The sequence below is a fragment of the Homalodisca vitripennis genome, chromosome 5 (assembly GCF_021130785.1).
Source record: "Homalodisca vitripennis isolate AUS2020 chromosome 5, UT_GWSS_2.1, whole genome shotgun sequence".
Lineage (NCBI taxonomy): Eukaryota > Metazoa > Arthropoda > Insecta > Hemiptera > Cicadellidae > Homalodisca > Homalodisca vitripennis.
In genome coordinates, this window is record NC_060211.1 from 81,060,483 (window position 1) to 81,348,840 (window position 288,358).

The window sequence follows — 288,358 nt, forward strand, 5'->3', positions numbered from 1 at the left end:
TGTTAGGTAAAAAAACTCAGCGTGGGTCGAGAGACTTTTAGCCATCATGCTCAATCAAACGAATAATCGTTTGTGGACAATCCTGATCGGTGTTGTGCATTCTGGTGTGTTTTGACCTCAGCTAACCTTAGAGTGTAGAAATTATCCATCAGTAACATAATCCATAATACATAAATGGTCCAGAACAAACTTATCGTATTGGTGGCTGCATTGACGCATCTTTACCTTAATTGCTAAAGAACATTGTTATGAATTATAAATTTGTAAACCCGTATTTCTGGCCAAAAACTGCGGAGAATATATCTAACTTGAAAGATCTGATGAAATACACATCCAAATGGTTTTATATTGTCGATGATTTTGTTAATTATCCATACAAAAATCTGAAACTTTAAAAGAAAAGCTGAAAAGCATATGGATAAGTATTTATAATATATTTAAAATGTATCATCTCCCATAACTCTATGATAAAAATAATGGATTACTTTATTTAAGGTTTACCAATTTGGTACTTATGGAGTAAGAATCGTGAAATGTTAGCATCTTAGATTTTCTACGCAATAAATAAATTATGAATTATCATAAATGATTGAGTCTAATAGAATATTCACGTATAAAATTATATAACAAATTTAGAACAACTTTTTTGTTTCGAACTGGACCAAAATAACAAACGTAGGTTAGCCTAAACGATATTTACGATTTCAAAAACGTATTTTACTTGATCGAAATATTTCAGGATTGTTAAAGTTGGTACCAATGGAAAGAAAAAAGGACTACAATGACATATTTGCTTTACTAACTGTTTGTATATGCCAACTTAAAGACTTTTGGAACAATCTTATTAAAAACCCTCCAATAACCACTAATTTCGCAAGTGATAAAGTGATTCTCAAGCGATTTTCAATAAGGTATGGTGCATTTAAAAAAAGAAATAAACTAATAGGAAAATTGCGATTGCATATATGGCAAAGGTAATTCTTTTATCTATTCCTCAAACGCTTCTGTCAGATGTAGCAGGAAGGTTGGAATAATTCCACAAAGACTTTCGGGGAACGTATTTAAAAACTCAAACTTAACATAGGCCTACTATTACTTCTTCAAGCAAAAATTCAATTGACAAAATGAGAATACAGACAGTTACTGTAGTTTCTGGTTAACGATAATCGCCAATGGGAATTAGCGAAATCTCTAATAAAATATGTTACTTAATTGAAGAGAAATGTGTTTAAAAGTCACGGGCGTAGATTTCTAGCTGGGCACGTCAACCTGTGTGTGGGTGCTTCACTCAGACACCTAATAGGCTGTCATGTCAGTTCTCAATAACAGGGGTAACAAGATCTGGTTCCAAATTTCCTGGGGTAATAACGGAGATAGTGTGGGCTCACGCGATCGAGGATGGTTCCACCCACTCCTGCTTCCTTGAGGGTTACAAGTTCGCTGGTGAAAAATATCAAATAACTAATAAAGGTTATACATGGCGATTCTCGAAATACATTTCAAATTGATTACTTCGAAATAGAGTTATCGGTAGAAGTTAAAGTAAAGTACATACGAACCCTCCCCCCCACAAAATATCCATATGGATTCTATAACAATATTTTTAATCGTCTCTAAATACAGGGTGTGCACTGTCTAATTATTTATGGTATACCTTCAAAAGATACTCCTCAGTACGAGTAATTTGTTCCAGCTAAATTACAGTCGTAGTCGTTCGGTTCCATTCACCAGTCCCCTAAAGGCGTAATTCATTACTAAAAATGTTTCAATAATATTTCTGAAATTTATTTAAAAACTTAAAAAAAATAAAATTAGTCTTTATGAAGGAACCAGGAATAACATGCCTGGTTTTCAATATTGAATTCTCATACTGATATAAATAAACTTTCTAATTTTTATACTTAAGTTGTTAAAAACAAATTTTTGATAAAATGTTATTGAGTAGTGTATTTCTTTCAAATCAGAAAAACAGATGTCTTTTAAGTTTTTGTGGAATATAGATAAATTAATCATATTTTCAAAACATGTTGAAAGTTTAAATTGCAGTAGGCCTACTGAATAAAGTACTTTTTAAGACAATGATATGTCATTATAGTTAAAAATATTGGACTGAATTTCCTTGTGATATACACTACTGCTCCAGTCTCACATGGTAAACATGACATTAACAATAATTTTGAGTAATTTGGAACTTGTCACTAATTACAGCCATATAATTCATTATAGGGCAGAAAGCAATGAAGTACTGAGGGACAAATGGTGTAGACAAAAGCATTTAATGTGCTCTTGTAGAAACCATTGTTTTCAGATCTCTGTAACTGCACGCCTTCAATTGAAAGGTGAGTTTATGATCAATCCAATATTTTTTACCTCGGTGCTTTATGCCAGAGGGCTTCTTGTAACTCAATTTTCGAACACTATTTTAGGTAAGTATTTGACTTCTGCTGAAGATCAGCATACGATCGGGCTCGAGTTTGCACCAGGAAATGACAATAATAAGTCAATTTATGATATAATTTACACTTTACGTGACGTATGCAAACTCATGGGAAACTTGTGTAATCCTAAAAAGTGTTATTTATACTTAAAGTATTGTATTGTTTCTAAAGAATAGTTGGTTTTCAGATGGCTTTTTGAATTCCATAACCATATCTAGTTGTTTCCCTTTCTAAAGACAAAAATAGTATAAATTTGTTAGCATTCTACTAGGAAGTCAAGCATTTAACGTAGTAACGTGGGACATCGTGGAATAATACCCACAGAAAAACTCTATTTATAAATGCAATTTTACACTATTATAGATGTAACCGGATGTAGCAGCATGAGCTATACGTAATAATCACAATTTCCTAAAATAAGATTTAATTCAAACACGCAATTACTTCAGATACTTAAGTAATGAATCGTATATGTACTGGGTAAAATACTCACATTCTTTCAGGCGTTTTCATTGTAACGGGTTATAAAATTACCCAAAACATTTTTTGCAACTGTAATTTTAGAAGAATTTTTGTTTTTGATCCAGCCCATGCTAAACTGATATCTATCCACTGCGTAATTTTACAAATAGCCTGTGTATTTATCACACTATTCTTTGGAAAATGTGCTGTTTCCTCACTTTGATACATTTTTGTTTTGTTATTTCTAGTACTTTATTTTTAAGCAACGACTACTGTCACGTAAGAAGTACGTGTAAATATCAAGATGAAATTTGGTTCGCGATAGGCCTGTTCATTCACTGTTATGAAATCAGGGCAGAGACAACTTGCGACTCAGCATCAGAACATTTTGCTGCAACTATCTGGCAACAATCTGACCAACATACTCCCTGAAAATATAAAACTTCCAACAATAAAATTGAATCCAAATCCCGTCTCAAAGATCCTTTTGATATCTAAAGCGTTACATTCTGCTTGTGATAAGGCGCTGAAGACTGCTGAGGGAGTGAATGTATGCAAAGTAAGTGTGACTGTGTGTGAGTAAGTGTAAAATTGAGTACTTCTTAATTTAATACGATTTGTAATTTACGATACATTGTTAAATAATGTAGGGGTAAGCTACACCGAGTGTCGAGTAACATGGTCCGCTGAGGTTGCATGCAAAATGTAATTTTTATAGTTATGCTACATATTTTAGTAAATCACATTTTACAATGTCATATTGTACTCAATTTCTTTACAAATTTCTTTATTCTGTGATTTTATCGTTGTCATTATGATTACCCATAACACGAATATTGACTACACAAAAATGTTAGCTAAAGATAGCAAAAATTCCATGGAATGACATGCTTCAATGGCACAGATAAATCACATAAATGAACATCCACCATAATAGAACTCATTCTTGGCTATGTAAAAATGAAATTTAAAGCATAATTTAAAATTTAGAGATTATATATTTATCGAGATATCTGGCGGATATTTATGGCACATATACTGTTACATTTTTAAATTTTACATTATTGTACTCAGTTTGTTTAGAAATTTGTTTCCGTAATCATGGTTATCCAGACCAGTGTAAAAATGTCTGCTAAGACTCATCAAAATCCCATGGAGTGACAGGCATCTTCATCAACTTTTATATTACACATATAGAAATGAAGCTTCTTGCAAAATGTCAAGCCTATAACTTAGTTCGTTTTTAGATATCGTTTGTACAGTCAGACAGATAAACAGACAGATATAAATGACATTTGTCAGCTACTCGAGTGATAGGCTTCGCTAATGGTCACCCAACTAAATATAAAGAGTCTTTAGGTCACTTCGTTCTGTTATTGCCATAACCATAACTGCTCTTTAGAGGTGTCAAAAGTTGTAATAAAGAAGTGCATCCTCCTATTGGAGGAACACGCATTTGCAAATGCTCATTATTTTGTCAACTTATTGAATAGGTACTTCTGTAAAAAAAACTACAAAGGCGGAATCAGAGCGCCGTAGAAAGGTGTGTGCGGCGAGCGAGAGAGGGATACTCACGCAGTCACGCGAACGGCGATGTCTATCTGTCTGTCCGTCCGTCGGTCGGTCCGGTCATATCACTTTTTATGAATAATAATTCTGAGACAGGATGTTGAGTCAGCAGCGGCCCCCTAGATTAATAATAATTGTGGTCACTTCTTAATACTTCCTGAGTGGGGACCCTCCTACCGTGTGCAGATAAGACAAGGGGTGTTTTTAACGTAAGGCAACTGTGGTTGCCGTTCATTAGTGATTTTATTTTAGCCATAAGACTCTTCGTTGAAAGTTTACTGTTAACCATGCACGATTTAAAAGGATGTCGTGAAAAATATGCTAACACCAACATTACTAACCCATCAAATGTTTTCTGAACTAGAAAATATAAAGCTACCACCTAATGAAGTGACGTGAACGTGGCTTTTCTGTAAGAGAGCTACATTTGAATAAGTAGCTCTCTTACAGTACAGTAAGACTGAGTGATTTATTGAACCAATGGCAATGCATTTTATGTACAAAGTAAAAGTACAATGATATACTAAATTTAACTAAACTAAGTAACTAGTTACATAAAAACTTCGAAACAAAAGCATTTAAAACAAGTAACGGAAAAAAGTACTTAAGTAACGTAAAAGTACAAGAAACCTAAGAAAGAAACACTATTAAATATAAAATAAATAAACTATTCAAAACTTTACAAGAATGAAACATACCATGTATGGAAAATTAACAAAAAATCATTGAAATTATTGAAAACTAACAATAAGTATAAAAGTAATAAGTAAACCTGTTCTAAACTTAGCAAGTAATAACAATAAATAAACAAACTATTGTAGATGTAACATATTAGATTGGTTTTTTTGTTTGGCAAGATCCAACAGAAAGCACCAATGTATACAAAACTCCCCACCGTTAAGAAACTAATAACAAACTATAGGATATACATGAAGTAAATCTGGTGCATCAGGGAAAGTAAGCAGAAATGTTGAGAAAAAGATGACAGAGTACATAGTATATATGAATGACATGTAACCCACTTAAGGACGTCTTTACATCCACTGTTTGGATAAAAAACAGTTTATGTAATGTAAAAATTCATCCGCCAACGCCTTGCCTTAAGCTATAGGTTCTTTGTGACGTACTGCATCATAGCGTTTAGTAAGGCTATTGAGTTTAGTTCTAGATCACCTTCCTCTGATTGCAGTGTCTAATATCTGGTGCAGACTTTTTTGGATCTCTTTAGACGAACATGACTCCAGATTCCTAAAGAAAGGTGACTAGAGCTAAACTCAACATTCACATTCAATCAACTCTTCCCACCTAAGCTACGGTTTTTTTTAGTAAGGCGGTTACTATGATTATAGAACTTACACTAAACTTATCGTTGTTCTCAGTAGCAAGAAGGTAGAAACGTCGGTGAAACCCAAAAGGTATTTTACAATAGTCCTGCAACGATTTTGTCAATATTAGAGCTGAAAAGCACTGAATGAGGCAGCCTGCTTGATCTCCTAAAGCCATCAGCTTACAGTAAATAGGTTTCGTAACATACTAGAGGATAACAGCATCACAAAGCCTATTGACATAGAGTGGTGTAGTGGTGGGTTCCATGTAGAATGAGGTACTGAAGATTAAAAGGTTATTCTTAATCTTTAAAAACCGTTATTAGTAACTTACAGAATTTTATAAAATTGTAACACTCTCATTCCCCACGTGAATACTCATGCTTATAACTTACTGTGGAGCTACAAATACGCCATGGGCTGAAAGTGATATATTCTAGTGGCAGTTTGTTTGATAATTGAAAGATGAGGATGAGGTCATCCGAGAGAACAGAAGCTTCATATGACTGTCGTACATTTCTGTTCGTAAAATGGTTGGTGGAAGAGGGGTCAGAGAGGAAAGGAAGAAGATTGAGAACACAAAGAGATAGTTTTCGACTATCTTCAGTCAGCTGACTACTAATGTGTTTAGTGAAGCAGTAAAGGAGGACTCAAACATTGAATTTCGTTTCCGGTACAATCTGCGACCACAGACCACGCGAAGAGGTCAAGAGGTGGATTGTTTTTAAAGCCACCATTTCCAAGAGATTTACATTCGGCACAGACAGCGACGGGAGGACGTTGACATGTTATCTGACGGGAATAAATATGACTCATTAATTCAGCAGTGTTGGCGTCACGAGACATTTTTGTCCTGGGAAGTGCTCGTGCCGTAAGTAAACAGCTGCGGAGCCGCCTATGTCTGCGTGTGCTACAACTGCGCAGGAAGAGCGACATGTATCCTCAGCACGCTCTCCCTCAATTTGTCTTCCATTAATCCTCTACCGTTTGTCCTCGGTCCTTCCGTCCTGCCGGTCACGTGATTATGACAAATCGCCAACTTCTCGTTCGTTAACAGCCATAAGTTCGTAAGTTATCCTAAGTATCGCTTTTACCTAATACGTAATAATGCTAAAACCACGTTCATTTATTGAAATACGAATTCGAAGGTGGAACGCTGATGCTATAAAATCATCTTAAACAGTTCTTTTATAGAGAATGAATGTTTTCGTATATTGTAGGTAAAACAAAATAAATCTGCAATTATACGATCCAAGCACATCCTATGTACTTTTGCAGTGTTATAAAATAAGTTTTCGTTTTAAAATATGAAATTGAAACCTTTCATTTAGAAATATGTAATACCTTTTTAACTTTTTTTTGCAAAGATCGTTTATAACAGTAACCTCTTAACAAATTGACTGCAGTGGACCCACCTCACTGCTAATCCGAGTTTTAATGTCCGTACATGACTTGTGTCACAATGAAGGTTTTAAGTCACCTTCTGAGCTATAAACTGATCAAAGGCACATGCAAGGTTAAGTTAACACCAACACAATTTATTAGAACATTTGCCTTCGTTCAGCGATTAAAATTCAGTAACATTCCGTTTTGAGATCTGTAATGTACTGCCTCCCTCAGGTGACTAACTAACCTTACACACAAGTGCAGTGTAGGTGAAAATAAACACATCGTCCAAAGCGTTTGTAACATGCGTAGTTCAAGAATCACAACAAATATGTTGTGTGTTACCTCCATACACAAACAGTATCTTCCAAACTAATGAAACTAACAATTATTATTATAACCTGAACTAAAATACAGTTGACTATAGATCAGGGGTTGGTTATTGTGAGCAGACCTATTGTGATCGAAATTTTGTATTTCTTTTATCAAAAAAAGAATAATTTATGTACGCTGATATATCACTAAAGTAATACTTACAACAGGTATTAACAGCTAGTATCAACAAGGGTATTATTAGGCTATCAACGGTTTAAGCCTGATTCTCTATTAAAAATTTCCTTCCCTGTGTTGATTCTGAAGAAATATGCTAGCATATATCTTACAGCTTATATGTCAAACACTTTTGCTTGGAATTTATTCATTTAGGCACATATATAAATAATTATATGAAGCAATTAATGCTTGAAAATTAAATTTTACCAGTCTGGGTTACACTAACTTGGACTTGGTATAGTCTATGTCCATAATATTAAAGCTGAAGGAACTATGAGGTATCTGCTAAACTCCACACATACGTATCTATTACATGGCAGGAGTGGACACATACGCGACATCGCGTATATATTACATGGCAGGAGTGGACACATACGCGACATCGCGTATCTATTACATGGCAGGAGTGGACACATACGCGACATCGCGTATCTATTACATAGCAGGAGTGGACACATACGCGACATCGCGTATATATTATATGGCAGGAGTGGACACATACGCGACATCGCGTATCTATTACATGGCAGGAGTGGACACATACGCGACATCGCGTATCTATTACATGGCAGGAGTGGACACATACGCGACATCGCGTATCTATTACATGGCAGGAGTGTACACATACGCGACATCGCGTATATATTATATGGCAGGAGTACGCCACAAAACGTGTCGCGTAACAGGCTTCACTACGGATGCATGAAACATTTTAACCATGTCATTCTCAAAATACCCTGCGATTCCTCCTGGTAGACAAAAGAGAATTTTTATCAGCCTACTGAGAAATTACGCGGTTTCAATTACGCTGAGCCAAACTCCATGGTTGGACATGCAACATCATAGAAATCATTCTTTTCAATGCAGAATATGAAATTTCATACAAAAATTAATGTCAACTTATGAAATCATTCTAAAGATATCCTGTCACATGATATATTCATATTTTTGTTCACTGAGTTATCTTTCATAGGTATGTTTCAATAATAAAAGTTCCTGTCAGTCACTGTTCTCAAAAATCGTACTACTAAAATAAAAACATTATGACACCGTACTAATATTATAAGCGCGTACTACCGCATCGTGTGTAAATACGAGTAATATAGTAGGCCTACTGAGTGTGCCATTGTAATATATTATAATTCTCTGATGAATGAAGACGTCAGTGTATCCAAATTGCCTACCCGGGCTAACAAGGCGCTGCAGGCGTGACACCGCGCGACCCACAAATCTCCCGACAACTACTGCGCGGCCCGAACTGCGTTCTTTATAGTCTTTCATAAGAAAAGCAATTCCTAGCGCCTAACGGAGGGCATTTATTCTTCACTTATGGTGGCAACCCTGTCGTAACAATAAATATAAAAATTAACTGCTTCCCGCTCCGCACCAGAGCGGGGAGAAACTTTTTGCACCGAGACCGGATAAGACAGAGGGACGGTGATCTTGGGAAATTGAAAACGTGCTCGGACTAGCGGCCAGAGCCCACACGTTGTGGGGGGGGGAGTAGTGGGGGGGTCCAACCCTCTCCGTGCCCCTCAGGTAAACATACCCGCAGTTAATGTTTTATGGGACCAGGTTTCTGTTTGCGCCTGGGATATTATTGTCAATAACTCTTCCTCTGCCGAGGAAATGTAATCAAAAACCACCAGTTGGAGACTCCCCTCCCCTCCCCCCGCCGTTGCAAACATCACGTGCGTAACGACGTAATAAGGTGGGTAAGGATGTCATATAATGTTAATCGTGTTTTGTTCCTAAAGGACTTTGTAGTTCATATTAATGAAGTACTACAATAACATTATAACTGAACCTGAATTCTGGCGTAATGATTTAGCCTGGAATTACAGGCTTCTAATTTTATGAAAGCTGTCAAAAATTCTATAGCTTTGTCATTCCTTTTCTTGATTTTACCCACAGCTGATAAAAACGTATTGCTATAAAATTTTAAGTCGCCTGAAAAATATGATTAGAGGCCGACCTTTGGCAAGATTGAAAACTTTTTACAACGGTTTAGTACTATAGATAAATTCAAATCCAAACCAACACAAAATACAATATTATTAACGTCTTTATCTGACAACAATTATAGTAGTATCCTTGCGCGTATAGACTAAAATATGTAAAAGAAAATTTCTCAGTACAATTTATTTATATTTACATTGACTTTTAATTAATTTAGTTAAATTTGTCGGCTGAAAGAGACTGTATTCATCAATAAACTTTATATGATATTTGATGAATAAAAGTTGAGATTTTTGGAACTAGATTTTTTATACTATAGCCTATATACCTTTATAAATAAAGTATTAGTTCAAGAATAAGTTGTTATCCTTAATTTTCCAGTAGGTATGGTGTGAGATTGTAAATCAAGTTTAGTAAATAAATAAATGTTGTTATCAATGTTTTATTTCCCGTTTTGCATACTTTAGGAAATAATTCGTGAACTGTTGTCTAAATAATATTATTGTTATTATAATTAATTCTTTTTTTTGGATTGCTGACTTTTCCCTGCTAGAATAATGTGATATTTTAGTGTAAATCCCAGTGAAGCAAAAGACAAAACAGTATACAGTGAAACAAGAGCATTTTAACAATGTTCACAATTTCAATTTCAGTCCTTTCATCTGGTTTATCTATAGTGACACGAAAACCTTTCATTCGAACCAGTGTGTTGGACTCATCTGGAAATTTTTTTTATACTATAGCCTATATACCTTTATAAATAAAGTATTAGTTCAAGAATAAGTTGTTATCCTTAATTTTCCAGTAGGTATGGTGTGAGATTGTAAATCAAGTTTAGTAAATAAATAAATGTTGTTATCAATGTTTTATTTCCCGTTTTGCATACTTTAGGAAATTATTCGTGAACTGTTGTCTAAATAATATTATTGTTATTGTAATTAATTCTTTTTTTTGGATTGCTGACTTTTCCCTGCTAGAATAATGTGATATTTTAGTGTAAATCCCAGTGAAGCAAAAGACAAAACAGTATACAGTGAAACAAGAGCATTTTAACAATGTTCACAATTTCAATTTCAGTCCTTTCATCTGGTTTATCTAGAGTGACACGAAAACCTTTCATTCGAACCAGTGTGTTGGACTCATCTGGAAATTTATTGAAGGGTGAATTAGACAGTATCGGAACGATAAACCGTAATTTATCGCTGCCAAAGTTTCAGAAATGGGACAGGTCTGATTGTTTGGATATATATGAATGGATATGTCAGCAAAAATTAAATGTAAAGTACATTACTCTATTTGTGGTTGATTGACTGAATTAAAATTATACACATAAACTACATTGCTTGTAGGAACGTTTGAAGATAACTACATCAATGTAGTCTTTGTGAATACCACCACATTTCTCATTTCGAAATTTTTTGTTTGCTGAATCACTATATGAATGATAAACTATATAAAACATGGAAAAATATTTAAAAATTCAACAGAAAATTTGTATTTGGTACTATTCAGTTTTATCTTCACAAGAAGCTAATCACAGTAATAACTACGTTGCCATATTTTTGAAGAACAATTGATAACATTCAATGCAAACGTGTAAATATTGTATTTTCTGATCTTTAGCGAGTTGATACTCCAGGTAAAGTTGTATTTACAGTAGTATTTTTTGTGTGAAAAACGCTTTACTTGTTTTAGTTGTATTTATTTGTTTATACACAATACATACTCGTATAGTCAAGCATAACACATAATTATTCATACCAAAAAAATTTGAATTTAGTATTTTTATATCCAATATTAGGACGGAGTTATATTTCAGAATCGATTAATTTTTATCAAAAAATACATATAAATATGAAAGCGGATATAAAAACAAAGTTATTGTATTCTTGCTTCATAAATGGTTTAAAACGTGAACGTCGTTATTGTTAAAATATGAACGTCTACAATAATAAAATTACAGGTAGTGAGAAAAAAACGAATAATTGGTCTTATAATTTATTTTAGGATATACTCTTTGATACGTGTTCTAGGAAGTTATAAAACACGTGACATTTGTACAGTAGACGTGTTCTAAACATGTTTCGTAAATAATGAATGAGTTTATCACTGTCATACTGACCATACTTCCTGTAACTTCTAGACCCATAATATACACTTCTTGCGGAATATATTATTCCAAATAGTCTGAAGTAAATGAAATTCAACCGAAGAAAATTTTCATCTTTACATAGTTTTGCTTATTTTGTTACGTCAATTATTCAATATAGACTTAATAACCCAAGATTTACGGTGAACTATGTTAGTATTTTATAGTCAATATTTTAAAACCCCCTTAACCAAAATATTCTATTAGAGTACAAAATAATTCAAAAACTTTATCTGTGGACTTTAAATTTCTCGTAAAACTTAATTTATACATATACGAAGCAAATTCTATGATGGTGGATGACTAAGAATGGAATTTGACTGAGCGTTAATGAAGCCTATCACTCAGTAGGCTGACAAAATTTCTCTTTTGTTGGAGTGGGTATGTAAAAAAAATTTCTGTCTATCTGTTCGCACGGCCATCTCGAGAATATAACAAGCTGTAGGGTTTTAATTTTTACACGCAGACTTAGCGAAGCCTGTTACGTTACACGTTGTGTGACGTACTCTTACCTTGTAACAGATAAGTATGTCGTGGAGGTCACGAGTTCGATTCCCTGTGAGGTCAATAAAAGTATTTACAAGTGAGTTTGAACAGTTTTTCCTTAAGTTGGTGAGCACGATTTTATATTTAGGAAATATTTGTTATTTGAAATATATAGCCTATTGAGATAACCTCCCTGAATACAAAAATAGTACAGTTTTTTCGATCACTCTACCTGAAATGAATTTTCAGTTTAAAGCAAAAAATTTATGCCATTTTGTAATCAGGGCCAGATAAAAATGTCTTTGGATAAAAAATGTGACATTTTTACAGTATGCACATGAGTTATAGTTTCTGGAATTCACCTGTTTCTTGTTCATTTGCAACTTGTAAAATTGTGTATTTATAATTAAATATAATGAAAATTACGAATTAGAAATTTTTCTTAGCGAAATTACATTGTTAATAAATAAAAATGTCACGATTTCTGATCCTATAACTTGTATACATACTCTAAAAATCTTCCATTTTTTCAGTCGTTTTTATTTGGACCTGAATACAAAACAGCCTATTTTAAATGTCTGTAATTTCACAAGGAGTTAGAATTATTAAGTAAATATATCTTAAACAAATATGAATTTAACACAAAAAAATATTGTTTCAAACGCATAATAGATTGAAATAACTTTTAGAGCAACCAACTAAAATGTCATTGGCACGGAAAAATAACTCTTTTAAAAAGTAAAACCCCAAGATTGGGAAGACCTTCACAGTAATAAATGTTATATATTTCATCTAGGTTAACCTTAGAAGCATCACATCAAAGGCTTAGACCCAAAATTTAAAATTCCATTCAATCTAACAGTTTTTAGATGCTTAAACAATTTTATGCTTGATCTTCACCGCAATTTCTGCCTGGGGTTACCTTCAAGGTTTTACAATTTTAGAAGGTCAAACAAGATATCTTATATTGTGTACTCTGATGAATGAACACTATCTGCTACCTGACATAATCTTGTTTAAGATTTGCTGATGTCCCTGATTGTTACGTCACATCATGATAAAATGCTGTAACATGAGGTGTGTAGTGTGCGTCACAGAATTTAACGCTGACAGTTCTATTGTTTAGATGTGATGACATGTAATGAAGATAACACTGCGATAAGGATCGCACAATACAAACACAAGGTGAGTAATGTTGCAGTAACTTGTTAGGCAATGCGTGGTTATTCCCTTATCAATTTTACAGTGTTTTTTTTTTCAATTCAATTTACAGGTATATAAATAAATTCCGTCATCTAATGTATTAACAAAATTTTATAATTGATTGATTTTAATTGAAAAATTAATATTTATATAATATACAACTGTAATGAAAACAAATGTGTATAAATAATAGTAGTTTTCATCACTAATAATCAAAAGTAGTTGTTTCGAAGTGCAATTGTAAATGAGTAAACTAATGCATGACTAAAATCCAAGTTAAAATAAAAAAAAACATACCAGAGCGTTGTGACACGCATAAGTCAAGGACAACAGCCACGTTGTGTGTCTATTCCATGCACACTAACTCCAAAACATGAACTTAATAAAAACTAAACACTACTTAATAAAAACTGAAGTACAGACTACAAGTCACAATAGGTCTGCACTTCATCGGCCAACCAGAACTGACCAGAGGCCAATAGTAAATGGCATTTTATATTATTGGTTCGTGAACTTCTTAAAACCATACTGTGACTCCGCATTTATTTTATTTATTTATTTATTTTATAACATTCCAACGGGCAATCCATTTTCAAAAAATAAAATTAATTGATGACATCGAATAATTGGTACAAACATACATGGAGACACAAAGAAAACAAAAATTTGCATGCTTAAGATAACTACAACAATAACAATTATATAAACGTGTTAAATAACAAAATAATAGAATAAATAATAATGATAATAATAAATACGGTGTATGTAATAACATAATAATACAATTTGTTATATCAATGTGTAATAAATTGCAATATATAAGTAAAAAATATAATAAACCAATAATATATACACAACAATAATAAATATGACGTAAACAACACATCACATTAATTAGATCACAAAAGTATAAACCTACGACAACTGAGGTGCAATGTGTAAGCACAGTATTTATGAGTAAAAGAGAAAACATGAACTGGTTATGTAGGTCAAGAGAGAAAAATGGCAGGAAGGTTCAAAGTAAAGGAAAAGGAAAGTTTGGTCAGTGGATGGGGAAGAGTTATGATGAGCTGCAGAAGGTGGTGGCTAGTGTAGCAAAGAGTTTAGACAGCTTGGTTATCCGTCATTCCTCTTCATCCACAGATAAGGACACCCCATTTTTTTCAGTGTTTTCAGATTTCGTGCAGAGCATGTCTAGCTCGGCAGAACGCAGTTTCAACGCGAATGCAGTCTGGCATGGGTCCCTGTTCTTCAGGTGTTTGTCCGATAAAATTTGCGAACAAAGAGTTCAGTTGACCTGGTAGTGCGTGGAATTCGAAAGTTAATCATGGCAAGAAGATCAGGACAATCAAGGGATCCCATTGATAAGCCTTGAGAGAAAAGCTAGATCAGCAAGCTCACGGCGAACTTCCATCGGGCAGAGGTTGAACTTTTCATGACGTCATCGACACGGGACCATCATGGAAATGAAAGCCCGCAATGTAAGTTCCAACGTAATTCCAACAAATCTCCCTGAATCCTTTCAAGCCTGATAATGTGATGTGGTAGTTAGGGGTTCCAAACAACTGAAGCAAATTTTTAAGATCGGACGTAGAGAAGAGACTTATAATAAGATTGAGATGGAGTGTGTTAGATAGGCCCAACTTCTATCTTTACGTGACAGAAGACCCAACAAACGATTAGCTTTGGGCACATATGATGTCAATGTGATGATCAGGAAGAGTGCGTGATTGAGATGCACGCCAAGATCCTTTACAACCTGCACCCGCCTGCAAATCCCACGCCCCTGAATGTAATAATTGGCCATGTACAAATTCTTCTTCACCCCTGTGAAAAGACATCACCATGCTTTTCATAGCATTTAGTTGGCATGAAGTTTTCATTACACCATCCAGAGACCCCATCAAGGATCTTTTGTTTCCCCCCCCCCCCCCCCCCCCCCCCCCCTGGAGACTAGCACCTATCCTCCAATTGAATTCAATAGACACTAAACATGAGCTGAAATCGTCAGTCAAACCATAAGAAAAACATTGCCTGTCGATGACTTCCCCAAATATCATTTATAAATATGTTTAAAAGATAAGGACCCAGAAGATGAACCCTGAGCACTCCAGACGCTTGACTAGAAGGGATTAGAATAACACGGCACCACACTTGACTATAGACAATCTTCCGGTCAAGTAACTCTAAACCAGATAAAAGAGGTCAGATATGCTATAATGAAATCAAGTTTGGAGACCAAGAAAAAATAAGCCCCCTTGTCAAATGCCTTACTGCAGGTCCAGGTAGATTGCATCGACTTTGAGCGAAAACTTGAGAAGGTCGCAGATAAAATGAATTTTCATATTGGACAAGGTTTGTGACGGTGACCCGGCCGCCTAGTAAATCCGTGCTGCCTTGGTATCAAGAAAAGTGGATATGAGGGGCTTTAGACTTTCAAGGACAAAGCCTCCACATCTTCGTGATAGGGGACTGTAATAGTGAATGGGCCTATAGCATGTAGCTGAGTCTCTTCTTCCCAATCTCTTATAGATTGCGGAAACAACAAAGCTTGTTTTTAAAGACGATGGGAAAAGAATCCCTCCTGCAAACTTGAGTTGACAAAACGCGAGAGTGGGGTGCAAATCAAGATCGCTGCAATACGAAGTAACCAACTGGAGGAATGCAGTCGGGTCCCACACCCCTTTGAGATGTCCAAGGAATCAAGCTTTTGTTTCACTCCTCTCAGGAGCTTGCATCTATCTGAGAAAGAAATATATGTTGCAATCTCTCGGAAATCAATGCTGCTGGGAGATATGAGTTGACTCAGAAAAGACACTTGAGAAGTGCGTAGGAGCAAAACCAGTTGCACTTTCATCAGGAACAGAAGATTCAATCATCCCCCAAGGTAATATTTGAGAGGAAAGAATCTGTGCGTCGAAGATTCTTTGACGTTGGCTCCAGAAGACTTTTTGGGTTAGTAGAGATCGTCCCTATCCAACATGTTCGATAAAAAGAGTTTACAGCAATCAGTTTGCAAGAACTCTGCAAGTAGTTTCTGGCTCTGGAGAAGGCCCAAGTAGTCGCTCCTCCACGACCTGTAGTTTTGTAGTATTCTATTGTAGGATTTTCTTGTTGATAATCTGGACTTTAAGTCGGAGGTAAAACCAGCCGAGTGAATGGTGATCTTCCTTCGGATCCTTTTAAGTGGTGTATTCTTCTTAAAATCAGACCACTAAGAAGGGTAGTGATGGTATTTTTTATTTTGTTTAAAAAAAATTGAAATTTTTCCACACTATCAGGGATGAGTGTTCAATAGTAGGAATTGAGATGTTGACATCAGCATCCTCTCAATTGATTGATATCACTTTTGAAATAATTTTGTGATAGTATACATACTGAGTGTGTGATTGCTAATGATGAAGACTTAGATCAATGTCTCAAAGCAGATGAGAATATCTTCGTTGACAAGGTAATGCGATGACCTGGACACATCGCAAGACAAATCAGAGAAGAGAAGGTCCAGCTGGAGCCGTCGAACACATCAAGCGACGATCAAGATGTCACTTCGACTGTGCAGTAAACCGAGTGTGTTGTCAAGTTATAGAGCAAAGTCCAGAAGAAACCCAAGGACTAATTGGGCGCTATTCAAGTTGAAGTCACCTACCAAAACCATGTTACTTCAGGCCTACTTGAAGGTGTAGTTGCTCTAAGGCATCGCATAAGGAGCTGTAGACACAGGTTGGTCTTGATGTTAGGTGGAATATAAGCAACGCAAAGCAAAAGTAAGGCGATGAACCATACTTCCAAAAGAACGCCAACAGCTTCAATATTATCGCAGGGAAATGCACAGATGAAAAAAAGAAGTTCGCTGTGTAAGCCAAGAGGACTAGAGGACGTGCCGGCCGAACGCGTCGCCCAGGCGCGCGAGGTCGCGGGAGGACGGCGCCGGGCCCGGGCGCCGCGCGCAGCCGCGGGGGGGCGCAACGGCGCTGCCGGGGGGGCGGAACGCGCGAGACGGGGCAAAAAAAAAAAAACGGACGAGCGCGGCGCGCGGGGCGCGTTCTGCTACCGCGGGTCGACGCCCGGGAAGGGGAGCGAGGGCTGCGGACGCCGGGGCGACAGGCGCGCGGACGGGCGCGCTGGGGCCAGTGACGGTCTCCACGACGCCCCCGGCGGCCGGCGGCCCAGGGCACGGCTACGGAGGGGGCCGGCGTGGGGGAACTGCGGCGAGCGCGGCGTACGCGGCGGACGCGCCGCACGCGTGCGGACGTGCGCGCCGGGCTCCGCGGGCGCAGCGCGCTCGGCCGTAGGCGCCGGGGGCGCGGCGCGCCGGCTGCCGGCGGCGCGCGCCGCGCGCGCGGGCATGCGAGCCCAGCGAGACGCTGGACGGACAACGGGCCGGGCGGCGGCCGCGACCCGGGGGGCATTAAACGGGTGGGTGGGGGGGACGCGGCGACGAACGCGCGTGCGACGCCGGCTGCGGGGCGGGGCCGCCACGACGTCGCGCGGACGAGTGCCTCGCGTACCTGCGTCCGGCGCCGGGCGGCCCGGCGGGAACGGCGCCGACGGGGGCGGGAACTGGAGGAACGAGACGCGCGGCGGCGCCCGGGCTGGCCGCAGGACGGGCGCTGCGCCCCGGGTCCGGCGCGACGGACGGCGGCGCGCTCGTGGACGGCCCGGCGCGCGCGACGCGGAAGGCGACGCTAGGTGGGGGGGGGGGGGCGGCCGAAGACGTGGGCTGGGGGGGCTCTCCGAGCGGCTGCCCGCAGGGGGCCCCGCCCGCTCCCCTCGCGGCGCCGCCAGGGCGGGCGCGGGGGCGTCTGACGTGCCGCATCGGGCGCGCCGCGCGGGCGCGGTGAGGCGCGGGGGCGAACGAGCGCGTGCGCACCGCACGCGGGCACCGGCCGCGACGGCGCGGAGCCGGCGCCACGGCGGCACTGCGGGAGACGGCACAGCGCCCGGGCGGCGGGGGACGGCCGAACCGGCGCCCACGGCGGCACGCACGCCGGGCCGCCGCGGACGGCGCCCCGTGCGCGACGGTGCGACGCGGCCGCCGGGCGGGCCGATACCCCCGATGCCCCGGCGCGCGGGTCCGCACCGAGGGACGGCGGGGCGGATGGCACGGGCGGGAGCGCGCAGCGACGTTGAGACGGCGTCGGGGGGTTGGGCGCCCGGGACGCTGCGGCGCGGCGACGTACCCGGGGGCGGCACGTCGGCGTGACGCCTGCACGCCGGGACGCGCGGAGCCGCCCGGGTCGTCGCGCCCGGCGGCGGCGGCTGACGCGGGGACGGACGTGGGACGGTGGGGACGTGTGCGCGGAGTCCCTGCCGGTCGGACTACGCAGAAACGCAGGACCCTGGACGCGGACCGGGCGCAGCGCCGGCCGGCCGCGCCGTGCAGGGCGTGCCCCGCAGCGCGCGTGCTGACGCGGCGCGCCGTCGGCGGGCAGGGACGCTCGGGACGCCGCCGCAATGCACGCGCCCGGCAGGCGCGGCGGAACGGCCGACCGCCGGTACGGCGGGTGTCGCCGGCGCGGACGCCGCGGGCTGAGCCTGGGCGCGCCCCCCCTGCGAGCGCAATCCGGCCGGCCTGCCGGACCGCCGGGGGCGGGGCGCGGGGCACGCGCGCAACTCACTCCGCCCGCAGCGCCACGACGCCCGGCGCGACGCGCGCCGAGTGCCCGCAACGCCGGCCAGGCCCGGGGAAGACGCCGGGCGACCTCGACTCGCGTGGCCCCCCCTCCACTACGCTTTGGTTACTAGTCATGAGTGATCCTTATCGCCATCGGTAGACCTGAAACTGGTGGGGAGACCTAGCTCGCAATCATGACACCAGGATCGCGAATTGGTTTCAGGAGTGCAATAATTCGTAAGAGCTAAGGTTTGCATTTTAAAAAGATAGTTCGTTTAAAAAATATTTATTTTTATTTATTTTATTTTGTTCTAATTCCATTTATGTTCTGAGAGTAACCCTTTAATTTACATTGCATTGGCCGTTGGATGAGTTTAAAAAGTTGTTTATTTTTTTATTTTTGAAAGTTTTTTTTTTTTTTTATTTTTTTTTTTTTTTTTAGGTGCATTGTTGACAATTATTTGGGAAGCCCCATTCCGTACTTGATTGTCAGTGGTCTTTTCCCTTCTCCAGCTGTCAAGCGCGATTCAAGTTCCCCGACTAAGATTCCTCAGTGAAGAAAGGCTCCAAGTGGGGTTCGATCCCTAGATAGTTTCATCAACGTCTTTAAGGGATGGGTTTTAAAAGGAGGATATTTGTTCAGTTGAGAAGCTACTCAAAACCTGATTCATATCACCCTCAGAGGGTAAGAATTAGTTTGATTGGTCTAGTTTTCCAGCCACCACGAGCCCAACCTGAAGAACTTTATGCGAGGATACATTCAAAGTCCTGGAATCGAACTATGAATTAGTGGAAGTTAGAAGACTAGTTATCATGATGCTTTGATATCACAGTGGTAGATTATTAGTTGACCAAGGGGCATTGAAAACAATCAATTTTTCTTCCTAAGATTGATCGCCTCATGGCAACTCTTCAATTACGCTATTGATACTGTGATCTACCTTGCCAGAACCCATCGCTTTGCTCAAGGTAGTCAAAAAAAAAAACCAAAAAAAAACTACCTCCTGTCTAGCTCTTCAAGCTTGGCTCAATAGTAATTAAGCTTTTCTTGTATGGGACTGAATTTCTAGTTTTAAAAATTCTTAGTGTCATCAGGGACAATCACTTAATTTATTTACCATAGTGGCCAGGCCTATCGACTTTTCCAATTTAAGGTGCTCAAAAAACGGCAGTCCAAGCAGTTTTTTTTTTTTTGATATATCAGGGGGCGATACTTGAGTGTTTTGGGGAACGCAATCAGCCCTTGCTGTACCACTGATGGTGTTGTTTACTTGCATTTTAGCGAATTCAGTTTTTGGGACTTTTGCCGCATTGCCTATGGAACCATCTATTACATGGGGTCGTCACATTGTAAGACCCTCCTCATCATCCTTAACCTTCTTGACACAGACGGACATATTTTTCGCAAGCCATATGGTATTCATAATTGGAAAAGAAAAGGATATAAAGTAGGGATAGGGCTAGTTTAGATGAATGAGGCGGTGTTGAAATGTGACTAATACAATCAAATGAAATAACAGTTATCATACTACATAATAAACAAAAATATAATATCGCAAACAAAAGCAAATTAAACATGAACAACAATTGCGGTATTATATAGTCCGAGGTGCAATCTAGAAGGCCGAGTAGAATTTTCAGGTCGTGTTGCATTTTCACTCCTCCTGTGATGACAGCAGACGACCGACACAGGAACATTGAATGTTGAACCATGACATTTGTCTATGGAATGATGAAATGAGCCGAACTATGGATGACCAAGGTCGGCAGTAGCAGTTCAAGAATCGTGGGTTACAACATGTAGAAAGTTAGTGACATATCATTTTCACACATATTCGTCCCGTAACTCCACAGTACTCCAGAGAACAGTCCCAGAATCAGCAAAGGAAGAGGATCGAACAATTTCAGCACAGTATAGACTTAAATGTACCAACAAAGAGCACTTGGTGTAATACAAATATCTAATCTGTTTGATACTTTAGATTTCATTGGTAGTTAATTTTTTAGAATTGGCAACCGAATGGGCCTAATTTCAACTGACTGCCACACAAATTTCCTCTTGAGAAAATGAGGATCCGATGTAATATGTTAGCTTCATCCCAATTCATACGATGGTCTTCGGCCCAACAATGATATGCAATTTTTTATTTTTCTGTTAGCCCTTTTCTCGTGTTTTCTTTGTGTTCTTTTATCCTTACACTTAATGGTCTTTTCATCTCGCCTATGCACTGCCTATTGCAACTACACTTTATGCAGTAAATACAGTTTTTTGAATCCTGAGGGCCATTTTGTGGTACTGTTTTTACGAGACTCTGTCTAAGAGTATTTTGTTTTAAACACGATTCTAATGTTGAACTTCCAAACTACTCTTCTAATTTTCTCCGATATTTCCGGCACATAAGGGATTGACATTAACGTAAATTTATCACTGTTCTAGTTGACTGACTCAGGAATGTTTTTCGGGTTCATTTGCAATTGTTTATTACTGCTTCAGGGTATCCAATGCGCGTAAGAGCCGATACAATTTTCTTAAATTCCTCTTTTAATCCATCTTTATCTGAGCATAAGCTTTTTATCAAATAACGAGTAGGCTACTTCTTCTTTGACAGATTTTTGATGATTTGACTGATAATTTAGATATTTACCTGTCTTTGTTTTCTTTCTAGAAACCGTAGTTTATAAAGACATCCCTATCTCTTAATACACACACATTCAAAAAAGGAAGCTTTTAGGACTTTCACTGTGATACGGATGGAAGGAGAAATACTATTAATATGATTCAAAAACGTATTCCATTTAGTTTCTCCATGAGGAAAAGTAAAAAAGGTATCATCCTCATACCTCCTCGAAATTTTCGGTTTGAACTAAGCTAAAACCAAGACGTTTTGCTCAAATTCCTCTATAAATATATTGGCGAAAATAAGAGACAGTAGAGAGCCCGTTGCCATGCCTTTATTTTGACAACAACTCTATAACTCATAATAATTGCATTGAGTACATAATTCTAACAGTTCTATAATTACTAGATCGGGAAGTTTGGCCCTGCACTTAATATTTGGTCTTATCTGAAACGTGATGCAATGATTTCGAGAGTTTCTGGAATTGGTACATTTGTGAATAAACTTTCAACGCCAAAACTTATAAGTTTGGCAGTTTCAGTTAAGTTAAGGGATTTTGATTTATATGCAAAATACCTAGAATCTTTGCTAAAAGATTCCGTTTTTCCTATCAATAGCGTCAAAATATCCAAAAGGACTTTAGACAATTCCCAGCAAGGGAATCACGAGGACTGATTATAGGCCGGAGAAGGATGCTAAGTTTGTGAATTTTGGGAAGGCCATACATATAGGGGGTTTTGGAATGATGGTGAGTTAATTCGATTTTTTATTTTAATTTATCAGAAAATTTGCTTTGTGTTTTCTTAAGGTATTTGCTACTTTACTTTCAAATGAATCGGTTTGGTCTTTCTTTAAACTGTATATTTGCCAGTATTTAAAGTTTCCGTCATCTTTTCTTTATACGTTACTAAACCAAGTACAACAGTATCGTTGTCTTTATTGGATGGTAAGATTTTGACAGTGTCGTCCTTCCCAAAGATCGACATAGATCATTTCTCCTCTATTGTCCATTTGGGAAGGAATTTTTCTAAGCAAAAGTCTGGCCTCACAACGAAGTACAAGTTACGAAATCCAGTGCATTTGCCGATTGTTGTGCCACAGAGACGTTTAAAACCTTAGTTAAAACTGATATTTCCGTTTCAATGAGAAATTTTTAAGACAGTTTGATTACATTTTTAGTATTTGCATCCGTATTCGCTTTGCAATCATTAGGCAAACACAATCCTTAGGCCTAGTTTTTTTTAAGTTTCGAAATTTTATTTTACTTGTAACTTTCAGAAATCGTTTACATCTACATGGATATAGTATGTACAGCCTACTGCTCGTGAGATCCTCTTCCCTCCCCAATACATCTTTTGAAAGCTATCCGGTCTGTGATTGCCCTGCAGAAAATGTAGCATACACAAGATGACAGCGATCTATTCGTTTTAGGGACCATGGGCTGAGCTATTGAACGATTTGTTCAGTTTAAGTGACTGTGTGGGAGATTTCAGGAATAAGAAAAAAATTGTAGAGCTACGTTGCTCTATCTGTTTTAATTATTTTCTATATTAAGGTTACGCGTAAAAAAGAACCCTTGATTCAATAGGTTTTAAATTTGCTTATTAAAACAAAGAGATTTGATTTAATATTCAATGGTTACCCTAACTTCCGGTGTCACAATTTTTGTCCATGACGCAAAATGAGTATTAAAGGAAAATAGCCCACTATTAAGATTACTTCCTTCTAATGAGTTATCTTGTACCTCCTGCCATCTTTGACCTAAAACTAAATTGTAATTATTTTTTATTTATGCTGGAAAATATTGTATTAATGTGTATATTAAATTCATTAAAATTGTATAATTGAAATCTTAAAGCCCCATTTACACTGCCCAAACATCCCCGAGCATCGAGTATGAGCATTCGTGATCGTAGCTCGCCGGTTTTCAACGAGCACGAACGCAAACGAGCCCTCTGTTTACACTGCTCGAGCATTTGTGTCGATCAGTTTCTCCGTGAGCGTTTGCAGTGAATATTGATGATGGCACCCGGACTGTCAAAACTTGCGGTTTCCGCTGCGGCCGTCCTCATCCTGTTACAGGAGGAAACGCGAGGAAGGAAAAGGCGACGCGTGTGGGAGTCTTCCATTTTTTGAAAAAGAGGAACCACACTATTTTGCTGAGAGATTTGAAAGAAGACCACGGAGGGCTCTTCGAAAACTTCAGCCGAATGTCGTTAGACGATTTCGCCATCATATTGGGAAGGATAGAAGGGAAAATTTGCCAAAAACCGACACCAACTTCCGAGAGTGCGTTCCTGCATCAGTCCGGTTGGCGATAACTCTTCGATTTTTAGCAAGTGGTGACTCGTACGGTAGCCTCATGTATCTCTTCAGGGTTTCAAAGCCTACAATTTCTTTACTTGTTCCTGAAGTCTGTCGGGCCATCGTAGAAGCACTACAGGAGTATGTCAAGGTAAGAACAAAAATGTATAATATAATTTTATTTTTGGAAATATATATATTTGGAATAAGTACATGAAAAACGTTGAACGAACTATTGAATAAAGTGCAAACGTGTGAATATTTTAACAGAACGAGGAAAAGAATGTTCCTGCTTCTGAGGGTACCCCAGTTCCAGGATCCGAGGCAAATACGGAGGCGAGCGGATCTGCATCATCACTGCTTGATTGATGTGAATGGTCTGTGGTGGGGGGGTTGAGGTTCTAGATGGTGGTATGTAGGAAGAGAGGACAGAGGTGAAGTAGAGTCCCCACTGTACTCTGGTGTAGTTCTGTTGTGGATGTAGTAAAATAGCCGGAGAAGGTGGGCCAGAAATTCGCTGACGAAAACGTAGTAGCAGGGGACGGAGAGGCTGAATAATTCGGCGAAACTGATGAGATAAACCGGCGATTTTGATGAGGAAGTTCGTCATAGCGGCCCATGTCGGCTTCGAAAAAGAATGTTGTTGACGTGGTGCTGGACAAACGCTTGTGTCCTCTTGGAGTAAGATTTTAATTTCATCGCAATAGAGATTAAAATTTTTGATTGTAAAATAGTAATTTTAAACTGTATTGTGGCTCTTGTTTTACAGTAATAGTAGAGTTTATTAATTTGTGGTTAGGTGTAAGAGAGGACTTAATAGTCCTAACCTCGCCAATTGAATATGTTTTAATAAAGTCATTTTTCATTTCATTTCATTTCATTTCAACATGCTCACCATACACATCACAAGCATCACACCTCACAGCATTATGCAGTATGCCGACCACCTCGTCAACTTGAGACCGTGGAGAGGCTGGCGTTCTTTTGCGCTTCATTGGAGTAGGCTTTGCAAAACCCAGTGCCGTTTGACTGGAAGCCGATCGTATCTCTTGAGATTGCTGATGAGGGAGGGTTTGAGTAATTTGGGAAGCAGATTCACTTGTATTGTCGTCCTCTTCCTGAATGAGCTCAACCTTAAAAATGAAGAAATGAATTAGCAAATTAACTAAAATACTTGAGGGTTTTATTACAAAAACTATTGGTTCCGCTATAAAAATTTAATTGTAGTTATTTAATAGTGTGTAGGTATATAATTTAATTTTGACGCTATGGGTATACGTAATAAGAAATATTGTTCATTTCAGATGCCCGAAAATGAAGAACAGTGGCTATGCGAATCCAAGAAATTTGAAGAAGAAGTGGGACTTCCCCATGCTGTTGGAGCCATTGACGGAAAGCATGTAGCAATACAATGTCCGCCCAAAAGCGGGAGCGAATACTTCAACTACATGTCCTTTTTCAGTTTTGTATTATTTACGCTTGTCGACGCTGATTATAACTTCATGTTTGTGGACGTTGGATGTCAAGGCAGGATTTCAGATGGTGGAGTTTTCAAAAATTCTCAGTTGTACGACAATATTGAAAAGGGCAACTTGAAACTTCCCCCACCATCTCCACTGCCAAATTCGAGTATCCCCAGCCCGTACGTTCATTTTGGGGGACGATGCTTTTTGCATTGAGTGACAGTTTTGATGAAACCGTACTCTGGTTATCATCCACAAGGGTCCCCAGAAAGAATTTACAATTACCGATTGAGCCGGGCCAGAAGGGTGGTAGAGAATGCTTTTGGCATTTTAGCTTCTGTGTTTTCGTGTGCTAAGGAAACCTTTGCTTTTGGAAACTCAGAACGCCAAGTGGGTTGTAATGGCCTGCGTTTACCTCCACAATTTTCTACGTAGAAGTGCAAGTTCGTCACGTCTATATTGCCCAGTGGGTGCTTTGGATACCGAGGAAAATGGAGAGGTTACACCTGGTACCTGGAGAAATGAGGTGGCTCCGGCATCCCTTCTTGGTTTGAAAAAAGTACCCAGAAGATCAAATTCTACTGCTAAAGATATCCGCGAGGCCTTTGCAACATACTTCAATGATAAATGGAGCCGTATCGTGGCAAAACGATTACGCATGATAGCATTCTGATTGCTATAAATTTGCTAGAAGAAAGGCTGACTTACCTTTTCCAGTCCCTTTTGAAGTTTCTTCCTTGTTCTTCTCCCTCCTGAAGGAAGCCAACAAGGAGGTTATTTTGCTTTTGAACGGTGTCCGGATGTCGTCTCCAACTGCGTCGCTATAGCTTCCCAAGCGTCATTTTTTTAAATTTTGTTGAAGTACAGCTTGTGGTTCGGCTGCCACAGCTCTGGGTGCCCCTCATAAAGAGAAACTAAAAGGAGGCACTTTTCATTCTCCCCACTCCATGCTGCTTTCACGAAAAATTACTATACAGAATAAACTAAAGAAGGAATTCCACACTCGAAATGGGAGACATGTGAACTCGACAGCCAGTAGGCAAGAACAGAATTCGGTGAAACGCTGTTCGAAGAAACCCGAGGTGTTTACACTGAGCGAGCGGCGAACGAGCATCCCTTTGATGATTCGCCGGAAAACCGACATCGGGCGGATCAGGCTCGAGCACGAACGAGCATTCGAATTCGACCTTGCTCGGCTCGCCGAAACTGTTTTACACTGCCTTGAGCCTCGAACGAATGATCGTTCGTCACTCCTGTTTGCGACGAATGCTCGGGCAGTGTAAACGGGGCTTTAAACCATTGTTGCCTGGATTCGAGCTACAAGACTTACTTGACGCATTATAACTTTCAATAGTTTAGAACTGTTTATGATATGGAAAGTGAATACCAAATACTCTGAATAGTTTAGTGAGTGCATTATTCTACAATGTTTGTAAAATCCGTTAATGCATTATTTATATTGTGCTTTATCTTTTGTGTTGTACATTTCCTTTAAATGTTTATAAAGTAAAACAATTAGAACAAAACCTTTTTTCGTGCTATCAGTAAAATTGGGCAGCATAAGGGATAGGAACACAGCAGAAGAAAGGAATAACTAAAAATAGAAACATTTTAGATGATGGAACTGCACACACTGTATGATTTGTAGCTCAAGCTGATATCGAATATACGTCGAGTAATACTTGCAGCCAGAAAAAAACTGGGGGGGGGGAGTTCCAGGAAACTTATATTTTCCCGTAGTGGACAGAGAGTAAGACTCCATTTTGTTCCTTAAAAGGTTCTTGACCCGTTTCTTTGTTGAGAATGATCTTTCATCAGTAAATGTCAGCAATACTGAATTATTTACTCGTTTACCATAAAAGTAATTGAAAAAATTGAAATGGGGGGGTTCCGGACCCCTTGTTTCTCCTCGCTGGCTACGTCCTTGTGCAGTTCTGAACATCATATCATTTCATCTACTACATTCCCTTTATCTTCCTGTTATAATATATAAAGGAAGTATTTTGCTGTTTGTCAGTTAGTCGTAATATGTTTTTCAAATAGCATATAAAAGTTATTTTGTGTTCTGTGACAGCTCAAAACGAGCAAACGCAAGGAAATCAATGAGGAACGACGGCAAAGAACAATGAAACCAAAAGCTCGAACAAAGACAGTAAAGTTATCGGTCGTGAATACCAACCAGCGGATAATTAGGATCGTTTGGAGGATCATACCGAGGCGTGCAGCTGATATCATTGAGTCGGCATACTAAAAACCGCCAGGCAAGACGAGAACAGACAATCAATACAGGGAGATAAATGAGGCATAGCGGGTGCTTAAGTCATAGCCCATCATTGGATGCAAGATAAGAGATTTATTAGGCGTCAACACTATCGAGCCGTTGAATCGTAGAGGAATCCGAGGACGGTGACAGACAGTTCGGGGGCGTGGTCAGTGTCAGAGCTAACCTCAGAGGAAGAGTGGTAGCTGTGGAGACTCTGGACGTGGTGGCGGGGGCGCGGGCGGGGGTGTCGCCTCACCTGCCTTAGCGCGCGGAGAAATCATTAATCCCCGAGTCATTTAGTCGCGAGCCGGCTAGCTATTGTGTCGCCTTTGTTAGTGTCCACTCCTCTACACTCTCTCGCCGCGTACATGCGCGCTCACTGGGATGAGGTCCAAACCCGTCGCCCGTCGTTTTGCCCAAGGTAAGCCGCCTCTCCTGGCCTTTTGCCAACTTTTCGGCACGTTGTTAACGTTGGGGAAACTTTGTAAAGTTGCCAACTTCCATACCTCCGTTTGAATCACTTCTACTGCCAATTATTCTGTCAATTCGCAGTAGTATCGCACAATTATTTTGAGTTGTGCCAATTTACCATCGGTTTAATACTTATAATTGGTTTAATACATAGAATTTTATCAGTGTTAAATTTTAAACATATTTTAATTAAAAATTTGTTAATTCTTCATAACACAACCTGTTGTAGTACTTAAAACAATTATGCTATCAACCTTCCGTTAAAGAGGATATTGGTATTTTGAAAAAATACACAAATACAGAGAATCAAACAGTTTGATCTGTTAGGATTGTACCCTTTTTATATTTTTATAGCACCAATCTTTTCAGGTGGAGAATGTGTATATTTAATTTAAACAAATTTAAGACTATAAAAAGTGAATTATAATATTATTTGCACCAGGTCTGCTCTAGTTTTAAACATTTAACATAATACCGATTAAATTATCCAAATATAATTGAGGCCTAGGTTTAAAACTTATGATATTTAATTCATAATATACACGAAATTGGAAATAAATTATAAAATTTATCTAAAAAACTTACTCAATTATAGGTTGAAATAAAACATTAAGTATACACGTCAAGTAGCCTACTGTGGAAGAGTTTAGAAATGTTGTACAATATTATTACTTAGTAGGCTGCCTTACTCAATGTAATACTCAACAAGTAGGCCTATGTATCAGTTTTCTCTACCAAATCGCAATGGGCGAAGTCGCGCGTTAAGAGTTAGTAACATGTGCATAAGCATTTACAACTATTAAAGCAATAAAACTATTTTATTCATAGTAACAGACAAATAAGTATGTACTCAGAGTTTAAAAAACTCCACTGAAAAATTACTTTTTAATACCAGTTTGAGAAAATATTTATAATTTAACTTAGTATTGAGAAGTACTCTTCTGAAAATCTATATTACAAAATATAATTTGATTATTTTTACTCTAAAATGCGTAAGCTCTGATTTAAAAGAAATAATTAAATTTATTAAAGATCCGACAAGGCCATGAGATAACTCTTCAAAGAAAGGTATTGATTTTAGGGTCAAAAGGTAAAAATTAAAGGTAAATATCAAATTCTAACATTTTAGTTGGTCTTAGGTAATCTGACAACGAGAAAATTGCAGAATTAACAAATTTGTACGCAAATTGAATACAATCTTATGACATTTGATCATGTGGTATAGTAACAACACATGTGATAAAGTTACTTTGTTGGACTGGTTGGCGAAACATCCTTTACTGTATCTGTATTTGATTATTTAGTTATATGTTTTTTATATCTCAGAAAGAAGACAAAAACGTCATATCAAAGAAAATCCAAATTCATGGCAATTAAAAAGTGTTGTACTATTACCAAAACCCCTACTTTTATGAGTCTTGTATTCAAAAATTAAATACTATTTTAATTAATCATACTTACATATGCTAACTCATAAAAGTCACATTTATACTAAGAATTAACTCAATAGGTAATGGTATTATATTGTAGTATTCTTAATTAAAACTTTTACATAAAAATGAGGAATTAAATAGGTTTATTACTAATGTGTTTGAACATGTATTGTGATTTTATTACTCAAACTTGATACTTGTATATTACCCAAGTTCTCATGTACAACATGTGTACCTTTTTAAACCCTATTGAAGATGTTAGTAATTGAATGAGCGTTAGCGAAGTCTATCATTCTAGGGGCTAAAATAGTTGCTCTTTCTGTTTGCCTGTCTGTCCGCATGGTATCTCGAAAAACTGACATGCAAAATTGAAAATTGTTATATTTATTTCTAATCTGCCTAATTTATAAATAGACACCATCGGGTTCGATGAGTGAGCATGACATGGAATTAAGTTGAGGAGTTATCGAAAGATTTTAAATTGGTCATGGGTAACGGTGATGACAGTGTATGTTAGCGAGAATCGTACAATAAATCAGTGTGTAAACAAACGGAGAACACTCAAAAACATATGAAATGTTAACCTTAGAACTGATACCATATGAAATGTAAACCTGAGACATAGGAACTCATGTAGTCTAACTGTGTGTGAATGAAATTAGCTATAGACTTGCAATATTAGCGAAGCCTGTTACGCGAAATATGGTGTGGTGCAATATATTGAGTAATTGTACAGTAAATGTGAAAAACACCCCCAAAAGTACGCTTATACACACACTGGCACTATATCTTCTTTACATGCTCATAACACAGTACAGTGTGTCTCGAACGGATGACCGATATATTATATCGATTTCACGACAAACTAGTTTGTATAATTATACGAGCGTTCCTCTTTTCCTCTCGACCCTGCATAGTTAAGAAAGTATTCTAGTATTCCACATAAAATTGATTATGAAAATTCTTTTTTAGCAAATATAATATATACACGTTTCTATTTTGTAAGACTTCTTATAAATAAATAATGAACTTCAAAATGTGTTTCTGAACGCTAATATCGAGAACGGCTGAACCAATTCTGCTTATTATTTTTTTATAGTTATTGAAATACAACGAAGGTTCATAAGAAGAGAAAAGTTTTCTGGAATATTTTGGAATTCTGAAACAATAATTGTTTCAATTATTGTGGTATTTATGTTTCATAATCCAAATTTAATTTACACTAAACAGCTGTTGACATTTTCAGTTATACAAATATTCTGAAACATCATTTTTACATTTAAATTTTATAAAACATTAATTATTGTACAGTGCTTGATCAGCTGTGTAGTGCAGATAGCAGATACAAAAGTCGTATCTAACTTTTACTCCAAATTGCGGCAGTTAGGCATTTAAAACATGTAATGTATTGTAATATTATTTAAACCCAGTTATAAAACCAACCTTAATGAACAAAGCTGTAAATATTTTCACGTACAGTACTCCAAACTGGTAAGCTTCCTTGAAACATGACATGAACTTGTAAGGACATCCCTCTTATACCAGATTTAGACAGAAAGTAGGTAGGATATTCTCCTAGATCTGAATATGTTTTACATTCCTATGTATGTATGCATATTTTTTCATCCGGACAACTATGAAAACTCAACGATGGTACTGGAAATACCTTAGATCGTAAGTAAATTACAAGAGCCGGCAATAGATAAGTGATTTATGCGGTCGGAAGTAGCCTAAATACCTTTTCACCGATGTAGTCTTCTCTGACCTACCTATGTACATATTTTTTCTTCATTGGTACAACAAGGAACACTATACCATGGCACTGGAAATATCTTAGACCGAATGTACATGATAAGGAGTGAAGTAAACGCTTTTTGACCGAAACAGGTTTCCGAGGCCTATGTATTAATTTTTATCGGGGCAACAAGGCAGACTTATTTGTGGCTTTGGAAATATAACTAATGCAACCCAAAAATACTCTTAAAGTGCAAAACATGATATACGAGTGAGATAAAGCTCCTATACTCTTAAGCACGAACACTGAAATAATATGTACCTGATATATGCCTACTTGCATTTCAAAAATTCAAAGGACTTCATCATATTACAGCGTAAATTATTTTACTCAGCATTATAAGGACTTCAATTTTGATATTGTTTGTGAAGCCATGGGTAACATCTAATATACAATATAAATCTTAGAAGCTTGTCCCCACTTGCACATAAAGAGAACAGTTAAAAACATTAAATATGAAAAAAAGAATGTATTGTTTAAAATTAAAATTTGTTAAGTGATATCGCACTGAAGAAAGATGACAAATAAATCAAAATCGGGTCAGAATTATATACAGTTTGGGAAATAAGTCTCTCCCAAATGACCTCCCAGAACCAGTAACTGTTCTCTCTCTAGTAATTGTCTTCGGAACAATCCCCAATAGTTGACTCTGAAGTCTCAGTCCGCAGAAGGACATCCTCGCCGTTACTGTTCCCACTAGAGACAAGCGTTGTTGTCGAGTATCGCCCAACAGTCAAGGGTGCTAGTAACCGAGAACCGAAGAAACAAAGAAATCCACGTGCAAGACCTCGGTAAGAGTGCGGTTACTTGGCTCTGGAGTACAATGCTCCAGTGAAGGGGATGAAAGGGCAAAGACGGGGACGGGGATGGTTACCGTTAGCTCTCCACGAGTCACAAACAAACAGACCGATAAACGGATAACTTCCTGCTCGCCGATCATTGTTTCTGAGTGCTTTGTTAATCACCAGTGATGTGGTAGGAGGGGCGGATGGAACTTGTTGATAGGGGGGGGGTGGCCGGGGGTGTACATGTGTTCGCGCTTTTAAATATCCAGAGAAAACATTCATACCCTTACGTGATAAAAGTACTATATACATTACAGGTAAAGCAAGTACGCTTCTCAGTTAATAACTACACGTTGATGTATTTGTTTAAGTAGACATGCACATTTAAAGAATCAGCAGTTCTTTCTAATACCCTTAATTTGTTGGAAAAGAGATTCAGGGATTCTTAAAATATTAATTTATATAATGAAATGATTTGTAAGAAATGAACCAAGAACCCCGTAAACTTAATTCTTTATAAATATTCTTTAACTTTCTTTTAAAATCAATGACAGAACAAAATGTGGCGGTTTCCATATAAATGAATCATTAGGACATCTCATTCTGGTTCAGTTTCATAAACACTGTACTAGTCGTATTGGAAAATGCTTGTTATAAATCATATAAACGATACGGTTATTAATAACGAAAATGTGATTTTACTTTCATTTAATAAAAAAAAAACTTTTAATGTCTTTTGAAATAATGTAAAAAGTAAAACCAGTAACGCCAATGTTCCATTTTTGGTATTTTATGGAAATTAACCTTTCTATGATTACTAGCTATAATGGTGTTCTAGTTATCTTCACTGAACAATGACGAAATTAAATAAATTGTGTAAAAACAGCAGGCATGATTTGGGAATTTTAAAAATTAAGGTTATTTAACCACCCGCATATAAGTAGATTTTATAATAAAGTGAGCTTTAATTTCAAAATTAATTAGTGTAAACAGTGAAACCGTTGTCAGAAATTGTGAGGAAAACAAAAAGTAAGACTACATGTAGTGCTAACTTTTAACTACAGTTTCTAACTGCCACAAAATATATTTCTGATTAAGGGCATACTGGCTAAAACTAATAAGGACAGAGTTTATATTTATAATTTTAATATATCATCCTTGCAATAAGGGCAAGTGTGATGCTTTAAATAGCCAACTAGTTGTTCTTGCAAAATACACGTTAAGAGCCTCATTGGGGGTTTTATTCTCTAACAAAAAATTTTAGGATAATAAATTTCTAGAAAAAAATCTAAACTTTATCATTGAATATAATGTAAACCATTTATAATTAAGTTATTTAGGAGGCTTTTCTTAGAAAAACAACAGGTTTACAAAATAACTGTTCATTTTCATATGAAGTAACATATGCACTAGTTATCTATCATTTGTTTTTCCTCGTAGATGAGTGGATATATCATCAACTTATGATTCAGAGGGGGTTCGAACCCCGGTATGGGCATGGTACTTTTAAACGCTAAATAATCATCTTAGCCTAGCCTAAAGTTATGTGCGAAATAGTTTCAGATAATTAAGTGAAAATAAAATAAAAATAAAATGTAGGATGTTTAGCATACACCTAATACTACAATGCTGTGAATGTTACATCACTTACTGTTATGAATGTCTGTTGGTGTTTCAGACAGTATGGCGCCGCAGCGCGGTCTGTCGTAGTTGCATATTTGTTGCATTTCTTCGTCTAAATATTTCCTTGTAAAAACATTCGAGTACGAAGAATATAAACAGTCTATGAATTACTTTGTGAGAACATTTTTTAAATATAGCTGTTACTCGGAATTCCTTAAGAGATTTCGGATGTCAGTCACCAGTAAAATTATCTATCTGAGTTTTGTTACCAGATCTCTTAACGTAATACTAAGATATTGTAAGTCGAAAAAGTGCAATGTGAATAGTAACATCCGGCCATAGAGTTGTTACCTCACAATAAAAAAAATAAATATTGTAGAATTAGAATTTAATAGTCTACTTTCTACGCTTAAAAACATGTACTTTTATTATTAAATTAAGTAACAAGGTTACGGATTCCTATTAAAGAACTATTTCAACCAACCCGTGGTTGCTACAGACACTCTTTGTAGTTTAACTAGACGGTTAACGCAACCATGGAAGTATCCAGGAAATGTTTTGTATGACCACGTGTGGCTTGATGGAATAAGGAATATCAACCATCAAATAGCGAGGGATTAGAGGGTATTCCTTCAGAACCTTTTTGAATTTGATGCTAATAAAATGATGTGTTTTTCTGCTTAATACATATTACTAAGCAATTTTCCACATAATAAAGGAAAACTTATTCTATTGTTAGAATTTCGTAGACAAATTGATGCAGAGCTGGGAGTGCTGATGGTTGAGCGGTCTAAGACGTCAGACTTTGGATCTGAGTTTGAGATAACGCAGGTTCAAATCCTGTCTGTGACTTTAGCACTGTTCATCAGTACCATTTACACTGTACCGGAGTCTCTCCCTTATTCTGTTTGATAAGATCCTCAGGCCAGTGGCCCATGAGGATGGGCAGAATAATGTTTAAGAGGAGGTCGGTCTCTCCTTAAATAATTACAAAAAGGTTATCAATATAAGACGATGACGTTAACTTTGTATACAACAATTAATTAAGCTCTAGCACAGACTAGGTATGCACAGACTATTGTATTGAAGAAAATAGGTAGACCATACATACAGTAAAATCACCCTAAACATTTAAATGAATAAAAACCTCTCAAATTACACTAAATGTTGTTTGTTAATCGGTTTATGTGGGTGGTCTTAGTGAAATACTAAATATTGTTTGGTTGCAGTGAATTACGGACCTTGTAGAACATGCACTGCACATATCGTAACAGTACCGTAGGGTTCGCGTGTTATTAACTTAATGAGGACTTACCCAATAAATGGTTATCAATGTGTCTCAGTATACTTAATTATAACTTTTACAAAAAGTGTTGTTCTATTTTTTTTTATTAACGTAACGTTTGGGAAATTGGGTAATCCTAAACCCGCCAGCGAATAATACAGAAATCTTAATTTATTATAGTATAAATTTAATATTTAATGACACACTAATACACAAAACGCAATTAAAAATTTGTTAAGTTTTTTAATGATGCGATTAAAATATTTACATCGTATCAAAAGGATTTTTTTGAATTTTTCAAGGAGAGCTAATATATGATATATATCAGCACCAAGGTCCTTAACACATCCTTAACCGGGTGTCGGTGGAGCAGACAGTGGGGCAGTAAGGGTCTGACACCAGAAGAGAGGATCTGAAGACGGCGTGATCAGATACCTCCAGATGAATGGTCTTTCTTTCACAGGACATCCCTGTACGAAGAATGCCTGCCTGTCCAAGAACCTGTCTCTCTTCCGGACACTCATCCGGCCTTTTAAAACTCTTCCCACTTTTGCATACCACATCCTCCACCAGCCCTCGTAGCATCTGGCCCTAAATACTCGTAGCAAGCTGAAATTTGGTTTACCTCCACATGTGTTCTTGGATTATACAATGTACTTACTCAATATGTCAATGTTTTCATATTTCAAGTTATGGAAATAACATTACACTATTTACAAAAACATGTTCTGTAAATAGAAAATTTGAGTAATCTAAAGTGAAAATTTGCTTAATCAAATTTCGGTTGTAAAATTCGTGTTACATTTTTTTAAACAGGCGTTTTCTATGAAAACGGCGGAGTTCAAATTTTATATTCACTTTCGACTGAGAAATATTTTGATTAAAGAAATACTTTCAAAAAATAGTCAGCAAATTTTCATTCTATTCCTTGCAATTATCTCAGTTTTCGTTGGCTAAGGAGGGCATGTATTTCGCAAACCAATTACACGTTTGTATAAGATAATTTTATTCGGACGATAAAGGATCTAAAGGTTATTCAGTCTTTTGATGAAATAAAATTAGTAAATGCTCTATTTGAAAACAACTTTACTACATTTGACCAAAAACACATTTTATAACTACAAAAGAAACTGTTTAAATGAAACAGAGAAAAATAAAATTAAATTCCAAAAGAAAATGTTTGGAAGTATTAGTGCGGAATTTTATTTTACGTTCGGGCTTCATCAAAGTAAAGTTTTCTATGTAGTCCATATCGTGCGTTCAATATCATTTTGACGATGATTGTTTAATATAATTTGTGGAAATAGGCTTGTCAAAATTGTTACATCTTAAATATTAATAAAAATAACCATTGTTTAGACAAAAAAAGAAAGAAAATCAATTGTCATTACATAAATTTCATATACTTGATAAATGATAAAAGTTGTGGAGTCATAGAAGGTTTCATAACAACACAATCCATTCGCATCTCTAAAATATTATTGCTCTTTAGTTATCTTTACTATTTATCTTGACCGTTAGGAGATCACGATTTTACGCTATTCTATAGTTTGTTGTAAACAGGTATATAGGAAAATATTTTAAAATCTAATAAAACATACTATCTTTTTCAATACTATCACAATTTCTATATAGTCTTAAACGAATTAATATATAATTACATGTATAATGAAACTCGATGGCAAACTTTAACACATGTTTCGTTTCGTATTCTAAGGTTCAGATGTATCAGAGAAGTATTTTGGTTGGTTGGCCTGGAAATCCAATGTTACCTAAAACACAATTTATATTTTGTGCCTTAGTGAAGACTACCACTGGAGGTGCTGGAAATGTTTAATTTCTGTCTGTGTCTGCACGATATCTCAAACACGAAGTGACGTATAGGCTTGAAATGTTGCACGAAGCTTAAGTTATATTTAGGCAACTTCAAATTAGATCATGGTGCATGTCACTCCATGGGATTTGGCTTAGTGTTAGTAAACTTGTTTACATTTGTCTATGGGTACCATGATGGCAACGATACAACCGTTGGATAACTAAAGTTGTAAACAAACTGAAGATCTTATTAACTTTTTAACATGTGGCGTAGTAACACATGTAGCCTAAATATCACAACGAAGTGACGTATAGGCTTGAAATGTTGCACGAAGCTTAATTTATATTTAGGCAACTTCAAATTAGATCATGGTGCATGTCACTCCATGGGATTTGGCTTAGTGTTAGTAAACTTGTTTACATTTGTCTATGGGTACCATGATGGCAACGATACAACCGTTGGATAACTAAAGTTGTAAACAAACTGAAGATCTTATTAACTTTTTAACATGTGGCGTAGTAACACATGTAGCCTAAATATCACAACGAAGTGACGTATAGGCTTGAAATGTTGCACGAAGCTTAATTTATATTTAGGCAACTTCAAGTTAGATCATGGTGCATGTCACTCCATGGGATTTGGCTTAGTGTTAGGAATCTTGTTTACATTTGTCTATGGGTACCATGATGGCAACGATAAAATCGTTGGATAACTAAAGTTGTAAACAAACTGAAGATCTTATTAACTTTTTAACATGTGGCGTAGTAACACATGTAGCCTAAATATCACAACGAAGTAACTATAAAGATAAAATTTTGTATGCAACTTCAGCCAAGCTTGTTACGCGAGTTTTGTCGGCATTTTTTTGAAAACTTAAACGTTGAGTCCGCTTCTTTGTCTTGTAAGAATGGTACGACAGTGAGATTCATAGTGTTCAGGAAGTGACTCACGCTCATAAATTGACGAGAACGTGCTCACTCGCGAGGCTAGCACATCCATTGATACCAAATTTTAAGAGTTCTTACTAAGTGTCGTTTTAATCACCTACAACATTAATTAGGACATATAGTCTTCTTGTATTTGCTCCAATTACCATTTTATGCAGCCATCCGTAAAAAGACGATTGTCGCATTTAAAATAATTTGTATAAAACTTTATTTTGAAATTGTCTAATGCAAGATTGTATTATTTCCAATTGGTAATTAAAGAATGCCTTTGAAGAATCAGACATTAAGATACTAACAGGAACAAAAATTAATATTTAAAATTTTGGTGGAAATCTTATATTTAGGCAATTGTCTCTGGTCTTGCAGTAGTCTAGGATCTGAGAGCCAATTTGTACTTTTGAGCCGACCTGGTTTTTCTTGGAGTCGAGAGAAGATTTTTCTAAAGAAAGATTAGATCGTCGAAACCACGCTAGTTTTGGGAGAGATCAAAATCAGAGGGTATCAGAAGGGTTATTAAATGTAAAAAGATTATCTTTTTTCTCAGATTATATTTTTCCTAGTTTGATATACAGACAATTTGAAACATACATTATTGTAATATCATCGTCAGACAATTAGATAATAAAACTGAAAGTCGCCTATTATAGGGTCTGCGTGTGAACTGACGCTGATGTGACATTTTTATGTGTCTAGCAGATGCTGAGCATTTGGAAGGCATATGCACAAAGTGAATATTATATATGATAATCTTAACTAGATAATTACTAAGTATGTATGATGCTCACGCAAGGTCCGAAAGATGAGTTGATCATATTCGTATCTAGAGGTTTTTCAGTAAGTAGCACCTATTGTAAGAACTGACACCGATATTGTGCCTTATTAGATTGTTTCTTAGTTATTATCAGTCGTTGGGATCAAAGGTCGGATTATTTTTAGAATACCATAATAGTTGCAATAAAATCTTGTAAGGTCTTCAGTGCGCGGTTTAATTACAGTAAAGAGTGGATTTTTGCAGTTTGTGTATAACTCTTAGATTACACAGCTGAAACCAAAGTAATTGTCCAGACAATTGATGTAACCAAAAGAGAGTAAGTATCAATTTACCTAAATATGTTACTTCATTTGAGAAAGGTATGGTCACTATTTGGAGGTATTGTCGAATAGTCTTACACAGTTTGAAAAGATTTCAAGTGTATGACATTAATAGTTTAAAACTTTTTATAGAAGTTGGATGAAAACCATATACCCAAAAAATTGTTCTTTTCCATTACAGAAACAGACTAGTTTGTTCCTCTAGCAATGTGTTCGTAAAATAGGAAGAGTCAGGTACCAATTCTGTTCAAATGTTCCATATTCATATTCTGTTCCATCGAGAATATATCTCCATTACGAATACATAGGGTGGCGGAATTCCATTTTGTTCGAACGAGAACGAAATCCAGATACTAATGTCTATTTAAATGACTATTTTACTGAGGAGTGTTTATTAATCCAATACGTCTGAAAAGTGATATAATTAATTCTAAGAGTGGAACTTAAAATAAGCTTTATTCGCACCAGTCCTTGCTTTCTCACTTTTACATGGGCCCTTCTATATCCTGAAAATGATAATGATGATAATTGTATAACGATTAGCAAAATTGGTTTGGTATTGTAAACGTGACTCTGTAATTCTTCCACATGTTAGCTGGCTGGATCATGATTCGATATAAAATACTCTACTCCCTCAATCGATATAGTAGAATCATCGTGTTTGTGATATAATAAAACACAAGTCCAACTTCATAGATTTGCAGGTTTCTCTTGTGGTTGAACATCTGAAGAGCCTGAGATGTGTTTAGAGTGGATCAGACGAGGCTCTGAAGTGGAGCAGAAACAAAAGGTGCGCATGGTCCAAACATTTCCCAGCCGACTCATCTCAAGTGGTCTCGCCACTCATTATGGGCAGCTCATCACCGACAGATAGCAGTTCGGTTCTCACGCCCCCCTCCCCCACTCATAAGTGCCTGTAGCATCTCTGGGCCTCCGCCGTAATGTGACACCGACACCGACGCGTCGAGAGACTGGCAGGTCCTACCGCGGGGGCTCTCACTGAGAACCACCCTTTCACGGCCGAGGGATGAACAGTAGGTACTGAATTAGGAGTGGAACCCAGACGTAACGTTTAGTTGGTTAAATAATTACAAGTGAGCAATGTATAGGAAAATGACGATGATCTGGTATTTAATTCGTGGTAGAAAAAATGTAGACTCGGAATTGGGGAGAGAGATGACAAAGTGACAAGACGTCTTTTCAGTCAGTTGGAGCTATGTCAATGACATGTAAGGGCGTATTGGTAAGTGAGGACACATGTAGGACAAGGTCACAGATGGTTGCTATGTGAAGGGAGAAACTAACAGCAAGAAAGAAGAGAGATAAAATGATCATTAAATGAATCAAGGAGCTGTCTAAGGTGGAGTTCAGGGGTTTTATCAATACCGGAGTTAATGGCGTTCTTATAAGGAATCGTACCCGTCGTAAAATGTAAGAGATAAGGAAATTCTTTATCGACAATAATCGAGGGTCTTAGTGACCATTATTCAAGCCGTAAATAAATCCCATATCCCATTTGTTATCAAATGTGTAACAGTTTCTCACAATCGGATGACATTGAATAGTAGGATAGAAAGAAAAGTGGCACAGAGTGTGAGTCTGGAAAGCGCTCATTGGAATAGTAATATGCGCAAGTTGACGCTTAAATAAAAGTACTTTTTAAACAGGGATAGAATTCGGTGCAACTAGAACTATGAAATCAGAGATGTTGCAATTTTCAGAAAAAATTCCTAAACCTCGCAATATTTGAATCATATATCTATTACGGTTTCTGCGTCTGCTCCGAAGAAATTTCTAGTGAGCATTCATAGTGGAAATGCGAAATGTAGCCAAGTGGTAATACACGATAACACAACAAATCGAGAAACCAAAGCTTTTATAAAATCAATTATCCATGAAATGAAGATTGTTAGACAGTTATTAGGATTTTTTCAGAAATGTCTTAACTATGTCATCTCCAAATAGCACTACGGTTCATCTCCAAAAAGCTTAGACAGATCGGTTCCATTCATTAACCTAGCAATTCAAGTTTTTTACACTTATTTTAATTCCACACCAATGGAATCAGAGTTGCTTTTTGAATTCTCAAAAAAGAGGAATGGACAAAGACAGGTATTTATTTGCATTCAATCTACACCAAATTTATACTCGAGATCCATCGTAGCATATGAGTATGCTCAGGATCTATCAATTGTCAGGATGTATCTAACCGTAGGTCTATCCTTTTTCAATCATGATTTTTTATTCCTTTTTCTCAATGTGTGTTTATCCAAAACCACTGGAAGAATCCGCAGCGACAGATCGTTTTCTGTGAGTGAAGGCTAATTAGTTATTGAGATTGCAATACTTTAGGCATAAAATTAAAAGAACTACTAATACTGAATGGATGTCTATTCATGAATGAAAGACTTTGTAGTTTCCCTAGATACAGGAGTCGTGCCGCAATCCCGGCACGAACGTGACGGTCCGCCATATACATGATTCACTGCCACAGCCGGAGCTCACAATGCCATCGTGTGCATGTTTACTGTCACACCCGACCTGATAGCGAGGATTGCAATTAATCCTTTGTCCCCACCACCACCTGCACATCCTTTCTCACTCAGGAATAACTAAAGATACTTTTTGTTGATGGCAGAAAATCACGGAAACCATTCTGTCCAGCAATTAATTTTTCAGATATCTCTTTGGATGATTGCATTAGTGCAGGTTACACTTGATTAATTTATAAACATGACACTATCTAGCCTGATTTGAATTTTAGATGATTTACTAGTTCGTTTTAAGAGGAAACTATTTCCCTTTAGTCTCATTCTGCTATTTCCCCAAAGAGTTTACATGCAGAATAAAGGGAATAATAGGCACAGTAAAATACTGATAGTATTTCCAGACCAGACCACCAGACCACACCCCATCGGACTCCAGACCGGATTTGAACATGTGCTGTCTTAAATTCAAACTCTACACCTTAGATCGCACAGCTACCGGCTATCCAGCAATTATACGCCAGAAGCATCACATAATTTGGAAATAGTTGTGGCCTGTAAAACTTGAATTTATGCAAAACTGACGAATTTTGATGGTAAACCCATTTTAATGGTTTGTGGTAATTTAAATTCATTCTATGCGCAAATCTTGCAGTATACATAGTATGTAAGCTCATATTCGAACATTGGTAAACTTGTGATAGATCATAAAAATGCATACATTAACTTTTATAGATCATTTAATGGTCTAATCCCTATGCTTCTTCTATAATAAATAAGTTACTACTCCTGGGTTTTTAATGAGATTTCCAATTTGAAGCTGAAGAATCCGCTAGTGAATTTCACATAAAAACATGTACTTAAAACATTATAGTATTTCTAGATATTTAGGTTTGATAGATAAATTGTTGAATCCGTGAACTGGTATGTGGGAATAATAAGTGTTTGAGCGAAAGTGATTGAATCTGCCAAATTAAATTACCTCAATAATCATATCTATCCATCTACGCGATTTTTAAAGAACCGTTTTTGTGCTTCGTTCATTAATAATCTTGTAGTAATCTCGTAACGAAGGGTAACCATCCACTTGGTGTTTGTAATAAATGTTAAATACAAACATAATCCAATACGTTTGTAAACTTAAAGGGATTGATTTGAGAACACTGATGTGACAACATGGAAATATAAAGGAAAGTAATGGTAACTAAGGTTATTGAAATTGTAGTCATATGGATATTAAACACTTCTCTATAGAACAGTCGCTATAGTAATGACCACCTCAGCCATAATTATGACAGTTCAGCTTATATCATTCTGCCACCTCTAGTTATTCTGAGCAAGATTATTAGCTGGCTGAGTCATTGGTATAAATGTCCATGCACATTTCCGTAGCTAGGATTTTCCAAAGGGGGAGTAGCGGGAAATGAACATACCCATATTAGAAAAATCAAAGCATTATTATGCGTTACATCAAGTATAAATACACGTATTGCAACTGTTTGATTTATCGGAACTAGTGTTTCCCATACTTATTTTATATTTCATAATACTTTGAGACCTTATGGGATTGTCGTCCCGAATAATTCAAAAAGTATTCAGTCATTTAATCATTTACCTTAAATTTTACCGTTTAGTTAAAAGTCATTTGTAACGGGTGAGCTCTAAGAAAATCTGAAGCTCTGGTTTAGGTTTAGGATGTAGCTGTAAAAAATTGATAAATGATAAAATCGTATGAGTAATTGGGGTGATTTTTGCAAATAACAACAGGTAATCAATTTTTATTAAGACGGGAAATGTAGTTCAACCGCTTATAGAAAACTATAAGCATAAATCAATGTTTTTTTAGTTATAATTACATTTATTTATACAAAGCCTGTAATGTATTTGTATATTAAGGCCACAATAATAGTCATTAAGACGTAATATTAGAACAAATTGATTAATTTTTTGTTCGCCTCCTATTGTGGGAGAAAAAAATACCTATTTATGGCAGAAAAGATACGCCTTTCTTTGATTATCTGTCCTAAACAATGCTGGAAGATATACACAACTTTGCTTAACTGTTACTCAAGTACTGTCAACAATTTGCCCCTTGATACCCAATTAGCACGTATGAACTGTGATGAGGGCTTCTGTACTTCATGTTGTACAGAAAAGTGTTCATTAACATCGCTTTTGGTGGTCAAGTTCAAGGCTTAGTTCAGCATGGTAGGTAGAGGACTGGATATAATGATTCCATCCGCCGACCATTATTGCCCTTAAAAATGGCTAGATACAGCTTGACTGTTATAATCAACGAACTTGTACGTTTTAGATAGCGATGTGGTAAGGGGTGCAAAGATTGAGATCCCTCCCAATAGCGATAACTGGCCTGGAAATAGCTCAGCATCGAGCTCACAAACCAAAGGGTATGCTTATATTTTGAGGGCAGAATGAGTTTACCCATAGTACGTGCACACTGCAGTAGAAAAGAAGTAATAGTAAATAACAGGATATAAGGTATTTGGGGTTTAATAATAACTCAGAGTGTTGGAAGAAAGTCATCACTAGATCGAAAGGCAGTTCGCACAGAGGTAAAGAACATAGAGATAAGCGTAGGTGCAGCAGAGGCTACTGATTCACCGGGAGGAGGCAAGCAAGGTCAGAGGTGTGTCGGGGCTGTACAAGGGAATATCTGAGGTGCATTGTAACACAAGCTAACATAACGTAACCAGTAGAGATAAGCTTCTTTAGACACAGCAAGATAAGACCATACTTTTCTTCTTCCAAGTGGATCGGAACTAATTGCGGATCATCCGAAAGCACTGACTTTGAGTAATTCTGGGAAGAGATACACCGTGAAAAACGCAACGCTTCTTACAAAACACGGTTTCAACTTCATTTAAGGTATAAGTATTCAAAATAGCAACTGGTGAAAAATATAATCCAGGTAGCATAAACTGTTGTTAAATTTTATATATACATTTCCAACAGCATCAAAGGAGGGAGTGGGAAGGATGGGTATGAATAAGAGAGGAAAGAAATATGTACACGTAGTTGATACTAAAAATAATAGCAAATTTTCATTAGAAAAAATGCCATTTCTTGTGAGATGAGTTGACGCAATACCTGACTTCGCCCCTGCAGCTCTGGTGGTTATTTTACTCCAAGTTGTGAAGTTCAACGACTACCTCGGAGACCCCTTTTTATAATAAAAACGTCATTACAAATTCTTGAGAAAACAGAAGATGATCAGCACATCAATATAGAAGTCTCACTGAAACAAGTTTCACAGCGACATCTTTTGACCAGTTTAGAAACTACCAGTTTCTGCATATAATACCGAATTCCGTTTATTAATCCTAGTACCAACCTCAGCGAGGCACTTAGGATTGAAAGTCTTTAAAGATCAGTTTCCAAGCCAGGCGACCGTGCACAAGAAACAAATCGTATTCGCTGATGTTTAGCTGTTTGTTTTTTCTTCTATTAGTTCTTCTTTACCGATCAAGTAAAGTCTCGATGCTTAAGGGACTATCTCTATAATTGTTTGTATCCATAGCATAGAACAGGTAGCCATCTTTTTTGCTTTTTATCTGCTTTATGGTCGTAAGTCGAATACTTCATCTAGTATCACAGTCCATTCATCATAGATTATTTTGCCATCGCATACGCCATAGTAACATAAATAAATGGTACTATGGCAATGCTTATAAGAACAACGTTAAACCTTAAACACTTTTAAGCCTAATTTTTAACGTAAAATTATGAAAGATGCCTCTTAGCTACGACTCACAGGCATCAACGTCTACAGTTTTTGAATATTCAAACGCTGAAGTACAATAATGTTACATTTTTTACTGGGGAGCTAATAAAATATAAAAATCTAAACAGTGTTTGGATGTGTATTACCCATGTTAGGTGTAAAGGTGTTTGAGGATTAACACCTGGACTAAAAAAATGTAGGCCTATATATTAGGAAATTTATCGCCATCATGATGACGATGATGTTGATAGTCGACATCATGTTTATCGATCGAAATCATTGAAACATTAGATGTCAAAAGTAACTGCAATGTTGCAAAATGTTAGTATTTTATTCTAAATATTCCCTCACTGATATGTGTACAAACAATGGAAACAATCATAGACAATCAATTACGTTATTCCTGTACGGTATGATATTTAATCCATTATTATGAGTTTTTATGGTATAAGTGAATTCCTACGCCGAACTGTCTAAAAACCTGTGACTGCCTAAGAGGGTGTGAGGGGTGCAGTGGGACAACAGCGTGGTATGGAGAGATGAAGAGGTCCACTCGACAAGACGGAGCGGGCTATAATGATTATAACATGTCTGGGGAGTATCATTTAAGGCTATTGACAGGGCGTCAATATAAGGGTGATCCATCTCACCCCTACTGATAAGAAGCTTTTAGGGAGTGCTTGGGGTGCCACTGTTCACCGAGTGATTTACTCTTGGCCGGCAGCACTCTACCGCGGCTTGGTTACTGTCTCGGTCTCCTAGTAAACCATCCAGTCTTCTCCAGGGCGGCTGGCAGTCGTGAGAGGAAACACTGTGTCTTTCTGTAGGACCCCGGACTGAGGTCAGAGACCCGGGAGATCGTGCTGTTTACAAAGACTGCAGAAAGAATGTTCCTCCAAAAAGATGATTGCGAGTTGCGAGGTCAACAGTCTGAGCAAGACTAAACAAGGCTATTACAGTGTCCGCCAGACTACTGCGTCGAGTTGCCGCTGTACTGTATCGCCATTCGGACACGACCCGTCGCGTCGGCCGACCGACCTCGGGCGCTGTTCTGGCATCCATTTCATCTAACCGGAATGGGAGATGCTAAACAACAATGGGGGACAACGTACTACACTCTTGGTGAAAATGAAACGTATTAGCAACCTGGTATAGTCCAAGGTTACATAACACGTATATCACAATAGACAGTACAAATAATTGCAAGAACTGCCAATAGTTGATTAGTAATACTTTTCAAATACGGATAAACTACAACTCATCTATACCATACCGGATGAATGAAAAACGGTGAATGGTCTGTGCACAACAAAGGATAAAGTGTAAGTAAATCGGCAACACAAAAGAAAAAAAATAACAATGTCACGACTAACCAGGTACTTAAAAATTCCCAATTTACATAAACATACGAATTAATTTGTCATTAGTTTATTAACTTAAAATAGAATATAATAATGTTATTGTATGCAAACTTTACCTCAGTCGGTGATAAAATGTGTATATACACTCGTTCAACACCCTTTTAGATCGTTTTCGGACTAACAAAGAACTTAAAAATCCTTTTGTTCTATATAGCCTTTAAGAAGTTTGGTCCAAAATACATTTTATTTTTTAAATAGCAAAATATTTATTAGAATAAATAGTGCAACCATTGGTATTTTTAGGTGTTGTAGGCATACAATATTGCCTTTGATTTACCATTTTCTTGCAAATTAAGTTCAAAAAAGGGTATCGCCACAAAGGAATTTTGGACTAGTCGTTGTAAACACGAGTTAATACTTATATCAGCGTCAGCCAACAAGATTAAGAAACTGAAACTGGTAACAGTAAAAAAAGAAATATAAAAATAAATGGCCTGTAGATATTCAGTTTACATACATGCAGACTTTTACCTAAATGGCACCATCCGTGTGGCCGTACCATTTACCATAAACGGATACACGGACGCAAACGGGCATATATTTTTTATGAAATATATTTTTTTCAGCTAAACGTATAACAAAACTGATATTAGAAAAACATATATTAGAAAATTAATTTTCAATATTGCGATCGCAATATTCTTTTTTATCCTGCATAGTAAAACATATGCTACTATTTTTGTAGTACACTTCGTAATCCTTCTCGAATTAAAATACCTAAGTATCAATAGGTATCATAATATACACAAAACATAAATATAAATAAAGCTGAGCCACATAAAAAATTAAAAATTTGAAAACTGTTTTGAGAATTTTGTTAAATACTAAAATATTTATAGCTGTAACCCTTTTGAGGTTAATTTAGTCCCGTTATTCATGTGTAAGGCACATTTGGCAGAACACAGGCCCGGATATCTTTCTTTTGGTTTCTTAAAGGATCTAATTTCATGAATACTGAATAAGGACGCTAAGGCACAATAGAAGGGCTACGCCATCCACCTGCAGATTACTTAGTACCTGCCAATCGTGCATCCCCTATCCTTCACCCTCTCGTTGTGACGATTACCTGGTGTGTGGGAACTAATAGTCAGTTTTATAATTATGAGCTAATTACTAATTGGTTAAACGAATTTCTAATTTGACGAAAAATGGAATATTTCAGAGTTATAAAAGATAACTTTTAGTAAAGAAGTTATGAATACAGTGCAGGTTACTCCTTCGATTTATACACATTACTGCTGTAGACATAATACTACTCTACAATAATGTATATCTCAGACTGATGTCAAATTACAAAAATACAATAATATTTGCTTTCATCGAGATCATAGTGTTGTACATACGCTATATAAAGTTGAGAGTTGGTTCAAGGTTGAAAATGATCTTCTAACATTATGCAGAAAAAGTCATAGCAAATATATATTTACCCCCCTCCCCACTTATGGAAATCAATTCATGTGTACAATCTTTGATTGTGAAACCAGAGGCCTTGTTCACAAATCTTTCTGAGAAAAGGTTTCATAATCAAGGGTAAAACTCAACGAATATGACTGGCCAATGACAATAGTGATCAAGAACTCGACAAGCAGGCATCAAAACCAATCCGAAGGAACAAGCTTTTATCACTTAAAAACGAACTGTGCAAACTTACGTATTGTCGGACCCTTATACACTACATGTTTACAAGCAGTTATCTAGGCTCTGCCTGAAGTAATGTGATAACAATTCTGGGCGAGAGCTTGAGATAACAAAAAAATCAATAGATCCTTAAACCCGGGGGTTTCTTAAGAAAAGTGTACTGAGGAACTCTTTAGACCTATATTTTCTGTTGATACATCGTGACCTGTGTAGAATAACACATCAACCGCGGCACAATAAAATGGGAAGAAAGATGGCTCAGCTCCGTACCTTTATTTCAGTCATCTCCGTGGACTATGAGACCGTACATGAAATCAATTTATCGCATTTGTGTTAAATGGATGATAAAACTGGAGATTTAAGTTCAGGTAGATGGTTCATATTACAAGAAAAAGAAAGATCCCATATCAGAACCTTGCGGCACTCCCACTTTGTAAATAACAACTTCTAGAATGACACCAAGAAAACGAACGTCTATTCTGAATGTTCTACATACAAATTATTTTATCAGTAGTTGTATGTGTTGCAAACACTGTCAATCTGTTCAATGGTTTCCAAGGCAAATCTCCACTGATTATTTTTGTCAAAAAAGGACCGGCCATTGTTGCCCGTCCAAACCCTCGATATAATTTCCAAGGGTCTGGGCTCATGTGACCAGTACATGCGGCTTGTCTGATATCAGTAAAGGTAGTAGGAGTTCAGTAGCCGTAGTGGCCGCTGGTATAACCTCAGGATCGTCCCGCCCCTCCCCACCATTACCAAGGTATACCCAATGGCGCGCCGCTACTCCGCGCCTAATCATCCTCTTTTTGCTTCATTATCTTGTCTCCCAACTCAGGAATTGTTTCCTTTGGCTCCTCCCGTCCGGCACGATCGTGCTTCCTGTCAATCTGCCTCCCCGGCCCCTACCTGGGCCATTACCGCACGCGAGCTGTCCTCTTCAATAACCCAACAAGAGGGCTTAGTAGTAGCGGTTAATTTATTTTAAGAAGTTGAACTCATTAATAAAAAGTATTAGTGACCTAGGAAATAAGCCTACATGGGCCTGTAGAAAGCCTGTGCGTAGGCTCGAGTTGCTGCCATGATATCGTGGACGGATTGTAATTTGTTGTCTTTATTAAATATAAATCATGCGAACTACGTGGTGCGCTCGTCGCGCGATCGCCCACACAAACACACACACACACACACACACACACACACACACACACACACACACACACACACACTTCATGAAATATTGTACTAATGTCAATCTAAGCGAATAATTAAAAGTATTAACATCTAGAATGGTGTATTTCCAGAATCAAGAAGAAACGACAGAGTATTAACTTATATCTAGTACAGTGGTTTGTTGAGAGGATTAAAGTGAAGGAGTAAAGTTAAATAGATAAATTATACTATGAGCTACCATTCATAAACACTCAGAAACACTCATAAAACCATTCATAATTATCGGTAGTGGAGTAACAGGTTAGATAAGGAGTGGGGGGGCAATGTTAGAAGTAGTTCCGTTTGTCCCTGTTAGTAGTAATTTAGGTTGTAGTGTTAATTTATAATCAAGTTACTTTAATAATACGATTTCTCTTTTCACCCTTGAGAAAACGCCAATTTGAATTTTCTTCCTAGGGGTAATTTCCTTAATTTGGACAATAAATCTATATTTGGAAAAATCCATAACGTATAAACATTGTTATTTTAAATTTAACCAATGTGAACTAGGTTTAAATCTATCTCCCTGGAGAGAAAATCTACAGAAATCAAAAGATGAGAACAGTGCTCTTACATGATGTACTATAAGGAATGTATTATAAATGTATGTACAGAAATATTTACAGTACTTTATGTTCTTATTTTTTTTTACAGAAATATAGATACTATAAAGTTTATTGAAAAGTAATTTTTTCTGATATAACGTGTTCATTTTTGTACATGATCTTAATCTTTGTCGTCTGAAGTTTTCTTTGCACTATTCAACCTAAGTTTAATTCCTGCTATGAGTAGAATTATACCTCCAGTAATAAGAAATAAAGGAACAGCAGGAATTTTTGTTTCATACAATAATTTATACATATAATTAAAAAAATAGTGTAAAAGACGCGTTCACACTAGGCGGACATTGTTCGCCAAACATTCTCAGTGACTATTTTATTGCTCGCCGTCGAATGTTTGGTGTTCGTGTGGATGCCTCGACAAGCGTTCTAGGTGGTAACGCGCCACCACTTTTGTTCCGCCAGAATGTTCGTCCTGTGAACGAACTTTTGCTATGTTCGTTGAAGAAGACCTTTGTGCTGCAGCAATTGTAGTCCATTTCTTGCCAAGATTTCGATTGTAGAGAAATTTTATATTGTATATACACCGTACTGTAATATTAACCATGAGTAAAGAAGAATGTTTTGACTTTTCTTACTATCACACTCTTCTTTCAATTATTGAGTTATATGAAAGAATTATGGTCTACTATGGAATCTATGAGAAGAGATATGACAAAAGTTTAAAAACAATTACTACAGAAATTGGTATATACGTTAACTCAGTGAAGAAGAGCCATTAGCACAGTACAGATGAGAGAACCAAAATGCTGAAACAAAGTCTGGTATGAGTATAGTAAAAAAATTTCGGTGGGGTTAAAGTATTTCACATATTTTATTACAGTACAATCTCAAGATGAAGGAACAGAATATAGCAATGTAATGTATGATGATGTACACAAAGATTTAAAACAAAGGTGAAGCATTTAAGATTGCGAAAGCGGTAACATTATTGTCATAGGGAATTAAAATAAGAACTGATGGGGGGGGACAAATTATTTTGAGATTTTTAAATTCAGTTAACAGCAATTCAAGTTCACATTGGGGTAAAACTGGAGAAGAGGCAATCAAATGTCAAATCCACTCTGAAGTCTTCACTGTATTTGTATCATCTTAATAACTGCCTCTGCAACCACCGATGACGCGTTGATGGTTGATACTTGACATTTACAACAGAACAAAATGTACAAGCAAGTAAATGCCATCACGCATCCACATACTAGGACAACGCAATCACTCTGAATTCACAGCGAACACTATATATATATATATTTTGTTTTACAAATTTTGACAAACATCGAATGAATGTTCGGCAAATTTTTTTTGCAAAATATATTTGATTTGACGAACAATATTATGTCTGGCAAAAATGTTCGTTGCGAATGTTTGTCCACTGTTTTCTTTACTTCACTGATAAATTACAGTTTTGTACATACTGCTTACACCTAGAACAGCTAAACGGTGTCTTATTTTATATAAACTGAGGTGACCTTCAAACTTCCACTAAGATAACAATGGACATGATTTATACTGTCAACAATTGTAACACATGCCTGTGTACGGTTCGCAGTGGCGGGCAGGGTCGAGTGGAACATAACCTCTCCTGACGGGGATGTCTACCACTCCTCGGGGGGTAGACACATATTGTCGGTCTTGTCGCAGTACGAAGGGCAGCCCGCGGGCCTCGATCCCGCCAGCTCGCTCTTGTTTCGCGGAATAAATTAGAGCGGAGCAACTGACGGCCTTGAGGAACAATGATACCAGAGAGGGCGCGGACCTTCAGTCAGTACACATTACGGCACTGGGTCATTGTGGGGCTCGGTGGGAGGTGCTCATCAAAATACGAATGCTCTAGCGCTTATTGGAGAGAAAACGGGACCGGCAGATTACCGACCTAGTGAAGCGTCCAGAGCCAACTATTTGTTCAGCATCTCTGAGGGGGTCGAAGTGTTGAGAAACCTGTTGCAAAGAGTACTTTCAGCTCCTTAATATTTGCACAATTGCTTTTATAATCAAAACTGTTGCAATTTTCTATTAAATTCACAAGTTGTAATCAATCAACTACTAATGACACAAACTTTGAGAATTTTAAAAATCACTATGTGATAAAAAAGAACATTAAATACTTAAATATTAACAAATAGATAATTACACTGTAATACCTTAGCTTTAGTTTTTTCAAACATTGGACGATATTTCTAAATGTTTGAATTTTTTATTTGCCTCTATGGTAGAGCCAATGATTTTGGTTGGTTAATCCTTTTATAGCCACAACCCTTTACAGTACTTTCCTTGAAGACAGAAAAATATGAAAAATGTGTTATTATTCCTCTAGGAATTATAGCTATTTAAAGTTATAATATGGATCTATCTTGAAATTAGCAGCACAGAAAACAGCAGAAGATAAGGATGTGGTTTGTTTTAGAGCAATCACATAAAATATACAACACACGAAAATGAACAGGATTTATACAAAAATATGTAATCTTTTAGTCATATTTAATTTTAAACTAAAATTTCTTGAAATATCGCTTTATTAAAACCTATTATATTCACTTAAGACGCAATTCTTATACATTATATAACAAATTTTGACCTATCTATCTTTGTCAGTTTTTCCATAAGTTGGTTTACATCTTTATCAAAATGACTACTTTAAATGCATACTACTGCTTTTGAAGTGATCGTTCATTTATGTCACGCTTTTGGGATGGTATTCCAAAGGGCTATTCAAACAACTCCGAACGGACCACCTTATTTCCTGAATGCAGAATAGTTCAAAATTACTCTATGTGACAAATTGTATGCAGAACCGATATCACTTACTAATGAGTGTCACGTTTGTTGACATTTACATGTAAACTTTGTAACATAACATGGTATGTTAATAAAGTGGCCTAAATTCCAGCCAAATATAGGGAAGAAGTACAAAGAGCACGTCTGGCAGGATTGAAAGGCGTTGTTTTTGCTCAGCGGTGATGATGACCCGGTCTGGAGAGGGTGGCTCAATAGAGTTAGGGAGAAGTGCTGACAAAGAGAAGGATGCAGATGCGGCTATCTGTACTTACTTCCTGAGACTAGACGCGTGCCGCTGCCACCTTGTCTGCTTGCGTACCCGCCCTCGCGTAACGGTCGGGCCAGCCCTCGTCCTGCAGACTCTTGCATAAGGCGATACAATCAATGTGGCTTTTATCCTTAATATCCTTATTACTACAATTTCTTCATTGAATTCGTTAGAATGTTGGAAAAATCACACCGTATATCATTGCACTTATTTCCTCCTTCAGAGTCATGGAAATAAACAATAATAATCTTTAGACTTCTCTTCTGCATACCCATGAAAGAGATTTAACAATGACAATATCTACAGGTCTAACAACTCTTCCTTCCCCAGATACCTACACGAAAGACGTATAACAATCATTCGCCTATCGAACTGTCAATATTTCCTTCTGCAGATACATAGAAGACTCTATAGAATTACCAAATTTATTTATAAAATACTTGAAGAGACGTAACAATAACCTTGTACATAGTACCAGGAACATTTCTTCTATAGATCCGTGAAGGAGGCGTAACAATTACCTTCTATATAGAGCTACAAACTTTTTCTTCTGAAATACGTGAACAAGACGTTCAATAGCCTTGAATATAAGCCACCAAGGAGTAAGTGATAATCACTCTTGATAATAACCTATACATCCAAATATTTATCTTTTACCTTCGTGAACAAGACATATGAGTCACTTTTATATAGCAGTACTAAATGTTGATTCTGTATACACGTTAATGTAGCATAACTTGATGATAAATATGTAACGATTTTAAACCTTTCAGTTTAACGAAAAATTGTACCAGCATCCTCTCAGAAGCCCTTGAAAAAGTCTGGCTCAATCACTGATTCATGTACAATGTACTCGCATGAACGCTGTTGAACTTATATTGACATTTAATTAGTAATCATTCATAATGCGTCAAACTCACGAGTATCGCGAGTAAGACGATACAACCAAAGTTAGAATTTGAGAGTCAGGACTGTCAAGGATACTTTGTACGTGTCAGATTTAGGCTTTTATAGTACCGGTGGTCGACCTCTGTTCCTTTAACTAAGTACAGCATCAGCTTTACCAACGTCAGATTGGAGACTCTCTCTCCAATAAATAACTGTATTTGTCGTTTTCTCTTCGGTTTTATCGAATGAAGGTAAGAGGGATCATCATTGAAAAAGCGTATCCTGTACATTGCTGTTGGAAATGGCCATAAGAGTTTTCACTCAAACGCCCTCTTAAGTTATTCTGTACTTAAAGAAGGAATTTGGTGATTTACGAGAGTTTTTCCAAAGCGGCCGGGGTAGAGTTGCTTGCCAGTGTACATTGTTCCGCCCTAGCCAGTTATCTGAGTGTGACCATAAGATGCACAGATGCTCTGCAGAAGACTCTGTAAATCTTCATCAAACTTTCTCCAAATTTTTGTCAATTTTATCCAAAAATTAAAATCGTCTATATACTAGTAAATTATTTTCTATTGATATTTAATATTATTAAAAAAACCTGTAACTTTGAACTCTTTTTATGCCCTATATTAGGCAGTCATTCATACGGACCATTCAGTTAACCACGTAACCGTCCAATGTTCTTTATGACACGTAGTATCTGTTTTTACATTATGCATTTCGATCGGACACGTGCCGTATACAATCCATGCACGGTGATCATTACTTTGGCTATGAGATCTAAATAATAGACCAGGAGCCAGGCTTTCAGAGGTTATCTTTTAAACTAACTCTGAAGAAATTATTAGAAAGTAGTGTAAAGATTCCACCAAATTTTAACCTTTCACAGGTTTCAGAAAACAAATTTGTGGATGCATCAATACCGAAGCTCCAATTAAAATGCTTCTTATAAGTCTAATTCATATTTATATCGAAAATATTAAAACCGAAGTCGTAATTGAGATAATTCATTCCTCTACTTTATAATTTTTAGCGATACTATTCCTTATGCGTCATTTACTTTGAATAGTTCAATATTTTTACATTGTATGCGTCAAACTGGGTACATCTTTTACTTACTACTTACTCTTAGTATGGATCATTTACGGCGTTTCACTTCATCTTAATATAATGTATGGATTATTTAGACGATTACTCAAATTTTGTTATACTTTATGAATATACAGAGTGTTTGCTTCATCTTAATGTACTGTATGGATAATTTAAATGGTTACTTCAATTTTACTATACTGTATGGACATAGTACCATATAAAATCCTACGTATACCTTAAATAGAATGGATACAATCATCTAGTACATACTGTTCAGCTGATTCCATAAAATTGACAATAGTGACACCACAACAGTAAACAAATAAACATATATCTCAAAAATCCATAAATAAGGTGGATGTCGCGAATAGTCAAAACAAAGCGCTATGTTTTACTAAACAAACAGTTGAAGTGATAAGGGCACGATAACAATGAAGTGCAAGAACAATGGACCTTTAAACGAACGCTCTATCAGCTATTTCGCGGAGACACGTCACAACTGTTGGCGATAATGGAGTTAGACAGCAGCAGTAAAGTGTAGTACGGTAGTTTACGTCGGCACGTCGCATCGCTTCACGCTGTCTGTTACTTAGTAGGTAATGTGTTGTCAGGTAATTCACTGCTCTCATCCAGGTGCCGCACATCAACTGCGGTAAACCCGAGACAACGTGTATTACAGTAAAAAAAGACGTAGTCTGTGGACAGATATTGTCGGGTGCCATCCAAATCCACAGGTTTTAGCTGGGAGCGTTACATTTGAGATTTCTGTGATAGTCAATATTGAGTTCTTCGTTTGACGTTTGTTTTTGACGTTGGAAGAATTATTTTCGGACATTTGCCATCGTTCAGTGAAACAAAAAATCATCAGGGAACGATGGCAAATATCCGGAAAATTACTGTTTATTTCACAATATTGACTTAATAGTACCATTTAAGTCTACTAATTTAGCTGGCGACGTAGCTTTAAGATTTGATCGTTGGGCAATATTGCATTGGTGGTTACAAAATCCATGCATTTTTGTTGGGTACGTAGTCTTTAAGATATCTGCGATAGGCAATATTGAGTTGTTGGTGGCATCCAAGTCCACGCATTTGGCTAGGGACGTAGCCTTCGAGATTCAGTCGAAACTCAATACAGCGTGTAGTGTATTGTTACAGCAATGTTAAAGAAATGCTTAAGCTTTTTCAGCCTTTTTAACAGTTATATAATATTTTTCCTTTTGAATTTTAGGACTATAATAAATGTACTATTAGATGAAGGTACCATGAAATATCCTATTAAAATGAAGTATGATTGCATTTTAGAGGGAAATGTTCTTTGAATTCGACAGTGATTTGTAATAGTGCAACATTAACTTATTTGTGTGTTATCGTAACTTACTTGAAAGCAACAGGAACTTGAATCAAAACTAGTTATTTTAGACATTCATAATCAATTATTTTTCATTAGATTTAAAACAATTACACTTCTTAACTACAACCAGCCAGTCAATACTGGGTTGCCTGTGGGTTATTAATAAACATGTTCGGGTTGTTAACCACCCAATTCTCTGTGATTGCTCGTTGACCTATTGACCTATTGTGACCTGTGTTCTTAAGATTAGTGTTAATAATTACTGTTTTGTTCCTATTAAGTGCATATGTTAGAGTTAGTGTGTATAGAGTTGACAAACAACACGGTTGTTGTAATTCCTGACGTGTCAAAAAGCTAAGGTATGATTAGTTTATTTTAAACTACACTGCAGTTAAGGGCTAGGTTAGTTATTCAACCGGATGAAGAGATTAGATTGCAGATCTCGAAACGTCGTGTTAAAATTTTTCTTAAGGAAACGACATTTTCAACAAATGATGCTCGTAGATTCACTATAATCACCTGTGCTTCTAATCTGTGCCATTGCACACATTGCACATCTACTGAAAAGAAATGAGTATAAACGGACTTTATATCCAGAAATCGAACCGTTTATACAATTGTAGTGCTCCAATGCTTGGAATTTGTTAGGCATTTTCTAATAGGAGTATATAATGTTAGTATATAACAGCGAAAATTTGCACATAATTCATATTATGATGCCCTTACTTCCTCCCATACTCATAGTAAATCTCAGTGAATTACAATTGAGGTTTCGCCAGAGGGTTGGTAGGCCTGGTCCTGCACTGCATACACATCGTTAACGACGCTCCATACTTTAAATTTAATTAAAGCAGTTTAGTAGTGTAATCTATAGTGACCAGAGTTGAGTAACTTAGTATTTAAATAAATTTTTTTGAATTAATAAGTGTATCGGACTATATCATATCACGCGAGTAAGTAACAGATCGTAGTTAGCCTAACAACTCAACTAACAAGGTTAGACTGGCCGACAGTAATACATCCACGTTGTTTTTATCGATCTACGGAGCGTCCTATCATTGGGAATTGCATCGTTTATCTTATCAACGTTGGTGGCTATACCGGTAACGTCCTGAGACGGTAAACCTGAGTTCGCCGGCTCAAGTCCAAGTACCTGATTAAACTTTTTGCTAATTCAGTAAACACATTTAATTTTATTACACTTTTTATATTTTATAATCTGTTACTTATTTATAAAATTGTTATCTACTTGTTTATTTATATAATTGTAATCTACTTATTTATTTATATAACTGCTATCTACTTATTTATTTATATAATTGTTATCTACTTATTTATTTATTTATCTTTAAAGTTTTTATTGCGTTTGACTATTTGTAACAAACTAGAACTTCTGACATGAGTTTAAAAATTGAATTCACAAAAAATGGGAAACCAAACATTCTGTTTAACAATAATAAATACCGTGAAAGCTACTCATTAAAGTCTGGAGAAAAATTATTTGGCGCTGCCTGGGAAAGGAACTGTGGAGCCACAATTAAATCTAATTCAGAGAGGACGACCGTTACTACAGTCAACTGTAAAACACTCGGGACCACACCCCTGTTACGATGAGAGCCCTTACATCTCCACGGATGAGCTCATCGTTGCCGGCTACTCCACCCGCGGCCGAGACCACTACGCCCCCGCTCTTCTACGACGCCTTCTCCAACGCACCCTGGGTCTCCCATTGAGGCGCTGACACAAACTGCAACGTCTGGCTACCCGTCACCCGCTACGCTCGTCACACCATCTCCTGCCGTATCATCGCCCGATGCCGTCTCGGACTCCGCCCTTCCTCGGAGTTCAAGTGGGTTTGGAAGCCGAAAACTTGGAATTGAGGAGGCGTATCGACCAACTTACGGCTGAACGAGAACAAATTCTCGACCACTCTATTCAGTCGGACGCACGTCTTCTCCAATTCACCGATCAGCTGTTTGTAGCGAACTTGTCGACGATCAAGACTCCTGGTGGCCGTACAGCTGATTGTGCCGTACAATGTGACCTGTCGTCGTCGTCTACTACCTGCCGAGACCCGCGCTGCAGTGAGATCCGCAACTTAGTTGCCAGCCTCAAGACCACCGTGGAGGTGCTGGAGGCTGAGTTGGAGTGTATTAAGGCTGAAACGGTGAAGAAAAGTAAGACTCGGAGCGATTCAGAAAATGAGGGCTGGGTGGTGGTACAAAATAAATCAAAAAGAAATTCAAAAAGTAACCCAAAAATCTGAAAATATTTTATCCGAGCATAAGCGCCATATAAAATCTGTTCAAAAAAAACAAAAATTCAAAATTCAAATTAACAAAAAATGCCCACAGGAACAACATCTCAAATATATCGCACAATCCATCATCCAGGTAATAACCACCCCCAAAATGTTAAGGGTTCGGAGAAAAAAAAGTTGCCATTTCCAGCGGTGTATATCGAGGGTGACAGCCATGTCCGTCATCTGATCGGCCTTGTTCGACAGCGCGTGAGTCCATCGACCAGGGTGGGCGGCACCTGCAGGCCGGGGGCCAAGCTTCTGACGGTGACTGATAATGGTCTACCTCCGCCTGGGAGCTTGCTATGTCCTGTTCGCTGGAACAAACGATGTCGCCGCCGATGAGTCCTATACCATCTTCGAGCACCTAGAGCGACAGTTAACTGCTCGCCTCAGCTCGTCGGCCGTCATCGTGTCCACTGTTCCGCATCGACATGATCTCTCTATGGACCACGCCGTGAACCAGCGTATTGCCCTCGTTAACTTCTACATCGAGGAGCTGTCTGTTCGATATAAAAGGAATAGAGGTGCTAAATTTCAACGAGATCGGAAGACGCTGGTTTACCCAACACGGTATGCACTTGCGACTTGCCTGGCAAGCGGCTGCTGGCTGAGCTTCTGTTGGGGGTGTCTTGATCGTTTCGGTCAGTCACCAACCATCCGACCCCCAACCTCGCCTGCTCATGCTGCCTCTTCTTGTGCGGCCTCTTCCACTCCGTTGTCTTCACTGCCTGTGCAAGATCGCCAGCAACTGAGCTCGGAGGCACTATCTCCAACGGCAGTGCAGCCTGTGGAGCCGGTCATCGTTGGGTCCACTACATCGAGACCAGTTCCTCTACTTATGGACGCCAGGACCTGCTTCCTCGAGATTCGCGCTGGTGCCATCTCCAGAGGGCGCGATGACACGTCCTGGCAATAAGACATTCGCCGAGGCCGTCAACAGCTGTCCCGCCTGCCACCTCATCGCCGGTGCCTTTGGTCAAATTTGATTCTGTTTTTTAGGGGCCCCACGCCTGGCCGACGAACAAAATTGACTGACGTTACCCAACAAATACAAACGAGTTCAAAATTTCTCAATCAGATTCAAATCCGACTGCTTCACCAAAAATGCCCAATCTTGCCACTAACAAGCTTGACGAAATTCAACTGATGTGTGCAGAAATGAAAACAGATGTACTTGTATTAACCGAGAACGGTTTTAATGACAAGAACATCGACCTATGCAAAATTCCAAATTTCACATTGGCTAATTCATATTGCCGACAACTTTCCAAAGGAGGAGGAGTCGCCATTTTTGTTAGAAAAAATTATACTTTTTCTCCATTTTCACCCATAAAAAAACTAGCGAAAAAAGATTTTGAAGCAGTTGGGATAAAATTCAATTCAAACAGATCAAAATTAACCGTCTCATCGGAATCTATAGGTCTCCCAATGGCAATGAGGAAAGTTTTTTTTACACATTTTGAAGCCCTACTGATGGATTTGACTAGCCATCCAACAGGATTATGTCCTAATGGGTGACTTCAACATTAATGCAATGGACACTAATCATCCTTCCACCAAACGATTTGTCGACCTGTTAAGGTCATTTGACCTAGAATTGTTAGTCAAAACGCCAACGCGTGTGACACATTCAACACAGTCGACAATTGACAACATCATCTCCAATCTATCAAGTGTCGCAGTGTCCGTGGTCAATACAGCTATCTCGGACCACTATGGCCAAGAAGGCCATAATTAGTGGAGTAAAAATCGAGAGGGAGCTAAAAATCACGAAAACAATAAGAGACTTAAGGCCAGGAAACATCGCTCTTCTCAACACACTTCCCTTTCTAAAGAAAATTGGAAAACACCAAGATTCAAATTCATTCAGTAGATGAGCATTTTAAAAGGTTTAGTGATACACTCAACTTTCATCTTGACATTTACTGTCCACTCAAAACCATAAAAGTTTTGTCCCAAAAGGGTAAACAACAAATGGATAACTAAAGGAATTTTGGTTTCTAGAGAAAAACTAAAGATTTTCTCAGAAATCCAAAAACGTCCCAAAATGAAGAATTCAAGCGGTTTTTTCGAAATTACAAACGAATTTATAGAAAAGTTATCCAATCTGCAAAGGCATATGATGTTTCCAAATCAATTATATCTTCCAAAAATATTTCTAAAACTGCATGGGACATCATCAACAATAAAAACAAATCAAGTAACAAACAAAATCAAATTAAAAAGTGGTGATAGACTTGTTGGAGGACGCGGTGGAGGTTGCAAATAGGTTTTAACAGATTCTTCGGATCTGTGGCTTGTGAGCAAGGCCCTTGCCCATCACCCCCACAAGGAAATCACAAGACGTAGGCAGTGTCCAGTAGCCTCCCTGGCACTGGCACCTGTCGTTGAGGAAGAGCTTGAAAAAATAATTCAGCAGCTTCCCAGCCAAAAAAACAAATGAATTAAATTCAATGTTCAACGTGGCTCATAAAAAAATGTTCAAAAGCATATTGTGAGACCATTAACCCAATTAGTAAATTTCTCTTTTGAACAAGGAGTTTTTCCCTCACTCCTCAAAACCGCTAAAGTAACCCCTATTTTCAAGAAAGACGATCCCCAATCCCCACAAAATTACCGGCCTGTCTCAATTTTGCCAGTTATGAGCAAAATATTCGAAAAGCTTTTCTTGACACGAATGCTTCAATTTTTGAATAAACACAACCAGCTATCGGAAGACCAGTTTGGCTTCAGGAAGGGCAAGTCGACAATAGACGCAGTTGTAAAATCTTGTCGACATGGTTGTAGAGGGACTAGAACGTCGGATCACACATTGAGTGTGTTCCTGGACTTATCGAAAGCATTCGACTGTGTTTGACCATGTTACAATGCTTGACAAACTTGAATCTCATGGCATCCGAGGCGTGCCTCTCCAGTGGCTCAGATCATTTCTAAGCCATAGAACTCAAATTGTCCAGATCTCAAATAAATTATCTGAACCAATTCACCTGAGTTATGGTGTCCCACAGGGCTCAATTCTCAGTCCAATTCTCTTCCTGATCTATGTCAATGATGTAGGTTCATCACTTCTGCACGGAAGACTAGTGCAGTATGCTGATGACACGACTCTCTGTTTCACTAGCAAATCAAAATTGACTTTGGAACAGCATAGTTTTTTGTTGAAAATTAACAACTGTGTCCAAAATTTTAACAGCCTCAATCTTAAAACAAATTCTGCAAAATCCAAATTTTATAAATTTTGCTTTACGACCAGTAGATAGTCATGATGAGCCAGCTGTTATGTTGGCTGACACTATGCTGGAAGAAGTATATTGTTCAAAATTCCTGGGAATATACCTAGATCGAGGGTTGACTTGGAACGATCACATCGACCACGTTTGCTCCAAATTGGCCTCAGGCATTTATGTTTTGATGGGTCTCTAGCCAAATACTGCCCGACTCAAGTTCTGATGATGGCGTATTATGGCTTGATTTACCCCCACCTCACTTTACGGGCTGGTGTTGTGGGGAGCTTGTGCAAACAATCAATTCCTGAGAGTGTTTAAGCTGCAAAAACAAGCAATCCGCATTATCGCTCCAGTTGAAATTTAGAGAGACGTGCAAGGAAGCCTTCAAAAATTTGCAACTGTTGACGCTGCCCAGTCTCTACATCTTGGAAACAACTCTGTTTTGTATGTCTAAATGTGCCATGACGAATGGCCGAGACATACATATGTATGAGACTAGAGGCAGAGATAACTACCGAACTGGTAGGCACAGAACGGTGGTTTATGAACGCTTTGCCTTCACAGGCAGGTGTTCAATTCGTCAATAAGTTACCAAATTCAATTAAAAACACTTCAACACTCAAAGTGTTAAAAAACTCGTTTGAAACGCTTTTTAGTGTCAAAAACATTTTATAATGTTGACGAGTTTTTTTGCTTATGATTGGGAGACCACCAATTAAAAAGACTGACAAAATTCGTCGCTGGAAGTGGGAATAATTGGTGAATGAATGGATGTAGGTACGTTTGCAAAATTGTATGTTTTTGAATGAGATTTCTTGTGGTGTGTTTTGACAAAAATTTTAGCCAGTAAAAAGTTAAAATATGACATTTGCCATGCGTTGTATAATGTTCCGGCAATAAAAAAACTGATTTGATTTGATTTGATTTGATTTGTGTTTAAAAGCTTTTGCATTTTTAACATTATAAAAAATCGTAGAACCATAAAAGCCAATATTTAAAATTTGTGTTCAAGGCATAACTACTTTAAAGCAAAACGCGGATATTTTAAACTAAACTGAGAAGTTGCTCCAAGAGATCAAAAGTATTTATCATGTTTAGGTCTGGCACAAGCCGAGGACGAAAATATGCAAACAAACGGTTTTCGGATGGGAAGAAGAGCAAAAAATAGCGCAGGGTGTTACCTTTCGCACATTATTAATAGTAGGCGGAATGGGACACAGATGGGTCAGCGTGGTCATCTGCGTAGACACATGGGCCGGACAGATATAGCTGGGGTGATCTACGCGCGCTTGGGGTTGATGAGGACACAGACGATGGGAGCAGACGAAGTGGAGTCCGATGCCACCAGAGTTAGAAGTCAGTTTGACACAATAAACGTACTAAACTAAGTTAATGTGTCAGAAAATTGAGAACATAAACTGCGGAACCTTCAAAACTCTAGGGAATGATTGAGATCATATTTGCCACAAAATAAAAAATAGTAATAAACGTAAAATAAATACGAGCACTCTTGAAAATTGTGTGCTTCATTCCATACTGGTTATGTGGGTTATAACAATACTCCCACTTACATGCATTCGTAATAAGATATAAGAATTATTTATAGACATATAATAAGAGAAATAATAAAAAGATTTAATTATAGTTAATTACTTCTATTGCCTGTTTAATTATTAGATCTCGGAATAGATTGGTTTGTTTGTGTTGTTTGTTTGGTTATTGTGGTTTGGTAGTTTATTTTTTTTAGTATTATAGTTATTTGCTAGTATTAATGTTAAATTTAGAGTTCTAGAATTTATATATATTTTGTTGTTGTTATACTCTTTTGCTACTGTTATTACAGTTTGTTACTTTACTTAGTTGTTTTTTTTTACATTGTTATTATTCATTTTTATACGCAACGTAGTCTTTCAAAATTTCACTATACGGTAAACTATTTATTTACATTGTATTATTTGTCATCTAATTTTCACATTATTGTAAAATGGTCTGTACCGTTGGAATACATGAATAAATAAATAAATAAAACTGTTCTTGAGACATAGTTGTTGGGAGTGCCGATTTCCGAGCGATCAAAGACGTAGAACTTTGGCTCTGAGCTAGAGATAGTGGTAGTCTGTGATCGTAGCACTGTTATCAGTACCATCGGACCTTGTACTGTACAGACTCTTCCCCTTATTCTGTTTGATAAGATGCTCGCACAGACCAATGGCCCATAAAGACGGGCAGAATAAGCTGTAAAAGAGAATCGACATCTCCTTAAAAAAAAAACACACACACATTAAAAATCCTATATGAACCATATGTAGAGGTTTTCTTGGAAATTATAATACTGCCACTTATTTAAGTTTATTATCGTTAATAGTAGAGAAAACAATCACAACATTTTCAGGATATGTTACAATAGTAAATAGGCTACGGCAATAGTAATAGATGTTGCATTAAGCAAGATGTGACGTAAGTTAGAAGAAACCATTTTTCGAAATTTGGTGACCATTATCTAAAAATCCCGAACTTTCATTATATTAAATTTGTATCTTCCTTGAACTCACTATTTTTTTTATATGTAATTTCATTAAACGTAGGGTGACAAAAAATGAAAATTAATCTTTTCCTTGTAATGTTCTAGGATAAACTCTTGCTAAGAGAATACCTGTAATTTAAAGCATAGTTAAAAAGGAATCAATAATCTCAATTAGCCACAATTAAAATATCTCAAGAATTTTGTATACTTGTATGGTTTTCCTCCTAATCCCATAAGATGTTCAGCGTTTTCGATTGAGAGGTAAGGAGGTGGATGTTGACCCTTTGATGATTCCTCCCCCGGTGGGGTCAGAAGGACACACGTGTGGGGGAGTGACCAGAGCCAGGACTGCGGCTAGGGGTGGCAGCTGCAGGAGCAGGACACGTCCAGGACATCCTTGGTGGCCACTTCCTGCCAACAATGAACAGGGACTCAGTGAACAGTCGGTAAACATGCTTAGTACTTACGTACGGAACAACAGTGACCGTTCCCGAAACAACAGCTTTAAGGGAAACTAGAGTAAATAATTTTAGGTAGAAATAGACGGAGATTAATTAAAAACTAAAATCACCACAAATCATAATAATCAAAATATAATAAAGAGCATAATATACCAGACACTTTCTTGTGATATTGGGCGCTCTAAGAATACAGATATGGATCGGTACGACTTAAAAACATAGAATAGTATGTTTTAATTACTAGTAGATAGTAAATAAAGTACAACTATTTTGGCTTTGATGTTACAAAAAGTCTACATAGTCACTGTGAAATATTATAATACTTTTTTCGTAACTAGTTATATTATGAATTGAATCAATTCGTTAAATAGGTCGGTCATTGACAAAAAAAGAATTAACCGGTAAGCTCAGTGATAAAAATATATTTGGACAAAATAATAAATAGTTTTAGACAGAGCTGGCTGTACTGAATCGACTTTCCTTGAGAGTGCTGCTGAACGATAAACAATGAGATTCTGCTTTTAGTGCTCCCAGCATCTCAGAAGTCGTCTCATTGGAAAGGTCGTGCTATAAGTACCAAAAAGGTTAATATTAATTTTAATTTATAAAATCTTGATTTTGGTATTCAGTACAAGCAGTACCTTCAAGGAATCTAAACCGACCAAACCAACGGTGCAGTAGGACCGTTTCAGTTGGTTAGTTGATCGGCGAGTGCACACCTTTTGTGACCTGTACTCTGTAGTTCAGTTTTAATAACTAGTGTTGTGTTTTGTTTTTATCAAGTGCATGTTTTAGAGCTAGTTTTATTGTGCATGGAATTGACAAACAACATGGTTGCGTTGATTCATGACTTATGCGAATCACAACGCTCTGGTATGATTTATTTATTGTAACTTAGATTGTTTGGTTAGTTATTCACCTGAGGTAGAGATCAGATTGTAGATCTCGAAACGTAGAGTTACCTTTTTTGTATCACTGAATGACATCAAATGTCCTGAAAAACATGTTAATGTAATATTTGTAAACCCGGATTCAACATAAACAACTGATCAAATAATTGATTTGTATTGTAGTATTACAGTCTTCTTACAACGGTATACACAGAAATACCTGTGTCATGTTCATCACCGGTATGGAAGATATCGGTGACAAACACAACATCGCGCGGACCATTACCTCTGTACACAAGTCTAACACAAACCGCACAGGGACACAACAGAGTCCCCCTCCGTGAAAACAATAAACGCCCGAGCCCCGCGGGGCGAGTGACACCCCAGTCAATGGAAATATGAATATAATCCCCTATGTCTTTATTAGGTTGGGGTGCCAATCTGTTTAGATACAGCATTCATGGCCGGGAGCGCGTGAGATAAAGAAGCGGCAAATATGGTTTTAAACGACAGACAAAGCTTCCGGGCTCGATCACAATTATTTCAATCTGTCATTTGAATATCGCCAACGAACTCGGATTGATTTGATCAACTGTCACGGCCAGTATTAATGTCACATCTGCATTTCTCGCCGGTCTAATTTTATTTCTTTGTCTGCTCCTGGCAGATGAACTGACTGTATCGTGGTTGTGATCCTGATCCTGTGGGAATAAATGGGCTTGAATTAATTTGATCGAAGGATAACAGGCTTTATTCGACATCTGCGTGTAACGCACACCAGAAATCCTTATTAAGCGATTGGATAATTGTTTAAAATGCGAAGAGAAACGGCTTATGTTGCTTTTGAAGTTAATTTTAACAGCAATGTTTACTGCTGTTGCTGTTGAAATAGTTGCTTTTTTAATTTGGGGAATAGGACATTTATGTTTTTAAAATGTCAGAATAGTAATTATGATGATACATAACTATTAAAGAAACCACTGTCGTACCTTTTGCAATCTAGTTTCAATGCTCATGAATTGATTTTGCTCTGAAATGAAATAAAGTAATGTGTTAATTAAATGTTTCTCATTAAGTTACAGTAAAAAAAAAAAAAAAAAAAAAAACACGATAGGTCTGTTTACATAGAAGCAGTACTAACATTCCGTCAGTATTATGTAGATGAGAACACGATCCTGACATTAGCCTCCATACAGTAGTCGGCATATACGTGGTGGTGTTCATAAAGTTTGTGAACATAATGTAATATTTTAATTAGTAATAATGCATGTGTTCATTTTTGTTCTCGAGGTATGTATGCAGAGATGCAGAAACTAATTAAGTACCCCATATTGAATAGTCTAAAGTGTACGCATTTATATGGGGTTAGTTCTTTAAAATGAAATTGAGCTAATAGACTTCTTTTTCACATCGCATTTCGTCCAAATCCAAAATGAAGAAAAAAAATCAATGGCCTAAAATTAATTTGTTATTTTCTTACTTTACAAGTCTCAAGTAAATTATTTCGATGTTAAGGATACTTTATTCCAATTTTTTTCTTTCCTATCTGAGGGTTTTCTATCACTGCTAGTTGAGGATAGGCAAGAAATACTCGTAATTAGTTAAACTCTACTTTTATGTAGAGTTTCAAGGATATTGTTACAACAAAACCAAACACAGTGACGTCGAAATGCGTTTCCGACGAAGCCCCTCTCTAAATTATGGGGGCGATAAAAAAACGGCCGAAACAGGAGTCGGCTGTGACAATGGCCGGATAATAACGGATCAAACGGATAGCTGTTTACACAGTAACACGGTCACGATGTTTTACCCGGCCGATTATCTTCCGTAGGGGTGGAGCGCGGAGGGTGGCTGGCGCTGTCATTTTGAAAAATGACCCGGTTATAAAGAAGCGACATTACATACAGATGCTCCCCCGTTGTAGGCAGGGGTCGACCCGACTTGTGTCAGCCTCTCCTGCGTAATTATCATCTCTAGGCGAAATTACTTAATTAGATCCCAAGTCGAGCTTATCAACGAATCCCGGGGACGCGTTGATATCACGTTCCAGGCTGTAGCAATTATAGTAAATAATCCCAATCTTAGGGTTACTTTTAATTAGGATTGCTGCAAAGTGCGGAGGAGGCATTTGAGACTGAGGGATGTCTTAAATCTTAACTAAACCAGGTTATAAAATTACAAGCTTGCTACATAAATCAGTATTTTAAAATTTGTATTAGTGACCTACTAGAAAAGAAAAGATATTTAAGTGACAAACATAAATATTTGCAGAAAAGTAATTTAGTCATCTGAAAGCTAGAAAGTTATACTTTTAGAACATTAAAGAATATTCTTTACAAATCCCCCAAAGAAATAATTCATATAAACACAAACTCCCAAAATCTCCACGTTTGTATGTTCATCTGTTTTCCCTTGGGCCTGGTTACAAAACTGCCAAAGATCCTTATTTTTAATATGACTAACTACATAACTCCTCGTTGAGAAATGAAATACTTTTTCTATGTTTCTGACTTCAAGGGACTGAATTTTTCCTGACTATGTGCCTTTCGTTTTCTTGAAGGGTTATGATTCTAAAACTAACATTATTCCCAAACTTTAAAAGCTATAATAAATTTACTCAGCGGTATATTTTTTAAGCAATCATCTTACAGAATGGAGTACTATTTTAAAGCACCAATCTCACTGAACATGAATTAGTAGCAGAGTACAAATTGTTCACGTCGAAGAGTCACAAATTTTCAGTACACGGATGTCCCTTAAATTGCTGGCTGAACCCGGAATTGGACTGACAACTTGGTGTTTGACTTATCCGGTGCCATGTTTACACAACTCGCAGACGTGCAGTGTTGACCCTGTGACATGTTCCTCACCCTACCGTCCTATCACCTGGCCTCGTGGCGGTCACATCAACCCCACACGTGTCTCCCGTACTCATTTCCTCCCTAATTATTCTCTCCGCACGCCCGGCCCACGGCTCGTTGCAGTCGTCGCTCGTTATCTCTCAGCTTTCACGCTATTAATCATAATTCTGAATAAGTCATATGTCAGTGATTGTTATCTGCGAGACCTTTACTGAAACAGTGAGTAGGAAGATTGAATCTGGTTTTTGTAAATAGACATTATAGAATTCATGTATATAAATGTTACATAAATATAACATATCACGTTACATAAATATTATAAAATGAAAATACTCGTTTTAAAAAGAAAATAATTACCATTATTTGTAAAATGTTTTAGGTTGGTTTTTACTAACAAAATCATAATATCGCAATAGAACATACATAATGATTTGATTAAATTAGGTAGATTAACAGAAACCTATTTACCTCGTAGCAGTCAGTGACAAAGATAAAATTCCGGACACTCCATCTGCATACTTTCAACTTAGTTTTTGGACGAATTCTTCAATTAGTTTAACAATTGCTTTATATTTTTCTTCTCTCTGGAATTTTTAAAGCTCTAGCTCTAATTATTCAAGGTTCCTCTAAAACTGGTGTACATTTCTGAATTAAGGGTTCTTTTGTGTTCAGAAGGTCACATGGGACAACTGGCAGGGAACATAATTTTATTTCGGTCAGACATGAAACAAATCACAACAATAAGATAAAGAAAGATTCATAATTAATTGAAATAAATGAATATCTAATAATAGAAAATATAATTTCTACCTCGCCTGAATCCATATTGTTTTATTCACTTACGAGTCAGTCCGGTGGAAAGTATCTAAGTTTGGCCAATTCCAATGGCAGGAGCAATTTGACTACATGTTCAGGAAGTGCAATATATTGAGTGATCATGACTATTTTCAGCAGGGAAAGATGGATGCTGAGACTTATTTCCCAACAAATGTACGCCACCTTAACTTCTATAATATTTATATATGAATTGCACAACAGATAAAAGTAATGGCTTAGTTACTGAGTACGAGGTTTTTAGCTAATGGGGTCAAGCAACAAACGTACTCCACCTTACCTTCTATGATATTCCTATATGAAATGCACAATAGATAAAAGTAATGGCTTAGTTACTGAGTTTGAGTTTTATAGCTAATGGAGTCAAGCAACAACCGTACTCCACCTTACCTTCTATGATATTCCTATATGAAATGCACAATAGACAAAAGTAATGGCTTAGTTACTGAGTTCGAGGTTTATAGCTAATGGAGTCAAGCAACAACCGTACTCCACCTTACCTTCTATGATATTCCTATATGAAATGCACAATAGACACAAGTAATGGCTCTGTTACTGAGTTCGAGGTTTATAGCTAATGGAGTGAAGCAACAACCGTACTCCATCTTACCTTCTATGACATTCCTATATGAAATGCACAACAGATAAAAGTAATAGCTTTGTTACTGAGTTCGAGGTTTATAGCTAATGGGATCAAGCAACGACAGCACGCCTACCTTACCATCCTATGATATTTCCATATGAACTGCACAGCAATGAAAAGCAATTGTCTAGCTACTGAGTACGGGGTTTATAGCTAATGGGGTCAAAGCAACAACTTACTCCATCTTAACTTCTATGATATTTCCATATATAACTGGACATCAGATGAAAGCAATGGCCTTGCTATTGAGTACGACGTTTGAACAATAACTACCTTGAAGGGTAGGTGACCATTTGTCTATGCAAACACCATTTAATACCTAATTAGACAATGATGATAGGTCAGAGGTCACCGTTCATTTCCAGGTTGCTTTAAGAGGAGCTTAGCTCTAACACGCTAGGTAAAATAACCTCATCAAATCCTTATTTTAATCGTTACAACGACGTTCGCATCATGAATGTATAGTCTATGTTTTAATGATTACGTAAAGTGGCAAAATTAACGGAAAAATTAATGACCTATTTCTTATAGAATAGCTGACACTTTAAATTATTTTCTAAATTGAATCTTTATATCAATATACAAGAAACAGTTTTGTATATCTCATCAACCAGCTTGGTTGTTGGCTTTTGAACTTCAATAACGCTGGATGTAAGTTCTAAAAGCAATTTTTCATTGTCTCCAAAATTGACTAAGCCTATTCGGTTCGAAGTAGAAGAGAAGAGGGTAGTTGTCAATTAAGAGATAGCGCGGAAATGGGCCGGTCACGCTATCTATAGACTGAGTTAGCAATCAATTGATTTGTTCTGCCAATCCGTACACGACACCGACTGCCCCCTCATGCTCCCCCTCCCCTCCTTGTCTCGCCACGTATGTAAGTGGCTTACCTATAATCTTCCTGAGGCGAGACGAAGGATATTTATTTGTTCGTCACGCATCTGTCCCCAGAAAGTGGTGACGGCTAGGGCAAAGGGTGGTTTTCTGCAGATTCCTTTTTGGACGATGAATAATTACAGAATAATAACAATAGAACTGTGGATTTTTGCCACCGTGGCGTATTGAAATAACTGAAACACAACGTTTTGTTAACAGGTATCTTTCTTTTTTTCTGATTTTTCAAAACATAATACATAAGAGTAAGCATTTATTTGTTTATCTCAACGGCAAACGCCAATTTTATACAGTAATAACAAAAAATAATTATGGACAAGATGTACTAATGTTTACTTAGGAGCTAACAAGACAGAGAGCAAATAGTAACATACAACAAGGAGGCATGACCGGCAAACAACACAGGCAACAATCGTACAAGACTGGAAATTGTAAGGCTAGTACTAGAACTAATACAGTTTTTATAGCAATAGGACATAGAACATAGAGCCTAAGGAGAGCTATTAAAATAAGAAACAACATCAATTAATTACATACTATAAAGAAACAATAAATAAACTATATAAAAAGGACTAACATCAGTAAAGAATCTAAGATAACAGTAGGATAAACTAGAGTGGGATTGAGTCACAGTGTATAGGGCTGCAGTTTTTATAATAACTAAGAAATAAACTATATATATATATATATATATATATATATATATATATATATATATATATATATATATATATACTAACAACAATAGAAATATCAGGTAACAATAACAAGAATAGAGATTAAGTGAACAGTGAATAGAACTACTATTTCAATTGATGTAACTAACAGAAAAACTATAAATACCATAACAAATAAAGATACAATAAACTACATACATTAAAAAGTAATACAAAATTTGAAAACCCATTGATGATAAACACCTCAAAATCAAGATTGTGAATAAAAACTATTTACGTCAAGAACATAAAAATGTACATAAAACCATCTTCAAGTAAATAAAATCTTACTAGACTTTATTATTCTTATTATTAAAACAAATTTTTAACCTTGTGTTTAATACTTTACACAAGAAAAAAGTGAGATAAACAGCTCTCGAAACGTGTTTCTGTTCCTGTAACACCTAATGGTAGTAAACATTATTACATTAGAGTACGCCTTATTAGATAATTGGGGTTTGTTACCTATGAAATATAGGTGGTGTGAGATTAGGTGCTATGAGACTCCACAGTGCTGGATACTGTACTACGGGAATTTATGGCCAATATTCAGATCCTTATTGCAGCGATAATACAGTAATGTTTAATAAGTGATACTGAAATTTAGACTTCCATGCCACAATTCTCTCACACAGACATACATTTTGATCTTTTACATTCATATATCGTTAAGTACTCCCACGTCAATCCGGGATCTTTCTAATGATTATATGGTCTCCTAGTTTATTGCCAAAATATCGTGTACTAGATTTTATTGCTAAAATGCGCGTGACGCTAAATAGCGTTTCAAACAAGTTTTAAATTCCTTGAGCGTCGGGGCTTTTCTATATCAATAGGGAATCCGATAATCAAATGAACCCCAGCCTGCGAGGGCAAGCGTTCATGAATCACCGTCCTGTGTCTCACAGTACGGTAGTTCTCCCTGGTTCTAGTCTAGTACGAGTGTACAGTATGTCTCGGCCATTGGTAACACAAAACAGTTTTACATAAAACACAAGATCAGATATGCTGCTGGAACACTGTTCTCAACACTACTCTTCACCCTTTTGTTATCCACCGGTTTATACATTAAAAGCTTCCGTGTTATTCAAAAGATTAGTAGAAATGACAGGTAACGCAAGTTGACCTGTTGCATTACACTCTGTCTCGACCAATTCGGTAATTATATAATTACTGCAAATCAATGAGATACATTGCATGTCATTAGTCTAATTAAAAAAATATAGCAGTTTTAACGCGTAACATATTTCATAATCAATGTCGTTTGGTGTTAAAATTGAAACATTTGAGTTAAATAAAAACTATTTTTTAAGAGTATTAAATATCGAAAAACGTACTCACCAATAAAAAATAAATCAAACAATCATGAATATTTTAAAAATACAAGAGCACATTTGTTAATTAATTATCTTTAAAAACTTCATTGGCAAAAATTTTGAAATGGTGTAGGAAATTATAATAAATAATTAAGGAACTGCGAAAGATTTAACTTATGTGTGTTTTAATAAGTGTTGAATGCCTCAAATTTATATTACTCGATAAAACTGTAATAGTATACACATAACGTAGCTGTCGTTCAAACATCGATTTAGTTGATCGTGATTACTATATAATGTCTAAAATATACTTTTCTTTACAAAACTGAGACATAAAACGTAAGGCAATCTAAATTCTTTAAAACACAATATGTCACTCAAACGTGTTCATAGTTTATGTTGCTGGTAAAGTAAAGGACATTTAAAAGCACGGTTCCAATAAGAAGGAAGTAAAGTAGGGGGTATGACGTCACGAGGGGATGATCGACAGTCACGTGACACGTGACCTTGATTAACAGCAGCAAACAAACCGGCAACAACAGGGCTTCCCGCCAGAGACTCATCTACACCTGCAATTAATTTGCCGGGCTTCCGTTCTCGACAGTAAACAGTCACATTTATTGTAAGCGAGAACGAGCAAACAGTCCCCGAGTCTTCCTGACTGTGTCCGGCTTCTGTCGCCCTCCGTCGTGTCTAACTTTGCCTTTGCCGCCAACTAGGCTACCATAGGTGTGTCAGAAACTATAGTATATAGGAATAGGGTAGCTTGTTGCTCTGTACTATACGGTCTCTAATTTGCAGTTACACGTGTCTATTGACTTCTACTCTGAAACATAGTTACTACCCTACACAAAGTATGTTTTTAAGTACGAATTTTGTGGTTGATGAAAATTTATTGAACATGTTTAAGAAAACGAAGTAATGTTCTACCATGTCCTCATTGAGGAAATGAACGGTCGCGGACGTCTTAGCACAGATTGAAGTGAGGACGGTCCTAACTCCTACTAGAACTCGCTTTACATGGTTTCTAAGGAAAACGTTTCATAAATAAACGTTCTAAATGTGGTATTCAAAAAAATTTATATAAATTTATCACACAACGTTCTTCCTAAATGATCTTTGTTGAAGTCCTTAACCAGCGAATCCATGTATGTAAAGTGGATGGGATTGTTGAGCTATGTACAAATACATACATTTTGTAAAGTGTTTGTTTGAATGGGCAAAATTATTTATGCCCCCCAAAAGAAAAAAAATACTCATTTTAAAATGTTTTCAGGAAATCAAAATTTTTGATTGAACTGCCAGAAAGAAAGTGCCAAAGCGATTAAATAAAACGCTTAATTGTTTGGATTTTGAACAGCTGGTACTGTTCCATATTCCAATTTAATCTCTTAATCAATCTATAATATTGGCAATTAAAAGTAATCTCCTTTTAGTTTCTAATAAACCTCTAAACACACCTAAAGAAGTGTTCGTCTAAGCTATCAACTAACATATTTTTTTATGTATTGTTATTCGAGGTTTTGAGTCTTATTAATTTCTGCACTACGTTTTCTTTAGGATACCGTAATTTTTTTGGATATAGAATTCTTGGTGTATCTTAGTTTCCTAATTTAAGAACTATTTTTAATGTAAAAAATGTTATGAAAGTCTTGTCAGACATTTTTTAGAAATTGTACCTTAGGTTAAACAAAAATAATTATATAAAATGTTTGGTTTAGTGTTTTATTCGCCTGAAAGAGTTTTACTTAAAAAAAAAAAAAACCAGCGTTGTACTTTGGCATACCAAAATTGTGTGTAGGCCTATAGGTCAGTTTGTTCTCGAAATGTCGTGAGGTCTAACAGACTGACAGAAATGAAATATTTCCTTCCCCTCCAATGGTAGGCTTCGATAAAGCTAAGACAATAAAAGTAAACCAAACTGTTTTTAAACTTACATGAAAGTCTTATTTTGAAACTATTTCCAAATCTCAGATAAAATATTATGACTAAATTTATTATATTGTACTGTAAAACATTCTACGTCGAGTTTCTTTAACATTTTGAACAAAAAGATTGAAAAAGGAAGAACATTTTTACTATATTTTATCCGATTAAGAATGGAAAACATTTTAAAAACTTGTCTCATACTAACTAATATATAATAATTACATACATTTTCACATAATTACTTGATACTTGAGGTTTTCATGATATTACAATTATAAAATGGCCACAGTCTTTAAAATAATTGTAACTTATTCCGATATCTAAAGCTAGGGCTTAGTGTGTGAAAATTACAATGTGTGAGTTTTAAATTGTTAATTAGAACCCAAATTCAAACTGAATGCGAAAAACCCTTTAAATGCATATAATATAAATGTTGATTTGGATACAAAGAATCAAAAGAACTATAAAATGTCAAGAATCATGAAACACATAAATGTAACAATGTCAAGGTATTGAGTACTAATAATTATGGACTAATATTAGTTGTGTTTATAATTTGTACTGTATAATAGTAGGCAGGAAGATGACTTACTTTGTAGATAAGTTATTTTATGTTATATTTTGAATTAGGTTTAGTTATGTAAAGAACCGAACGTAAAAACAATGTCTCTACGCTCACATGTAGAAAAGGCCCAGTAAAAGTATCTCGTATAATGGAATTATTTCACATTAATAACACATGAAAGATATTAACTGAACTTTCATCTTGATTTGTGTCGAACAGTAAAATATTTTACTTGTATAAGCAGATACCTTTGCACGCATATTTGTAACACTATAACATGATATTTTCATTGAGATCGTATTTTAATTAAGTACTATAATGAGAAAGAAAATGAAGGCATGTAATCGTGCCTTGCCTGCATTCCTGTTAGTCATTCTTCGGGATAATTGCTTGATAAATACCGACATGAAGAACTAAAAAAACGGTAACAGTAATGTATGAAAGGGGACAAAGAGAAGTTTCATTGTCAGCTCTTTTTAAAAGTAAATGTTTTTTTGCTGACGGCTGTGTAAAAGTGAGCAAGAGTGTTGGGAAGTGTGAGGTTTACGCCGAGGAACACCGGAAGTCAGCTCTTGGAGCGGATTTGTATGCTAATGTTCCGTGCTGAGGTGCAATCCAGACTAAGTGACCTCTGGAACACGGCCATTTGCCCATCCTTGCCTGCGGAAATGGTCATCTAATCCTACCGGTTCATGGTAAGAGGGTAATTTAATGAGCGACTAACTTCGGTTAACATTTCCACCTTTGAGTCTTCATAATAATTCTTACTGCGTGAACTGATTGTGTTTTATACTTACCAAAGGAATTGTAATATTTGAGACATGCATTTAAAGTTATACGTTTGAATAGAAAGAAATCATTATCTTAGTACTGCCTCAATACATCAGGGTTGGAATAGAAAACAAGAAATCTTTTTAATATTATTGCACAACTTCATTGGTGTATTAAATTTCTTGTGTAATCGTAGAAACAGCAGATCATGTTATCGTGAAAATAAAATAGTGATAATTTTAGATGTACGGTATACAATTTTATATTTTTGCCTCGCTAAGCATACATCCATATTTCTATCCAGTTTGCAACAAAGTGAAAAAAACTAGGAATTGATTGGTAAGAGGGTAATTTAATGAGCGACTAACTTCGGTTAACATTTCCACCTTTGAGTCTTCATAATAATAAATAAATAGTAGTAAATATGCCCCGAAGTTAAAAATAAGTCATTTAATATTTTTACAATTTTAACTTAGTTTGCGGCATAAAATGTTTAGGCTTCAAATATTAAATGGTTATGCCTTTATGGCACTTAATAAATGCCTTGGTGATAATAGCCTTAATTCCAATGTTCTAACCACTTAAATCAAAACACTGTAAGGAAAAATAGAATTCATGAAATATTCCAGGTATGGCTGGGGTAGGTAGTATTTACTCCTAGGTGTAGTGTTTATTCCATGGCTAGACTAGGTTTTCTTTTAAGATTCATGGGTATATGTATATGTGTATACATCCAGCTTCATCGACACTAGAACGTCCCAGACCTCAACCGTATGAATTACGATCAAGTCGACTTCTGGTCTGAGTAACTGAATTGCTAAGAGGAGACAGGAAACATTCTCATATACAGATTTTTATACATCGTGTCCATAACTGAATAACACTCTTGCCTATGATTACTATCACTTTTTATCCGGAAGTAACTCTAATCGTATGTTTTTAATCTCTAACAAGATATAAAGTCCGCTTTCATCTTTTATCTGTACTCATATGCTTCTCTCTGCTTTTATAGATATTATAATCGAGGCTTTAGACGATTATTGTGTATGTGAGAGATAATATAACCACGAAAAAGAAAAAAGAAGTTTAAGGTACTCTAAGTGATTTTCAGAAAAATTGATTAATATGAGTGACAGCGTTCTACAAAACGACTTGAAGCTTTTTTTGCGACCAGTTTCGCAAAGATTTTATCTCGTTCAGTATTTATGGCAGTGTTGTAAGTTACAGGAATGTTCTGTCAAATGAGAATATTTCTCTTAGATGAAGAGCAGACAATATCTGAATTAAAGATTAGTATACAGCCTACGTTTCATGCTGTTTAGTACGCCATCGATGACCTAAAATCCATCTCAGCTTGTGGAGTTGTAAATAATCCTGCATTCATAAACCTGCTCCTGCGCTTGCATTAGAATGATCGCGGTAGCCATCCCGATTCGAAAAACAGGACCTCCGTTCACTCTAATTTTAATTTAATGTTATAATAAGAATAATAAATAGAATAAAGTAATGTAAAAAAATGCGTTACCCTAAAATATTGAAGTTTACTACCATCTTGTGTATCCAATAGTTTAGTATATCATCATGTTTTAATTAAAAAGTTTTTCTATTGTCACATTGTCGTCTTTTAAAAATGTTTGGCAACAACTTTTGTTGGTATTATCTGCTTTAAGCTGCAAAAGCTGTGTTTTATAAGTTTACTCAACTCTTTTTGAGGAATTTTCCAATCATGGATTTTGTTCTAATATTCTTCTCTAGATTAAATTATACCTTTTTTTGAAAGAACATTTATAGTATACTATGTCATGGAGTGAGAATTTGAGACTACCGTTATCAAGTAAGGAGTACTTCTAGACTGCAGTTTACACTCTCTGTTTTGTTTGTTTGTGTATCAATGACATACCATCTATAGTTTAATAATACGTTTAACACCATGATGATAACATTATCTTAGAAATAGGACTTTACTTAATGGTATTGGTATTTTGTTTTACAAACGTAAATTCTGACAAAATTAATGTGGTATCAATACATTTTTCAGGTGTACTGACACAAACAGTCTACTAAAAAGAGAGTAGTCTAATAAATAAATTTTAATTTAAACTTTTATTTATAAACATGGATTTCGTAGTAATTATAACTACTATTAATAATAACATGAGTATGGTTCTAACGAGAGTTGAAGAAGTGGACAGCTTTAACTAACTTGCATGGGGTGCGGTTGTGTATTAACTATTGAGGTATAACATATGTAATATTATTGTACAGTACTCAATATATACTAATTATGTACAGAAATATACTGAAAGACAGGCATTTGATTGTTATTATTTCTAGTTTAGATCTCGAAACACCAGTTCAAGTAATGCAGTGTGAGTATAATCCCTTGGCTACCCCGCATCAAAAGAAACCCGTGGGTCGGACAGTGGGTCCCAAGTAGAGGCCGTAGAGAAGTAGGTTAGATTGTCCTGACGGTCTTACGACGTGGACCTAAAGTCCGTTTACCATTTCCTTCAGCAATCAGCCATTGCTGCTGAAAACAACCATGTGTTCTTGAATCTCCAACGGTGAGGGTAAATTACCTTTAATCGTAAACCCGCCTTATTTTTTTTTGAACTTGGGAGAAGCATGATTGAAAGAAAGCACATCGTAATTTAGTGCTCTAATAGATTCCAACTTAGTTTTCTCTGCTCACATAAACATCTTACTATTAATATATATTTAATATTAATATAAAAAACTGTATTTTATATATGTTTTAATATTGCCAAGATTTTGAGTATTTTAATTATTTTTTGGTGAAAACTGTTTGTTTCTGCCACCTCAGAGAATAAACAAAAAAACTAAATAACACTAAGAGTTATTAAACTTCTTGGGGAAGCAATGTTAAGTTCATACTAAATGTCAATTCACTCGATTTAGCCGTTTCTTACTATACGTGTTTTAAACCCCAACAGTTTTTTTAACATTTAAAAGCTTAGGATTATTCCTAGGATTAGTTTGAACAATTTTAACTACGCGTTTATTTAAACACGCGCTCCCTCGACAACACTAGTTCTATGCGTTAGAACAATGGCGATAACGTTGAGGCACAAGGTCTCTTGTATACTGAACGCTTAGGAACAATACGTTCTATTTCATAATGAGCTTGTGTGCTCGTACGACTGAAGAGGCAGGCAATCAGTAGTGTAATTGCAGCAGTAATGGGTATCTTTTGAGTGTAGTTCTGACATTTAAAACAGCGATCCCAAACAGTTGGGTCAATAAGTGAGGTGACGTTAACGTAGTCTAGCGTTTAGCCTGTCAGTTCCGTGCAGCAAGGCTTCCTGGAAGTTGTAAGAAAGCGGTTCAAGTACCGAGACTTCTGTCTATGCAATTTATGGCGAGTTTCCGTCCTTACATCACGCATGTATCGCGGCACTTCCGAGCTAGAATGGACTTGTTATGGATTCTGTTACTCAGACAAATTACTCAAGCACCAATAACAGTTGTGTACTCGTACAATCTGATAACAGAGGAATATCCACTGAGACAACTATGTTGCTTATGCAGCTGATTACGTTGATTTATACTATTATGACATTCAGTTCTGATGCCTTACAATAGCAGTTGTTTTTTGAGTTCACTCATGTCCTATTTTGGAGTTTTGGTTTAAGATTTCTATTAATTTCACATTTAGTCATAAATAATTGATTATTTGCCTTTTGGATAAGTCATACACTCATAAGTATATTCTGAATACTGAAAAGTTAGACTTAAGAGTCACCTGACTGGCAACATCTTTTTTAGCCAAATAAGAAAAAGTCGTCATGGGAGATAACTCATTTTAAAGCCAGTATTTCAAACAACGTTTAATCTTATTTATTTTTCGATAACTATTAAGGTTTCAAGATGGCGGTCGTTATAGAAACATACAATGGAACCATTATAAGTGAATATGTTTACAGACATAGTTTCGGATTAATCAAATCGACGTTTTTACAAAGAGATTTACATGCATTTAACAGTTTTTTCTTGTAAAGTTGCAAGAATATTGAGTTTCTAATTGTTTAAAAGTGTTTACCATTATATTAAAATGCGAACTCTGGGAGCTATTGTTTCATCAGTTTTGTGTAAATTAAACATTTAAACTAATAATGCATCTTCAATTTGACATCTATAGTGGCTACATGTGAACCTTTTTTTCCAACCGGAAGGAATATTTGTTATATGAAAACAAGTGTAATTTCATATAAAGGAATTTAATTAAAAAAAAACATGTAATTTACTTACGCCGTATTTAATTTACAAAGTGTAATACGTTTCCGAATTCCGAATAATTCATATATATATTGGATATTTAGTTCTTCTTTGAACCCGGTTACAAAATTATTCGAAATCACTATTATAATGCCAATTCATTGTGGTGTCATCAAAAAATGTTCTGCTTGTTCTCTTTCACACAAGTCATCTTAAAACGCTGAGAACCAGAAATATACCAAAATTAAAATTAACCCAACAACAAATCCAATAACATATCCTTAAGACATTACTGCCTATAAGCAATTGTGAGCATTATGTTTTACTGAACTCTATAATGTGCTAGAGCTAGAGTAGTGTTCTATTTTTACCATAGACTTGAAATACTACGTAAATAAATTGATTTTGACCTATATTTCTACAAAACCAGTATATCTGGTAGATTTACTTCGCTTTTCCGATCTTCTACACACTATTTATAAAAGTTAGAAAAATTGTAACTAATCAAATGAGATGAAGCTCAAACATGTTTTTGAAGTTGGTTATTTTCACTGCCTCCTTAATGGGGATAATATAGCTGGCCTCAGAAACCAACTAAGGATAATCTAAGTTCGTTGTTATCTAGCAGGTAAATCATTTGTACTAACTATAATGTTGACAAATGTTGATTTGGCAAAAACAAAAAGTTTTTTTAATTACTGTATTAACTACAAAAAAGGAAAATATGGATTGTAGTTAGATTTACTTCGCTTTTCCGATCTTCTACACACTATTTATAAAAGTTAGAAAAATTGTAACTAATCAAATGAGATGAAGCTCAAACATGTTTTTGAAGTTGGTTATTTTCACTGCCTCCTTAATGGGGATAATATAGCTGGCCTCAGAAACCAACTAAGGATAATCTAAGTTCGTTGTTATCTAGCAGGTAAATCATTTGTACTAACTATAATGTTGACAAATGTTGATTTGGCCAAAAACAAAAAGTTTTTTTAAAATTACTGTATTAACTACAAAAAAGGAAAATATGGATTGTAGTTAGATTTACTTCGCTTTTCCGATCTTCTACACACTATTTATAAAAGTTAGAAAAACTGTAACTAATCAAATGAGATGAAGCTCAAACATGTTTTTGAAGTTGGTTATTTTCACTGCCTCCTTAATGGGGATAATATAGCTGGCCTCAGAAACCAACTAAGGATAATCTAAGTTCGTTGTTATCTAGCAGGTAAATCATTTGTACTAACTATAATGTTGACAAATGTTGATTTGGCAAAAACAAAAATTTTTTAAATTACTGTATTAACTACAAAAAAGGAAAATATGGATTGTAGTTAGATTTAGGTTGTTTCCATGTATTACCCATCCAAAATAGATTCAGCTGGAATTTATGGCGCCATTAAAAGGCCAAATTATAGGAGTAGTGAATGATAGCGATAATGTGTTATCAGTGAGACAACGTCCTGGTATCACTGTTATCAGGGTGGGAGACAGCACATCTCCAGTACCCCAGGACACGGTTCCTGTCCTGTAGGCAGCGGTAGCGCGTGCGTGTGTGTGCGAGCGTATGGTAGGGAAGGGATATCGCATGTACCATATCATCAGCGACTGCTGCTCGACAGATAACTTCTCAGTTCTTACCGTAGTTTAACTGTGTCAGTTTCTGATTGTGGAGTCGCGATGAGGATAAAGAAAGAAATAGTGTCAGGTAAGTTATTTGCTGTTTTAATAAATAGTCGTAAGTTCCCCTTTAGAATTTCACTTAAAACCACTAACAAATGTCACAGAAATATAAATTTGTTGAAACGAATCATTGTAGTTTAACTGTCTTTTATAAGTCACTTCTTGTGCGGTATTATTATTCTTTATTTTTTCTTTCTCTTGATTCTTTTTTTTACTTTGTATTGCACATGAACCCTGGTATAAACGAATTTTAGTTTTACGTTTAACTTCGGTATATTAAGTGAACTTGGTATTATGGGAGACGTTATTTTATCTTACGGTTATACCACTACTTGGAGGTTTCTATAATCTTCAGCTCAAAAGTTAAATACTCATGTTTAACTCTCTTTTCAAAGAGTATTTTCGGATATGTCCATTTTCAATCTCAAAATCTTACTATAGTTAATTATTTAAAATTGAATTTTTTAGGTATACAATGTACAAAACCTAGTCTGTATGCAAATCTGGAATTTATTTAAAAAAGTACATTTTAGGTTATGTTTTTATAAAATAAAAAGTTTTGTGTTATAATCTAACAAAAAATATCAAATTGCACTACAACACTTTTTTGTAAACAGTTAAAATTCTAAAGGTAATCATTCAATAATTTGAGATTGTTTTTAATGGATTAAATTTTTATAATATTTGTATGTGAAATGTCTTTAAAAGTGTTTCCGTAAAAATGTCTATTTTTTAGACCCCGTTGGAGCTTTTTCAACCCACTCTTCCACTCACTTCGTAATACATAACATTTTATAATATTAATGTAGGAATGCTTTTTTTAATGTTAAGCTTGAAGCAGATTTTCGCAATATAACTAATAAAGTGAGAGATCTTAAGCTGCTAGTCTTTGTATGTGTCAATCCCTCGGAATTTTTATTTATCAATGTGATTGACATTGATATACAACTCTAAAATAGAAGAAAATTGTATTAAGTTTACTGTCCATAATAAATACGATTAACAACGCTAAGACTACTACATCTAGAGACTTTACTGTGCCAGTTTTAAGCCGAGTGATTGCAGGGTTTGAAGCATTCGAAAACATCCCCAAAGCATATTTGTAACGATCCTAAAACAATTTAGGAATTTTTATTTCCACTGCTTTTCTGGTTTTTTTTTTAAGAGAGAAATGCTCCCTTAATGCAATGAATAGCTAGAAACAACGATACAAAAAAAGAAAGAATTGGAGTTTGAATATGCTGTTGTGACGCTCAAGAACTGTTATGTAATATGCTTTAACCAATGACAGATTAAAAATTGTACATATGATGGCATTCCATGGGCTTACAATTAAGCCCACCAATAAATAAATCTTACCAATGTAAGATTTATATTAAAGTGATGCCGCATTAGTAAAACCACTAAGTAATTAGCTGTTCATGAGTTTTTTCTTTACTTTTAACATTTATTCAAGTTCTAACTGAATCTTGTTCATAATTCTTCCAATATTAATTACATGTCAGATCGTCTTTGATAAACATTTGATAAATTTCTACGACTTAGCATGATGGCCATATCAAAGGGTCGTATCCGTAGAATATTTTCTTTCATTAGGTTTTCGTTGTGTTGTATCACAAGATTAGAGCATTTATCAAGAATAAGCATTGTTCTCCCTTGGATTTATGACTTCCGATCAATCCTGTCCTAGTCCGCTAGGTCAATGTTGGTGAGAAACAGTTGCTCATTCTCTCAATCTTGAAGAACTTATGGGTTTATTGGTTCCATATAAAGATTTACGGATGATAGTTCAGGCTATACAGCTTGAAATCTGACTGAAGTCCATTTTACTGAACCTTAGATCAACTTAAGCTACCAAAGAGTCATGCCAATATTTTTCTTTGCATAATTCAGAAAAGGAAATTGAGGTGAGACGAGCTGAATTTGTAATGGGGTCTTCCCATCTTTAATGGTGATAGCATTGCACATTCTGTACTTTCAAATCCAGGCTCTCGTGATATTTAACTTTCTGGTCATTCTAGGAGAATTCTTTTTGTCGATATACGGTTTTACTCACGATTAAGTTTTGTCAATGGATATGGTTCACTGAAATTTAAGAATGTTACTCCTAAGCTAATTGAAGAATGGATAGTCTGTTTAAAAACATTTTCTCATTAACATCCTTTTTTACTTCCGTTTGGTTTTTTTGGAATTTTTTACTTAAGATAAGTTGTGATTGCACGTAATTCAACTTCTTTTTAACTAAAAAATTAAATATTTAGATGACAAATTAGTGTTTACTTATTATGTTGATGGATTAAAATGAAAAATCCGATTTATGGAAGTCAAATTTGACGGTTTTGTTCGCCATCATAGTTAATCCTTAGCTCATAACTGCATTCCCTGTGTTTCTCAGATCAAGTAATTACGACAAACTTTTCGGAAATTCGAACATCGTAAAGCAATTATGTTAAAACTAGTTAAAAATACTAATTACGAAAATCCACGCTGGTGTTCGCAAATGTACATCAGTAGTCTGGAGGCGGAAGGATCAAAGCCGAAGGAGAACACCTGTACTTGTATCCGAGCGAAGCGAGCGGGATCGCGCCAGTGTTCCTCGAAAGGGGCACAAAGAATGACACCCTGACGGACGGCTCGAACGTGACTGCCGACGCATTCCCTCTGCCAGCTTCATTTCTTTCCATTTTTATGATTATTGAAACAACGGAGCTCGGTCAATTGTCTTTTTACACTGTCAATAAAAATAGCCCGGGTGGCTCGGCCCTGGCCAGACGGATCCCTCCCGTAAATCATATTTTGAGTTATGATCTGGACGGATACCAGGGGCTTCAGGCACGTCTAGCGATGGCTGCCAAATCTATTCTCATCTGTCCACTACTGGATGGCTCCATGCCCTCCTCTTCGCCACGCCTGCTCCTACCATCTACTTATAGTAGCACACTCACAAGCGTTAAAGTCTAAATGAGGTGACTTTATTGCAACAAACATTAAAGGTCGACACATTATACTTACTTTACAAATAGAATACAAGTTACTATATTACAGATACATATAGCAAAAGGCTAAATATGAATATGGGATATTAATGGATCATATTTTAGAAGGTTAATAAGGACAAGATTGGATATGCCAAACCGCCTGCTGTATAACAGGCTGTGCTGAGGTTTCAAGAACAGTGCGTTGTCTAGATGTCCCGAGGAAACTGAACACTAACAATCAGCCAAATTCCATGGACGGACAAGAACCGTCATTGATCAAATTCTACCTTGTATATGTATGAAACATAGTTTATGCAACTTTTCTAGCCAGCAGTTCACTTCAATCTTGAAATATTCAGCAGAAGACAAACACACGTACATTTAGAAAAAAAACAGGCAGACGATGAATCTTCCGAGCCCTTGGGTTAAACCAAATTATACACAATATTAAATGTGCAGCTGAAATCGTTCCCAAGATATCGTGCAGACACGAAAACAGATAGATAAACAGAGAAATTCTTCCAGCTCTCTTAGTGTTATTCTTCGTAACGTTCAGTTACTCGCATACAGTATTGTAGCGTTCTTTCATCACAATACGAGTTTAAAAATAATTTAATAACTATACATTTTCTTTAAATATCATGTTCTAGAGTTATATATAAAAAAACTATCAATTGAGCAACTTTACATTCTTGTTGTTTCTATGTTATGTGAAGTAATAAGATTAAAACATTTAAATTAAAACTCCTGCAATTGTTAAATCGGGCTTTGAACGTAGATAACCTAACAGAAGAAGCAAATAAATAAAAAAAAAAAAAAAAAAAAAAAAAAAAAAAAAAAAAAGAAAAAAAAAAAAAAAAAAAAAAAAAAAAAAAAAATAAAAAAAAAAAAAAAAAAAAAAAAAAAAAAAAAAAAAAAAAAAAAACAAAAAAAAAAAAAAAAAAAAAAAAAAAAAAAAAAAAAAAAAAAAAAAAAAAAAATAAAAAAAAATACCAGCTTTACACTTATGTATGTCTTATTTAAACTTAGAGAAAAAGAAAAATGAATGAAGTACCATGTAATTTATTACTGCAATTAATTAAACTGTTATATTTACACATATTTCTAATTCCTGTTGCGTAAAGACTTTACTAAACTAAACATTCACTCTAAAAAATCAATATACATAAAAATTAAAGGAAACGAATAAACTGTGTATAAAATTAACTTTCGATCTTGTATATTTACTTGTCTACATGCAAAATTATAAATAGCAAACATGGTAATAGTGGTAGTAAAAATATAATAACTAAAAAAAACTCATTGGAATGTTTGCAAATTAAGAGATTTTATTTCTGTGCACACACTTCTTTTACATGGTAATATAATGTTACATAAAAATATTAATAATTAAAATAGAAATAAATACTCAAAACATAAAAATAAAATTCATTGATAAGCTCCTACCTATACTTCCAGGATAATTCCATGTATTTACCCAAACTTTGCCAATCCATTCCGTTTAAACAGTTATCATATTTATTTTTTAATAGTGAACTTTTTGTAATAAAAAAGAAGAATAAAAAAGAGTACAGTGCAAAGTATATACCATAAATGTAATATAAATAATCATAATCTAGAGGCGGGTGAATTGAAAAAAAGTATTAAAATACTAACTCATAATAGCGCAGTATAAATAACTGAAAATACGAGTTTGAGATGGCGTAGGTTAGACTCCTGCCTTAATCGAATAACATTATGTTGGTTCAGTCCACACTATTCTGACAGAGATACCATATGCTTGATCCGAAATATTGTTTACCAGAAATAATACGCTTGAAATATAATTTTATTGAAATACTGCTTGCCGGAATATCGTGTGGCCGTAAAATTTTATTATTTCTATCCGAAGTATCTCCAGCCGTAATAACGTAATCACCTGTTCAAAATAACTACTGCCTAATTTATAAATTTTCAGAAGTATAGTTTAGCTGAAATGTTAATTATTCAAAATGTATTTTGGCCTACGTATCGTTTGTCCTTATGTTAATCTTAATCCTTCATCCGATTAGACACGGGGTTTGGGCATCCTGTCATTTTATTTAATTCTGTTAAATTACACAAGTTTAAATAACATCACTAAACTTTGTGTAAAGGATAAAGAAAATCATATTAAAATAACAAACCACTAAGAATAGCATTAGAATGCATTAAATTATTGTTAATTCTCAATTAATCTAAAGGCTTTACTGCAAAACTGCTAAGTATTTTTCGATTTAGTTTATTTCATTAAATTACTAATATTGTTAATAGTGATAATGTGCAATAAACAAGAAATTTAAATAGACCAATTATCTCTTTTATTATTTTCGATAAGTTAGAGGGAGTAGATAACATTCCGATAAATAATATTTCGGACAAAATATATTCAAGTTTCGGACAGTTTTCCTTTATTTCGTTAGATAAATATTGCGAAAAGTCTGTGGTTCATGGATATAGACAAATTAAGTGTAACTTGTTTCTAAACAAGGTGATGAAAATAAACACACCAGTGAAGTTATTTATCTGAGTCATTTAAGCCCAAAACAATCTCTGTGAAAGTGATAGAGTGCAAAGGCTTATCTGGACTGTTTACTAAACATTGGTATCGCGTCCTATTGCTTATCATTAACATGTCTGCTACTATGGTTCGTAGTCTAGTAATAGATAGAGACAACCACTATCTAACTTTACGTGTGAGATTTTAATATATTTGTTTTCAAACAGGAGGCTTTAAACGGCATGTTCTTAATTTAGCTCAACATTTAAATTAAAGTTGTAAGATGCATCTTAAGATTGTTATAGTAATTAATTGTAAGATTCGTTCCAAATAAAAAAGTATTTCTGAAATGTTTACTTTGGTGTTTTAAAAATGTAAAAAATGACTAAATTTCACATTTTAGTTTAATTCCCCACAATATACTAAGATACTCTTTTAAGATTTTTACTTTCTTCGGAATTATTTTTTACTCGCTAATTAACATAGGTTCTATTAATTTACAAACACCGAATTTAAATATTGTGATCACTTGACTAACAAAGACATTAAACTTTGCCTCTTGATTCTAAAACCAAACATCTATGTATTTGACATAAAAATTTAACTTAATAAAAACAAACATGATGTATTTAAATTACATTGGAGAATACTAGTATATACTAATCTTTTAATAAAAAGACTGATATGCTAGTATTTGTCCAATATAATCGAAACATATTGTTTGTTATATTTAATTTCTATTAACCGACTTCAAAAATGAAGGTTATACAATTCAATATAGTTCTATGTTCCTTTTTTATATATGACCAATACTTTTCCTGAAACTAATGAACATATTTGGATGAAAATATTTTAAACGAAAGAGGCCTGCTCACGATAGGCCCCACTTAAATCTTTTTATGGATTGGATAAGTGTCTGACCAGAAATTATTTTGGAAGTTTTACATCTAAAATCATATAGAGAAGTTAGACAAAGGAAATAGCGAAGAAACGGGTTTCTTACAATTACTATGACTTGCCTCAAAATTGCGAGGGACATCTCTTCGGATGATGTTTCTGGGAGCAATATATAAAAAAACGCCCTGAAATAACAAGATAGGATTTATTGCGGAGTTAAAAAAATTCTAAACCCCACAGGAGTACATTGAAACATGTCAAGGAGCAACGAGACTCAATAAGATGCAGAGATGTAGTTTTCTTCCAATGCCCACACCTTACATCACATATGTTTAGGGACCATACAATTCTTCATGATAATGATTCGAGTAACATCGATTTTTGAGGAAATATAAAAACTCTGGGAGTGATGAGCCAGGATTTAGTGCGGAGATCGGAATTTATCCAATCATTATAAGTTACGCCGGAGTTGCTGTGAGAAGCTTTCTAGTCTACATCAGTGTGATAATGATGGAGTCCTTTGAAATATGATATAAAGCAACAAGACAGAATGAGTTGCCGAGATGTAGTTTTCTTACGATGACCATAATCTACCTCACAAATGTTACCGAACTTATCTTTGTTGACAGTAGCGGTGCGAGTCTCGCCCCTTTGTCTCTGTTGGAGCCAAAGTAGAATGAATCCGCCTGGAGCAATGAGATAGGGTTGGATGCTGAGATTTTAAATGTTCAAATCTCAATTTTTCAACTCAGAGTAGCTTTAGAAAGCTTAAAAAGATACATTAGGATTCCAAATAATGTTCCTCTCGCAACCCTTTGAATCAAAGAGCGGACAAAGTTTCTGTGATTTCTAAAACGGCCATAACTCACACATGCTAGAGAATACACAGTAGTTTATACACACTAATAGTTTAGTGACGTTTATATTAGAAGCAGTGTGAAATCTGTCTTAGAACAATAAGATAGAAAGAGTCCAGAAAATAACATTTTCAAATACACATAGCTATTCGTAAGAACCTTGGGAAATATTTCTACTTGTATGAGGATTTCTCCGATAGGCCTTTGCAACGTGACTAAGAGCAACGAGATGGAATATCTTGTGGAGGTGTAATATTCTTGCTATTATCATCATTTACCTAAGGGATGCCAAGAAAAATTTGAGTACAAAAGTACCGAATAAACCAATTGAGTAAATTAATACCTGACTAAGAATCGGCACGTACTCGTATAAAATAACACATATAATAAATTAAGTAATCAAATGTTACGTTGTAAACTCTTTACGTCTTAATATGTATTCCTAAATACATGAGGAGAGTATACAACATTAATCATGAGAAAAACAATTTTTCAAGTAAAAATAAACCGATTCCAATACGTGTACTAAAGTCAAAAGTAAAAAGTAAAAATTTAATTTAAATGTGAAAAAAATTAAAGTTACTTAAAGCCAATACCATACAATTTTTGAAGGTGGCACCACATTTTCAATATACTTAAAAGTGATTGTGCTATACAAAAAATGCAATTTGAAGACAGAGCATGGTTATGTAAGTTTAAGAGGTTATAGTTTTCTTAGTATAGTACGGTCTTGTGAATATATAATGTCATTGAATGACATTGAATTTAATAAATACAACCTCTTGAATAAAGGCTAATGCAGTGTATTTACCAATCTGTATTCAACTGTCGAATGTAGTTACTGATATGATGTAATTCTTTAATTCTGAAAGTTCCCTTTCGTAGCTTATCTATATATATAAAAATGAATGTTTGTATGTTTGTCCTTTATGGAATCGTGAACTATTGGACCGATCATGATGAAAATTTGTACGTATATGTATTTTTTCCACGGAGAAGGTTTATAAGCTATGCCCATCCCTTTCCCGATTCAGGATTCCGCCCCACTGGTTACAGAAATACCCATAAGAAAATGCATTGCAGCAAACATATGTTAACGTCTTTTTCAAATTTTTAATCAGCTGTTCTTTGTAAAACATATATTACACTTATAGTTTTAAAGCATAGAGTAAGCTTAAGAGAAACGACAAATTTTGTTTAAACTGTTTTTGCAATCACTGTTAAACATAGACTTTACTATCCATATAATACAATTCAAATTTGACGTAAAAATTCACCTTTAACTGCAGATATTTATTTAATATAAACGATGCTCATGCTTGATCAGAAGAGTAATGCAGATATCATAATTACTATCTTACGTTGGCTACAAATATAAAGAACTAGCGGGCCCGGCGCGCTTTGCTGCGCATTTCAATAATTTTTTGCAAAAGTTGCCCGCGGCTTCGCACGCAATTTCCCGTTTGAAAACAGTACACTATATTCACTTTATTCTTTTTCTATCACATTCTAAACATTGCTGAGATAATTGATAGTCGTTCCATCGTGAGCCTCTTGGGCGTATTATGAAGGTATGTACCATATTCCCTGCCTCTACTAGCTGTTTACCCATGGCTTCGCACGCAAATCTTAAGAACCGAAGTCCTTATATTACTTAGTAAATTTTTTTTTTTTACTATAATAAATTTTAGATTAAATTAGTTATATCTCCGATGCCACGATTGAGCTTTGCTTTGTTGTCTCGATCGAGAGAATATGTACACACGGAGTTTTGAGAACCATACTTCTGTCAAAAAAAACAACTAAGGTTGATTTTATAACATTCTTTATATTTGTAGCCAACGTAAGATAGTAATTATGATATCTGCATTGCTCTTCTGATCAAACATGGAGCATCGGTTTTATATTAAATAAATATTGCAGTTAAAGGGTGAATTTTTACGTCAAATTTGAATTGTATTATCTGGATAAGTAAAGTCTATGTTTAACAGTGATTGCAAAAACAGTTTAAACAAAATTTGTCGTTTCTCTAAGCTTACTCTATGCTTTAAAACTATAAGTGTAATATATGTTTACAAAGAACAGCTGATTAAAAAATTTGAAAAGACGTTAACATATGTTTGCTGCAATGCATTTCTTATGGGTATTTCTGTAACCAGTGGGGCGGAATCCTGAATCGGGAAAGGGATGGGCATAAGCTTATAAACCTTCTCCGTGGAAAAATACATATACGTACTCAAATTTTTCATCATGATCGGTCCAATAGTTCACGATTCCATAAAGGACAAACATACAAACATTTCATTTTATATATATAGATGTTATAAAATCAACCTTAGTTGTTTTTTTTTGACAGAAGTATGGTTTCTCAAAACTCCGTGTGTACATATTCTCTCGATCGAGACAACAAAGCAAGCTCAATCGTGGCATCGGAGATATAACTAATTTAATCTAAAATTTATTATAGTAAAAAAAAAAATTTACTAAGTAATATAAGGACTTCGGTTCTTAAGATTTGCGTGCGAAGCCATGGTAACAGCTAGATAGAGGCAGGAATATGGTACATACCTTCATAATACGCCCAAGAGGCTCACGATGGAACGACTATCAATTATCTCAGCAATGTTTAGAATGTGATAGAAAAAGAATAAGTGAATATAGTGTACTGTTTTCAACGGGAAATTGCGTGCGAAGCCGCGGGCAACTTTTGCAAAAAAATTATTGAAATGCGCAGCAAAGCGCGCCGGGCCCGCTAGTGAAACATATTTATGGGCCGTCAATAAGAAGGCGATATTTATAATGCATAGGTATTGAATTAATTGTCTAATACATGTGTACCTTAAAATTTAGCACCGCTTTCAAGATTCGTATGGTGTTATTAGCTTTGAGTAACTTTTATTTTGTCAAATTAAAATTGTGTTTTACACTTTAATTCCTTAATTTTAGTACAGGTATTGAAGTCGGTTTATTTTTATTTAAAAATTGTATTATTCTAGAGAAAATTACACATTTAAGCGACATGGTAGAACCTGTTGAATGTTTATGTACACTTTTTTCCAGTTTGAGCTACGAATGCTACTTTATATTTAAAACAACATGCTCACAAAACGGAGTAAATTTTGCCTTTTCAACTTTCGACAGACACTAGAACTTCTCATGAACTAACAGATACTGTAACTTCCCATCAACTGACAGATACTGCAACTTCTCATCAACTGGCAGATACTGCAGCTTCTCATCAACTGACAGATACTGCAGCTTCTCATCAAGTTGAGAAATACAGCAACTTCTCATCAAGTTGACAGATATTGCATCTTCTCATCAAGTTGACAGATACTGAAACCTCTCATCAAGTTAACAGATCCTGCAACTTCTCATCAAGTTGATAGATCCTTCAACTTCTCATCAAGTCGACACATACCGCAACTTCTCATCAAGTTTACAGATCCTGTAAATGCGCATCAAGTTTACAGATACTGTAAATGCTCATCAAGTTGACAGATCCTGCAACTTCTCATCAAGTTGACAGATCCTGTAAATGCTCATCAAGATGACAGATCCTACAACTTCCTGACAGATACTGCAATTTCTCATCAACTTGACAGATACAGCAACTTCTCATCAAGTTGAGAAATACAGCAACTTCTCATCAAGTTGACAGATATTGCATCTTCTCATCAAGTTGACAGATACTGAAACCTCTCATCAAGTTAACAGATCCTGCAACTTCTCATCAAGTTGATAGATCCTTCAACTTCTCATCAAGTCGACACATACCGCAACTTCTCATCAAGTTTACAGATCCTGTAAATGCGCATCAAGTTTACAGATACTGTAAATGCTCATCAAGTTGACAGATCCTGCAACTTCTCATCAAGTTGACAGATCCTGTAAATGCTCATCAAGATGACAGATCCTACAACTTGCTGACAGATACTGCAATTTCTCATCAACTTGACAGATACAGCAACTTCTCATCAAGTTGAGAAATACAGCAACTTCTCATCAAGTTGACAGATATTGCATCTTCTCATCAAGTTGACAGATACTGAAACCTCTCATCAAGTTAACAGATCCTGCAACTTCTCATCAAGTTGATAGATCCTTCAACTTCTCATCAAGTCGACACATACCGCAACTTCTCATCAAGTTTACAGATCCTGTAAATGCGCATCAAGTTTACAGATACTGTAAATGCTCATCAAGTTGACAGATCCTGCAACTTCTCATCAAGTTGACAGATCCTGTAAATGCTCATCAAGATGACAGATCCTACAACTTCTCATCAAATAGACAGATACTGCAATTTCTCATCAACTTGACAGATACAGCAACTTCTCATCAATTTCACATATAGTGCAGCTTCTCATTAAAGAATTATGAGAAACATAATAATGGCGAGCGATCTGAGAAATGAAGTCAGAAGCGAGGGAGTTGTGCCGGGTGTTTATCGATATGGGGTCGCCGGTCTCGGTTCACACGAGTGTGTCACGTGCTACAGCCTGCAGGGGTGAAGGGTGTAAACACATGTAGGGGTCATCATATCGGCAGCACACATGCAGCATCCATCATCCATCATAGCAATTGCAGCACAGGGTGAATCACTTGACTAGCGTGTCAGGTGCTGAGCTGGACTCCTGCCTCACCGTGATGGCTGTACTGGTTGTTTGTTATTACCGGCCAGGTCTAAATTTGGAAATAGGCAGGCTTAAAATGTTTGTCTCGGAATTAATGTTATGGGATCCAAACTATATAAATTATCGTTTATTTCTTTACTTTAATTTCTCTGCCGAACCTACAAGTTTTGATTAATTAATGTTACATTCATAATAGATTATTTCAAATATCTCAATAAAGCTGCTGATGCAAAAATCAGAAATGTAAGAAAATACGGTTAAATATGGGAAAAAGAAAAAAAAACACCAAAACAAAGATAAAAGTCATAATACGTAGTTTTGAATGAGTCTCCCTGCTGATAACATTATAAGAACCCCTGCTCTACATTTCATAACTCTTAAAAAATTGGAGTGAAATTGAAGTTTTCTACAAAAATATTAATCAACCAAAAGCGTTAGACCATTTTCATAAAGACACTGTTATAAGAACATATTTGTAACACTAAACATGTATTAGTTTTGTTTTCAAGATTCTATCTACTATCATTATCGATATACATTTGGTTTTTTAAATTGCCATTATAGCCCCTCCCATCACGATTTTGTAGGCCGCATTAGCAGGCAACAACATTGGATTTCAACTTTACCTAAGCAGTTATAAGAATTAAAAAAGAAACTGCTTGCTCATTCTCCTAGCTTCCGGCGTAACATACTTAAGTTCACATGAGACACACCACTTTATATCAATCGGTCTCTGAGACCTAAAATCTTCAGGGTAAACCAAAGGGTTATTATCTCATCTGGATTTACAAGCTGTTTTTGTTTTGTAAACACATGTAGGAGGCTAGTAATATCATTATTTTCATTATTTAATGTATCAAATGATCCGAGGGAGTAAAGGAGAAAGAAGGTACAGTTTAGAATAAATCATGTACAGTTTTTATCTTAAGTCGACTATACTGATCATTATCATTATTATTATGCTCTAAGAGTTACAGAAGTGATTTCAATTTTTCTATCTCAAAACTAAGTCCAACTTCTAAGACCGTACAACTACCACCTCTCCTAGACAATTATTTCCACCTTTCCATTATTAATTACTACTGTATTTTATTACTGTGTGCGGATTAAATTTATCACTTACATTTTACATCAAGTGAACTGTACTATAAGTAGTTTCCGTTGTAAATTCCCTTTTGCCTAGTAAAAAATCAATTATCTACTAATTAGGTCCATATGTCTTTCAATCTAGTATTACATTTATCTGTAACATGTCATTGACAACAATATTTTAAATTTATTAAGCCTTTATTGTAGATATAATAAATATATTTTGGTAAGGAGAAACATTTGAGGTTAAGATTCGTATTTCTAAATAAAAACTACTACTTTAATTTCAATGACAGTTAAATGTTTTTTGAGAAAATAAATATATTTTAATAAAAGTTGTTTACCTTCTCAATGTTAGTTGTATTCATGACGTCATATTTGCTAGCTGAGTGGTTGGTTACGTCTTACCTTATCACTCCAGAGCCCCCATTTAAATCCCGGTTGGAGCACGTAATTTTCTCACGCTAACAAATAATCATCTTAGCTTAGCGTGAAGCAATGCAGTAAAAGTTCCAGGTTAAAGCTCAAGATCAAATTCTATCGGCTCGAATCTTGTTCGAAATCAGGAGAGAAAATACAACTCGTCACGACAATACGATCGCAATTACGAAGCTAACGAGACGGTGACTTACGCATATTTTATAGTCGACTGTGGAGACTGCGAAGTGCGCACGTGGCGAGGCGATATTGCATCTCGCCGACAACCGCTCTGTACAGACACACGAGACATAAACTCCGCGCAAATAACCCTAACAGTCCCTGCCACAATAATGGGAGGCAGGGCTATATTGAGATTCATGCCGTACCGTGTCACTGCGAATAACCTATGTCTCACTATAATCCTTTGATTTATACAGGCGTACAGCCTTGCCACATTGTGATGCGGTGCGGTATATCAGACTGTCTTGGCTGTCATCGCGAACATTACGTTGAGTCTCGGACGAATTTTGGCATTTCTTAAGAATAACCGTTTCAAATATTTAACTATTTCAAAATGTTACTGATACTATTATATTTCTTCTAGTATACTGTTGTTTTATTGCTATTTTAACAGAGTATAAACAATAACAGTAGGATTACAGTTTTCACTATACGTTACCAAAATATAAGACTACGTTTCGAGGACTGAAATCTACCCTCTTCATCAGATGTCAAAAACATTAAGACATGAGGATACACTTACTAAATATTTGTGGAAATGGACTTGACATAAAATATACATAATTTTACAACAGATGTGTTGTAAATAAAAAAAATCATTAATTTTTGACGAACAACAATAGTATAATGTACAGACTGGTGAGAATGAACATATCATAAGCCATGTCATTGCACGGAACTAAGAGCACTACAGAACACATTTCGTACGTACCAGGTAAGGTGGAAGACTTATATTGAGTACGTTGTTTGTTATAATAACAAAAATGGAAACAACGGGAGATAAATAACAATAAAAATAGTAGGATTAAAATGCATTATTCAGTGCATACTGTACAAATGGCACACACAACAGATTTTGTTATTGGATAACGCTGGAACGTGATTGTAGACTAGGAGGAAGAAATCAATTGGTCTAACACTTAGAGCCAAGTGTCTTATGGAAACAATACATTTGTTCCTGCAGATCCTGAGATTTTGGGTACTCAATATTTCCCATGGAAAATAATAAATTTATTGGTCTAACATTTACAAGGAGCTCACAATTTCAAACAGAAAATACTATTTGTAAATCAGAAATAAATTTATAGAAAAAGTTACTAGTTGTTTATTTCCCAGAAATCCATTGGTCTGACTATTAGGTCTTACCCAGAATCTCATGTGAATAAAATATGCCATCATGCAGATCCGGAGAAATTTTAATTTTTGTCTAGAAAGGGTGGCAGTTTCACGGTCTAGGTTTGCGATAGAGGTTTAAATCCCTTTAGTAACTGCTGGAGTATTTATTATCAGTACAGTTGACTTGAAAACTGAACATGATTTATTTCTTACTGTACTGTATTTTTTGTTCGACCTTCTATCACCTTTACTGCCTCGGTTCAATTGATAAGTTAAATAATGATAGAATTAAAATAAATATTATTTTTAAGCTCTTTATAAGACAAAATGAATAAATGAAGATTTTAATTTGATTTACATTTCTTACATTTAAGATTTTTCTTCGACACCTGTAAAGCCGTCCTCCTGAGGTGCCTGGTAATCTTTGCCAGAAGAATAAATATTATTTTCTCTTTCTTATTATGAAAGTTTACCTTTTATAGAATCATAACAAAATTATTTAGTTATATCCGATTTGTCTCATATGACATTTTATTCACGACCTTCAGAAATCTTATATGGCTGCTATTTATAAACGAATACTTACATTGTGTTCTACGCAAAGAGGCGTTTGACTTAACATACGTATCAACCTGTTCTCTCATTTAAGAGTTTCTTCTGACTCATTACTGGCCGGTAATAGGAGATGAAAATTTGATAATGCCTGAACAGTAGGTTTTATGTGCAATATATATGTGGTAAACCTTATTTTTATATACATTGGTTTTATATAAAAAACATATAGCGGCTCTAATAATTTTGAACTCTTTATGTTTGATGTATATTTATTTTATAATTATTCCAACTATTAAGATTTTTTCAGATTCCTTCTTATTTATCTGTTGTACTATTAGAATTTTTATAAAACTGTTATTTTGATTTGTTTGTGTTCCTTATTTTGAAATGAACTTATTTAAAGTGTGCTCAGTTATATATTTAGCTTAATCATACTCTAAGATATTGATATTGATTGATTGATGGAAGCGGTTATTTAAATAACCTTCAGTACTTCAAAACTAAGATCAGAGAAAAACGTACAGTTTACAGTATTACATGTTCAAGATTAGAAAGATTTTCCAACAACGAACACAAAAGCTAGAAAGTTGCCGCTTTTTCAAAGTTTTGGTTAGTGTCGTACAAAAGTTCGCTCCAATATAGTGTTGTTAATATTACCATCTTACGGTAACCCATCTGTCAAAGTGCACGAGCCAATGTTGGGGTTGTCATGATGATAAAGTTTGGTCTATAAACCGATAAAAATGCTCATCATTCTGAACCCAGCACTGTTTATACCAGATGTCAGTTCTGATGGAAGCGCATGCGCGGAGAATACATTTGTAGTAAAGGGCAAGCGTGACCAGTAACTCAGCCAGTTAAATGCTCCATAAAAATTAAAGTTGTTGCGGTTGTCTAGTTAGCCTTATAGGACGTAATTATGGCCGCCATAAAGCCTTATAGTCGCTACTCCCCAGCCTAATCTGTATTTATGAATCACAACTTTAACAAAGCCACGGCTAAACTTAATGGAAGATTATAAGTCGTCAAACCGAGTCCCATGAAACTCTTTATTACTTCTATATAAATTTGCATCAGTACAACAGTCTACTTTGTTTTTTAAATGAAATGAGTAGGTTTAAGAACTTCATGTGGTAAGATGGCAAATATGAGTATGTTTCCTAATTAATTTGTAAACGAACATTTTTTGAAAGCTAATCATAATGACATATTGGGGCTTACGTCAAGAGCAGTCCGACCTCCATATAACTTAATGTTAACTAAATGTCACTTTACCAATGAAGTAATAGGCCTAGGTCAATAATTTTTTTTTTTTTTTGTAGATAGGCATAATGTCTAGTGATAGACACAAGATTTTGCCTCTTTTTTAAATTTTGAATTTTTAAAGAATTATAAAAACTTGATTTTTGGAAATTATTTTTAGAAATAAATATTTTATATCTCTGCCTCATTATGAAAAACACCAAATACCCGTGTCTGTCACTAGTATATATTGATGTCTACCTGTAAAACAATGGTGAAGATATCTTTATTAGATCTAGAGATATGTGACATCTCGTATGAAAAAAGTAAGTTACCGGAAAACGCGAAAACACCGTTGAAGTAACACAAATCACAAATCTCTGTTGTTTTCATTTACTGTGACTGCCTCATCTACAGCAGACTTCATAGAGGCATTACTTACAATTTGTACTGTAACCCGAAGAAAGTCCTCAAGTTTTTTATACTTAATAGGCGGTGGTGAGAGGTTCATCATACCACAAAAAGTGCGAGCCGATGTATACGAGTAGCCTTTACCTATGCCCCGCATACCATAGACAAGTCTGAGGTTCAAGTCATAGTAATTTTGCTCAGTTGAACCATTTTCATCAGGTTTAGGCCTACCTAGTAAAGTTATCTTACTGCAGTTCATTACTTTCAAGTTATGATCACAACCTAGGCAGGTAATACTAAATTCAGTCGCTAAGCCAACAGCAGATTTTTTTGATAGATTTGGGGTACCATGGCATAACCTGCAAACAGCTACGTCACTAAGGATATTTTTCATGATACTCACATCAACTATTTAATATTCCAGACTTTCATTTTTGTTGTCATATAATGAGAAGTTATGGACTAATTTATCTTTTGATCTTGTAGAAGTGCTAGGCCTTGGCTCTTCTGGGGTTTGGCTTAGATTTCCCAACAAACTTCCTAGCTATGAAAGCATGTCTCCTGTTTCCAATTTTCCTTTTATTAGCCATTTTTAAAAACAATCACTATGATAACAAACACTGGAACAAACACCACTTATTATAATTACTTCACTTCACACTAGCTTCCACTAATCAAAAACAATACAATCACGTTGGAAATAAAATAATAAACACGGCGAAAAACCGACATCTGGCAACAGAAGTAAACACTGTATTTAGCAAGCAGATTAGCCAACTGTAGAAACCTAAATAATAGCACCAAATAAAACAAAATCATTACTACGTACAGGGCCGCATTTACAAATTCGGCGCCCCTAGGCCTACAGACCAAAGAGCGCCCCCCCCCAGAGGACTCTGATTACACTGACGTAGAAATCCAGTAAATTTCTTAATTACGTAATTTTGATGAAAGATAATTACAATAGTATATATATATATATATATATATATATATATAATTTCAATAAACATTGAATCGCAAAAAGTACTTGCTCCGCCGGGAGTCGAACCCGGATCTCTCACTTGCCGGGTGAATGTGCTACCATTACACCACAGAGCGCTTACTTTTTCCGATTCAATTATTTTGTATTTGGCCGTATCTGTCACATATGCGTTTAAATAAGCAAACTAACATATGATCGGAAGACCAAATACCTGTCAAATGACTTTTGTTTACATTAAATTGTATAAATGGCAATTGCCTTATTTAATTTCAATAAACATTGAATCGCAAAAAGTACTTGCTCCGCCGGGAGTCGAACCCGGATCTCTCACTTGCCGGGTGAATGTGCTACCATTACCTATATATATATATATATATATATATATATATATAGATAGGAGTGTTTTGAATATTTGTTCAAAACACTCCAATGAACCAATGAATGAGTCAACGTCGCACCCCGGACCTACATAGTTGACCTTGGCCACCCGCCCCGCCGAGCGCCAACACCACCCGCCGCCGCAACTTTTTTCTTTTGTGTACTTTAAAATGTATGCGCCCCCTAAAATTTTTGCGCCCTAGGCCTGGGCCTAGTGGGCCTATAGGGAAATGCGGTACTGACTACGTATACGAAGTGTGTGCGCGCCGCGAACTACTGCAGGCTCCAAAACTTCACCTCAAACGCTGTGCAGACGCTGTTATTTTATGTTTTTACAGTATGATGGAGGTTTTTCAGCCTTAAGTGTTATATATAATTAAATTCAAGAAATTTCAAAGAAAAATTAATAAAAAACCAAAAATCGAAAAAATCAATTTTTCCAGGTCAGACTGTCCATAAGATGTTTGTGTATTGAGGATTCCGGAAAATGCTTTACAATAATTTTAAAATGTGTTGGAATGCTTCATACTTTTCAAGATGTTAAATAAATTAAAAAAAAAAAAAAAAAAAAAAAAAAAAATACTAATTTAGGTATGATGAATATAGCAGACCTGAGTTTTTCTATCTATTTGGGCAAATATAAAAACAAAAGAGCATGTGTCTGTCTATAGATACATTATCTGCCTTGCTGACTCAAATAAATGTAACGATCTGTTCAGCCTCAAAAAATAAATACAAGCACACATAACTCCTCCAGAGATACTGATAACTAGAATTAAAAACAAACATCTAACTAGCACTGTTATATTCTACTAAAGTCCTAGTGAATATCTCACTCCTCCATGACTCCTCCATGTAGTAGATTTATAATCTGCTCAAAAATGCTGCGGACGGCGATTTTATAGCGGCCGTAAAGACTGCTGGCAGGAGCGGGAACGGGCGATGGGACCGCGATAGCCGCATACAAACGAAAAGCTCGGCTAATGACGGCTGATTGGCGGCGAGCAGTCGGCCGAGCGTGCACTTGATGGACCCGCGATCCCGTAATGTGGCTCGACCAGATAACATCGGGCCTCGCCGTATAAATCATACTATCTCACCGGCATTCTGTCTTTAATTGGTCGCTTTTTTAAAAGTCAGTTACGCCCTTGACTCACGCGATTGGTCGGATCTCAGAGGCGTGTCGCGTAGTGCCGCGTACTCGCCCGTACTGTCACGAATGTCCACCGCCAAATAACCCTTATTAACCATAGACAATTATCCTTGTCGAAATGGGACATCGAGCGTAACGAGCGATTATTCTCCTTTGTTTTGGTCGTCTTCTTATCGGCCGGCCCGGTAATCGTGTAATTGACAACCCCCGTCGCGTGACCCTCTGGAGAATCAGTTATGCCTGTGTTTTCCTTCCATATCTGCCGATCGTGCGGCACTATGCTAATGTATGCACAACCTGACAGTCCCTTTGACTTTTTATCTCGTGAATTTATTGCACGAGTGATATTATAATTTCATATTCTCGGCTATAACGTGAAAGATTTCATTTTAATCTCGTTCAAAGTAAATCTTTTGGAAAATTACAAAATTGGTTTAATTTCCCCGATAAAATACGTAATGTGGTTTGAGTTAATTAAAAGCAATTATGTGAATTTTGAGTTTAACTCCAGTTCAGTGGCCTAACCTTCAGCGATTAGCTTAACCCTTTTCACCTTAGGGTAGATGTAATGCTGCGACTCTCTAGCCAAGAGAGGACGGGTTTCCGGGGGTTCATAAACATTTAGAAATACGTTTGAACCGTGTTTCCTTAATAACTGTTTGCATAGTAATTAAAAATATTACTAGCGTAGATAGAATCACTAAATGGCAAATCAAAATCAAGCTAGGAAGATATTACATTTTAGCTATAAACACATCTACTGTATATAAGCGAATAACAAGTATGGCTGTACTAAAAATTAAGGAAATATGCATACAGACTTTGTTATTTTTGGAATTGTTCGTATTATTCTTCAGCACATCTTCTCCGAGGCACATATACATACTCCGACTATTTTTTATTCAATATAATAATAAAAATATCAAGGGAACGTTTTTAGATTATTCCCACTGAAAATATTACACAAGGTTCGAAACAATATCGACCTTATATCGGACTCAGTATGCTATAAATCTACTAAACATTGTGTTTGACTTTATCCTTAGTAAGGACAGTATCGTTATTTTAATTTTGCCTTTTTATTCTCTACTGTGTCTTGGCCGATCTAAATCTTAGTCATCCCAATCAGTAAAATCTAGAATTTGGAAAACATCGGCCTTTTGTTGGCTGAGTGTAGGAAAGTTTTCCTATTGTTATTTAGGTCATGTCGTGTGAAAATAAACGAATGCAGTCGATGCTCAGCCAATAATAACTATTATACACATTTAATCAGTTTTACAAATTTGGACATTCGACTCCAACTAATTTACCAAGAAATAAATTTATCAAAGCATATATGTTTTATTTGTTGTTGCATAATCAGTGATTTTAGCCAAATTGTCAAACATGTAGTTTCGTAGAAAATAAACAGAAATTAGTCAATAAATTACGAAATTTCTTTTTTTAAATTGCCAAATAGTGAGAGAATGAAGTAAGTTTTAAAAACTGTCCAAATTAAAAAAAAACGAAAGAAGAATGAAGTAAATACACATCAAAGTAACACACAGAGCATCAAGTATTTTACTGTATATTCGTATTTAATTGCTCCTTTACATAAACAATACTATTGCTATAATAACAACAAACGAGAACACCAGAGGAAAATTATATTTGATAGAAAAGGATGAATACAACAGAGCCAGAAACATTGCCAAACAAGCGAAGCGGGCGAGAGGGATGATGATATTTGCAGAGCTGATGAGAGAGAGATGCTCCGGGGGCGCACGCACGCGCCTACACACACACTCGCACCCCACACGCGAAATTACAACATTCCAATTTGTGAATAATTGATGGCGTTTAATTTTAATTGAGCGATGGCTGTTTTCAATTGGTGCACGTTTTACGGTAGACGATTTCTCCCCTGCGCTTCCGCGATTCACCCCCGTCTAGTGACTGACTGACGGGAGAGGAACATCAAACGGGAGATCCACTGCTCCGTCAGCGCTCTCACCAAAATGGCTCACCTCTCCCCACTAATGGAACTGTAAGTGTCTATTGTCCCAGAAAACAGACTTGCTCGGGGTGTAATCCGTGTTTTAGTGTCTGAGAAAAACGGTGGTTGTGCGGTGTGGGGGGGGGGGAGTTGCTGAATACAATGCTTATTTTAGAGGGGCTCTGTTTTAATTACTGTATTTCATACAAAGCGCACATTTAAGCACTTTAATGCATGAACAAAATTCTAAAGGTCTGATATGGAAATATTTGATAAAATCTTTTCTAAATATATATTTAAGTCTTTTCATTCCTCAAATCGTAAATACATTGGTTTCTCGTAACGGGTTTCTCAGAGGTTGCATGCAACATTATAAGTCCAGCGCTCATTTAATTAGCCCACATAAGTTACAATGATTACGATTATATTCTAGTGACTTGGTTCTATTTAGTCTGTTATTTTCAAATTTATTTATTTAACAATTTTTTTTCTTCCCATCATGGCTACCCATGTTCACCAACACAGCCGATTCCCACAGAAAACTATTCACCATCATCGAACTCGATGCTGTCTATATAGAAAATGTCTACAGGTTAGTTCGTGGGGATATCACTCAAAATATCTTAACAGGTAGACAGACGGAGAGAAATAACATTTGTCAAGACCCTCGAGTGAAAGGCTTCACCAAAGCTCAATCAAGAACAGTAAATAAACTAATACAAAGAAGCGAGTACTTCTGTGGAATGTTTTTAAAACTTGAGAATGCTTTAAATTTCCCCGAGGGAATTAATCTTATTTTTCAGTGTAATAGATAACGTCATTAATTGACAATATGTAACCCAGACGTTTCAGTGTGGTTAGTAACTAGGAGCAGTCAACAGAGTTCACTAGTGTCGCAGCACTAGGTTGCACTAATGGTAGTGTTATGTCCGGTCGTTAGATAGCACTGTGAACATTTGTTCCAGTGGGACTTATGTGTTTTATTTTATCTCTGGTTACCATATTGATAATAGTAGACAGTCCTAACTAACATACGAAATTTTGTCTCTATAACTTATGTGATAAATAATATATATTTGACGGTGTGTAATCTACATCTCTTCTTTAGCCAAATCTCCCTTTGAACTAAGATCGCATTAGATGACAACAAGAACTCAACTAGTTAATCGTTAAGCTATAATAAACAAGTATGCCTCTGAAATTTAAGTGTCTGACAATAATTATATGTAATGGAATGAAATGAAATGAAAAATGTCTTTATTTATAGAGGCGACGTTAGAACTAAAACGTCCTCTCCTTCCATTTAGCATCTAAACACAAATAAAGAAAATAAAATATTATGCAATATACTTCATCATGTAACGATTCAGATTAACGCATTCACTCGTCAACTCACTAACTGGCTACATTCAGATCAGTGGCAGACTTGAAATTTGGAGAATGTTGACTATTTGGAGTTCAGATAACAAATTAGGTAATTCATATTGATTTAATTTGGGATACCTTTTAAAGCATAAATACTTACAACTTACCATAGGAGTTGAAAGTATTTGAAAATGTTTCCAACGCCAATTATCTAAGGTAAAGTATTTTATGCTCTAAAAAATACCCCAAATTAAAACAATATGAATGACATAATTTCATATGTTACCTCCAAACTGTATTAATTAAGAAAAAGTTGGCGGCATTATTTGGGTAAAAACTGTAAACGATATTCCTAAAAATATGTAGAGCTTTACTTTTTTAAATTAATTTTTCTTAGGCAGCAGTTGTTCCAGTTAAGCTAACGGTACATAAGAAAATCAACTAAAATAAGGATAGCATTTTTTTTAAACACACACTGAACATGAATTTAGGATTATTACGCTACAGAAGAACATGCAAAGTAAAAAAATTCATCTCTCCAAAAGTGGCTCAAAATGGAAAATGTATGTAGCCTAAGTAAAATATCCGCGTTGTCTGCACATATTCAAAAATGTAGCCTACTTGAGATAAATCGCCAAAATACCAAATACAAAAAAAATATCACTATACGAATATATAAGGACACGTGCTGTCTCATAGTTAAAAAAAACGTGTGGATTTTTTAGTTAAAACGTTTTAATCACCTGGAGTATAAATAAAAATATATTTGAAATATGGAAATTTCAAATAGTGACCTTTTATAAGACGAATATTCTATAAAAATAGAAAGATTTACTTCGGATTAAGATAATATTTAAGAAAACGCTTATTTATTAGGTAGGTATCGTTATCCATTAACAAAATTTACCGAATATAAGGCAAAAATTAACCGGATATACCGGATATAGAAAAATTAAAATTTTTACAGATTTATTCAGTGGGGTTAATAATATAACTTTATAATATTGGGATTGTTTATAGGTCTACTATAACTATAGCTTTAGTTTCCTTTTAAGTTGAAATATCGTTCTCATTGTAAGAAAACACGAAAAGAAGATTTATATTTAGATACAAATTTATAAACTGTATTTATGGTTTTGAAAATCTTTAATTGTTGATGGATATTTACCATAAGAACCTAAAAGAGAGTTTCTTAAAAAGGCAAAAATATTATTTTGTATTCGTTTCGAACAGTATCAACGTTTGGTAAGATCGGATTTTTGTCTGCCTTTTGTTTTAAAATTTGATGAGTTAAGTCTTGGAATCAAGTCATTTCAATGTTTTCAGTTGCTTTTCTTTCTTAACACATTAATATTGCGTTTTTAATTAATAAATGTAATTAAATTAGTGCAGTGACAATCTTCTATAATCTTTAACTTAATTTAAATTATGATAAATCTTAGTGAAAGAGTCGTGACTTTATTTTAGCCATTTATACTAATAAATTATGTACAAGGTAGAAGTCCGCTACCACCAGTCGTAACAGGCTGTGCTGAGATTGCATGCAAAATGTGAACTCTTTCATTCTCGAGATACCCTGCGGATATGTAGACAGACAAATAATCATAAAAAAAGAAGTTGACACAAAAATAAACAATGAGAGAGCTCATTCTTGTAGAAATGTAGATTCATGCAAAATCTAAAGTCTAAAAATGAAATCTTTTCATCATATCTAGCCGAATGATGCATTCCAATTTATGTTTATTGAATTTCATATCATTGTTTAAATAATAAAAGTCAATATACACCAAGTTACTATAAGTAATGAAGTATGTGTTAGGATAATTAGGTTACATGTGTTATATGTAAAATTAATGTCATATAGGTTTATTGAGTTTGTTTACACGTTTATTTATTGCGATATTTTTCGTAGCAAAATTTTGACCATAAGACAAATGTGAAAATATTCGCTAAATCCCATGGTGTGAAATACGCCATTATCAAATTCAGTGTTTCTCATGTAGAAATGGATCTTGAAGCACAATTTTACGTTTATAGCTCAGTCTGTATTTTTGTCAATTTGTTATCGAGATATCATGCGGACTGATAGGCAGACAGACTGACAGAAATTTTGTTTATCTAACCGCACGAGTGATTGGCTTCGCTAATGCTCAGCAATCAGAAACCAGTAACAGCTTAAAAGTAACTCTGATGCAGTGCAGCTAAATACACCAGTTAATATCAACCATCTTTCAACTCAAGCTTAGATAAAACAAATTAACATTTTATTTGAATATATAATATTAGAATACGACCAAATCTATTTAAAAGAAAGCTACAATAATTTTATTTCAAGATTCAACAGTGGTAAGCAATTCACAAGTTACAGTAGTAATTCTTAAATATGTCTAAATTATTATACAAATTAAAACCCATTAAAAATTAGAAGTCATGATAAGAGAATTGGTTACCTTTCAATATTTTCTTAGCAAACCATTCATTAAATTTATGAACGAAGCACGTTTATGCCTATTGTTATTTGTTATTTTTGTTCATTGGTCATTAAATAAATCAAAATTATTGAAGAAATATTCCACAATAAACATACAGTTATAAAAATATGGCGGAAAACGGATGATTGCCGCACAGACTTTGGATCTAAGTCTTAGAGCGAAGCATTTTCTTATGATTGTGCCCTTCTAGTAATGCCCAACCTTGTAAAATGCCGGCTCTCCTCCTTATACTGTTTGATAAGAACCTCGCACAGGCCAACCGTCCAGAATAAGGCTAACATGGGAGCGACCACTCGCTATATAAGCCTCAAATTTGTGTAGTTGGTGGTCGTGGAAACAAGCGCTTTGTCCTAACGCCTCTCCTTAAAAAGTTGTAAGGTATGTGCGAAGAATGTATTCTTCGGAGTTGGTCTGTATCTAGACACTAAATTGCACTTTTAATAATAAAAAATGTACTCTTTTGTACTCTTGTACTTGGCAAAAATACTTTAAAAATCTTAAACTCTTCCTGATATCATTACTCAGTATTTTCCATAAACGATAACACTAATAAAACGAAATCGTTCTTTTACACAAACTCAAAAGCGAGAGGAAGGTAATCTTGCAAGGGACAGAATGGTGAAGCGCTAACGATGAAGAACCAAACTATCTTGGTGGGGACGTGTTGGCAAGAAGCAATTTTCCAAGAGAGTGACGTTTATGCTTGGTCTTAATCCGTAATTTAGCAAAACAAGGGGAGGAGGGGCAGTAGGGATGACAAATTGAGGGCTAATGAAACAGCAACAGACCACAAATCTTGTTAACCTGTTGTCAGGGATGCTACCCTCCGCGGATAAATCATCCGACATCTGCGGCTGAAGCCAGCCCTTAGGGGATGGGGGAAACGTCTTGTCCCAACTATGGAAACTTGCTTAGCATTGTTCGGTTCTTAATCGTCCAAAGATATGGTTTCTTGTATCGATAAATAGGTTCGATACTCACTCAGAAAATAACGATATATCTATACACTTCATAATTAATTTTTATATAATAAAAAATGTTTAATTCTAGCAGAAATATCATCCAGTACATTTTGTAACACTTCTTAAGTACCAAAAATGTGTTGATCGTTGTTGCAGTCATTGTCTTAGGTATGTGCTTTTACTAAAATGCACACAAGATAAGAATTGGATGACGCTGTGTGACAACGATTTACCAATCGATGAGTCATGCAGTTGGCTTCATCCGGATGACTCATCCCGTGTTTTAAGGATTAATTTGCTTCATTGACACACACAATGGATTTATCTTCATTTGTTTCTTACTTATGGGGATTACGTGATAGTGTCAGCTCTGGAGTACACGTGTAAATATTTCAATTTATGGACATCTATGATTTTAGGGTTTAATGAAAAATATAATGTTACGTGAGAATAAAAAGTAAATTAATTATTGATGGAAAATAAATATTTGTGACAAAAAATCAGAGAGATGATCTTGAATTTTGAGAGGCATTTCTTTTTCAATATTTCTGTCATTTATAGACATAATTATATACAACTTAAAACGTTTTTAAGATATGCCACAGAATTCTCATAAAACGTGCCCCTTAAACACATTTTTGAATGCACAAATGTTTTTGTTCTATATTTATGGACAAAGTATCAGTTGACATCGGGAAGTTAGGATAACTCTGTATTTATCATACATATATTGTTTTGTAAATATGTATAGGTTCTCCACAATTATTTGGTCCGGAACCCTGCTAAGGTCGGAATTATAAATTGCCGAGCAGTATATAAATTGTTTGGTGAATGTTTCTGGCAAAATTAACTTAAAATTTATGCTTCAATAGCTTATAAGTAGATAAAATCATTCATGCATTCCATATATGGCTAAGCGTTAGCGAAGCGTATCACTCGAGGGAGAGAACAAATTTCATGTCTGTCCGTATGTCTGTCGTCTCGAGATCTCAAAACGAAACGACTTATACACTTGAAGTGTAGTATGTAGCTTTATTAATATACAAGAAAAACTGACGTCAATGCTGATGCATGTTGATTTATAGGATTTGGCTGAGCGTTAGCTAATAGTTTTACATTGGTGTTATGGATAACCATAATGGCAACGAGAAAAAACAGAGTAAATAAATTGTTTCATTAAGCTGAGTGTAATCATACGAGATATTATCGTGTGACTTTTAATTCCAGTATATATATATATATATATATATATATATGTAACAGTATATATATATATATATATATATATATAAAGTTAATATAAAAGTAGGTGTCAATAGTTGATTTCAGAGCGTTTTGTACCCTCCCTACATTATCAGGTCTTTTATCACGTAAACACTCCTATGCAAAACAAAAACTTAACTCTTAACAACAACTCAATAAACAAAAATGTGAATGCATAATGTGGCAAGTTATCTAGAGAATTATTTCATCTGTAGACTTTATATTTGCATGAAACTTCATTTCTAAATAGACAAGAATGTATCCTTTGATGATGCACATCTATTCGTCATTTGGAATTTGGCTAAGCGTCATTGAAGCCTTTCACTCAGTAGGCTGATAAAATTTCTCTTTTGTCCGTCGGGGGGATGTAAATTTATTTTTCTCTATGGTCTATCTGTCCGCAGTAGTTCTTGAAAATGAGATGATCTTTAGATTCGAGACAAACCGAGTACATTAATATGACATTGTAAAATGTGATTTAGTAAAATATATAGCATAACTATGAAAATTACATTTTGCACGATACCTCATCGAAGCCTGTTATGCGACACGAAGCGTGGCCTCCTAACTCGCTGTAGATTTAGACACAGAAAAAAAGAAATACTCGGTTTATAATAATCAAACGAATTGACGATTATTCTTGTCGTTGAATGGTTTATTAAATTTTACCAAGAAAATTCACAGAAAATATGCCGGCAATTTTCGCTTTATTTAAGAGAATATTTGTGTAGTTTCTATTTAGTTTTGAATGAACGTCGAAATGAGGGCTAGGCACTAAAGTGACGGGGATGGGACTGTGGAAAGTGTTGAAAGAGAGGCTCAATTATGCAGCTCTCGAGTGAAGGAGGAGTAGACTCGTCTCTGAAAGGCTGCTTGATTATAAGGCTTTGTAAAGAAGGCAGCGAAAACCTCAAGGAGACGAATGTGAGAGGAAAGCCTCAGACTCGGCCTACTCGCTCTATTATTCACAACGTCAGACAAGATTGAATCGCCAACTTGTCAATGCCTGCAGCGCCATAGAATCCCTCCCGTACAGCCTTAAAATTGCCTATCTCCATTCTTTGCTTTTGACTGATACCTATCTCTATAAATACCTTATCTTTAACAACTGTTAATAGCCAAATTAATATGTTATACCATAAGTGTAATACAATAAGACTTTAATTTTATTTCATACAAATAGATTTTGATGTCAATAGCCAAATAACAACATATCCTTATTAAAAACATGTTTATATAGGTGAATGCCATATAATAAGGATCCCACTTTCGAACTGTCATTAGTATTTGAAAATTACTAACTATACACCCAATACAAAACTCTCGTTTACAGTTTCCACGCGGATCTTTCTAAAGATTATTGAGGGTAAATTGGTGACTGGCAGTTGTTAAGCCAGGTAAATCTAGGTGGAAAATAAATTAAAACGTTCATAATTAATAATGATTAGGTATTGATTTGAAAGAATTGAAAGGGTTACGGCGAATATTAGCCTGAGGCACGATAAAGACACGAAGTTTCGAAGACTGGTATCTATCCTCTTTTTCATGTATAACTTGAATTCAAGCTCTGCATCAAATTCAATATTGTTTATTATTAATATAAACCTAAGCTTAATCTTGACACCAGTCCGCGAAACATTGCGTTTTGTATATTGCAACACTTAACGAGTGAATGTGTTCGTAATATTGTCATCACTTAATTTGAATCATTCTGTATTCTGTCTGAGAGTTGTTATCAAACAAGTGTAAATTAAAATTATACAGAATACTCTTCTACAAGTTGTTGAAACGTATAGAAATCACTGATGTTTACTTATTACTGAGTAACCAAGATATAGTATAATAACATGGGATATCAGAAAAAGAAATTTTTAGGTAATTAATGAACACGAAACTTACATTCAGTCAAATTCTGTTTCCGCCCTAACCCGACATATTTAGTTTTTTTTTCTGCTTCTATATTTAATAGTTGAAATTATAGGAATGTTATTCATATAGTTATAAGCTTAGCAATGTTGGGTTATTTTTGTTTAGTTGCTATCTGGGAATAAAATTAATGACTTGAGATATGATTTACTTGTGAATACATGAAACTTTAAAGTCTCGCTTATGATCCTTTATATAAATAACTTTGGAAATACGACAAGCGAGCGTTAAGTGTAGGGTTGTGTTACGAAGCGGGCAGGGGTGTCTCAAATTCACCCACCATGCACCCTGTATGGAATTGTTTATAAAAACTCCATTACTAAATATATTCCTTGCTTATAATCATGCAGTCAATTTACTTTGCATAAACCTATAACGAGTTATATGTTCTACGTCGCGTCGTTCAAAATCGCGTTGAAATGCAAATTCCTTAGTTTCTATGATAAATGAGTTGTTGATTAATGCTTCTGTATTGTAATGAAACGCATATTCTTGTTGCATAAACCTATAGTTAGCGAATAGCACCTTCACTAGCGTTGTACAGGATGGTTATCGCAAAATGTAGACATTTTAGAGAATGCAGCTTTTATCCTGTTAGCCTAGTTTGAGTGTAACACGGCATTCACTACCTTCCACGTGTCGTAATTCAAGACTTTTGCTGTAATAAATGCGGTTAACACAGCCAAAACATTCTCGTATTTTTATTTCATTCCTATCTATATCAATACTACACAACCTATACGTTTGCTAAATGAGTCATTTTACCCACTGACTGTAACATGATGACTATGGAATAGAGCCTAAGCAAAGTGATAGTGATTTCTCCATGATTTGCGGATGAGTGATCCTCTGGTCGAAAGTTTACCGCTGCCGAATTACTTTCATGATTTTGAAAGATTTTGGCTCGTAGAATTTTCGATGAATAGGACCAGACTGTCAAAAACTCTCAATTTTTTTCAGAAATAGGTTCCTGAATACGAGATGGTTTTTTACGAGATTCGGTTGTAACTATGTTAATTCTCCTCCTTGAAGAGTGAATCAGACTGTTATTGCCATTCCTAGTGATTGTTCTGCGAGTGTGTGTGGTTGTTCAATTAATCGATTTCTACCGTTGAATTGGACAGCCAATTTTACAACTGTGACCACGTCTCTCTCTCGGTGCGTTGACGCAATCGCATTGATGGTTAGATGGCCAGTATCTACAGATGGCACGAAGTCATCAGCAGCCGAGCGTGCTGACGCTGTAAACATCGACATCTGGGAGCTGGCAGCAGCGGATCAGCACATCCTGAGTCCACGATGTGAGACAGCTGGGCGCCTGATGTCATGCTCGACTACTCGGTATGGAACTTCCAGTCATAACATTGGGGTATACAACAGGACATTGACGTAATTGGCATACTTACAGCGGCGCTCAGAAGTTACAAGCCATAACATCCGTAGACATTTTGGAGGTTACGATTCAACCACTGAAATAAAACTAGTAATATACTTGGCAGGTCGATGTTAAAAACATACAGATCTTCACAGCATAGACAAATCTTAATCAAACAATGGTGAGAAAAGAAAATCTTTCTCCAGGAAGGAATAAAGTGTTTGCATTTTTGCTCTTTCTCAGTCAGTTTTTCATTGATGTAATGTCGAAAATTATGTTTACTTAAAATGGAAAGATGGTGCTTATTGCTTAAATAATTCAAGGAGATAGAATTTGATTAATATGGTATTACGGTTTCTGATTAAAGTTTGATGAACCATAATTGTGTTTTCTCTTCGATTATATTTTAGGATTCCCTAATGAAGGTTGTGGTCCATAACCTTTTGTGGTCTACATAGATAGATGCAGTGCAATACTCGATGCCCAGTTGCAAAGCAATGCAAACTATTGAATTTAAAGAGTTTAAAACGAAACACAAAACACTATTCTAACAATATGAAGTTTGTGTAAAGTTCAAAGTACTTTAGTTTTCCATTTCCCGCGTTCAACTGTTTAATGTCGTATTTGAAAGTATCACAAGTGTAACTTGTAATTGCCTATAACAAACTGTTGATGCTTCCCATAAATTTACCAATATCTCTTCCATTACATTAAAATATTATTCTAAATAGTTGTGTAAGACCTGCATTTTATTTTATTATTTTTTAATATGCTAAAAAGTGTTTTTATAGCTCCAAATTACCATAAATGTTTAGGAGATCGTATTTCTTAAAAGCAAAACATTCTCATACTGACCAAAAAAGTTTTCGAAGAGGTTATTTATAACGTATTTATTATAATCCAAATATTTTAAACAATACATAAAACGTTTTAAGTATTTTTAGTGGATTCTCAACATTCTAGAAGACCTCTTTGCGACTCCTTCATGAAGGTATTCCAGATATGCCTCTCAGTTGTATTCTTTCCATAATAAAATCCTGGCTATGTATATGATACTGTTTTATGTCCGCACCTTAAAATAATTGTAAATAGTAAAGTATTTTACCGGGACTACTTATTGATTACTTATACATTATACTGGCAATTACACGCCGCTTCGCAGGCAATTTCCATTCAAATTATAATATAAATACTAAGATAAAAAAGTGATAGTCACTTCATGATATTCCAATCTCATGATTCACTTTAGATATGAGTTTAAAAGTTTGGGGACTGAAGCTAAAGTCGGAGTGTGAAAAAGTTTATATAAGCGTAACTATTTCTCCAAATATCTCTCCAATATTTCTATTGGAATATTTAATTGATTACCTCCCACTATATCAATAACTATTTTAGGCTAATATGGTATTTTTATAAGTCCTCGGCTTTTTAGTTAACACACTTATGATGGTATATATTACGTCATTGTTTAAGGTTAAGTTCTTTAGATGTTAAGCGAAATTGCAGGATTTTATTTTAAGGTTTTTGGCGTGTAAAAGAATGATTAAGGTTTGAATGAATTATATTTCCTTAAGTTTGCCTTGTTGCCTCAAAAATATCCATAGGTAGGTCTGAAAAGGTTACATCGGTTAAAAAGCGTATACGTGTGGCAATTGTAATTTACTTCAGTCTAAGATATTTCTGGTACCCATAGTTCAGTTTGCCTTATTTCTACGATCGATAAAATGTATACATATGAAGTTCTGAGAACTCAGCTTCTGCAAATAAAGTTAAACACTAAGGAGAGTTTCATAACCTATACATTTACACTACTGATCAAGCACGGCAAACTCAATGCCTGCTAAAGTTTACATTTAAAAGTGTAATTTTACTAAAGCTTCCATTGTTATTATCTGGATAACCTCTGTGCTCAACAATAGGCCTAATTACATAAAGGTTTCAAAAGTAAGTGTTGTTACTTTCAAGCTTACTCTATGCTTTCAAGAATATAAATGACAAAAATTAAAATGGTACTTAATTTAACTGAACATATGATTGTATTTATCATATTACAATGTTTACACAGAATAGTTGACTTTAAGAGACTCACCCACTCTTTCATTTGTATTTACTGTAATGCATAGGCTTTAATGCTTATAGGAATTTTCGCAACCTTAGCGGCCAATGGAGTGGAGATCTGACATCGGAAAGAAAAATCCTTCCTTGCTGCGTCTCTCGTTGAAGAATATAACGGGCCTTTAATGCACTCTTGTTCGCATCTTTAGCAATCATCAGTCAGTTGCGAATAAGTATAAAGTGTAACTGTCTGCTGTACAGATGAGTCAACACAGTCGCGGAAAAACTGAAGTTGTTACTGCAATTTCATCTAACTCCACAGTGGAGCCCGCGGGAGGGTTGTACAGTCTGTGTAGAAATTGCTGTAAAGTTGTTTAGAAGTTGTAAAGTGTATGTCGCGTCAGAGGGAGCGGTCGCGCCGTGGATCCTTGCCTCATGCATAACGAATGTCGCGCTTGTTGGCGCTCACTCCCAAGGGCCCGAGCGGCGCTGCCCGCCCGACTCTGTTATTGTTACTGCGTTGAACTAAGCAAAACTAATTTGTATTGTGGCCAGAAGGGCCCGGAGGCACATCTCAGCGCGGCCTATCTTTTATACATTCAATGATTGCTCTCTTCCCCGCTCACCTCCCCCCCCCCACCACCAACGCCTGCACTCGGCAACTCGCAGGTCGCGACTTTTTTCATATCTCTGATGAAAACGCGACTAATTGCTCCGGCAAATTGTTTTCAACGCGTAATTAATACAGCCATCAAAGTCAAAGAAATCGGCGCCGCCCTCTCTCCCGAGCAATTAAAAAGTTATTATGTTTTGAGTTTGTCTCCGGCAAAGCAACGCTTGTCTGTTGGCAATTATTTTTGTCAAAATTTGGAAAAGTTACCACTCTCGTGATCTCCAATCTCTCCAGCTGTGTTCCGAGAACTGTCAAAAACGTCAGCTGTAGGTTTAGAAATGTTACTGAGCTGGGTTTACGCAAAGAGTACACATTGTAAATAATAGCAGTGCTCGGTATTAATAGACTATTTATTACGAAAATCACTATTAATTATATCATTAAAACAAAAAATTGTAAAATAATATAATATTACTATACTCTACTTATTTAGTAATGTAGCTTCTATGATTGGATATTTCAATATACAAAATACCAAACTAATTGAAGAAGGGCATAATACGTACTGAACATATAGCTGATGACTATGTATGAGCAGGGAAGGGTTAACGTTTGACGTTGTACAATCTTATCAGTTCGTTAATCATAACATTTTTCATTAAAAAGCTTATTTTACACCTTTCAAAGTAACCGTGAGGAATTCGTTCGTTCCCCAACTTGGAATGACTGTTTGAATACCCTACCCCTCCCCCCACCCGCAGACACCCATCTAGAGTTGTCAAATGAAAAGTTTTAATAATTTCCACTCTTGGATTTTTGTTCGTCTGGCGTAACCTCCTTGAGGATTTAAAAGTGAATAATGTAAGACTTTGAAAGTTAAAAGTTCATCTCCCCTCGTCTTCAAGAGAGAAACCCCACGAGGTTCCTACCCCTCCAACCCCCCTCCCGCCCGTTCCACTTCCACTACATCGCGGAGCTAAGAAAAGAAACCGGAGGAGTTTTAATTAATATTCATTTTTATCAAAGTGATGTTTTCCAGGTTTTTACGAACCGTTTATTTCTTCGTCAAATTAAAATAACCAATTCAGGATTTGAAGGATTAAACTCAAAAACAGATACCATTTCCTGAATACTAAAATACGAGAGTATTGCACAGTAAGTTTGCACTAAGCAGACATTTCTTCAATGGAAATAGTTATGAGTAAAATAGTATAAATATAGTTAACTTTATTTTTCCAAAGTAAAATCCTTATTAACAATTTCCATACAAAGCATGAATAAGAAGAGTTAACAAATACCCAATGAACAATGATAGTTCTTGTCAGAATACTCTATATTAAAATGTTATCGCATAATTGTTTTATGTTAGATGTTTAAAATGACGTACTTTTACCTAAACCCATGTAACAATGAGGGATGTAATGATTATTAAGAACCGACAGGGTCTTTAAAAAAGTCTCATTGTCGAACAGTCTATCATCTATGCGTTAATTCTTTTTACTGATAGTTTCTACTATTGGATTAAAAAGTATAAATGTCCGCGTTTGAAAGTTACCTATAAATTAACCAGTAGAGGTACAATGACGGGAGTACTTTAGTATATTGGAGTATATTGGATGTTTATTTCCGCTTTTATACATATGAGGCAAATAATTTACAAGCAATAACATCCAGTGTTTTATGTTAATAATGCCAAAAAGAGGTACTTGTTTTTGGAGCAAAACATGGGACTTTAAAAATCCGTAGATCATTAATTTGACCCGATTAAGATGACACTTGTTCAAGTGTACTGTTTTTGAGCGTCTAAGTTTAGGCTTATATGAAACCATGATTGTTGAATTTTCATGTCAACATGTTTTGGAGCACTCAAAGTTTTATATTAGGAGTGTGATTTTGTAAACCAATTTAAACACATTAAAAAAAATGTTTAACACATATTTATTTGAACAGGTTTTGGTAATTAGTTTACCACGAGTGTGTCTTGTCGTTTGAGCGCAAATTGCCAGACTGCCAAGGCAAAACCGTCCATGAGGCAGAAAAAATAAAGTTATGAAAATATAAAAAAAATGTCAAAGAAAACAAAACACAATAAAAGCGTGAGAGTAACTAACTAACTCCAAAATTACTTCTTCCGTTAGGTTCCTAAGGTAAATTTTTAAATCTGACAAAGCTCCTCTACAAGGTGACAAAACAAAAGCAGTTGACATGAGATGGGATGTCGGAGCAATCCATTGTTTTAAACAGTGACAATGATGTTGGTGGGACGCCTCTGTTACCTGATACTTTGACTTCTGTAGCCCACACATGTGAACTATGACATGGTGCTCCCTCACCGAAGCCGTTGGTTAGGGACCCACCCCTTTATCTGAATGATAAAGATGCCGGATCGGATTTACATTTACTTTTTAACAGTAAGATATTTAAAACATTGTGTATTTTCTGTGTTAAAACTGTAAGGAGCCGAATTCGAAGTCAAGAGAGCCGACTGTACTAGTGGCTATCTTTATTTCAGCACTTTTACTCTCATATATTTAGTCGTAGAATAATTATGGGAGTTTCTTCTTTAAAGATTTCTTTTGATACTCATCCAAATGATTAAATATAGTTGTATTTTTATTGGTTATAAACAAATCTACAACTCGTTGTACTTCACCATTTAAATATTAAACATTTATGCTTCACACACACACACACACACACACACACACACACACACACACACACACACACACACACACACACACACACACACACACACACACACACACACACACACACACACACACACACACACACATACATGTATTTTTTTACATTTTTATACATGTATTTATTATTATATGTATATACACTATATATATATATATATATATATATATATATATATATATATATATATATATATATATATTATTTAATATAATAATAGTATAATATTTAAATAAGACACCTCCCATATTTCACGACCAAAAATAAGGGTATAAAGTGTTTGGAGTTAAGCATTGTTGTTATGGAAGAAAACTTTAGGTAATTTTACAATTCCTAAGAATTGAATATAAATACGAGTTCTTGTTTAGTTTTTCTACTCACAAGGTCGAAAAACCAGTAGTTACAACTACTATCGGTGACTCCAATAATCTAGGAAACTAAAAAACTTATATGTACTTTCAAGAGTATTTGATATAGTTTTATATCAAATTATGTATAGAGAGTTTAAAAAAATAATCACATTATTAATAAATCTACAAAACTATGCTGTGCCTTATTTCCTAAACAGGCTATACAATGAAATTATTGGACAATTGTATGGTTTACTCAGAGTATTATTCGTTATGATTTTTTGGTGAAGTAGATTGATAAGATATAAATGTACAAGAATTGAACACGTTATTAAATTTAGTTTAATTTAATATTTGAGTCTAATTAAATTTATCACCGGGAAGGTATATTTGATTATTCGAGTATTTACTAGATTTAACTATGGCTAGTTAGTCTTCCATATGAATTCAACTACAGCAAAATCCCTCAGTTGATGTGAAAGTGACAAAGCTATAATGGCAATGCTTGACTTGGCATACAGTTATTAGTAGTTATTGGCGTTGAACCAATAATAAATATTTCATTATTCCGCAGCGTCAGTGTAGTGTTGCTCCAATAAAAACATAAGTCTTTTTAACAAATGATTTCGTAGGAAGATAACTACTTTTTTATTGAATAATACTAGAGACTATTATGAATTGTCTCAAAGAATGTACATTATCTTTATGAAAACCACGGAGTTGTTTGGGCTTGCCAGAGCCGCTTTAATCAAAACAGCTGTGATATGATAGAATTTACGAACACCGTAACCCATTCACTAAATCAGTAAGGCATTACAAACTTGAAATGGTTAATACACGGTACAACTTTGTTAGGTACATGATGCTGTTGTATGTATGAGCTGACATATGCTATGTATGAGCTGAGTGTTTGTTCGGCAACAAGTGGAGAGCTCTGAGGAGTAAGGCCGCCCGCTGGCCCGTGTGGCGGCGTACAATTGCCTCGAGTCCGAGCTGTGAAATCAGATTGTCCCAACTTTTCATGTTCTGGCGGTGACAGCTGAATCGCCGACACCGCAGTGGCCAGATCGGCACAGAAATATTCCATTCAGATCCCGGACACTTTGTCCCATTGTTGTCAGATCCGCTGGTCCTGTCCCTAGAGTTTTTAATTTCTATATTCCATTTCACAGCACGGTTTTTTGGAGTTATCTTGAAACGACTATGGGCTTTGTTATCCTAACATTTATAAACACCTATATATACACAATCGCACACATGCGAACTTATATTTTATAAGTACTTTCATTTTAAGAAAATCATATTAATATTAGATCTAGAAATTTCTACACATCCCAGCAGATCATCCTTATTAAAGGGACTAGGCTCTAGTCTAAGCATTGTTTAAATTATGGCCTAGCGATGATTTTTATATTCTTGTGTTTCTAAAAAATAAAGGAAAAATGGTTACTTAAGGACTTTTAGTGTTCTGTTAAATAAAAATTTTAGAATTTTTTAAAATTTGATGTTAAAAAACTATTTATCCAATTTTGATGTTTTTTTATACATTTTATATGAGTGTACTAACAAAATTTTAATATTTATGTATTTTTTTGAATAACAGCATGATCTTTTATTACCGTATTTATAAAACATTTATTTTTTTGTTAAAATGTTTTTTATGATGTTATAGACCAAATAGGTTCTAAATACAAGAATATATAGTTATTAGTATCCGAATTACCCACAATCAATCACATTTTTAAAAATTTATAATTCTTTTCTGAAAACATAAGAAATTCGTATAGCGGGTAGTCGTAGTTAAAATCCAGCAATAGCTCAGTATGGATTATGTTAGGTAACTAACTATTATAACCAACATAAATATATTAGATATGCCAATAGTTTTTTCTTACATTATTCTTAATCAGAAAAAATGGACAATAATATTAAAAAATACTTTTAATGAAGAAAAGTTTTTCCGTTTCGAGTGTCGAATCCCCCAGACTAGAAAGCCTCGACCATGAGATGTTAACATAGTTTAAGTTTTGAATAATCAGTTTTTAGTATTTAAAAAAAGCTTATTCATTTACACCAAAGTTTTTGAAAAGATGACGGAATTATGTTAGTCTGTAATTTTTTGAGTGCGAAAGTCCACTATGCTTATAGTTTCACAATTATGAATGAACCGGATTATCACATGATGGTGACGTAGAATGTGACTACGGAATTGATGTAGAGATGGAGTCAAATCAGCAATATCAATCTCGTAAAAATATCTGTAGGATTCTCCCTAACCAAGTATAATAGGGTCTTCAGAGAGCCTGTTTGAAGGCTTTTTGAACTTCCCCGAAGTGTAATTCGATTTATTTAGTTTAGATGGATCTTTAGGCCATAGAATAGTAAGCCATAGAACTTTTGATGAACAAGAAATATTAGAGTGAAACCTTTATACAGGGTATCCCAGAACTGCGTACCAACCTTTCCAGGTATTATTCCTGGATCAAAGACAAACCAAAATATATAAAAAACATTTATAAAACGCAATAATTAACGAAATAGTCACCACTTTATGATTTCAGTTATTTATTTTTAATTTTAGAATGGTTTGTTGTAATACGTTGACATTCGCTACATTCGTTACATTTACTGTTACATTAAAAATACCCTAATAAAAATACCCTAATCTACCCTAGTTACAGTAAAAATGATGATAAATTTAAAGTCGCAGCTTTTACAAATCTTTAGGTAAATATCTTAAAAACAATATATGATCACAAAATAACAGTTATTATATTTTAGTTAAACAATTTAATTAAAAATCGAACTATACAAAGTTTTAGAAAATCAGTTGAGAATTCATGGAGATCATTTGATTTAACAAAGCTACAACAATCTGCTGTTTTAATTTTAGATAACCCGCTGATTATAACATATTGTCGAACCAAAGCTATGTACGAGACTTCAACTTATTACAACAAGCCTTTCTCAAATAAAAAATAGACAAATACAATTTGGCAAATGTTTTTTATTATTGAGTTTCCGAAATTTTGAATTGTTTGAAATTTGAAATTTTTACACTCCGTATATGTTAATATCTTATGACAAATGTCAGGATATGTGATTATCCCATAATTTCATAAATGTAATAACTAACTAACATAAAAGTTTTCCGGTTGACATCTCTTTGAACATTGCGTTCACAATAATTAATTTATTGAAATGTTTCGGGCACGCTGTGAGTCAACAGATGTTAAACAAAAAACTGAGAGTTTAACTGAAAATGTATTAATGAAAAAATAAGATTTCCGCTCTTGAATGAAATGGCGTTTATTACCTACGTATTAGGTATTCGATAATTACTATAGTGTTTGGACTGAGTTTTATATGATATGTCCATATTCCACATTTTACGAGAACATACAATATTTTCATTCCATCTCGTCAATTCTAGATTTCAACTGTGAAATGTGTATATATTATAGTAAAATATACAGTGCGATATGGTTTTCGTAGTATAAATTAACAGCTAGAACAATTTATAAATTAGAGATTTATTAATTAATTCAATTATTTATTTAACCTAATTAGTTCAACTAAACCATGATTTAATATAATGGTCACCTAATTAATATACAATGTAAGTACTATATTCTCTAGGTACAGTCCTGAGGAAACGCTGTCCTACAAAATGCCTCCTTACAAGAATGTTACAAGGTATCGATCAGAGCCCGGCAGAAGACGCGGCCCGCGACGAAGGGGTGAGAAGGCGCGAAACAGCGCGAAGACGCCGCGGGGGGCGGGGGGATGATAGAAGCGATTTTGTAATTTCCGAGTTGGCGCCTGAGTCGAGGCAAGTGTATATGACAGCCCCATCGCTTTGTACATGCATTAACCCATGCTGAAAAACTGCGTCACAATTTACGAAATCTGTTGCAATACAAATGATAACTCCGTCATTATTTTCAGTTCGGCATCAGTCTCTATCATATCGACATAAGCCGTTCTTCTCCGTTCCGCATCGGGACTCGCGTACCAGTTTTATTTTAGACGTTATTGAACGTTTTGTTTTACTTTAGAGTGTTAAAATCATTTATAAAAATCTAACGTGTAATAATTAAGTTTTTTTTTTGTCGATAAAAGTAGAATAAAAGCATACCTGTAGTACCGATTTTGAAATAAACACTTGTTTCATTATCATGCAAACGTTTTTTTTAGACTTTTATAGAAGAACCGGTAATGTCCTGATATCTTTAACGGAAAAAGCACAAAGATCAAAGACAAATATTTCGATAGACTACTAAATAATGCACTACGACTAAATTGGCTGAGCTTAGCGATACCTATTACTCTAGGGGCTGGCAAAATTTCATGTCTGTCTATCCCTCTATCCGATATCTCGAAAAGTAACCAACCTGTAAACTTTTGCATGAAGCTTCATATGCATGAGATTAAGTATGTTAATCGAACATCTTTGGGTCTTATATGAGTTACCATAATGGCAACGAGGGAATTGCACAATTAATAAATATGTAAAAAAAACCTGAGGATCATAAATTATATTGCCTTTTAATATGCGACATATTTACATATGTAGCCTAATTATAAGTAAGATATTTGAATCATGCATTTCTACATAATCAAGATTGAGTTCAATAATAACGCATGCCATAGGATTTGGCTGAGCGTCATTGAAGCCTATCCTCCAGAGTGCTGATACAATTACTCTTTTGTCTGCCGAGGAAATCGACTACTACTAAAAATTATGTTCTATATAATCGTCTAACAGCCTGTCTGTCCACAGGATATCTCAAGAATGAAACGAGCTATAGACTTGAAATTTTTATGTAGCCTCAGTGAAGCCTGTTACGCTAAACGCAGTGTAGCGTACTACTAAATTGTGTATTAATAAAATTAATTAATTAAAAAATACGTGAGTTCTTGCTATAATGAACACCGAGCGAATACAATTTTTTATTGCAAAATAGATGGACGTTCTTTGTTTAAATGTTATTACTTACGATGCACGATGTGACAGGATAACAGGTTTTCGAACATCTGCCATCGTTGATGTCAAAACATTAAAGTAAAAGGTTAAGGATACACACAATTTAAATACTAGTCAACATCTTGCGATTAACAACACAAGTTGCAGATATAAAACTCAAAGCATTTATCACGATATATTAAGGAGTGAAAGTTAATTGGTGTATTTTATTTAGCTTTTTGCTTAACCCGAAAAGCAAATAGTTTATTTATATTAATCGAATCTGTGAAACTATCCTTTTAAAAAGTGTAAATGTGAATATTACTTTCTATATGCATCAAATAAGTATTTTCATCTCTCCCTTCATTCCGATGTAAAGTGAAAGTCGGCTGGTGAAAGTGGCTACGCTATTAAACGAAGTGCCAAAACAAGGACAACCACAAGCAGCGGGGCGTGACCGCACGCCTTGAGATAACACGCCTGTCTTAGGCGTGATTAAAAACCCAAAATCACCTCTCCCCGGGCAGATCTGGTACGGACACGTTCCGCAGGTTATTAGCCTCCATTACTTCCCTCAAATAAGATGGAAGCTTTAGATTCTTTGTCTTGGGTAACAAGGGTCACCCCACGTCTTTGTGCGCGGTGAAAGCACGCGAAATGGACCTTTAATGGTCGGAGTCCCAAAGTGCAGGCTACTTCAAACATCAATTGAATATTTTAAAGGGACATTTTAAAATATCGACCTCCAATGTGTGCTACAGTTACACAGGAATATTTTATTCTAAAAGCTTACCTTTTATACATATTTTAGAATATTCATTTCCTAAAAATTAAATAACCATTACGTGTAAATAGAAAATATCTATATATCGTGTATATTACACTGTTTTAAAATAGTGAATTCGTGAAAGGAGTCTGTATACTCTACATAAAACAAAACAATTTAGGATTAAATAAATACAATTTAGAATTTAGTTTCTAATCTTTCATACCTTTTCATAGACAATGTCTAACTATTGAAAGATAGGGGTAGGCTGCGACACATTATGTGTCACACATAACTGACGTCACTGGATTCCATTCAAAATGTTAAATGTCAAATAAAATAAAAATACACATGTTAAATAAAAAAATGTGTCACCCTACTGAGTTATAGGCTTCAATGAGGCTCAGCAAAATTCCATGGCCGGACAAGCCACATCATACAATTCATTTGTTGTTGGTGTAGTAGTGATGTTTCATGCATAATCTAAAGTCTAAAAGTCTACAGATGAAATCTTTCTCGAAATATCTTACTACATCAACTATTCACATTTATGTTAATTACATTAGGTTTAATATCAGTATTTAAATAATAAAACTGATACAAAGTCACCATAGAATGATATTAGATGTGCTGTAGATGGAGCTTATATTGGTCACTGTTAAATTACATGAAAAACATAAAACCAATATTTAAGACTTGCCTCACAAAACAATAAAAGTCTTAAATATTGGTTTTATGTCTTTCATGTAATTTGATATTAGATGTGTTGGGATAGTTAGACTACATGTGATAATATGTCATGTGATAATGTTTCATATGATTTTACTCAGCACGTTTACAAATTTTTTTATTCTGCTGTTTTCTCCTTGCTATCATGGTTACCCATAAGAGCGATGTAAAAATATTCTGTAACGCTCAGACAAATTCCATGGAGTGACATGTAACATAATCGAATTCGGTGTTTCTCATATAGAAATGAAATTTAGAGATATCGTGCTTACAGACAAATAGACATACGATCTCTTCAGACCCTTCGCTGACGCTCAGCGAATAATAACATGGGGTAATTTATATATATATATTTTTTTTTCGTTTCGTATTTTTTACTTTTTGGACGTACAACTCTTATTATACATACATTACATTTTATACTTTCCTTCACTTATATACTCGCTTTTGTATCAAAGCATATCTGTCCTAAACGTCCCTCTTTTACACTACAAACTTTTAAATTTACCTCAGAAAACTGCACTAGTTGGAAACACTGCTATCTTTTAATCCAAAAAACTTATTTTACCTCATACCTGGAGGCCCGCATTCCTTTTACTAAAATTATGTGATTCCGATGTCTACCTTTCAAAAAAAGAAATTCTACCTTTCAGGACCAAAGGTCTAAAGAACCATTCTAGTGCACAAAAGAGTATCACACATACTATCTGCATTGTTAATAGATTTGCAGATGTTAAGATGGAAATGATCTGGTGTAGGATAAAGTGTGGATCCATTCATCCAGTGTTGCTAAATAATGCAATCTCCATAGGTAAGGATAGAAAAATTCTATTGTAGAAGCGGATATTGGCACATCCCTTCAAAGTAGAAAACTATCCGAGCGCAAGCAGTAATTATAGAAAAGCTCTGGTAGTACTATAAAATACAAATACTTATAAAAGAGCCTTATTAACAAATTATAATATTCTTAATTCTTGAAAACTATATTCCGATTCTCTAAAATATAAAGGCGAAAATACAAAAAATACAATACAATTGGCGAACAGTGTGTAACTTGTTCCGATGCGACATGCGGAGATGTATACACTTGGCTTGGTATGGTTGGGAAAGTTTTGCTTGTTCATGTTATTGGAATAGCAAACTTAATTGAAGAGCTAGCTGCTACGAAATTTTGTCTTCTGAATTGAATTGAAAAAGACCGATGAAAATGTAAAATTGAAAACAGCTTACGAGGATCGTGAGTGATACAGCATCGTGTAATAGTTATGGAGCTCGTATCTGCACAATTAGTTTTCTCGTTTGGAAGGAAGAAAATGTCGGCTTGTAGTTATATATTCTCCCGATACACGACCTTTAACTTCTATAGACCACTTTATCAGTGACAGAATATTTGAATTTATATTTAAACAACAATATATACTTTTGAAAAGATGAAAGACATAAATAATCTAAAAATCGGTTTATTGAATTTTTGGTGGGATAAGATATTATTTAAATAATCATCTACCATAACAATACAACTGCTCACTCAACCTTGCGACTTCCTCAAAAGAATTCCCTCTGTGCATTTATTTTTAGTTCTTTCCACAAATCAAAGATGACTTGAAAGGGCAGTTTTTTGAGTACACGGACGAGGTAAAGAATATCATAAACCTCTAATAACAATAACAATATCATGAAGAGGGGGAACTTCCTACTTGTATACAAGATTTACCATTTACCACGATTGTACCATGTCAGGATACAAACTCCTCTGGTGACGTAATTTACTGCACCGAACTCAAAAGGAGTTGCATTACACTTTCCTACTCGTATAATGTTTCATTATAAATTGTTTGACCATACTTCTACTGATAGGGTAAGTTACCTCCAGCGAACAAATATAAAATACACATATCTTTCAAAACAGAATTAACCAAGCCATAATTAGCAGTATATTACTGAAGTAGAACCATACGAATCAATAGTATTATCGGATCATATGATGATGTGATATGATTAGACAGTCCCGCGGAGCCGACAACCAAATTGCATTGTACGAGTATAAGTATACACCCGGTTTATCCTGAAATCTATAGAGAAACTTCCCATGAGAAACTTACTTCGTTAGTTCGTTAGTCTGCATTAGTTTCGGTGGAGATCGAAACGGGAAGGTATTTAAAGGTTTAAATATTGAAAATATAATTTTTTTCTCAGAGAGTATTTTCCTTAGTGCGATGTTTTTAAAAACATCCGCCACACACGTAAATAAATGCTAAATGAGTATCAGCTCTAATCATGTACAGATCCTGTAAAAGGACTCTGTCCAGTTTATTGACAGTAACACAACTATTATTTATGTGTTTCACAGTCAGTTTTATGTATATCGAAGTAGTAAAAATATAATCTGAGAAAAGAATATCGTTTAGTATTTTTAACCCTTTTGATAACCTCCCATTACGACCTCCAGCAAAATTAGCGTAGTTGACGATCGACCTCTTTGTTAGGAATACTTCTTTTATCGATTTACAGAATACCTTGTTTGTGTACTTCTAGAATGCAAATTGAGTCTTGTCTCCCAGAATTAGTGTTTTAATAACAAATTTTATTTGAAGGCATCTTAAATCTTTCAAATTTACGTTTTGCGCTTCAATAGTTGATAATACTGTCTAAAACTATCTTTGTTAAAAAAAGTGTTTAACAGTCTGTATTAGAGTACACGCGCTGTCACTACTGTGGCAATTACACACAATCTTTTAAGACAGACGTCTTGGCCCTTTAATTGGCACATCTCTGGTGGTATCATCTCCCACTTCCGGCGTGCGCCGCGACAGTATCAGTTCCGGTCTGTCACTCGGACGCGACTCCCCGGTCTGCCAAGACGTCTAAGATATTGAGGTGAGTTAATTGGTTCTAGATCCGGGAATTTCATTATTTCGATGCCAGTTGTGCTGTGAAAGTACTGATAACATTTAAGGTATTTAGAAGAGCCAGGGAAAGAGAAACAGATACGTAAGGGCTGAATTAAGGACAAACTAATCTTAAAAGAAATAAAATAAAATTTAAACAAACACTAAAATGCATTGGTCTTAAAGCGTGCCCTAAGTATTAATAATAAGAGGACCGTGTCATTGGTCAAGTTCTTGCCAACTTTTGAACGATATGTAAATATTCCAGTATGGTAATAAAGTTATTTAGAAAAGTGATAACTTAGGCAATGACCGATTTTAACAAGTTTGATATTATTGGTGTTATGATTACATTGCACGTTGCATATTAATTTATTGCGTATTAGTACATTTTGAACATAAGTAGAATTAAAACCTTTTTAACATACAATTATTTTCTATAAGTTTGGAAATATGTTCCATTTGATTTTTCTTATTTTGGAGACTTGAAACAATTTCTGAAATATTGTTTTCAAGACTCTTCCTGGAACCTTGATATTGCTATTTTAATTCAGTTACATAAAAATTAAAGGCAACTGTTTTAATCTTGAATTTAGAACACATTTTATTGCATTAATAACATTTTAATAATTTCGAGAACACTTAATTATAAGAAAGTAGAATTTTACCCTCTAATGTCTACTATACAAGCCTACATTAAATTTGTTGTATTTTTTAATGTAAGAGTTAATAATAATTAAGTTTGGAATAAAACAATTTAAACAATGATTGAAAAACCGTATTGCTTGTACGAGAAAAATAAAGATATTTTTCAAAATACTACCCTAATTTCGTCACTTTAGAAATCTTTAATTTCAACAGGAACTCAACACTACACTAATCTAATCTCTACCAAATTGTGGATCTGTATTTTGTAGAGGCAGTAATTTCTTTTGTTTCAGAAAAGAATTAGATAAGCCGTATACCGCCTTGTTACGTATTCATATATAGGTGTAATATGGCCACTTGTTATGGGAAGGTAAGCAGCAATTTTTCGATAAGGGGATCACCTTGCATCTGAAACTAATGTCCTGTTATTCAGTCCCGGCGTTTACACATTTCTTAAAATTATGCGTCCACTTTCCCTCAAAACGCCCCTTTAACTCCTATCACGCCTCAATCTAAAACAACGACACGCATATATCGTAAAAGTCTCTGGTTTCCTCACGTAAAGTACGTTTTTATCATCGTATACGATCGCTCGTGAGAGCTGTTAGTGAGAAGCAATACATACGATTCTACGTACCTAGCCATGCATGAAATATGATATTGCTCTCATATTAATCATAAATTAGACTTGTTTTGATATAAATAATTTGGTATAAAGAAAAGTTAACGTTGATTTAGGATTTTAATTTGTGTTAACGATATACAGAATTTCTTTCACAATTTATGTCAAAGTTTTAAAAAATCTGAATACATATAAATATGTTTGAATGAGTTCGTTTTGAAACTTTTGATTTTATGAAGAATGTGTGTTTGTAGTCTTTTCCGCTTTGAATTTTCCATAGTAAGTCTAGAATAGAATGAAAAATTATATGGCATTAGACATATAGCATAATTTCAATTATGTACACAATATTTATGTCAATTTACACAAAGAAAGAAGATAAAAATGAATACACTCGATTAAAAATTGTCATCCGAAATTGAAAATAAGATTGTCAATTATTTAAAAAATCGAAAATGAAATAAGAATCTTTTTTATTATTTTATAGTAGCAAATACAATACATTTTTGTGATTGTAAAATAACACTACAGATTCAAATTATTTGCATTTGTTATTGTCTACAGATGAACCAACGGTTTTATGCGGAACCTTCCTAATAATCATTTAAAACATTTCGTCACTTTGAAGAATGTTTCTTTAAAATTTCAGATCTATACTTTCAAATTGACTTGCATTCAGAAACCAGTGAAGATATTTTTTTATTTTTAGCTCAGATGCAGAACTGGTAGAATGCATAATTGGGTAGTATCAACGTTTTTACTAATGAGATAGACAATAATGAGACATTCTACTAAAAACTACACGCCGACGTATTCGACGAAATAATGAAACTGACGTTTGTATTTAGAAAAAGTTTGCTTAACCCTAGGAAAAACCATGGCAAAAACCTTCAACAGTTTCCAACTCTCGATTTATAAGCTTTGCGAGTGGACGTTGTATTGTATTCCACCCGGAATTATAAATTTCTCAGCATTTAGGCCTCTAAAGGTATAAAGCCGTTAGATAATAATGACTTGCCAACTAGATTAGACAATCAGATAGGAGAGAGGTGAAGTCAATTAAAGGTTAAGTGTGAGAACCGATCGGTGCCGAACCCAAGGCCCCCGGGGAGTACCGACAATGCCGGCCCTTGTTCTTCTATTGACTCCGCCAGATCAGTCAAGCCACCAAGATGTGTATTATTAGGTGCCTTCGACTTCCGGCATCAATTGTGTTCCGCTTCCGGCCCCGTTGAGAGGATGAAACAAAGGTGAGGTCGGTACGGCAGCCTTCCATACTCACATCTGCGCCGTCGCACAGCACCGTGGCTGTCATTAGATTGCGACATGATTGTCAATACTTCTTCCGGAGTCGGAGGCTAGAGTCTTCCCTCTGACAGAAATTACATAGCTGCACCCCTCTACCTCTGTAGTGACCTGGCTTTGGAATACATTAAGTGATCGGTCTGTGGGAAACGAATGTTTGCGAAGCAGTGAGTTTTTTTCCCAATCTGGACTATATGTTTATTAGTCAATAAGTCATTGGTTTGTGGAAAATAACAACGGTGCGGCGTACTGTCCAATGTTTATCCTGCTATTTAAAAATGTTTGTAGTATACAATACACCCTTCTACTTCAATTTGTTGGTCTCTTCTGGTTTGCTGTGCGAGTTAAGTACTGATTAAAAGAAGAAAAACAAGCGTACTTGGCATATTTGCAGTGTTGCTATGTTGTACACTCTCCTCAGTTAAAGTTATTACTACTGTTATAATTGAGACAAAAGCTACTCAAAAGTATAGTTGTATCAAGCCCGCCACCAACCGCCGCTCAATGGAGGATATAACGAGAAAAATAACAAAACTCTTGAGCGAAAAGGTAGCGCGGAGTATGCACAGGATGGTTTGAAACACTAATCACTACACATTCCTTATGTTAACAAAAATAAATAACTTCTATACAGTATTTAACTACGAGCTATGGAAAAATTACTGAGCTGAAAGTTAGTATAAAAGATATTTTGTTACTAGGGCATTTATTTAAATTTAATTTGAATAGTAGCAGATGCGCATGAAATGAGATTTAGAGATTTGTTTTCAAAATAGTCATCACTAATATTTCTATCCATGTTGTTTTACCTACGTTCACTTTACTAGCCTCATTATTCCGATTTAGTGCAGTACGATTCGGGAAGATAGAAGAGGGAAGAATATAGGGTATACCACAATGGCTATCACTATCATCGGTGATGTTTCTGTTTCGGGGATATTTGATAGTTCATACAGTTTCGATAAACATGTTGAGTGCAACGAGTTTCTCGGCCTCATGAAGAACGAAAAATGAATAGTTAGTGGAGATGGACATATACCACGAAGGATAATACTGTCCTCAGAGATGCTTGGGGGATGTATGGTACTCCATGTTTGATTGGAAGTGGTAGAGAGGATTATAGTCCTAACTTCGCCTTGAAAATAATTTTAAATTTCATTTCCTATAATGAGCTTCCTGGGTGTTTTAAGTTTCTTATCCTGGTGCAGTGTGAAAAGGGAATAGGGAATGGAGGAAATCATACTGTCCATGTAATGTGCTAAATGTAGTATTTAACTCAGTATAAGATACGACTAAAACGTTGTTGAATATTTTAAGATGTTTCATATTTTACAGAGAGGTCAATGCAGCGGAGAAAAAACAGTTTAACAAAAATGGTAAGGCCTAAATCAAATATCAAAATTGTTGTATCCTCCCCGGGAATCGAACCCACGATCTCTCGACCTAGAGGTCGTTTACATGTATATTGGTTTTCATGCAACATATCGTGGTACACATCGTCAAAAATCGTTACCACTGTCTGAGAGTGCAACGTCGTATAAAGTATTCCGAGTGTCATTGCCCCGTCACTTAGTACATCGTCTAAGCGTCACCCTTGTCGCCAGCTAGCAAAAACCATGATACTGCGGTCTGATAGCTGACGAAGAGAGGGGGTGACGCACCCTTATTGTCTATATAATGGCTTGACCCCATCATCTGGCAATTAAATCCGTGTTCGCACGGCTCAAGCCCCGACCCCCACACTCCACTCTTCTCTAAACGACTAATGCACTTGTTGGCATCCTTCGAGGGTAAAACATCCACCCTAATTGAAATCAATATTCCCTCATAGCCCCCATTCTTTGCTGTTCTTTGTCGATGCGATTATGCTGGCAGCATAGAGCTTCCACTTGTCGTGTACTCGTATTTGTTGTTCTGTCCTAGTCTACACTCGTCTACAACAGGGTAAATAATAAACCTGACGGAGGAAAATGATTAGATAAATATGCGTGGTAGCGATGTCTCTCATTAAATTCTATTAATATTATAATAACAGTCAGGTCTTACAGCTCCTTAAGATGGACTACCTTCTCGGACGGCAAAACAAATAAATACAATTTTTTAACACTTGATGAGATATAGACTCTTAAAGTAGGACATTTGAGCAATTATTTATCCATGCACACAAAACACGTCCGTAGATAAAAATATAAAATTTAATAATGTTTTAATGATTTATAATTGCACGAAATATCATGGTTTTCAATAATATTTAATTTAAAAAAATGGCTTTTAAAGAAATGTAACAATGACACTATATGATTTTAAAATAAAACATTAAGTACATTCATGTATACATAAAACGTTTTATTCTCTGATCATTTTTTGTATACATATTATACTGAAAATATAAACATTCATATCATCATCACCTTTTTATTGAGCCTAGTACCGACCAACACTAGAATTCGTTATTACATGTATAATAACGAACTAAACCGACTTTCGAAGAATATTCCGGAAATCTGTAATAACCTTAACTTTTCTTACAAGTTAGCGGAGTTAAAAATAGTAATTTAAATCTAATTAAGAGATACGTTAATGCAGTAAGTAAAATGCAAAGAAAGTTTCCATTTCCAAGCAATTAATCATCTTTAAGAAAGGAGAAATCATTTACAAACTCTTCATTATGTGCAAGTTAAAAAAAACTAAGATTAAAAATCTCAAAGCAAATTTTAATTGTAAGTTTAATTATACTTTTACTCACATTGTTCAAACAAAATTTGATTTTACAAAGGAAGAAACAAAAAAGTAATAAACATGTCTGCAGATAAATATGATCAAATATTAAACACGGTGTTTCGAGATTTGGTATCTGCTGTCCTCTTATGGTGCCAGATTCGCAAAAAAATGATTTAACATCATTATCCAATCAGGTATAAATTTTGGTATGATAAACTACTCATTAGAGTAAAAATATTAAAAATTGACCGTCCTAATCCAACAGATTGTCTAAAATAATTGATGAAATAACCAAATAAAACCTTGAATTGTGATGAAGTTCATTACGTTATGATATCTTAAATGTGAATTTTTGGGGGATACAAGGTTTCTTGTTTTATGCCAAAAACAAAATTGAGACTATTACATGAAATTTTTTTGTTGAAACCATTTCAAAGTGTTTTATTTATGAATATACTGCAATTGTATTTGTTTCATTAAGTGAGATGATTTACGGCTATTATTACCAATTTATTCTGTGAAACGGTAAACATTCAGTTAGGTAACAAACAACCTTGTAGAATATAGCACGCATTGTCCAAGTCCTGCTGCAGACGCTCAGTGAGGGTAGGTTCTGTACAGGAATCAGAAGGACAGTGTGGTAGCCGTTAAAAGACAGAAATCGTGATTGTTCTTCCCCCCGACTTCCTGTCGCTGCCAGTGCCCCGCAGAGTCTGCCAATTGGAAGACAATCCTTGGCCTAGTCCCCTCTCGGTCCTGGCCTATAATCAATTGGCAGTTGCTTCCTTAGATTTGATCTCATTGCGATAATCAGTGTTGCGACAAGTTCGTGCTAGCTAAAATACGCTTAGTTGGCTGTGCGTTAGCGAATGGCTGGAAAAACTAAATCTCTGTCTGGATGATATCGCGAGAATTAACTGTCATGTAGATTCCAAATTTGGTATGAAGCTTCATTTCTTTATAGATTACATCAAGTTCAATCGATGGGTTTTGGCTGATAGTTATCGGACATTTTTCATTGGTCTTATGGATAACCAAGACACAAACGGGAATAATGGGTAAAAATAATTGTGTAAAAGAATAATCGTATGACATTATTTAACATTTGTCAAAGTAAAACATGGAGCTTAACTGTCCGTAAGACATTTTTAGAATCTGTAGTACTTTCCATGAAACTTCATTCCTTCATAGACAAGAACTTTTTCTATAGCGGCGGGTGTCCATCCTTGGGATTGAGCCGAGCGTTATTGAAGCCTATCATCACTCAATAGCTGTATAAGGACTGTCTATTTGTCGGTCTGTAGGACTTCTCAAAAAAAATTTGCTGCAAACTTGAAAATCACCAAGCGACCTCAGGGAAGCCTAGTAATAATTTGCGAGCCTCATTGAAACTGCTGTCTAAAAGAATCTCTATTCCGCAATACTTGTAAACAAATCATCTGTCCAAAGCCAAACTTCTGTATCCATGCAGGCAGTGGGCTTACTACCCTCTCAACAAATATTTAATTGAATTAATTATTGTGATACAAAATTTGATGCCTCAATTTACGTCAACGAGGGATTAAACAAATGTTTCATTTAAAATTATAACTGAATAAGAAAATCAATGGATGATACGCACATTTATAGGCATAAACCGAGCCAATGTGCATGGTAGAATCACATAACCTAGAGGTTCTAGAAATCAATAGAGGAACTTCCCTTGAGAAAGTTGTCGATCGTTAACCGCGCTTGTTTTGGTGGTGTCAAAATAGGAGATTGGCTTTGCACACTTAAAATCAACCGCCACAAACACAAATAAAAGTTAATTCAGCTACAAATAACCAAAACCGACTATTTGGTTAAAATTGCAAATTTCAGTCTATTTATCTCGCTGGTTGACGGGGATATATCTATTTTTAAGTGTCAGGTTGTTGGTTTGCAGCGTGTCAAGGTATAAAAAAGTATGACTTGTGAAACCAATGTAGTCGTTTAACATTTTTATCCCTTTTGATACGCCTCTTTGCGGTAAAATCTAGCTTTTTCAGGGAATTTCCGAGGAATTCCTCTAGTGATTCCACAAACAATAAGATTGTATTCTTATACAATGCAAACTAGCTCTCAACTCCTGTAATATATAATTAATGCGACTTAATACTTCTTATGAACGTGTTGAATTGTAAATACACAAATACTGATTAAAGATACAAACTGTATATTTATTTGGTAATGTATGGACGCTGTGTTTTAAAATAACCAAATGTATCTAACTTTTCTGTGTTTGCCTGCAAATACAAATCTTCTAGAAAATGCAGAAAAAGTGAGATAGACCAATTATTTTCAAAATATATTAAAATACTACCAATGTCCTTGATATATTTTTGTTTTATTAATGTCTTAATTAATCTTTGTCATATTCATGGCTTTCTAATTAAAAGAAGAAATTGTCTAGCGACACTATTCTGAAAAATAAAATTTGAATGGCACGGGACACTAAAAAGCGCTTTGCCTGCCCAGCTCCTATTTTACAGAGGCCGTGGTCCAATTATGTGAGGGCAGGGCTAAACGGTCCCTTGTCTCACCCCTTCGGCCCTTGAGCCCATCGCTCACAGACCAGCGCATCTCTGAGTACTATTATTACAGGGCCTCACTGTTTATTTACGGCGCATTGCTGGCTGATTCTGACTCCGGGGGCTGCAGTCCGTTAAAACTGGTGGTTAGCGCACAATGCCCGCCTCAATAATTAAATCCTATCTGCCGTGAGGTCCACTCCAGTGCCATGTGAGCGGAAAATCGGGACTGGAGCCGTTCGATTGTGCGAGCCTCGTTTGGTGTTCGGCGTTTGGTCGACTCCCACTCCCGCTTATCCGTGTCATTCACGTCTGTTTGTTCACTCGATTACAGTCTAGTCAATTCGGATAGTTTTTTTTTCACTTTCTCATTGGGAAAGGAACTTTGAGAGTGTCATTAAAATCATTTGCTAACAAACAATATTAGACTAGATAGATTTATCATGGGACTATCAGGACTACCTATGCCCTTTAATAATCGTGTGTTTATACATCGATACCTGTGCCTTCAATGCTATCAGTATGGTACAGTTTTTGATTTGAAATAAAGAATCTTAAGATCGTGATTCATGTAATTTTTAAATTTTAAATCAGACCTTAATAATGTACCAACCTTTGTACCGAAACACGTGTATGAAATAAAATTAAAATTAATTTTCAAAAAAGGGTTTTAGTTCACTATTAATTATTCTAACATAAAGATAACCCTATAATGTGGAGTAAGTAATAACATATCATAATTTTATTTAATTATAATTATTTGAGAGATGGTCTTTTAGTATATATAATGATAACTATCCTGAGAGTACTGAAACTTTGAAGACACACAACAATTTCCAGTCCAAAATTAAACTTTTTGAAAAAATTTTATCTTTTAAACATTGTAACTTAACAGGCCGTCAAAACGACGATTATGGTGCTCTAACCCATGAAATATGAATAGTAATTTTTGTATGTTTTATTATGATTGGTAGCTGCGCATTAGAGAAGCATATCACTCTTAGCTTGTTTTCGGTACAAAGCTTTCTTTCTAAACTTGAACATCGAGACTGACATTGTTTATTGACAGATCGAAACGTAATGGTTTATGCCTTGTTCCCTTATTTGAACATTTCCAACTAATCGCCATCTTATCTAAGTATGCCACCTACATTGTAATGTCCCAGGACTACGTCAAGGTTCAAATCCCAGGGAGCATTCCATATGCGCTTTCACAGACTGCATTGTTCTATAATTATGTAGAAATTAAGTTAAACTTAAAATTGAAGTACAGTATAGAGATGAACTATTTCTCGAGATGTCATCCCATATATATTTATATTTTTGTTCATTAAGTCGGTGTTTATTGTGTCTTTTAATAATAATAATAAAAGTCTACAAACCAAGTCACCAAGTGATTTTATAAGTAAACCATGAGTTTCTATGTTACATGTTGAAATCTCATATTTTTGTACTCAGTTAGTTTATAAATTTATTTATTTTCTCTATGCTTTCATGACTACCCATAAGATCAATGTAAAAATGTTCGTTAACACTCAGCCAAATCACACCGAGTGAAATTCACCATCATTGAACTCGGTGTTGCCTATATAGATATGAAGATCTTCGGATGGATCTTAGTCGTTGGATAGTGAAAGAATTCAGGAAATAAAGATCTTTGGACAGACTGATAGCCAATGTGGCAGGATGTATTCTGTCTAAAAAACCCTCGGGTAGACTGATATCCTCAATGACTGACAGAATTCTGGCTAACAAGATCCCCGAGCAGACCGATAGAATAAGTCCAAAAGGTAGAAAGGGATATGTATAAAATGGTCAAAAGTAAAGATTGGTTTTACTACGCTCTTCAGATACTACGAAAATCCAACAGTATTTGTTAAATAACTTTTTTTGTAAATCCTTGGTGAGTTAAATGGTCCCTATTCCTAGAGCAGTACATCCCTAAGTGCTAGGCGCATCCATCAATTAGGACTTGTCGGCCGGTGGTGGTGTATGAGGCACGCGAGGCTCAAGTATGACCATAAATCAGGACCGGTTGCGAGGAGACGCCGGAACCAGTTGTGACAGTACAGGTGAGTGTAACTGCTGCCCTCCCCAGTCCCGAGGGCAGAGAAGCCATCCATTGTGGGGTAATCAGCGGGGGCTCGACCCCTTCGTGCCTCTTTTTACTTCATTTCACCCTTTTGGGACGATTTTTTCCTAAGGAATCACCGCCAAATTCGCACAAGTTAATCAAACCCTTCTTTACCCCGTTGCGGAAATCAACTCAGTTTTTGTCAACCCTTACGGGTTTTCAACTGATTTCCAGATATTCGACCTTTGTACGGAGTAATCTTGCCATCGCCCCTGAACCCTTTGGAGGCTGGAATGATCGAAATAATTAAAACCCTTTGAACCTGGTAAACGACTCTATCTGTGACTGTCGTCGCCCCTTTTGCGGATTCTGCGGTTCTCACGCCGGCTTTAACTCGATTGTCCTCAAAAGGACTTGTGAATTCCGGAGATGACCTGACGACCCTTTATCTTCACACATCTATTCCTCTTGTGGGAAGTTGGCATACTGTGGTTAGTTAGGTCTTCATTGAAAATTTGTACGCTTCTATCCTTTTTTTGCACACGTTACTAAATTCACTAGTTATTTAGAATGTCATTTTATTCTTAACTGAAATAATATTACTTTTCGTTTAACACTATATGATGTGTAATGTGTTCTGATTGTTTCCATAATGTTTAATATACAGTGGAATACGTTTACCACATTTTATCCATAAAATTCATTGTGTATACAGGTAAATTTATCTTTAAGTTGAGAAATTTTCAAGAGTAAAAATATACTTAAAGTAAGTCATGAACAATAATTAGTCAAACGAATTCCCTCGTCGAAGTGTAACCCTGGATCAGCTTTACCTAAACAATTTATCGATATGGTTTATAATGGAACACCATGGACAGGTTACAATTCTGTAAATTACAAGACAGACTCATCATTACCTTAAGTGGTATAAGGTTGACTCATACAGATTCTGTGAAAGTATAAAAATAATCGATAGAAAAAGTTACGATTTATTTACTTTTGTGTAATAATATTTACTCCTATATTGCCTGAGCTACTATTGAGCTTTTCCTCTTTAAATGTATTCTAATAAACTATTTTAGTTATAATGATTTGCAAGGAGTAAATATATGGAGTGTGGAAGAATTTGGCCAGTGTGAAATTGTCCTATGTGTAATTCTTACTCATCATTTCCGTAAATGTCAGGATATAAGTAACTCAAGAGTTATGAATTTTTTACTGTTGTGTTAAAATATATACTCCTGAATTGCTTATAGTTTGTAATGAACTTTATAGGTTACGGTATAACAGAACACTATTTGGACTATAGGTTCTAAAATGGATCCAAAGCCAATTTTATATTTCATAATGTGAGTCGAACTCACCAATTCACCAATTCAGTGGAAGTATAGGTTAATTGAACTAAAAAAAAGTGAGTTGAGTTATACCGGTTTGATGAATGATTTAAGATTATATAATATAGATTTTAACAATACAATTGGACTTACTCGTATACATATCAAATCCTATATTTTGACTGTATTCAACACTAATACGTCAAGAATAATGTTAGAAACCATGTTTGTTCATCATTTAAACAAGATTGTGTGGATTATTTATTTATATTGCCAAATGGTGGGCGAATTTTTGACATTATCTTCTACACGATTTGGCTGTCGCGCAGAATACGTGTGGTCACGCACCGAGAAACTCTCGGTCAGGTGGAGCAATTCAGAATCAATTATTTACACGAGAGTACACAGCATTGCGAGCAGCCCCATAGTGGCACAGTAGAGAGAGAGAGGGAGAGAGTGAGTGAGAGAGAGGGAAGGCGAGCAACAGAGCGGCAGATCGACAGTACTGCGGATTGGCAGCATATGGATGAAGGAATGATTCAAAGTGCTTCTTGTAAAGCACAATAATCCATCGTCTAACCCTACCCCGCACGGCGTGTTCGGATAATGGGGGTGGTCCGTCTATCTCCGCCAAGCCGGGGTGGAGGGGGCAGTCGGGGGGCAGCGGGGGCGGTAAGGGGCGGCTCTTCTCTTCCGCAGACCACTTTAAAAAAAGTTTACAATTCTATCCCAGTCCCGCTTTATGTTATCTGCAATGCCCCCCACCATCCCCTCCAGGTCATTCTTCTCGATGGGTTACCCGATAGCTCCGCATTCCTCCAAATGACCTCTGCGTTTAAAAGCTTTTCTTGTACGAAGCTTTTATCTCCCTTGAGACATTGTATTTCCCGATGTAAAGTGAAAAGTTACTCCGCTACCAGTTTTGTTTTAGCTGAACCGCTTGAAGGTTAGTAAAGCTTACAAACAAATTCCAGGTTTTACATTTTACCTCTGATAGTCACATGCAGTTTGAAAATGAAAACTCTTACAATTTTAACAGAATTTATATTAATTGTAACAGACTGACACTACATATATTTATAGTTATTACAAGGAGGATACTTGTAAACATTTATACACACACAACACAACATTTATATCTGTGATGAATACAAAGGGGTTAATTTCCATTAAAGCTTTAACTCTTTTTGACTGTATATGTAATTATAATCCTAAACTTTATATAATTGATTTCACTACTTTTGGTGATCCTGGCTCATTCTGAAAGGATAGACGGTCTAAATGTGGTTCTCCTATAATGGAAGTCAGTTATATGATAATGCTATGATATACTACTTAGTTCTGATTTGTCGTTTTCTGAAGACACCATAATATGGGTTTAATATTATGCATTAAGGAAACGCTTATAGTTTTTCTTAAAATATAGAGATATGATAATTTGTAGCATTTTAAGAAAGAAGATAATGAATCATTGTCAATAAAAAACACTTAACATACTTGTAATTTTTCAAACTGTAAAAATGTTATGAATGCTTTATGATTCATTCTCATTCGAAGATACTAGATTGTACATAGTATCGACCGTCTTGTCGTTTTGAGCACAATAATTCGAAATCTGGTACAGGATCTGGAATAAATATATTTTTCTTTTACTACAATTTTACTAATTTCTCAAGAAATTGTTTTAACCATAAATAACCAATTATGCTGATATCGTAACGCACCTTGTGTGCTATATCTATGAGATTAATTGTGTATAATTTAATTCATAGTTTCTATATCAACGCAATACGTTCCCCACCAATGTACTCATAACATTTTACGCAAGAAGGTATTAACCGTCTTACACGTAAGAGTTTATAACAATCCAAGAGTTTCTGAATAAACATTTTTAATTATCTAACTCATATTAGCTGGAGCTGTATATTATATTACTACTAACTCACATCGTAACTAAATGTAAAGTGAAGAAATTACATTGCTGAACCGGGATTCGAACCCGGATCCTTGCGGTGGTAAGACGAGACGCTAACCACTTAGCTACCAGGGCCATTGATTGTGTAGTAAAAGCTAGAACTCTAATAGTCTACTCCCTTGATTTGGAGAAGAAGCGTAGTACATAGGGAAACTTTTCTATGAAAGGTTTAATCGTATTTGTTTAAACTATCACATTATTGTCTCGGATTTCTCATTTCTGATCTCTCTTTCTTAAAGCACTTTTAGCCCATTGTGGACTTATTCCCCAGAGCTGCGAGACCAGTAGGCGAGACAGCGCTGACAATGGGAGAACGGAAGGGCAGGAGTCAGATCCGATCGAATGGCTGCCTTTGTGTGGCACTGATAAGGCTTCCGTTTTAAAATGAAACGGACTGCCCGATCCGACTCTGACGCTATCAACGCTTAAAGTATCTGTTATGGGCATTCGAGAATCGAATTGAAAGGACCCGTGGAATTCTCTCTGGAGAAGAGATAAGTTCAAGCTTGTTGTCAAAGATGTTACGACCAACGGTGTTTCGTTCCTGGTGTCCGTTAGCCTTCCCCCTTCTCTAATCTTTTCAATGAGTGATCCTATAAACACCAGTGAACGGTAGGAAAGGTTATGAGCGTAGTGAGTGGGTGAGGTTATCACCCTTTAAAATGAAATAATTAACTCAAATTTAATTTTACCTAAATACTTTTCTTGACAATATATAGTAAGTGTGTAATAATACCGAGGATGGTAACTGTCACGATAATGTATATAAATGGATACATAGTAAATAAAGGGTTAAAAAATTAATGCCATATAGTTTAAGTGTTAACATACTTAATAAAAGTTTGATACGATGCCTGGTATTGTTTGAGCAAGGAATTCAGGCGAATTTCAGTGTGGTAAAGACCTAATTTAACAAGATTCGTGTTGCATGCAAAAAATATTCACATGTTGCTGATAGTAATTATTATGTTGATAATATGAAGTAGGGGTTGGAAATTCAATTTCAATTTATGTCTAAAGTCCTTACACATATGCAACTCATAAACTGGATTTAATGTCAGAAATCGTTATAATACACACGTATAAAATAGAGAAACTAAAAAAAACAGGGTTTCCAAGAAGTCCCATCGTATTTTTAAGTATTATAACTCTAAGATGAGCACCAGTCGAAGATTTTATCAAAGCAATTTCTTACTTGATCTAACGTCAATCATTCTGTCGTCACTATGTAATGCTCGTACCTCAGTTTAGAATATTATTCTAAAACACACCACCGGAGTGAAACGTCTAAAATTACTCATGGATCACGTGAATCATGCTGATGCATGACACTGGCATGGTTATCTCATGAACTATGTGTTGTCGGCTCTGACAGCTTATCCTCAGCAGTTTGAGGATTTATCTCCTCATGTCGTGTTGTGTGCGAATCGTGAGATACCCTGACTCAGCCGATTACAACAGTTAACTCTAGGAGTTGTGATGCGGTTATCTGTTACCGGCCGCGATACCTTATCTCAGCAGTTTCTAAACACGAGGAATCGTACAGACAGGAACGCAGAAAATATGTACAGCCACTCGGTTCTGATGCGAGATTATTTTGTATTTATTTGGAGCACAGGAGATGTGTATTGTAATAATGTACTGATGTGAGAATATGTGTTTATTAGGAACTCAGAAGATGAGTTCTGTTGTGGGAACTGATGTTAATTAGGAGTGCTTTAATGTGTTTTAATGGGAGATTTGGAGCACAGAAAATATGTATTGTAACTATGTTCTGTTGCGGGAATGTGTGTTTATTAGGATCGCAGAAGATTGTAATGTACCTCTGTTTTTATGGAAGAATTTAAATCAATTAGGAATGTAGAGGATATATAGGCTACCGGGCTTATTTTTTGAAAATTTATCTAGAATACTAAGTTTTGATGTTAAAAGAAATATGTTTTAAGACCAGGGCCTTATTAAAAGGTGTGTCGCTGTTCGTCCGTCTGCCCGATAAAATATGATAAAAAGGTTCTAGAAACGTGAAACTTGGTACGTAGATTCCTCTCGGTTAAAACAAGTTTGTGAGTCAAAAAGGTAAAAGGGCAATCTATCCGTATGACTGTCCGTCTTTGAGCCAACTCGTGATAAAGAGATCCTAGAGACATGAATCCGAGAGACCCGTCTCTAGGTCACTTGATCTGGGGAAAAATTGTTTGGGAATAGAAACGTTCTAGGCACTTAAAACTTGGTGTATAAGTTCATCTCGGTTAAAGGAAGAACCCTATTGATTTTGGGATGAAAAGTGTCAAAGAGCAGTGTCCGACTGTCTGTTCGACTGTATGATAACTATTTTGTTAGGTTCTGTTTGTTTATAGAAAAATAAAATAATTACTGTGTTCTTATGTAGCATGGATGTTTATTGGGAACATTCTAAGAAGTTTACTGTTACTTTGATTCTTGATGTACCCCATACGAAATGTACTGTAACTATATTCTGATGTGAAACTGTTTAAAAGGAACCCATACGAAATGTACTCTAACTGTACTCTGATGTGAGACTGTTTAAAAGGAACCCATACGAAATGTACTCTAACTGTACTTTGATGTGAGACTGTTTAGTAGGAGCCCATAAGTAATGTACTGTAACTGTGTGATGACAGACTGTACAATAGGAGCACATACTAAGTGTACTGTAACTGTGTTCTGATTTGATACTGTTAAAAAGGAGCCATAAGAAATGTACTATAACTATATACTGATGTGAAACTGTTTAAAAGGAACCCATACGAAATATACTCTAACTGTACTCTGATGTGAGACTGTTTAGTAGGAGCCCACAAGAAATATACTGTAACTGTGTTCTGCTTTGAGACTCTATAGTATGAGCCCATAAGAAATGTACTATAACTATATACTGATGTGAAACTGTTTAAAAGGAACCCATACGAAATGTACTGTAACTGTACTCTGATGTGAGACTGTTAAAGGAACCCATACGAAATGTACTCTAACTGTACTTTGATGTGAGACTGTTTAGTAGGAGCCCATAAGTAATGTACTGTAACTGTGTGATGACAGACTGTACAATAGGAGCACATACTAAGTGTACTGTAACTGTGTTCTGATTTGATACTGTTAAATAGGAGCCATAAGAAATGTACTATAACTGTATACTGATGTGAAACTGTTTAAAAGGAACCCATACGAAATGTACTCTACCTGTACTCTGATGTGAGACTGTTTAGTAGGAGCCCATAAGAAATGTACTGTAACCGTGTTCTACTGTGAGACTGTATAGTAGGAGCCCATAAGATGTGTATTGTAACTGTGTTCTAATGTGGGACTGTTTAGTAGGAGCCCACAAGAAATATACTGTAACTGTGTTCTGATTGAGACTGTTTAGTAGGAGCCCATAAGTAATGTACTGTAACTGTGTGATGACAGACTGTACAATAGGAGCACATACTAAGTGTACTGTAACTGTGATCTGATTTGATACTGTTAAAAATGAGCCATAAGAAATGTACTATAACTATATACTGATGTGAAACTGTTTAAAAGGAACCCATACGAAATGTACTCTAACTGTACTCTGATGTGAGACTGTTTAGTAGGAGCCCATAAGAAATGTACTGTAACCGTGTTCTACTGTGAGACTGTATAGTAGGAGCCCATAAGATGTGTATTGTAACTGTGTTCTAATGTGGGACTGTTTAGTAGGAGCCCACAAGAAATATACTGTAACTGTGTTCTGCTTTGAGACTCTATAGTATGAGCCCATAAGACGTGTACTGTAACTGTGTTCTAATGTGAGACTGTTTAGTATGAGCCCATAAGAAATGTACTGTAACTGTGTTCTGCTTTGAGACTGTTTAGTAGGAGCCCATAAGAAATATGCTGTAACTGGGTTCTGTAGTGAGACTGTATACTCGTAGTAGGAATGTATAATAAATGTACTTTAACGGTTTTAATTGTGTACGTTTTTTTATACGGTATCTAGTTTAATTCTATAAGTTGCTCTTGTAAAGAATTTGCTTTCTTTATGTCTTTGACCTTCCTTTCTAAATTGTATTTGATACGTTCTTAAGCGGTGAATATCGATTGAGATGAAAGGTTTTAGGGAGAAATCTTGTACATGAATTGTTTGATATTCGGCAGAGTAAATTTTTTATTGTCTTATAGAAATATAACAAATTATATATTTTTCCTTTAAGAACTTTTATATGCTAGTTTATAAATTGTCACAGATAATTCAGTTTTAATTTTTAATTAGTGTAAAAGAGTGATTGGGTCCATGAAGTCAGGCTTCCTAAAACATCAAACTAAAACATTTGTCTTTGAAGAAAAGAGTTAATTTTATTAAATAACGATCTATAGCGACCTGACCTATAATCGAAAAAATTGGGTAGGTATCCTGAACGGCGTATTAGTCCATAAGTGTTGTCCAAATGGTTTGACAAATGTAGTAGATCAATAGAAGCCTTTTACGTATTTATCTACAAAGCCGTCTTTGTCTAAACGGTAGATAGGCAAATCATTTATTCAAGGGAATGAAAATATCATATCGTTATATATGATTTACAAAACTGACTGCACTATGACATCCTCCTAGGAGTGAAAAGGTTACTACGACCTATGGGCGATTCAAAATTTGATATAGCGAGATAACGAGAATCCAGTTGAATAAAGGTGGAGATAAAACCCTCGCTTATCGGAGGTGTTAATAAATCGCAAACGGGTAACGGTCTGATGAAATAAACCACAGAAATAATATCCAGATCAGCGCCAGCGTCGGGAGAGGGTCCAGCGTTACCCCCCTCCCACCACTGCACTGTAGGTGGAGGGGATGCTGCTAGCTCCGCCCCTGGACCCGCCTGCCTCTGCTCTCCTGTCGTCAGTATCTCACATCTTGTCCTTGGTGTCACCCAGATTCTGTGCTGGAGTCCGCTGCCTTACCTACATCTATGACAGGTAGGATTGCTCCTCTTCCCACTATCTAACCTGCCGTGTCTTCTCTCAGTGGATGTGTCCTTGTGTATTTCGATTATATGTGCGGGAATGCGCTATTCAGGAGTGTTCATTATAGTGATAAATTACGATGTAAGATCGCGTTTTATATCTTCATTACGAGGAAGATTCATTTATACTGTGTTTATTGTGTGGTTCATGCATAGAAGCTTTCTATACATGATGGACTGTTTCGTTTTTATTACTGAGCTGATTCGGTATATTCTTATCTATACATTATATTTTCGATTATAATAAGATTATATATTGTACATACATATATTTGACAAAATATAATTATTAGTATAAATTTGATATTAAACTAAGGTTCCGATAATCCAACAAAACAAATCGGTCACTTCTTTTGTTAAAATGCACATACATAATTATAATATAGTTATGTTGTTCTATAAAATGTACATATTAGATGAATAATTCTCAACCAAAGTTAATTTGCAGTTGTATTAACATTTGATAAAAAATATAATGCACAGTAAGTACATCCATTACAATTATACTTTCTAAAGTACATTAACTGTTTGTTACTGAGTTTTATAAAACTACAATATTAACGTAATTCTTTAACATAGTTACAAGTTAAAAATAGTAATTCATACATTTTTCAAATAAGATTATGTTTTGAAATAACCGATTAAAAAGCATTATTATCTTACGAAATAAATCAAACAATTGGCGACTCTACATATCACATGTTGTAGTATTTAAAATTGTTTTTGTACGATTTATATAAACCATAACTATAATTTATAAGAAATCATTTATTTACTTGCTCATATAACAATTGTAACAGTAAATTATCAATACTTTTCTATGAAAACTATTTTAGGCTCCTATCATTGTTGATTAGAGTATCTTTAGTAAATTAAATGGTTTATTTTTATTGCGGATGGCGTTTATACAAGTATAGTATAAATTTATGTGAAAAATATGCTGGTGGTTTATTTGGTACTGTGGCCAACCGTTTCAGTTCTAAAAAATAAATAATAATACGGTAACGGAATACGTGAGGTGTATATTGATTGATGTGTATTCTGACAACAAATGGATGTATTTGAGAATTAAAAAATGTACAAGGATTTATAAATGACGTTAGTTAGGGAGTTGGGTTGGGAATAAATACAATAGGTTATGTAAATGAATACATCTTATTGAAAAACAAATTAAACTAAGAAAAAATGTAACTACAACCTAAACTAAATTATGTATTGATGTTTACTTTATCTTACACAAACAAAATCACAGACATAGAATATGTACCGGTGCATAAATATGTCTAAAATTGTTCACAGATATGAATATTAGAAATATATCCATTAAATATAATAGACAATAACAACACAAGCAACCAATTTTGTATTGCAGGGCGCGCTTCGCCTTCATTATCAAGAAGCAACCCGCTAGACACTCGACTAACTCTTCTCCGAGAGGGCTATTAGCATCTATAATTAATATTATTCATTCAATAAATATTGGAGTAATAATTTATACACATAAGTAACTATCTATATATAACTATAACTTAATTTTTCACTTTAACATAGTGTCGCATATCCTGTCAACTTGTATCCTATTAACAGGTTCAACTTACGAAAAATAAATACTTTAAATACAATCTTAGTGTTCTTAAGCGGTTTCAGTTTACTGCAGAGGCATTTGATTTTTACAGTTGTGATTAATTTTTTTGTAGAAGAAACCATAACTGTGTATGTATCAGCAACAACTAAAGGGGATGGAGTCTATCACTTGAGAGTAGACAAAAAACTTACCTGATGTCCTAAAAGTATAACATAAGTTTAACCCTCTTAGTCCTGGGGACTTTCGCGATTTACGTGTATATTTGGTATTTAAATACTGAGTATTTCCCTTTTTCTAAGGGATGTTTATTTATTTAAAATGGATAGAATGTTGTATAAATTTGTTGCAAGGTTTAAATTTGGGAATTGGTAACAAATATGTTGTTCTTTTAATATTTTAACTACCTTTGAATTTTCGGTTTTACTTACATAAGATATGTATTGTATTCATTCAGCTGTATATAATAAATATAAGCCCATTAAATGTGTAAAGATATAATTCATGGATATTTAATATGATTTTAGTTGAACTCAAAATATTAAATAATAAGTCAGTTCAAGTTTAAATATGTTTTTTATGTTACCCTAACCTTGTGCTTCATTTGTAGAATATAGTTTTATACACGCTTTCCTCTTTTTTATCTTTTGCTTTAATTTAAGATTATATAACATTTCCTTCTGTTTATAAATAGTTACGTGACTTAAAACTTATTTGCTTAAAATATTTCGTAATGTTACTCATTTTAAACAAAGGCAATATCATAGTAAAATTCGTACTTTTAGAGATAAAAAAATCCCCATTTTTGCATAAAAATGTAATTTCTTGTTTTTCTTTATCTGTCAGAATGCGTAAGATCCACATAATGATCGCCCTAAAGTATCTTATTAAAAGTACATATATTATTTTACATGTTTAGAACCCCAAAAACAAACCGTTATCAGAGGGTTATCTTCCTAAGATACAAAATGCGTACAGCTTCACTTTGAAAAAATTATTTTAAACAGATTGCAATAATCAAGAAAATACTCCAGTTTGGTAATGTAATATTTTTGAAATAGAGCAATGTTAACGTTTTTGAGGTGTAAACAATATTTTAATATTATTTCTGGCTGACTTTAAATTATCCTATGCACCCTGTGTCTCAATTTCTCTTAGTAGCGGTAATTTTGGTATTTTATATGCGTGTCGTACAAATGTTCATCCATTTGCAACATTTTCAAAGTAGATTGTAATTTACCTTTTCAGTTACATTAATTGAAATGTTATATGAACATGTTTGTTTTTACTAATGAAGTATTTTAAAATTAATGAGAAAGTTTGGTTAAATTTAATTGAATTTTCAGTTTTGAAGACAAATTTCATTTGGAGTAAAGAACTCAAAGTCAAATATAATCTTCTGTTTTAATATATACAAAACGTTTTTGACAATTGAGTAGCTAAACCACAGAAAGTGGTGAAATGGGTTCGTGTAATAAAAAATAGTTCTTCCGACAATGAATTGTTCTGTCTCACTTTCTCTGGCATAAATGTGGCCCTTTTAGTTTAGATTTTTGTAATTAAAATTTTATTTACATTATTACGTTGTGCAAAAAAAATATAAACGCTAATCCTAAAAGAAAAATCATTTGGTAGCTAGATTGTTGGAGTAGATTAAAGATTTTAATGGTGATGTGGCACTCTTTTCCTTAACTAGGAGCAGTAAAACAGGATTTCAATTGATGTTTTTTAGCACCGTACTCTAACCGCTTTAGAATTATCGATGTTTAACAAAAATAAACATATCCCGCTCTTTTATTTTAATTTAATAAACCACCAACTAAGTTTTCCTATTCAATGTTGAAACACTTGTTTATCTTTTGTGTATCGGCAGTTACTATTGCTTACGCATACACTGTATGTAAGTCACACAATCACTAAGGACAAGAATCACTAGAGTCATTCTGTTTATCAACAAATCAATGAGTTGAAACAATAAGTCTTTATATTAATCGTATTTTGATTTATACAAAATGTTTGTTTTCCGGAGACAATTTCAAGATGTTTACAATACCTAAACTCCCTTTTCCCTCAAATCTAATGGTCTGAGTCTCGAACAAAATAGGGGTGTAATAATAGGAAGGTGAACTGGAGCTAAATTCAACATTTGAAAAGGGCTGTAATACTAAATCCGATACACGGTTGGTACTTTTTAAAGAAAAAACTATTTGTGCTTGAGAAATTATAGTTAAAGCAGTAAAAAATAACATTTTGAAATAATTGTGGGATCTTACCTTAATTGATTTAGAAGTAACTTAACAAATTTATCTGCTAAAAATTACCTAATTTAACAAACTAGTTTTATTGACTATTACACGTGTTGAGAATACATTGGCTAGTTAACAAGCCAAACTATTAAACACTGTAAACACGTATATTTACCATCAAACAAGGCCGGTGTTAAATGTTCCAGTTTGTAAATTACAAAACAATCGAACTGCGTTTTAGTTAATCCGGCAACGTAAAACCTAAAACCGAGCTTTCGACAGCGTCATGGAATAAATGAAAAAATACCAGAACAATGGTAGTGGAACAAGCCGTAAACAAAAGGTTCTTGGACACTACACCGACCGTAGCCCCATTGTCTGGTTCCTCAATCCAACTAAATATTCATTCATCCAATGTAGCCAATATTGGGAAATAACAAATCCCTCTCTTTGTTTGTATAATCAGCGAGAATTAAAACTGAGCAATGTTTTGTGCGGGTGTTTCCGAACGAACGCTCACTTTTAACGGGCTACAATAGTTGAATATTTTATCTCTAGTTTTAATTAGTCATTTTAATTTTCTATTGTACATTTTTCTCCGTGTGATTATTTTATGTAATCGGCGGGTTTGTTTGTTTATTTTTGTTTTTGTTAGGGGATACAATTAGCGCCCAGGTTTTTGAGCGGTCAATTACTAATTATGTTTTTCTCGGTTATTTGACGTTTTAGTTCGTTATTTTTGGTAAATGTTTTGTTACCGTTGGAACAATTGAGTGAATTTTTCTGTATCAACTGTATCACTACAAAACATTTATCAATCATACGACTCTTGGACTGTTTAACGTAATGAATAAACGGTTATAACAGTTTGTATTTTATTTTTGTACCTTAATTTGCTTTAGTATATTATGCTCGGTAAAGTTATTGTAGAAAAACAATTAGACTAAAACTCATATAATATTCATATCAGGAAACTTCACTAGTGATAACACAAAGTGTGTATTTTAATATTAATACTACTTATTGACTTTTAGAGAAGTTATTTATGGGTATAAAACTCGCTCTTTTATAAATCCTATTAAAACTGTTATGTTAATATAGCCTAGTTTAAACATTGAATTATTTATTTGATAATTAAAATCTTTGAGTAGGTTAATGTTTCTTAACCTTTGATATTTGATTTTGTATTTCCCAATTTTTAAATCAGACATTTACAATTACTTGTATTGTGATAAACGCTGACATTAAATAGATTAAATTGTCATATAAAACTGTAGAAAAGATATCCAAGTTCATAACGTTTAATGTGTCTTAGATGTCTTAAACCACAATAATGTGTTAAACGGTGGTTTGCGTAAATTTGATATAACCCTACAATGTCAATAAAGAAATACACTTTTAATTTAAAAAACGCATAAGTAACGGTTTAGTAATTTGGGAACACGTCTAGAAATGTAATATTATAAATTTGTTTCAATCAAATCGAATTAAATTTGATAAAAATTGGTTATTTGATTCATTATTGTCCCCGATTTATCAATTCAGTGTATAAATACGGTACTGTAGTGTTTGGACGGAGAACAATAAGACATTAAACAGTAAACCAATTGAGTGCTGAGCGCAGGCTATATTCTGTTTGTTGACACCATCGTTGACTGCAGAGTACCGTACAGTAGTCGGTAGAGCGGTGCGGCGCGGCGCGGCGGCAGGCGTGTGAGGGAGGCCGACACTGGGATAATCCCAATCCCGCCTGGTCGTGTTCAAGTGGCAGTTGACAACCAAAGTAACCACATTGCTTACACACACGTGGTCAGTGCGAGAACAACAAAGACATGGGGCTCTACTTAGATTCAGAGTGACATTTAGAGGATCGTGGGTACACTGAATTTTGAGTTAATCAGGTGATTGCCCTTCACGCTACAACTTTCACTCTGTGTAAAAGTCATCTAGAAATTTTTATGGACATTTTCACATAACAGTTAGAGAGCTAGGTAGAATAATAATCCGTCGCGGCAATTTACTTCATATATTGTGTTCATTATGGGACGCCAACCATATATACGTGTTAAGTGAATTAAAATTGTAATCAAGGCCTCATTGTAAGGAATATTTATGAAATTAAACTTTTTCAGATATTTCCTGTCGTTAAGATCCAAATTTAAAACTTTGTTTTCTTATTTAAAGACTTTTTCTTTATATAATTCATGGTTTGAATATTCAAAAAGTATAAACTTTACAGGAAAAAGTAAAAAGCATCTGGAATGCATTTTAATAAGATCTCTAAAAGAGACATCTTCCATAATTCTACTGTTAAAAGGAACAAAATGCAATTTTTTATTATTCTTATGATGTAATTTCTAGATCATTTTCCTACAGTCAATTACACAAAATATGGGCTCAGTTGAGAAGAGCATACGTCACTGCACGAGGTAAGTTGACAGTAGGCAATGTAACTGAGGAGATGCTACAGAGTATAAACATACTAATCTAATAATCACAACATGAGGAAGTAATACAAGAACCTTCTGGAGTGAAGCGATACCCTCGGCGCACTCGGCAAAAAATACAGAAGGTTTTATCGGGTGAACATATGCTGAAGACAAGGGAGTCCCTTAAATTAGAAGCTCACTGGATAAACGGAGCCCTTAGGTGCGTTAACACTTCCTACTGAAGGAAAAAACATGAGAAGGAACACTTAGTTTCGAGATTTTGCAATCTGATATTCTCCTCAGTCGGAAAATACGAGGTAGGTTAGTGATCCACTTGAGGAAGATATCGGATTGCAGATCTCGAAACTTAATAGTACGTCTTTATGTTGAACCCACAGAGGGAAAATGTCCAAAAGTTTCTGTTCCTTATCGTAGGAAATATTTTAAACTCAGAGATACAGGTATCTATCTTGTACACCTCGTCTAAGACAAATATCGTTTGGTCCGTCGATAAAATATGTGAGATCGATTGAATTTTAGAAAGCTTTATTACTTAATACTCAGAATTCAAGGACTATACGATTATGACTAAGCATTAGGTTAATGCTGACCTGTAATCTTAGCGCTGGTGAACCCGAACAATGTTCCTCGGCAACTTTCCAAGTCTTATGTCTCTAATAGCTCCTGTATTGACTGACAAAGACACGCAAACGTTGGCTCAAACGTATGCCTCCAAGTATCTTATTGTAATATTTACACCAGTGGTGGTCTTACTAAATTCTCGGAGCATTCTGTTTGTACTCATTGGATGGCAAAAGGATAATTTTAGGATCCAAACACTTGTTTCTTGGAATTTTAAATGTATAGCCATAGCCAAGATCATGATGTGGTTCATTTTCCTCGTGGCCCTGACAAGACCTTTCATGCTTACAAAATTAACGAGCATTCTTTGCACTCTTCACATCCAATCGTATAAATTCACAATTTACCTTAAAATACAAAATTGGCATTTGTGTGTACTAATACATAAATAATAATTAGTCTATTACCAGTCTCAGAGATTTTTCTACAATTTTAATTAAACCGGTAGCGTCATTTCAAATAGACCATAGTGACAGTGGAGTAGTTTTTTGCAGCAGAAGGTATACGACTTTAATTCAGTTAGGGGTAATTATGTAATTTCCTATACCAGCGGTCCTAACCAAACAAGCGTATTCTGGAGGGTGTTTAAGCTGGAAAAGTAATCGAATCTAAGGCTATAATTTTGCTGCTAACTTTGGTATTAAATCACATTGTATAATTTCAAGAATTTAAAATTGAAAAATACAACACTATTGATATTGAAGATACGAGATACATCGTATATCTGCAGATCGTTATCCAGCCCAGCAACAGTAACGAGAACTATCCATGATAGATGCGTTGGGTTTAGCCAGCGTAGCTCGTTGGGCGATCTGAGCGGTCAATCGCGATAATTGGAATTCATCAGAGAAAGCAAGATTAAAGTAGTTGTAATTAGGAATGTTACTTATACCTGTCACTCTAGAATTATTTTTACTAATACAAATATGAATATCAGGCGAATACACTTTAATCATCCTACCATCATCCGTTTTTATCTTCTTGGTGCGAACATTTTACACGCGTTTAGGTTTGGTAATTTTATTTCAGCTGGACCATGATTCTCAGAGAGTTTATGACTCGTATCTAATTAAGTATACTAAAGTTCTAGATACGCCACTATCAAGTCCGAGATAGCACTATCACACAAACAATCGTCAACACCGCCATCATCACAATAATCGCCGATTTTTGTGCTTTCATGCCAGCAAGAAGGGCAGAAGTGTTCCTTACTTTGCATAAGATTTCCATTGACTCAAATGGCTGGAATTATGAATGAAATACCTCACCAGTTCACGAGACGAGTCAGCTGAGATATCCTAGACGCCCCGCAGACAACAATGTGCTGACTGCTATGATCAGCTGTGTTGTCAGCCCAGCTGGCTTCAGGCGATGGCGTGATTTCTCCGAAATTTTAGTACTAACATACAATGCTATCTGGTCTGCAATGATTTGTTAAGTTCTGGAAAATATTTAAATGATTAAACCTGTGCAGTTCAGTTTGTAAGTAAGAAAACTTCGTATGTAACAGAAGAATTAAATGAATATTCGAATGCCGTTCTTCAAATAGTGATTTTTTCAATCTTGTGACCTTTAAAAAAGTATCCTATTTGTGATTTTTAAAACAAGATTACAGCATATGGTGACGACTTCTAAGTAAAAAATGTACAGTATGCACGAAGAGTAAGAGGAATCTAAAGTAAGTTTTGCATATTTAGACAGGACTTAAAAAACAATAGTGTTCCAAAAGACTACGTTCTTTATAACGAGTACCCTCCTTGTGTTCTGGATGTGAAAATCTGGACGATCGGGATCGAGCAGTCCAGATCCTCTGGTTTACGACCCGGTCTCTAATCTGCCGCTATCGGGCCCGACGTTTGTCCAGGTTTTAGCAACCCCTGGGTCAAACAAGGGCGGCAAATCCGAGACACCCGACCCAGCCCGCTATAAAATCATAATCAGACAGGGCGGTAGAACGAGGCAGGAAGCGTCATCCCCTGTCAACATCTTGCGGCGATAGAGTTCTAGGAACATCCGACAGTACCTTGTAGCCACCCTGTCTAGCAGTGAGGAACTACCCCTCCAAATAACGCAACATCTCACAAATTGAGTTCCTAATTCTGCTAAAATAACTTGTCAAGTCTGATTGGAATTTACTTCATTAGTAATTTATAAAAACAAGGATTTCAAAATTGGATGTCTAATAGTCTTATTTATAAACGTCAGAAGAATTTTAGAATATCTTAAAAATTTATAAAATATTATAATTACAAATGTTATAGCTATCCTGTCCCAATTTAAAGGTATTTTGAATGAGATGGTCTAAATACCTCTACCTTATTATCATGTCTTAATTATTATGCATGTTTATTGAGACACTTGGTCAGGCGGACTCAAGGCTCAAGCTTTCTTCAGTGAAGCAATATTTCTTTTAGAATAAAACAGTTTGTTGATGATATCAGGGTTTACAAACCGTTCTTTGAAATTTTTATCGATTCTGCTCTTCATTCATTTGTTATGAGTGGATACTTTGCTTCTAAAAACAGTGACGAATTGTTACACTTATTCTGTTCGTCTTACGTGGTTTTGTGATCTATGATGTGGAACAACCGAGAAAGTCTCAATACAAGCTCAAGAATATAACTATAATTTGAGTATTGTACATAATCCGGACTTCTGAGGTCCAGTTCTAATTTGGACAAGCGCACTCCCGTTCCAGTCTTATCTTTCCATGAATCACATATGTGCTAGAATATCAATTCCTTCCTCCAAGACAGTGGGTAATTTTATATCTTTGACAGGAGAGTACCAACGCCTCCAGCTTATTCGTCGCCCTCAATTCTGCCCAACGTAACACCTGTTCAACAGCGAATATGGCAGGAATTATTATAAAAAAGGGGAAAATAAATAATTAATTATCCCAAATAAGTATGAAAGTAATCAAGGTTCCTTTAGAGCACTTCTGACATGCACTGAGTGACGTTCTGTTAATAATAATCATTATATATATATATATATATATATATATATATATATATATATATAAAATTATTATTTGACTTTTAATGATATAAATAAAATGTGCATAAATTCAAAATTGTATTGACATAATTTTAAAGAATATTGCCAAATTAGTATATTTTTGTGTTGTTTGTAATAATGGAACTTATTTTTTGCATATTTCAAATTTCTACCAGGATCTCTCCACACCATTCATGAAGAAATATCGCACGTGATAAGTCGTACGCCAAATTAATATTTAATGAAATATGTGCTATAAAGAAAACAGATTGAAAGGAAAAACAGTGTTCAATATAAAACTGTTTTAGCAGATAATTTTATCTGAGCGCTGCCCCTGGTCATTACAGAGTGGACCATTGTGTAGCGAGTATATCTGACGGGAGCATGCATAGTTGATGGCCCAACAATAGACTAATCTGGTACCTTTGTCTTACTCACACAGGCAGGACTGATTACTCCAATTACCCCGTTACTGTACATGGTCAACACGCGTGTTTTACTCGCTCTGCCCGTGTTTGCTTACTGTCGTCCGCCATAGGACCCTTGTCCGCCCCTTCAGCCCTCAGCCTAGCAGAGCTCTGTACATTTCCTCTCATGCGGTCAACTAGTTACCAAATTTAATTTAGTTTATAAAATTACACATTTTTTACAATTATAATTTTTTTCGGAATCAATAAAAATGTCTTCACTTATAAAAATGTTCTATACCATAATAACAGAAACTAATTATTTAAAACATGTAAAGGTATATTTTTTGTATAACTTACAGCTTCTTCAAAATAAATGTTTTACAATATTTGGTTAATTCACTCGAACTCTATATAAAAATAAAAATAAAAAAATTGAAACTATTTTATGAATATGTTGCACACAGAAGAAGCTATAGATAGTTCATACGATGGTAATGGGTTTTGGCTGAATTTAAAACAAAAAACAGGTTCAATTCGGTGGGCGTAGATCAAGAGAAAAAAGTTTTAATTTATTAATTAACTACAAGTTAAGCAGTTTATTGTACAACGTTGTACCACTTACGATACAATAAAACAGGTTTAATTTAGGGCTCTGTACTTGGATCATGCTTTTTATTGTATTTCAAACTGACATGAATAAATTATAACTTAAAACGAACAGCAAAAACACCATAATAAATATCGTTGGCTGAATTTTATATTAAGAAAAATGCACATTCAATTAAAAGTATTATGGTGTAAACCAAGTGTTAAACTGTGTAAATTTCAAATAAGTAATGTAATAATTTATAGATTCAGAGACCTATTATCATAACTCACAAGGTCCTATTATCATAACATAAATGTAGGTACAGTATATAGTTACCAAGACTATACGTCAAGCCACGCAGACTAACAAAGGTACTGGAACGTTTTGAAATATTCTAGAACAGTATTATTGTTGAAGAGTAATGTAAACTTTTCGACCACAAACGTGTGCAATTTTTTTTATATAATTAAGTAGACTTCCGGCAAACGGTTGATAAATGACCACAGTCGGGTAGAGCAGAGATGTGAGATACGGGAGCGGTCCGGAAGAGAGCCGCGTTCCCAGGCTTAGTGCGGTCCTTATCACTAAGTCTTCGTCCTTTACTGATAACAGTCAGTGTGGGCAGAGTTAACTTATGGAAATGCAAATTGTACTTGCAGGCTTCCACTATCTATTTGAGCCTATGTATCGAATCCGTGAGTCAGTCGTGCTCGATTTAGCTTTTAATTCACTCAATTTGAGAACAAGAAAGCTGTTTTTAACATTAGAATGGGTGATCAAAAACTAATGTCCGAGATGACGTGTGAATGAGTGGAGGAGATCGCAAAAGCAACACTACATTCGCCTCAAAATAAATACATTACATTTCACTCCATATCATAGATGAAATAATCGATCGAACTTCCCTATCGTATGTGTAGAATTCTACCGCCTGGAAGTTGGAGTGTCCAAGTTTTGAACCATCCTGAGAAATGTGAACCACTATCTGCTAAATCATACCCTATTTTAATGATCTAACCCTACTGATCAACCCTTTGTTGGAGGAACCATTTGTATGCAAACCGCTCTTTTTGAATGAATCAAATTTTATTAGCCAGAACTGATTATACAAAGTCAAGTAAAGTAAGTATTAAAACAGGTAGATGTGGAAATGGTGGCAATAACGGATTAATGAAAAAAGAATAAAGAATTGGTTCGTTAAAAATGTTCAACTCTTCTAGTCCAAGACTATTTTTGCAGTTCTGATGGTAATGTTACATCATGCCCTACCATTTATATGCCTGAATTTACCAAAACGGCCAATATTTGGGTAACTACTATACGCTCTGGTACGGTCAGAAACCGGGTTAATTCATCGTGCACGATGAGAGAACTATGTTATCCGTCTTGTTACTGTTGTTCTACGAGAGGATTATAGTGACACCTCAACATCAACTTAAGTTAACCTAACTAAGTTCATGAAACTAATTAATCAAGGCATACCACTCGCCATCTAAATGAAATGGCCTGTTTACAGATCATATCATACTCGTGGTTCTTTCGTAAAAGGTTTTTCAACCACAATGCGTGAATCAAATACAAGACTATTTCATAAACCTAGTTTCGGCGTGACTGGAAATCAAAATTTCGTTTATACAATAGTACAAATGGAAAATTTCAATAGCAAGATTTGGTTTGAATGTGAATGAATTGAGCATAATCCCAATTTGTAATTGAAAGAAAAATTGTCCACTGCTGAGACATACTCATTTTGACTGCCCTTAAATTCAAAACCATTCGTTCAACTAAGTTCTAAGAAGTCCTAGATGTTAGTTACTGAACTTCGCATTGCTGTCAAGCTCCAGAGCCTCAAATACAAGGTCATCACGACAACAGCCATAAACAAGAGCGTAAGTATTCCAAATCAATCAGTGTAGATCGATGGCACCCAGAGCGAGCTGGATCCAAGTCACGATCCCGTGGCTGGAACACAGCGTGCATTGTTTAGTGCCTACGATTGCCGGCGTGACCTCACGTCTTCGTTGCCATCACCACTTCCTGGAAGTAAACAAAAACAGGTGTTCGCCAATTCAGACGGCTCACATGGTCAGTACGTAGTGTCTGCTGTGGCTACGATGCCGCTGTTGACACGTCAGCTGTCAGTTACATACTTGTTGTTTACACGACCCGCGAGAAGCGTGGTGACACGCGTGTTCACAACGCTGATTAACCCAAACTGTCGACATTGCTTGATACAAAAACTAGGGTTTAGACATCGTATATTGTAATAACCACTGAATAATACCCCTGTCTCAATTTAATAAGGTTATCCACCATATAAGTATACACATAAAGTTCGTATTGCCAGTTCACGAAGTAAAACCTATTTCAGCTGAAAATACCAGTGGCCATTTTGATGGTAACCCCATAAGAACAATGTTAAACATAAATATAACAGCAGTTTTAGTCCAATAAAATGAGATGTCTCATTTAAAAGATATGATTAATACGAATCCAAACACGTTTTATGTTTTAGATATTTAAAAATTTTTCCAGAAATATGTCTTAATTTGTTTGTACTTTATAATTTTTAAATGATTAGAAATTGGATGCGAATTAAAAAAATCTTTTAATATTATAAGAATATTTAGAAACTAGATCTCTCCAATAATTTAATGGAAAAATAAGGGCGTAAAAGTATTTGAAGTTTAACATTGTTCTTATTAGTTAAAACTCCAGGTAGCTTTTTTACAGCCGGCTCTTATACCGGCTTATATTGTGTTTTCATTTTTCTGAAATAATACTCAATATTTCTTTAATACAACATTATCCGAATATACGTTTACTAAGACATTGTTAGAGATTTGAAAGCGGGTAAAGTCAATTCGAAAATTTGAAATAACACGTTTATTTGGTAGCGGTAAAGTATTATATATTTTCTCAAGTTTTACGTTATCTGAACCGTATGTACAAATTACGCTAAAACAGTCATCAGATTTGAATGATGAATATTACGTGTTGCAGGAAGCAGTGACGAGGGAGAAGGAGACACGGGCCACAGCGAGCACGACGAGCTGGGCGACATGAGGGTCAAGGACCAAGAAGACGAGGGGATAGACCTCAAGGATGAGCCGAGCACGCCGGAGCTGGAAGCGAAGGATCCTACCAGAGACTTCCTCTTACCGCCCGAGCTAGAGCTGAGGACCTACGGGGTCTGGGCGAGACAAACCATCCCCAGAGGGACGAGGTTCGGGCCCTACCTGGGCAAGTGGACCACGGAGCGGCCCTCAGACCCTCAAGCCTTCTGGGAGGTGAGTACGGCAATCTGTCTACACCTTAGTGTTCCTTGTAATGCTGCAGCGTTTTGAAGGCGCAACACCTGTGGTAGACTTGGTCCCTACATCCTAACACATGCCAGAAATACACAAGTGCTTAATCTTAAACTACCTTCGTCTTTAATGATTTTTTAAATATTAGACATTGTTGATTATAATATATGGAATGTAAATTCGGCTATAATAAACCATGGATGTTTTAGCTTTTAGAACATTAATCATCAAAGATAATCCAAATTAAATTTAGTACAATCCAAAAAGACGCATAACTGAAGTTAGTACTTAGGTAAATAAACGGAATTTGATAGTGTTGTGCTATAATTATTAAATGGTACTTTCTATGTCGTGCCGTGGGATCGCTGAACTATATTTCTTTTTTCACTAGTCATTTTTAAGCAGTTAAAGAAACATACCTATACAATGTTCTCACTGTATTCAATAAGGATTCAGTATACAATATATATATATATATATATATATATATATATATATATATATTAAAAAACCCCGCGGCCTTTACGATCCCCGGGCTCTTCAAAACGTTAAAATTTATATTACTGTGTCTATATTCTGTCTGAGATTCTCGAAATGTACAAAGTAAGGCTGAAAAGCAAATCTCTTATAGAAAAAGTTAAAAACAGTATCTTCTATTTTCAAACATTGGGAACGATTCCATAGGAAGAGGGTATGGACACTATAATTTTGAAATAACCCCATGATTAGTTAAGAGTCCTTAAATATTCTAAAAACTTAGATCCTGGATGAAAATTGTAACGTTTTGAAGAATCCGGGGATCCTAAAGACCGCGGGGTTTTCATCCAGTGTCCAGTGGACGGGAACCTGCCGGAGTCCGAGAGCCAGAAGACGCAATAGTAGAACTACCAATACCGAATGTATCATTATGTAAAATTCACTACAATATGATAATAGTAGTATTCTAAATTAACTTATTGGTAGATTGCCCAAACGACACAAATTGGCACGTGAAGGTTCGGTATTCCACAAAATTGTGGAACCAGTGACACTGTGACTACAAACGGTAACGGCTAGAGCTGACACCCAGTTGCCGTGACCGCCCACGACCGCCCGGGATTAACCGCAGCACCTTTGATCTCAGCCAGTCAGTTTTTGCGGCGACAATTGAGTTCGTTGCGGGATGTCACGAGCAGTCGTTACCTCCCGCTCTCTGTACGCGGCCTCGGCCTCGGCCACCTCTAATAGCCACCACCCGCAGAAACACTTGCTGACATCACGTTTTCCATCTATTGATACAGAAAATCGCTCCTTTTAAGTGATCAAGTGGGGGTTCAGGGGATTAAGAGGAATATATTCACCGCAGTTTTGTTGATTCCGAGTCACTGGAAGCTAGACAACTGAGAACAGAAATGAGATTTTTATTTCGGGTTTTAGTAGAGCGTTAGCGAAGCCTTTTCCTTGAAGGGCTGACAAATGTTTCATTTCTGTCTATCTGTCTGTATATTTGCACGACATTCGATGAGTAACTGACATTTTGAGCCTTATTACTATTCAGCCAATATCAAGTTCGATAATGGATAGGTGTTAGCGAAAACTGTTACATTACTCCTATGAGTAATTCAGAGTAGAGTAATTTGACATTGTAACATGTGACAGTAACACGTGTCGCCGAACTATCCGCTAGATATCTGTAGAGATGGTTTTATGTAGAATATTGTGCATGAAACTTCAATTTGTACTCACGGATTAGGGTGACACTTCTGGTTTGAGACGGCTGTAAACATATTTCCTTTTATGATTGCTTGTTTGTATTTAACTATCCACACGAAATCTCAAGCTTTAAATGAGTTATAGACTTTAAAATTTTCATGCTTATTCAGCGAAGCCTGTTGCAAGTTGATACATGGTCTGGTGTACATCTAACTTCTATTATGGAAATTTTTAGAATGGTGCTGATATTTTTATAATCTATTCACCACTTTTAAATAGATTTCTCAAAAGTACGAAAAACAGTTGTAACATTATCTAAAATTTTGACATCAATACCGGTCTCCAAATTTCTATCTTCAATAATTGGGTATTATAAATTCAAATCTCGGTGAAAATTTTCATCTTGTGAATATCTTCCAATGTGGAGTTTATGTGATACAAGATGTATTGGTAGGGACCGAGCCGAGAGGGGGCTGATGTATTTTTCAAGGCGGGAGCCGCGCCACATCGACCAGCGGCAGTGCGCGTGCGAATAGTACCGCCAAAAGCGCAACTGTCCCTCACTGTCCGTGTACCTAGCCACTGTACTGGCCCGCGCCGCGCACACTGCTGTATGTACAGTACAGGCACATCAAACACGGCCCTTGATTAGCTCCATTGTCCCACCACACAGACAATAGATTTGGCCGACCAATTGGCTCACCTAATCATTTGATTTGTTTGGTGTTTGGTTTCAACGGCGCACCGAATCTTCACCCTTTTCACGGGGTTAGTCGGTTAGTGGATGAGTTACCATTGTGATTTCTGATCGCGGAGATGGAATAATTGCGAGTTCCAACAAGTTTGCACTTCATCGGGTTCATTCAGGGGAATGGATTGTTTGCTTGGCCATCGCGCATTGCTTGCTAATAGCTTTTCCAAAACATTGTGAATGCTACACAGTCTATGTTTTATTGGTGACTGGTCGCTTCAAAAAGAAAAGCCAAATGTGACGTTAATGCGTATTACTTATTATTATTTGAATTCGGTAATACGTCTCGTGTATTTAATATTTAGTTTTAAATTAAAAGAAAATCAGTAAATATTTGAACCTTTATTTGTTTTTACAATTTTCTGGCCCCATAGATGGCTTAAACAGACATGGCGTTTTAAGGTGAAACACGATAAGTAGGTATAAATCAACAGAAAAATGAAATCTATGATAGTCTATTATACTTAAATTTAAAAATCGTTATAGAGTAAACGCAATCAAGTGCGAAATTTGTGAAATAAAATTTGGTCCACTTAATATACTAACATGGATCTCAACTTGATGCACACTTATTTTGAATTCGTTGAAAAGTCAAAGTTTCCGAAATTTACTCATTTAGTTAATAAAATATACTAAAAAAAAGAATCAAAAACGTCTTCTAGTCTCAAATCTCCTTGATGAAAGAAGATCGTAAAATTTAATATTCCTATCTAAATTGCTGTCCAAATAAAAATTCATTAATCGATTGCCTCAATGGGTTTTTTACATATATGAAAATAACGAATATAGTATTGGTAAAAATATTTCACGTTGATATTTTTTCTTGGCGATATCCCAGCACAGACTCTCACAGATCAATTCGCTGAACGGGCAGTGACTTGTTTGTCCAGTGGGCAATAATTAATTGGTCATCTTGCCCAGTATTTGAGGCACGGAACACAATGGTGAGCAAGCATTGTGCCCCTGTTGACCCGCCTAGATAATATTAGCAGTATCTGCTACTTAATTATACAGGTGCAATTTGACGGCTTTTGTGTCCTCTACACTGCGGACCCACCGCACCGTATTAACTATTTAACTTCCGACCGTCCGTGCAGTGCATTATAAATCGTCCTTACATCCCCTTCCCTTCCCACCCGAGGCATCCCCTGTCTTCCAGATTGTTAACCGGTGCAGATACAATAGCATTCAACAAAGGAATTTTGTGAAATAATTACCAATGATTTCATATTGTGTAAACAAAATATAGTTTGTATCATATTATAGTGTATCTGTTCTAAGAGTCCACAAATGTTTTTTTGTAAAACGTATTTATTTCAAAGTTAACGTTCCAACATTTGAACAAACGAAACATAATTTTATGATGAGCGGCCCCAGTATTCCCATTAATGGTACATTAGGAGCTTTCAGAAGTTAGTGACGTACAATGTATTTTGGAAATAATGGAACGAGTGTTGTAAAGAGCATTTATAGGAAAAACTAAAGTATTTTACACCTCAGCCTAAATTTGAATTGCTTATTATTTCTGAATAATCAGAATATTCTGAATAAGTCATTGTTTTGAGAAACAACAATCACGCGCTCATATGTAGATAACGCATGTATTAGTATCCATTCAGGTATAGAAAGCAAACCCATAAACAACACTTAAGAGTTCATTTTTACATCTAACTTCCAAAGATGCTCCAGGTAATCAAATCTAAGCCAAAGTTGGAATGATAATAAAATGACATTTCAACGATAAGGGATGAAGTTTTGATAAAACAGAAGTAGAATAAGTGTTAAGTTTGATTAAACTTAGGTTTTAAATCACTCTACATTCATAATATTAATTATTATTTCATTAAATTTTAATATACGACGTAGAAAATGCTATGTAGAAAATATTGGTACATAACGTTACAGCACATACTTTTACTTGCCAATGTACGCTTAAAACTTTATATATTTCTCGAAAGCTTCGTTACATCTTTATTTTCTAAAATTATTTTTCAACGTCCATGATATATTTACGATTTAAAATACTTTAGAAGTAAAATTTAACAGTGCAGTATTAACATACATAATGTTACAATGGACTATAGTTTAAACTTTACTACTAACATATTTGACTATTGTATCGCTGACCAATAATGAATCTAAATTAGAGTAACGGCTGCGACAGCATCACGGTCTGGACCGGAATCACGACTGTAATAATAACATGCAGTTAGTCACTGACGGGCTGGCGGGATCACCGCGTCACATTAGGCGACCATTAACTGATTATGACAAACGGGCCCATCCGAATAGCTACAAATTGGAGTCATATATAACCCGGAGTATAGAAATTAAGTATGCCGAGTGTAAGGGTGCGGAAGAGGTCGGGGTGATATTGAGGCCGAAGCCAGCTGGCGCTTGACGTACGACCTCTGGACCGCTGGCCGCTGTCCAGTTCTTGTCCTCGACAGCAGCGTCATCTGTCTGGCCCATTTCGCTTTTCGTCATTCGGCCCTCTGTCCTAAATCCATCCTGTACGAAAATATTTCCTTCTTTACTTATGATGAGTTCCAATGTTGTCCAGTTTCGATCCAAGCTATTCCTGCAACATGGCTCTCTCTTATTACATCGGCCTCTGTTGTCATACCAGTGTACTCGACCTCATTCCCGTTGAATCTCTAAACATTTTGTGATTTCTTATATTAAAGCACTTTCGCATCACTAAGCTTTAGTAAGCTAGAGTATCTTTTGCAAAACTTAATCAGTCTATAGATTATTTGAATTTCCATCTGGTTTTAATATGTTCTCGAGATAAATTTTTAAATTTTGGACAAAATTCTAAGTAATTTTTTGGCATGTTAGTAAAATGGCTCTGATGAGAATATTAATTTTAGTTAATTGGTACGAGTAATTTAATTAATAAATTAATAGAGAAACGAACAAAGCGAGTACTTTAGACATTTTCTTTATTATACATGTCTACTTGCCACCTCTAGTCACCATAACAAGCCTTTCATTTCATACCATTGGTAAGAAACAGTAATGCTTAAATAGAAAAGATTAAAAGGATACACTCATTCATTCTACACACCACCATTATCTTATTTTTGACTACGGCTACGTCCGTGGTCTAATTAAACTTCCTCAATGCACCATACTGGATCTAACTGATCCTTTTACATTAGAAGAGCTGGTATCTGCAAGGTGTAATGCGTCAAATGTTGTGTCTGATTTAGGAAAATTTAGATAGTGTTTTCACATTAGCCCACTCGTGTTTGAAGGACCATACTCAGACTGTCATGATTGTCAGTTACCGCCACTACAGTAGGAGTCACGTCAAGAGGACAATGGCTGTATAATTGTGAGCGGTCCAGTTTATGTTGTTGAGGACAAACAGAGAGAAAGAGACCAGGTGAAGATGGCCTGCGGTGCGAAGGGTGACTTTAGGGGGTGTCGGTGGTTGCATGGGGAGGTCAGATGAGTGACAGGACTATTGTTGGACCTGCGGGTTGCGCCAACGGCCACCACTCACCTCTGACCCGGAGAAAAAGTCATCCAAGGAACCGCTTCCGGGTGGGAACAAAGACTAGATTAGATTACAGTGTGAAATATTCGGGTGTATGATCCGGGGACTTCACTTCCAGAGAGGTCCTGGAGTGGTGTGAATGGTGCTTACACGGGATATCATGCTTGGAGTAAGTGGTCTCATCTAGTTCCTTCTTTACAATTAGCTAACGTTAGTGGCTAGAAACAATTAAAACTGCCTAAAACATATACAATATATATAAATACTTTAATTTCTTAAAAATATAGGAATTTTATAGTTTTTATTATAAACATGTATTTTAATTATAACGTTACAGGCTACTTACCTTTTCGGTTTGAAGTTAGTGTCACTGTCTATCAACTATCTGTCTATATTATTAAATGGATTTCTTGTTTCTTGTATGGTCATTCAGGTTATCTAAAACTATTCTTTGTACTTATTTAGTATCAACTTTAAAGCAGTTACACTCTCAGTGTTCGACAATAGGGTATTTTGTTTAGTAAACAACTGATTACAAACACATACCTGTGTTGCTCAGAAAGTATTTCTCAATTCACTAACCAAGTTCATATAGGCTTATTTTCGTATGATGGGTTTTTCTCATTGTTATTAATTGAGGCAGTTAGTTTGAAATAGAATCAAATCGCCCTAAAAAAATAGAACTTAGTAATTCCAAAACACTTTCACTTCACTAAAAATAGCAAATTAATTTTCACAGCCCTCTTTTATAACAAAAACGAAATAATAATTTATATTATCCACCTCCCTTAACTACCATGCTGCCGGTTTATTTCTTATACATTTGCAAGCATATTGGTAAATGTGTATTGAATATATATCCGTAAACTAAAACTCATAAATTATTCTCACAAAATTTTTACCATTTCGTTATTTATTTTTCTTATTTATAAACAGTTTTTAGTTTATAAACTTATGACAGATAGTTTTGAAACAAATTTCATTACATTTTTCTTTATACTTATTACTGTAAAATTTTCTTTTGCGTTATGATGCATTATCAAAAATATGTAAAATTCAAAATCAGCCTGGAATCTGATTAGAAATCGCACAGTTACCAAACTATATAAAACAATAGCCATGAGAGAGGGTACAAACAAGTCAGACCCAGGGGACACAAACGAGCCGTGTCGAGCTAAGACGCTGTTTACATACAAGCCTACTCGATAGGATGAGCCACTTGTGGCTTGGGGAGAACTGTTTGTGGCCTCACTCGAACACCTTGCTCTGACATTCAACATTGTGTGGCCTCCCTGGAGTGTTGTCTCAGTACGAGAGGGAGGGATGAGCCGGCAACAGACACCCTTGCTCGCCTCACCCTCCTGCATGTGATACAAGATTAACGAGATGTTACGACAATGAGTATTTAGCAGTCCTCCCTCTCCTGGAGAGCCAATTCTTCTCCCGGGAACAAATCGCTCGTTTATGCCCCGTCTATGTTTCAATAAGACCTAATCACTTTCGCATTTGTCACTGCTGCGAGCGTGTGCCGCGGAGGATGCTTTATGATCGAGAGATAAGCATTATCACATTGACAATTTTAATATTGGTGCATATGATTATAATTCAGTGCCGTTCATTTCTCTTCTCGAAGGACCTAATACATTGTAAATTAACCCCCCCTAGATTATTTTAGTAATTTCAAGTGTTGGTTGGCTTCTCTTTCAGAGCCACCAAGTTCTATAACTAAGATCCAGTATGACGAAGATAAAGGTCCCTTTATATTATATTTTTGTATACTATTTGTTTCAAAGTTTGAAGTATCTTCATATTTAAAATCCCCTAAAAACTACTAAAAATTTAATAAAAACAGGGCACAACAAATTAAGTACATCTAACATTATTACAACAATTGTTATTAAAATGAAAACAGGATTTAGGACTTTTGACAACTTTATGTGTTCAAAGATAGAACATCAAACATGGTTAGATAAGTGGTATTGATATTATTTAATTGATATTAATATTTAATTTGTTTGAATAATAATAAATTTTCGTAGAAAATTCTTTTTAGTTTCAAATCTTTGTTATAGATATATAGTTAACAAAGATATATATATATTATAGTGCTGGTCCCTTTTAAAAATGAATGTTCAACTAAGGATGTGTAACCTCTATTTGGCTAAGACATTTTTACAGCTCTTGCAATTTTCTTTTGTACGTTTTCTTTCTGTTTGACAGTTTGTCAGGTATAGTTCTGACTCACGACTTTACCACAAGATCAAATTATGTAAGACAATATGTAAAGGCAGATTTATAGAAATCTATATAATTCAATTCCTACAGGGGCGCGTACTATTATGTACATCAGGCATTCTCTATTTACACACCTCGACAGATCAATACAGTCGGTAAAAATGAAAATGTTTATTATAATCTATTAACATGATAATGAAAATGTTTGATCGTTCACTTAAACTTTTGGTAAGGTAAATAATGTTTATCCTCTAGTAAAAGTAGATAACTTTTAACGAGATAAAACCTACGTAGTACAAGTCCCGGTTAATAAGAGTTTGAGAACAAATAAAGTGAAGAAAAAACACGGAAAAACTTAAACAATCCCGATCGCGTCCTCAGAAGCCTGCAAAATCCTCTTGAAAGTTGGAGAAGCCGAGCTATTAAGTTGGCGGTGATTTTTCATCGTTACGAAGATTAAATCAGTCGTGAGCTCCTTCGGCGGCAGCCAGATGGCGGTGAGGGCAACAAATTCAAAAAGCGAGGGCGCTTCGCGCGAAATGGCGCGTGAAACTACGGGTTATTTTAAGGGCCGATATTAGAGGGTTTGGAAACAATACAGGGCCGACCTCTTCGGTAGCCCGGCACTCGCAGATGGTTCAATTGTCCACTTCGCTCGCGAGCATGTAGGCTATTGATACTGTTACAAATCATTGTTGTGAACTTGCCATTCAAACCCGCGATTATGTCATTTACCCTTGTTGTTGCCCTTTCATTCAGCATTTCATCGGCGCATTCAATGTTTTCATTGTTTCAGAACGAACCGCATTAGTGCCCTTGTTGAAAGACACTGTTTTAAACCACAAATGCTCGTTATTTAATGTTTCTACTGTCTAGTGCTCCCGTGTACGTACAGCTCGTGTTTTTGTGTTAAGCCAAACTGGTAATTTTTTATTTCATTTTATGTGTGTTTGTAGTTAAATATATTCACGTATAACTGGTACAAATAATCTGAAAATAACTAAAAATGCTGTCGTAAAATTCACATCACATCTTATTGTTTTCAATATCGATTTCAAAGAAATTAATTATACTTGTTACTAATGGATTTAAAAAATCTATCCAGAAATCCAGTATGTATAGATAATGTATACACGAGTGTGATAATGGAAATTAGAAGACTTCATGTTATGGAACATTCAGTAGTCTACAGCTTTCTACGAATTAAGGCCGCAAACTGTGGTGAAGCTGTAACAGACTCCGCTCCCAGATTACTGTACGGGTTTCGGGAAGCCCAACTGTCGAAGCGGGAGCAGGCAAGGTGTCTCTCTACGTGGCAGTAGTTCCACACAAACACTTTGGACTGGTATTTAATTAAATTGTCGACCGAGAATAATCTCGTGGGCTAAGCGGGCTATTGTGGTCCAAGTAATCAAAGTTGGGCGGCACGGGCGGCCATTGTGGGTGACGGTCACGTGAGTCAGCTTGGCTGTGGGGTAAATACAGTACATTGTCTTGCCCCGTCGCCGACACTCGCCCGGACAGTGTGTTGTCAACCTTTAGGCATAGAGGTGATACATTACCTCATGGCATCAGTATCATGTTTGGTCTCTTAATCAAGAAGCACAGAGGTTAGAACTTGCCAACTTTAAAATCTAGTTATAGACTTCTAGATTAAAAAAGGTTCAAATATTCCTATTCGGTTTTTAATCAACGAGAGAATAGGTGAGTCAATGAACAAGGCTCTTACAGGCTAGAGGTTTGTAAAGCCTAGGTGCAGCTATTAGGCGGGTCAAGTAATCGACGTCTGATTAGGTTGTTCCCCAAAAATGTACTGCATAGTTTGAGAACACAATAAATAAGTCTATTAACGGCCTTTCAAAATTCAAAGTACATTGGGAACTACGATAAAATGCTTCTTTAATAATATTTTGGTTAGTGCACTTGTTTGTAAATATGTTCTTATTAACATTGACAAAAACGCAAAGAAAAATACTGAAATTTTGATTATATATTATTTTAATAAATATTAGTCTTAGTATTTAAATAATTTCGTTATAACGTGGCAGGGAGGAGTAAAAACCCTTGTTTATAGGGGTTTCATATATATGTACATACATATGTTACATTACTAGCCAAAATATTCTCCAGTAAAGTCTTACTGTGTCATGGAAACTCGTTTACACGCTAACAAGAACTCGAATTGAGGAATTGAAGTGATGCAGACCTACGACGAGGTGAGAATTACACGTGGAAAGGAGGTTTACCGGAAAGAAGCTGAAGACATTGATCGCTCCAAGATCGATCCGGGACTGAAGTTGGTCCAAGAGAAAGAAAGAGAGCGGGAGAGACACAGAAGGGGAGAGGAGAAAGAAGTTGTCTTATCAGTTGTTGGTTAATGGATCGCCCAAGTTGGTCCAATCACTGGACGGTTAATTGAAACTTTTAATGTGCCGGCAATCACGCACCGATGTTCGGCCGTCTATCACCTCACGGCTGGGGGGAGGGGGAGATTAGACGAACTTCCAGCTTCTTCGTCTGACACAAGTTGTTTGTTATATTACTTATTGCAGTGGAAATGTGTTAGAGAAAATCTCATGTGCGCGTGGATTCTCAACAAATTTACAATTTATACTGAAATTGTATGACGAATCCATGTTGAAAAGGATTTTTGAAATAATCTACTTTAAGAAAGAGAACAATTTTCAACATCTAAACAGTATTTCCAACAATCTCCTAGTTCATAAAAGTTGGTTTTCAACTTACAATTCATTCTTGACTAGATAATTTGAAAGGGAAATAATTCCGGAGCCGAGAGCTGATTTATTGTGTAAGCACACAGCCTACAGTTTCCTTCAACTAAGGGAGACATTTTCTATAAGACAGAAGTCAATCATCAGCCGCGGTAGTAATTTGTAGAGGTCGAAATGGAACAGTATCAAAAGGGTTAAAAATATAAGACGATGTTTTTTACATATTATATTTTTCCTGGCTTTAATGATTTAAAACTAAACATACGATACGAAAATTAAAGCTATGAAAGTTTTAGCTAACCATATATCCACTCTGAAAGTGACGATTTTTAGTCTCTTTATCCATTTCTCGAACGTTGTTACTACTATTGTTCATGTACCAAGTGGACGTTTTAAGTGTGTCAAGATAGGAAAGTATAATCTAAGCAAAATATTATTATTCAAGTTTATAGTCCTTTTGGTGACGTCCCACTAAAACCTCAAAGAAAATAGCATGGCTGATGTCCTATTTCTTTCTTAGAAAAAGTTCCTTTATTGATTTCCATAAAAACAGTGTTATGTGCTTATAGGTACACGCCCTTACCTAAAACATAAAACATGTTCCTTTACGGAACGTGACATTTCGAAACTAGAGTCTTATTTCTTTTTCAAGAGAGGCTTAAAACATAAGATAAACGCTCAGAAATTAAACTTAAATAATATAACGTTTGTTTTACAAAATGTTTAAATTGTTCCATTGCACAATGTGATTTCGATTTCAGTGAGTAAAGGCTCTGATTTCCGTACAAGGTGTATCATATAGAGCAAGCTGCAGCTTAGTTACAACTCTCTACTGCCTAGAATTGTGATAATACAATAATTAATAGGGGACACCCCTGCTCATAGCTTGCTCGTACGTTTTTCTACCTCTTGTATTGCAACATGTTTTAAGTATTTAATATTTGGAATGTGAATGGTGTAAAATATGACATGACAGCTTCTGAAATAACGAGATTAAAGGTATAAATATTAATTTTATTAATATATTTCCAGACGAATTGAATGAAAGTATTTATTTTCTAAATTGAATTAAACTAGTAAAAATAATGGATTATGTAATCTTCGGAGTATTTTAAATTATCAACGAAATTGTATGCTATGTATATGTCAAAATAAGTTTCATAGATAATCTCAAAATCGACTTTATGTAATATATCTTTGATTACATTAAGGGTTGATTACTGTTGTGTTAGGTTGTTTTGTAGGTAGTGTATTTCACAATAAGAGAGCAGACCTTTTCAGGGACGTTTTACAAACTTTCAAAATGCCAACTTAGATTTTGCCTATTTAAAGTAAATTATAAATACAAATGTGTATGGCAATATCATTAAAATTTGAATTACAAATTTGATCAAAATTACTAACTTATGGAAGCCAGACTTTCTCTTTCATAAGTTTACAAATTAATCATAACAAATTAGGGGCTTATTATAAAAACGTATATGGACTAAACAAATTTTCCTCTGTACAATCGTTCCCAAATGGAGCCAGATCTGGCCGTTTGAAGAATACTGCTCATGATTCGTTCCAATGCTACCAGAGTAATTTTGGACAGAAGGAAGCGAAAAGGCGAATAGCATATTATTAATGATGATGATTTTCCATGATACGGTCCAAATACTCAAGTCTGGTGTGAGTGTGACCGCGCCATCAAACGGCCAAGGAATAAAAAGCGATTGTGTGACAGCGGCTACCCCTGTGTCGTATTGTGATAGATTATTGATCTGGTTTTTGCCGGTCCTCCCAGGTGTTGAGAGATACACCCTATACATTCCGTCAGTCGAGTTGTCAGCCGAAACGGGCATTTGGATTCCCGATGATGTCCCTTTATTTCTTCAGTCTTCATTCGCACTGTGTTTGGTCAAAGAAACAATCATAATATGAGATTTATCTTGACAACGTTCCTTTTGAGGTCACTAAATTCATACCACAGCGAGATAGAAATATTTAAATAATTTTATTATATGTGCTATGTTTCGACGTGTGTGTGTGTGTGTGTGTGTGTGTGTGTGTGTGTGTGTGTGTGTGTGTGTGTGTGTGTGTGTGTGTGTGTGTGTGTGTGTGTGTGTGTGTGTGTGTGTGTGTGTACCTGAACACTTAGATGGTAGTTTCTATTATTTTACGGGCATTAATAATAAAAAAGACTACCTCTTTCATAAATCTACAAATTAAACATACACAAATTATGTTTAATTTCCTATTAAAAACGGAAGAATTCATGAAAGAAAGAATTCAGTAAAACGACGTATGCGTTGTTTTCAAGTTTACAGTTACCTGTATTCGTTTCAATCATAATCACCTACATAAATAAATTAAGAGACAAATTGCTTATAAATGTATTACCATATATTCTACCTGAAGTCAGGGCTTTAGGGTAGGTAGGCCTACTTAATAATATTACTGAATAAGAAACATTTTAAAAACTTTTAGGTTTTACTTTTGGGATGTATTTAGCAAGTTAATTGATTATATCTTAATGTTGAATACAGATCCCATTTGGCCGAATCTGAAAGCTACGCATAAACAAATACCCGTGAGGGGAAGGAGGAGGGGAGGTGGAACCGGTGAATCGGAAACCACCGGAAACGTACGCGGGATTTCATGGAAGCACTTTTTCTCGGAGGGGTTGGGAAAGGGGAGAAAAGTAGAGTTTTATGTTGAGCAGAACAGAAGACAGCAGCTAAGCGCTAAGCGGATAGGCGGAGGCGCTGATAAGAGGGGTGTCAACCCTGGCTTCACCCTTACACTTCCAAAACATTGGCCGCAATTACATAGCTGGCTCTGTCGTCTCCATTATCCCCCAAAATTGGTTTCCTCTGGCCCATCTACATCTCTGTGGGGCGTGGGTCGGCGCGTCACAGCTCAAAGAGTGACTTTCGGCAATCAAGTTAGTCGCGTCTAACCCCCCCCCCCTCCCTTAACACATCTCCACCCCCGAGCGTCAACCCCTGCAAATTGATCATTATTGTGTTCTCACTCAAGTAATACAGTGTTTTCCTCTGATGAATAATTGTCTGATTCAATGTAGATCAGTAATAATATCAGAGCATTTGAAACTTTTTACAAAATGAGATGTAGTGTGAACTCAAAAGATAGATCACATTTTATAACTATTATTCGTATAGTATGAAGTAATTAGTCTAGCGTTACTTTGGCCGACAACGCAAGCAGGTTGGACACAAACAGTTTCTGGGATAAAGGTTTTATGTATAGAGTTCGTCTAGATCTAGAAAGAAGGGTCAATGACATGGACGAGGCCAAAAATTGAGATTATGAGAATTTCATGAATTCATTCAAACCAATATCTTTAGTTTGAAAAAAAAAAAAACAAAATTACAAAAAAATAGCATCAAATAACCAGATTACTATAAATTATTTGTGATATCCTAAATTATTTGTCTTTTAAGACATTTCAGACAATCTGCATTGAATTTTATGTTTGTTATATTCACGTGTGGTGACTGTATAGTTATTTTCAACTATTCAAAATCAGCCATGCTACGCCAACAACTCTATTTATTTTCCTTGAACTATATTTAGTGATAAATTTCGTAATAAAAAAAAAAAAAAAAAAAACAAACAAAAACAGATATTCAAAATTTCTATTCTGTCTATAAATCAATATTATTAAATGTGCTGTGACTATATTGTCTTTAAAACAATTAATGGTCCAGGAGTTGTCTAAACATGCTATTTTTATCTGTCAGTTTGTATTTGCATAAAGAAAGAGAATTACAACAGTTGAGACATCAAGCATATCTAGTTAAAGAATTAGCCTAGTATATTTCAATAGGAGAGTAAATCATATTACGATTTTTTCACTCTCTGTATACTAATAAAAATTTTATAATCGATTATTTATTAGATTTTGTTTTTAATTGCACCGTAAAAGCGGATATGTCTTCATGTGGCATGATTTAAAAGCTTCAGTAAACATTGTGGTCGTTAAAAACCCTATAACTGGATAACAAAATGTCATCGAAATCTACATAACATATTCTGCGGCGCTAACGGAATCGTTCCGGGATTCTCATAAATATACAGATACAGAAACCGATACCACTGAGAACGAAGAGCTATGAATCGATGGGATGGCTCTATGGTCGTTGAAAGAGTTATTGCGGGAAAGAAAAGGACGACTCCACCCAGGACTGTTGGTCTGCCCATCCTGCAGACAATCCCAGGCCGGGGTGAGATTTAAATCCGAACAGGAATCGAACATCCTTGCAGACAACGAGTTAAATATCGAATTTCTACAACTGTAGTATGCAAAATGACCAAGAAGAATGGGACCAACAAAAGAAGTATTTAATGCACCCCTCCGAGCCAATACCTCCCTGACACACATGTGTCCACATTACCATACGGTTCGCGGTAATTCGATATTCCAAGGACTGCCCGTGTTTTGCAAATGATTAACTCTTATTCACATGTTGGCTCTTCATGGAAAGTAATATTAGTAATTTATTTGGATTCGTTATAATAGTTATAGTTTTGCACTTCTTATTTTGTAATTATATTTTCGTCAACCGAGAAGAACGATCCTTACACACATTAAAAAAACATTTCGTACAAAAGTTACAAAGTAACAAAATTAATAATAAAATATAGTGAACCCTTTAGAAATATTAAAAATATTGTTTTTAATAATAAAGCATATTATAATTACGTAATAAATGGGACTTCATTATACATAGATATGCTAGTTAAGAATATTCTATAATTGAACACTGTATAAGTTAAAATATGTTCTATTTGTATTAATTTTAAAATTTGTATATCTGCATTGTAATGTAAAACAAAATCCTTCTCTAAAAAACAATAAAGTTTAAATATACATTATGACACAATTTTGCCGTGAATAAAAATAGGTGTTTTACTTTGAAGAATAAACAACACACCTTAGTTTATTGTTCAAATGGTTAGAATCATACAAACGTGAACAATTCGTAATTCACTTAGTGACGAATACAACTGAAACCCCGTTTATGGTTTTGTAATCAGACGAGGATTTCGTCAGTCAGTTAAAACCAAACTGAATGAGGCAAACTTTAAACCAACAAACTGTCAGAACAAGAGTTGACAAATGATTGCAAATTGGTTTATCAGAAACCAGAGCGTGATTATGGCCAGCCAATTAAACAATGGACTAATCTAGCAGCTTTCTGAATACTCAATTATCCAATCAACAAGTAATTAACGAAACGCGCCACTATCACATGTCGGTAATTAATGTTATACAGTAGATCGTTATCAATGCGGACTTATAGGTGTTCTAATCAAATAGAGCGCGACCACAAGGTCTTATCGTTTATAAACAAACGAGACCAACTGATTCGATTGTGGGCGTTGTTTTATGGAAACAGCATTAGGAAGTTCTTTTATCTTCTTAAAGAATTAATTACGGTTAGTTTCCAGATAGCTGTAATGCCTGCGCAAATCCACATTGAGGTTTAATTTTCCTCAAACCAATACGTAAATAAGGACTATCATAGTAAAAGTGTTCACTGGTTATCACTTATGAAAAAGAAATAAAAACCGAAAGAATAACAGGACTTTTGTTTCCGTTACGATTTACAACAATAACACACAATGATATAAAATGTCTGTTATCCTGTTATCCTTTCAAACCGTCCATCGTCAGTAACGTAATTTAGGCAATAGCAAAACATTTGTTGGTGCCTCACAATGTTACTTTGAGTCCAAGACTGTTATATCTATGAGAGCAGCTATAAGATTTGGAGTTCCTCAAGGAACAGATACTAACACAGTTTTATTCATATACATTTTATTTGTAGCACGTAATCCCAGTCTGTACCTCAGTATAATAGTATAAGAAGAGTATCAATATTTTTTTGGCAGGGTTGTGGTATAGATCTTTAAGAGAGATAAAGGATAGTTTATAGGTATACTGTACACAATGAAGAATGAAGTACCTTTACCAGAAAGTGTAGTAAACTATTTAAATTTTTTAATACTTGACGACGACCACAGAAAGAGGCAGAAAACCTTTTGCAAACCTTGTACGAAGAAAGCCAGTTAAGCTTGTATTTGAGGTTTGGACATTGGTACTTTAGTATCATCTCCATTATCCACTTTCATCCAAGTCGATGTAGGATTCAGCAGTTTCGAAAATGTACTATTTCCTGTTTAATAATAGATGCCTAAAATGATAATAAAGCCTCAGTAATGCTACTTATAAAATATTCAAGTTTTTGAATTTTAGTATAGCAACAAAATAGTATACAACCATAAAGTAACGTAAATAAATTAAAATCCCATAAAAATGTTTAGGTCGCATAAAAGATACAGATCGTTTTAGTGAGTCTCGTAAGGTAAATACGTTATTCTATGTTCTCTAATATACAGGGTCAATATTAAGATTTATTTGTACCATACTAGAGACCAATAGTTTGAATATAAGTGTATTAAAGAACAAAAAACTATTTAGAATCCAAACCAAATGCTTACAGAAATCAAGGTATGAGAAGTATAATTTGGAAACATAAACTCGGAAAGGAAGAGGTAGCAGAAGAGCGATCATCCGCCATGATGGACGGTCACTCGTTCTCTCTCTCCCCCTCTCTCCGTAACTCCCTGCGGTTACAACATAATCTCAAACTCTGCAACTATAAAATTTTAATGACAAACATGGAGAACGACAGAAACAGGCTGGAGGGAGGTGCCACCCCCTACCGCCCCCACCCCTCCCGGACCGCCACATTTAGTTAAATCTGCACGCCCAGATGACTCTCTAAAAGTTATATTTCTGCCGGTACAACTTTCTAAAGAGGTTAAGTCGTCGTCGTCGTTTATTCTTTTGAGCCTACCTCGGGATCGAGTCGAGGTTAACGAATATGCGCCGTGCAGACCGCCCGCGACTGTTCATACAACTTCAGTCGGGATTTCCGTCCCAGCGAGTCCGTGAATTTATCAGAGCCACGCTAAATTGTGTATGTGCACAAACCGAATACAGATGCATTCATGTATCTCGCTACAGTTGAACATGTGCACTCCAAGTAATTGCTGCTTTTTATATAATTAAACTCGTTAAATGTTTTAACATTTGACAAAGTGAGGGCGTTCCACGTTATTAATGAATGCGTTGACTAACTAAACGTTCGTGTTTACTCCGACTTCAGTTTGTACGATGGACTTTATTGATGATTATTTATTTAAGCTTCGTAAATGAATTAGAAACTTTTGGAAACATAAAGTTACACGCTTCTTAAAGTATTCGAAACTCGATTGGGCATATTAATATGATGTAGATCGAGGCCGGTCTGTGCCTGCAGGATGAAAATTAAAGTTGTTGAGTGGCCCAAATATGGTTTAAATAAAAGCCAATCACTTGATTGAATTGAATTTCATCTATGGCATGCAATTCAAATACACAATAGTCTTATTTGACCGAATATGATGGGACTGATGTGAATCGGCTAAACCGAAATATGTCAGATACAAATAAATATAGAAATTATCCTTTTTATAGAAAATATGGTTGGTTTACCATGCACTTGTATTCATAACAAAACATTGAAAATATATTGAATTTTTTATACCCAGATTAACATATAGCCGTTATTTATTTATGTAAGCAAATTAATTAAATTTGTTTTCTTTTAAGTTAGAAAATTGTTTTTTACCCTGAAATTCAATTAATCAGGTTTCATTAATAGAAAGTTTAATGTATGTATATCATAATTTGACATTGATGTTCCACCACAGCTGGTTTGACATCCATATCCTTTTCTCCGTACATTTCGAGAGCAACCGTGTAGACAAGCGGTGTATAGAGACACATAACCAAAAAGGTGTTATCTCGAAAATAACGGAAAATCGAAATGATCCAAGCAAAAAAGTGACACAAATAGTGACGTGGAAGGGCTTGAGTTGAAAGACGAGCCTACGAGATTGAGTGACAGAGTCGATCGCGCTACTTGTTTGGCATCTGTACGATACTGACAAAAACTGATAGGAAGAGGCTGCGTACAAAGCCCAGGTGTGACATAATGGTGAGATTAGTGGCAGATTGGGGTGCGGGCTGAGCTAGAGCCGTACTGTACAGCCCCTAATGTCATAATTAGGTAGCTCGCGTCGCGTCATCCACCCCTCCCTTCCGCGCCCTTACATACCCTACAAGTACTTCTCCTGCAATCGTCTCTGCTTCACCTGTACCGAATTCCTGGTTAGACGAAAAAATTAGGATACAATTAAATTCAAAGACAAAATGTGTGGTTGTGAAGTTTTTCTGAAGTATTCTCCCTTGCAAAAGCCCCTTCATCACGATTGTTATTCTGTTTGGATATAAGTGTAATACTTAATAGGAAAAAATAGAAATAATGTCAAAAGTCAACCAATATAAAATTAGAAGAACGATGTAGACTATTTCGGTATATTAAGCATTATCGGTCTGTTTTCATGGGACACTTTTTGGCCAATAGTGATTTAGAAAAAGGTATGTTTAAAAGTCTACGAAAGTTGGTCATAGATTATTTTTAGAAGCTAACGAATTATTTAAACACTTCATAAGCTGAAATGAGTGATCGTATCGAAGGATTTTCATGCATTGCTCTATTTTCTTATTCGTTTTCTCACACGAGATATTATGTTGTGTTGATAATAGCAACAAGTCATATCTCTTTTGATCAAACTTCCCTGTTTTGAAGGGTCCATTTTTGTCGATAGCATTTTAAGTTGGTTATGCTGAACTTTCCTTCAATCCTTCAATCCTAAATCAAACAGTCCAAAGTTATTTGTGTGAACCTCCACGAGAAGCAAACCCGCATTACTCGGTTAGAAAGGGCGCAGCCTTACCTCTAGATTACGGTTAAGATCGTACTTGTGTACACGTGTGAAAAAGCTCAAAACTAGAGTGACAATTACAACTAACTAAGAGAATGTTTACGTCTCTGCACTATCTAACGAAGTGCCCATACCACGCACGTTGGCAACACTGGGCAGGCCAGTTTGCCAACCATAGGGACAGACTCAGCAGAGCTTGTCACCACGTTTTACAGTCGACATCGCAACACACGTTTATTAAGGTTAGTTTATGTGTCGCTGGGCGCCTAGCTGCAGCTTTTATCGCTATATTCGGTGTTTATGTGATTGTTTAACGACAGATCGCGGTCACGGCTATCAACTCCAATCCGTCGATTGGCTTACGACTCTGGCTCCAGCCTTTTTGCTAGCTCTTCCACATCGGTCATTGCCTTTCACAGTCATGCGTAGAAACAACATCAAAGGTTGAATTTTTGGTTTATCCCACAAGTTTTCAATCACCAACGTCTTAAAATCATGGGATTAATCAAGTCTTCTCTTGATTAAAGGAAATTTTTAACTACTTAATACCGGAGATTTAGATAAATGTAAACAAACACACTAAAGTACAGTATATCGTGGTATTAAACCCATGGTAGGCAGGTGTTAGACACGTCCATAGCGTTCCTTAGTATTTGTATATTTACTTCCAAATTATACGTAAACAAATAACTGCCTGAATGGAGTATAACACAATTTACATGCTATTCAGAAAGAACGAAATAACAGGATTTTCAAGGAATTTTTTTGCTTTTTATATTTCCTACTTATAGCTATTTTATTAGGCTACTAATGCGTTGAGACTATTTAATACATGATTCAATTGTATATTTTGAATTTTGAATTGAAGCGAAACTTTGCTTTAATAATTTCATTGTGATTTTCAATACCCATGATTTATTTTTTCATCTCTTGTGATAATAAAACGAGACTCATGTAGCTGTTAATCTGATGTACCTTTTTCATTGTGAAGTCATAAATGGGTGTATATGTGTCTTTTAGACGATATATAAGCGTTTCTCTGATGCAACCTCCTTGTACACCGTATACTCCCCCTCGAACTCTATAACGCAATTACTACAGGGGGGCAGCAATCACACGATAGACATGTTGCCTACAATAGCCCGCCGCCGCACCACCAAGCCCAGGCAGACGCACCCTGTCACCCGTGTACCCCCTCCCCCCGCTACTGTCTGCTCGCCACTGACACCTCGCACAAAGCGCGGATTTACCTTTTCAAAGCCTTGTATCATTCACAATTCGGCGACCATGAAAAATGCCTTTATAGGTGTCGGGGGAACTACTGAATGAGATGTCACGCCGGGCAGGTCGGGAGGCATCGTTGTGTGCATCCTCACCACCGCATTCTTTGCGTAGATCCTGCGTGTTGTTCTGTGTGTGCGTATAACCATTAATATGTTTATTTTTGTGATTTATGAGATAACATTTTGTTTTTTACTTTATTGTAACAAATTTAATTCATAATGTCAGACGTGATAGGTACGCAAATCTGAATTTCTATTTTGTTTTGATCGTTTTAATTTACAATTTTCACATATTTGATTAAATATTACGATGTGTCGACATAATAAGAGGATCCTCATGGTTTAAGACATATTAAAGGAAACAGACTTCATTGCAGTTGCTTGCAAAATTTCAAGCCTATAGCTTATTTTAAAATTTCGTTTCTAGGACATATATTTTGTAAATGTTGCGTAGGTGTGCCTGCTTCTTGGCTGTTTTGGATAAACTTGAATCTTAAAGTTCCACGGGTGACTGGTCAGTTGTATTTACACGATAAAAAATCTAATATTCATTAAATACGTAAAGAAACTTGATATAAAAACGGTTGGAGTTTTATTAATAGCTTGAACGTGCTTTCCGATCTATAATTAAACCAGGAAGAGAAATGTTTTAGCCTGAAGAGCTGATGCTCAGATAAAAGAGATCGAGTGTTGTTGAGCCAATTAAAACAGCCATTCTTCGACACCCACGTTAAAGTTTTGTGAGGCACCGATCCCAATTTTTTCGTGTTCCCTAATTATTTTTAGACTTTGGTCGATAATGTAGGGTGGTGAATAATCTTTGTCCTTACCATTATCTATTTCTATCAAGCTATTCGGAACATCTGTCTTCCGTATGTTAGTTTCTAACGTTATACAAAACCTGTGAAGTACGGTACAATATATTTACTCACCAACTTACAAATATAGCCTACTTCAGTATTCAAAGTTTTTTATGCATGCACTAAGTAATAATTTTATTACTTGCCAAATTATATGCTTGTTTTATTTTTAATAAATTGTCAGTATTATGTAACACAACCAATCCAATGAACTAATACTGGTTGTTTAATTGGCTTTAATATCATGCTATTTGAAAAAAATTGTTTCAAAGAATAAAATAATAAGAATAAACGATATCTAAGTAGGAAAGCACTTGTTCATACCAAACTTTGATACAAAGAATATTTATTGAATCGCGTCCAAAAAGCCCACGGTATGGAGGTACAGACAACGTGACAGATGAAAAAATAATTTGCTATTGTTAATCCTTACGAAACCGTTCCATATCGGCCCCACCAAAATTAAAGTGGTTAACGTTTAACTTCTTTATAAAGGGAAATCCCTATAACGATGTTACAAAAACTAAGTTGTTTTTTTTTTTTTTTTTTTTATAAAGTGGAAATTAGCTTTGTTTTCCCCGAATGAACAGTTTGTTGCCCGCACCAGGCGGTCCGGCATCCGGCATCGATTGGAGGGTATCTGTCCAGCCCAACACATGCGAAATGAGGGCATTATCACACTGCTGGAGTGTCGACAATGGGTGGCTTACAGACAGCTGCTGCAGGCCTAGGTGGAGAGGATGATCTCTGTTTGGCCGCGGGGAGTCCCACAACAACAGCTCTTGGCCTCTGGTCTGGCCTAGGTCTGAGGACATCATAGGCCTCGTTACCCTGCTAACCCAATCACACCCCTTGCCACCTCGGCTCTGCCAGATGGATGAGATTAGTCCACATCGATAGCCAGATCCTTTCTTACCGCGAACACGGGCACAAATGTTGGTCGGTTTGTCAGAATCCCATCAGCCGTTCTGGGAATCGCAGTTTGATGGGCTCAACCCTTTCCAGTTTTCTGACTTCCTTTCTGCTGCGAAGGTTCAAGGAAACGTCGAACTAGCCTACATGTTTGGCTATAAATCATTTTTATGGATACTACTATGCCTACCTTATTTAACTATGTATTAGGAGGCTAACTTTGGAATTCAGCATGATAATCTAAAAGGAAGTACATTGAAACAATTCTGAATTAGTAAACAAATAAACAACCTTATAAAAAATAACATCACTTATTTTTTAAGATTTTTATATCAAAATAATTACACTATTCAGCATGTGGCATACTTAATGTTGTGTGTGGCCTACAAATTAAAGTTGTGTATTTTTATTTTAGATTTGATATATAATAATTGTTTTAAAAATATACAGAATAGTTTATTATTATTAATGATAACTATTATAAAACCGCTGTGCACAGCAACAAGAAACAGACTCGTCACCACGCAAAAGCCTCTATGGCCCATGTGGGACTAATTTCATGTATATAACGTGTACTATGCTTGTTTGTAAATTTTTAAATAAATTTGATTTGATTTTGAATTAATTAGTAACTATGAAACTTAATTCGACGCGAAACCCCTTAGTCATCACTTGTCTGCTACACATAACATAGCTATTCAGTGCGAATTTACCTCCATTTCACCTTTCCTTTAGTGCAACATCTGAAATCTGACACTGTTATAGACTTGTCTCCTGGAATCTAAAGTCCACATCCATCTGAAAAGATCTAAAAAAATCGGCTAAGAACGCGTTCGAAAAGAACTCTGTCCACAGTTTCTACATCGGCGACAACTAAAGTGTTGTCTAGACTGTACACACACTCGCAGTTTTTTGCTGTGATAATTTATGAAATATATGTATAAATTGACGTTTTAGAATAACTAACACAAGTTTATCATCTTTGGGTTCTCACTCTTTTATAAAATAAGGTTGATATACTTAAAAATTCAAATTTTTGTACCACACCTTAACTAAGGTGCATTGTGATGCGCATGAAGCGAGCAGAATCGTTACGGGATTTTAACAGATTGTTTGTAAGATGTTTGGCACTTACGCTCAAAAGAATGTAAATGTTAGTCTATAATCAACATGTTAAAAGAGCAAAGACATATTCTTTTACATGATTTATTTTAATATATATTTGAGTCAAACTATTGCCAATTGTTCTAACATGTTAACTCTTACACTGAACTTATCGCTATTGTAGACCGATGTTGATTTAGAATAATATGTTAGCAAATATTCCAATGTGAGATTTTATGTGCGTTGTTATTGTTTTGCTGGAATAAAATCAGGTACAGCACAAATTTTCGTATATTGTTATATCATCCAATAAAAGGTATTGTTTTGTAAATACTGAATTTTACAGTATCCTGATATAGCTGGACAAAACATCTGCATCTACGTTGCCAGCGAAATATCAGTATACAAACACAATAATTTTGTTTATTTATCCAAATTCTTTGTATAAGATAAAAAGCGTAACGAGTCAGGGAAAATGAGACATGAACAACAATAACAAATTAGGCATTCGTCTGATTGAATGACATGATGAAACCGATTAAAAAGAGCATCGCAAGTCGCGAAAGAACGCCAGGAATGTCTTACCAACTAATTCAAGAAAGTAACTTTATCACCTGTGTCATATGATGGTATCACATGATTATAATCAGTTTCATTACAATTTGTTTATTTAATTTTGATGTTTTGTCTCCAAAATCAATAGAGTTCTTCCTTGGACTATAGAAATCTATGTCCCCAATTTCAAGTCTCGAGCTATGTTCTATCAAGCATTGCCGCACGCACAGATGGATATAGGCAAATGGATGGATAGGCAACTCCGCCAGTCCCTATCTCGTTCACACCAGATTGGTCTAGTTCTATCCGCTGTAGAGAGAGAGAGAACTGCACACGAAGTTGAGAATGGTCTAACTTCACAGATTATGCTTGTTCTAAAGCGTATTTTCCTCTACTGTATATTTCAAATCTTTCTTTTCAAGATAAATAAAGTGTGAACTTTATTCTTCGATCTCGTTTATAATTAAAAAAAAAATGACGTAACATAAAATTTAATTTTTCTGATTAAGACAACCAATTTGTAAAACTAATTATGAAAGACATACAATGGATGAAATGCACTTTGAAACAATTCAATCTGTTTTGCCGAGCGTATCAGGGTGCGCTCATGTACACAGGTGGCACCTGGCGGGAATCAGTAGAACTACCACGGTGGGCTCGTTAAACGCAGAACTATGTGCAGGACATTGGATTTATAACACTTTATTTCCTTAATAATTTAAATGCTATATCTATTATTGTAGTGTTTGAATATAATGAAAAAGTCTTTCAAAAAGAGACTAGTGATTATAAATAAGTCATAAATGAATTATTGTTTCATTAGAACTAGTATTAACAATTTTGTCAAAAATAGACAACCAAGATATTAACAATTTGCAATGTTTAAATTGAATATTTTCATTGTAAAAGAGATGCCCATGATAGTTTATAATTGTAATATTTGTATTCTATACATTTATTTTTGTTTGTTTTTTATAACTGAAAAACGGCAACAGTAACAGAAGGATAGATGTGGATCTTATCCTTATCACTTGTATGAATTTTGTATTGTTTAAGTTATTATTATTATTATTCTTTAACGGGCAGAGATAGTGGATTAGTATGTTTCCGAGACTAGCCATTTTTAAAAATTCAAATTGTAGTCAATATTCTTGATAAAATATAATGACTATGAATTGAGTACATTTCAATATCAATCGTATGTGTCCGACGCACTTAAAGATTCTACAAACAGGAGTCCTCAAAACATGAAGGGGATTGTTTAAAAAGTCGCCGGACCCAAAATACCTCTCTTCTGTGAACCACAATGGAAAGCCGCGGTGGAACACTAATCTGCAGAGAGGGACATTTCGAGGAATGAATAGGCTAAGTGAAGAGCGTTCCCGCGGTCGCGCCAAGCCCGGCAACGTTCCCAGTCATTTTTCAGCAGACTGAGGCTGGGCTGTGCGGCTGTGGTGAGTATTGTGGTGTAAGTGCATGCCTCCATTAAGGGGATGCTCGCTTTGCTCCGGTGCCCACGCCTCCCTAATGTCGCCCCTCACCCCCTCAGCCCCACAACCACCACCACCACAGTACCACATCTATCTTCCCGTGGAGAAGGCGCGGAGATTGCCCCGGACCTTCGTACACAAACGATTGCCTTCCCTTTACGTGTCCTTCGCTCCGAATGTATCCTCTATAATTGTGTTTATTCCTGCAAAAATAAAAGGAGTAAATAATGTTGGATTATTGTAACATGTAGAGTAATAGTATACTTAATATTTCATTGCAAATATCAATTCAATTAATTTAATGTCAAAGCTCATCCAGACAATTTGATACAGGAATTATTACATTTGGCGAATGTTTTTTTAGTTATTCAATTAATAAATTTGAACAATCAAAGTAAAGATAAATTACTTTTGGAAATTTTAAACTTATAAAAACAAAGAACAAGAAACCAAAAACGTCCTAGTTGTCCAGTACCTTATTTCGAACAGGATGAAATATAATTTCAACAATTAATTTGACGTTCTCTTATGCAATACATTGTAAAATAATTTACATGGATCAGCACTGATATTTATTTTCTCCATACGAATCAAGAAAACATAAACCAGTTTTAATTATAGAGCGATTTTATCTATTCATTATAACGTGGGTGTTTTGTGCCAACGTTTGTCAAACATGATGTCAGTGTTTTAGTTACCATAATTTGAAACCAGTGAAAAAGGTGTGTTTTGCAAAAAAATTGGATTTAGTAATTCTAAACATTTTATAAAATTAAAATGTTGTATTCAAATTATTCAAGATATTTCGAATATTTAGGTGCAAAACATCCTAAGCCAGGAAAATACTACACAGGGAGTAAAGATGTTAATATATTGAGTCATGTTTACGTTTTTCTGTACAATAAAATTGAATAACACCTAAGTTGCAGAATCAATGAATCACACATTACCTAAATACGGCAGTAAAGCACTTGCTGAAGGGAGAGAAGGCCTACGTCTCAGTTGCTCTGATCAATTAACGAGCACTGCTGATTAATCAGTCGGCTGTACTGATTGTCAGAGTGGTAGCTCATGTCTGGTGTCACCCCAGTGCGACTGATTCACATTAATCAGCTGTTGTCTTATCAGTGACTGCCTCTGCGGTTCTGGTGAATTCCGCCTTCATTTGTCAGAAGCTCTACCCCTTACAGGGGAGACATTGTACTGTGATGGTGGGGTCGTAATTTGAATGATCTTAAAAAATAGATTAGCTGTAAATATCAATCGCGGAGAAACGATTCCAAAACCGGGTTGTTACGACAATTAGTGAATGAAGTTCGATCGTAGTTCATGATAGTTTGTTGCATATAAATAAACTACAAATTATTAACAATAATGTTAAAAGGGCGTGATAAGCAGAACTCTTGTATTATTTTTTCTGCCCAAAATCTAGACATTAACGGTAATAATAAACCGTATTACGAGTTTAGCTTTAGTTTAGTAATTATTTTTATACCATTAAATGTTCTAGCTTGTACCTAATATTAAGTTGTATTTACACCGTACTGCAATAACCTGATATACATTAGTGATTGAAGTTGTTGTGCTACATTTAGTAATTTATTGTAATAGTTGACTTGTCCGCTAACAGATAGCGCGCGCTGTTGCAGGTGCGGGTCGGCGACGGCATCAAGCGCTACATGGATGCCTCGGTGGATTACAACTGGCTCAAACATGTCAAATCCATAAAAGATCCAGAAGCTCAAAATCTGAGGCCTATTTGCGCTGGACAGGTAATGAAAACATTTCAAATGAAACAATTCAAAGGTTGCTACTACAAAAACAAATATAACAACAAAAAACCTCAACTGTATTTTAAACTGATTTTAAATGATGTTCCAAAATTACTATAAAATAATGCATTTTTTAATTACTTGCTTTCTCTACTTATACAATCTAACAAATTGCATAACATTTGTAAAAGACTAAATTTCTAACTAAATACTAAAAATATTAAGTAGACTGTGTTATGTATATATGAATACATTTTTATTTGCACATATTTATTTCTCTGCTATACTTTTCTTCATTGTGTTTATATTATGTGAGTATATAGTAATGACATTTAGTCTAATCTCAATATATTGCAGATCATTGATATATGTTGGTATAAATGCATTATGGGTAAGACAATAAGTTTTCTTTTCGAAAGCATAAACATACAATTAAATACAAAATAATAAATTTATAGATGTATATAAGAATAAAAAATCATTTTGAAATTTAGTTTGTAAATATACTTATATTTGTCTGTATTTATGTTGCTGTTAAAAATATAAGGATTGGTATTAAATACACGTTGAAACAGTAGACTGGCTGTAGCACCATTTTGATTAAATAAATACAAAATACAAATTGGAGTTAAGGTTCGTTGCTAAAGTATAATTTTGTGAATACAGTACCAGATGTTACAGTTAGATTATACTGAACTCAAACAAGCACCAGGGAAACATTAGCGATGTTACAGTTAGATTATACTGAACTCAAACAAGCGCCAGGGAAACATTAGCGATGTTACAGTTAGATTATACTGAACTCAAACAAGCGCCAGGGAAACATTAGCGATGTTACAGTTAGATTATACTGAACTCAAACAAGCGCCAGGGAAACATTAGCGATGTTACAGTTAGACTATACTGAACTCAAACAAGCGCCAGGGAAACATTAGCGATGTTACAGTTAGATTATACTGAACTCAAACAAGCACCAGGGAAACATTAGCGATGTTACAGTTAGATTATACTGAACTCAAACAAGCGCCAGGGAAACATTAGCGATGTTTCTTAAAACCTGGACACGAATCTATTACGATGGCGGTATTTATTCAAATAGGCTTTAATACGCGTGTTGTGGGTTAGGACGTTAATGGCCGCTTATAAAGTGGACAATGCCGTGATCGTGCGTGATCAATCCTCCAAGGGACAAATCTTTGACAATTAAGGTCGTATGGAAATGTGTAGAGCCGCGTGCGGAGTGGGTCGACGCGATGCGACGCGCCGCGGCGGCGGCCGGTCAGTTTTTGTCAGCGTCGAGACGCCTAATGCTCGCTGCCCTCGACATTAGTGGCGACCTATCAGCGCCCTTATCACATCTTGACACGGAAAAACGCCTAATGGAAAGTTTACTACGGTGTCAACTTGTCATTCTGAGCGTCATTTGTGATGCAAAATGAACCGTTGTTAACGGGGCAATTAAGTCGCTAATTGACACATGGCGTTTGTCGTGCATCTGTAATTTGTTTTCTCTTTCCTATAGTCGATGTTAATGAAGTTTAAATGCAACATGCATCATGAAATGTTTATTTTAAATGTCCATCGAATCAGTGTAGTCACATTAAAAATATTTTGTGTTTAAACAAAGTTTTTTTGTATATATCAATACACAAACATAATACATATGGAATAACATTAAAATTTTTTCCAGTAAAATATAAATTTCAATCAAACATGCTGATTCAACAAAACAGGAACTCAGTGTTCTCACAAAAACAAATAATTATCAAATAATATATATTTTATATAATTAATCAGCACAAATAATAAGCTTTGAGAGGGAAATTAAAGTTTTTACGGAAATGCTTTATTTTAACCTTTTTCGCATAACATTAAATTGTCGTTAGGAATAGTAAACAATAACAATTTCAAAAATCAAAATGTAAAAGAGCCTAAATGTTTTAACTTGTACAAATCAAATGGCAAAGGAAACAATGATACAAATTAAAAAAGAGATACTAAGAGTTTCTTACGCTGGAAGATATTAGAATTGAAATAGAAAGTCAATTTATTTGCTTCAGCTGTAATAAAAAACTGCTTTTCATTTTTTATTAATACTTTGGTTTTCACTCCTAGTTTTTTGTATAATTGAAACAGTCGTCCACAGTTTACAATTAAATAATTTACGATTTTCAATATAAATACAATCAGAATCAATTTACAATATAATTTCAGTGCCAAAATGTAATTTTAGTTAAAATAGGAAGATTTTAGTCTTAGTTTTGCTCTAAAAATTGTGTTCCAGTAGTCTTGAGGATTATGTTCATGAATAAAACGTCATCTGCAGGAACATCAGAGTAAAGGTCCAATGAAGAAAATTGAAGATCATTAATTTCTTTTAGTTAGTTATTCATAACATTTCCAAATTCATGTTGTAAAGTGCTGAAATAAATATTTCAGATAAATCGAGCACAAGTTATCTATTTAGTTACCCAGTTGACTAGAAAACGAAAGCCGTAAAACTGTTATCTTCAGAGAAAACATGATATTCAGGGGATTTATAGAACCCGCAGTGATCATATCCTGAGGCAGGATCGCGGCAGCTCCTCATCTATCATATACCACAGACAGAGGTTGTGACGGCCACACGCTATAGGTGGCGGTCAGTCCTCCTCCTATCACAGATCTCGGTAGACAATTACCCACATAATTGACAGGTCTTAATTTATCTCTCCTGATTGGACAGCCTGCCGCGGGACCGCGGGTGATGTGCTTCAAGCACTCCTGTACTTTCCTTGTGCGTTCTACAGTACTATAGTACTGATAATACTATAATACTGATTGTACTGTAGATGTACTCATGGAGAATTTATATTGTAACTTTTAAAAGTTAAATATGTCTATGATTTCATTAGTAATACTTCAATATATTTAAAGTTCATGTTGTTATTTTGTAAAATTAGGAACCTGAACTATTTGCTTGTGCGCCTTCCGTCTTGTCGCCTGTAACTACACAGATGTGTTAAGCGGTTATTGCCTATCTAGCGCCTTACCTGAGCAAAAACTTGATATGTAACGTGTACAATATTTCTATTTAAGGATGAGTGAAGCCTTTACACGAAGCGTATTCATCAAAACATATCAACATTCAATAATTATGAACATTTGATATACGGTGTTACAACATTTCAATTTATAATCAAGTTAACTAATATTTGATATAGATAAAATAAAAATAAGTTTAATCTGAACTAACTCCTAATACATTCTATACTTATATATAATTTTATAAGTTTGAAAATCATTAAGTGCTCGAAAAATCATCTTTCAAGTAATGATTTTGCAAACCTTAAGTTGGAGAAACCAGCAAGCACTACAAGCCAACTGTATATTTGACATGGGGAGGAGTATCCCCTAGTAATTTACAGATAACTCTCTAAGGAATATCATACCTAGTGAAGGAATTAAAAATCGGACTGCTAACTAATTCAGTGTCACAATTTACACGTGTCATTTAATTGTGGATTTTATAATCTTTTAGTGCGTAATACATTTAACAAGATAAAGCAGATAAAATTAATTGAGTAAGCAAAAACAAAATTTATTTGTCAATAGAAATGAAATCCCTTTAACATTTGGTTATTAATGTGAACTTTTTGAGTACAGTTTGAGTTCTTCTACTGTAGCTTCAGCGAGTTCTAATGTTACCATGTTACCAGATCTACTACGAGACGACTCAGCAGGTATCAGCAGGCCATGAGTTGCTGCTGCCACCTCGAGAGCCGCTGCACCTCGACTATATGATGTCCTACAGTAGTCAGGCGGACGACCGCAGCGACCGAGAGTCAGGTCAGTCGAGTCTATGATTCATTTGTAGAATAACATGTTCCAGTAGTTGTACATGTACAGATCCAGCCAGCAGAAGATAACAGTGTTAATTTCCCTAACACGCCAATGCAAGTAGCATAAACAATATTTTATTCTGAATACTCGTTTGAATACATTTTGATTTATTAAGCAATAAGTGGAATTTTTATTCTACACTACTGAAGTAACAAGCATAGACCTTCATTATTCGATTCTTCATTATTTTGAGTTTGTTCTGAGGATGGTAATGCGTCAAGGATATAACTCTAAGGATTCTAAAAATGTAAGAATTTTAAAGATCAACCAGGCTTAGATGGTATAAGTTCTACACGATATTTAGATCAATTCTATCCCACTAAAAGTGTGAAATGTACAGTTTACTTTTACAGTATTCAAATAAAAATTGGTACTGTCCGACAAGGTAGTACCTCACAAGGACTCGACATGTCCTGCTCTGGAAAGGAGAAGGAGACATTGTCGCGTTGTACCTGTTTACAGGAACAGCGTATAAATAGTGCGGCAATATAACAGGTTCGACAGCCTGCTTATCATCTGACATTTCAATGTTGTCAATCACACGATCGGCCCATTCTTTGCTGCAGTTGCTTGAGAAACTGCACCAGTGCACGCCAGGATACGCATCTGGCTCGTTCGCCCGAAGGAGAACAACCCTCCCACACAGAGAATAAGCTTCATTGCGGAACAGAACGTAAGCGTAATGAAGATGTCAGAGTGCAGTGTCATTGGATGATGATTCCGTAGAGGAAGAAGAGTAAGAAGAAGGAGGAGGAGGATAATTGTCCAGTGAACCAAAAAACGTCTTTGTTCGAGCCCCAAATAATGTTTTAATAATTTGATATCTGAAGTCAACATGAAATATGTTGTATACTTCAACAATTGATAACACAGATTCTTGATTTCCAGAATAACAAATTACCGTTATCTTACTTGACCATCTATTCTTACAGCTAGGAACATAGTCAACTGTTTTAGAATCCTGAACAAAAATAAAAAGTCAACTGTTTTGTTTTTACAAATTTGAGCACTTATGTTACTTGTTGCTAAAGCGGAGAATCAGCATAGTATCGTAAGTTAAAGCTTGTTATAATGTGGTATAGAATTTATAATTTAGCAGGTTAATTCATATATTAAAGACTGAATTCAAACAACATCTTACACTATTAAAATTCTTAGTACAAAAATATATTTCATTCATAAAATATATATTTTTAATTTTATTAATACATTTTGCGAAATTCACGATTAATCGACTAAATTTAATATTTTTATATTGAAATTTATTTGCTTGAGGTCGTAATAATGGGAAAGTCACGATTCCAGTAGAAGCAATAATGAAATATAGCGAGTGACACAGTCTCAAATATAATTATCACTTAGTCGCAGCAGGTGAGCGAAGTGACTACGCATACAAAGCGACTCGTACCGACATAGTATCAGAGCAACACGAGTGCCGGGCGCCACCTGTCACTCAAGGCAGAAACATTTTTGCCGCTACACCTTTTAATTAACGGAGGGTGCGGGATGGGTGGGGCGGGCGAAGGGATGGAGGGGGGACGTCACGTGACTCGACCATTACTAATCAAGACGTTAATGGCTTTTAATTAAGCGCGGCATCGACGTCGCTGCGAGCATCGGCACTAAAGATGTCGTCGTTTTTAAATCTTAAGGCCGCGCCGAGTGTTGCGAATGATATTTTTATGCGTCCAATGATAAACTAGAGTGCCGGCGACATTAAAACGGCGGGCACGCAGCCGGGAAAGCCCATTAAAATCATTATTAAAAGTGCAGTGATAACTTAGAAGTAACAGGATACGGTACGGTCCTGTAGTCGACGAGAGCTTAATGTCCCGCTCTCGCTCCGACGTCAACCCTTTCCTTCTCTCTTGGTGACTTTAATGGGGAACTCTTCTGCACTACCTCTTCACTATTCCGGCCGGCGCCGATTACCGACAACGGTTGTGCGATGTAATTGAAACGCTCAGTGATTTTGTTTCCTTCCAGTTTCGTTCTGGGACGTCGTTAGAACAAGTGGAGATAAAACGTTCTGCTATGTTGCCATTCCTGGGGAGTTTACTAGTTTACAATGTTTTGTACTGTAGACGTTTATTTCTATTTTACAAGTATTGTGTATCTTCGTTTACTGTATACTTTACAAATGCTCTTGAATAATAAGTGACGTAACTTACAAATTCAAAACATTCCTAAAAATGCATATGGAAAAAATAACAAAAAAAGCTCAAATAATGATCTAGAAACTAATTTTCCATTACTAAAGTTACCATTTCCAAGAGGCCGAGCTAAAATCCTTAATCTGTTTAAAATATCATTAAAAATATAAATACGTTTGATGTTACTGATAAGTTAATGGATCTGTATCCGTATGTGATTGTATATGAAAGTTAAAAAAAATTTAAATAATTTTTGCAATTTAACTCATTTGATCACATACGAGTCTATGAAGAAAATTGTTTGCTTTCGATTTGATTTTGTGTGAAATTGTTGTATGCCTTCTGGAAAGATTTTGAAGTGTAAAATGTTTCTAATGAGCTTTATACCATAAACAATTCTACGTAACATTCCAGAGAAATAAAAATAAAGTTTTAATGGTAAAACGTTATAAAAGCAATCTGCATATGAATTTAAGATCTAAAGTCCAACTAATCTTTAAGCCATTTGCCGATCAAAACAGAGGATGTCGCGAGTGTTCAAGGGAAAATCTACATAAAGTACTATGCTTTATACGGGTCACATTATTTGAAGATTTGCCCAAATTTTTAAATTCATTGTAAACGCCTCCTCGAGGTTTTTAAAATGATTTGAACTTTATTTAATACTTGATATCGACCCGGTTCTGGAAAGGTTCTTTTTTTAAAAGATCCCATTAAGATTTTCGTCTGCTCTACACCTTTCGGCATTGCTTTATACAATAAATATTATTTTAGAAAGCATCTAAGAAGTAAATGACTTTGTTTTATGAAAAACCAAGTCTATTGGCTAAAACTTTCCATCGCAACAGCGTTTGCATTGAGCTCAGTATATGAGTAATGGCAAAGCGATAAAACCGAAATGTCGAACGCCCATGTGAAAGGCAAACAAGATCAATGCGATCACGGGAAGTTATGCAAATTCGCCATAAGCTGGTTGAGCGCGGCGGAGGCTGGAAGTCAGGCAGATGTGAGAAATAAATCACAATAACAGTGCACGTTGCGACCACGATATAGATGTCAACGCGATGTTATCTATTAGCGGCACAAAAGCGACAAAAACAACTCTATTAATAAAACGCGTGATATATCATGATGGGGAGGAAGGGTTGGATAATGCTGCAGCGTATGTCCATTGTAGGGTGCCCCCGCGCTAATATACCCCAAACTGCGCTCAGGCCCCTCGGTGTAGAGCCATTGTCGAACAATCGTTCGGATATTGTCGGTTATTGTCGGTCGCGTTCGATTGTCTAACCGAGCGAACATTAGAGGCTTTGTATGAACGCCACATAATTGCCAAACAAGCGATTGTTTAGCGGGCGCGGTTTTAAACACCTTAAAACGCCCGGGCAGTTTGATTAAACGCCAATTGGGATGTTTGGGTTTGTTTGGGCCACGATAACATTTCACCGCGCTGCACTGCACTAATACACGTAGGTATAGCCTGTGAGTCGGATTTCCCTGCATAATTGAAAAGCAATCATAAATTTAGTTCAATCTAATCAAATGTGTAAATTACAATGCTTAATAGCCAAATAAATGGTAATCATTTCTAGAATACGTGGGTTCTTATTAATTAGCCCTTTCATCGCTAGAATGTAACTTTCCTTTAATTAAAACAATAATACTGCACATCAGATTTAGGAATTTTTCATCCCTGTACTCTGCATGTACATTTATAAATAATTTAATCTTAAAACTCTTACTATTTATTAATTTTTAAACAACATTAAAACACAATATGTTATATTAAGACTTCACATTGTTATTTTAATCAACTCCGAATAAAATATTATACATTAAACACAATTATAAAATTGGTAAAAAATTAGTTTTTCCACTTTATAACGGTAAATAATTAAGTTACAAATTTTTAAGAATTTTTTAGGTAAATTTGTCATTAAAGCTAATTCAGAGAAGAATATGTTAACAAATACTGAAGAATATACGCTTAAAGGTGCAGTCTAATGTATATAATCATTGGCTGACCCGGGACGTTTGACAAATTTCACTTTTCACAATTTCACAATATCTTTTTATATATGACACACCGAGTTTCATAATGGTGCATGTCCCTCCATAGCATTTGACTCAGTGTTAGTAAACCCTAATTTTCCGGATGATATCTTGAGAACGGATTATTGAGACTTGCAATCTTGTATATTTTGCAACGACTCTTTGCAATTTCTTCATTTGACAGAATATTTCTGCTTTTCGAGGGATATATCGAGAATAAAATGTAATATAACTTGAAATTTTGCACCAAGATTCTTTTCTGAGGTAGGAAAGATCATGTTCGTTGTTTTAAGGATAAGTACTTTGCCTTCAATCAAAGGACGAAGGGAATCGTGGGAGGGGAGGAGGACAGCAGTCCTCCTGGCATGATTACAGGTAATATTAATAATTTTTGGCAGTTAAGTCAATACTGATTTTCAGATAATGGGATAAACTACTTTCCACCAGGATTTCGCAGAAATAACACCCATTTCCGTGAAGTCTGTGATACGATATGTGATCTGACGTACTACTACCTTGTTTTAGGACACATTCTGAACTTTTGTGTTTGGCAAAATCTTGAGGCTTAGAGGCCGGACTCGGAATCATATTTACTCTTTATATTAATTATTCATCAGTGTTATAAGGCCAGGTGGTAACTTCTGGAGGGCGGCACGGGTCCCGAGACCAGGGAGTCGCACATAAAGGGGTGAGCAGGCGGCGCGGCGCGACGGCAGGCGCGGCAGATTGACGCAGGGACCATACATCCCGCTCATTTCCATACCGTACTGCACAACAGCTGTGAAATAGACATCAATTTCAAGTCGCCGCCCACTTTTGACTTAATAGCTTTTAATTGCCCTCGGTGAGCAGATAAGCCTAATGGTATATCGCACCCGATATGTTTATATACGAGTAGAATACGGACACGTTTTCGGTAATTACAGTCGAGGTCAGCATTTGAGATACGGCGGGGAAACTGTCGTGAGCAAGCTCAATAAAATTGTGAGATTTACGAGAACCTTTCACGTATAAATGGTGCAATGACACTTCAAACAATGTAATTATATAGAACTGAATGAAATGGGTTATTGTTCCTTGTAGGTATAATTATGACATATATAGATTACATATAGCAAAAATATTCAATATGTTATATTTATCTTGATTTTAGTTAGGATTCACAATAAACCTTTCAACTAGTAGAATGTTCTGTCGCCAATTTGGTAAATACAGAATCACTGAAAATGTAACCAATAGGCCTATATAACGAATTATAATTCTGTATCATTACCAGAAAACGCCAATAACCAAAATTTAGTTTTCTGGCATCTGTCTAAAATCGCGATGGCGATTAATAACGTCATCTCGAACGTTTAGAAGCTCAAAATACCTCAGACACAGTTACACTTTTTTAAAGTACGGATTGGAAGAGGATATTCTTTTACCAATAACTTTTTTAAGAAATGCAGCATTATACAAATCATAAATTTTCTCACAGGGATTTCATTTTAAGCACGAGTGTAAGAGGGGTGAAATTTTGACAAAATACTAAAAAGGCACATTTGCACAGTAGACATGAAAACATCTGTGATTAAAAGGATAACATGATTTTAGGCATTTTATTGTAGGTAACAACAATCTTGAGAAAAAATTGTTTTGATTGTGCTTAACCTTTTGTCTTAGGATTTGTTGAGATTTGATGAAGAGGATAGATTTCAACCCTTGAAATACAACTGTTTTGTAACATATATGGATGGTAAGTGTCAGAAATCCTGTTATTACGTTTAAAGCATCCATCGTCACTAAAACATAAACAAAGAATTATGCTATTTCACAGATAAGTAATGCAATAATGAAATTCAGGGCAGATATATGTATTTGTGCGATTAGTCGATTAATTAATTTTTTCAAGGAATTTTATTAGCCCTCTTGTTAGGTAAATGGGTAACGCCTTCGCTTATCACTGTGTGGATTAGGGTTTGCATTCATGTGTGGGTTTGCATTTTATTGTTTAATCGTGTTTGCCTCAGGAATTTGAAGATGAAACGATTCTGTACTTTGAATCATTCTGGCCGTCACAAACAATAATAATAAAAAAGTAGGATTTCTGATGATGAACGTTGCAACAGGAAACTGTAGTTGATTTTCTTGGAGCTTCGAATAAAATTTCGGTGCTTAATAGTAATTTTATATATCATTAATGTGATAAAAATATTAAATCACTACGCAAATGTTCTCAGTACGACAGTAGTACCGTTTCCTGGCGCATGGTTGTGACTGCGAGTGCTTGGCCATATTGCGCTGATGTGCTTGGATTGTTCCGCGGCTGCACATCTGCCCCCGGGTCACGAAACTTGCCCGCGTTCGTTACGTTAGGTTCCGTCCATTACTGATTTACCGGTAGTCTGTGGGGGGGGGGGGGGGGGCAGCATATCGAGCTTGCTGCCGACTCCGATAAGCCTCATATTAGCGGCATAATCACCCCCCCCCCTGCTCACGACATGCGACACAGTATCAGTAAGCCCCACGACTTATTTATGGATTTTTTTTCTGTTAAATATATAACAAAGTTGTGTATTTAAAATTATAACACAAATATTTCGCGAAAAACACTTCTTCAAAATTTACGTAATCAAATTCGTCCACTTATTTTGTGAGTAATAAGTGGAAAATAAGTGGACGAATTCGATTACGTACATTTAATATCTGGTAAAACAATATATATATATATATATATATATATATATATATATATATATATATATATATATATATTCTTTTTTTATTTATTACATGTTTTTAGACCCTTAGATGCTTTACTAATATTTTACAAGGTATAAGTTTTTATGAAACAGTATTTTACGTTTCAATATATATATAATTTCTTAAAACTATATATTTGGAATTTAATGCCTTGATCCATATGTAGTCAATATTTTTTTGATTTTTAAGTTCGTTCTTGTGTAACAGATGCTGAGTGGTTTAAAAGGGTAACATAATAAGTTATATGGTAGCAAACGATGATAAATGTCTATAATCCTGCTATTATTCCGTTCTTGTCTTGTTGCTCTCCACAGAGAGAACAGTTGATGTTATACCAAAATAAAATAAAAAGACGAACCACGGAAAAAATGAAAGTCAATAACTAAATTAATGGTGGTCTGTATATTCCGTCTCTTTCGAACAGCAATGGGAGTATAATCCGCTGAATCGTTACTTTTGCGAATGGAGCACATGATTAATAATGACTGATAAAGACCAGTGAAACCACGTGATCGTGAAACAATGCTACCTATGACCACTCCACATTAGGTAGGCTAATGAGTATCAGTTAAATTAGTTGGAACGTTGACTATTGGACCGGTTATCGCCGGAACCATTGTTCCTCGAATTTATGGATAGTTCGAACCGATAGTTGGTAGTTGTCATGTCGGGAACTTGCTTTATTGGCAATTAACGAATCCAGTAGTATACCACAACAGCAGTTGAGTTTCAAAAACGCAGTGAACAAGATATCGATTGTTACGTTCAGTACTAGACGTTCTGAGCGACTCCGTAAAGATTATTGAATGAGTTGATATATTTACAAAACAAATATATTTAGAATTAAGTCGGTTGTGTCTTTAAATGCTTTGAGAAATATAAATATAAATTTGGTACCTTTACAAAGCATCTGGTAAAAAATTCAGACAGTAAAAAAGTACGTATATAAAAGAATTTAATTTGCTAAATTATAACAATAGCATCTTTCTCTGACTTAAGGCGACCTATGGCTTGAAACTACTTGCAAACAGCCACACAGTAGTCAACTAAGGCGGATACTCGCAGGGGTAGAATTGCTAAGGAGTCACTCGTCGAAGAGAAATCAAGCAGTCCCGTCTATTTTTCCGATTTTCTAATTTCCCATTGTTTACAAATCTATAAGTTAGCGCTACAGTTATGTGGAACTAAACTCTAGACAGGATGATTCGCAAACCTTTACTTTTATATCTTAAACTTTTTAGAACGAGTTAACAATAAGGTTAATAATAACCGAACTACATGAAACCCCACAGAATGTGAAATTGAAAGGTTTGATCGTGTGTGAAATATATTGAGGAACAATCCAAACCATTCTTGTATGATAATTCTGTAAATGCTACTGATTCTAAACTCATTGCGGGGAATTTCAAATTAGTGTAGAACGGAATACAGTTGTACTTGTACATCAGTCAAACTGGCAAAAGCGATGTTTAGCCAATGCAACATCTATGGACGTGGAAATTATCCAAAGAGATACCTATCTATCGTATTATCACGGAACGAGATAGTCCCGCCAAGGAACACCAACAATCTAGAAACACAAAATCTACAGAAGACAAGAAGAAATCTGCACAATGCAATATCAGAGAACGTGAAATCTATTCTGCGCGATATCAAGGAAACCGATAGTTAGTCAACTACAAATTTAACCAACGAGATTACTCTAGTTTGTACGATGTCTAGCCAATTTGATGATCAAAGACCGTGGTCAACTCTAATCGCAGTTGGATATTCTCCAACACTTGACATACCTTGATACTGCCTTGTAGGCTATTACTATTACGCGAAGTTCTTCAGTCTATTAAATAGCTACCACAACAAGGGAAAATGACCGTTGGGTTGAATCAAAATGCAGAGGAAGGTAGTGGAGGGCAAGCGGCGCTCACCCCATATCATCGCCGCCATCAGGTTACCCACCATGACTCCATATCGCACCGGAGCCAGATGGGCGGATATGGTTCCTCAGGCCAATCTCAATTAAGGGTTGCAGGCAAATCATTGTAGGGCGGCCACAGGTGTCAGGTGCACCTGGACTGTAGGGCGTGAGCTACAGAGCGTAGCTATATCGTATAACTGCTGGCACCTCCGTCAGTCACGACTCTGGACAGTCGTTGGTGTTATTGCATCAGTCTGAGTTGTTATCTTTATTGAAATATTAACGCTAAGCATTTCAAGTCCTAACATTGTGCCAGCGCTACAAACCACCGCGATTCATTTGCCAGCTGGGTCATATTAACTTACCCCCCCCCCCCCCCACTTACTTACTTACTTTAAATTTTCTATGTTGCTACAGAAACGTAATAACGAATCCGGGAAATCGGCCTTAAAGAACAGTTCTTAAAGGACAGTCCTGAGCGCAAATGTAATGCATTTAACCAAGGTTATGGAGGATTTTAGTTAGATTGTCAAACAGAAGGAAAACCGTTATAAAAGCTGAATTAATGCGAGGAGAACTGCATACATTTTGACATTACACAATTAATACCATAGTTTTAAAATCAATAAATAATCAAAACAAACAGTGCAAGCAGTTGAGTTATGGGCGTGATAACACAGTAGCAAATAAAGAATTGCAGTGTATTTGCACATTGTGAAGCTTTCCCATTTGTAGGCTTGGTCTCGTTAGATCAAAAGACAACAAACAAATGTTATTAATTTCATAAATATTTAAGTCTGGCATGTATATAAAGTGAACAGTCAAATATTTTGTACTTAGTTCCATCTTGTTGAATTCACACTTACAGCGAGGAGCATTTTCAAGAATATTACTTAAAAGCGTTGAGACCACTTGAGATGTGGTTATTAAATTGCGTTTATAGATGTTGTTCATTAGCTAAGTCATATTATTGATTCATTAATGCTGAGCGAAATGCGCTAATATGTACAGCAGAAAGTATGGCTCTTTGTTTTAATCTCATTCATTGTTATAATGCATTCAAGAATATCTTCAAGCCGGCAGTTGATATGGTATTGATGTTTCGTTGGAGAGGCAATACTCTGTACTTTGTTTTGTATAAAACATACTTATCAGAGTTGCCTATTTCAGGGCATGGGCATATATTTATTTTTTGTTAGAGTGACCTTCTAGGAAGGCTATTGTTCCATATAATGTATTTAATTATTTGGGAAAAATCAAAACTTTAGTTAAACTACAGATATGAGTTAATCTATATCATACCAGATTGCAATAGGTTTGCAGAAGGTATTATTCCCTTTTTTATAATGGCGAGCTTAAAGTTAGAACATTATACATTTATACATGATTCTTGCGTGATTATTTGAAAAAAAGAACCACGGCGAATTTATTTGGATCCTTTCCACCCAATCCTACAAGTAGCCTATGTTAGAAATGTTTTACATAACATTTATCTTCATTAACCTGCATTTACTTTGCTGCAATGATGACATTGCCGCCATCATCAGTAGACAGAGGACTTAGAAGGAGATAAATGAGAAAAGCCAGGAGATCCTCACATGATGTTGGCATTTAATTACGTTCCAAGGATCTTTGCAAGTTTCCTAAACTGGTTACGTGTTAACGAACAAGGTATAGTTGAATGGGAATACAAGATGTGTTTGTAGCTAGATCTGCTTGTATTGAGTCAGAGAAATGACCTTGAATCATGGAAAGTTCTTGATGACCGAACTATCTATCGAACCTGAATATTTAAAACTTTTCAATGTCGTCATTAACATCAACATCAAGGAAACGTTTAACTAGTGTGAAAATACAATTTGATTTCTCCTCGCCCTTTATTTCCAAAATTCTTTAGACGGGCTTAGTTGCGAAATAATCGCTTTGAGCCTTCATTGTGTCGTGGCTTGCTGCTCTACTGACCAGAGTGCGGATGGCAACATCACCCGTACCGCCAACTACCGCCCGATTGTGTTATTTATGCCACAACCCAATACTGGCGAAACCTGGTCTTGGAAGATTAGGATCTATGGGTGGAACGTGTTCTATAGCTACAATTTCTGCTTGGATTCGATATAATCTCTGAGATATTGGTATTGTCTGTTGTACTGAATCAGGACTAAAGTAGTGTGGTTGGTTTTTACGAATTATACGAGATGGTAATAAAAAATAATGTAAAATAAACTCGTATTATTAATGCAACCTCATTTATGGGCAATAAAAACGATTTGTAGAAGGTACTTCATGAGTTTATCATCAGAAATGTTGAGCTTTTCGGTTTCTAACTTGTCTTTGTAAATGGGATAAAGAATGTTTTATAATGAACACTAAAACAAATTGAACGACTTTACAGTTAAGACAATTACTTAGAGAGGTGCTTGTAGAACTTTAAATCACTCTAATACTCTGGTTATGCTGATGTAATTGCTGTATATTTAACCTTTACATTTTATCTAGATCTTCCCAAGGTAAAAACAAAATGTCAACTAATTGTTCTTCCGGACAAACGCAACGATTTGCCGTTACATAAAATCGTATAAACCTGAATGACAAGAGAAGTGTGTCTAATTGTAGCACAGTGGTGATTTAGATCAAGTTGTACAATGTAATAACAGGCATTACCGGTAGACGGATGGAAGTCCTCCGTGTCCACGCCCGTGCCTCGGGCCTCCGCCCCGTGATTGATCCCGGGGCCGGTAGGCCGCGGCCGGTAGAGATTGATGAGAGTAAGTGCGTGTGCGTGTGCGTGCGTGCTGTGCTGGCTGCTGCTGCCGTATAACTGCTTCTGACGTCTGGCAATTAAAATATCAGACCGAGGTAAAGGTCGGAGTTCAATTCCTGCTGGGAGTTGCACCACCACATCGGGACCTCGAAGTAACAAGTAGTCGACCCCCTAACCCGAGCCGTTCAAATTGTTGCGTGCAAGAGCTTCTTAATCTTGGCCGACCGGTACTGACAGTGGGCAAATCGCCGAAAATTGTAAAGGAACAGGTACAAATGTCTTCCGCTCCGTTCTGGACGGTGTGGAGCTTGCGACATTCCAGTCTTACTCCGAGAATTTCAAAACTGCTATGAGCAAGGTGATAAGTTCTTACATTACTGCCAGGCAGAGTGCTAACGTGAATTTAGTTTGAGTTTTCCAGTATCCGAAATCATCCAGGATCATAAATCCAATTTGCACTGTATAAGCACTCAAACTGATTTTATTTAAATCGGCAGAGAAATATCCACTAAGAAAGAAATCAATTGTCAGCTGCGTCAGTTTCTGTGGACGTCAACATGGGAGGGCATCAAAATGGTAAACGATAATTTTTTCTCAGATCATATAAATTATTTCTTGGCTTAATACACAATCAGTGATCAAACACGTAAATAAATGTTAATTCATTGTAACCGTACACGGATCCTGAAAATGGCGACTACCAGAATCGTTATCTAGTTTTATGAAGGTTTTACTATTATTTATGTACCTGATAATTGATAAAGTGTATCAAGGCAAGAAAAATATAATTTGATAACAAATAGCAGTTTCATCACTTTTGATTCCTCCCATTTTGATTTCCACAAGTACAAAAAAAAACTTCCATCGATTTCAAGAAATTTCAGGTTTTATATTGCAAATTGACTTTCGGCGTCTATATAACAATGGAACAATGATGTGAACCATAATGTTTTTGTATAGAACTAAACAATCAATTTTTATTATCAAATTGATGACATTTTACATTAACAATTCAAACAGAAATTATATGAGGAAATAATACTACATAGCTTAAATGTGGTATATCTTAGAGATATTGAAATCTAAAGCCCACATATCTAATTTTTATAAAGCCCCGTAAATTCTTTTTTCCGTTTTATAGGGATGCTATTGGAGCTAGATTGTTGAATTGATTTAGTTAAGTCACAATCTCCTACGATGCTTTTAGTATGGCAATCAAACATATCATATATTTCTTCAGTTAGTAATAAAGGTGTATATAATGAATAGGTTTCTTTTATACAGTTTATATTACCACATATTCGAGCGCAAAGCGAGGTTTGTACCTTTTTAGTTAGAACGTACACTTCCAGCCCAAGATTTATAGTATTTTAAAACAATGCTGCGCTGTCTGCTGGATTATCTCACCAGACGACTGCTAGACAGGTCTGCTCTGAAATGTGGAGCAGCAAGAAGCTCCAGCTCGTCGTCGTCAAGTCCAAAGGAGGCAGCAAGGCCATCTAGTGATGACAGTCGCGGGTAGGTGTCAGGCCTTGTGTTTTTGTCCCGTGCAGGCCGGCACAAGGTTGTCACTAGGATCTCAATCAAACCGACAAATGGACTCTATCGCAGATCATGATCATTATCTCAACCAGAGCCCTTGATCTGTTACACAATCGATACCTAGTAATCGGCACTGACTGTGACAGTAACGGTCGTTGAGTAACTAACTCGTCATACTTATGCTACGAACCATGCTAGATTAATTGAAACACAATTCGGCTTTACAATTGTTATACATGGGTTCGAAAGTGATATCAGTTCTTTTAAAATCAGGTGATGACCAAATTTAAAATTTAGACCAAACATTTTCTACCAAGTATAAAGTAAAAAGTCTAGTTATGGACGTGACAATATGTTAGAAAATACAAGATTGCAGAGTATTTTAAAATGCTCTGGCCAAGGTAATTTAATCCTCGTTAGGTCAGAAGTCAACAAGCAAATCTTGATAGTCTCGTCAATATATAGGGCTAAGCGTACCTATATATTACATTAAACAAACATATATTTTGTACAATTTTTTCCAACCTAATAAATTCGCTAATCTTTTAGCCTAGCAATCTTTCTCAAAAAATGAGTCATGAAATATTTATTAAATGTGGCGTTCGACTTCACTAATCTTGGTGGCCGTTAAATATAAATCTCAGATGCTGTATTTATGTTTTTAAAAATTTATCACATGTTTGGAACTTGGAAATCAGAGTTTAATGTTGAAATTCGGTTTTAACGTAACGAAAAAACAATAAACTGAAATTTAAATTTGACCGATTTGCTAATTTCATAGTTGCCATGAATACCGTTGCCTGTTCTATCAGGAATTCATTAGACGCTACTTAGAAATCAAAGTTTATACGTTGAGATTAGTTTTGAGGATAAATGAAAAACTCAAATTTCAAATCTAAGTTGAACTGCTTCGTTTTTGTTATTAGTCAAAAATTCATCTTTATACTTCGTCATTTCACTACTAAACGAGCCCTGCAATCGGTGTTTAGACTGGAACTAAGCCAGTAAAGTTTGACACTGGCCAGTAGATAACAGGTGCGCCTCCCATGTCAAGTGGGGGCACGGTGGCGGTAGCGCACACAGGACACCGCGGCACTTGCTTGCACCATATGTTCGCCAGATGGAGCGACGATTCCGGATTCCGTCTACTCGATAATTACACGGACCACGCTTGAAGAGGTGCATGAGAAAATACGTTGTGGAACCATACGGCCACTTCTGAATAAGTAACATAACGTGTGCTTAGTGGAAGTAATGCATTAAAGTCGATCGACTCATTATTGAATCCAATTCCAAAACTTTACAAGTAGTCAATCTATATCGACTCAAGTTAAAAAAAATTTAAGTATGGGAGCCGTTGCTCAGAATCTTATTCAATCAATGTTTAATTCTATTAAAACAAAAACAAAAAAAACAAAAAACATAAATACGAAGACCGATATAAAACAATTATTACACTAAACCTAATTGTTAAGAAGAACCAGTTTTTGAGCAAAAGAATTCAGTTTGAGAAAATAGGAATAACTTTAAACACTATTCTTCTAACCAAATTTTTCTAACAGATGAAACTTGTCCAAAACAATTCAAAAAGGAAGTTCTGTGCCTAATTTATTAAGAATAGGTTAATAATAATAAATCTCTTTATTGCTGCAAAACAGTTCACATATTGTGTAGCATCCGTCACTTTTTTCTTAATTCTAACCTAATTGTCAAGAGCACAAAATTAAATTTAATATAACATTTAACGGGTATTTATTTAAAACATGACACACACACACACACACACACACACACACACACACACACACACACACACATTATTGAAATACGTATTTCAGAGTTAAAAACTCGTACTGATAGATGCAAAATCTAATAACAAGTTATAAAAAACTCGTGTCTTTACAGTGTTGATATATGTATATAATGTATGTATATATGTAAACATATACTTGTTTTATGTTTTATATATATTTTTAAATATGTTTTTATGTTTTAATCATTATTTGGCTTAAAAAATAGGTCACCCATGCCAAAGTAGATAGAGACATAGAATTAAACTCTTAGAATTAAACTTCTCAATCAGTCATGGATCACCTGTGATTGAAAAAGTGAAAAACATAATCATAAAAAAAAAACATCACTCCAAGAGAGACTTCCCTCTTAAATCGTCCAGGTGGTCCTCGCCCCTCTCTTCACCTCTCCGGAAGTAGACTGCTCAGGCTCAAGTTCCGGTCAAACCCCTCTAGTGATTAATCCCCATCGTCACGGGTTTTAATAAGCTGTAACGGATTTGTAAACAATCACAGCCCGATGTCGGAAGCGCGCGGATTTGTGGGGGTTGAGGGTCAGGGGTAGGTGACGTTGACACTTCCCACGATCCCGGCATCAATTTGTGGAGGGGCGAGACACCCTATTTAGAGTAATTATCCTTTGTCATTACAAGAATAATATGGGTTAAAGTAACATAGTACAAGAATAATCGAACAAATAATTAGATCTTCAGATTATTTTTTCTTATCATTATTTCTCGTTCAGTTTTATTATCAGTCGCTGTTGTACGAGTTGACGCCTCTAGGCCGAAGGATCTTCTCACGTTATTTTTGGAATTTCTATCAATTAGATAAATATTCCGGCCAAAATATCTACATGATAAAAATAATAAGTTTTAAGTAACCGCAGATTGGCCTCTCACAGCTACTTAGACCACCGGAAGTGGCAGGATTCCGGAAACCGTAGGCGGATCTAAATGTTATCTAACCTCGACCTCTTGATGTTTGTGTTTACTTTTATTTGTTTATAAGTTGTTATGACACAAATAAGGTCGTTTATTGGAGGGATTGATGTGGTGAACTTAACTGTCTCATTGCAAAACTGCGATCTACTATACAGTAGCTCGTATCGGATCATTAGTTACGAAACATTGATAACAATTACTAAATCGATTTCAGTGGTTGATGTACCATTCCCTCTTCCCAGCGATAGTTCATTATGGTAGAAACTGTACAATTATTAATACATAGTTCACATTTCATTACAAGCTAAGTACACACTAACCTTATACCAACCACGAATTTAAGTTTTCAAATTGAGTATACTTTTTAAACTTAAGGTTATTTTCAAGCAATTTAAAAATACATTTTCAATGTATGTAAAAAGTCGACAAAAGTAGAACTATTAATTATGGCTAGTTAAAAATTGAAGAGTATTGAAGTATTCAGTTTGTTGTTATAACCTTTTTTCTGGATTTAATGGATTTTATTGATTTCCCATAGTTTACTTTCCTACAAATCTCGAAAAATTGTTTCATTTACTTTTGTTTCATTCCAAAATTGATGATGTTTATGTTATCATTGAAGGAAATTGAAATTGTTAACCCTCTAAGTGCTCCTGAGACAGCCGAGCTACTTACATCGTCAAGTTCGTGGAAGAGGTAATCTCCTTTTCCAGTCTTGCCACCAAGAGAAACAAAACTTCACACGGGTGTATAGCATCTCCCACCTGACACAGGAGCCACTGGGGTGTAGCCCACAGACGCAGAAGGTAATCTAATTACCGGCCGCAGGATCGCGGTCCTGGGGTGTCCGCCCTCCCCTGACCACACCAACTCATCTGTGACCGCAAGTACCCGGATACTGCATTAGTGTCATCCGCCGCGTCGTCATTCAGCACATCCCCGCAATAATTGTAACCACGGCCCGTGCTTCCACCCCAAACTGTTGCTCAGTTGTAACCGAGATTGTGGTTTACGCATCATCTGACATCTACGTTTGGATTTCATCGTGCGGTGTTACAATGACTTACGTACAACTGTTACGTACAATAACTTAGAATCGCTTAGTTAGTTTATTGTCTTGAACCTTAGCTATTACGGTACTTGAATGTCCATTTCACTCTAACAGATAAGATGTATATAAATTCTTGAATTGAGAATTAGTAGAGGATTTTCCTAGCCTTTTGTGTTTGCGTTTTTGTTGCGTTTCAAATCCAAATATTTATCTTGGACCGAACAAAAATTTTAATCAAGGTATAAATGTAAATGTCTTCAAGAATATTTCTAATGACATATGTCTGTGAAATGTTGGAATTCCCGTTGTGATGATCGTATAAATAACATCTTTTCAAATAGTTTTGGCGCAAGCAGTGAAATTTCATCCAAACAGTAACATTTCACGCATTTTATTTTGGCTACTTCAGTTTTACTTATTTTTAAAGGCGAAAACAAGTACAGTGTCCCTCCGTGCACTATAAACAACAGCTATAAACTTACAATCTCCATTAAATGCCTTAACTTTCCACGTGATTTCAATTGAGTAATTAACCTTCGATATTTTGTTTTGTCCCTGTACAGCAATTAATGTAAAGTACATGCATGTCTATTCTAACTAGTTTTATTCCCCACACGACATTTTTTGCTTCACCACCGGATCTGCAAGTGTTATTTAGACTCAGGGTGAACCCCACATGCAGACTCATATGTCAGTTGACGCAGTGACAGACCGGGCGCCGCACCCGAGGAAGAAGCGTCCTGCCCTTGTACCAGTAACCTTTGACCCGACTCAGAAGCTCTGCGAATGTGACAGCCCATCCCACTCCTCCCCTCATATTAATTACCTCCCAAGGCTGCTGTACTCGTTTATCTGACCTTTTCACGTGTTTCGCCTTATTACCGATAGAGTGCATTATTAATCACGCTCGATATAGAAACTGGCCGGACTGCTTCTGAACAGAGAGCGTACGCCAGCACCCGGCTCCTAGACCGACAGCGTGCTTGTGATATCCATCTTGCCATGGATTCCAAGGACTAGCTCGTTCTTTAATAAGTAAAAGTAAAGTATTTCAACTAGAGGTTTTTTGAAGGAAATACCGCTACTTTTATAAACACTATTTCATCCTTTCTCGTGGCCACATGCCTGTATAAGCGTGTTATTAAACACTACTGATAACAAACGTCTTTGATAGATTGATGGGCATCTCACCTTATCATTCTGAGGACCTGGGTTTGAATCATGGTTTGGGCGCAGTATTTTTCATGGTAACAAATAATCATCTAAACCAAAGTCAATGTATTGTTATAAACGTACAACTTTCTTGACCATTACAAGTAAAAAGTGTCATAGTGACAAAGAGGACTTTAATTCAGACAGCAAATCCACACTTTAAGTCCCCATACACTACCCAACTTGGTTCGTTGTTTGATGGTTCGTCCTAGTTGTAATGGCAGACAAGGTTTGGCTGGAGTTTCATGGCATGTGAAAACGGGCGAACCTTGTTGCATCGGATTGACCGAACTCTGGTTTACCATCTCGGTCGTAAATGCACAAATCATGTACGTACCTTGTTAGGGTCTTCTACGACAGACCAATTTCGATGGCGTTTCGAGCATTGCTGATCGAAAATTTTTTCATCAAAGCTCAAGTAAACCTGGTACGGTCTGGTTCTTTGGACCGAGTTTGGACAAGGTATAATATGAGGGTTCGACCGTTTTCTCAATGACCGATGTCTCATTTTAACAATGATGATAGTTGCACTTACCGCCTTAGATTATTTCTCATGATAATGTAATATGCTTTAGAGTTTCTGTTACGATTATTAACTGATACCTTCTTTTCCATTGCTTTTTTGCTTGAAACATAAAATTAGCTTATTTTTAAATTACCCTGACAGACATCTATGTATTACCGGTAGGTCTTACAAAGACAAGGTTGAGTGGGTGTAGGTGTTTGTGCAACATAGGGGTAATATATAGCAGGGGACCACGACACTGGTAGCGACATACTTGTCTACTGCTTCAGCACCTACTGCTGATGCCGATACAACAATCACACGGCTGATCGCACGGCAATAAGTCAGCAACAGCTGATTAATATTGTCACCCGTGTCCTGTCCCACACGTTACCACACTTTCCTGCATATTGCTTTATTGCCGTCAACTTGACTGCCGATTGCCCTCTCAGATTGTCCGTATTAAGTCAGAAGATAATGAAACACATTAGTTGATTGTGTACTTAACAACATTCACATACTATTGTGGTGGCAAATAATGTACCCATAAACTAATCTTTGTGGAATGACTGCTGAGGCAAAGTTATCAACAATACCTTACGTAAAGAATACGATGAAGAGAGTATTATTTCCAACCAAGTGTCTATCTATTGAACTATCTTTGCATCCAAAGCCGCCTAGTTAATAAAAAAGTAAATTGTGTATTTTAAAACAACATTTCGCGTTTACCTTCTAAAATGATAATGGTCCGGTTGATGTTTATCTAAATCCACGTGCTATTAAAGTCAACGGTGTTTTTTCTAATCACGTGAAGTAATTTCATATAAATTTATTTCAAAAAAGAACACTAAATATATTTTAGGATAGCTGCATAAAATACAGATTTCACTATTGGTTAACAACCGAATTATAATTTTAGACAATGATCGGTTTCTCCTCTTGGAACACTTTCGCGGTAAAAGAAACCGTAATTAATGTGATTGGTTCAGTACTAAACTCGAGTAATATATGTAAAGAAAGTAATTGAACATAAATTCAATATAAATGTGAAAGATTTATTTTAGGGTCTAGGACGTTCCTGCAGAGTTCTAGGTGAGGTATAGGACGCGCGGGGCGGTAGGTCGCGGAGTTGTGGAAAGCGTCCTTCCTGAACGGAAACTCTGACATCCCCCGATGGGCGGGGGTGGCTTTCGACCAATCGGCGGTCGGGGCAGACACCGTATCATTCTGACAACAGTTACACTGATACGCACACTGCAGTCATAGTTCACCTGTACCCCCTGTCCACATCTACCACGCCGCCCTGGGATAACATCCGCTTGAGCGTCGTATAGGTAAAAAGGACGATTGTTGTCTAAATGCACCTTAAATGAAATTTATGCACTGAAGTATATATATTTTAATAAAGAATTCCTTATTACATTTAAAGACAGGTTAGGCTGAAATATTTTGTTTTGAAAAATTTAATGTCAGTTAATCAATAAAAATGGTAAAATCTAGTTCAAATTAATTGTACTAATTAATGTAATTGAAGTAAGCCCTAAAATATTGGTTGCATAAACTTTAGAGAGAGGACAGTTAGTTTGTCTTGTTAAAATCTATTACAACTTTTCAATTCTTTGTTATGTATGACAATTCTAAAAGAGAATTTGTTTATTCCACGAGGAAAAAGAATCCCATTGTGTAGGGTCCACGCAGAGAGCAACGCCTTACAAGTATATTGTGTTCTGTAATAAAAACTTGAGCCATACTTTTCCTGTTCTAATTTTTATTCATTTTGAACAGCGATGCCATGAAATAAACATTGTAGTGTATATAGTAATAGTAAAGTACAGTTATTATTTTTTGTTCAGCTTTAGATATTTAAATAATGCGTTCCATTGTAACCACCATGAGGAATCCACGTCAACCCAATCTCACAATTAATTTTGTTCCCGTGGCCATGTTTTATATTTTAAAGTTGTATTTATTACATGCAATAAGTGTTTCGGAGATAATAAATTATGAAATTTGGTAATATAGGATGATGGGTCTTATTACTCATAACGATAAGTAGCCTAAAATGGCCCAATTTCCAACCAAGCCAAACTGTGATAGGTTTTGAGCCTCAATATATAAACAAACTGTTCAAGTTTCCCGGATATAAATGATTGCTGTAAGCGGTAAACAGAGAGAGAAGAACAGTTAAAGTCGATGGAGTGTGAGGAGCGATGGTGCGAGCATGCCAACCGTCGAGTTAGAGGAAGTGGTCAGTCAGTCACGGCGAGGGCGGCACGCGCCCCTTCTTCCGGGCCAGTTCTTGTTATAGGTCACGGGTTCGATTTCTTGGGAGGTAAATACAAATTTGTTTGTGGGTTTGGATTGTTTCCTGTAAAAGGTTTGGTGTAGTTAGAGTAGTAAAGAACGGCTTAGAAAGAATCCCTCTTAAAAAGATAGTGTATCTGTCAGTAGCCATAGTACCATAAAAATGGACAAGATGGTTATTTCGGTTATTCCATTCAATACATACCAAATCTAGCTCATTTCCGCCGCAAAGTAATTGTACACTTTCACTTACATGTTTCTATGGTTTTGTTTAGTAGTCTAACCACACAACAAATACTACCTACCTAATTTTGGATTGTGTCACTTTTTCAATGCAGGTCGCTTCACAAACTCTATTCCAGTATTAGTAATAATAGTCAAAGCAATAACCGTTTTATGATACAACTTTTTTGACCTGATTATAAAGTATTTAGCCCTCCACGCATAGTACTTAGAGTTTATAAACGTTTTTAAGTTTCACATGAAAATTTGTGAAAACAACACAATGCATCGGCTACACCTAGGATTTCGGGTGGTGTATTATAGCTGTTTTAGCGTAAACAACCGTAATGTTCCTTTAAAATTCTAAAATTAGCACAATTAACAGAGAAAATGAGACTAATATGGATAATCATAGTGAAAAAGCTTGCACAAATAAAATATCTACCAGTAATTATTTTCTCACTCTCGCACTTGTTCCAGCGACGGTTATGGCTTGTAATACCGTGGAATTGCTGATATCCATAAAATAATATGACAGAGTCACTATTAGCAGAACATAAAGACCATAAATCAGTAATTAATGAAATAATGAATGAAAACGGTAACCGATAAAAGAGGTAACATGGCGAGGAATATGTGTTTGGGGCCACACTCGCGATGTGAGAACCATTAATTGAGGCATGATTTATGTGTCGCCTGATGACACAGCCACATGTCCCGCGTCAGCACGGCTTCAGCACGGCATGCTGGTTCAGCCCGGCAAGTATTGGTTCTGTCATCGCCCCACTCACAACAGACCGATCCATCGAGAGTTGATTCAGCTCTGAATATAGGCTACATTCTGTACATTAGCGATATAAAGTTGAACTGAAGTAGACTTTAAGACGTTCACGATTTTCTAAAACCTATTTTGTAATCCAAGAATATATATCGAAATGAAAAATGATTAAGAGGACCTTATAGGAAACAGTTTTCACAATAAAAATTGTAAAATAAAGGTACACTTTGAAGATTATTATAGAGTCGTCGTTGGTGTAAGGGGACATGGGGAAAGAAGAGATCTAAATCAATGAAGTAGAAAGAAATAGTGTATATCCTTGAAGTAGATATACTCAGATATAATGGTGCGCGATGCTGCGGATTACAGGGCTTAAAGGATTAACAAATTGTTGATTAGTGCTGTTAATCGTTGTTAATAACTTATGCAGATGTTGAAAACTCAGAATTAGAATGACGTGAGCCTAATAATTCAGAAACGAATGGTTAAAATTGGAAAAAGTGTAGTGAAAAGTTGATTAAATGCGTCGGAATCATTATTGAGGAGATATTAAATATAGAGATGATAAGACACATTAATAAGGGTGATTGATTTTTCGCCCATTATTCAAACGGCTGCAATTACAAAGTGAACTAAGAAAATTTAAAGTAAGATTCAAGGTGAAGGAAGTCGGTTGGAATTCGTCTATTGTTTCATGGCTATTGCCCTTGTAAGCTATGATGTACAGTTACTGAATGTAAAGCAGCAATGTAGCCTTTTCATTTACGACGCTAATATGGAAGACCTTTCCAGATACGCCTTTATTATAAATATATAAGGATTCCTACAGTCGATTCGAGTCTAATGACCTCAAAACACAGTTATCGACGAAACAAGTAAAGGACAAGGTGGCGGTCTAATCTTTTCTCTTCCACCCGCCCTACATTTTTCACAAAGGGCTGACACGACACGAAATTTGTCATTATTGACTCGCGCACTTTAAAATGTACAAAGAACACTGAAGGTAACCTTGGATATTGATGATCATTAGGTTATTGTCGCAGAGAAGAAAGAAGGGCTTGAAAAATGGCGGTGTGGTGCTACAGTAAGCTACATCCTGGACTTTGATGGATCATCGGCTTTGTCGGAGCCTACCCTCTCGCGCGTGTTTCAAAATATCGCTCCTAAACAAAAGAGTTGTGCCTTTTATATTTGGCAAAGGAATTACAGGGATACCATTAAATAAACATTTCGGATCCTTAGTGAGTCGTGTTATATCTGTTCTAGTGAAAATCCTTAACATACTTCATTTTTAGGTGTTCATTTTAACAAATAATTCTACGACAAATTTATTAAAGAAAGTATATTTGAACAACAAGTATAACATAAAGATGGCTATATGCCCTTTGCATATGGCACAGGATTGGAAAATTAAATGTTGTTTTTTACTATATGCATTTTAAACACTAAAATGACACAAGTTATTAAAGACATATTGAATAAAACAAATTAAAACATTGCGATTTAATAGCATGTAAATTTTAACAAAACCATACGTTTTTTATGTTGGAGATTGAAGAGTAGCGCTTCTGAATGCTTGTAATGTTAAATTAGTTTAGGTTAATTAGTTATAGAACTAATGACCTAAATGTAGATTTTTATAAAGATCTTTATGTAGTCTTGTATGTATTGCTGAAGTATTTTTATAATCTATATATTTATGAAGAATAATAATTAGAATATACTTACTATGTGGATTTTATGTGTTTCAACATTTGTATGAAGTTTAGCCGTCTAAAATGTCATTTGATCGTACACAATTTGTCAAAAATCTTATTTATTCTGTGGCTTTCTCATTGCCATCATTGTTATCCATAAGGGAAAAGAAAATTATTAGTAACCCTCTGACAAATTCCATGGAGTGACATGCACCACCATCGTATTTGGTATTTCCATTATAGACATTAAGTTTCATGCAAACTTCATGTCATGTGTGTTGGTCAGTTCGTTCTCAAGATACCACGGGAGAGACAGGAATGAAATTTTTCAGCCCCTCGAGTACTAACGAATAAAACACATTTTTTTCCTTTCATTAAAATGTTGTACATAAAGTTTTCTACAAATTTGTACCTTGTGGCATTAACTTAATAAAAATGTGCACTAATCTGAAAAATGAATAATTTACAAACAGGTAAAGTTAATTAATTGATTGTTTTTGTTGCAGCATCTCAACACTCCGGTACCTTTGATGAGGATCGTGAGGACGATGTTGAGGACGACGAAGAGGTAGTTTGCAACGTCTGCGGTAAACCATTCCCTGACAACGACAGGTACTATTCTTCTTTCAACCGAACTTATTGTACTATTATATTCTGGTTACAGTTAGATTGAAATTATGTTAGATTTCCAAAAATCTATTCATTATTATGCATTACTCGTATAACAATTTGAAAAGTAAAATCGTTATATCTTATTGCATTGCTCACAGTGTACTGTAGTGGTATGATCATAATAAGAAATAATGAGTTGTTACAGTTATAGGTGGCTATATTTTGTATATATACATTCGTATAACTCTCGATTTTCGGTGTGAAATTCTAACGGTCTGTTATGGAAGTGTGTTTAGCAATCCAAGATTATTTTATTAAAATATTCTGCTTCAAAATATGGAATATTACCCGCTGAATGAACGTCTAATTACGAACGTCGGATTGTGCTTGCAATTTGATGGAAATTTAGGCTAATAGGTTCTATTTTCGGAAAAACAAGTTTAAATGTGGAAACCTCCAGTCATAATTTCCTCAATGGGAATTTGCGTCTTCACTGCCCAAATGGAAGATATAAGGCAGGTTGAGTAAATCTGGATGCTCCCACAGCTTTCGTGCTCCAACTGGAAAATACTTAGAAATTTCTGATTAGATAACATTTAAAATAAAATAACACCGTCTTTAATAAAAACCAATTTAAACGTGATCGGTGGGACATTCAAAATAACGAATTCTTGCGTTGTAAAAATTTGGGATCCTAAACATATTAACCAATATGCATTTAAACAATTTTCTGTCTAGATATTCAAAAAGTTACACTTTTATAGCGTTTTAATTCATATTAATCATGATTTACGACAAAAAAGGGGGATGTGTGTTTGAAATTTAACATTGTTCTTATAGGGTAAACCTCAGGGTCGTTCCCGGTACTTAGGACACGCCCTGTATATATCAGTTAATCTTAGACAGTAACATTACTACATAACATTTACATATTTGATTCGTGTCACGCAATGTACAAGTGTTAGACTGCTCTCTGTTTTAAAGATAACGATAAAACCTCTTTTTTATAGGAAACATACCTAAAATATTTAATCAGATCCAAATTTTATCCACTTTATGTGGCAATGATCGGAATCACAAAGGTCGGCAATGATCGAAATTTTCTCTTTGTTGTAAGTCCTGCCAACATAACGGTGCAGAAACTGCAGGCAAACGGAGATTATTGTTATTACAAAATACGTGTACTGATTGTCCCTTGACAAGATTTGCTGACGGAACATTATTGGCGAGTGATGTCGTGATAATAAATGATACTGAGTAATGGGGTGATGGCTGTGGGTGACACTCCGCGATGACCCCCAGGGGGATGGTGCCCAGTGGGGCGGCACGGCGACAAGCGATCGCACTCCGCCGATCCTCGCCAGCATTTGTCTCCCATTTTTATGGGCTCTATTTCATAACAGTGTTCTTTCCAAAATATTGCTCGCTTAAATTCCCAGTTCTGGAGAACAATGAAAATTCTGTTTATGTGTGAATATTTCCAATGTCTTATGTTCTTCCAAAATGCATGTTAAAAAAAGTGCAGGTTATAAAACTAATCTGAGTTATAGAGTAGATTGAGACCTATGACGAAACAAATATCTGAGAGTCATGGTTTTGTTAATGGTCTGATTCCCAATATGACTTGTTTTTGTCATAAGACAGTTTACTAAATTAAATATAAATGCGGAAAGACACTATTGTCCTACATAACATTATAAATCAATACAACGCTAAAACATAATGTTAACAATGGAATAACTGTGAGAAAAGTTTTGAGATATTCAACTACTACAACGTGAGTCTTGACATTTTCACACAACTTTGGGGTATTCCATAAGTTCCAGAGTGGTAATATTTTAATCTCTGTATTTAATTAAATATAAATGAAAATTGAGTTTTATTGCATTAATAAAAAATAGCCAAAGCACTTAGATTTTTGGTTTAGTCATAAATATGGTACCTAATAAAGTTAACAACTTTAACTTGGATATATTTCTCTAAGATGTTTATTATGGTTCACAATTAAAACTTCCATTGAGACTTTCAATGCACGAAACTATTTTTTGAAATTTGGAAGGCGGAGAGCACAACGAGCTGAGATTTACTAGTGAAGCGAACAGAAGTTCCGCTAGTTTTTACTAATTAAAGAAAATACAAGTTTACTGCTGATTCTGCCATCCAGAGACTTTATTTTGTCCACTCTTTACTGATTTTAGCACCAATTTTGTGTGTGTTCACATTTGGAGTTATAACAGTAATAACTATGAAGTTTTGTCGCGCGAAGATAATCATATTTAATTGTATTTCCTCCTCTCCCGATGTCTATAATTCCATCAACAACAACTGTTCTCCCCCTCCTCCCTCAATAACCCTACCCCATCCCACTTGTGACTGGCTGACATGTCTAGCAGCCATAGTTCACACCTTGCGCTTCCCACGCTTTCAATTCCACTTCAAACTACCCATAATTCGGGCACTTAACCTCCACCCCGAAAATAGTAACTTGAACCTTCCTCTTCTGTGAATCTCAAAGCAACATCCATATACCCTAGGTGTGAAGATGTGGATAATTTCACAGAATTATTGAAATTCACAGTGTAATAAAGGCTATACATTCATTTAGAAACATAGGTTTACACAGTGTCTTTTGACAAAGTCTACATCAAAACCCGTTTTAAATATGAAAAGTGAGGATTCTGGCATTGTCCAAATTGTCAGATACATAGAATGTACAAAGAGGGTTGATACAATTTCTGCCATACAAATTGATCTCATAGACAAAATTATATTAATCACGTCTAGATCTCATTATTGCATGCTTGAAATCTTAAAATATGATCATAGACTACATGTACTGAACTTTTTTAACTTTGATTATGACCTACCGTATGCTGTATGTATGCTGAATGGAAAATATTTACGCAGCACAGTATATGAATGAAATCGTCATCTTTAATCTGTTTAATGCATACTTTTACACATTACATTGTTTTTCTCTTTTCTAACCTACTGTATTGTTTATTGTGTAGCCTCGACGACCACCTGGTTCTGTACCACCACTATCCTCGCAATCAGCACCGGTGCAAGCAGTGTCCCCGGGGGTATTCCAGTCAGCCAGGACTTGTCCGCCACATCGCCTCCCACAACCGCAAATACAGCTGCGAGAACTGTAACACCGTCTTCACTGACCGCAGCAACCTCCAGAGGCACATCCGCACCTCCCATGTGGGCGCGCGGTCTCATGCTTGTGACGAGTGCGGCAAGACCTTCGCCTCCTCCTCGGGTCTCAAGCAGCACAGCCACATCCACTCCAGTGTCAAGCCCTTTCAGTGCGAAGTCTGCTTGAAGGTTGGTGCAGCCAAGGTGAACTTAGGAGCTCTTTACTAGATGTTGTGGCCCCGATACAGGGGTCGTACCCAACGACTTTCTTTACATTCAGTACGGTAACATTTGTTTTTGGGCACTAACCCATTTAAAAATCTTTTCGGAGGTCAGTTATGCCCGTTTAGAGTAATCCTTGAAAGTTTTGGAAACCTTTTTATGACACCTTTCTTGTTCGTAATATTATATGTAAACGTCTGTTGTATTAATTTTTACAAAGTAGGAGAGTGTCGGGGAAGGTAATAATTCTTTAAGTTCAGTGAGCTGTCAGTAGACAAACAAACACTTTAAAGCACTAAAACTTAAAATTTAAATGTATTATACAAGTTAAAACATTGTATTAGAATAATATAATATTAAGCAACAAACATTCTTAAAATAGTTACGAAGAGGCAATACTTAAAGCTGACACCTTTTCGTACGTAGTGTCTACATTGAATGTGACTCTGAATCAATTTGGTATTTCGTAAGAAGGCATTATTCACTCCTAATTTAATATATGCTTGAAAATGCAATCATATTTATTTACTATTTATACTTATGATTGTTTTCTAGACAGTTAAAATGTGACTAAACCTTATTCTATCGTTCTTGTACATAGGAGTACATAGTCCAAATCGGTGCTACAGCACCGACGTATTATATACATATAATACGTGTACATAATTATGAAATTCTTATTTACGTATTTTTAAGAAAACACTACTATTCGTACAAGTATTTCCCATGTGGTTATTTTTATTTGAGCGTGGTCTTAAGTATATACAAACTTGTGCACATATAACAAGTTTATATATATATATATATATATATATATATATATATATATATATATATATGTAACTACAATGTAAATAAATAATGTTTATCAATGCGTATTGATTGTTTATCAATATTGGATATACAAAGTAAGGAATTCATTTTTAATGTGATGATGATTAAAAGTTATAAAAACTTAATGTTTAAAAAAGTGAGTAGGTATATACGTGATTTATATTGGTTTTTATTAATAATAACTTTAAGTGCAAAGAGCTGCAATGTATAATATTATCAACACTAATATTCAATTTGTATTAATAACGTTTTGTGTTGTTTTTTGCAGTCGTACACGCAGTTCTCCAATCTCTGTCGACACAAGCGGATGCACACGGGTTGTCGTCAACAGGTCAAGTGCTCACGTTGTGGTCAGACCTTCAGCACCTCCAACTCGCTCTCCAAGCACAAGCGGTTCTGTGACTCCGGCAACTCCAGAACTCCGCCACCCGGTAGCATGCCACACATTCCCCCACACACCAGCCCCAATCCTTACCATATGTTCACTCGACCTCCATTCTACCTTCCGCCATCCATTATCCCTCCGTACAACCACCCTCCGATGTTCCCGACAGGACACCCTGCCGCTCCTTTCTTCAACAGTTCATTCATGAATCAACACCAACTGACTGAAGACAAATTGGATCTGAAGACGGACCTAAAACCGGGTTCCATGAAGTTCCATCAGTATCATCCTAATGAAGAGCATCTCATATCACTGCTCAAGGTCAAGACAGAAATGGACTTCATGAGGCGGTGTACCACTCCTCCAACATCGTCCAATCAAACATTCAACAAAGTATCCCCAAACGTAGGCGAAGAAGCGGTTTCAAGACCATCCCCAGCCAGACCGATATTCTCCAGTACCTATTCAGACCCAAAAGAGTCCTTGGCAGAGCCAGAGATCAATGTCGTAGATGTGCAACCCGAACCTCACGATCTATCAAGTTCTAGTGAGGACAGGCAATCTTGTGGTCAATTAAGAACTCCGGAACAAATTGACCCACAATCCAGTGATGATCAGCCTCTAGATTTAAGAATCGAGGGAAAGAGAAAGAGCAATCATGAAAACAATGAAGACGATGAACAGTTCTTTTCATCGTCCGAAAGCGATCAGTCACCTACAAAGAAATTGAAGACACAAGCTTCATTCGATAAAGGTGCTAATGAGAAAGAAAAGTCATTTAGGAGATTGGATTCTCCGAGTAAACTGAAATGCACTTCTCCTGTTAGACCAAACAGTTCTCCTGAGTCCCCGAAGAACACGTCGACGTTAAGACCCAAGAAAGAGTCTTTAAACTCGCCACCTTCTCATTCACCAGTTGAAAAGCATTTACACACAAATGAAAGTAGCAAACCACCTTCGATGGTATGCCCTATACCTATCCATCCCCACACACCGCTCCACATCGATAACATGCTCTACCGAAATCCCTTTCCTAGTTTTCCTACTCCTGATTCCCACTCGAATCACGAACGGTTCATGCCATCACATTTGCAGCCGCTTCAATCCAGATACAACCTGCTTGCAACGATGATGAGTGGTTTAGCCAATGGCCAAGGTATTCCACGGCCACCTTTGGACATGTTGAGACCACCCATGGAGCACTTCGGAACCGGTAACAAACCCTATCACGAAGTTCTGAATCCCCAGCCTGACAGTGTGAATGGGAACAAGATAAAAGACAGGTACGCCTGCAAATTCTGCGGCAAAGTGTTTCCGAGATCTGCGAATCTGACGAGACACACCAGAACACACACGGGAGAACAGCCGTATAAGTGCAAGTACTGCGAGCGGTGCTTCAGCATATCATCGAACCTTCAGCGTCACGTCCGCAATATCCACAACAAGGAGAAACCTTTCAAATGTTCTTTGTGTGACCGTTGTTTCGGCCAACAGACAAATCTAGATCGTCACCTGAAGAAACACGAAGGAGATGACGGCAGCGGTATCGTAGCGGCCGCCGACAGCCCTGGTAGCAGCAACGAGAACGACGGAGAAGACGCTTGTGTCGAGATAAGGAACTTCGTCGGCCGAGTCGCTTATTCCAATTTGGACACATTCAACCACAATTTGAACCTAAATCTTCTCAGCCAGTTCAAACTTCCCTCTAATCCATCTGATCATGAACGGATGAACCCCACAGCGACCTCAGCAGAAGAAGAAGTGGCTCCGGACTCCGACCGGGATTCTCCTCAAGATCATCCTGGATATCCTTACACTATCGGAAAATCTCGTTACCAGGATAGTCCTCTAGGATTAGTGGTGAACAAAGGTTTGGATTTCATCGTGGGCAAGGACTTATCGTCTCCTGCGTTCGACTTGAAGCTGAGGGCGGACAAGGACGAATCGCCGTTGAACAATAACATATCTGAGCCGGAGAGTATTCGCGTAAGCACCTAGCGCTGGGCGATGACTTCTACCCTGAGTTCCTACCGGTGAATAGCTGATCTCTGGTGGATGGATATGCGAGTGTTACCAGTATTTGTCAGAAAGTATTCCAATGCTTCGGCGATGGATAGTCTAGTGTACCAAAGGTTTGTTAGGCAATTCTAACGATGTACATTTTTAAATAATGTAGAATAGTGTATGTTATAATTTTATCGATACTATATTGTTATATCAAAGTTCGGGTTTTGAATTTCGCCACTGTAGAAATAGAATCAAATTTCACTTCAATAATATAGTGTTAAAATGACAAAGCAATCGAATGTATTTATCTCTGTGATCTAGGTCTTGTCAAACGTTTTTATGATTTAATTACGTTTATATGAAGATTTCCATGAATATTCTTGGTACGTAAAACAACATTGCTACAATTACTTTGTATAAAACGTATCGACCAGTGGACAGTAATAAAGAGTTTTATTATTTCAATACCTGTAAATAAAAATTAAGTTTTCCGTACAAAGTTCAACATAGTTATTACATTTCATCTGAGAAGTGGCAACACACAACATATCACCGAAATAAGTTTAAGACTTGGACTGTTCCTCCTACTAATTGTAAAGTAATTTTAAGACCTATTTAATATTTTATGTACACTTTCTACGTGCAAGTCTGACGTTGAATTTAAAAGAATTTATGCAATTTAACAACTCTTATCCTGCAAAATTGTTTTCATAATTAAATATTACAATATTGATTAGATTTCAAACACTTGTTTTACAAAGTAGAATTTTAGTTTTATTACTTATGTTATATTATTATTTAAAAGTTCTGTTTTTATGCGTGATTCATGTATACCTTTTTTAGACATGCTGTTAAGCTGTAAGAGAGAGATTGCATATGCATTAAGGCCATAATAGAATTTTATATTGTTTTATTATAGTTTAAACTTATTTAATTTGAAAGCACAGTTTCACACGGCTTAATGTATATTAAATGTTTTCTATTACATTCTAAAAATATTTTTGGTTTAGAATGTCTATTTGTTTAAATATTAATTAACAATATATGTGGTAAAATGTCGACAACTAAATGTATTAGTTTCTTTACAGACTACTAGTTTATGTACTATTTTCAATTATTTATTTAACTTTAATTTACTTATTGCAACGAAGTGTTCCTGTGTTATTGTATTGAGTCTAAATGTTATACAATTACTTTTTACAACAGAGAAAAAGGTTGGAATCGAACAAGGCTGTGTGAAGTTTAATCTTACTGCTCTTTGAATAATTTATTCTCTCACTTGTTGATTGTTTAATTTTTAACCATACTGTAGAAATAATTAGTGAGTTAGAGAAAGTTGTTGAGATGGTACAGTTAAGTTATTTAATCGCCTGGCTTAGCCATACAAAACTACTATGTTTACTCTTGACATGACATTTTGAAAAATACTAATGGCGCATAGAAAATATTATTTAATTTGTTTGAGACATGTTATCTTAAAATATATTTACCAAATTTACTTGAACAATATTTTAGTATTATTAGTTTATTTTTCTGTATCATTTGGTACTATTAAATACAAATATAAAACTATGAATTTGTGAATTTAATTATTGTGAAATAAGCTCTTAACTTTTTCAAATATGTATTTAGACCACGATGCTCATGCATGAACTCTTAGTCACAACGTTTGAATTATAAACTGTTTTGCGATGTAATCGTGTAGCAAACTGTGTATGTGATTGTAAAACTTGTATATTTATAACAAGATATATCATGTACAGTCAAGTTCAACCTTTCATTAAAAAATAAAACGTTTAAATAAAATTTAACTCGAATGTTATTTATTTTCAACCCATTCTATAACAATGTTTCTAGATTTTATCGTAAGTTTCCATGCTAAGCATTTGTTGAGTTAATGACAAAATATAACGAAAATGAAATGTCGCTTAATTGGTAACAAATTAACACTTTGGAACTGGAAGGATTACTGATAAAAAAACTGATAAGCAAGTTTTAAAATAATGATACGCTAATAAACAATGAGCTCCACATAAAATTCTAGATGCCTTACAACCTAATCAGAATTTATAACAGAACATTCTGTAATTGTTGAATGCATGAAGTTCATGGATGCAATTTATATTCAACTAAACAAGGTAGGAGTACACCAGATCAAGTGTAGAATAATTGGCTGGAAAGCCCAAATCTTGAATTATCAAATTTTCTTTTGTAAGTCTTCTTAATTTGTTCTCGATATACCCTGCGGAAAGACAGAAAAATATTAGCAGCCCTTGAATGATACTCTTTGAACCTATTAATAAATTATTAATTTAACTAGAACATTAAAATAATTATTTATAATTGTGTTTTAGTTAATTTTAAGCTTAGAGTCAACAAAAATTAAATCTGATAATTTTCAAAGATTAACAAAAAAAAATGCTTTGCAGCGAAATATTATGTACTTAAGAAGTTGAGTAGCGAATTACAATGTAAGCACGTATTATTTAATTACCACTTTGGAAGACAGAAGTGATGGCTGATTATCATCGAAAAATTACACTGCAAAATACACTGATAACTGCTACTACAATAGAGAGAATGGACGGATTAGTTTTTTTATTCAGGATATGTGTGTAAACTCCTAAATCTATCCAATGAATGATTTATTTGCTGAAGAAATTAAATGACAATCACGACTCCGGTTAGAGTTATCCGTATTATATTAAAAACCGTGTGAATAAAGTCTGAAATGAATTCATATATTCATCACAAAACGTCTGAGTACAAGCAATACTGGTAAGTATTAATTGTTTTATTACATGAATCTTAAAATCGCAAGTTTAAAATCGATGCATGAACATTGTTGCAATGTAAATATTCTAATAATGCAGCAATAATTTAAACTAAATTTTTTTACTGCAAAACCGCTGAACTTAAGTACTTATTTCAAATACCTTAACATCGAAATTTTTCAATTTGGAAAAAAATTACTGATGACAATTGATTTTGAGTTACATCGGTTATGAATTCATGTCTGTGAAAAAGATTCTCCAAGTCCTACTTTTGAACTGTAGCGTTGTATATATTGTGATACAACTGTTTTGTCATTTTCATAAAGTGCCAATCTCTGAACTAAGCTATTTGAATTAGGGTAATGTTTTTTTTATTTGGGCTAGTCTTTGGTTGATGTATAATCTCTTTGAATACTATTGTTGTCCTAGGGATAATCTGTACTTTTTAAAATCGTGACATTAAATTTCTCATTTCCTGAACACGGAATTCGGAAGCGAGAATTCGGGGTCGAATCCTGGAGAAGTGAATTCTTATTTTATATTGATATCATATTTTAGGATCACAGAACAAATTGAGCACAGATATCTCACAATTCACAGCGCAATCCTACGGCAAAACCGAGAAACTACAGTTCACCGTGCGAACACTAGCGAATTCTGTTCACTGGTCGTGGTACTAACCACAGCGTGCCAGCAAGAACCAACAAACTGTTTTTTCTGAGCCCACATAAACTGCTTTACAATTTAACAATATATCATATATATTTATTTTCATTCATCTTGAATATTACCGTCGAGTTACGGGACTGCAAACTGCACGTAAAGAATCTATATCCCAAGTACATATATCCCAAATTTATAAACTTTAAAAGACCATCAATGAATACTTGTAAACAGGATAAAATACTAATATAACAGCAATTTTACGTTTTAATTAGGCTTATAACCTAAAAGTATACAAACCATATAATATTTTTGTACATTTGAGAAACTTTATACATTATTTATTTATTCACATCCTAACGGTTAACCCAATTATTTCAGATTCATGAGTCACACGATAATAAGAGAACAACCATGAAGAGAACAATAGGAAGATCAAAAAGTGAAACACTTAATATGAGAAGCATTAGTGTACACATTTCATTTTATAATCAAAATATCATACTAAAGTTGGCGCAATAAGTTTTGGTTGTAATAATCCATTTTATCAAAAGAAATTTGGTCATAGCTCTTTTTTTCTCTTTAGAAAGACAGAAAAAATACATTTTTATCTACGTAGATTGGTAGGCATTTGAATCAAAATACAGGGTCATCTCATAGAAAAGGGTTGAAGATAAGAATATGTATTTTGTTAAAAAATACGTTAATTCCTTTATGAAAAATGCTATTAACAACGTAATTTCCTTAGGATACATTGAAATAAAAATATATTCCATACATCATAAGTCACTATAAAAACATGTCACTCCTTCAAGGTATAACTCGTGTACATAAAGCAAAAATTCACATTTCTTATTTTCAGTCGTATTTAATTGGGCCTGGTTATGAAACTGCCTATATTTTGTAACTTAAAAGTCTGTAAATCCTAGTGTAACTATTACATATAATTTCTAAATTTAGTGAAATTTATGAAAGTTATCTAAAAAATAAGAAAAATTCAATTGCACCACCTTAACCCGCACTTATAAAGAAAAATATTGCAGTCTAGTGCAGAACCTAGAACTCTCGTTGTGTCTTCGTTTCTGTGGGAAATTTATAATTTCCCGAATGAATATAAGAAAATTGTCTATTTTAAAAGTTTTATCCAATTAAATTAAAATTAGGAAAATTGCATTGTACAGTTAAATATAACTTCAAAAATAACATGACTTTTAATAAAATATGATAAAGTTACATATTTTCACTATAGAATCATTTAATTTTTCATACACACACTGTTAAACTCATATACTTATCCTGAGCAGTGTCACTGTGGGATTGATTTCAAGATATACCAAATTAATATTTTAAATACTAGCAGTTCCTCGTTGAACAATTCATGAGTATTTCTATGTTGCTAATTTTCAAGTGAGGTAACCTAAACTTCATGCTAGTTTAATAATAAAACTATGCAGTTTAATAATAATAGTAATGAAACTTAACTAACACCGTAACTGCAAGATCTCACGAACCCTAACAAAATATCAAGGATGTGAAATATTATAAGGATCAATATTATGGGTATCAAATTCATTCAATAACTTACTATTCTTTTTCTTGTTTACTCTGTTTATTTTTGGTGATATGTAAAAGCCGGCGGCTAAACTAACTAAAGTCTGTGTAGGCCTACAATGCTGACTGCCCAGGGATGGCGTGAGGTTCATCCACAATCACGGAAGCTATACCACGGACATGTCCAGTTAATATTGTATTGTCTGATAGCGCGATGACACGACTTCGCCGCACCCTCCCACACGCGTGATATTGTTCAGGTATACAATATAATACGAGTATGTATGCATATATTGGACGGTTTCCATCACTGATAATGGCTGTGCAGTATCACGAAGTTCTGATCACCCGATAATACCCGTGTGTCAGTTTATAATACATCGTAAATAATACACTGACTAATAAATCACCTGGGGTTTTAGACAGTCTTCTGTGTAAGCCGGTTTTTTTGCTGTTACCATCAGTCCTATTGCTCATCGGTTAGAGATCCATTGAATGAAGTTTGTTTTGAACGATGGAAGGATTGTGAAGAAAACAGGGTTTTCTTTCCGGATTTTTCCTGTTGTTTAGGTATATGAAGAAGAGATAAGGTTGCAGATATCGAAATGTAGTGTTATGATTTTTTGTATCACTGAACGATGAGAACTGTCCGTAAAGTTCTGTTTCCTTAATAACTATAGATCCTTCTTCATTGGCTATCAAAATGAAAACCAACGGGAACTTTATCTAAAAGCCTACATGTCCTGGAGCGTTGGAGCGTACATGTCATGAGAGGTGGTTAAAACAATAAATTTTTCGGTTTCACTGTAATAAACTCACAAAAGTATAAGCCTCCAACAGAGCTTTATTCTTGTTGTATGATTTGTTGTTGGGAGATCATTAATGAAAACCAGTTTCTTATAACGCCTTTAAACCACAATAATGAACTTCTATGGAAGCATATCGGTAGTTTTATCGTATGGGGTTCACAAAAATTCCCAAGATAGAATCCATAAAATTTCCGGTGGTTGGGTGTCTCAAAAAGTCATGTGAAACTTACAACTTTCAATCTGCTCAGTGATAGCTGGTGGGAGAAATGAGCATTTCCACGTTCCATCAACCTCGAAGCTCATGACCACCGTGCATGTCTCATGTAAAGCAATTTAGAATCTCTTTTAACTATCATAAAGAAAAGGGTCGCTACAATGGTATTACACTTGCATTTAAAAGACTACTTGTTGACGAGGTACTTGTATGTAGGAAGTGTTTGAAAATCTTTACACCATGTATAGATTTTGAGCGAGAACGTTTGCACATATCTTGTAATACCTTACTTAATTTTTTAAACCAATAATCTAATTTTCATTTCGGTTTAGGAGTATCACTTATTTTGTGTGATAATATTCAGTGTCAAATCTAAAAGTATTGTTACTCGTTAAAAATGGAAAAGATTGTTACTTGAAAAAATAATACTCCAAAAACAATGATCTCGGGTTGGTTTTGCTAAATCCATTAAAGAGAATCGAACAATGCTGCCTCAAAAATGGAAATAGTGCGTATGTGCTTCATATACCAGTACATAAAAACTGTTGGAATCACTCAAATTTATATCCATACCATCTTTTTGATTTTTCTTGGAATTCGTGATAAGGGATACCGAATTGCCTCGTTTTCCCTATTCAATATTTGTTTGTGACTGCAAGTGTCTTATTTTATAGAACAAAATATAACTGGAATATACATCAATTGGATTGGTTTGAATCAAACTAAACTTGGTGTAAAATGTAAAACATTTCAGGAGCGCATTATCTAGAGATAAAAGTCTGACTTTAAAAACCTAGAATAGTTTCAGTAACAAAATTTGAATAGTTCCAATTCGGAGATCTCCTGAATCTCCAAAATTAGCCATTCGATGCTCAATTTACCAACTAACGCGAACAATAATACTGTTAAGAGCGCCAGCTTAACTGGTCGCATAAAAGTATTGATCTATAAAATAAACAGTAGATAATTACTTTAGTAGATGTTAGCTCTGAAGAAACAGTTTGCATGTAGAGATGCCAGTGATAACAGTTGCGTGTCGTGACATCCTAACTGCCGTGTCATGTGTTGGTGTGACTGTGACTTCACGCTCATCGTATATCCCTCCCCGCGATAATTCGTCAATAGTCCCATCAAATAACTCATGCATTTTAAATTCTTTTTCAACTGTAATGATAGAGTTACAAATTGCAAAATTCATACCCTTCAATGTTGTATACATCGTATTTCACCTTTTCAGGTGAAATATAATGTCACTGCCAACGCCCAACGGGTCCAGGAATCTCTAATTGGGGTGGTTGGATGATGGCTTGCTTACTGTAACTACACGTTTCTTGTCTAAAAGCCATTCCTAACATTGTCTGGATCTAGTTATTAAGAGTACTAGAAGGAAGAGCTTATTTGTATCTTGCAATTCTTTCACTCCTTCAGTGCATACCCTCAATCTCTCTCGAAATATTGTTGGGAGAAACGACCTCATGGATCTTGATAGTATGTAACTAATCCTCCTTATTATAACAATGATGAGTGATCCTGAATGTTAATTTTAGTTTAAGGCTAGAGTACGATTTCAAAACGAGTGGTCGATTTTATTCTGAAAGGTACCTTGCTGAATCAGTAATGCTCCTGTGTTCCAATTTGAAGCCCTCTATTTTTCATGGATTACAAATTATAAGATATATAGATTATAAAAAATAACAACATTTATTTTAAGAACAATAAAATTAGATCTACAAATTGGTGCCGAACCTAAAACGAGAGTAATTTAAAAAATAAGCTATATAACTGTTAAAAATATGTTATTTCTACTATCAGTAGAAATCTCACCATTTATAATATTAGAGCAAATTCCCAAACATATTACACCAGTATGAGCCATAATGATTCCCGAGTTTTTTTTTATTAATAGACGAGAGGCCGAAGGTTCGGTCTAATAGAATTTATTAATTTAAAACAATCTTCTCATATACCACAGTCAGAAAAGGCACTCTTTGGAGTACGATCTGGCAAAAGTACACTGAAAATTTAGGTGCGCAAATTTTCAAACAACCTTAATTTGATATGATCGGTTCGTAGTTCGCTACTTCTGATAAACTCTTTGAAACTATAAGAAATTACACAGCACTTGCATTTACGTTTCTTAAACATTTGTTGTTGTTTTTAAAAACAAATAGAAATCCCTGAATCTCTCTAGAGACGACCGGGAATTTCTATTTATCCACACCTACTCACTTCTTTCTAAGTAATTGGCATTGTACATTTCGTTACATACGTGCTGGTAGACTAGAAAGATCCATGTCATGTGTCACCAAAATATCGTATACATTTTCTCTTATAACTGTTGTATCGATAAACATCGCTCAAAAGAATAAGTTTTAAGATATAATCAATTAATTTTGTGAACAACGCAGTGGAGATAATATTTTTTTAGTACATTTCAATACTACATTGAATCTCTTGCTGTATGTTAATTTTGTAAGACTGATTAATAAACATTTTAGTCTTTAACTTCATCAAATTGACTTTCACTAATTTTCCGTTTGGTTGCGTTTATTTGAAAACCTTTAAGGTGATGTAATTGATTTTTGGTTTAGAAGATGTATGTAAAAAAATTGGGAACTTTTTACAAAAACTTCCCTAGACAAAGAACATTTTTTACGACTCCACTAAAACCAGAGACAACGAGTAGTTTTGTAACTAGGCCAAAATAAAAACGGCTGAAGGTAAATTAATATGTGAAATTTGTAAAGTACATATACAGTATGTACTTGACTGTGTATATGTATATAGTTTGTATGTGTGTGGTGTGCAGCTCCAACGGGAGACATATTATTATTTATTTATGACTTAAGGAAATATTTTATCCATTAAATAAAATGTATGAGATTTATATATTTGAGATTATTTGTTTGATGAAATTAAAATTTATTAAAAAGAAATATACATAATGTACACCAATAAGCTTTCAGATTTTTATCTTCATAGTTTTTATTAGGACATGAATACAAAATAAATGCCTACACTTCATGTTTTGAGCGCTCGAAATTTCACGTTAAGTGTTAAAAATTGTTTAGTTGTTCTTTATTCGAGGAAGGTAAGTATCTTAAAGAGTTATGAATTTAACATAATACACATTTTCCCATTCCAAAATCGATTGTACCACCTTAAATATACATTTGATTATATTCTAACTAAACTTAATTCCATGTTAACTATACCTATAATGTGATGTAGAATTGGCTAGACCATTTAAAATTGTTTACAACATGTATGTTTATTTGTGTTGGAAATAATTAGACACATACTTCGATATAAAATATCTTCTTTAAATGAGTAGTTCTTAACTTTTAGAACAGTTTAATACTCATTTTATTATCATTCATTTTCTCAAGATAAAGAGAACAATTTTTTTAAATTTGCGTCTTAAATAATTAATTTTTTACTATATTTAATATTTGCTAATAACGTAACTTAAATTTTGAAGATCTTTTTAAAAAGATAAATTTTAAAAGATAAGAAAATAATTACAAATGCAAAGTTAACAAGTCTAATGAACACAAATACTTGCATATTAATAATTATACGATGCTTAGATAACATATTTTACTTGAAAATAAATTATATAAATGTATAAGAGACGTATTAATGATTTTATTTATATATGTATAAACATTCAAATTTAAAATTAGGCTATACTGTTATTTAAAATCAAAGTAATATTTTTCAACAAGGTACCAATTATACTGATTGTGAGAATTAATAAAAATGTATCTTACTCTAAATAATTCGAATAAATTATAATTTGTTACCCATTTGAATTGTAATGTATATTCTTGTATAATGTAATTTCCAAATTACAAAAATAAATAGCTTTTTCATTATTTATTGATTGAACAGCTCACTTCACAATGTTCTGTATGTGCCAGTTTCTCTTGTAGTTTGGGTAACCTCCGCTAGAGTGCATAAGCTTCTCTTCTCCAGTAGAATAGTGCTGTAGTGTACCAAAAAGAAACTTTACCTATTACTACTATTATAATACGGAAAGATCCTATACAATGATATTATTCTGGATCAAGAACATTTTCTCATATGCTTCTAAAAATTAGTTTTTAACTATTATTTGTGCTAAATTCTAGCTATTGTTATGTAATTCTATAATTAATTATCGCTATAATTCTTCTAGGTAAGCTTGACTATATCTTGTTAAAAAGCTCTAAATTGTGTTAATGCTTCAATTTAATTTGTTATTATGTTGCCTAATGTATAATTATGTATAGTTGTAATGTATAATAACGTTTTATTATTTGCCGCCTCTTAACAGTTTCCAACATTACAAAATGATAAGTATAAGATAAATTATATAAAGGTAAATAATAGATATATAAAATTATAAACAAATACCTCAGATAAAATGGAGTAAAACTTGGCTATTTGTTGGTTTTAGCACTGCCGAAAGCTTATGGTGACTTAGTTCTTTTTAGGTTTAAGTGATAGCTTTCAGATTATATTTAAACATAGCTTTGAAAAGGCAATGTAACTTGAGAATCGACTCGTTTCCACGTGGCAAGCCAGTAATATCTTCTTCACCATTAAAACTTCAAACAAACTTTCTCCACGCAATTAACTGAATGAATTTTGTTGCAGTTTCATTAATTAGAAAAAATGAGTTACATAACGTTCTCATTATATATGAAAATAAAACAACTCACGGTTGTGTTTCAGAGCCGTGCGTAGAGGTGATGGAAGGAAAGTTTTAAGTAAAGTTTCTCTTCAAAAACATTTGAAATAGGTGATAAACCTTATTTAAATTGACTTATTTTCAGTTAATGCTGAATGAAAATAAAGCAGATATTTGTATAATCTACTTCGACTAACTTTCACAGTGTAGGCCTATGTATAAGCTCATGGATGCCTTAAATTACATGACGATAAAAAATACGTTCATAATAAAAAGAATGTCAAAAGGTCAAACATGAGAAACTTTCTAAAGTTTCTTACCTTCTATAAAACTTTAAACTGCGATTACATCAAAAAGAACAAAACAACAGGCTCAGCCGCGAAACCCTCTAGACAGAAAGATATTGATAGTTTACTGATAGAGATGCAAAGGATTAAACATTTAAAATAATTATAAAAAAAAACTATTTCCCTAGTTTTGCAATGAAAGAAATCACGTGGTTTAATGAATTAACCGATTGATATTTAGATGTAATTTGAATTCGTTTGACAATGCTACGAGTACTAAAATTGAGCAGACAGTGAATCTACAAATTAAAGAATGTGTAAACGGCTGATTGTTTTTAACTAATATTAATTTTTATCTTTAGTTGCAGAATGCACAGTAATTATAAGTATCGCGTATCGCAAACAACAGGGTTCATTGAGGTTTGATGCAAACTTTCTAAGTAGTTTCATTATTGACAGATGGAACGACAGACAATCATAAGGAAGATAACTTTATACATCGTCCCGATACACAAAAGAGAAATTGTGGCAGCTTTCAATAACGCTCGGCCAAATTCCATGGTTGGACATGCACCATCAAAGAACTAATTCTTGCCTATATGGAAATGAGATTTCATGAAAAATGTAGAGCCTATAGATGAAATTTCTCTTGAAATATCTTTACACATAATATATTCACACTTTTGTTAATTAAGATAGGTTTCATAGAAGTGCTAAAAATAAAAGTTCCGGTGAGCTATGGAGGATACAACGCAAGAAAGCTCTGAATTTGTCACTGACTTTGAACATTGGCATTCCACTCTATAATTTTGTTCTGTAGTCTGTTTTTTACAATTTTATTCATTCTGGTATTTTCTCGTTACCATAATAGATTGATACCCACAAGACTGGTGTAAAAATACTTTTTAACGCTTAGCCAAATTCCGTAAAATGACATGCGCCATCATCGAACTCATTGTTGCCAACATATAAATGAAGTACCATGCAGAAATGAACGTTTTACAGCACGTTTTTCGCTAGCGCTCAGCCTATTAGAAAATTAAAAATAAGTAAAATTAATTATTACCTTGTTATAAGAGCTATTCTAGGAAAAAGGTAGTCTGACGAAATGTGTCTTTATGTATATGTAATTGTCTAATGGAAAGAGGATTTAATTAATATTCATTGGTTAACATTGCATGTTGGGTACTTTTTAAGATCTTAAAAGGAATAATGTATGCTAAATAATGGGAAATACCTTAATGTCTTAAATAATATACTAGAACATTTATAGCATTTTAAAACTGGTAAAAATAACCTCCATGTCATGTGACATTTTAAACCTCATAACTTTTTGTAGATGTATACATGCACTCGTATTAATATTTTATGAGGTGTATAGTCATACGAAACGTGTGATGGCAGGGTCTGTATGTATTTTATTTTCGTAAAAGACACCTAATCATGTCAGGTGTCTGTATTAACTATAGCCTACTAGAGTCTCTTTTAAACGAATTTAAAGGAGCCGAGATATTCTTTTATGACTGCATTGTCCTTTCTATAGTAAGCATGTGTTAAGTGTTATGTGCATAAGCAGATACACGATGATATTACATTGAAAATATATCGAGCTTTGTTTCGACAACTATTTCTTATAGGTTGAGCATAAGCGATGCCTATCTCTTGAGCGGCTGGGAGAATATTGCATGTGTGTTTGTACGTGTATCCGCATGATTTATCAAGCACGCACTGATCTTAGACTTGAAATTTTACACGAAGTTTCATTTCCACTCGTATACAGGCAACATCGAGTTCGATGCTGGTGCTGTGAATCCGTGGCATTTGGCTGAGATCACTAAATAATAAAACTCAGTAGATTGGTTCAATTTCTCTTTTGTGTGAAAGTGGTATGTACACATTTCTTTTATGCATAATTGTCTGTATGTCCACTGGACATCTCAAGAATGAAATGGGCTACTTCCTTGAAATCTTGTATACAACCTTAGCGAGGCCTGTTTCGAGACACGAGGTGTGGTGTACAAGTTGTCGTGTTTATTTATGCAAGTAAAACATATACAGCATCTTTCTTTCCCGTCGATCTAGTTATCCCACTGATCCAGTTATTTAAGTTAGCATAGTGATAGAATAGCAGAGTGTCCACTCAGACCACTGGTAAAAATCTCTTTTAGGATATAGAAATTGATAGTAAGTATGTCGATCTTCGGTCGGATCATTATCTGTCGGATGTTTTGCCAAGAGATTTTTTCTGCTTCCTTCCAGCCGGTCCAATTTTAAAAATTAACTCTCCCCTAACGACAACCATCGCCATGTTAACCACATTTTCGTTACATTCAACAATGCCAGTAAAAACTTGGATATTGGGATTTGTTATTGGGGTTTTACATTATTAAAAAAATCGCCACCTTCAATTTACCAGAAGTTCGTGTGCCTATTAATCTGACGGTGGTAGATAAAATCCCGCATCATCTCGGTTCATTGTGCACATTAGTTTTTCAGACTTTTTCGCTGTGGAGTCTTTACTGTAAACATCCAATGTTTCATAATAATCCCGGTCAACAAAGGCCCACTGTCGATAACAAAGACTCGGTCTTTTGTTGCTACACAAGAATGAAACACCGTATTACTAAATTATTACACATTTTATCAATCCAATGTCACAGTATAACTTCATTAGATCAAACATATAAATTGTAAGATTAGCATATAGCTTTCATTTAACCAATACTATGAGTAATATTTAATTGTGAAGCGACCAGGAACTAGTATAAGGAGGCTTATAAAAGATTACTTCTTGAGGAATTTAAAACGTAAATTGTGCCAAAGGGGACAATAGATTTAACATCCTAGAATTTGTTGTACGTTTGGATAGTTATTAGCTATAAGTTGCCTCAGGTCAATGTTCAGTTTTATTCACACACAGTACTCTGCTGACTATGATTATTCAATCAAATTGTAATATAAGTTATGAATACATAATGCACAGGGATAAACAGAATATCGGACAGAATGCAACAAAAGTTTTAGCACATAGATCGACGAACTGTCCTTTCAATTTTTATCCCGAAATCAATAGATATCTTCCTTGGACCAAGAGGAACTTATGTCCTTAATTTCAAGTTATTACCTTTCTATCAAGAGTCATCACATTGGACTAAGAGGATATACTGTATGTACCGAATATCAAGTCTCTATGACCTTTCTATCAAGAGTCATCACGTTGGACCAAGAGGGATCTGCTGTATGTACCAAATATCAAGTCTCTAGGACCTTTCTATCAAGAGTCATCACGTTGGACCAAGAGGGATCTATTGTAAGTACCAAATATAAAGAATCTAGGAACTTTCTTTCAAAAGTCATCACGTTGGAACAAGAGAGATCTACTGTAAGTACAAAATATCAAGCCTCTAGGAACTTTCTATCATGAGTCATCACGTTGGACCAAGGGGGATCTGCTGTAGGTACCAAATATCAAGTCTCTAGGACCTTTCTATCAAGAGTCATCACGTTGGACCAAGGGGGATCTGCTGTAGGTACCAAATATCAAGTCTCTAGGACCTTTCTATCAATAGTCATCACGTTGGACCAAGGGGGATCTGCTGTAGGTACCAAGTATCAAGTCTCTAGGACCTTTCTATCAAGAGTCATCACGTTGGACCAAGAGGGATCTATTGTAAGTACCAAATATAAAGCCTCTAGGAACTTTCTTTCAAAAGCCATCACGTTGGACCAAGGGGGATCTGCTGTAGGTACCAAATATCAAGTCTCTAGGACCTTTCTATCAAGAGTCATCATGTTGGACCTAGAAGGAACTACTGTAAGTACCAAATATCAAGTCTCTAGGACACATTTTCAAGAAGGCGTTGTTGGGTACTTAATAAATTGTACTGAAGAAAAGTATTTATTAATTTAAAGTAAAGTAAAATTAAAATTACAATTAATAATAACATTTCTTTTTAAAATTATAAAATTAATTCTCGATGGAAGAAGCAAGGTTCTGAACAAGACGAAATAATTTGAAACTTTTACATCTGAAGACCCTCTGAACAGTTTCCAATATAAGGAACCAGATTCAGGCCTAACAAATGTACGTTGTCATGGGTTTGCCGAATCACCACCAGCAAATTGACACTCATCCTGTCGACGTATTGTTGTAGCAACATATTCCGCTCACGTTGTAAAAGGACAACTTTTAAATGAGATCTCTTAATCACCATAGGGAACGGCATTAAGTTCATCGAAATGTCACAAACCGGGAGGTATCGCTGTGACTCGCCGCCGTTTGACACAGCAATGACACGCCGGTGACACTGTAGCGAGAGACGTCCAGGACAGGTAGGAAGTATCCTGCGATAATGGCCATCTCCTGTTTCTGTCAGAAGAAGGAGTGTCTCACTGATCAAGTGAGCCCGATGATTGAGGAGGCTTTGGAAACTATATCCACTCAACTTATCTAATTAACTTTCTCCCGCGCAAAAAACTATTTCATCAGCCACACCAGTATGAGGTGTAGATGGCCTTATTGGATAAGTAGTTCAGTGCTCTCCTGGGAGGAGTGGATTGGTTAGTTATCTCAGCTGCAGAACGTCGGGCGGAATACTGATATGAAATATTATTTTATCGCTTCTATTATCGGTTTTAGTTATTTCGAGGGGATAATTTTCAATAATAGGAGGGAACAATAATTTTATGCCCTTTTTTTAGTTAATGTTTAATTATTTAAACATGTACTTCGAATGTATAAAACACGTCATTGTTTGTCGCGCTTGAAATATTATATTAAGACGATTCCTACAACCTTTGAAAAAGAACGTCCACTATTTCTGATCACTTCTGAAGAGAAAAAAAGGAAATAAACCCAAAGTCCACAAATAGCACATAATGAAAACCTGTTGTATGGACAAGGATAAACACACGAGAATAAAACGAAGGCGTTAGTATCTTGAATATACTTAATATGTATACTTCAACTTGGGCAACATATTTCTTAGATCGTGTTTATTAATCTGTCTTGTTTTTAGTTCATTTACTTAAATGGTATTTAACTGTTAATAACTACTTGACTGAAATTGATGGACTATAGTAGTAGAAATATTTAACTTTTTTATCGGTTCCAAGAATAATAAAGCCTGTTTTAAACAAAAAATGTCATGCAAAAAATGCTCTAATTGTATAGCTACAATTAGTATTCATTACAGCTCAATTATTTACAAAACTATAACGCGTTATAATAAAGTTGCTTATAGAATATGTTTTTCTTATAGATAACACTATTATTATAGTTTGATTACTGTAAAAAAAAACATATATCTAATATATTTGTTTAAAAGTCATACGACCAGTAGCTTAACCATGAGATTCACGATACGTGAGTGTTTACTGAGGGTCTGTACGTATGGCCGATGGAACAATCATAGTGGACAGAAAACATACAATTTTGCGGTTTTGTCAAGTTCAAATTAGTTCTTTATATGTAAAGAAACGCTTGATGAAAATAAAGACAACATTATTATTAAAGGAGAGTGCTAGACATTTGGAGTACAGTAACCTCCATAGCAATCGAAGAGCAACATTAAGGGTGCTTTGGTGTGATTGCTGGAGATTGAGTTGGTCGAATGCAGAGAGGACTTCAGGAAATATATTCAAAATGTTATCTAACAAGAGAAACTTTTTAGGAAGAGCGTGATCAGTGTCATTGATAAATGTTATTAATAACAGTGGGCTAAGATGTGAGCCCTGAGGGACAAAAGATGAAACTCGGCGATGTGCAGATAAAGCTCCATCACATTTGACGGATATTGCATGATCTGTAAGATAACTGCCCAGCGGTTGAAACAATCAACTACACAGACCCTACCCAGCAAGTTTGGGAAACAAATTGTATGGTATTGATACATCCAGATTGTTAATGATAAAAAGAAATAACTAGTTGTTTTTATGCTTTTTTACTACGAAAACATTTCTTTATATGGTTTAGGCTGATACAAATTTCCTTTCTTCAGTAGTGGGAATAATATCTTCTGAGACACGGCTACATAGGCGCTATAGGAAGTGGTTTATTATTCTAATCAGCGAAATTGTGTCCAAACTGAAATAGGTTTTTTGGGAACTTAATTATACTACTTGAAACTAAAAAGCAAAACAACTGGAATATTTAAGTTTATCTTCCATTCACGAAATGCAAAAATCTCATGCATCGCGTTTATGTGGTATTTTTACTGCATATTAAATTTGAGAAAAGGATCCTGAAAAACTTTGTTGTTTAGAGTATTTTACACAGTGTACACGTTTGTGGAACATAACATTATATAAACAACTAAATTCAAATTTTAAGTTTAACTAACATTTTATAAACTTTAAATATTTTAACTTAAATTATGTGAATATATAGTCAAGGTTATACCCATTCAAATTAAATTAAATTTATTTTTAATAGCATAATATTAGTAGTAAGGGCGTTAGTTAAAAAAGTTTTTGTATTCAATTGAAATTGATAAAGCAATTTAACGTTCTTAAATATAAGTAAAATATTTGTTATTGTTATTGAGAATTACAAATGAAGCTCGATGTATTCAGATGATTTTCCAACCTCGGCGAATTAACTCTTTGGAGGATTTTCAAAATCTTATATATCACTTCACTGCGTATTATATAGAAGCTTTTTAAATTTTGTTCATAAATGTTTCATAAATTTGACAAATACGTGCACCTTTAAATAAATAAAGGGTTACATTGGTTTATGCAAATCGCTACTGTTGTTCAAAATCGTCTTATTAACATGAAGTTCATGATAAAATCGCCACATCAAACGTTATTTAATAAAACGTTACACCCAAACTTTCCAATCGGGTGGTGTGTTTAATTGGACGGCTGAGTTAAAAGCGAAATATTTTCAAACACAAAACAGGCGGCTGACATTTCCAAGAGGTTAGGTAATCGGAGTTATGTTTCAATCACCCATTGACCGACCGTGGCGTGGCGGTAGGACCTAAGTGGGATAAAGTTGTAACACGGTACACGGTATAGAGGTCCGGTACCGATTGTTCTCGCTAGTTACCCTGCCGCGTCATTACACGGGCAGCGTGATGTATTCCGAGTCCAGTTCAAAGCCCGGCCGCTGGCCGCAGCCGACTCGCGTAAGCTATGGAAGGTGCTTATCCATGTCGCGCATATTTCAGCCCGGCTTCTCGGCGTAATTAACCCGGTTGCAACACGGGCCGACGTATGCAAATAACTCCTGCGAGCTAAATCATGTTCGGTACCGAAATTAAGCGCTGTAACTCATCTCAGATCGCCTTTAGAGCGTCGCCCACGCTCGGCAACCTTCGGAGACAATCGGGAGATTCCGGTCGCGATCGGGGCCTCAGGAGATGAGTGTGTTGATTATGGCGAGCTTAGTGCAAGATATGATGGAACTTAAAAGAGATAAGGGGTCAAGTGGGGCTTATTACCCAAATCTTCAGCGAAGTAACTGACAAATGGAGTGTAGTGATTTTGTATTGTACGATTCTTTGCTTTTTATGAACACAAGTTATGTTGTAGATAATTTTTCTATTTTAGATACCTACCATTCACTACATTGATATTATCCAAAACATAACAAATATTTAATTTTACTGAATTCGATAGGAATTAGTTTATGTACGATACTAGAAGACTCACTTATAGAAGAGGTAGGCTATTCAAAGACGTAGAGTATGTCGGGCTTAGAATATTGCAGGAAGGTTACAAAAAGTGTCAGAAATGCGTTGCCATTAGCGTATTACAATATGTATAAGAGTTTTACTAGAAAATAAAACAAACTTCTTCATAATATTGAATGGCAAAATGCCAAGGAAGGAATGTTGTGGAAATACTAGGCATATGCTACTATGCATGCATCAATATATTGAGAATAGAGACCCAATTAGAACTGTATAGACACAAAACGTGGATTTTCTTGAAATTGATAAATGAATGTTTTATAAGAACTAAATCAATCGTCAGCTACACTACATTTTGTGGAGTCTAAAATACTAAGAGGACAAGATGGGTTAAGAGAATGAAACGATAATTCCTATCTCCGGTTAGTTTTACCAAACTTGATATACTTAAAACTGACCTTCATAAATATAGATAATAGTTATATCATTGTCAGGCAACTAGATAAAGAGACCGAAAGACGCAACTTTAAGGGTCTATACATGATTAGCTGGCAGCGAGTTAACATTTATTTCAGTAACTGACTGTTGGATTTAAGTCTAACAAGCTAAGTATAATACGTTCTAAGAAAAATAATCATATGAGTATGAAAGTAAAAATTTTGGCAACCTCCCATTTCGAAAAACAAGGCTGTGTGCTTATACAATGGAAATTTTATTTCCGTACCTGGACTAAAAAATCACTTAAGTCTTTAGCCCATTTAAGGTAAGACTCCCCTTTAATCTGCCAACTTTCCTAGGAATACATGCACGCAAAGTTATATACTATTAGAGAAATTTATTTTTTCCCTAGTCCCCACAGATATAGATAATATTTTAATAGCTGATTTATGACATATTTTTGTTTTTTGTTTTGTTTTTTTTTTTTTTTTTGTCAAAATGTCAAATAGTTGTCATGAGTTTTAGACGTGAAACCTACTTTTGTTTAGTGCTGTCTTACCGAATTTTGCTATTTTTCTTTTAAAGAGATATGAGGATGAGATTTTGTCAATAGTCGGATACATGCAATATAAGAAACTTACACCTTATAACACGCATTTCGAAACAACTTCAATGGAATCCGTATTTTGAACAAGTTATTGCTGCTAAAAATCAGTTACCTCTATCTTTCTTACTCTGTCTTCTTGAGAGACTCTAAATTTATATATTCACAATATCCAATTATTCGTCATTACTAGAGTTGATTAAACATTATTTTAGTGTTATTTACAAATTTTATCTTGAAGAAAAGGAGTTCAATTTGTGATAATTATGTGAACTTATTGCCCTGCTGCTACACGATTTGTAAAGTAAAAATCTTAATACTATAAAAAAGTCCAAACTTTGATTTTTAGTTCTTTCCAAACTAAACTAAAGAAGCAGTGGGATAGTGTTTCCAACAGTACTAGTCAGTTAAAAATGTAGATGTATATCTACACAAATTCTAATCCAGCATATATGAGAATTTCACAAATACACCAAATACACGATATAATTCCTTTTCTAGAAGTATAAAACTGTATACAAAGATTCTGCTGCAGACCGACAAACAATTTATAATCTCAGTACTCGTAATCAACAGCCCGCATTACTTGTAATTAAACAAGTTCTAGATTTGTCACTACATGTCACAACTTTCCCACCACACTACCAGTAGTCCACCCACTTCCAGCAGTCCACCCGAGTCCCCTGCCAACACCGTTACATTACAACATCCAGTCCATCAGCTACTGCCATCTGTCGTCATGATTCTATAATTTACTTCCAAACAGTCCTTATAGTCCACGAGTCGGAAAGTAGTACGTCTTTATCAAGCCGAAATCTCCTGTATTTTGCTCTACCACAGAAATTCTCATCCACTGCAGTAGTTAACATGCTAATCTCAGTACAAGGACCCCCACCTGTCTCCTGATCTCGCTCGAGTATGTGGCTGCACCGGGCGGTAAATCAAGATTTGAGGGGCGGTAGACGGCCGTTGGCGGATAATTATGGGATCACTGAACGACGTGTGTGAAAAACTTGATTTATATGCAGTTCAAGGGAAGGCCTCGGGCTGTACAAGGATTTGGTAATGTCAATAAGGAATGTGAATTGTAGAGTGAGGGACGTGGTGGGGGGCAAGTTCAAGCGAGTAGGTACATATTCGCCATTACGAATAATCACTAATTAATATTTATGGAAGTTTTTGAAGAAACACGTTCTTTAAAGTCATTAAAGTAGCTGATGTCCAAGAATGTATTTTAGTCCACGGACAATGTTGGCTCACCTTAATACATTCCTCAGTTTAAAAAGAAATATTTACTAAAATTTGGGTGTATGAGATTATCTTACCTTAGATTTACAAGTATGCGCTGTGACATCATTGACTTCGTATAAATTCCTCTTGTTCTAAGGAAATATCCCATTGATTTTGGAGTCAATAAGTCAAAGGGCAGTTCAAATGGCCATCTCTTGTTCGTTTGATGGAAAGGTTCTAGAAACTTGACAGTTGATACCCAAATTCCTCTTGTTTTAAGGAAACCCCCTATTGATTTTAGGGTCAAAGAGCAATTCAAATGTCTATCATTTTGTAATTCGGTACGATAACTTTGATGGAAAGAGGCTAAAAACTTGAAATTTGATATATAACTTCCGCTTGTTCTAAGGAAGTGGATCCACGAAAATTTCGCCTTATTAAACGTAAAATATAAATAAATCGCGGTCGTTAAGCATTGAGACAAACACTTATGCTGCATTTATACAAACATATACCAAGATCAGTCGATTAGTTAACGGCCATTAGTGAAATGAGATTCCCCGTATAAAACTTTTCTTGATAGTAAGCGCTCACTCCACGTGATTTTTAGGCACTGTTTTCAACACAACTGCTGTTTTCGATCATAGCCTACGTAGACTTCATATTAGTCTTGACCGTGAAAGTTTACTAAGATAATTTACAGTTTAAGGTTACGAATCCTAAATAATTTTATTTGATGTACTTCTTACCTTTATTGTATGTAGTTGGCTTTCTCGTATTCTTTAAAAATGTATAATATTAGCTGAAAAACAGTTAATAATCTATTTTCTTTTCTCTACATTCTCGTATTTGAATTTCCACCATACAACATGAGATGTTCAAAATCCACGATGCGTTTAAGGTAAGAACTTAATATAACTTAACTTAAATAAAAATACAAATTAACAGATGACATTAAAAATTGGGTCGGATTTTTCTCGTATTATTCTCGTAAGAGACAATTATTGTCTCACTAATTTGCCGAAGTGATTCCTTGTCAATAGCTGTTGGCACATTTCAGACTCAATCAGAATTACGACCACACATAGATTCCTATTGCATCAGAATAAAAATCTCATGAATCATCATTTTAAGTCTCTGAAAACTTTCCTTTTCATGTAGAACGTATAAAACTTACAAGAAATTATTCAAATTTCTAGGGTCATTATGGAACCTACACATATTAGTTCCTTTCTAATGTGTGGGCTTAATAGTTCCGGACGTGTGAGTATTTCTTAATATGTGGTACTCGATGACCATCAACATAAAACCATAAAATTTGGACATGTTAAATGCTCTTGACCTGCGAACCGGTGATGATAATTTACTAAGAATTTGTAATGACGCCAAATTCGGAGGTCTTGAACTTTCGGAATGGGTATAATATATGGCATAGTTGGAAAATCTTTTCCAATGTTCTTATATAACAATAAGCGTGCTTGTAGACGTCTCAGCTAACATATAATGACATTCGTTTACTTCCTCTGTTTGAGGTTTCAAGTTTCTTAACTTGACTTGATAGGATGGATATTTTTCAAGTAGTTAATTCTGTCCTTAAGTATGCCTGGTGATATCTCTATTAAAGTCTATACATTTTGGGACATAATGAAGTAAGAGAGTATTCCAATACTGGAATTCATTTTAACTGGTGTTAAAATAAATTGCAGGAAGGCATTGAAGGTGTATGCTGACGGTATTGTTGGAGGGCCAGAGTTGGATTAGGCAACCATTTGGATTACGATATGGAGATACAAATTTCTTCCAATAATCACTACTTCTTGTTATCTAGAAGCAAATGCTTTATTTTTCCGATTCTAAGTAAATGTGATTCTCGCCTATTGCTCTAGATGAAAATTGGTTGCACGTATGAGAATTTTCCAGTGGTCTTAATTACTAACCTCTGGTTTGCTAGGAGATATCTCGCTAGGTTGACTAGCGAGATATGTTTAATGTTTAATGAGATTCTCGCCCAGCCCAGAAACATAGCTCTTATGAATGAGTAGCCTACTATTTCTTTTAATTAATTCTTCTGATTCCTTCTAATCAGAAGGAAATGTAGCCTTGTAGTTGGATGTTCCTTATATATTTTGTTGCTTGTGTATGAATGTAGTTTCCGTATGTATATACGTATATACGTTACTTTTTAGGCTAAGTATGAAATATATAGTTTGTATGCATATGAAATTGTAAGTTTGAAATGTGTATGAAATACTTAATTTTGGGAGAAAGAAATTGTTATTTGTGTTTTGTAAGAAATAAAGTTTATTATTATTATATGTCCGTTAAGAAAAGTGTATATATGATTTTTAGTAACAGAACTTCTTAAGGCAATTTCAAGTTTCTTTGAAGTCTTACTCAAGTTTAAACGTATACCAATTATAATTAACAGAGTTGTGTGTAAATAAATCCTGGGAATATTAAAAAGAAGTTTGGAATAGAAAAAAACTTTAGAAAAGTTCAGACGTATTTCCACCCTACAGTCATAGGAGTCAAAATTTGAGAAAAGTGTAGAAATGAACTTAAAATATACTCTAAGCTAAAAAAACTTCCTGGCCATTATAACTTACGTATTTCCCCGTGCTGTTTATGAGCAATCATTACTTAGCCGATGCATTTATACAGTATGTTCAGTAAAAAAAGGTAGGTTGCATGTGGCCAAAGTCGGATAAAAAATACAAAATTAATTTTTTAAATGGATGTAGTATACTATCAAGTGATTGTGTTCAGTTACTATACATTTAGAAGCTGTACGAGAATGTCGGTTCACCACGCTCTTTATGACATATTTTTATGACCCACTAGAGCCGTTTCAAACGTAAGAATATAAAATTATAGCTCAGTTAGAATAATATTTTATTGCTTTTAAAGTCACAGTTATTGCAGCTTGATGTTGTAGCAATTATGGAACTTCCTTGTATATATTTATAAATAGTGTTTTACTATAAAACTCCACTCACGACCGGTCTATAAATCACCTTACTTCTACTGTATTCGTATAGAGTGAAAACACCGTCTTAAATTTACGATATTCTATGCAAAGCGAATAATGTACATCAAGTGTATATACCGGATATAAAAGTTTCCACCTGTTCACCCTAACTTTTTAAAGGTTGAGAATTTATAAATATCCTTTTGGAATTATGTAACATCATTTGCCTAGTTTCAAAATGAGTGATAGTTGGTGAGGTAACTCAAAATCTTAAACGGTACGAGCAAGTGATAACTCAAATTATAATTTTTGGTTTTATATAACCAACGACACCATTTTCTAACCAAACGTAACATTTTAAGGCAAACGGAATGCTATGTTGCATAGAGCCCCCTTAGAGGCTTTGAAGTTAATTCTTCCTTTATTTAAATATTTAAAATAGAATGTCCCATTATCGTGTTACTATTAAAGTTATACTTATATCTATAAACCACAAATTTTGGGTAAGCAAAACTTTTCCCGGTTGATTTTATTATATATTATTATTTCACATTACATTACACTTTCATACTCTTCATCATTGAGACTGGAGGAACATCAGGTATAAATATCCACTGATAACGTCCACCGAACTGAAAAATGTGTACTCCTGTAGTTTAAAATACCATTAACTTGAACAAACATGTTAACGCGTATTATGCTAATTATCAATACAGTTTTTATTTATTGTTAAGTGTACAGTAAACACTGAAATTTGTAAACAGCTGGTGAGAGAAAGAATATCTTAACAAACTTCAATTAAAGAAAAGCATCAGAGTAATAATTATTTTTTGTTTTGTACAATAATGAACATAAAATTTGACATTGTAAATAGGTGGAGTAAACTAAGAAGTAATGTCTTAAAAACTAGGCAATGTCTTAGCCCTACCATACGTAATATAATAAAAGTATTTGAAACCTTGAAACCAATCTAGATCATATTAATTTTTATAATATAGAAATGTAAAAATATAACTTATTTATTATTCTTTGCTTAGTTAATTAATTGAGTGTATAAGAAGAGTTAGAGGGGGAAAGCCTTTTTAAGAAATTTTTATATTTTAATTCCTGAAACTATATATAATAATATATATATAGTTTCAATATATATAACTTGTCAATATAATAATAATTGTAGGTTTATTATTTCATATTGATATTAATCTTAAAATTGTTCTGATAAGATTTTAATCGAGTTTCTCAACGTGGGCTTTCTACTAAAGATGATGTATCTAGGTACAACTTTAAGAAAGCAATAGCTTAGGCCTGTAGAAAGCAATAGAAAATAAAATAGTCCTATTTAAACACGAGAATAGTTTACCAGAAGCTATTGTAGTAGAGACTAATCCAATAGTCAAATCCCTACCTCAGACAAATTTATTGAGAATGTGCCTTCATGGCAAAACTTTTGAGCCAACGAAAGTTGAATATTGTTATACGGAATAGGGTGCCAAGGAACAATATTGTGAGAATCAGGACTCTTGAGTTTTGAGTATTCGAAGGATCAATAGATTGTTTTAACGCAAACTTTACGAGTTGATTGGACTTCAACTACGTCTAAGGACAGTGGAAACTATAACATTTTGTAATAAAAAACGTATGTTTAAAATAGAAAATGCTATTTAAGAATTTGAAAGGGAGGAACCTAAAGCAGGAATACCAATATACTGCTTAGTAAGTAATATTTGTTGATGTAAGCAATAAATGTAATGGTTTTAGTTCTTTTGTGATTTTTTGAAGGGGTGTCCTTTCTACGCCAGTAGCATTTCAATTGAGCATACTAAATATTTTTATGAGAAAACGGTCAAAACCAACTTACAAATATTTATTGACCTCCTCGGAAATGAAACCCGTGACCTTTCTGATAATTTTTTACACATAAGGAAACTCTTTTCAGAAACTACTGAAGAGAAACATTTACTAGCGGTTTTAATATTTAGTTATACACTTTTTACACGATTTTTATGCTGCAGAAATACTCGTGCAGTGTTTTCTTCACCACTTTACACACATGTTTTTGTCATATAAAAAATAAAAAATAAGAATTTTCTACACTAAATTTATAAAAATAATGAATAAGAAAGTTTTAATTATCAGTGTTCAAAAACTCAGCTTATGTCTGAAGTAGTGATAAACAATTGTTAACAATTTCAAAGCCATATACTTAATAGATCTTCATAAAATGTTCCTTACACTAGCATTGCGAACATACCTCTTTGGTCTTTCCAAGAATTTGTTAGTCTTTCCTGTTTACCAACTAATATTATATTCTTTCGGGTTAGTCGTAAATTTCCTTTAATCCTTTTATAATATTTCAATATTTTCTACCAGTCTTTATTCGATTAAAAAGTGCTAAAATATGTATTTAGCATTACAATAAGTGTAACCTAATTATACTGAGATTTTATCTAATGTAAATAGTTATTTTACATAGAAAAATTGATTACAACATTATATTGGGTTTAATTAATATCAGAATTTGTTGTTAACACAACGTATCATGGTGTATGTTTTTTATTCATGACAGTATACTAGGCTGTTATTAAAAGCATTTCATCTTAATATAATTTTTCTCTGTCCCTCACTTATAGACATTCTCGAATATTGAAAAACCATTTTTCTTTTATTAAATATTGTTACTGACGATGTGGTTGGAAAGGTAGTGTTCTAAATTACAAATCAGCTCACTTCCTCAGGAGTGAAAAATGTTAATGCCAAATAACTATTCTCATATACTGTATTAACGGTGTACTTTACATTCATACATGTAGACACACTAACAAGGCCACACTTACGATATCTTTTGACGCCTTGGTGCAAAAATGTAAAGTGACTTATGCAAATAAAAACTGAATAGTTGTATATTAAATAGTTACATCAGTTACTCGAAATATATAGCTGCAATGACACCTTAGAGTGATGTTAAAGGGAGATTAATAAGGTCGTTAAAGAGTTGTAGTACAAGTAGTTTGAAGTAATTAAGAAAGTGATGGAAGATTTATTGCTATGGCACGTTGTCGTTGATATCGTCACTGGTATTTGCAAACACGTTCGGTCAAATTGCTTGCATCTAGATTTTATTTCAAAATTATATTTATCTAAATAAAGATTTTTTGAACGTTTTGTCAAATAACGAGTAATCAATGAGTTAATTATGTTCAATGCTTTAGAAAGACACACTATTAACATTAAGCATAAATATAAATTTATTGCCTTATATAGTTACCTAAAAAAATAAATATTCCCGCAAAAGTAATATGAAGCTACTTTTTTTTACACAATAAGAATATAATTATACAAAACTTTCAGGTACCAAACTTTAAATAACTGTTTACGTTGTCCAAAACGTGTGAATAAACATTAGCCATGCAGTATTACCATTCATGTCTTAATTACACAAGAAATAGATCATTCATACGGACGAGGTGTGGTGAGCTCCAGGGGATTATTTCTGTTAGTTCTGAGGTCCGACGCTAGGGCTGCGCCACCCAACTTTGATTGCTACTGTTCAAATATTTACTAAAATTACCTGAGCTACTCGAGTCTCTCACTTGAGAGAGGGCAGTCCCAGAGCTTACTTTATATCATTAGATGATTTATGTAAAACGATAGTACCTAACAATATTGAATAAAATTTACCTTCCAAAACTTAGGTATCTCGACCAGTTTGATACATTACAGTTTGACAGCTAATATTAATTTAGCTATCAACTTTCGAAATGTGATAACACTAAAACAGTTTTCTCCAAAAAAGAGCAACATTTTTATTTAAAATGGATATCAGACCTATTCTGTTTTGAAGATTGAGTTAGCATTTTCAATTTTCACAAGCTTGTATTACGTTTAGTTCCTTTCAAACACCTTTGCATGGTGTGGGCTGCGGGTTTTTAAGTGGCAAGGTAAATACAATTTTTCAAATGGTTTTGTACAGTTTTCTTTTAAAAAGGTTTAGTGCTATTATTTAAAAATTTAATTGGAATTGAAAGAACCAACTACAGAAAATACGTTCCATTCATGATGTAATCATATTCAGTAGGATCCTAGGTACCGTCATCAATCAAACGTAGCAGAGCAGTTACAAAGCTGTGAAACTTCGCTCCCTGACAACATCGACTTCCCACTTGCTTCACATTAATCCAATATATCGGATCGGTCATACTCGGTGACAGTTAATTAAAACATAAATATTTGGCCGATAGCCTGTTTAGGGGGCATTGAAACTTCAGGTTGATGTATGTAGTGAACGTCGGTCTCTTCAACTGTCACTCATGTGTCCTATCATTAGCTCACACTCACAATGGCGTCTCGGACCGGCATAATGAGGACCCCTGACAGATCTGACTCACGGACTGCATCGAGAAGCGGATTTAGGAGCTTAACTAGCTCTGCCCCGCCGGCGGTGGAGCAGCCGTGATGGAGACTCCGGTCCGCGGTCTATGGATGCCTTCTCCGTGATTGACAGACATTCACTCTCCGGGATGGCCGATCGTCCTGTCACTTAGTCCCGGGTTGGATGTTTTAGAAGGTCATGTTATCTCGGAAAATATGGATACCAAATTGGTTGTCTCTGAACGCGGAGTTCAAGGTTAGTCCCCAAGTCTTGGCTGTATAAAGGAATCACCAGTAGAGTTCTCCAAAGCAACCATGTGAACATAAGTAGGTAACAAAATGTGTCAGGGCTGCTCGGGCTGCACTGAACTACACAGACATTGCATCTACCTCATGTTCGGAATTCGAGTAAATCAATAAATTAATATTACTATAATTATGTATACATTTAACATTTATTTCACTTATTTAAAATTTTTGGTGTTGAAAACTCCTGTAATTTTTAAAATTTATTGTTGTCTATTAATTTCAGTTCTCTGTATTATGAAATGTACTATAAAAGTAATACATGAATCTAATTGAACTATTTTACAAGTAACTGCCAGTAAAGTAATAATTTACTTATAAAAATTAGAGCATTTTGTAATTCTGCTGTAGCATTTGCATGAATAAAGGCTTTCTGAATTCTGAAAAGATTATTGTAAAGCAGCTTTGCACAATGGAACCGTCTCGCGTATATCATGGATACTGTTATTCTATGATATGTAATATTGGTGTTAAATTTACATATACAATGTATACTCATATCTTTGAAGCATTATAGTATTGAATTAGGCTCTGCATTATTTCATTCTTGTTTAACAGTGTTTGTTAATTTTACATTGTTCGTAGAAGAATGGTTCTTCCTAAAATGATGATCATTTTTCTATAGTAATGATTTAAATTTAGAAAAAGAATTGATCTATTCATTAAAGTTAAAACTCAATGCTCTATATTATGTGTCAATCCATTATAACCATTAAATAAAATATAACCAATATAACTGAGTATATAAGGACCCAAGAGAACACAACACAAGTCTTAAAACCACATACATAAAGTAACTTTATCACACGTATTTACTGTGTCACATTATAAAATATCTAATGGTTTTACTTAGATGTTTTACAAATTTATTTATTTCGAGATTTTAAGTTGTATTGATGACCTCACCAATTATTCTTACGTAAACAAGTTAGAATTTTACTTTTTATTTTTATCTTTAGATTCTAAGATTAATAGGGATCTACATTGTACCAAGAAGAACCTTTGTACCACTTTTAAAATCTCCAGGATGGTTCTATCAAGAAAACTCCCATGCACGGACAAAAAGATACGATTTGAAGAAGATACTCCCTGAGTATAACTTTCATCTCCGATGTTCTTTTTCAGTCGAGTGTATACTTTAAAGAAAAAGAAGATTGCTATTGTTGTATAAACTAATAATTTGCATTATAGCTACAATTGCAATAAAATGTAAATTTTAATCTTGCCCATTTTAATCTTGAATGAATTTCTGAGTTTTACATTATCGTAAAACACGATCGTACCAGCCCTCAAATTTGTACCAGCTCCTCGAGTTATAGACAATCACTGACAATTGCCCTGCGTAGATAGATGTAATGAAGTCTTAACGATCCTTATCACTTGATACATCGGCCAGAAAACTGTAAAATGTTCTTAATTTCAACGCCTAACTATCTATAATGAAAACTATGGTAATTACTGACAGTTGTCATGCAGCCTTAATCATTATGCAAACTAGGATATACTCTGACAAGTGCTCTGGGTAGATGGCATGCAGCCTTGATCATTATGCAAACTAGGATATTCTCTGACAAGTGATCTAGTTAGATGTCATGCAGCCTTGATCATTCTTATCACTTGTTATATCGGGCAGAAAACTGTAAAACATTCTTAATTTCCATGCCTAACTGTCTATAATGAAAACTATGGTAATTACTGACAGTTGTCATGCAGCCTTGATCATTATGCAAACTAGGATATTCTCTGACAAGTGCTCTGGGTAGATGTCATGCAGCCTTGATCATTCTTATCACTTGTTACATCGGGCAGAAAACTGTAAAACATTCTTAATTTCCATGCCTAACTGTCTATAATGCAAACTATGACAATTACCGACAGATGTCATTCAGCCTTGATCATTCTTATCACTTGTTACATCGGCCAGAAAACTGATACATATTCTTAATTACAATGCCTAATCTGTCTATTATGCAAACTAGGATAATCACTGACAAGTGCTCTGGGTATTGAATTTTCGCTTTTTTCCAGTTGTTTGTGGACGAAGTTTAACTAGGAAATTGCATGAAAACTTAATGACCCAGCGTAGTGTAAAATAAAAATCAAAGTAAACCGAACGTGTTATTACAGAATTTTATGTGTTTATCTCGACGCGTTACGTATCAAGATACGGAACAGGTAGAAACAACTTTTCACAGTTAAATTGCAGGCCTCTGTTAATGCAAGCATGAGTAGCCGAGCTGCATGTCAAACAGTGAGTATGACAGGAAAAGTGTATAATAATTGATCAAATTACTGATAAATGCTAGCCAACCGATAATATTGATATGATTTCTCATAGTGAATAATTATTTCCCTGTTTATAAATAAAAACAATATAATTGAATGACTAAATTTCTGTTCGGGTTAATTCTGCATCCGGTGTACATTAACACTTGGGGAAATTTGCACTTAATTCACGTTTATGTATACATTGTATAAATACTTTTGTAGTTTTCAATGTAAATTTGTTGAGCATTATTTAGTATGACTGTATATATTTAAAAAATGTAGTGATGAAACAATGGTTATCTTGAGAATTTTATATATATATATAAAACAATGGTGAATTATTATATATATATATATATATATATATATATATATATATATATATATATATATATATATAATAATAATAATAATAATAATTCACTATTGTTTAAGAAAGTGATCTTCGCTATAGAATAATACACAATAAAATACAAAACGGCCCGATGGCGTTGTATTATAACAAATGCGAATTCAATTGATCTATTTTAATGTTCATATAATCAATGTTAACATGTTACAAAACTGAAGCCATTAGTTATAAGAACACTATTCCGAACTTCCGAACTTCCATTGTAAAGTTTGTACAAACGAAAGTAAAAATAATGACAAATGATCCGCAGAATATAATTTTAGGGATTAAATTCTACATTTCCATCATTATTCTTTCAATGACGTTTTGTTATTCATTTAATAAACGGGTAAAAAAATGTAATACATTCTAGTGCTCTGTGAAATTAGACGTTCATAAAGTAGCAGGAAGATGGGAACAAATTTTTTTGATGAGAGATGGTAAAATGTTTATGATGAGTTATGGAACATATATTATTCTTATTGGCTAATGCAATAGTGGTAAAGTCTTAAAACATCGCATCGCTTCTCTGGTAATGTCTGGAGAAAGGAGTATGATTAGCTATATGCCTGGTCGATGACTTAAGTGGTTTCCACATTTGGATAGTATAGAGAAACATCTATTTTGGTCACCATTGGAAGAATTGGAAAGTAAAGTCATTTTCTTAAGTTAGTAGTAAATACCATTAAATCAATACTTTTCCAATACAGTTTTACTTTTTAGACCAAAGGTTTAATCATCAGGCAACTCCACAAATAATTCTTATTACAATTAATATTAAAATACTATATGGTGTAAATATGTAAATAAAAATATTACACCAAATGGTATTTTAATATTAATAAAAAGCCTCCTCCAAAAAATAAACTATTTTGGAAAATTATAGTTTTATGACATTTCTTACTATTTTAAAATTGTTTAAAATTGCTCCAAGAGTCTTCAATTTTCTTAACTTGTTTTTATAAAAGTTGTACTATTTTTTAAACACTTGTGCTGTTTTTAATATTTTACTTAAATGGTCCTTCAATTAAAATTTATTTTTGTGTTCCCTTGGAACAACTTTTTTGACCTGTAATGCACTATAATGAGGTATCATCAACTGATAAAGTTGTAATTATAAACATTTAACCTCGCTGAGCAACAAAATGCAAACATTATTCTTGAACGAAACGGAACTCGGACAATTTTCCCAGTGGTCAGCGGCAGATGGTCAGAGGTGGACGACTTATGACCACGCCGTATGACGTGGGATATATCTCAACCTATCAAAACCATCTTGTAACTACCATGAATCGAGGGCCAGAGTACCATAAACCACTTTAATACGGGTGGACGCGACTCGGAGACGCAATGCCGTGATTTTGATCACTTTAACAATGAGAGGAGAATCTCCAATGAGGTGGAGCAACGGGAAAGAGGAGCTGCGGACCGTGGGAATGTGAACCGGCCTTGTGCAGGCTAATTGTGTGATTGGGACAGAGGAACGATGGACTGGACTTCTGGACATGCTTTGGCGGAACTCCGAGAACGGTTAATTATCATCGGGTTTAACTGCTTTCCTCAGTTCGAGGCACCTGCTGCTGCGAGCACATTCCCTCCTTGTCCATTTTAGGGACTGTTGACTCATAAAGGAAAAGTTGAACTAAATTATGTAAGAAATATTTGTTTACATTTCACCCATTAAAAAAATAAACAAAATACCACTAAGAAATGAAGACAAATTTAAACTTTAAATGGGATTTCCAATTAAGATAAATTTCAAATAACAAGTACATTTGTTATTGCGTGCTCAATTAAACACATACAAATGCGTAAATTTAGCATAAATCAGAACATTTGTAAGGTTTTCAGCGCACTTCTAGCTCGTTTTTGAAATAAACATACAATTAATTCTCATTGTAACGAATATGCTGACATTCTTAAAATATTTTAATAAGGTAAAATATACTTTAAACATGATTGAACTTTTAGATATTTTGTTCTCAGAAATTAGTCACGCAGGATGTAGTAATGTAAACTTTCGGAAATGCGTATTGAGGACGTAGTAATGTAAACTCTCAGAAATTATTCACGCATGATGTAATACGTAAACTATCAGACTTTGGTCACTTATGATATGGTCCAGTCCATTGAGATGTCAAGGTACTTTTCAAAGTAAGAAACAGAACCATTTTAAGGATAATACTTAATATTATTTAGCTGATACTGGCGTTATTTCACAGTCTTGCTCTGACGTTTCATCTTTCATCTTGAACACACATTAGATTAATCTTTCTTTCTCTTGAAATTGAGTAAATAAGAGTATTGCAGCTCTTGGACCACGATAACAAAAAGTATCTGGCGCAATTTTTCTCATAACAAGATACAAAATATTCTCTTAACATGTTGGAGTTAACATATTTTGGAAAATAGAAATGTCTGGTGTTTTGAGTACAATTAAAGATTGAATCTTATTAAAATGAGACCAATATTTAGAGCATTTCTAAGTCGAATTGCTAGCTACTTACTTTGTTTGTACACTGGGCTATTTATCAATGCCCTTTTCTTAAGATCAATAAACCTCAGATGGTAAGAAAATCTTACAATGGTAGACTAGTTTTTCAGGCTCATTTTACTCAACTGATAGAAATTGTTGGGACTGTTTCCATATTATAATTAAAAACAACATTAGAGAGAATGTTACAATATTCACAAAATTTCATTTTTAGATTTAGAAGAGTGGAAGTTTCTACTATAGGAGACAGTTTTAATTGAAGGTGCCACAAAATTTCATCCTCAAGTTTCTCTAGTGACGAAATCAAGTCATTAGCTTTCCTTAAAATCGATTCGGAAGCCCTCACTAACACGCACCCATGATTGAATAGACAGGTGGGTAATCGGCGGCGATGGAAGTTCAAGATTTATTTGCGAAACCCGGTTTCGGGAAGGAGATTGCGATGGATTTGATTTATCACCATCGGGACATATTATACTGATGGGCCAAACAGATTGATTACGGGTTCGGGTGGGTAATTAATAGAGCGGAAGCGTTTACTGGGCGCTTCTCCCTGATGGACGGATGGATAGGATCTGGGCCAATCAGGTGTCCATCAGGGTCCAGGGCTAGTGTTTCACCCGGTCCCAGCCTCATAAATCATCTCCGACAGAGCTAACGACCCGCCAGGATGATAATTAGAAGAGGAATCCGATGCGAGCGAATCTGAAAGCTAATATATGAACCGTGTCAACTGCAGTAGTAAAATATGATGTAACGTCCACATTGAATGATGATCGTCTCTGTCTGCAGATGACATTCTAGGCCGGTCCTCTGAGTCATTTATTTCGACTAGCAGCAGATTTTGTGAGGCTCATTTCCTTGTTGATTTAGTAATGGTCCCAATTAGATAAAGTGAGACGTCAATAATTGTCTGTTGCTGTATACAATGTTTAGTAAAAATTATAGAAATGGGAATTTTTCGCGGATGTATCTCTCCTTCAGAATGTAATGAATAATCTGGTAGGTTCTAAAACTTTATTAAACAATTATTTGGTTTTCGGTCTGTTTTTGATTTTGCTCAAAATATGAGGATAACGCAGTCTCTAATGGTCTATCTATAAATACTCTGTTTGAGACGTGCGTTTACTTAAGAGGTTATGTGTTTTGAAAATTTGATGTATTATTCTAATAGGCAAGATTAAAAAGGTTTTAGTTGTAGGAAAGGGACTTCATCTCTTGAAATTGAACCGTTACATGTGAGTTCGTCTTTAACGCTAACAGTTTTAATTACTCTTGTTATGTAATTACTCATGTATTGTAAAGAAATTTGTTAATGTTATAGATTTTCCCGATATTATGTTCTTCTTAGGAGATATTTATTGTATTAAACTGGCATATATTAGACCAACTAATATAGCTGTCAAATGGAAATGAAATTTTAAAAATTAACGGGAGAATAGCCTGGAGATTTGGATTAACTATATGTAGATGCAACAATCCATTCTGGCTGGCAAGTCTTAGTTGCAGATTGCTGTCGGATATAATTAGGAAAGAAAGATTTTTAATTTTTACATAGCATTGCACTATCTCACTCTAAAAGCAACTAATTTATTCGTATTCCCATTTAGTGACCTAATATTTTGAAGCTTTCGGATTTTTCAACCTATTGCATTTAAGGATAACTCATCTACGGTTTTACATAATCTTGAACCCTCTGATAACAGGTAACATCTGGCACCTCGAAATGTACACGTGTTAGTTATGCTGGTATCACGGTTACCATACTGGGTCTATAAATACAGTTTCTTTCCAGCTTGTAACTCTAACCAATCACGCCTTTTGAATTGGTTTTAAAATTTTGCCTTTAGTTTATCTCCCTTTGGCTCTAAAATCACTGTATAAAAGCTAATGGATAAAGCACCCCCGCCAAAATCGGTTGAAATACATGAAACAGTAAAATGTGCAAGTAAGATGTGTGGAAATTACTCAGTTCCCTTAGGTCTAATAGCGCTGGACTATTACAAATTTACATTTATTCTGTCTAATACTGACATAATTTCTGGTTAGCATTAATGACTAGGGTGTCAGTATAGTTAGGCAAAAAATAATCTGGTTTCCAACTCAAGTAGTTTTAATAAAAATAATACTTAAACTATTAATGGTTATTGTTTTTTCCACAACACTTTCGTATCAATTATAGTTTACAAGCAGTTTTGCGTATAAGCTCTTTGCTAAATATTTTATATATATATATAAGTTCAATAAACATTGAATCACAAAAAGTACTCGGAGGTAGCAATATGCTGTAACACTTAGGCCTTACTAACAATGGCTCAAGAAGGCAAATCGCAGCTGACCACACGAGTACATTGACTCGGAGGTAGCGATATACTGTAACACTTAGGCCTAACTAACAGTGGCTCAAGAAGGCAAATCGCAGCTGACCACACGAGTACATTGACTCGGAGATAGCGATATACTGTAACACTTAGGCCTAACTGACAGTGCTTCAAGAAGGCAATCCCTAGCTGACCACACGAGTACGTTGACTCGGAGATAGCGATGTACTGTAACACTTAGGTTTAACTGACAGTGGCTCAAGAAAGCAAATCGCAGCTGACCACACGAGTACGTTGACTCGGAGATAGCGATGTACTGTAACACTTAGGTTTAACTGACAGTGGCTCAAGAAAGCAAATCGCAGCTGACCACACGAGTACGTTGACTCGGAGATAGCGATGTACTGTAACACATAGGTTTAACTGACAGTGGCTCAAGAAAGCAAATCGCAGCTGACCACACGAGTACGTTGACTCGGAGATAGCGATGTACTGTAACACATAGGTTTAACTGACAGTGGCTCAAGAAAGCAAATCTCAGCTGACCACACGAGTACGTTGACTCGGAGATAGCGATGTACTGTAACACATAGGTTTAACTGACAGTGGCTCAAGAAAGCAAATCGCAGCTGACCACACGAGTACGTTGACTCGGAGATAGCGATGTACTGTAACACATAGGTTTAACTGACAGTGGCTCAAGAAAGCAAATCGCAGCTGACCACACGAGTACGTTGACTCGGAGATAGCGATGTACTGTAACACATAGGTTTAACTGACAGTGGCTCAAGAAAGCAAATCGCAGCTGACCACACGAGTACGTTGACTCGGAGATAGCGATGTACTGTAACACATAGGTTTAACTGACAGTGGCTCAAGAAAGCAAATCGCAGCTGACCACACGAGTACGTTGACTCGGAGATAGCGATGTACTGTAACACATAGGTTTAACTGACAGTGGCTCAATAAAGCAAATCGCAGCTGACCACACGAGTACGTTGACTCGGAGATAGCGATGTACTGTAACACTTAGGTTTAACTGACAGTGGCTCAAGAAAGCAAATCGCAGCTGACCACACGAGTACGTTGACTCGGAGATAGCGATATACTGTAACACTTAGGTCTAACTGACAGTGGCTCAGGAATGTAAATCGCCGCTGCCGACACGAGTACGCAGACTCTCCGATAGCTATCAGAAGAGGGAAGCAAGAGCGACAATGAAAGATGGAAGTATTCTAAAGAGAGCCATAACTCGGTCCGTGTTTTATAGAGGCGGTGAGCGACAGTTACCGTGGGCGATGGCACGGGCGATAAACCGGTGATAGGACCGGGCGATCAAATGACAGACGTAAAAGTACGCGGCCATTAACAAGGAGAGTAGGGCCGGATCGCAGCGTCTTCATCACTCAGTCTCTGGCATGGCCTGGCCTGCCCTGGCACCTCCGCGAGTTATAAGTTCTGGCCTCTAATAGACGTGCGAGACTTCACTATCTGATCGTCGGTGCTCGGCCCTCACAATGGCATACTTCTAGATCAGGCACGTACAGAGTTAACGCCTAACGAAATTGTAAAGTTTCTACGACACACGATCTAGAGTGCTCTAGGGTTACCAATACGACCGACACGACGCTATTACACGAGAAAGTCTCCATTATAAAAGAGTAACACACATCTTGTAGCTATTGTAAATCGCGTGAGATGAAAGACAATCTGCATATAATTTGTCATTTTTACCGCTATAACATCCAAAATAGTAGATAATGTTACATTCCGTTTAAAATATTTCTAGTTACATATATTAGAACCATATGTTTGGCAAATATATTTTAAGAAGGAAATTACCCAGTAGAAATTACTTCTTAAATGACTTTTTATGATCGAATGGTGAAAGAAAGGGTGCCTTATCATTACCAAATGAAACAAAAACTAATCTAATGTCAAAGTCCAGTCAATATACTAAGTATAGTTAGTATAGTCCAAATATAAAAACATTGATTTTTAGATTATGATCTTTTGATATAAACTCAAAACTTTTAAATTTGCAGAGTATTTTTAAGAAAGGCTTATAGCAAAATGATACAATTATTAATGAATTTGTTATGAAATATAAACGGAATCGTTTTTAGTATTGTACATAATTTGGCCTGCAGTTTTATGAATTAAGACGATCAATACGTAGAATAAGCGAATATATATGGCCTCCTTCTTGGCCATCAAACAAAATGGTGAAAAATATATCTAAATAAGTACCAGCTTTAAGTACGAATAGAAAAAATTAAGGGTAGTGCAAGCCAGGTGTCAATCACATTACACAGATGGAAACATGAGATGTAAATATTTTGAGTGTTCAGAAGAAAGACATGACGTTATCGCTGATCGGTAAAGTGACGTTTAACCAGGGTAATACAATATTGCACAACCCACCATTACGCCATAGATTACACCGTTTAGCGACGTACGGCGTTTTAATGACAGGCCGTCGCGTCGTCGGAGGATAACAATAGAGGCAAATAGCTTTTCATAAACAACTAATCAGAGCAGCGGTGTAACGGAGGAAGCCAGAAGTGGACAACTGTCGGCTTGTTTACCCCCGGTTCTGGCCGCTCAATCCAAATTACGGCGACGGATATGGATTGGCGGGTAGGAGAGCTGCCGTAGATGGTGGGGCAACGTACGTGCGCATGAGACGGCGATATTCGTGTTTGACGAGTATGCAGGCCGCGGCCGCTCCCCCTACGTCGTCTGCTAATGAAGAAATTGGCAGCGGCAGTAAAAAGCTCTTCACTGATAAGGGTTATGTTGAGTAATACCGGTGGCCAGCCTCTTGGCGGCTTCCCGGAGGTTTTTCACAAGGCCGACTACTGCTGTCTCTTGCCACTGACATCTTGAGGGTTTATCTGCATGCATTACATTCGTACTATAACTATCACTAATAGTTGGAAAGTAATTGTCAAGTGATAGACTACAACTGTATCGAAGTACCGGGAGATGTACATGTAGTAAATAAATCTTAGGATTCAGAGCTGATGATCATTTATCTGCATGCATTACATTCGTACTATAACTATCACTAATAGTTGGAAAGTAATTGTCAAGTGATAAACTACAACTGTATCGAAGTACCGGGAGATGTACATGTAGTAAATAAATCTTAGGATTCAGAGCTGATGATCATTTATCTGCATGCATTACATTCGTACTATAACTATCACTAACAGTTGGAAAGTAATTGTCAAGCGATAAACTACAACTGTATCGAAGTACCGGGAGATGTACATGTAGTAAATAAATCTTAGGATTCAGAGCTGATGATCATTATCTGCATGCATTACATTCGTACTATAACTATCACTAACAGTTGGAAAGTAATTGTCAAGTGATAAACTACAACTGTATCGAAGTACCGGGAGATGTACATGTAGTAAATAAATCTTAGGATTCAGAGCTGATGATCATTTATTGCATGCATTACATTCGTACTATAACTATCACTAATAGTTGGAAAGTAATTGTCAAGTGATAGACTACAACTGTATCGAAGTACCGGGAGATGTACATGTAGTAAATAAATCTTAGGATTCAGAGCTGATGATCAATTTATCTGCATGCATTACATTCGTACTATAACTATCAGTAATAGTTGGAAAGTAATTGTCAAGTGATAAACTACAACTGTATCGAAGTACCGGGAGATGTACATGTAGTAAATAAATCTTAGGATTCAGAGCTGATGATCATTTATCTGCATGCATTACATTCGTACTATAACTATCACTAATAGTCGGAAAGTAATTGTCAAGCGATAAACTACAACTGTATCGAAGTACCGGGAGATGTACATGTAGTAAATAAATCTTAGGATTCAGAGCTGGATGATCATTTATCTGCATGCATTACATTCGTACTATAACTATCACTAATAGTCGGAAAGTAATTGTCAAGTGATAAACTACAACTGTATCGAAGTACCAGGGAGATGTACATGTAGTAAATAAATCTTAGGAATCAGAGCTGATGATCATTTATCTGCAATGCATTACATTCGTACTATAACTATCCACTAATAGTTGGAAAGTAATTGTCAAGTGATTAACTACAACTGTATCGAAGTACCGGGAGATGTACATGTAGTAAAATAAATCTTAGGATTCAGAGCTGATGATCATTTATCTGCATGCATTACGTACTATAACTATCACTAATAGTTGGAAAGTAATAGATAAACTACAACTGTATCGAAGTACCGGGAGATGTACAGGATTCAGATGATGATCAATCTGCATGCATTACATTCGTACTATAACTATCCTAATAGTTGGAAAGTAATTGTCAAGCGATACTGTATCGAAGTCGTAGTACATAAATCTTAGGATTCAGAGCTGATGTTCGTACTATAACTAATCACAAATAGTTGCAAAGTAATTGTCAAGTGTAAACTACAACTGTATCGAAGTACCGGGAGAGTACATGTAGTAATAATCTTAGGATTCAGAGCTGATGATCTGCATGCATTACATTCGTACTATAACTATCACTATAGTTGCAAAGTAATTGTCAAGTGATAAACTACAACTGTATCGAAGTACCATGTAACTGTAGTAAATAAATCTTAGGATTCAGACTGATGATCATTTATCTGCATGTACATTCGTACTATAACTATCACTAATAGTTGGAAAGTAATTGTCAAGCGACTACAACTGTATCGAAGTACCGGGAGATGTACATGTAGTAAATAAATCTTAGGATTCAGAGCTGATGATCATTATCTGCATGCACTACATTCGTAACTATAACTATCACTATAGTTGGAAAGTAATTGACAAGCGATAAACTACAACTGTATAATCGAAGTACGGAATGTACATGTAGTAAATAAAAATCAGAATCATCTGCATGCACTACTTTCGTACTATAACTAATCACTAATAGTTGGAAAGTAATTGTCAAGTGATAAACTACAACTGTATCGAAGTACCGGGAGATGTCATGTAGTAAATAATCTTAGGATTCAGAGCTGATGATCATTTATCTGCATGCATTACATTCGTACTATAACTATCACTAATAGTTGGAAAGTAATTGTCAATTGATAGACTACAACTGTATCGAAGTACCGGGGAGATGTACATGTAGTAAATAAATCTAGGATTCAGAGCTGATGATCATTTATCTGCATGCATTACATTGTACTATAGTTGGAAAGTAATTGTCAAGACTACAACTGTATCGAAGTACCGGGAGATGTACATGTAGTAAATAAATCTTAGGATTCAGAGCTGATGATCATTTATCTGCATGCATTCATTCGTACAGTTGCAAAGTAATTGTCAAGTGATAAACTACAACTGTATCGAAGTACCGATGTACATAAATAAATCTTAGGATTCAGAGCTGAATGATCATTTATCTGCATGCATTACATTCGTACTATAACTATCACTAATAGTTGGAAAGTAATTGTCAAGTGATAAACTACAACTGTATCGAAGTACCGGGAGATGTACATGTAGTAAATAAATCTTAGGATTCAGAGCTGATGATCATTTATCTGCATGCATTACATTCGTACTATAACTATCACTAATAGTTGGAAAGTAATTGTCAAGTGATAAACTACAACTGTATCGAAGTACCGGGAGATGTACATGTAGTAAATAAATCTTAGGATTCAGAGCTGATGATCATTTATCTGCATGCATTACATTCGTACTATAACTATCACTAATAGTTGGAAAGTAATTGTCAAGTGATAAACTACAACTGTATCGAAGTACCGGGAGATGTACATGTAGTAAATAAATCTTAGGATTCAGAGCTGATGATCATTTATTGCATGCAACATTCTGAAATTATGAACGGCTTGTACAACATATAGTCTTCTGCTATATGTTTTAAGCCGGTCAGTATGTAGTATCAAATGGATATTTGTACATTCTTCCTTCATTTTTGGCCATGAACCAAAATTTCAATAAAAGTACCTTAATGGTTTCCGTGATTTAGTACGTACCTTTAAAAAAGTCATGTAATATACATATAACTGTTTCGTAACGTAGAACGTTTGTGATACACTTTTATTACAGTCCATTAAGAGTCCGAAAATTGCATATAAATAAATTGAAATCACTAATAAAAATCGATTAACAATCTCGCATTTTATTGTTATTATTCCTTATAGTTAAATTTAATTAAAAAAATACTCTCCTTTTACTTGACTCCATTGCATGCAGATGATCATGCATGCTGTAATGTCGAAATATTGACCTTGAAGAGTTTCTATCGCGAAATATTGACCACGAAATTCTCAATCAAGACCCACCTAAAATCCCAAATTAATGAGATTTAAGCCGATATGTAAATTGAAAAAAAAAACAAAAAAAAAACTGTAAAATCAGAAGAGTAAAGAACATATTTTGCAACTGCACTTACTGCCTTTAATGATGACAAAATGTAATAACTGAATTATTTTTATCAGTTATTGTACAAAATGTTAATGAAGTTCTTGGGTTGGTAACTATTTATCATATGCAAAATGATTACTAACGGACACAGTTTGCTGGAGTTTTGTATCGTAGCTGAGACAGGCCAATTTGTTTAACGGAAGTTACGACACTTATACCGGGAGTGAGTGTCGGACCCAGGCACGTAAAAAAGAAGGATTCATGACAATTGTTTATCGTACTATTAATACTACATTTATTCCGTATGATACCCAAGGTACAACTTAGAGTGAGTGGAAAGCCAAGAAAACCACTTACAGATACAACATTACATTAGTACATGTTTCATTGTAATTTCCAATAAATTTCTTACTACCATTAAGTGCATTAGTTAACTGTATTAGTCCTTCCTGGCCTGATGTAATTCAATATATACTGATGTCTAGACGGTTTTGCAGTTACGGAAGCGTTTATTTTACAAAAACCAATCGTAGGTAAGTATAAAGAGTCATGTGATGAACACATAACTGTTTCGTTACTATTAAACGACACACTGAAAACTCAGCAAAAACAGTTAGAGGGGTTTTCAATTCTCTTCATCGTGGGCTTGATGACGCTTTACTTCCGAACAGTCGTCAAAAACTCACTATTACTTCTGTATTCCGGGTTCGTTGTAATTACCTACATTATTGGCATTAAGGTTATAGAAATAAGAAATAATATTTGTAATAAACTCTTAAAACAATCGATTAAGACTTAATATATTGTGTATATACCTCTGGGAAGTCAATTGATATCACGCCACACAAATAAAAATCGATTAACAACCTTGATTTTATTACTTTGTTTTACTAATGAACAAGGGTAGTACAGGCTGGGCACTAAACGTTCGGCCTCGTAATTGCCCTACTAACCAAATACAGACAAAAAAGTCAAATACATGGTCTCTCCAATGAGCTGACAAGAACGACGAGTCCTAGGATACGTCCTAACCTCAATTCTCGCTCTACAATCAACTTGATTGGACAAACTTCCTGCAAAAATATTATTCTGGAACTTCGCAGATTTATTTAACTTTTATTCGCTAAAGCGAATAGTATAAAGTTTTAATATTTTATTGGGTGGTCAAATAAATTTGAAATTCACATTACTAAAATTTTAACAAGAAACAATCTGTCGAGGAGCATTATTATTATTTGGTATATATACTCGTATATCTATATTTACTAGCGATTGTACCATTTTGAGACTAGGATATTTAAATGGAAACCGATTTAAATATAAGATCCTGGTTTTACGTAAGGACTGCAGTAAAACAAGCTATTATGATAGTGAAAATGGAAACCACAGGTGTAGAGCTGAAACTGCCCAACTGGTCACAAAATAATATTTTCAACTATAGGTCCGAAATCAAGTAAAGACATTTTTCTCTTATCCGGTCAATCCCATCATGGCTCCTTTCCCTTACGTGTCTCACCCTTACTAATGTCAATTTCCGTGGCCAAACATAGAAACAATCTTCGGCAACAGTGTGTCCTGCAGAGACTGTTCAGTTCGTTGGATAACCTGCAAGGATCGGTGCCAAATAACGGGTTGTTTACACTCTCAAAGTCGTAATAACAGCCATTTCATTGGTCACGGCTACTTCAGTCACGGACGTTTCAGCACGTTCCTCGCAGGAGACATTCCCCTGACCAGGGAGCATGACGGAGGATGTGTGTGACGCGGCCGGCACGCGAGCGATGAAATGGATTTGATTGGCGCGCTTAACACGCTGACGGCCGCGCGGTCGCGGTGTCGCAAGGCTGTCGGGTTAATGGCGTCCATATTGGCTCTTTCGCGCCGCATGATTCCTCCAGGCTGTTAAAATACTCCATAAAACTGTGTAATAGTATTAGTGTATATGAGTTGGAAAGGAGGAGAGAAACTTAAATGCAATTTATTGTCCCTTTCACGTATATACGTCATACAAGATAGATACAATGGCTGGTTATATTAAGGTCTTCGGTAATTGACAACGATGGTAATAGAGGTTTCTCTTTTACGATATAAATGTAAAATTGAGTAAGAAACGGAACTAACTTCAAGACCTTCATCGTACCGTAATAGTAAGGATGAGACTATCTGACCGACAAGTTAAAGGGTACGATTCAGGACGGTGTTAGATCGGTTTTCATTAAAATATAATCTATTAAATGAATTTGAGTAGAAAGAGTCCCATTAAAAAGTGAAAGTGCACTAAATTTATTAAAAATAGTATTTCGTTTGAAGTCAGTTATCGAAACGTCAAAGTTAGTAACCCTAATTTTTATCTGTGTTCTTTAAGATGAAAATCACGTAATGTTCATCTTAAAAAGATCGAAATAAAGATGGTTTATGTTTTCCATTTGGAAAGTCACTGAATTATTTAAATACAAAATAAGTCATCACATTTGATATTTTTATGTTTTAAAACAGCGCTTTTAAAGCAACAAAGAAACATTGTTGCACTATTATTCAGAAATATGTGGTATGAGTTTATTTTACTAATATGTCACTCGAATTCTTCCTATTTTCAAAACCTTACATGTAATTTTATATAATACATCACTGAATCCCCCCCCCTCATTACAATGATGCATGTAGTGTTGGATGGAATACTTTTTATTTGGGATATGGCATAATTCTTTTTAATAACTTCCCTTAAACATCATTAGTAGAATGGATAAACAAAACATATTTTTTATTATTACACAGAGTTTAAAGTAGTATTTAAGTAATTATATAATATTCCCTTTATATAATAGTTCCAAAGAAAAACAGTTGAGCGTATGATTTTTAAATTGGTAAACGATTGACGACTAGGTATCTTCACGTTTTTGTAGTAATAGGCATTTTTTATTTCTATAACTAACATTTTATTTAGAAAATCATGATTGTTGCATCATTGAAAAAGTCTCTGTGAATACATATATCTCACGTAAATACTGCAAAAAGTTCATGCTATTATCTCCAACAGTTTTTATTTGAACCTGGTTAAAAAATACATACATTATATAACTAATTACATATATGAATGTTTATAGTTTCTGGTAGAGATATAAAAAACTTTTTCAAGTTTTTTTGATTTCAGAGAAGTTGTCTTAAAGAGTTGACTTTGAAATTTAAACATTAACGGAATCATAAACCACCTTACATAGGAAAAAACCAGTTCATTCATTTAGACTGATTCAGAGAAGGTCGAGAAATTCGGACCAAACTGTTTTTGTTCACTATAATCTCCAGACAAATTTAATTTAAATACAACCTTGTTACTAACTAAGTAGAAAAAAATTGTGTTCATTAATACAAATTAAATCTTAAGGAATATGTTAATACACAAGTAAATGGACAACTGGGCCAAACGTTTAGTATCAATAGAAAAACGTATAATTATGATAAGTAAGTGATTTCTTAGTCTACTGTTGAAACGAATACACTATGACCCTGTTTCCTTAGAGTAAAGCTTCGGCTCTTTAACCGAAAGGTCACGGGTTCGAATCCCGGAGAAGTCAATGCAAATTTAAAAATAGATTTGTACCGATCTACCTCAAAAGTTTTTAGGAGTCGATTAAAATTCCACTTGTACAGAAACAATTTCCCTGTAAAATATACAAATATGAAGCAACGTCATGAAGAAACCGCCCTATATATGATAACAAAATCAAATAATCTAAACATATAAATCATTGGCTGAGCTTTATGGCCTATCACTCGTGGAGCTGCAAAAATGTCATTTCTATCCATCTGTCGATGTATCCGCACGATATTGTGCCTGAACCTTTATATCTAAATAAAGGACACTGAGATCGATGATGATGGTGCATGCCATTCAGTGGCATTTCGCTGAGCGTCAGTGAATATTTTTCATTGGACTTTTGGGTAACCATGATGGTAACAAGGAAATACCAGATTAAATACATTTGTAAACTAACAAAATACATCACTTACAGTAGTAGTGACTAGGTGTGCAGACTTAATTATTTAAACAATGGGAAGAAGAAAGTCAATGTTATAAGAAAAGTAAGCAATGTCTTATTTTACCAGGCGAAGTTAGTAACACATTTCCATAATTAGCTGGTCTTATTGCATCTGCAAAACGAGTGTATTAGAGTTGAATTAATGTTTAAGAAATAGCTGTGTGGCTCTTCTTAACTTTGTTCATGAAAATAAAAGATTCATTACTCAAAGGAATGTTTTGATTTAACAGGATATGACGAAACGTTCCAGATGGGTTCGACACTGGACATGTGGTGTGGAGCCGTCTGCTGCATCCCCAGTCTCGGCACGCGTGAGCAGATCGCCATCTCGATAACTTCTCTTTGCGCGAACACTCCATCAACATCTACTCCACCAAGGAAACTTGCTCCATTTTTGCATAACATGATGGCGACCGAGGACAGCAATGGTAGACGTTTGATGAAGACGTTGACAGCCAGACGTCTGCAGAAAAGATGAGATCTCTATCTGTTTGCAGCAGCAGCTCGCTTTATAACGGCGTGAATGAATATCGAGAAGGGGAAAGAACATTTGCATCGTGCCTGAGACGGCGAACTTTATACCCCGCCAAGCGTGGACCTCTGGACTTGTGAACACAAGATGGATATCGGCGGACATTCGTCAATCCCACTGCTTATTATGGAGATCGGGATGTCTCTCGAGCCTTACGTAGAAATCATTTCAACGACCGACTTTCCCTCCTCTCCCAGACGCTCTGCAACATCGAGTGTCAGCGCACGGGTCGGTAGAAAGTGAGGAAACGAGGGTGAATATCCTATCTCTTCGACAAAGTTCTGAATACCAATTATTTATAAAATCAAAATAGATTGGGATTGTACCTAATGATAATAAATGTGACATTTTGCAGACTGTGTTCACTGGTCTTGTCCACCCTTGTGCTTCACTAAATTAATGTACAGTAAGTTTTTTTTTTATATTTTAAACAATCATTTATCTTTTAATGTTATTTGTAAGTAAATTATAAGCAGTCAAAATAAAATTCTTTGATTTAAATAAGTCATTGGTGTGCTGATCGTAACTCACAAACATATATTGATAGCGTGTTAGTAGCCTACGTAGTATTCCGTTATTACTGGGAAATATTGCTATCACTCCTTCTTGCGGAGCATATTATAAAATATGAAATAAATAATCGATCTTTTTATAACGTCACACAGACTTTTATTTTGCTGCAGTTAATTTTAATTTGTAAGAGATAAAGCAAACAAGCTGAATGTGGCGAGAGTACGGTACAGCGGACGGACACGTTTATTGCCTAGCGGACTAGTTATCAATGAAGTGCAGTGAATGGCCGCCAGGGTCGCCGGTCGGTGCAGCGCGGACATTCCGACCCGTAGACGGACGGACGACAGCCAATTTGAGCGGTCACCGCAAACCTCCCTGATCACCTAATTGGCATGAGGATCCTTCCTCATCGTTAGAGACGCGCGTCGGCCGGTGACAAGTTGAGAGCTTTCTCCCAGTTTTGTTTATAAGGCCTTACCACTCGGCTATCTCTTTTTAATTGACATTTTCACCTGATACAATGCCCAACGGCTTCGAGTCGATTTTTAATCGCAATGAAATCTGACAAGGAAGAAGATAGCGATCGATAAAGTTGAATGACTTTGATGACCGCCTCGTGAGATCGCCGCTAGATAGCATGCCGGGCGCTCTTCTCTTCCCTCTTATGACGCGAGCGTTCCCGCCTGCTCCCGCTCCTGTTTCACCTCATTCCTGCGATTTGGCGCGGACGCGCTCGCGGCTTCCTTCGGATGTGAGCCGCTGATCGACGATCGTTTTCAGATAATTATTTCCTCCAGATAATGAATTTTACTAGAACATGTAATTTGTTTGCGTAGTTTCGTAAGCACTTTGCATAATCGAAGATCGGGCTGATCTGTAGAATGCCGACGCAAGACGTAATCTGTACTAACCTTCTGACCTAAAATTGCTCATTTGCATGATGTTTTAATTAATCAAATAATTGGTTAATCAATCTTCGATCGTAGTACGGGAGCTGTTATACGGCTATAAATGAATTTGATATTAATGGATTTAATTGTGACGTCACTTCATTGTATATACTAAACAACAAATTCTTAATTTTTAGACGCAGCAGTTAAATTGAGAATTAAATAGGGTATTAGCCTATAAATTAAAATAACATTAAAAAAGAGAAATTAGAACATACATATAACAGAAAAACATGATAATGCCTTTTTTATGCAGTACAAGGAAAATAACTATTTTGTATTAAATTAATTACAGAATTATTATTATTTAACTCCTTTTTATTTAATCTTTTACTTTTGTTGTTTTACAGAAAACAGTTTTCATAATCTTTTTGGATGAGTACAAACACCTTTAGAAAGGAAAAAATAAGGATATAAAATGATGTGAAAACGAAAAACATATTAGAGAAATGAAGTTCATATTTTTTATTTCGAAATGAATCAATTTATTATTTTGAATAAATGAATGAACTAGATTCATTTTTATTTCGAGCGCATCTCAAATGCAGTTTTCTAGACTAACTGACGTCATACTAGCACTAACTGGCCATAATTACACCATAGATCACAAACACAATGAGTCAATTCACACGCACACACAATTCTCAGGATGTACAAGTAAATATTTTTAAATCTGTAGAAAAAGTAATACATTCCATCAGCATTACAATAACTTGAGGTTGTAGTTCTGCCTTGGAAACATGAGTACATTGCCTGGACACGCAGGTCACGTGAGACGCGCACGACACGTCACTGTCCGCACCACGGCGAGTTGACCGCAGCCGTTTGTCTATCTGTCGCACCACGATGTTCCCGAGGCCCAAGAATGGTCCCTCAGTTGGGTCGCACGGCCCGGGCTAACGGTGTCACTGCGGGATTAATGTGTGAGCCACGACCCCGAGTAGACGATCTACAAAGGTGTCATTTTCACAGGTCGGAATGGAGGAATTTCACTACTAGCATGCACAAAAATTGATGCAATCGGAATAATGTACTTTGTTCACAGAGTATTTTTGCTGTGAAAACATAAGTGAAACGGTGATATTTTAATTAGATCGTTTTTTGAACCAAGGATATATTACTACCAAATTGAAAATAAATTTAGATACAATAGAAGAAATATTTTTTTAAACTGTGAACTAAAACTCATTTTAACATTTCTAAAATTAGAAATTTTTTTAAGAAGGACGTAGATAAAGTGAGCTGTATCGATCGCCATCGATTGGTACTATATAATTTAGCTCCCATCTTTTCCCTTCTGTGTTTCTGCTGAGTTAGTGTTCACACTCAAGCTGTGTCAGTTAGCATTCTTAAGCAGTGATGTAAAATCTTTGATCTGACAATAGTTTCCTTCTCTGTAATTTTCATTTATTTAGGAAAGTGGTATATATGTATGTACGAGTTGTATACACACATACCCTCCAAAAGTAGAAATAGTGGGAAAATGTCAATCTTATAGTCTGTAGCAGAGGGCCGATTTGCATTGTATAACTTATTTTATCATGAAATCGAGAGTATATACTCACTTTCAATGGTTATGGTTGGAGTAAATCAATGTGAGGGTATCATAATTAGTGTTCTAGTCTCAAACGATATTTTTATCTAATAAAACTGTTTTCACCTTAATAAACTCATAAGCGAACCGTAATAGTATAACATTCAGTAGTTAAATGTGCTAACAACATGAAGACCAATATTTAGCTAAATATAATTCTCTTTATTTCGTTGTCTGATGTTGATATACGTATTTCCAATACATATAAAACTATTACTTACTTCTATAGCGGTTGGTTTTAGGTGGATGAAGCTGAACAAGAGTTATCGTTTGATACTCCTTATCTTTTCTTATTTTAACCTCTATCAATACTAGCGTAACCGATGATCGATTTATATTTTTGGAAAATTCCTTTATTCATTTCACTAAAATCTAGGTCTTGTATTTATAAAATGCAATTGCCAAAAGGTCCCAATCTAATACTTGATGTTAGTGAGAGTAACAGCCCATAACTACCTATTGTTCTAACAAATAACACAATCGTTGTAAGAAATCGTATGATCATGTATGATTTTAGGTCTGCTTAAAAATGTCTTTGCAAACTCACCAGCCTAGCACGATATGAAAATCTCTCAACCCTAACCAATCTATCATAGCAAAAGAGTTGATTTTTGTTTTCCACTTCACATGCTTGTGGGAGTAATTTAACTTTGTCATTAGGTTTTTCCTAAATCGCCTTCAATAGAAGTAAAGTATGACGACCATCTTTGGAGCATAATAGCTATGATTCCCATGAGGACTTTTTGTGTTAAGCATTTTAACGATGCTTTGAAGATCAATATGTGGCAAGTAAACCAAAGAATGAAATTAGTAACCTTTGATATCTGGTACAATTTAATTCTAACATTCATTAAATCTCTTGTCCTAATGATGTTCTTCCTGTAGATAACAAAGTCAAAAAGATACAATCGCAGTTTGAACATCAAATAACGTTTGTTAGTAAGGCATTATTTTGGAAATTCTGCGCGGCCACTTCAATGGCATCGAGTGAAATTTCTCCTCTAAATTGGCTTTTACTGACAGCAGCCGTCGACAGTTGTATTTCATTACCGACTCCAGATCTGATCCTTGGCTTAACATCCGGAGTGCCAGAACCTGCTGCAACCGCCCTCTGACTGGTCAGCCTTTCCTCTTCGACAGTGACAGCTACATCTTAAAGAGCGACTTTAACGCTTTACCAACAAAGCTTCCTGATTTCAGTATGGCAGCTTGATCGATACAGCTTTAATTGAAAGGGGATTAGTCGAGAAGTGACCCCTGCCTGAGCTTTCCACCCCAGATGAGCCGGTCGGCCGTCGGCTCCGTCAGAAAACAATCTCCACTAGTCACGAGCTGGGGGATTACTCTCCGGTACTTGACACGGTCTCGGCGTGGAAATGCATCCGTGAAATGTGTATTGTTATGTAAAGTGTTTAAGTAATAGCCTGTTACACTAGCATTACACGGCTGTCGACTGGACTACCGCATTGGCCCGGTCTTGGTCCAGTTCTGTGTCTGTGTAAACTCTGTACTAAGCTCTCTCCACACAGACATTTCAGCTAAATATTGTCCTTCAGGTTACAACAATATAAAGACACAGTATGCAGACGATACTTTATTACTGTTAAAAAATCAATTATTGATATGACATTTTCATAACGCAGAACATCAACATCCATTTTACACACATTCTACAAACAACGTATCAACAGGGTAACGATGGGATCCATAATGGTTTTTTATTCTATTTTTATTTAAAATGTTTTTTGAATGTGAAACTAAAACTAGGGAAATTACACTACAAGACAAATGATTATTATTACAGCGTAGACTTTGATTGTAAAAGTTATTTTAATTGTTTTTTAACTTTTCTTTTTTTAAGTTTATTTCAATGGTTTAGTTTTCTCAAATAGCTTCAGCAACAATAACTGCATTGTAAACAAATGATTATTCTTGAATAACAATGTTTGAATAAAGAGGTTTTAAGTGACTCAAAGAAACTTATTACACTGTGAATTAATATAATATAAACATAAATATATTATGTACCAAAATAATATATATATTTTTTTTTTAAAAATACATTCCGTTACATTTAATAATAAAATCCGAATCGAATCGTTATGTATGTATACAATGGTAAGGTACATGTATTATGCTTTAATTTTATATTTATGAATCTTAAATGTTTTAAATATCTCTTCAAAGCATCGTATACAATGAAGCGGGCATTAATATAGTTTTATCAAGGGAAGAAACTTTCATATAGTAATGTCCTTGTAGTTGTTACAAACAACAACTTATAATAATATTTACTGTTGTCTACCAACAGCCACAAAAATCTCCATCCCGTACATGTTTTATTGATACTCCTATAAGTAAAAAAGGACCAAGTCTAGTATAATCTCAATTTCTGTGAATATGTTAGCAAACCAAATTGTTTTCTGTATTAATTATTTATGTTAAGTGATCATTATAAGTAAGGACAGTTTTCTTGTTGGATTTTCTAAGGTACATTGGCATTGTATATGCGAATAAAAAAGATTACACTTTCAAATTTAAAATAAAAGACACATTGTTCCATATTAAAATTACACATTATTTTCTGTAAAAGTCAGTCAATTGCATACTTTAAGAATAAGCAATTCATAACTGAGTAAATAAACTATGAGTTTTTCTGTACTTGTTTAGATCAATTCTGGTGCACGTGAAAATTTTAGTCTTTTGAAATTTAAATTCAAAATTGAACTATTACTACTTCGGACATTCACTAGCATCGGCAGTGTTGTATTGATACTCTACCCCGATATACCCATTGCATGCTTATAGGTGTCCTGCGATGGAATGTTACAGAAAAGACTCACTGTAGTAAGTTTCACCTAGTTTCTGTGGGTACCCTGAAGATACTTTCGAGCAGAGAAATCAATTTTAAAATTATCTCCCGTTAAAATTATTCAATTATTCATAAAACCTTATCATACATAATAAGATTTAACACGCATAATAATATTTAATTTAACTGCAAATCCTCTCGCGTTGAAACGTAAGTATGATTTATGCCTGCGGGAAAGTCACGGTTGACGACAGTTCTGAGCAGAGTCCAAGAGGAGATTTACAGCCTCCAGCAGCCGGATCTGTAGCACAATGGAAATGTCAACTCGGCGACAGGCGCAGTTTCAACATTAGTCGTGTGCCATGCTCGATTGCCCGCCATCTCGGTCCACTCGGGATTTCTAATTTATGTTTAACTTTTCACGTACGTTTGGATTGTCCTGTACGGTAGAAAAATCTGTTTTGAAACCCGATCCGCCTTTCCCCGGTGACAGAATCTGACCGGGTGCCTTGGCAGCCCCACCGTCTGTGAATAGTTCAAGGCCTCAACCGACTACTGGAAGGTCGAGGGGGATATTACTGTCAGTTACTTGTCAGTTTTAACTTAGAGAAAGTAAGTACGGTTAGCCCGCCTACGTGATGAAATTCAACGATCAAATTGATTTAATATATCAATTAGGAGTTTGAATTGATTGGTTCCGTAAGACCCGACCAAACATTTGTTGGCACGTGTGAATTGGATCGATTAGCCTAAAATTAATTGTCTTGAGTTGTGTTCTCCTTGTACAATCCATTTACTTGATTTAAAGATCATACAAGATATTTGCCATGAAAATGTATATAAGGGTTTTATAGATATAGTATACATATTTATAAAGATATAGTAACATTTGTGTCAAACAAGTCGTTAACACTCAATCTGTGAAACTTTCTAAAATTCGTGATGTATTGATTGATGTAATCATTTGAGATTTTCTACTTCACCCATAAGTGAAAGAATGCCTGTTTCGAGTAGTTAGTATTAGCTATACAAATGTCGGAAGTTACCATGACGTCAATATTAAATAACTATAACACGTTGTATATCTTGTTTTGTTAGCAAACCAAAATAATCGAGTTTTTGGGGCTTGACAGTATAGTTAGCGTTCAACGGTCTTCCTCAATATCCCTAAGACAAAACAGCTGTTATTAGTAATTTTTATCCTAAGTTCTGACGGCTTTTGTAGATTGGACTTATGCACTTTCCGAAGAAGAATATTATTGTACGATGAGAATACTGCCAATCCTCAAAATATTGATTGTTATAAATGTCAAACTAATTTTAATATTAATGATGGATTATTGTGATATTTATCTAAATACATTTTCTCATTTCCTACAAAGAAGCTTAAACCTCCGATGCAGTTACTTTCACAAATAAAATACTAATCACTTTAATAGTAGGTTTGTATTAAGTAGGCCAAATAATTATCCGGGGAACTCATATAATGTGCCAATATGCATTCATTAGACTTACTGACGTCTGCAATTAGCCTCTTGAAATCTACGCTCTCTGTAAATTAAAGGCTCTTTTGTAGTAAAATACCACATTTATTAATGTAAATTAAATGTATTATAAGATCTTGCGCTATATAATTATCAAGTTAAACATGTAAATGCTATCGGATAGTAAAATGAAAATTACTTCCTTTCAATGACACTACATTTTGGATTTATTGTTATCTTTTCAGCACCCGATTTCACAGTACCAAAATTAACCACATCAAAAAAATTTGCTTCACGCAACTCTTTATTAGTATTATTTATTATTAACGACATAAAAGGAAAACTGCCCATATTACATGTTGAAAATCCATTGGAACTGTTAAGTTTTGCAAGAAACAATTTAATCATTGTAATCTTATATCGATGTTATACTAATATAATACTCTCGTTTATTCCTCGAATGTTGGTTTACTGTTATTTGTATTGAAATTTATTCCTATATGAATAGGGAAGATAATTTCAAAGCTTACTTAATTTATTTTATTACAGTTGGTATTATGGCTCTTGATAGAGTATTTTTAATAGCCAGTAGCCAAAAACCAATTTGCTTTTTATAAGAGCAATAGATGATTTCTCTTACATATATAGATAAATTTACTCTAAGAAAGAAATTAATTATCAGCCACAATAAGTTTTCATAGAGTTCGAAATATAAGTGTTAAAAGTATGAAACAATATTAAGACCAACCTTCTGACAAGTAAAATAGCATTAAAACATTATCTGTTAGTCATATAAAGTAGCGACTCTCTGTCTCTGGATGTATTGTCAAAGAAATCGGATTTTGTTCATCAGTAACTGGTAAGAAAGAATTCAATAAATTCTTATCCGATAATAACTGGAATGATTGAACTATCCTTATTGTTCCTTGCAAGAATCTTCCCATCCACAAAGTAAACTTGTTTATAAACGTAGTTCATAATTATTTACTCTTGTACATCAGTTCATTGTTAACATAGCTGAGATAACATTAACTGTTTCATTCTGGTACGTTCTTCATAATTATTCAAATATATATTCCGCTTTTGTCTAATAATAAACGTTAGTAACACTTGGCTTACTTCCAGACCTTCTTTTGGTAGTCCAGAGGCTCATCTTAATGTTGTTATGTAATGGAAATTCTATTGCTATTGAGGACTTTTTTTTAACGCTAATGAATATTTTCTTCACAAATACGATTCATTAAAATTGTAATTACATTTTTTGAAACATTATAACATATACTTTACCATAACCCGTTCTTCTTTAAGTCTTTGGATTCATAAAATTTGTCAATTAACTATAACAACACTCCCAGAGGTGAAAACGAAAAATTAAACTTGGTCGAAATAAACGGGGTAGGTCTCTTGGTTTCTTCTAAATCTTCGTTCTTAATTTTAACATATTCATAAACTTGGTTTAATAATTCTTTTTAAATGTTCTAGCGTCACTTCATAAAACTAAGCAAAGTGTCTTAGGTAACAACTAAAGATGCAAACTTAATATATTTTCAACAGTTGAAAACTTGGCTTTTTCTTCTGTTTTCTCCAGTAGTTCATTAATGCCCACACGTACAAATTGCAGTTTAAAATTGTAGTAACCAAGGTGAAAACTTAACTTTCTCCCAGAGTAAATCAACAAAAATAGTAAAAGGATGTGTGTAATTCCACTTAAATAATTAATAAGAACTTCCAATGTTTTGACTCAGGTAAATGAACTACCCACGTCATTTTGAACGGGATTGACGACCACCGGCTCAACCATCGGAAGTTCTGATATTTAAGTGGAATTAGTGGAGTTACATATCTAAGGTTATGTTACGAGTAGATTACTAATACTGAGCGCCACGAATGACTCACACCTGCCTGTCTCGACTGCCAACTGATAACTACTATGCCTACTGATAAAGTTTAAACTTGTACTGCGTGCATTCAATGATGACTTAGTAATCTAGTCCTATATCCACTTTCTGGCATTCCGATCACGTCATTGACCCTATCCTTCTTCGTATCTACCACATACAGTCCTGTCACAAGATGCTAGTCAGCTCGCCATCACTTTACCTTTCACCCTCGGTTCCTAGATACCGATCTGGCTAATCATTCTGGAATGGTTTAATTGTTTAAAAGGTCGTTTAGACATGCTTTCTTACCTCCATTAGCTTCGGTGAGATGACCCCACACGTGGCCCTCCAAGTGCCAGTCATCCTATGTCCACTCATCGTCCTGTGACCTACTTCTGCAGATCACTTGCCTTTCGCTTCCTTTATCATACTGCCGGTGCTGTAAGATATAAAAGTCAACAAATTTTATAAATTTACTGAATAATAGTTCTCAAGAAAAGTTATATCTATTCCAACTCAGAGAAAAGTAGGTTTTACAGTTGAAATTTCATTTAATTAAAGCCATGTTCGAAGATCGTTTTAAAAGGTGGTTGAAGATGACAATAAAGTACATAGTAATAGGTCTTTGACCACGAATATACGCCACCTTTAGTCTACATGAAAGAATACGTTTCTAATAGGCTTTACCTGTAGTTTAGTGCTATTAAATAATACAAAACACCTATATCTTAACCCAGCTTTACGTTGTCACTCTCAGTTTGCATTAACGGTTTATGCTTATGCAGTTTTTAGCGTTTGATTGTTTATGTAACATTTAGTTCAGTTATGTCTTTGCCCAAATAGTGGAATAGAGGAAAGTTGGTTGTGAGTTCCACGTGTTTAATGATAAGTGGAGGAAGCCTTTTTCTGACGTTTAGTTACCAAAAACATGCTTTGAAAGAGCCATTGATGAGTTATGTCCAGCAAACCAAATATTTAATTCACCCAGTTTGAGGATATAGGCACTGACTGACATTAGTCATCAGTTTTAAGATATTTGTAGGAATTTTGTGTGGTATTCGGTTGCTCACGGATGTGTCAACGGATGTGTCAGATTTTGATGAATTTGTTTTTTTAAGAGACGTGTAAATATTCATTTAAAACTAAATGACTTTATTCCGGAGATACATTAAATGATTTATAAAATTCAGTTTCATTACTTAGTGGAATAAATACAGTTGAAAGTTAAAATATTTTACATTAAATCCCACGCTCGGGTTTAAGCATTACCAAAATCGAGAGTGAATATTGAGACGTTCTCTATCATTGTGATGCTTTGGCCAAGCAGAGAAAAAGTGCTGCATAGCATTTTAACTACTTCAAGATATTGAAATTTTCATGATCAAACAGGGCTAGTCCGTAGAAGAGCTTTCAGATGATCACTGGGTCTTATAGTTTGCATTTGCACCAAATCTTACCACTTATCTCATTTATAAACTTGAAATTTTGAAAAAAAAAGAAAAAAATAGTTTGTAACCAGTTTATTAACAGAAATCTTTAGAACAACGCTCTCTTACGAAATCTGTTGGGAAAGACAATGTGGGATCAAATTAAAACTTGTAGGCTAGTAAAACCCATGTGCCTTTCCGTTTTTTATGTAGATACCAAAAGGGAGGAATTCCCAACTGGCTTTGCTGATTTAGATGATGCATCAACAGTATCAAATATAAAAATATTTCATAAACCTCCAAGTCATCTCACAAATTTAAATTGAAAATGGTCCTCCAGAACTTCTCCTCAACTTGAACTGTAAAATATGCCGCCAGTGAGAACTGAGTACTAAAAGGAATATAGCAAAAATGCTCCCCTATGGGTTTTATTATAAATAAAACTCTGTCATAAATCTTCGTCGTAAAAGGGTACGTTAGTTAGCATAACACGCAAAAAAGTAACTGAGATATAAATACGAACTCGACTAAAATCCATAAATATAGCACTTCAGAAACTTAGATTATAAAACTTTAATGCTAGTGAATAAAAATGTGATTTCAGAGCCTCAGATGCGCGGCCGACAGTTGAATAGCCTTTCATCAGGCAGGAATCAGTTTAGCCAACTGTCAGTAGAAATTACTCTCTAAGCAACGATTCTTTATATTTTTCTCTTATTCAACGCCATGTTGGAAAATGTACCAGGAACGGATACAAGCACCCTGTGTGTCCATTAAAGCGGTTTGCTGCCTTAGGCTAAGAGTTCGTTTCAAGACTGGAGTTTTGAAGCCTCAAGCGCCCTTGGCAAACCTGCTCGGAGATCACTGACCAGCATAACCCCTCAATTTGGTTGTCGAGATGGCTTGTCTACTGCAATAGATTACACCAAGGATATAATAATCTCCCTCTTCCACGTTGCTACTCGAATCTGTATATACCTTGATAGTGTGTTTTCCTTTTTTATTTCATTCAGGTTACCTACTAAAGCATTTGTTTCACAGTCATCGTTCATGATTTTACTGGTTGCCCACATTAAATTAAGATTTTGCAGCAAGTAGTTGCAAGAACTACAATGTGATACTCTAAATTGTCCTAAAACAGTACAGACTATAAGATGGATCTTTCAAGTTGTTACGCAGGTTTCTTTTAAATCTGCATTTATTTTCCGACCTAGAAAATAACAAATAGCTGGAGATCTCTTTGTCAGTCTCTCATATATTTGCTTATGAATATCTAGAATGGTTATTCTTTCCATTGATGGAAATTCCGAAATACTTCCATAACTGTTGACGTTCTCTATAACAGTGTTTCTAAGGAGAATGTCTCTGAAAACTACCTGATTCCGGTTGGAGAAACTAGAGTAATTTCAAATGAAAGCATCAAAGCCGTCACTAATTTAAGCTGTAAATTAAGCAATTAAACTGACGAGGACGATGTACCCCGGGGCCTGGAACATCAAGTATGTGGTGAAAGGTTCTCTAAAGACAGGTCGGGGTGAGAGATTCCGGGAGCAGAGCGGCGTGCGCTTTGAACATTACTTGCGTGTGAGCGTGCGTGTGAACCAACTATCACGCACCCGTAAACGTCTTACTTTCCTAATTATGTCACGATTTGAAATAAAAATTGATGTTCTGAACTGGGCAGTCAGCCTTGTTATGTCCAGGTGTTGTCGAAGTCCTTTCTTATTTGAGTGTTATTTTTGAGTTTAACTCTCACCCATGTAGTAGAAATTGTCATCACAGGTACTTCGTATACGGTGTTTTATTAGTTTTTTTAAGTTCCATCACCACATGATTAAAATTAAAATTGGCCTGAATTCGTTTAACTCGTTTAATTTTTACAGCATTCTCTTACAGATTGAGTTTAATACAATATTATACAATATTCTCTTCAGAAAAAAAGTCTCGAAGTTACAACTCAAATCTCATCCTTTTCCTGAACTTTTGTATACTTGTAATACTCTATCGAATTTAAGTAGTTTATACAGCAGTTTTTATGAAGCAATTATACTTTATGTTATGTTCCAGGACGATGTTGTGTATCTACTTATGCAGAGGTACCACTCACAATTTATGAACTTCTACTCCTTTTAGTTTCAAGAAATCAATTAATCAAATTGAGCATAGTGTAATGTTTTGATTTCTTGAACACTATATAATATTAAAAAAAGTATGACCTTGCCTCCTAAAGAAAGACGTTTTTATGTTTTATTTTACTGATTAACAAAACTGATGCTATCCATTCTATTGGAAATGTATTCTTTTTGTGTTTAGGTTCAAACAAATTATTCAAAAATTCCGACCAGATTTCAAAGACAAAATTCAAGATTGAAATTAAAAAATGGAAAAAAAATTCCCTTTGGTGTTTAAAGAATTATATCAATCTCGTATATGTACCTTGTATCAACAACAATTCTAATGTGGAGTCACAAAGCTCCATTTTATTTTATTTATACGACTTCCATATTGTATGGTGATATTCTAGAACGATATTGTTTATTATTCTTATATTTAAAAGAAAACGCTTACATAATGAATCCCTTAAAATTGAAGAAAACTCCCTAGTGGAAATTTGGGGAAAGATGCTGTATTAAGCATTATTTGACTTACATTTTTCCTTTTAGTCATGAGGTACAAATACTGTACTTAGTTAAAAATGTATTCATCACAGTAAAAGATAACTCTATGCAAATTTTACCAGTCTCGTTAATGGCTATTTTTGTGTAAATGTTTTATTACAATAATTTCTAATCATAAATACCACTGAATTATTCTTTATAAGTAAAAGTTAACTCTTTTATAGTACTTTAAATAAATTCTTGTTCTTGAGCCACAGTTAACAAATTATTTAGCTGCTCGGGTAATAATTTTAAATTTATTTTGAGATACCATCACGATTATGAGGGTTTATTTTATATAAACAGAACATTTTACAAAATGAAATCGAATGTTCGTCTTAAAAGTGTATAGCCTTAAATGATGACCCTACGCTTTGAAATTTCTATTGTTCTTGAGCCACAGTTAACAAATTATTTAGCTGCTCAGGTACTAATTTTACATTTGTATTGAGATACCATCACGATTATGAGGGTTTATGTTATATAAACAGAAAATGTTGCAAAATGAGATCGATTGTTCGTCTTAAAAGTGTATAGACTCAAATGATGACCCTACGCTTTAAAATTGCTATTGTTTCTTGAGCCACAGTTAACAAATTATTTAGCTGCTCAGGTTCTAATTTTACATTTGTATTGAGATACCATCACGATTATGAGGGTTTATGTTATATAAACAGAAAATGTTACAAAATGAGATCGATTGTTCGTCTTAAAAGTGTATAGACTCAAATGATGATCCTACGCTTTGAAATTGCTTTGTTCTTGAGCCACAGTTAACAAATTATTTAGCTGCTCAGGTACTAATTTTACATTTGTATTGAGATACCATCACGATTATGAGGGTTTATGTTATATAAACAGAAAATGTTACAAAATGAGATCGATTATTCGTCTTTAAAATGTATAGACTCAAATGATGACCCTACGCTTTGAAATTGCTATTGTTCTTGAGCCACAGTTAACAAATTATTTAGCTGCTCAGGTACTAATTTTACATTTGTATTCAGATACCATCACGATTATGAGGGTTTATGTTATATAAACAGAAAATGTTACAAAATGAGATCGATTGTACGTCTTAAAAGTGTATAGACTCAAATGATGACCCTACCCTTTCAAATTGCTATTGTTCTTGAGCCACAATTAACTAATTATTTAGATGCTGAGGTACTAATTTTTACATTTGTATTGAGATACCATCACGATTATGAGGGTTTATGTTATATAAATAGAAAATGTTACAAAATGAGATCGATTGTTCGTCTTAAAAATGTACGACTCAAATAATGTATTACACTTTAAAATTGCTTACAGTAACTAGAGGTTTACAGTTATCAATAAATACAAATTTCCTTTACTAATAATATTAATATTACTTGGACTAGTCCTTTATTCTGAAAAACGCTATGGAAAATGCTCTCCGTTATATCTATAAAAATGCAAATTTTTATACGATATGGGCTATTAATTTAAAATTGCAGTATGTGTTTAAATGGTTTTTAATAATTTTATGTCAGAAATATACATTTATCGTCAAGAGAATTGTACAAGCGAGTTTCTTAACTAAGTTGCTAAACTAAATTTAATAAGTATATAATGGAATTAAAAGCCCATGTGTCAGACAAAGATTTGCACACTTAACCTGTCATCATTTTTATTCACTCATAGTTTCATATTTGTTTAGTAGGTGCCAAAAGGCAAGTTTTAATAATTGCAGTTATAAGAGGATTTCAGCAGAGATGTGACTATAACATCAAGATAATGTCTTTTGTTAAATATATACCCCGGCGAGCAATATTTTACTAGTTTAATTTAATATCCAAGAAATTCCTACTGCTAAAAAAATTTAAAATCCTGATCGAATTAAATTCCTGATTGTATAAATAACGTATACATTATTTATTCTTGTTATAGGTGGTATTTCTGGACATTTGTACTGCTATAGAAGTTTGAATGATTTAAAAAAAATATTTAGTAAATTTAGTAATTCAATAAATAGCCAGAACGCATTCCAAAAATACTGGGGAAATCTATGAGTCAGCACATAATCTTAATATATATATATATATATATATATATATTTATTAAAATCGAATTAAACTCTTTAAGTTTTATACTTGGTGAGGATCGAGTTCTAGATACTTTTATATCATAGCTATATACAGCAAAAAGTTAAGAAATTCAACATATTATACCAATTAAATTACTATAAAATTAACTATAGATTATTTTGATATATTATTAATTAGTGTATTAATACGTAGATTCAAATACGTAGATTAAAAACAATCCAATTTCAAAATGCACCAAAGGAGACAGTAAGATTTTCTTTTAATGTGCCAGGATGTTACCTGGATGATATTTAAAACTATGCTTGGTTTAATAAATGTTAGTAAATTTCACTCAGCAAAAGGTCTTGAAGAACCTCAGTAGCTATGGCCATATAATCATGTCTTTTTTCTTAATCCTATTAGTTTAATGGGAGTAGGTGTAGTGAAAATCTAATGAAGAAACGTTACTAAGAATTATATAATTCGGAACACATACAAACGACCTAAAACATTACACGATGGATAAATGTCAAACCTAGGCAGACTGAGTGTGTTTACACAGTTTTCACACTATCTGTATGTAAATAGGTGAACTTCCTAAAGGTTAAGCCAATGCTATTCCGATAAACGTATTATAAATCTAGTATGACAGGCACATTCGAATTTTGATTCTTATTCTATACTTGAACTTAGATCATGAAATGTTGAAGTGTTGCCGGTTATCTACGAAAATGGAAAGCAAATTTCTTTCAAGGCAAATCTGAATATTGAACGGACTAGCGCCTTGATTTTGACTCTGGGCTGGATTTCCAATGGCTCTGCTGATAATTACATCGAATCATGTTTTAACCTTTTAAAACTTCTATAGTAGTAAAATTAGTAATTTTAAGATATTTTAGTTTAAAAATTTCAAATAGTACCTTTAAGTTAATTTTTAAGTTTTATTTGAAATCTCAACAACTTAATTTTTAATTAATTGATTTTGTCCACACAAAGAGTTTCCTACAGTTTGGCTAGTTAATAATATTGATAGGCAGATTAAAAACTAAAAGAGATAGACCACTGTTTGGATTTAGTGTTTGGCTCCTTTTGGTCTATGGAACAATACCCTAAAGTTTGTAAGGAGACTTTAGAAACACCCTTTATACCTATTTTTTGGAACTGGAATTTGAAACCAAGCCTTCTGAGAAGCAATCGTTTGTCTTAAGTCAGTGTTTTCCACGATTTGTAATAGTGTAGTGGCCGACAACCAATTTTCACTCTATTTGCACACAACTTGATTATTCTTGAAATTAATAGACGAAGAAAGATTGAAAATGTGAAACAATATTTTTTTCAAATCATATTTTGATTCATCAGATTGAAACACTTCAAACCAACGTCAGAAACGTAATGAATACTAAATCAGAGTCAGCTATACAGTCCTTAAATTAGTGATTTTCAGTCTTTTCAGAATTTCAGGATTTCCAATGTTATTTTATAGTTATTATAGTGTTCTGTTGATATTTACCAGTATAAAACTACCAATTAATGGTCTTCAATATGGAAAAATATAGTGGCAACAAAGTTTACATGAACGTAATAAAAATTGCACACATTAATAAAGATCTATCTAAGCAAAACTTTTAAACATTTTGATTTTTTTTGCCACAAATCAAACCTAAATAATGCATAACTGGTTATTGTAATAATTTGAAACTTACGTTGTATATTTTTGTTTTGCCTCCATACAGTTACAAATAAGCATTGAAAACTTTTCAGCATGTATTTTGCTATAGAGAAAAAGTTAGATAATTTGTGTATCTTTATACTAAAGGCCATAACCTTACTGACAAAGTTGGCCCTGTTAAAAGCGTGTAAACATCGAAACGGACGATAAACCCTGGTTTTAATTGAGAGAACACGTTCGTTATCTGATATGGCTGTAAAGTTTTTCTGTAGGACCAAAAAAGATTTAAGTGTGAAACCCAGAGCCGGAGTTTGTTTATTTCTTGTCTCTGACCCACTAACGTATCCGAGAGAATTAAAGAAGTTCGACTTAACTGGACTATCCTTGTCCTGTCGGGCCTTGACAGGGGACGTCCGCCTCCCTCGGGTTGTGTGATGGAGTTGTCCTAATGGCGGCTTTCTTCGCCTAGAACAATACCTCTCAGTCCAGATGACACAACAGTCTTACAACTAAATTACGCTGCTAAACCACTCGTTCCTCGTTCCCAGATGTGATTACGTGTCACGTACACCGCATCTATTTACATATTAAAACTCGGTTTCGGTCATTAGAAAGCTGACGTTGAAATGGTCGGTCTCAGTCGTAATAAGTGCCTCTGCTACATTAGTTCGCTTAAGACTTATTATGGGCTATTAAGGATTAGTAGGAGAGGTGAGTGATTCAGTTCCAATGCCAATAGTTTGTAGTGGTGTAATTAATTGAGCATTAGTTCACCGCTCATTCAGTTGAGGGGCTGGGAAAACGTCTCTTCTGTCTCAGAGTATCACAAGATCAATCTGAGCTAACTTGAAATTTGTAGACTGAATTTGATGACAATATCTTATGCCAACGTGTTTACCATGAAAATTAGTCCGTTATATTATAATGCAATATTCATATTTGAGAAAAAATTTACAAGACAAAGAAGGCCATGATGGTGAGCGAATAATGTGTCAAATGATCTTAAATAAAGTATTTAATACTCATTAAGGATTGGTCATGGCTAGGAATATCGATATTTGAAGATGCATATAGGAAAGCGATATAATTTGAAACCATATATTTTAGAAACGGTTCATGAAGAAGTTAAAAATACAA

The 288,358-nt window shown here is 35.3% G+C and overlaps 2 protein-coding genes across 3 annotated transcripts; both read left to right on the forward strand.

Moving 5' to 3' along the window:
- Positions 1–17,361: 17,361 nt before the first annotated feature.
- On the forward strand, positions 17,362–18,732 carry LOC124363527 (collagen alpha-1(I) chain-like). Its single transcript, XM_046818776.1, has one exon. The coding sequence runs from the start codon at positions 17,362–17,364 to the stop codon at positions 18,730–18,732; it is 1,371 nt and encodes a 456-aa protein (XP_046674732.1).
- Positions 18,733–28,064: 9,332 nt separating this feature from the next.
- LOC124362441 (histone-lysine N-methyltransferase PRDM16-like) lies at positions 28,065–225,024 on the forward strand. Of its 2 annotated transcripts, none has more exons than XM_046816949.1 (7): positions 28,065–28,212; positions 160,420–160,706; positions 188,337–188,459; positions 192,158–192,287; positions 216,519–216,624; positions 219,636–219,954; positions 221,090–225,024. In XM_046816949.1, exons 1-7 carry the CDS (start codon positions 28,176–28,178, stop codon positions 223,202–223,204), a joined length of 3,117 nt encoding a protein of 1,038 aa, XP_046672905.1. In that variant the 5' UTR covers positions 28,065–28,175; the 3' UTR covers positions 223,205–225,024. The 2 variants fall into 2 exon arrangements, with proteins under 2 accessions (XP_046672905.1, XP_046672906.1); XM_046816950.1 differs by lacking the exon at positions 28,065–28,212 and adding an exon at positions 146,408–146,471.
- Positions 225,025–288,358: the final 63,334 nt, after the last annotated feature.

Coding starts and splice junctions, on each gene's coding strand:
- LOC124363527 (XM_046818776.1), top strand. CDS start 17,362: ATGAAAAAAAGAAGTTCGCTGTGTAAGCCAAGAGGACTAGAGGACGTG.
- LOC124362441 (XM_046816949.1), top strand. CDS start 28,176: ATGAGGTCCAAACCCGTCGCCCGTCGTTTTGCCCAAG. Junction 160,707..188,336: donor ACCCTCAAGCCTTCTGGGAG/GTGAGTACGGCA, acceptor GCGCTGTTGCAG/GTGCGGGTCGGCGACGGCAT. Junction 188,460..192,157: donor GGCCTATTTGCGCTGGACAG/GTAATGAAAACA, acceptor CCATGTTACCAG/ATCTACTACGAGACGACTCA.